The sequence below is a fragment of the Dichotomopilus funicola genome, assembly GCF_033296635.1.
Source record: "Dichotomopilus funicola strain CBS 141.50 unplaced genomic scaffold C8A04scaffold_24, whole genome shotgun sequence".
NCBI classification, from domain to species: domain Eukaryota; kingdom Fungi; phylum Ascomycota; class Sordariomycetes; order Sordariales; family Chaetomiaceae; genus Dichotomopilus; species Dichotomopilus funicola.
This window is the reverse complement of record NW_026944045.1, coordinates 1-264,512: the sequence shown is the minus strand read 5'-3', so window position 1 is coordinate 264,512 and position 264,512 is coordinate 1. Positions and strand designations below refer to the sequence as shown.

The 264,512-nt window shown below is 55.0% G+C and overlaps 81 protein-coding genes across 81 annotated transcripts; 46 read left to right on the top strand and 35 right to left on the bottom strand.

Annotated features, from left to right (window-relative positions):
* Nucleotides 1–1,257: 1,257 nt before the first annotated feature.
* Nucleotides 1,258–1,979, top strand: C8A04DRAFT_27884 (Ser-Thr-rich glycosyl-phosphatidyl-inositol-anchored membrane family-domain-containing protein; the record flags this gene model as incomplete). The annotated part of the gene is made up of 2 exons (XM_062780443.1): nt 1,258–1,532; nt 1,619–1,979. The coding sequence occupies 2 exons, from the start codon at nt 1,258–1,260 to the stop codon at nt 1,977–1,979; spliced, it is 636 nt and encodes a 211-aa protein (XP_062637798.1).
* A 165-nt stretch (nt 1,980–2,144) lies between these two features.
* On the bottom strand, nt 2,145–4,045 carry C8A04DRAFT_27883 (cytochrome P450; the record flags this gene model as incomplete). The annotated part of the gene is made up of 5 exons (XM_062780442.1): nt 2,145–2,307; nt 2,387–2,562; nt 2,630–2,944; nt 3,022–3,873; nt 3,971–4,045. 5 exons carry the CDS (start codon nt 4,043–4,045, stop codon nt 2,145–2,147), a joined length of 1,581 nt encoding a protein of 526 aa, XP_062637797.1.
* A 3,810-nt stretch (nt 4,046–7,855) lies between these two features.
* Nucleotides 7,856–9,810, top strand: C8A04DRAFT_27882 (uncharacterized protein; the record flags this gene model as incomplete). Its single annotated transcript, XM_062780441.1, has 4 exons — nt 7,856–7,926; nt 7,991–8,298; nt 8,362–9,599; nt 9,658–9,810. The coding sequence occupies 4 exons, from the start codon at nt 7,856–7,858 to the stop codon at nt 9,808–9,810; spliced, it is 1,770 nt and encodes a 589-aa protein (XP_062637796.1).
* Nucleotides 9,811–10,067: 257 nt separating this feature from the next.
* On the bottom strand, nt 10,068–11,126 carry C8A04DRAFT_36668 (Isochorismatase-like protein; the record flags this gene model as incomplete). Its single annotated transcript, XM_062783604.1, has 2 exons — nt 10,068–10,724; nt 11,061–11,126. The coding sequence occupies 2 exons, from the start codon at nt 11,124–11,126 to the stop codon at nt 10,068–10,070; spliced, it is 723 nt and encodes a 240-aa protein (XP_062637795.1).
* A 2,141-nt stretch (nt 11,127–13,267) lies between these two features.
* On the top strand, nt 13,268–16,872 carry C8A04DRAFT_36667 (3-hydroxy-3-methylglutaryl-CoA reductase; the record flags this gene model as incomplete). The annotated part of the gene is made up of 2 exons (XM_062783603.1): nt 13,268–16,434; nt 16,500–16,872. 2 exons carry the CDS (start codon nt 13,268–13,270, stop codon nt 16,870–16,872), a joined length of 3,540 nt encoding a protein of 1,179 aa, XP_062637794.1.
* A 1,651-nt stretch (nt 16,873–18,523) lies between these two features.
* On the top strand, nt 18,524–20,673 carry C8A04DRAFT_36666 (major facilitator superfamily-domain-containing protein; the record flags this gene model as incomplete). Its single annotated transcript, XM_062783602.1, has 3 exons — nt 18,524–18,643; nt 18,725–19,250; nt 19,370–20,673. The coding sequence occupies 3 exons, from the start codon at nt 18,524–18,526 to the stop codon at nt 20,671–20,673; spliced, it is 1,950 nt and encodes a 649-aa protein (XP_062637793.1).
* Nucleotides 20,674–21,265: 592 nt separating this feature from the next.
* On the bottom strand, nt 21,266–23,818 carry C8A04DRAFT_11520 (putative exo-1,4-beta-xylosidase bxlB; the record flags this gene model as incomplete). Its single annotated transcript, XM_062777001.1, has 3 exons — nt 21,266–23,161; nt 23,237–23,540; nt 23,619–23,818. 3 exons carry the CDS (start codon nt 23,816–23,818, stop codon nt 21,266–21,268), a joined length of 2,400 nt encoding a protein of 799 aa, XP_062637792.1.
* Nucleotides 23,819–25,395: 1,577 nt separating this feature from the next.
* On the top strand, nt 25,396–26,498 carry C8A04DRAFT_11469 (uncharacterized protein; the record flags this gene model as incomplete). Its single annotated transcript, XM_062776987.1, has 2 exons — nt 25,396–25,961; nt 26,111–26,498. 2 exons carry the CDS (start codon nt 25,396–25,398, stop codon nt 26,496–26,498), a joined length of 954 nt encoding a protein of 317 aa, XP_062637791.1.
* A 1,917-nt stretch (nt 26,499–28,415) lies between these two features.
* On the bottom strand, nt 28,416–29,804 carry C8A04DRAFT_27876 (uncharacterized protein; the record flags this gene model as incomplete). Its single annotated transcript, XM_062780440.1, has 1 exon — nt 28,416–29,804. One exon carries the CDS (start codon nt 29,802–29,804, stop codon nt 28,416–28,418), a length of 1,389 nt encoding a protein of 462 aa, XP_062637790.1.
* Nucleotides 29,805–33,648: 3,844 nt separating this feature from the next.
* C8A04DRAFT_27875 (uncharacterized protein) lies at nt 33,649–34,580 on the top strand (the record flags this gene model as incomplete). Its single annotated transcript, XM_062780439.1, has 3 exons — nt 33,649–33,673; nt 33,725–34,249; nt 34,318–34,580. 3 exons carry the CDS (start codon nt 33,649–33,651, stop codon nt 34,578–34,580), a joined length of 813 nt encoding a protein of 270 aa, XP_062637789.1.
* A 402-nt stretch (nt 34,581–34,982) lies between these two features.
* On the bottom strand, nt 34,983–36,479 carry C8A04DRAFT_36663 (uncharacterized protein; the record flags this gene model as incomplete). The annotated part of the gene is made up of 5 exons (XM_062783601.1): nt 34,983–35,321; nt 35,414–35,646; nt 35,779–35,946; nt 36,005–36,100; nt 36,176–36,479. 5 exons carry the CDS (start codon nt 36,477–36,479, stop codon nt 34,983–34,985), a joined length of 1,140 nt encoding a protein of 379 aa, XP_062637788.1.
* A 2,780-nt stretch (nt 36,480–39,259) lies between these two features.
* C8A04DRAFT_36662 (Sialidase) lies at nt 39,260–40,827 on the top strand (the record flags this gene model as incomplete). The annotated part of the gene is made up of 3 exons (XM_062783600.1): nt 39,260–39,789; nt 39,855–40,504; nt 40,796–40,827. The coding sequence occupies 3 exons, from the start codon at nt 39,260–39,262 to the stop codon at nt 40,825–40,827; spliced, it is 1,212 nt and encodes a 403-aa protein (XP_062637787.1).
* Nucleotides 40,828–41,011: 184 nt separating this feature from the next.
* On the bottom strand, nt 41,012–41,955 carry C8A04DRAFT_27872 (uncharacterized protein; the record flags this gene model as incomplete). Its single annotated transcript, XM_062780438.1, has 2 exons — nt 41,012–41,866; nt 41,926–41,955. 2 exons carry the CDS (start codon nt 41,953–41,955, stop codon nt 41,012–41,014), a joined length of 885 nt encoding a protein of 294 aa, XP_062637786.1.
* Nucleotides 41,956–43,114: 1,159 nt separating this feature from the next.
* Nucleotides 43,115–45,842, bottom strand: C8A04DRAFT_27871 (uncharacterized protein; the record flags this gene model as incomplete). The annotated part of the gene is made up of 2 exons (XM_062780437.1): nt 43,115–43,722; nt 43,811–45,842. 2 exons carry the CDS (start codon nt 45,840–45,842, stop codon nt 43,115–43,117), a joined length of 2,640 nt encoding a protein of 879 aa, XP_062637785.1.
* A 1,150-nt stretch (nt 45,843–46,992) lies between these two features.
* C8A04DRAFT_11467 (60S ribosomal protein L42) lies at nt 46,993–47,903 on the bottom strand (the record flags this gene model as incomplete). Its single annotated transcript, XM_062776986.1, has 3 exons — nt 46,993–47,032; nt 47,537–47,601; nt 47,688–47,903. The coding sequence occupies 3 exons, from the start codon at nt 47,901–47,903 to the stop codon at nt 46,993–46,995; spliced, it is 321 nt and encodes a 106-aa protein (XP_062637784.1).
* Nucleotides 47,904–48,537: 634 nt separating this feature from the next.
* On the bottom strand, nt 48,538–49,668 carry C8A04DRAFT_27869 (uncharacterized protein; the record flags this gene model as incomplete). The annotated part of the gene is made up of 1 exon (XM_062780436.1): nt 48,538–49,668. One exon carries the CDS (start codon nt 49,666–49,668, stop codon nt 48,538–48,540), a length of 1,131 nt encoding a protein of 376 aa, XP_062637783.1.
* Nucleotides 49,669–50,358: 690 nt separating this feature from the next.
* Nucleotides 50,359–51,155, bottom strand: C8A04DRAFT_11535 (uncharacterized protein; the record flags this gene model as incomplete). Its single annotated transcript, XM_062777007.1, has 3 exons — nt 50,359–50,494; nt 50,650–50,830; nt 50,909–51,155. 3 exons carry the CDS (start codon nt 51,153–51,155, stop codon nt 50,359–50,361), a joined length of 564 nt encoding a protein of 187 aa, XP_062637782.1.
* A 540-nt stretch (nt 51,156–51,695) lies between these two features.
* On the bottom strand, nt 51,696–53,329 carry C8A04DRAFT_11553 (mannan endo-1,4-beta-mannosidase; the record flags this gene model as incomplete). Its single annotated transcript, XM_062777016.1, has 4 exons — nt 51,696–51,755; nt 51,812–52,006; nt 52,079–53,082; nt 53,143–53,329. 4 exons carry the CDS (start codon nt 53,327–53,329, stop codon nt 51,696–51,698), a joined length of 1,446 nt encoding a protein of 481 aa, XP_062637781.1.
* Nucleotides 53,330–58,289: 4,960 nt separating this feature from the next.
* On the top strand, nt 58,290–59,873 carry C8A04DRAFT_11540 (uncharacterized protein; the record flags this gene model as incomplete). Its single annotated transcript, XM_062777010.1, has 4 exons — nt 58,290–58,512; nt 58,583–58,650; nt 58,720–59,094; nt 59,172–59,873. The coding sequence occupies 4 exons, from the start codon at nt 58,290–58,292 to the stop codon at nt 59,871–59,873; spliced, it is 1,368 nt and encodes a 455-aa protein (XP_062637780.1).
* A 2,697-nt stretch (nt 59,874–62,570) lies between these two features.
* C8A04DRAFT_11502 (uncharacterized protein) lies at nt 62,571–64,652 on the top strand (the record flags this gene model as incomplete). Its single annotated transcript, XM_062776996.1, has 11 exons — nt 62,571–62,707; nt 62,774–62,842; nt 62,901–63,003; nt 63,059–63,126; nt 63,187–63,258; nt 63,317–63,460; nt 63,523–63,574; nt 63,630–63,830; nt 63,884–64,135; nt 64,199–64,286; nt 64,381–64,652. 11 exons carry the CDS (start codon nt 62,571–62,573, stop codon nt 64,650–64,652), a joined length of 1,458 nt encoding a protein of 485 aa, XP_062637779.1.
* A 324-nt stretch (nt 64,653–64,976) lies between these two features.
* On the bottom strand, nt 64,977–67,219 carry C8A04DRAFT_11552 (uncharacterized protein; the record flags this gene model as incomplete). The annotated part of the gene is made up of 3 exons (XM_062777015.1): nt 64,977–65,113; nt 65,279–66,516; nt 66,582–67,219. 3 exons carry the CDS (start codon nt 67,217–67,219, stop codon nt 64,977–64,979), a joined length of 2,013 nt encoding a protein of 670 aa, XP_062637778.1.
* Nucleotides 67,220–69,866: 2,647 nt separating this feature from the next.
* On the top strand, nt 69,867–72,132 carry C8A04DRAFT_36655 (uncharacterized protein; the record flags this gene model as incomplete). Its single annotated transcript, XM_062783599.1, has 4 exons — nt 69,867–70,744; nt 70,814–70,953; nt 71,021–71,421; nt 71,563–72,132. The coding sequence occupies 4 exons, from the start codon at nt 69,867–69,869 to the stop codon at nt 72,130–72,132; spliced, it is 1,989 nt and encodes a 662-aa protein (XP_062637777.1).
* Nucleotides 72,133–73,528: 1,396 nt separating this feature from the next.
* C8A04DRAFT_11519 (uncharacterized protein) lies at nt 73,529–75,225 on the top strand (the record flags this gene model as incomplete). The annotated part of the gene is made up of 4 exons (XM_062777000.1): nt 73,529–73,749; nt 73,843–74,201; nt 74,281–74,605; nt 74,700–75,225. 4 exons carry the CDS (start codon nt 73,529–73,531, stop codon nt 75,223–75,225), a joined length of 1,431 nt encoding a protein of 476 aa, XP_062637776.1.
* Nucleotides 75,226–75,602: 377 nt separating this feature from the next.
* Nucleotides 75,603–80,442, top strand: C8A04DRAFT_36653 (uncharacterized protein; the record flags this gene model as incomplete). The annotated part of the gene is made up of 8 exons (XM_062783598.1): nt 75,603–75,730; nt 76,139–76,283; nt 76,365–77,712; nt 78,662–78,890; nt 78,960–79,471; nt 79,545–79,624; nt 79,698–80,151; nt 80,384–80,442. The coding sequence occupies 8 exons, from the start codon at nt 75,603–75,605 to the stop codon at nt 80,440–80,442; spliced, it is 2,955 nt and encodes a 984-aa protein (XP_062637775.1).
* Nucleotides 80,443–80,841: 399 nt separating this feature from the next.
* On the top strand, nt 80,842–82,703 carry C8A04DRAFT_11495 (luciferase-like domain-containing protein; the record flags this gene model as incomplete). Its single annotated transcript, XM_062776994.1, has 7 exons — nt 80,842–80,915; nt 80,977–81,318; nt 81,383–81,395; nt 81,451–81,510; nt 81,566–82,128; nt 82,198–82,375; nt 82,479–82,703. 7 exons carry the CDS (start codon nt 80,842–80,844, stop codon nt 82,701–82,703), a joined length of 1,455 nt encoding a protein of 484 aa, XP_062637774.1.
* Nucleotides 82,704–83,019: 316 nt separating this feature from the next.
* Nucleotides 83,020–83,925, bottom strand: C8A04DRAFT_27858 (ribonuclease E inhibitor RraA/Dimethylmenaquinone methyltransferase; the record flags this gene model as incomplete). Its single annotated transcript, XM_062780435.1, has 4 exons — nt 83,020–83,298; nt 83,358–83,528; nt 83,613–83,787; nt 83,864–83,925. The coding sequence occupies 4 exons, from the start codon at nt 83,923–83,925 to the stop codon at nt 83,020–83,022; spliced, it is 687 nt and encodes a 228-aa protein (XP_062637773.1).
* A 2,606-nt stretch (nt 83,926–86,531) lies between these two features.
* C8A04DRAFT_27857 (uncharacterized protein) lies at nt 86,532–88,278 on the top strand (the record flags this gene model as incomplete). Its single annotated transcript, XM_062780434.1, has 2 exons — nt 86,532–86,651; nt 86,722–88,278. The coding sequence occupies 2 exons, from the start codon at nt 86,532–86,534 to the stop codon at nt 88,276–88,278; spliced, it is 1,677 nt and encodes a 558-aa protein (XP_062637772.1).
* A 2,073-nt stretch (nt 88,279–90,351) lies between these two features.
* On the top strand, nt 90,352–91,791 carry C8A04DRAFT_11521 (major facilitator superfamily domain-containing protein; the record flags this gene model as incomplete). Its single annotated transcript, XM_062777002.1, has 1 exon — nt 90,352–91,791. The coding sequence occupies one exon, from the start codon at nt 90,352–90,354 to the stop codon at nt 91,789–91,791; it is 1,440 nt and encodes a 479-aa protein (XP_062637771.1).
* A 486-nt stretch (nt 91,792–92,277) lies between these two features.
* C8A04DRAFT_36648 (regulator of chromosome condensation 1/beta-lactamase-inhibitor protein II) lies at nt 92,278–94,694 on the top strand (the record flags this gene model as incomplete). Its single annotated transcript, XM_062783597.1, has 4 exons — nt 92,278–92,323; nt 92,400–93,061; nt 93,135–93,986; nt 94,677–94,694. The coding sequence occupies 4 exons, from the start codon at nt 92,278–92,280 to the stop codon at nt 94,692–94,694; spliced, it is 1,578 nt and encodes a 525-aa protein (XP_062637770.1).
* A 2,728-nt stretch (nt 94,695–97,422) lies between these two features.
* Nucleotides 97,423–100,333, top strand: C8A04DRAFT_36646 (uncharacterized protein; the record flags this gene model as incomplete). The annotated part of the gene is made up of 5 exons (XM_062783596.1): nt 97,423–97,449; nt 97,556–97,641; nt 97,726–98,226; nt 99,589–99,800; nt 99,915–100,333. 5 exons carry the CDS (start codon nt 97,423–97,425, stop codon nt 100,331–100,333), a joined length of 1,245 nt encoding a protein of 414 aa, XP_062637769.1.
* Nucleotides 100,334–100,846: 513 nt separating this feature from the next.
* On the bottom strand, nt 100,847–102,358 carry C8A04DRAFT_36645 (uncharacterized protein; the record flags this gene model as incomplete). The annotated part of the gene is made up of 3 exons (XM_062783595.1): nt 100,847–102,024; nt 102,090–102,256; nt 102,321–102,358. 3 exons carry the CDS (start codon nt 102,356–102,358, stop codon nt 100,847–100,849), a joined length of 1,383 nt encoding a protein of 460 aa, XP_062637768.1.
* Nucleotides 102,359–103,319: 961 nt separating this feature from the next.
* C8A04DRAFT_11542 (ribosomal protein S8-like protein) lies at nt 103,320–103,805 on the top strand (the record flags this gene model as incomplete). The annotated part of the gene is made up of 1 exon (XM_062777012.1): nt 103,320–103,805. The coding sequence occupies one exon, from the start codon at nt 103,320–103,322 to the stop codon at nt 103,803–103,805; it is 486 nt and encodes a 161-aa protein (XP_062637767.1).
* Nucleotides 103,806–104,621: 816 nt separating this feature from the next.
* On the bottom strand, nt 104,622–106,584 carry C8A04DRAFT_27850 (uncharacterized protein; the record flags this gene model as incomplete). The annotated part of the gene is made up of 2 exons (XM_062780433.1): nt 104,622–106,372; nt 106,491–106,584. 2 exons carry the CDS (start codon nt 106,582–106,584, stop codon nt 104,622–104,624), a joined length of 1,845 nt encoding a protein of 614 aa, XP_062637766.1.
* Nucleotides 106,585–108,342: 1,758 nt separating this feature from the next.
* Nucleotides 108,343–109,540, top strand: C8A04DRAFT_36642 (homoisocitrate dehydrogenase; the record flags this gene model as incomplete). Its single annotated transcript, XM_062783594.1, has 2 exons — nt 108,343–108,367; nt 108,489–109,540. The coding sequence occupies 2 exons, from the start codon at nt 108,343–108,345 to the stop codon at nt 109,538–109,540; spliced, it is 1,077 nt and encodes a 358-aa protein (XP_062637765.1).
* A 701-nt stretch (nt 109,541–110,241) lies between these two features.
* On the bottom strand, nt 110,242–115,017 carry C8A04DRAFT_36641 (mitochondrial elongation factor g 1-like protein; the record flags this gene model as incomplete). The annotated part of the gene is made up of 10 exons (XM_062783593.1): nt 110,242–110,296; nt 110,366–112,392; nt 112,462–112,565; nt 112,669–112,710; nt 113,102–113,123; nt 113,168–113,258; nt 113,408–114,227; nt 114,296–114,616; nt 114,678–114,912; nt 114,970–115,017. The coding sequence occupies 10 exons, from the start codon at nt 115,015–115,017 to the stop codon at nt 110,242–110,244; spliced, it is 3,765 nt and encodes a 1,254-aa protein (XP_062637764.1).
* A 920-nt stretch (nt 115,018–115,937) lies between these two features.
* Nucleotides 115,938–117,209, bottom strand: C8A04DRAFT_11530 (uncharacterized protein; the record flags this gene model as incomplete). Its single annotated transcript, XM_062777005.1, has 2 exons — nt 115,938–116,657; nt 116,724–117,209. 2 exons carry the CDS (start codon nt 117,207–117,209, stop codon nt 115,938–115,940), a joined length of 1,206 nt encoding a protein of 401 aa, XP_062637763.1.
* A 1,151-nt stretch (nt 117,210–118,360) lies between these two features.
* Nucleotides 118,361–121,874, top strand: C8A04DRAFT_36639 (uncharacterized protein; the record flags this gene model as incomplete). Its single annotated transcript, XM_062783592.1, has 4 exons — nt 118,361–118,515; nt 118,585–118,697; nt 118,785–119,075; nt 119,155–121,874. The coding sequence occupies 4 exons, from the start codon at nt 118,361–118,363 to the stop codon at nt 121,872–121,874; spliced, it is 3,279 nt and encodes a 1,092-aa protein (XP_062637762.1).
* Nucleotides 121,875–122,415: 541 nt separating this feature from the next.
* On the bottom strand, nt 122,416–123,393 carry C8A04DRAFT_27844 (uncharacterized protein; the record flags this gene model as incomplete). The annotated part of the gene is made up of 1 exon (XM_062780432.1): nt 122,416–123,393. One exon carries the CDS (start codon nt 123,391–123,393, stop codon nt 122,416–122,418), a length of 978 nt encoding a protein of 325 aa, XP_062637761.1.
* A 490-nt stretch (nt 123,394–123,883) lies between these two features.
* On the top strand, nt 123,884–126,319 carry C8A04DRAFT_27843 (NUC091 domain-containing protein; the record flags this gene model as incomplete). Its single annotated transcript, XM_062780431.1, has 5 exons — nt 123,884–123,893; nt 123,972–124,640; nt 124,697–124,766; nt 124,822–124,915; nt 125,279–126,319. The coding sequence occupies 5 exons, from the start codon at nt 123,884–123,886 to the stop codon at nt 126,317–126,319; spliced, it is 1,884 nt and encodes a 627-aa protein (XP_062637760.1).
* A 600-nt stretch (nt 126,320–126,919) lies between these two features.
* Nucleotides 126,920–127,845, top strand: C8A04DRAFT_27842 (uncharacterized protein; the record flags this gene model as incomplete). The annotated part of the gene is made up of 3 exons (XM_062780430.1): nt 126,920–127,229; nt 127,398–127,612; nt 127,675–127,845. The coding sequence occupies 3 exons, from the start codon at nt 126,920–126,922 to the stop codon at nt 127,843–127,845; spliced, it is 696 nt and encodes a 231-aa protein (XP_062637759.1).
* A 1,941-nt stretch (nt 127,846–129,786) lies between these two features.
* On the top strand, nt 129,787–130,552 carry C8A04DRAFT_36636 (uncharacterized protein; the record flags this gene model as incomplete). The annotated part of the gene is made up of 2 exons (XM_062783591.1): nt 129,787–129,919; nt 130,014–130,552. The coding sequence occupies 2 exons, from the start codon at nt 129,787–129,789 to the stop codon at nt 130,550–130,552; spliced, it is 672 nt and encodes a 223-aa protein (XP_062637758.1).
* Nucleotides 130,553–131,048: 496 nt separating this feature from the next.
* On the bottom strand, nt 131,049–132,261 carry C8A04DRAFT_36635 (uncharacterized protein; the record flags this gene model as incomplete). Its single annotated transcript, XM_062783590.1, has 3 exons — nt 131,049–131,392; nt 131,450–131,875; nt 131,961–132,261. 3 exons carry the CDS (start codon nt 132,259–132,261, stop codon nt 131,049–131,051), a joined length of 1,071 nt encoding a protein of 356 aa, XP_062637757.1.
* Nucleotides 132,262–133,750: 1,489 nt separating this feature from the next.
* Nucleotides 133,751–136,625, bottom strand: C8A04DRAFT_36634 (putative galactinol--sucrose galactosyltransferase 6; the record flags this gene model as incomplete). Its single annotated transcript, XM_062783589.1, has 5 exons — nt 133,751–133,968; nt 134,020–135,477; nt 135,533–135,743; nt 135,801–136,005; nt 136,057–136,625. 5 exons carry the CDS (start codon nt 136,623–136,625, stop codon nt 133,751–133,753), a joined length of 2,661 nt encoding a protein of 886 aa, XP_062637756.1.
* Nucleotides 136,626–137,367: 742 nt separating this feature from the next.
* C8A04DRAFT_27838 (Metalloenzyme, LuxS/M16 peptidase-like protein) lies at nt 137,368–139,083 on the top strand (the record flags this gene model as incomplete). Its single annotated transcript, XM_062780429.1, has 5 exons — nt 137,368–137,517; nt 137,584–137,709; nt 137,782–137,859; nt 137,924–138,609; nt 138,696–139,083. 5 exons carry the CDS (start codon nt 137,368–137,370, stop codon nt 139,081–139,083), a joined length of 1,428 nt encoding a protein of 475 aa, XP_062637755.1.
* Nucleotides 139,084–144,146: 5,063 nt separating this feature from the next.
* Nucleotides 144,147–145,730, top strand: C8A04DRAFT_11514 (uncharacterized protein; the record flags this gene model as incomplete). The annotated part of the gene is made up of 2 exons (XM_062776997.1): nt 144,147–144,463; nt 144,527–145,730. The coding sequence occupies 2 exons, from the start codon at nt 144,147–144,149 to the stop codon at nt 145,728–145,730; spliced, it is 1,521 nt and encodes a 506-aa protein (XP_062637754.1).
* A 1,009-nt stretch (nt 145,731–146,739) lies between these two features.
* On the bottom strand, nt 146,740–147,996 carry C8A04DRAFT_11546 (uncharacterized protein; the record flags this gene model as incomplete). Its single annotated transcript, XM_062777013.1, has 1 exon — nt 146,740–147,996. The coding sequence occupies one exon, from the start codon at nt 147,994–147,996 to the stop codon at nt 146,740–146,742; it is 1,257 nt and encodes a 418-aa protein (XP_062637753.1).
* A 663-nt stretch (nt 147,997–148,659) lies between these two features.
* On the top strand, nt 148,660–153,800 carry C8A04DRAFT_27835 (Golgi CORVET complex core vacuolar protein 8-domain-containing protein; the record flags this gene model as incomplete). Its single annotated transcript, XM_062780428.1, has 4 exons — nt 148,660–149,019; nt 149,106–149,541; nt 149,599–150,372; nt 150,424–153,800. The coding sequence occupies 4 exons, from the start codon at nt 148,660–148,662 to the stop codon at nt 153,798–153,800; spliced, it is 4,947 nt and encodes a 1,648-aa protein (XP_062637752.1).
* A 411-nt stretch (nt 153,801–154,211) lies between these two features.
* C8A04DRAFT_27834 (PIG-P-domain-containing protein) lies at nt 154,212–155,414 on the top strand (the record flags this gene model as incomplete). Its single annotated transcript, XM_062780427.1, has 1 exon — nt 154,212–155,414. The coding sequence occupies one exon, from the start codon at nt 154,212–154,214 to the stop codon at nt 155,412–155,414; it is 1,203 nt and encodes a 400-aa protein (XP_062637751.1).
* Nucleotides 155,415–155,950: 536 nt separating this feature from the next.
* On the top strand, nt 155,951–157,436 carry C8A04DRAFT_11536 (actin-related protein 4; the record flags this gene model as incomplete). Its single annotated transcript, XM_062777008.1, has 2 exons — nt 155,951–156,005; nt 156,085–157,436. 2 exons carry the CDS (start codon nt 155,951–155,953, stop codon nt 157,434–157,436), a joined length of 1,407 nt encoding a protein of 468 aa, XP_062637750.1.
* Nucleotides 157,437–157,701: 265 nt separating this feature from the next.
* C8A04DRAFT_11522 (putative serine dehydratase domain-containing protein) lies at nt 157,702–159,426 on the bottom strand (the record flags this gene model as incomplete). The annotated part of the gene is made up of 5 exons (XM_062777003.1): nt 157,702–158,135; nt 158,199–158,290; nt 158,374–158,963; nt 159,035–159,169; nt 159,229–159,426. 5 exons carry the CDS (start codon nt 159,424–159,426, stop codon nt 157,702–157,704), a joined length of 1,449 nt encoding a protein of 482 aa, XP_062637749.1.
* A 963-nt stretch (nt 159,427–160,389) lies between these two features.
* Nucleotides 160,390–163,968, top strand: C8A04DRAFT_36627 (TAF1-like protein; the record flags this gene model as incomplete). Its single annotated transcript, XM_062783588.1, has 3 exons — nt 160,390–163,319; nt 163,416–163,472; nt 163,554–163,968. 3 exons carry the CDS (start codon nt 160,390–160,392, stop codon nt 163,966–163,968), a joined length of 3,402 nt encoding a protein of 1,133 aa, XP_062637748.1.
* Nucleotides 163,969–169,761: 5,793 nt separating this feature from the next.
* On the top strand, nt 169,762–171,968 carry C8A04DRAFT_36626 (uncharacterized protein; the record flags this gene model as incomplete). Its single annotated transcript, XM_062783587.1, has 4 exons — nt 169,762–169,817; nt 169,891–170,047; nt 170,115–171,867; nt 171,910–171,968. 4 exons carry the CDS (start codon nt 169,762–169,764, stop codon nt 171,966–171,968), a joined length of 2,025 nt encoding a protein of 674 aa, XP_062637747.1.
* A 1,146-nt stretch (nt 171,969–173,114) lies between these two features.
* On the bottom strand, nt 173,115–174,075 carry C8A04DRAFT_36625 (FRG1-like family-domain-containing protein; the record flags this gene model as incomplete). Its single annotated transcript, XM_062783586.1, has 2 exons — nt 173,115–173,553; nt 173,666–174,075. The coding sequence occupies 2 exons, from the start codon at nt 174,073–174,075 to the stop codon at nt 173,115–173,117; spliced, it is 849 nt and encodes a 282-aa protein (XP_062637746.1).
* Nucleotides 174,076–174,403: 328 nt separating this feature from the next.
* On the top strand, nt 174,404–175,791 carry C8A04DRAFT_11537 (uncharacterized protein; the record flags this gene model as incomplete). Its single annotated transcript, XM_062777009.1, has 3 exons — nt 174,404–174,455; nt 174,581–174,733; nt 174,824–175,791. 3 exons carry the CDS (start codon nt 174,404–174,406, stop codon nt 175,789–175,791), a joined length of 1,173 nt encoding a protein of 390 aa, XP_062637745.1.
* A 631-nt stretch (nt 175,792–176,422) lies between these two features.
* On the top strand, nt 176,423–177,638 carry C8A04DRAFT_11496 (uncharacterized protein; the record flags this gene model as incomplete). Its single annotated transcript, XM_062776995.1, has 3 exons — nt 176,423–176,587; nt 176,732–176,813; nt 176,908–177,638. The coding sequence occupies 3 exons, from the start codon at nt 176,423–176,425 to the stop codon at nt 177,636–177,638; spliced, it is 978 nt and encodes a 325-aa protein (XP_062637744.1).
* A 388-nt stretch (nt 177,639–178,026) lies between these two features.
* Nucleotides 178,027–181,968, bottom strand: C8A04DRAFT_36622 (glycoside hydrolase; the record flags this gene model as incomplete). Its single annotated transcript, XM_062783585.1, has 8 exons — nt 178,027–178,272; nt 178,369–179,598; nt 179,655–179,684; nt 179,747–179,838; nt 179,893–180,156; nt 180,221–180,667; nt 180,724–181,336; nt 181,921–181,968. 8 exons carry the CDS (start codon nt 181,966–181,968, stop codon nt 178,027–178,029), a joined length of 2,970 nt encoding a protein of 989 aa, XP_062637743.1.
* Nucleotides 181,969–183,014: 1,046 nt separating this feature from the next.
* Nucleotides 183,015–184,745, top strand: C8A04DRAFT_27825 (uncharacterized protein; the record flags this gene model as incomplete). The annotated part of the gene is made up of 1 exon (XM_062780426.1): nt 183,015–184,745. The coding sequence occupies one exon, from the start codon at nt 183,015–183,017 to the stop codon at nt 184,743–184,745; it is 1,731 nt and encodes a 576-aa protein (XP_062637742.1).
* A 770-nt stretch (nt 184,746–185,515) lies between these two features.
* Nucleotides 185,516–187,404, bottom strand: C8A04DRAFT_36621 (general substrate transporter; the record flags this gene model as incomplete). Its single annotated transcript, XM_062783584.1, has 3 exons — nt 185,516–186,824; nt 186,904–187,176; nt 187,286–187,404. 3 exons carry the CDS (start codon nt 187,402–187,404, stop codon nt 185,516–185,518), a joined length of 1,701 nt encoding a protein of 566 aa, XP_062637741.1.
* A 5,009-nt stretch (nt 187,405–192,413) lies between these two features.
* C8A04DRAFT_27823 (FAD binding domain-containing protein) lies at nt 192,414–194,437 on the bottom strand (the record flags this gene model as incomplete). Its single annotated transcript, XM_062780425.1, has 3 exons — nt 192,414–193,926; nt 193,992–194,298; nt 194,404–194,437. The coding sequence occupies 3 exons, from the start codon at nt 194,435–194,437 to the stop codon at nt 192,414–192,416; spliced, it is 1,854 nt and encodes a 617-aa protein (XP_062637740.1).
* Nucleotides 194,438–196,170: 1,733 nt separating this feature from the next.
* On the top strand, nt 196,171–197,087 carry C8A04DRAFT_27822 (uncharacterized protein; the record flags this gene model as incomplete). Its single annotated transcript, XM_062780424.1, has 4 exons — nt 196,171–196,448; nt 196,546–196,855; nt 196,927–196,986; nt 197,055–197,087. 4 exons carry the CDS (start codon nt 196,171–196,173, stop codon nt 197,085–197,087), a joined length of 681 nt encoding a protein of 226 aa, XP_062637739.1.
* Nucleotides 197,088–200,148: 3,061 nt separating this feature from the next.
* C8A04DRAFT_27821 (uncharacterized protein) lies at nt 200,149–205,214 on the top strand (the record flags this gene model as incomplete). Its single annotated transcript, XM_062780423.1, has 5 exons — nt 200,149–200,978; nt 201,063–201,636; nt 201,865–203,148; nt 203,231–204,505; nt 204,570–205,214. 5 exons carry the CDS (start codon nt 200,149–200,151, stop codon nt 205,212–205,214), a joined length of 4,608 nt encoding a protein of 1,535 aa, XP_062637738.1.
* Nucleotides 205,215–206,421: 1,207 nt separating this feature from the next.
* On the top strand, nt 206,422–207,446 carry C8A04DRAFT_27820 (uncharacterized protein; the record flags this gene model as incomplete). Its single annotated transcript, XM_062780422.1, has 4 exons — nt 206,422–206,521; nt 206,633–206,674; nt 206,738–206,854; nt 206,983–207,446. 4 exons carry the CDS (start codon nt 206,422–206,424, stop codon nt 207,444–207,446), a joined length of 723 nt encoding a protein of 240 aa, XP_062637737.1.
* Nucleotides 207,447–208,450: 1,004 nt separating this feature from the next.
* C8A04DRAFT_36618 (uncharacterized protein) lies at nt 208,451–211,512 on the bottom strand (the record flags this gene model as incomplete). The annotated part of the gene is made up of 7 exons (XM_062783583.1): nt 208,451–208,760; nt 208,850–209,295; nt 209,355–209,908; nt 209,986–210,267; nt 210,332–211,195; nt 211,274–211,318; nt 211,398–211,512. 7 exons carry the CDS (start codon nt 211,510–211,512, stop codon nt 208,451–208,453), a joined length of 2,616 nt encoding a protein of 871 aa, XP_062637736.1.
* A 4,671-nt stretch (nt 211,513–216,183) lies between these two features.
* On the top strand, nt 216,184–216,866 carry C8A04DRAFT_36617 (uncharacterized protein; the record flags this gene model as incomplete). The annotated part of the gene is made up of 2 exons (XM_062783582.1): nt 216,184–216,397; nt 216,490–216,866. The coding sequence occupies 2 exons, from the start codon at nt 216,184–216,186 to the stop codon at nt 216,864–216,866; spliced, it is 591 nt and encodes a 196-aa protein (XP_062637735.1).
* A 2,187-nt stretch (nt 216,867–219,053) lies between these two features.
* On the bottom strand, nt 219,054–222,566 carry C8A04DRAFT_36616 (P-loop containing nucleoside triphosphate hydrolase protein; the record flags this gene model as incomplete). The annotated part of the gene is made up of 5 exons (XM_062783581.1): nt 219,054–219,619; nt 219,948–220,035; nt 220,138–221,129; nt 221,186–222,337; nt 222,407–222,566. 5 exons carry the CDS (start codon nt 222,564–222,566, stop codon nt 219,054–219,056), a joined length of 2,958 nt encoding a protein of 985 aa, XP_062637734.1.
* A 466-nt stretch (nt 222,567–223,032) lies between these two features.
* C8A04DRAFT_36615 (Thiolase, N-terminal domain-containing protein) lies at nt 223,033–224,425 on the top strand (the record flags this gene model as incomplete). Its single annotated transcript, XM_062783580.1, has 3 exons — nt 223,033–223,147; nt 223,225–223,300; nt 223,417–224,425. 3 exons carry the CDS (start codon nt 223,033–223,035, stop codon nt 224,423–224,425), a joined length of 1,200 nt encoding a protein of 399 aa, XP_062637733.1.
* A 312-nt stretch (nt 224,426–224,737) lies between these two features.
* C8A04DRAFT_11541 (WD40-repeat-containing domain protein) lies at nt 224,738–226,067 on the bottom strand (the record flags this gene model as incomplete). Its single annotated transcript, XM_062777011.1, has 5 exons — nt 224,738–224,930; nt 225,045–225,388; nt 225,467–225,533; nt 225,585–225,684; nt 225,764–226,067. 5 exons carry the CDS (start codon nt 226,065–226,067, stop codon nt 224,738–224,740), a joined length of 1,008 nt encoding a protein of 335 aa, XP_062637732.1.
* Nucleotides 226,068–226,653: 586 nt separating this feature from the next.
* C8A04DRAFT_27814 (uncharacterized protein) lies at nt 226,654–229,377 on the top strand (the record flags this gene model as incomplete). Its single annotated transcript, XM_062780421.1, has 4 exons — nt 226,654–226,678; nt 226,752–226,901; nt 226,958–228,898; nt 228,974–229,377. 4 exons carry the CDS (start codon nt 226,654–226,656, stop codon nt 229,375–229,377), a joined length of 2,520 nt encoding a protein of 839 aa, XP_062637731.1.
* A 462-nt stretch (nt 229,378–229,839) lies between these two features.
* On the top strand, nt 229,840–230,857 carry C8A04DRAFT_27813 (uncharacterized protein; the record flags this gene model as incomplete). The annotated part of the gene is made up of 2 exons (XM_062780420.1): nt 229,840–230,712; nt 230,768–230,857. 2 exons carry the CDS (start codon nt 229,840–229,842, stop codon nt 230,855–230,857), a joined length of 963 nt encoding a protein of 320 aa, XP_062637730.1.
* A 580-nt stretch (nt 230,858–231,437) lies between these two features.
* On the top strand, nt 231,438–232,535 carry C8A04DRAFT_27812 (alpha-helical ferredoxin; the record flags this gene model as incomplete). Its single annotated transcript, XM_062780419.1, has 3 exons — nt 231,438–231,831; nt 231,979–232,130; nt 232,215–232,535. 3 exons carry the CDS (start codon nt 231,438–231,440, stop codon nt 232,533–232,535), a joined length of 867 nt encoding a protein of 288 aa, XP_062637729.1.
* A 605-nt stretch (nt 232,536–233,140) lies between these two features.
* Nucleotides 233,141–233,958, bottom strand: C8A04DRAFT_27811 (uncharacterized protein; the record flags this gene model as incomplete). The annotated part of the gene is made up of 3 exons (XM_062780418.1): nt 233,141–233,208; nt 233,303–233,751; nt 233,855–233,958. 3 exons carry the CDS (start codon nt 233,956–233,958, stop codon nt 233,141–233,143), a joined length of 621 nt encoding a protein of 206 aa, XP_062637728.1.
* Nucleotides 233,959–235,036: 1,078 nt separating this feature from the next.
* Nucleotides 235,037–236,435, top strand: C8A04DRAFT_36610 (tRNA-dihydrouridine synthase; the record flags this gene model as incomplete). The annotated part of the gene is made up of 5 exons (XM_062783579.1): nt 235,037–235,068; nt 235,099–235,207; nt 235,263–235,365; nt 235,429–235,753; nt 235,814–236,435. The coding sequence occupies 5 exons, from the start codon at nt 235,037–235,039 to the stop codon at nt 236,433–236,435; spliced, it is 1,191 nt and encodes a 396-aa protein (XP_062637727.1).
* Nucleotides 236,436–237,067: 632 nt separating this feature from the next.
* Nucleotides 237,068–241,046, bottom strand: C8A04DRAFT_36608 (WD40-repeat-containing domain protein; the record flags this gene model as incomplete). The annotated part of the gene is made up of 9 exons (XM_062783578.1): nt 237,068–237,372; nt 237,598–238,165; nt 238,268–238,752; nt 238,786–238,815; nt 239,057–239,091; nt 239,321–240,315; nt 240,349–240,821; nt 240,881–240,914; nt 240,999–241,046. 9 exons carry the CDS (start codon nt 241,044–241,046, stop codon nt 237,068–237,070), a joined length of 2,973 nt encoding a protein of 990 aa, XP_062637726.1.
* Nucleotides 241,047–242,209: 1,163 nt separating this feature from the next.
* C8A04DRAFT_11527 (kinase-like domain-containing protein) lies at nt 242,210–243,832 on the top strand (the record flags this gene model as incomplete). The annotated part of the gene is made up of 1 exon (XM_062777004.1): nt 242,210–243,832. One exon carries the CDS (start codon nt 242,210–242,212, stop codon nt 243,830–243,832), a length of 1,623 nt encoding a protein of 540 aa, XP_062637725.1.
* A 3,355-nt stretch (nt 243,833–247,187) lies between these two features.
* C8A04DRAFT_11479 (putative carbohydrate binding protein) lies at nt 247,188–249,984 on the top strand (the record flags this gene model as incomplete). Its single annotated transcript, XM_062776990.1, has 5 exons — nt 247,188–248,051; nt 248,108–248,463; nt 248,823–248,937; nt 249,271–249,364; nt 249,716–249,984. Coding segments are annotated over 5 exons (1,698 nt in total), but the record flags the coding sequence as incomplete, so codon positions are not given.
* Nucleotides 249,985–251,356: 1,372 nt separating this feature from the next.
* On the bottom strand, nt 251,357–254,133 carry C8A04DRAFT_36604 (Serine/threonine-protein kinase; the record flags this gene model as incomplete). The annotated part of the gene is made up of 2 exons (XM_062783577.1): nt 251,357–252,815; nt 252,890–254,133. 2 exons carry the CDS (start codon nt 254,131–254,133, stop codon nt 251,357–251,359), a joined length of 2,703 nt encoding a protein of 900 aa, XP_062637723.1.
* A 4,038-nt stretch (nt 254,134–258,171) lies between these two features.
* On the bottom strand, nt 258,172–258,602 carry C8A04DRAFT_27803 (uncharacterized protein; the record flags this gene model as incomplete). Its single annotated transcript, XM_062780417.1, has 2 exons — nt 258,172–258,320; nt 258,458–258,602. 2 exons carry the CDS (start codon nt 258,600–258,602, stop codon nt 258,172–258,174), a joined length of 294 nt encoding a protein of 97 aa, XP_062637722.1.
* Nucleotides 258,603–259,292: 690 nt separating this feature from the next.
* On the top strand, nt 259,293–260,246 carry C8A04DRAFT_11482 (uncharacterized protein; the record flags this gene model as incomplete). Its single annotated transcript, XM_062776992.1, has 2 exons — nt 259,293–259,471; nt 259,541–260,246. 2 exons carry the CDS (start codon nt 259,293–259,295, stop codon nt 260,244–260,246), a joined length of 885 nt encoding a protein of 294 aa, XP_062637721.1.
* Nucleotides 260,247–260,314: 68 nt separating this feature from the next.
* On the bottom strand, nt 260,315–262,096 carry C8A04DRAFT_27801 (iron hydrogenase; the record flags this gene model as incomplete). Its single annotated transcript, XM_062780416.1, has 1 exon — nt 260,315–262,096. The coding sequence occupies one exon, from the start codon at nt 262,094–262,096 to the stop codon at nt 260,315–260,317; it is 1,782 nt and encodes a 593-aa protein (XP_062637720.1).
* Nucleotides 262,097–262,755: 659 nt separating this feature from the next.
* Nucleotides 262,756–263,431, top strand: C8A04DRAFT_27800 (uncharacterized protein; the record flags this gene model as incomplete). Its single annotated transcript, XM_062780415.1, has 2 exons — nt 262,756–262,761; nt 262,871–263,431. 2 exons carry the CDS (start codon nt 262,756–262,758, stop codon nt 263,429–263,431), a joined length of 567 nt encoding a protein of 188 aa, XP_062637719.1.
* Nucleotides 263,432–263,851: 420 nt separating this feature from the next.
* C8A04DRAFT_11550 (uncharacterized protein) lies at nt 263,852–264,472 on the bottom strand (the record flags this gene model as incomplete). Its single annotated transcript, XM_062777014.1, has 1 exon — nt 263,852–264,472. A coding segment is annotated over one exon (621 nt), but the record flags the coding sequence as incomplete, so codon positions are not given.
* Between the last annotated feature and the right edge of the window lie 40 nt (nt 264,473–264,512).

The window sequence follows — 264,512 nt, the reverse complement described above, 5'->3', positions numbered from 1 at the left end:
TATGTACATACATCCACAACCAAAGGCCGTGTCGAGCGGCTAGTCATCAGATGACGTCTGTGCTATGCGACTCCCAACCGAGCTCAAGGGGACTCCAACCCCGGTCAAACTACGAAGTATTTCAAGGGAATTAGATATGGCCGAAAGACTTAACTAGTAACTACATACTGTGTCGCTAGGGGCTTCAGGTTGGTTTAAATCACATCGACACTGATGGCTCGCAATTTGAGGAGGCGTGCAAGTCTACAAAAGGGAGGCAGCGATCATTGATCGACGATTTAAGCTTTTCGGGAACCCCAGTTTTTGATGGCCGATCTGCAACGAAGGTGACGGCATCCCATCTTGTTGATCTTCATCCACTCCCTCGCACACGTCGTACCTGGCTTCGTCTCAATACCTTCTATTGGGTGGGAATAATACAATGTACGAATACTCCAAGCGGATTTGGGAAGTGTTTCCGATCGGAAAATATTGCTGGGCTTGTTATTTTACATCCCAATGCACCTGCGTTCACCGGCCAATCGATCCTCGCGAAAACGCCGAGGTCGTGTTCTTCATTTCATTTCCCACTTCTGGTCCAGGCTCGACGAATGTGGTTCTTATCGTGAGTCTTGGCGGAAATGGCTATTTTAGGACAGCCAACCAAGCATTGTTGGTTTATTTCGCTGCCCGATTTGGGACGTTGTGGCGGAAAATAAAATAAAAAACACGATCTCTTATCTTTCCGCCCTAGCCGTTCCGAGATCCACACTTCTGCTGGAGGACGCAGGGCACCCACGAGGCCCGAGGGTGCTTTTCCAAGACAATCACTTTGGTCTCTGGCCTGTGAGTAAGGACGGGATACGCAGATTTCCAGAATCGGAAAGAAAATTCCGAATCCAAGAAAATCTTCCTGGGTGGTGGGCGTGCACGCCATGGGACGCATTCCGTGATGATTCAGGGGTAATATTACATATTGGACGCGAACAAGCATGTTCCCAACGATAAGGTGGAGTTCGTCCCTGGGGTCTCGACCGCTGTGGGGGACGGGTCCGGGGCGCCCTTCGTATTGAAATCCGAACTTACAAAAACGGCTTTGGGTCTCTCATCGATGGCTTGAGTGGTTTCTTTTCCCCTTCTGTGACTTGTCAACTCTCGAGTTCACGCCTGTCGTTCGTTCGTTTCAAGCCAACTTCTACGGTCTTTACTTACCAGCACCGATTTCCGGTAGCAGCCATTCTTTTATTCTTCCGCCGTCACCGTTTACTCCTTTCCAACATGCGCTTTTTGTCTCTCCTCGCCCTTGGCGCGCCGCTCGTCTCGGCCATTCAGTTCTTCGAGCCGATCGCGAACGCCACTCTCCACAAGGGCAGCACATACCCGGTGAAGTGGCACAGCGTTGACACGGATCCGTCCACGTTCAGCATCTACCTGGTCAACTTTGTCGACTGGCCCCCCTTTTACACCCAGGTGGCCTCGGGCGTGAAGACCGTCGATGGCGAGTACGAGGTGACCGTTCCCTGCGACGTCGACTCTTCGTGGGGCTTCCAATTGTAAGTCATGATGTACCTCGGCATATAAGTGAATAGTGGCTGGCGATATAAAGGTGTGGACTCCTATGGCTAACAACTACGACTAGCAACGCTATCAACGGCACCAACGTCTACATCATCCACGCGCAGACCTCCAAGTTCTCCATCCGCGACGGTGACTGCTCCGGCAGCGGGCCTACCACGCTCCCCGCGCCCCCTACCTGTGAGGCCACCACGGTGACCAAGACGGTGACCGTCACGGCTAGCGCGTCGCAGAGCAGCGAGACCGAGAGTACGATCGCCACCACCATCACCACTTCTGCCACCACTCCTACCACTGTTGAGCCGCCCCAGCTGACCACGACCAGCCCGCCTGTGACGAACAGCGGCGCGGGGAAGCCCGTCCTTGTCACTAGCACGATTACGTCGACGGTGTATGCGCCCTGCGGCGATGTTTGTGCCGTGTAAGAGCGGGGTTGATGAGAGGATTTCTTGAAGGAAACGAGAGAGACGGAAAGGAGTTGGGTTTTGGGACAGCAGCATTCTTGATTAATTAGTTAAATAATTACCGCAATGTCCTGGATTCAGCATAATTACTTCCTTCCGCCAACATCAAATAACACATGATATCCCCTAATTCCTCATCACCGGTTTGATGTGTACGTTCAATGGCAGCCTATCCCACAAGGGGTAGGTCTTCTGTTGCATGATCCAATCGTGGCTGTCATCCTGGAGTTCCATGTCGAACTCGAACACGAGCCGGGCCAGAATCAGACGCATCTCAGCATAAGCAAGGCTTCACAGCCGTTAGCACTTGTACACGAGAAGTAGAGAAAAGCAGTGTGGGGAAAACGGAAGAAGGAAACAAAACCTACTTTCGTCCAAGACAGTTCCTTGGGCCATAGCTGAATATTTGTGATGCTTCGAAGATGTTACCCGCTGCCCTCGCTTCCTCCTCACTCACTAGGAAGCGGTCCGGGTTGAAAGTCCAGGGGTCAACCCAGTTGTCGGCGCTGTGGTTGGCAGACCAAGGCTGGACTTCCACGAGTGCCTATCGTGTGATTGTCAGTATCAGTTGTTGGCTGTGAGCTACAGTTGGATTGTGTGCGAAGACTTACACCACCTGCTATGAAGTGACCCGCAATCTCTTTACCCTCTGGCGGAACGACGCGGACTAAGTCGGCAACCACGGGAGGGTACATGCGGAAGCCCTCGTTAATTACAGCGGTGAGATATGGCAGCTGGGCAGTTGCCTTGACGGTGATGTCGTCTGCGTTCGTAAAGGCCGTTCGAACTTCTTCAGCCAGCTTTTTCCATGTCGACGGGTTCTCCAATAGCAGGTATGTCGTGCCAGAGAGCGAGCTAGCCAACGTCTCGGATCCTCCCATTGTCATAACCAAACCGCTGGTAGACAGCTTCTCGAAAGACAGGTTCTTTTCGAGAGAAAACTCGGGTTAGCAGCCAGTTTCTAGCCTTGTTCAGAAAAGGAAATCTCAAGGAATCAACTCACCCACTCGTCTCGATGCTTTAACAGCCCCTCGAACAAGTCAACCCGGCCCTCCTCCATGCCCAACCGATACGTCAAAATCTCCTCCGTCATCTTCCGGAGTGTCTCGATGGACTTTTGCCCAACAGTGTTAAACAAGATTCTCACGAGCCCCCTGCCCCCGAGGTAGATGATCGACACCATCGCGGCCGCAGCTTTCAACGTCCCCATCAAGAAATCCACCCACGGATGGTACTCCTCCTTGTCCAGACACCCAAACGTCCTCCCCCACACTAACTCCCCGCCAATGTCAAACATTGTCCACCCATACCACTTCTCCATATCCAGCACCGTTCCTTCACCTCCCTGGGACCCCTCATCGCCCCGACACTTCCCCTTAAGCTTCTCCACCAACAAATCCACATGCACCTTCAACGTGCCCCCGGGCCCGGTCCACCTCTTCAACGCAGCATCCGCAAACCCCGGCGCCAACGCCCGCCGCAACCGCCCATGCTCATAATACTCCGCCTGCAGGATACTCGTCTCCTGGTCGTCGGTCGCCGAGGTGAATGTCTTGCTCTTCGGCATCTCCGGCCAGGACCAGTGGCCGTGGGCTTTGTTGCCGGGACGAGGCGGTAAGGCGTTGTAGGCGTCGCGCCATGCTGCCGGGGAGGTGAAGGAGAGGTGGTTGGGGCCGATGCGCACGACGGGGCCGTAGCGGGCGTGGAGGCGCTCGGTGTGGAAGGCGGAGGTGCCGAGGGCGTGGCGGATGGCCCAGGGGTAGGGGGAGGCGGCGTAGAGGAGGGGGCCGGGGAAGCGGTGGAGGGGGTGGAGGAAGAGGTTGTAGAGGGCTGTGGTTAAGGGGTAGGTGAGAAGCTGTGGTTGGTTGGAGGTGTTAGCTCTTACTTGGTTTATCTTTTTTTTTTCTAAAAAAAAAAAAAAAAAAAAGAATTAAAGGGACCGAGGGCTATACCAGAACGAGTATGCTACCAAGAACTAGCATCGGGTGGGAAATGGCCTCACCAAGGAGGTCCCGAATTCCGGACATCGTGAGAGGGAAGGGAAGCGAAGTTCCAAGTTCCTCTTGAGGCCAAGCAATTAAGACACATGTACCAACAAGAAAGTCAATAAACAGCGAAACATGCAAGTATTCAAGATACTTATACTCATCAACGACGATCGCTCAGTCAGCACTCGCTCGTATGCCAATCCCAACCTCCTTGGTCGCAATATTTTGTCCAGTCGAGATCTTGGGTCCTGGTTTGCTCAGCATTTCAGGGATCATTGACACAACTTTCACCAATCCGGAAAACGAGGTGCGAGTTGCCGTATTTAGTAATCGCGGTCGTTTAAGTTAAAGTCAAAGAAAACTACGTCAAACCACAGCCGTTCTCAACTTTCAACAGCCTGCCTAGTAAAAACAAAAAACAATTCTCTTCCCTTCATCGCAGACGTAGTTAGTCTGTTGCGCGACGGTCGTCGTTTGGTTTGTTCTTCGGTGACCCTTCTAACCGCGGGTCTGTATATAGGCAAAATTCCGCAGAACTGCAACTCGCCCATTGCAAAACTGGGTGGAGGTTTTACCGAAGGCTCAAGGAAGCTAGCTGTTATTTTTAAGAGATACCTACCTATCTTTCACGTCATTTCAGTCGCGTCTACCTGGATTTGGAGAGACCAGACGGAGGTCATTAATCAACTACTATTAGCTGCTGCATCGACGAACGAAGTAATAGCGCTGGAATCTCGGAGGCCATCAACTCTATGTTCCGCTGCTAGGCAAACTCGAGGATCTGCCACGCTTCGACGCTCCTTGGTGGTTCACTCCTGGCTATGGTGGTCAAGACGCTCACACAGATAATGAGAGAAACCGTTCTGATTAAGCAATTAGCAAACAAGACAATAACTCAGTCACATGTTCTAGGGCACAACCGCGCACTGTTTCGTTTGGTCTGCTCTCTTATACGAAATTCTCGAATCTCACTTTGAATGTGCCCATCATCAGTTACATGTAATTTACCCGCGTTCAGTCGCCCACACTACCTAGCTGTGATAATCACAATAACAGCTCAAGGGTATAGTAACAGAACCCAAACAGCTATCAAACCTCATAGCCCTGATATCCATTGTCCACCGCCGGCCCCGATTGGTCTAGGCCCGTATGTTTGGGAAGCTGAGCAGTACCTGGCAGCACTAGATCGAGTCTCAAAGGGCTATGTGTACACAGTCCCTTGTACTTAAACTGCTGCGGGTGGTCCCAGGGGCGGCCCCAGGGGGAAAGGGAATGGAAACGGCGGTGTTGGTTGGTGCGGTCAGTCCCGCCAGTCTCGGTGAGTGCCCCAAACCAGACTGTCAAGATCGCTTCGGTAAACACCACGAGTTCCCGTGCCTTTATTATGTCCTCAGATTCTGACGACACCGGATCCATTACTAAGAGGGTAGCAAAATGTCCAGTTCTACAGCTCAAGCCCCACCGCTTGATCCGGTCTCTAAGCCTTAGCCCGCTCTCCGCATTCTTTCCTTTACGATGCTGAAGAACTCTCCCAGCCAGTCCATGGTCGTACTTGGTGGCTGATCCAATGTAAACGTGGTTCTCAACCCTAATCGGATTAAGGCTGGCGCTGCTGCTAGGCTTGAGAACCCAGGCGTACACCCCAAACGAACTCGTATCCTGCCAAGCCAAACTCCTCCAATCTGCAGCTGTGGGTGGGCTGGGGGCGGCCATCATGTGTTTCACCTGGGTTGGAATGAATGAAAGAATGGTTGTCGCCCAGATTTCTGTCGATTGAGCCCTCAAAGTGTCTCCATTGGGTGGTGGTATCATGATCCTTTAATAGACTGTCAATGACGTGGCACATTCGCGCCTCGAGGACGGATTCCTCCTCCCTCTCGAGATTTCTGTTTAGAATCGCTTCAGCGAAAGAGAGCGCATTGTTTCCTAGTTCCACACCCTTTTCCCTCGCCATTGATCGTGACTGGGATTTGACCGCTTTTGGTTTCCGGCCGATTTGACATGCGATGCGTTCGATGTCGATTCTTCGGCGGCGGTGGATGAGTTTGGCAAGGTGCTCTTTCTCCTTATCTGACCATTCCTTAGGTTTCTCTTCTCGCACTAAGCTCGCCAGCTCCCCGTCCTCTTCTATCATGGCGACAAATGTTTCCAGGGAGGTCCGCGCCTACTCAAAGGTCTCACGAGCCTGGAATCCTTGCTGTAGGAGTTTTTGTATATGTTCCCTTTCATCTGGGGTTAAGATATTTTCTCCATGATGCTGTGCCTCAGCGGCGTGAACAGTATAACTGGCGGTACTGTTGAATTGCACATGACGAGGTGTTGCCCTGGGTGTATAATCCCGCCCTGTAAAGGTGGGAGAACTTAGAAAAACGGTAGACCTTCGGAACCTTGCTGGCAAGATGTAGCCCCCGTAGCTGGATCGGAAAGCCGGTAGCAAAGGCAGCATCTTTAGCTGGCTTTGTTGATGCTTGACCTTGCTGATGATCGTTGAGGTGGAGAGTTCCGAAGGGGTTGAGGTCAAAGCCGTCGGAGTTGACGGTAGAATAAGTTTTGACAAACGGTTGGAGAGGTTCTTGCCTGCTTGAACTTTCACATTGAGCTGGTTAGATGAGCAGAGATTTGTGGAATTATGGGAAGGATGGGGGCAATGTGCACATCGGTCAGATAAAGTTGCTCACACAACAAACGCTATGCTAGCCCCTTCACCTAGTTGCCGTCGTGCGTTTAGGAAGCACAGGAAGCTTGCACTTTCACAGACCAGATTTAATAAGGAGGTACAGAAGGCATTAAAGCTTTCCTTGAAGGAATCATCCCGAATGAGCCTCGACCGCGACTGGTATAGAGATGCCCGATGGCGAGAAGTCTGAAAGAAGTCACAATGCCAGTGGCCTCTAGGGCAAAACAAGCTAAGAGTTTCTGAACTACGGTACACTTTTTCTACACACTTGCGCAGCCGAGTTTAGACCGCGGCTCGAGGTAAGACTTTCTTTCCGACATGGCTCCGCTATAATCGAGAAGTGAGAATATCAGGTTCCGTCACCAAGAAAATGCGTGATTAATAGAGGCGGTAAAGATGATGGACGTAGCGTGCTCAAACAGCCCAGGTGACCGTCGCTTTGATGTTCACCGGGGGGCCATCTTGTGGAGCACCAAGAGCCTAGTTTACTTTGGAAAGCTGGAGACTTGCAGGAAAGCAGGCCAGATGATTGTAGTAAAACAGCTCAATTTCTAAATGAGTATATGTGACTACCGCTAGAATATAGGACGGACATAATGGGGTATCTTGTGTATTCTGCTGGAACGCTTCGATACCTCTTAGACTCGTTGGTAGATAGTGATGCGCTTCAGCGACTGGTTGACTGTAAAGATTTTGAGGTCATACTACTAGAAGTCTGGGAGAATTGGTGTGAGTGTAAATTGGAAGAAGGTGAATGAAACTTATCTAGCTCTTAGATGCTAGGCCCACAGGACTAAGGTCTGCATACACATGGCGAAGTTGACGATGTGGTTTTGGAGTTGAGGGGTTGATCGACACCAAGCTGCCCCTCCAAATGGGTCGAGAACACCCCGGCCCCCTACTGTGGGGACCTCTGGGGAACAACAGCCAATCATGATCTTAGATCTCCGTCGAAAGGCATCGAACATCGAGAGCTTTCCACGAGGCTGTGTGCGACCATGGGCTCCTCGATTTCTTTGATGGGACCTGCCTTGGTTTCTTTCCATCAAACTTTCCACACTTTTAGCGTTTGATTCGAACAACAAGCAGGATATAATATACGCACCCAGGGCTTGACTACCCGTCGGCTTCCGTGTACCCCTCGCAAGTTTTTGCCTTCTCAATACCCCACCATGTCGACCGCCGACGAGCTCAAGGCCTTGGGCAACAAGGCCATCGCGGCCAAAAACTTTGACGACGCGATGTAAGCTGCTTGGATTGACGGAGATTCAAACTTTACACCCCTCGAAGACTGACAACGAGTGCAGCGACAAGTTCACGCAAGCCATTGCTATCGACCCAACCAACCACATCCTCTACAGCAACCGTTCTGCCGCATACGCCTCCAAGAAGGAGTGGGACAACGCGCTGAACGATGCCTCAAAAACAACGGAGTTGAAGCCCGACTGGCCGAAGGGATGGGGCCGGAAGGGCACAGCGTTGTACGGGAAGGGCGACCTCCTGGGGGCCCACGATGCGTACGAGGAGGGACTGAAGATCGACCCGAACAACGCCGGCATGAAGAATGACTTGGCGTCGGTGAAGCGAGCGATGGAGCAGGATGCGGGTGGACCTGGTGAGTATGAGGAAGAGTCGGCGTAGAGTTGGACACCAAAAGCTGACAGTGTTCCGTACGCAGCTGGCGGATTTGACCCGACCGGTGGCCTCGGCAACATGTTCAAGGATCCCAACCTAATCCAAAAGCTCGCGAGCAACCCCAAGACAAGCTCCCTGCTGGCCGACCCAAGTTTCATGGTCAAGTTGCAGGCTGTGCAACAAAACCCAAACAACATGCAGGATCTGTTCAGCGATCCCAGGATGATCCAGGTCCTCGGGGTGTTGATGGGTGTCGACATGGAAGTTCGCGATTCCCCGCCCGCCGGCGCGACCGATGTGTCTGGCTCTCGGGTTGAAGCGGAAGAGGACGTGCCGATGCCGGATGTCAGTGGTAAGAAGCCTGAGCCAGCAAAGAAAGCGCCGGAGCCGGAGCCAGAGCCGGAAGAGCTAGACGAGGAGGCCATCGAGAAGAAGAAGGCAAAGGAAGCGGCCGATAAGGAGAAGGCCCTAGGAACCGAAAACTACAAGAAACGCAACTTTGACGAAGCGATCAAGCACTACCAGGCCGCGTGGGATCTTCACCAGGACATCGTCTACCTCAACAACCTCGGCGCCGCCTACTTCGAGAAGGGCGACTATCAGGCTTGCATCGACACCTGCACCAAGGCTGCTGAGGAAGGCCGCAACCTTTACGCTGACTTTAAGGTTATCGCCAAGTCGTACGCCCGCATTGGTAGCGCGTACGAGAAGAAGGGAGAGTTGGCGGAGGCTATTGACTTTTACAACAAGTCCCTGCGTGAACACCGCACGGCTGACGTGCTAAACAAGGTACGGGCCGCGGAACGCAACAAGATCGAGGCGGCGCGTCAGGCGTACATCGACCCGGCCAAGGCAGAAGAAGCACGCGAGACGGGAAACAAGAAGTTCAAAGAGTCCGACTGGCCGGGGGCGGTGGCGGCGTACAGTGAGATGATCAAGCGAGCCCCTGAGGATCCTCGCGGGTACAGCAACCGCGCAGCCGCTTTCATCAAGCTGCTCGAGTTCCCTAGTGCGCTCGATGACTGCGATACGGCCATTAAGAAGGACGCCAAATTTATCCGCGCGTACATCCGCAAGGCTCAGGCTTACTTCGGCATGCGTGAGTACAGCAAGTGCGTTGATGCCTGCACCGAGGCGCTTACCATCGACACGGAACACCACAACGGTGCCAACGCGAAGGAGATTGAGCAGCAGCAACAGAAGGCGTTTGGTGCTATGTACTCGGCGCGCGAGAACGAGACCGAAGAGCAAACCCGTGAGCGCCTGACGCGGGATCCTGAGGTAAGTTTGAACATGTACTTCCTTTGTGAGTTGACAATGCTAACGCCCCACTCCCTAGATCATGAGCATCATGCAAGACCCAGTGATGAATGCCATTCTCCAGCAGGCCCAATCGGACCCTGCCGCCCTGCAGGAGCACATGCAAAACCCTAATGTCCGCAGCAAGATCCAGAAGCTGATTGCCGCCGGCGTTATTCGCGTGGGCCGGTAAGAATGAAATGTTGGTAACATGTAGGACCGGAAGGGAAAACAAAAGGGGCAGGTCAGGAACAGACACATTGGGAGGGTTTCTTCATGGGATAGGGGATTGGGATTTGCGTTGTGTATAAGCTTGACGATGATGCATGAGAAATGGACATGATTCATTTATCTATGGCTCGTCCCTTTCGTCCTTGTGGTATACTTTGCTGCGCCCCCGGACTCACCTTTCCCTCTATGTCTTGCCTCAACATCACATTATCACCAAGTCTACGTCGTCCCATTCTTCTCCGTACCTTTTAACAGCCTCCTCACTTCTTCCCCTTCCCACTTCACTACCTTGACCCCAATCCCTTCCATTTCGCTCTTACACGCCTCCCATTGCCCCGGGTCTACCGACCGGGTACCTTCCTCTACCACATACGCCACGAAACCTTCCCGTACCGCATCCTCGGCCGTGCTGCGCACACAATAATCCCCCGCCAGGCCGACGACATACACATGCGTCGTGCGGTTGGCGCGCAACAGGTCAGCAAGACCGCTGTCTGCCACACGTGGGTTGTGAAGTGGCGGGTAGAAGGCCGAGTACATCTCTACCTTAGGGTCGGTGCCTTTGTCGATGGTGTGTGTGATGTGGGTGGTGTCTAGTTCCGGGATGAAGGCGGCGCCCGGGGTGTGTTGGACGCAGTGCACCGGCCAGAGACGGCTGGTGTAGGATTCGGAGGGGTTGGATGGGTTGATGATGGTAGCCGTGTCTAGGAAAGGACGGCGAGGGGGCGAGGTGTGGTTGGAGGCGAAGGAGATGTGGTCTGGGGGGTGCCAGTCCTTGGTGGCGACCTTGAGGGGCAGCGTGGTGCTGGGCAGGGCTAGGAGAGTGTTGATGAGGGGGGCAATAGAACGTCCTTCGGCGACGGCGAGGGAGCCGTTCTGGGAAGGGCATGTTGTGTTAGTTACTCTTTTCAGGTATGTACGCTTAGGACGTTGCTGAAAGGGTTAGGGATGGGAGACAGGGTTTGTGGCAGGGCTTTTCTAAGTTGACAGTCATGTGACATCTGAGCAGAATCGATGCTTAGCTGAACTAAGAATTGAATTTCTGGGGAATGTCCCAGAGTCGACACCGAGAACTTGGACATTGGTGGCGGAAGTTGCTCGCGCCGCCCGCTTAGAACAGGGTAAGACTTGATCCTCCGAGAAACAGACAGACACACATACAACTGCCCAACTAAGTGAGCCCGCTTCTCGGGGAAGATACTAAGTGCTTACCGGAGGGCAAAAATCTTCTTGCATGTCAACGACCACCAGCGCCGGCCGGAACGCGGGGTCAGCCATGGCCGGAGCTTGCGGCTGAAGGAATTATTAGGTAGGGTGAGGTTATTCCCCGTAAGACTCAAAAAGCTGGGCCACTCCAAAGTTAGATCCGGAAAGTTCAAAAGACCTGCAGTTGTCCCATTGCATCTTGCATCGGTAAGGCGGGTAGTCACAAGGAAACCGCGGGGCTCACGCCCATATGGTCGGTACCATGGAGGGGCAGCGCCCGATAAGATAGGGCGTCAAATCGCTTTATTAGTGGTTGAGGGCCTCTTGGCAAAAGAAGCAGAGAGGCGCGAGGTGCCTGACGAGAGGTGCTTGGCGTGGAAAGAGACCGCTTAGCTAAGGCTGGGTGGCTTCCTTGAATCACCACATCCAGTGCCGTAAGCCGCTGAGAAAGCGCTGAAGTCGTCGTTCGAAACGAAGCGATAAATGTACCAAGATATCCATTGAAAATGGATTCGAGGCAACGATCATGTGGCAATGCTCCGTTTTGCAACAACTCACCCTGGTGGCTTGAACTTTGAAGGTTTCGATCCTCAGTGTTGCCCGTGGACATGGGACGGTTATCATTCAAAATGGTTGGGGCATGAAAAGGGAATTGTTGATCGCTTTTCTCAACGCACACAATCTGCCAGTGAAAACCCTAGTCAGAAAGTAAATATTTACTCTCTTAGGTGATTCAACTGCATGGGTCGTCATGCATCGCGCACCACAAGTGAGACCGCTTTCACCACGAGAGAGGAATCGTGGCACAGCCCGGGCTGGCTTCGTCACTCCGTTTCCCAAGATGGACCCGCCGCAATCCGTTTATTAAGTGGGGGCGGCCACAAACCGCGTTGCGATTTCTGGCGGCAGCCAGATTGCCATGCCATGCGCTGTGCGTCTAACCTTGATTCTCGTCTTCCAATAACTCATGGAAAGGTGGAACCGACGGAAAGCGGAATGGAACGGGTGAAAACTTGCCAAATTAAGGGAGTTGAGAGCGGCCCCGGATTTCGAATTGGTCGTATGAAAAGCTGACCGAGAAGGATACCCTCGAGTTAACGTCAGTTAACTAGTTAGTTATCAACCTTGGGCAATCGTGGCTTTCTGTCGTTGACCAAGACCCTGACCGCCTCAAGAGTCTGTTGGAAACGGCTTGCTGGCGATCTTTTGGGTGGAGTTCTGTTGTAGAAGAGCTAACTGGAATGAGGAGTGAAGTCAGGGGTAGACTGATAGCAGCTGCTGGCTGCTTTGCAGCAGGTATGCAACGGTTATTGCCAGGCCGTCCGTTTCTTCCCGCGCTAACCGGCCTGGGAGTTGCTTTTGGGCCGAGACCAATCTTTAGCAGCCGTTACGCAAAACGGTGCGCCAGGGGATTGCAGGCAAACTGGGTGGGTGGTGAAAACGGCGATAGCCCAGCCCGGCTCCCCAGCAGATTGAAATTCTCGTTTTTTTTTAAAGATCGATCACCGCCTCGGACAAGCGAGGAGAGATTGGTCTCCTCTCGGTGGTTTGCTTCCCGCTCCCTTCTATCGACGAACGCCCAATTCAACATCGTTCCCGTGCACCAACAAGGGGACTTCGCTCAAATAACACGACGCAGTGCCTTACCAGGCTGTCAAGTCTGTGCTGCACTTGGCCTGCACCTGTGTCTCTTCCGTTATCGTCGGCCCGAGCTTTCGAGAAATTGGTCCCTGAAAACCGCTGGGGATTTTTTTCTGGTTCATCACACCCCAAACAAGACCTCCAGAAGGCATTGCACGGCACTCGCCGGTGTCTTCGGGTTGGTCATCCCGGTGCATTGCATAGCATCTTTCGTTACATATTTGGACTGGGTGTTGCCCACCAGTCGCTGCTCGGTAGGTGTCTGCAGCTTTCTCCTTACTGGGCAATTCCCGTGACGACGCGCATCAATACGACGACGGCACCGACGCCGTTCGGGAGCGGCCTTCATGGCACTTCGGTCGTCACGGAAGGCTCCCATTTTTTGGATAATAAGCACACGCTTGCTATCCTTGGATTTAGGACATCAGGATGTTCTCCTTTTTATCTTGGCTGCGGTCTCGGAAGCTAATCGGATGATCTCGAACCAGGTTCCCCCAAGTACGCTAGAACCCACGAAACGAACCTCCTCGATGTTGCCTGGGCTTCGGTAGTCGCATTTCTTCAACACCACAATGATTGGCTCCAACCTCCTGCCCTCGCGGTTTCGTGGGGAGCAGCCGGCTTCGCAAAACGTCGCGCCCTCATGGCTGAACAAGAAAGTCACGCCACTCCTCCAAGTTCTCTCGCGGATCACCTCAACACACCCGATCCAAACTATTGTCATTGTTGCTCTGCTTGCGAGCACATCCTACATTGGCCTTCTCGAAGAAAGCCTGTTCGACGCTACCAGGAATGTGAGGAAGGCTGAATGGTCTTCGCTCACGGAGGGGAGCCGGCTGCTTCGCGCCGCCAGTGATACCGCATGGAAGTGGCAGCCTTACGATGTCAACGCCTCGATCCCGCCGTCTGCCGACCATCTGGCCCTCCTGACCCTCGTTTTCCCGGAGTCGATGTCGTCGGACCCCGCCAAGGCCGCCCCGGTCGTCAATGCCGTCCCAACCCCTCAGAATCTTTCCATCCGGTCGCTCCCTTCCACCTCGAACTCCTTTAGCACCTACTCGCAAGACAGTGCGCTGGCTTTCTCGGTTCCCTATGACCAGGCCCCCGAGTTTCTGGCAACGGCCCAGGAAATTCCCAACGATATTCCGTCTCAGGAGACAAGAGAGACTGAGGATGGCCATGAGAAGCGGATGTGGATCATGAAGGCCGCGAGGGCTCAAACGAGGAGCAGCCTTGCTCGCTGGGCTCGCAACGCGTGGGTTGAGTTCATTGACCTGCTCAAGAACGCCGAGACGCTTGACATCGTTATTATGGCCTTGGGCTACATCTCGATGCACCTCACCTTCGTTTCGCTCTTCCTCTCGATGCGCCGTATGGGTTCCAACTTTTGGCTTGCCATGAGTGTCCTGTTTTCCTCGACGTTCGCTTTCCTATTTGGTCTCTTCGTTACGACAAAACTCGGCGTCCCGGTGTCCATGGTCCTGCTTTCCGAGGGCTTGCCCTTCTTAGTTGTTACTATCGGGTTTGAGAAGAACATTGTCCTTACCCGGGCTGTGCTGTCTCATGCGATCGAGCACCGTAGGCAAGACAAGTCTTCGAACAAAGGCAAGAAGACGGACGCCTCTGGCAGCCTCATTCAATCCGCCATCTACGTGGCGATCAAGGAGAAAGGTTTTGGGATTGTTAAGGATTACGCCATCGAGATCGGAATTTTGGTTCTCGGTGCGGCCTCCGGCGTTCAGGGTGGTCTCCAGCAATTCTGCTTCTTGGCTGCCTGGATCCTGTTCTTCGACTGCATCCTTCTGTTCTCGTTTTACACCGCCATCCTCTGCATCAAGCTGGAGATCAACCGCATCAAGCGCCACGTTGAAATGCGGCGGGCCCTTGAGGATGATGGTGTCAGCCACCGTGTTGCCGAGACTGTCGCGCAAGAGAATGACTGGGCGCGGGCTGACGGCAAGGACCAACCGGGCACGACAATCTTTGGCCGCCAGATTAAGATCACCCACATTCCCAAGTTCAAGGTTGTTATGGTGTCGGGCTTCTTCTTGATCAACGCCTTCAACCTGTGCACGATTCCCTTCCGCAGCGCCAACTCTATCTCGCACATTTCCTCCTGGGCTAGGGGCTTGGGCGGCGTTGTCACTCCCCCGCCTGTTGACCCCTTCAAGGTTGCCTCTAACGGGCTGGACATGGTGCTTGAGGCTGCCCGTTTGGAAGGTCGTGAGACTATTGTTTCCGTTCTGACCCCGATTCGTTATGAACTCGAGTTCCCCTCGATTCATTACGACCTTCCCCAGTCTCTCGGTAAGATCGAGGATGAGGGGTTTGCTGACCTTTCCGAGTATGGCGTCGGAGGTCGTATGGTTGGTGGTATTCTCAAGAGCTTGGAAGACCCCATTCTTTCCAAGTGGATTGTGGTCGCCCTCGCTCTGAGCGTCGCTCTTAATGGATACCTGTTCAACGCGGCAAGATGGGGCATCAAGGACCCTAATGTCCCGGATCACCCCATCGACCCCAAAGAGCTGGCCCAGGCGCAAAAGTTCAACGACACTGAGTCGGCCACGCTTCCTGTCGGCGGGTACCGGCCCCCGCCTTCGCCGCCTTCTGTCCCGCCCACTCCGGCTCTGACCGACGACGAAGGCGAAAACTCGCAACCCTCTTCTCGCGCTGAACCTCAGAACCCCGATCTTCCTCTTACTATTCGCAGCAAGGAGGAGCTGGAGAAGATGCTTCTGGAGAAGCGTGCCCACGAACTCAATGACGAGGAAGTCATTGCTCTCTCGATGCGTGGCAAGATTCCTGGCTACGCCCTGGAAAAGACGCTCAAGGATTTCACTCGTGCCGTCAAGGTCCGCCGGACTATCATTTCCCGGACCAAGGCCACTTCCGACCTGACCGGCATCCTTGAGCGATCCAAGCTGCCCTACCAACACTACAACTGGGCCCAGGTCCACGGTGCCTGCTGTGAAAACGTTATCGGTTACATGCCCCTGCCGGTTGGTGTTGCTGGTCCTCTCGTCATTGACGGTCAAAGCTATTTCGTCCCGATGGCCACAACAGAAGGTGTCTTGGTCGCCAGTACTAGCAGAGGCTGCAAGGCGATTAACTCTGGCGGTGGTGCTGTGACGGTTCTCACCGCCGATGGTATGACTCGTGGCCCCTGTGTTACTTTTGAGACTCTTGAGAGGGCTGGCGCGGCCAAGCTCTGGTTGGATTCGGAGAAGGGCCAATCGGTCATGAAGAAGGCATTCAACTCGACAAGTCGCTTTGCTCGTTTGGAAAGCATGAAGACTGCGATTGCCGGTACCAACCTCTACATTCGGTTCAAGACGACTACTGGCGACGCCATGGGAATGAACATGATTTCCAAGGGAGTCGAGCACGCGCTCAGCGTTATGATGAGCGAGGGCTTTGAGGACATGAACATCGTCTCGGTCAGCGGCAACTACTGCACGGACAAGAAGCCCGCGGCTATCAATTGGATCGACGGCCGTGGCAAGAGTGTGGTGGCTGAAGCTATCATCCCCGCTGAGGTTGTCAAGTCGGTGCTCAAGACGGACGTCGACAGCATGGTGGAGCTCAACGTGAACAAGAACCTGATCGGATCTGCCATGGCGGCGTCCGTTGGTGGCTTCAACGCACATGCTGCCAACATTGTTGCGGCTGTCTTCCTCGCGACAGGTCAGGATCCGGCCCAGGTGGTGGAGAGCGCCAACTGTATCACCATCATGAAGAAGTGAGTCGCCATGTCTTTTTCTTCCCTCTGTTCTTTTTTCCCAACTTCTTACTAACTTGCAATAGCCTCCGCGGATCCCTCCAAATCAGCGTCTCCATGCCCTCGCTCGAAGTTGGTACCCTCGGTGGCGGCACAATCCTCGAACCCCAGGCGGCCATGCTCGACATGCTCGGCGTGCGTGGCCCGCACCCAACTAGCCCCGGCGAGAACTCGCGGCGTCTGGCTCGTGTTGTCGCCGCCGCGGTCCTGGCCGGTGAACTCTCGCTTTGCTCTGCCCTAGCCGCGGGCCACTTGGTGCGCGCGCATATGCAACACAACCGTTCGGCCCCACCGACACGCAGCACCACCCCGGCCCCCTCGACGCCGGCCAACGGGATGGAACGCGCGGCGTCGACGACGGCGCTGAGCGCGGCTGCTAGTGCTCGCGCCCGGCGTTGATGGATTTCCTTCTTTCTTTTTTCCACCCACTTTATATAGTGTCTTCTCTTGTTGTTTCCCTCTTCCGTCTGCCTGCTTGTATACATCTTGCGCAGAATAATGTAGATACTGCATGCATGCATCATCATCCTGGAGTTGAGCGGCCAATACGCGATTGAAGATACGGGAGCGAGTGCTCTGATAGAGGCGCCTTGCTGTTACCAATCAATTGATTTGTCTGTTGACATTCTTGCGTACCACAATGTCTTACTTTCACTAATGTACTATGTATGCGAGTAGAATCCCAACTGCAGGGCTTGGCTTACCCACCCTTGACTTGGTCTTGAGTCTTTTTTTTTTCCCGCGTTGCAGCTGTTTGTTTCTCATCCGTATAGGGTGTTTTCGCCCGGTAGGGACAGCAAACAAAAGTTGTCTCACTGCGGAACACACGGGTTTGTGCTCCTACTTCCCGTCTCGCTTCGGCTCATAATTTGTCCCATCACTCCCGTCATCATGTCGGGGCTAACGGTATACGACTGAGTTTCCGACGACGCCATTTCCCACGGCGGATCTGGGCCCTTGCTGCTTCTCTGAGAAGCCGGCAATGACTGAGAGCCAGCACCGGCAGGCAAAAAGCGGCAACGCCAGAGGAGCCACAGGGGGCCCCGCGCTGCAAGCGTGCACAAGCGTGGACAAGCAGGTGCTGCCGGAACACGGGAACCAACTGCCGGCTTTCGGATCTAACCCGGACTTACGAGTGACCCACAGCTGCCCGTTGTTCGGCCCGTGGTGTGCGCAATTGGGCCACAACGCTGCAGAAGACAAAAGGGACGGATCCGGACCTGTATTCGTACAAGAGTCGCGAAGGAGGGGGAGGGGAGACTTGAACGGCGAAGCAGAAAAGGAAGGAGGGTTTGTTTGGTAGGTAGGGAGGGAGAGGGAGAAGACAACGCCATGCGAGCATGGCGTGACAGTTCTTCGGCATAACCTTCTTTTCTTCATTGCTCACGAGTCACCTGAGTCACCAAATTCTTCAACGTTGTCGCTGCCGGAGGCCCTATTCAGTTAACTCAGTTATTAATAATTCCCTTTACCACGGGAGCCTGTCGGTGCCCGGGGTTCTCGACACCGACAGAAGGAAGCGGTGGGGAAACGCTGACCAAAAAGAACCTCCCTCCAACGAGCCCAGCTTCCTGATTTGTCCCTTTGCGGCGAGGTCGAGGGGACCTTTGAGCCCGACTTTTCCTTTTCGTCTGCGCAGCGCGTTGGTGTCGCCTTCGAAAGGCTGGCATGAAATTTGTTATCCACTCGGATATCGGGCTCGCCCGGCCGGCTCCACCCCTCCTTTTCTCCCGGGCGGACGCCTTGTGTTTGACTGCTCAACGGGGTTAAGAAAATATAGACGTTACGTTGCGCTTGGGATAATTTTTAATTTTAAGACTGGCGCGCAACTTTGGATTGTTTCTCCTCCCCTTTCATCTTTTGTTTTCTTGGGTTCAAGGTAGGAAACCACGGCCAAGTTTTCTCATTCGATCTTTCACAAATAGGAGAAACTTGACTCAGTGCCACGTTCTTCTTGCGTCAACAGCTTGGTCCATTGAACGTGAGATCGTCGCCGCCCACCAATCCAAGAACAAAGCACACAAGACATTCCCGAGACATCGCGTGGAAAATGACCGCGACCACGCCCGCGCCCGGGTCCCCACTCGGGGCCGGTCCCGGGCCGGAAAATGAAAAAGAATACTCAACGCCCAGCAGCGGGGACGACACAGCCTCGTCGACGAGCACTACTGTGCGCAAAGTCCAGACATACCCAGATCAACAACCACCATCAGCACTACCACAAAACCTGAAGAGCGTAAATGAGACTCAGATTCCGCAAACCGAGACTTCAGTTCCAACCGCCGAAGCTACAACCACCACTCTCGCTGATAGCAATGCGAACACCGACACCAACGCCGTTGACGGCCCCTCAACCGCAGCCGCAACAATGCCCCCTCCAGAAGAAACACGCACCAAGCTCCAAACCACCATGATCATCCTTGCCCTCGCATCCGCTCTCTTCCTTGCAGCCCTCGACGTAACCATCGTCACGGTCGCTATCCCCACCATCGCGCAGCAGTTCAACTCCAGCACGGGGTTCACGTGGATCGGCTCGGCCTACATGATCGCCACGGCCGCGGGGGCACCCGTATGGGGTAAAGTGTCGGATATTTGGGGGCGGAAGCCCATTATGCTCATTGCGGTCGGGGTGTTTTGGGTTGGGTCGTTGTTGAGTGCTGTGAGTGTGAATATGGGCATGTTGATTGTGGCGCGGGCGATTCAGGGGATTGGGGGTGGAGGGATTGTGATTTTGGTGAATATTTGTATTAGTGATTTGTTTTCGATGCGGAAAAGAGGTGAGTCTTTTTTTCTCTCTTTTTTTTTTTTGGTTTTTTTTGGTGGTGTTCTTTTCCTTTGAGAAAAACAAAGGATAAGCAAAGGAAGGAGGAAAGTTCACAAGCTAACTAGGGAACAGGCGTCTTCTTCGGTGTGATGGGCATGGTATGGGCTGTCGCCTCTGCCGTCGGGCCAGTCCTAGGGGGTGTCTTCACGACCAAAGTCACCTGGCGATGGTGCTTCTACATCAACCTACCCATCTCGGGCGTGGGCATGGCCATTCTTGCCTTCGTTCTCAAACTACACAACCCCCGAACGCCGATGCGTGAGGGCCTCAAGGCGGTCGACTGGCTCGGTTCCATCACCGTTGTCGGAGGGACCCTCATGGTTCTGCTCGGCCTCGAGTTTGGCGGTGTCAGCTACCCATGGAGTTCGCCCACCGTGATCTGCCTCATCGTTTTCGGATTCGTTGTGGCCGCCCTGTTCGTCATCATTGAGTGGAAGCTAGCTCAATTCCCCGTCGTACCGATGCACCTGTTCAGCATGCGGTCCAGCGCCGCGTCCCTAGCCGTCGGTGCGATGCACGGCTTCGTCTTCATCTCCGGCAGCTACTATCTCCCCCTCTACTTCCAGGCCGTCCTCGGCGCCTCCCCGCTCATGTCGGGCGTGTACATCCTCCCCTGGGTCATGTCACTATCCCTCATGTCCGCAGCTACGGGCCTGTACGTGAAGAAGACCGGCAAATACCTCCCGCCCATCATCTTCGGCATGGCCGTCATGACTCTCGGCTTCGGCCTCTTCACCAACCTCGAGGACACCCCCAACTGGGCCAAGATCGTACTATACCAGATCGTCGGCGGCCTAGGCGTGGGGCCCAACTTCCAGTCTCCGCTCATCGCACTACAGTCGACTGTCGGACCCCGCGACATGGCCTCGGCCACGGGCACATTTGCCTTTGTCCGCCAGCTCTTCACCGCCATCTCCATCGTCGTCGGAGGCGTGGTGTTCCAGAACGGCATGCAAAAGCAGTACCCGCGCCTGCGCGACGAGTTGGGCCCCAACGTGGCCGACTTGCTCTCCGGTGCCAACGCCGCGTCCAGCGTGGGGCTGGTCAACCAGTTGCCCGACCAGCAGCGCGAGACCGCGCGCGAGGCCTACGCGTCCAGCTTGCGCACTATGTACATCATGTACGTGGCGTTTGCCGGGCTGGGCTTGCTTCTATCGTTCCTGGTGGGCTCGCGGCACTTGAGTAAGGATCACACGGAGCACAAGACGGGGCTGCAGCATATGAAGCAGTCTAAGGAGGACAAGCTGAATGAGGCTGCGGCGGATGGTAAGGCTGGGACCCCGTTGCGGGACGAGGAGAAGGCGCTGCCAGAGGTGGGCGAGAAGAGCGAGAAGGGGTCGTCGCCACAGAGCGGATTAGAAAAGGAGACGGTGTAAGAGGGGGGCAGGGCTAGACGGTTGGACATGGGTAGAAGGTTCCGGCGCGGTGGCCTGCTTCAACAGCTATTTATTTAATGCATAATAAGCGTTGCGTTTGTGATATATCCTCAGTTTACCTTGTATGTCCACCTGTTTTCTGTATCGTACGACACAATGATCAGAGTCCGCGGTTACTTCTTACTTGGTGTACTAATTTAAGGGGTTAGTAGGTGCTTCCTTTCTTCAGTCGCCGCCCCTCCCTTATCACAATGCCCGCCTAAATATCGTTGATGTACCGAGAGTCACTGGATTTTCCAAGTAATTAAAGGCCTCGTTGCCGCGGCTCGACTATGTTCCGTTCTTCCTATACCGTGTCAGCCTCGTTAGCGGATGAATGATGGACCATCATAAGGCGGTCAGAAAGCGGATGCCTATGACGGATTTTCACAGTGGGTACGTCTGGTCGAGGATATAGATAGTGATGATGTACATACTTCAACTCTATATACTAAACATACTGCACTGAACTGAACATGGGTTGAACCCATCAAATCCAACCTTTTCCCCATATCCCTTACTTTCACTCACCACCAACTTCTAACCTCCCAGCCTACTTCTTTTCCGGCGGCTGCGGGAACTCGTCCAACACAACCTCATCCCCAGTCACCTCAAACGTGACCGACCTCCCCTCACCAACTTCGCCGTCATCGTTAGTCTCGTTCAGCACATCCAGCACAAACTCGTACGAGCCAGGATACAACACCCGGTTGCCTTTCTCATCCACCCTGGCAATATCACCAATCTGCACCTCCACAGTCCCGACGCCAGTCTCCCCAGCCTTGATGCCCCGGATACGGGTGTATCCGACCAGAGTCTTGCGCGGGTACGGCTCTGGGCCGTACGAGCCGCGGGCGAAGACGAGAGCCACGTAGTCGGATGTGACGCTGTCCCCGGTGTTCTCGACCGAGATGGGGAACTGCACGGGGAAGGGGCAGAGGTCCGTGTGTGCCGCGTCACAGCCGGCCGCGAGGTCGGCGGTGGTGAAGCTAGCTGGGTCAATATCGCCAAAGACCGGGTTGAAGGTGGTGTAGTGCAGGCCGTGGCCGAACGGAAGCGCGGCGTGATCCTTGGGCAGCCAGCGGTAGGTGCGGCCCGGGTTGGAGGCGCTACGGGCTTGGTTGTTGTTGTTGTCGCCCTCAGGCAGAGGGTTGGCAGGTCGGAGCGTCATGTCGGTCATGGGAACTTGCTCGACGTATGCGGCCACGTACTGCGTGACAGGCAAACGGCCAGCAGGCGCGGCGCGACCGGTGATAGCGTCAAGCACAGCTGTACCACCAGACTGGCCCGGGTAGCCGGCAAAGAGGATCGCAGAGACATTGGCGTTGGAAAGCAGCGGCGTGTCGTCAACCTGGTCGCCGAGCTGGGTCACCACGAGGGGCTTACCAAGGCCAGCCAAGGTTTCGAGAAGGGTGAGCTGCGCAGCCGGCCACGCGATGGACTCACGGTCGAGGCTTTCAGCCGCAATGCTCGTGTCGGTGCCGCCAAAGTACAGGATCACGTCGGCCTCGTCAGCCGCTGCGAGCGCGTCTTCCGTCCAAGTGTCTTCATCATCGGCAGTTTCCGCCAACGGGCCATCGGCGTATTTGTAGGTCAGGTTCAGCTGCTTGGCCGCATAGATGGGGTTGTGGATGTACGGCGGAGTGCCGCTGTAGCCGCCAAGAATGCTGTTCGTGGAGTTGGCCCAGTTGCCGATGATAGCTACTGTCTTGCCCTCCAGATCCAGGAGCGGGAGAGTTCCGTCGTTCTTGAGCAGCACCAGGCCGTCCGCGGCCGACTGCAGCGCCAGAGCCTGCGACTCCGGGGTGTTGACATCGGCCCACCCGAGCGACCGGTATGGGCTGCCATCCTCTGGGTCAAAGTATCCAACACGGACGAGACCTTCGTACAGGCGCTTCAGAGCCGTGTCGATGGTATCCTCTGACAACAGCGTCTCGTTGTACGCCCCCACCACGTCCGTGTAAGGGGGGTACCCCTGGACCTCACAGACCGTGTCGGTGCCCGAGTTGTAAGCCAACGCGGCCGCCTCGGCGTCGGTCTGCGTGGTGTTGTGGTAACCGGGCAGGAAGTCCCGGATCGCTTGGCAGTCGCTCGTGATGTAGTTGTTGTGCTCAGTCCAGTTCCAGTGCTTACGGAGAATGTCGTCCATCAGGTACGTGTTGGCGCACGCGGGGACGCCGTTGATCCTGTTATACGCACACATGATCGAGCCGACGTTCGAGTCACGGGCGCACTGCTGGAAGGGCGGGAGGTAGTACTCCGCCAGGTCTTGCGTCGAGACCAAGGCGTCGAAGTCGTGGCGCGTGACGCTGCCCCAGCCCTCCAAGTCGTACGCCGCGAAGTGCTTGCACGTTGCAACCACCCTCCGTACCGACTTGTCGTCGCCCTCTAGGCCAGACAGCAACGCCTTGACGTATCCTTTGATGCGGACAGGGTCCTCACCAGGCGTCTTTGTGTCCAGTCAGCAACACTGTCATCTCCAAACCCCCAAGCCAAGCCCCTCTACTCCCGGGTCTGCACTCACCTCATGGCCGCGACCCCATCTAGGGTCCTTGAACGGGTTGATGTTGGGCGTCCAAAAGTCCAGACCAGCGTGTCCGGCATTGGCGAAAGCCCGGCCCTCTGTGCTGATCACCGTCGCAACCTGGTGTACTAGATCGTCGTCAAATGCCGCTGAGAGGGTGATGATGTTGGCAAAAGAGGTCGCCGAGGAGTAATCCCCCCCTCCGAAGCTGAAGGATACTCCAGGGGACCACGCGATACCATGAAGCGCTTCACTCCACCAGGCGTATGCCGGGAGGCCAAGCCTCTCAGCGCCCTTGCTCATGCTTGGGGGTTGTTAGTCTATATCTTGTGCACGTTTCTCAGCTGTGGTCGGACGCGGGGAGGAGGAGGGTAGTGCGCACTCGACGAGGTTTTGGAGCTTCTCCTCGATCTTCAACGCCTTGACCAGGGCAGCAGCCCGGTCGGCTGGTGAAGCGGTCACATCGCACACCGTATTGTTCGCCAGAGGTCCCTCGGTGCAGTCCGGGTACTCAAACGCCGTGGCGCTCTGGGTAGAAATGGCCGCGGCCAATGCCCATCTCAGTGCCGGTGAGAACTTCATCGTGACTTCGTGGCAGCAAGCATGCACAAGATACAACCACCCAAGACCAGGACACGGTCGTGGATATATCCCTAGGTCCCATCTTTATGTCCCTCTGATATCAACAACCCATGGCGGGTACGGTCGCCGATCGCGTCCTTGCCTGTGTGTATTCCCGCCGGGTAAAGTAGAAACTGGGGCCTCGGCTCACAGCCTGTAGCTCACTACCACTCGATGACCTCTCCTCACCGGCTCGAGAGTTTTCTCCAACTGGGAAAATTCATGGCCCTGTCTCGCCCCTCTACCCCACGTGGAGAAATTGGAGGAGATCTCGCAAACGATGCGACCTGCAGCAAAATAGATTATTGTGCTCTGTGCTGAGCGGGAGATCTCGCAACAATGCAACCCGAGATAAGTGAATTGTTGCGCGCCGTGTTGCGGCTAGAGCTTCGGGAAGGCCGATCGGTTTTGAAAAAAAAAAAAAAAAAGAGAACCTGGTCCCTTGCGTCATCCCTCTGCCCCTGGCGTCGTCGAGGTCAAGCTAGGAATGAGACCTGGAGATCGGTATCCCCCACTGCGGGGAGGGGAAGTGAGGTGAGGTTCTGCTCGGATCGGCCGGCCGTCGGGTGTCAAACGGCGGCTACTCTATGGTTGACTCCCTTCCCCCGAACCGGGTATACAATTGATAGGATCTTGGCCCGGTATCAGTCGGTGCAGTGGTAGAATGTAGCCATTGCTGATGGATGACACCAGTCTACGGTTTTTGATTACTGTGTTGGTTAGCGAACTGAGAAAGATATCGCGAACCTCTGAACGTGAGTCAACACGGATGGATATAATCATCTTCTAGACTCATAAACGATTGAAAACCCGATTTCCTTGACAATGCCTGACGATAAGTGCGGTACACTCCTTTCATGTGCGGAAGAAAGTGGAGCAACGTGGTAAGTTGTTTTAAGTGTGCAAGGTTACACGGATAGTCTAACCCAACACCTATTCTCAGTCTTCAGAATTGGATCAGCCTGCTGAAAGGTGAAAGATGGATTCCATGACTTCTTGAAGACCAAGTCTTGGCGCAAAAAGATCAAGTCCGCATTGTGGGGAGGAAACGCAGCTAAAGGCGAGGCCTTGCATCAGGGTTGTTACCAGCACGGCAGGAGCTCTGGGCCATTGGGCTTTCGATTGGGTGCAGCAACTCCCGGGGAAGGCGGGAGGGAAAGTCCAGGCCGTTCCGTCGCTCCCTGCGCTGCGCCGGAGCTGGATGCGAATTGGAACCCCACTCTTCCACAGCCGCCAAAACCTAAACTCCAGTGGAAGGATGAAAATTTTCGGATTGGGCTGCCTCCAGGAAGACTTATTCGGCGCGCTCACCCATTGTTTTCTAGGCGGTGAGAGCTGTCAATAAGCCTCCAAAAGCCGCGGGGTATATTTTTTCTGGATAGTGATATCGAGTTATCGTCACGAGGATCTCTTCATTCCGCCCTAACGCTGTGTATCCCAGGTGCCGTTGTATAATTTAGCACACGAGCTTCACCACACTCACCCTTACTCTAACCTCAACAACCTAGCTCTCTTTACACCTCGGTCACCCAAACACTATGGCCGACCAACCAGCACCCGGACGCGACGCCCTCGCTGAGGGCCGCCGCATCTACCTAGGCAACCTACTTTACTCAGTCCAGCCCGGGGATGTTGAGGACGTGTTGCGCCAGAGCGGGTTTGCCGATTCTTTCGAGAAGTTGCATATCTCGATAGACTCCGTCAGTGGCCGGAACCCGGGCTATTGCTTCGCCGAGTTCACCTCCCGGGAGGAAGCCGACCGCGCCCTAGACTCGCTTCCTGGGATCACCATCTTCGACCGCCCCGTGAAGGTCGGCCCATGCAACCCGAAGACAGCCTCCTCGGGCCCCTCACAGTCGCGCTGGGGCAGCAACCGCGGGGAGGGCCGGTCAGACAGAGAGTACAATCCCAATTATCAACGTCGGAGCGAGTGGAAAGGGAGCGACCGCGACTCGGCTAGGTCCGGCCAGCGTGATGGGGAGCCCGGAGAGAGAAACCAACGCCCGACGGACAAGGCCCAGCTATACATTGGGGGCTTGGGCGTGACGACCGACCAAGCGCAACATGATGCCGAGATACAGGATATCCTGGCCGGCTATGAGTAGTACGTATCGCCGTTTTTGAATACAGGGTCCTCACTCACTTATCAACTCACTCGCCTGCCCCTCGTCCGCTTTTTGGCGCATTCAATACCCACTCACACCTCCCTTACCTTCTCCTTGGTTGCAAGAACTCACACCCACACCTTCTCAGCACCACCATTGGCAAACGCATTACCCCACGAGCAGAGACCCGTGCCACTCCCGGTAACCATCATTACTGCTTCGTGGATTTTAGCACGGCTGACGAGGCCGACCGGGCGATGCGGGAGCTCAACGGGAAGGAGATAGAGGGCGGTACACTTCGCGTCTCTATGCCCAGGAGTAGGGGGCCGACTTTTGAACAGGGCGGAAACAACGGGTGGAGGAATTCGCCGGATTCAGGATCTCGCCAGTCTAATCATTCCTCGTACGGCAGGCGGCCGCAGCAGGAGGGAAGCCCCCAGGAAGGGCAGGAGAGACCTGAGCGGAGGGAGCCTACCGAAAAGCAGAGAACTATCATGACTTCCAACAACTGGAGGTCGAGCGCGGCCGCAAATTAGGAGCGCCTAATTTGAGCGGGGTTCCAGCGCTGGTCTCCCTGGAAGATCAGCCTAAGAAATAGAGATGTCTCTTGCTTCGGTCATTCGCCGCTGGTTAGGCGCTCTCCCTTTTTGAATGGCCGGGTCCTTATATTCGCAGTGAAGGGATGATGTCCTTTTAATGGAGTTGTGCGACAGAAACAGAGCAAGTCGTGCACACCGGAAATCCTTCTCGTGGTAGAGCATATGCTCTTTTGAAATCCACCATCGGGAGCTTCACACCCCCCTCCCCCCATATTTTAAACAAACGCCCACTGTCGCGAAAACCCACAAATCCTTGGCACCCTGTCGCGTGGTGGTGAAATCGTACGATAATTGCATCAGCCCCGCCAGGAGACATGGGCCAAAATAACAAAAGGGGGCTAAGACAGTCACAAATATCACACGAAGGAGGTCGCTGACGCTGAATGAGATCACTATTCGGTGTCAAGCCACCCTACATGTCCCCATATTTCCTGATATTTCACAAGACCGCCACACCGTCGAAAATAACAACGAGCTTCTCCCATCTTTCTCTTCTACGATGCTCCTGGGAGTGTACTGTACAGTATTCACGCGAATGATGATGGCCCTGTCCCACCAGTGTACGACGAATCGTGAACTGGGTCGTTGCAAATAACATTGGTTATTCCCCCCATGAAGGTTCCTCTTCCCTGCATTCCTCATCCCACCCCGGGTGCGCAGTGAGTGCCTTGTCCGGAGCGAGAGATGGATGCGCGAGATATATCTTGTGCGAATCAAAAACTTACCCCGTGTCTTGCAAGCCCTTCGTCGGGCCTAGCGTCCATATGAAGATTGGGTCGACCCCGTCTGCTTGGGTCCTCGTCTCGCCTGGTGTGAAGCTCCTCTCCCCCTTTCCTCCCCATCTTCCGGTCCCTCTTCCCCTCTGTGCCCTTGTTTGGCGATTATTTTCTTTCGCCAACATTGTTTCCCGAATGGCTAGGCATTTGATATCACAGCATGAGAGCAATTTGACCGCATCTTTGAAGATGGGCTCATATTATCCCATTGAAGAGGAAGATGGCTTCTCATAATTAAGATGTCAACCACGTATTCCAGCCCATAATCAGACGGACACTCTGCTTCGACGAGCCTACCACCCAGTCCATACACATCTCTCATCCAGTTTTCATTTCCTCGCCTGGTATTTCAGTTTCCTCGATGGATCACTTTGGCTCTTGATGTAACGACAAAAGAACGAACCTTCAACCGCTCATTTCGACCTTTCAGCCCCTGTCTCTCGTCTCACCAATATAACCTAGTTAGCCTCTACTGAAAATCAACTTCGGCTCTGGGTAGGAAACAACATCTAACGTCCTTTGAATCGTTAAAGCAACTCAGGAAGACCGACTCCTCCCGCGATTAACTTGCTCATACCGCGCCTCAAAATGGCAACGAGTAAAAGCAATTTCACACGTCGCAGCGCCACCGAAAATCAAACGCTGTCAAGCATGGTTTTCTTATGTTAATCACGAAGTATATGAGCAATAAGCTCAACCACCGAGACCCTTTCTTTCGCTAACTGACACCGCCCAAAGAGAAGAGAAGGAAACTCGCCACAGACAGTTCCACCTCGAATTCACCTCCCGTCGAATAATACCTCAGCCCACCCTCGAAACCGAAACTCTATTGTCGTCAACGGCCGGCCGAAAAGAAACGAGAAACGAGATCATCATGCATCACGACGTTACTAGGAAATTTATGAAATAGACCACGGAATCACAAAAGAGATAGGGAAAACAACCGGAACACAACATCGGGCCGGGGTTTCATCGACATGTCACAGGAGACTCTACCGACGCGGTGTCCCACCGTCCTCGGCTGACGATATCGTCCGCTCGACACCGCCACCCGCCCACCCGGCTCTGCTCAACACAACTATTGTATCAATCCCTTTTCAGCGTTGTCGCCGTCCCCTTCATCGTCCCCCGCCTCCTCACCGCCACCGCTCACTTCACTACCACCAAAATTACTCCCACCAAAACTACCAACCCCAGCACTATCCCTCCTCTGCAGCCCCAACCACGCCTTCTCCGCAGCATGCGCCAAATACCCGTCAATGAGCGGACAGTGACAGTTCGCATGCCGCAGCACCTCGTCCTTGAGACGGAACACTTCGTCCTGTAGCTCGCCGACACGTGCGACCAGCGTGCGGTTCCGCTCCTCGGCGGCACGCTCGTCGGCTTCGAGGCGGGCGGCCGCGGCTTGGGTTTTGGCGCGGTATCGGGTGGCCGCTGCGCGGTTGCGGACGAGGGTTGTGGGTTTGGGGTTGGGAGGGGCAGTGGGAGTGTTGGTGTTGGTGTTGGTAGAAGAAGAGGTGGAAGGGAAAGGGGACGTGGCGGCTGGGCTGGTGGTGGGGGTTGTTGACGTGGTTCTGGAGCGTCGGTTAGGGCGTATCGCTGGAGCGTTCGGTTTTGATTTTGGCCTGCGTGGAATCGGAGAGGAAGAGGTCGTTATGGTAAGTGTGGTGGCGGGTGTTGTGGTGGCGGCCGCGGTGCTAGAAGAAGTCGTTGGGGAGGTGACGTTTGAGAGTGTGCTTTCGCTATTGCGGGAGTATGCGTGGGCCATGGCTGGCGGCACGATGGTTGCCTCTGCTAGGAGAGCAGAGGTAATGTCTGTCTGGTTAGTCGGGTGCCATATTCCTTGTGGTCCGTCCATCCGCTCCCAGGGGATATTTGGTGCGCCATACCCGCCCTCACCTACCGTGCTGTCTCCGCCATATGTGCTGGCTGGCACCACCTCATCCTGTGGTTGGGTTGGTAATTGGTTACCGTGCCAGCCAATAGGTTCATATGTGGGCGGCAAGCCGACACTCAAGGACGCTACAGGATACACGGCAGAGCTGGACGGCGGGAGAAGCACACCGTGGGGCGGTCCCTGCTCGTCCGCTGTGGCAAGGGGGTCACCCGGGACCCACGACATCGAATTTGGGATGGGCCACTCAGGGGCAACGCTGTTGCTTCCATGATTTAGATCCGGACTCCAGTCGGCCGGCTGCAGAGCATGTTGCGGTCCGGGCACCCGGGTAGAGAACATGTCGCTGGGGCCAGTCGTGGACATCTGCAGGAACGACTCCGTTGACGCGTGAGACGCGTGGTAGCGGCCGGGATACTCACCGTCCTTATTCAAGCCCAATTCCCGGTCGATTATGGGAGGCGTGACTGGGTAAGTAGGAGGTGGGTTTCTCTGAAGGTCGTGAGCAGTGGGCGTAAAGCCCATGGACTCTGTCTCGGCCCCTTGTGGGCGGACCCAAAGGTGCTGTGTCATCGTCGGGTCGAGCTTCCTTGGGAACACGGGAAGGCAGCCAAGATTCTAAGGATGGCAATGTACGGCTTTCGAATGGTCAATTCTCCGGATGCTTTTTGGGACAGAGTGAGAAGAGAGAATGGGATATGCACCTGATGTTTTCTGATGAGGGGCTCCAAGTTGTTGCGAATACAGCGTATCGTGACCCCGCGGTTTGGCTCGTCAAAACACGGTGCAAAAAAGGTAACTGGGTAAGTAAAAAGCGACGAAGCAGAGCAATTACTCTTCTCGAAGAGCATTGACTCTGTGCTGGAACAAGTTGTCGGTATTATACAAAACAAATGATAACAATATCCCGTGCGCAGGTCGCGATTACAGGTCAAGAGTCAAGAAACAGTTTGTGAATTCTTCGAGACGCGAAGGAGAGACGGACTCCCCATTTGCTCATCTGAGGTGCGGACCGCGAACTCCCCTCCTGAAAACCCCAGCATGCGGGCGCTCATCGCAGACGGGAAAGGACCCTCAACGGCGGAGCATTCGCTCCAGCACGGGTCGCTGACCAAACAATTGCCAAATGCCAACCCCGAAAGACAGCATGGAACCTGTAACAATGGCGGGGTGCCGTCATTCAATGATGGTACAGGATTTGCTGGCTGCTGCACGCCATCGCAAATCGGCGGGACATGAGAATTATAAAAGGGGCAGCCGAGCTGCTCCGCGGAAGTGCGCAAACAGATGTACAAGTACGGAGTACACGGCCTGGATATCTCGTCGCGACTCTCTTGGGATGAGTTCTTGGGTCAAACGAAACAGATGGGAATGTTGAATTGCCCATGTTTCGCTGCCCAATCGTGCCAAGGGATTCTGAGTCACTCAACAATGATTGGTTGTAAAATAGCCAATGGACCCACTCACAAAACTTCCCGTCCGTCCTTGATCCTCGGCCGTTGTGGCCGTTTTGTTCCAATTTGGGAGTTTTTTTTTTGGCGGGGAGGGCGCTTCGCCTGTTCTTTCTCACTATAACTCCCGGGCCAACCCTAATTCGCCCGTTTTCGTCACCTCGCTGCCACGACACAAGCATGCTTCTTCAGTAGGCAAGTGGGGAAGTCGGATCGCTTCCTAAAAGACAGACGCGATCGACAGGCAGCCGACAGTGTGAGATACGGGGTACCTGCTCCGCCCTACAGGAAAACTTGGAAATTTATCAGGTTCGGGCGTTGGAAAGTCCTCCTCATGACGTTGCTGTTTCCCGATTTCACCGCTGGTATATGGTGTTCATGTTTTGCGTTGTTGTTCGGGGAAAAAAGACGACTAGCGAAAAAAGGAAAACAAAAATCATTTGGTCACGCTGTTTCAAGAAAAAGATCATGGCCGACGTACGGATCAACTTGTTTCTTGAATACTGAGTATCCTTCTTAGGAGATGAATAAAGATTTTCCACTAGAGTGAACCAGAGACGATATTCTGCCCCCATCTCCCGAGCTCGCTGGTGTAACAGTACCGATCTTGTGCGGCAAACGCGACTTTTTTCAGGGGCAATACTAACTGTACTCGTACGCAGTCCCCTCCTGACGGTCGCCGAGGCGGTTGCCGTCCATAAGTTTCAGGGCGCTCCCCTCGAGAAAGCTGTTCTAGATATATCCGACAAGCACTTCACGACGGGGCTTACATATATCGCTGTCAGTTTTCTGAAAACGCTGCAGCGTGTCATGTTGGTCCTTAGACGCTTTGTTCATTATATGTAGTAATTATCTACGGATTCAAGCAAGCGTAACCAGTACGGTGCGTACCGTGGATACTGCCCGAGGCCTCCTAGGGCCGCTTACACTACACAGGTCGCCGTTTACGCACAGCAGTGGGATATCTACAATGGGTGGATGGCTGTTGGCTGTTGGCTGTTGGCTGTATTATTTGTTCTAATTAGCTTTTGTGAATACTACACCTCTACTTTACCCCTGATTTGTTTACGATTGTTTTCCTAGTGCGCACTACGCAGTGTGCCGCGATGCATTGCTGACGGCCAAGCCCGAGCCATAGTTAGTGTAAAGACGACCGAAGCTATGTTGACACGGCGCCGAAGAGAGGAGCCTCCTTCGTTTAGAAACTCGGAATGGTCGGGAATATCATCCAGTGCCTCGTCACTTCCGGAAATCACAAGCGTCTGGGCCAAAGCCCACTCACTGCCTCGGCCTTCGCCTCTGCCACTGGGGCAGGGTAGAGAAGATGTGCGTCGGCGTTGGCCCATGGCAAAGGTCGGCACAGTGGGAGTTCGAGTGGTGCGCTGTGCTCGCTCGGTTGCTTGAAACAGGTAGATTTCTCTGCCTACGTGAACCACAAAGGTTTTGACCAGTCCGAATGGGTACACCGCTGGCTGACTGGATCGGTGTCCTAAACCAGAGCCAGGGGAACTGGGACTGCATTCTCACCGAATGGCTACGGCGTTCTCAGCGTCCAGCCGGGGGATAGGGGCGGTAACTTCGGTATGTTTCTTTGGGGCAATAGTTTAAAGCCGTGAATAGCTGATCCCTGCTTCAGCGTCAAATAGAGAGGCTATGAAGGTTTGGATATGAAAAAAGAAATTGTGACCAGCTCCTCGCTGGATCCATCTGAAAATCGGGCGAGACGTGCTGCTAACAGCTAGACGTTCTTTTGCGTCATTCTCCGTCTCGCTCCTTGTTTAAGGTACCTCATACGAACAACTTGATGTGGTAAATCACAAAGAGATAGGACATTGGAGATCCCTAATTCCGCAGCTGCTGAAAACAAACGGTGAAGCTACTCTAGGCTTTAGTTTCAAAGTACGGATAGTTGGATAATTTTTCATGATCACGAGGCCAACACCAATACGCTTGGAGTCCTTGGGAGCTTGTCGTGCGGTGTCGTGTACACTCCAGAGCAAGGGGGGCGGAAATGGAACAGCGGAAAAGCGGAACAATCCGCGCATCGATCTTCTTCGACAAGCCACATAATCGGCCGATCCCGAGAGGTTTGCCAGTTTCTGGGTCAAGTCTCAGAACGGTTCCTGCCGCAGCCCCTGACTTGTCCAACGGAGTAGTGCAACGTTAACGTTACGTTAGTGTACATACCGAGTGAGATTTCATGACGATGGAAGACAACCTCGGCTCCGGGCTCGCCAGGGGCCAGGTAAGGTAGGTCCGAGGACGGAACCGTACCGAGTGCTCGGTTCGGCAGGACTGACTGACTGGCTTGGCAGATGTCAAATTCGATCTCCTGTCAGTGGATTTGGTTCCTGTCGAAGGGAAATCTCCGAGTTATGCATCATGTCGCAGGGCCAGCCGCACAGCCGCGCTGGACACTGATCAACGCTGAGGGCTATTTCAGGACGCGACAAGTCCGACATAACTACCTAACTCGTAGCAGGTTGCATGAGCCAAAAGCTTGCCACGGGTGGCTTGGTTGTGCCAAGCAAAGACGTTTGGTTTGCACAGCAGTTTTGTGAATGAAACGTAACGCTCACCATGGGGCAGTGATCTTGTTTGAATTTGGTATCTTTTTTGTTTCCTTCTGTCTTTCTTTTTGCCTCAATAACGTTGTCCCCGAGACTCGAATGACCACTCGCCGGCGACCACGAGACACCGCCAGAAGAGAGCCGTGTGTCCAGGTCTCAAAGTCTCAGTTGAATTAAGGTTTTTTGGTGCTGATGGGGTTGCTTATAGGGTTAGGGCGGGATATTACCCCGAGCGTGATGTCTCAGGCGTCGGATTGCCCGCATTCGCGGGTAAGCCGTGGGCAAGATTCCCGAGTGTTTGGTCAGGGAAACGCCCAACAAGGCAAGCCCAACAAGGCTCATCAGTGACAGGGGCCAGCAGGGCCAGCAGAGCAGGTGAGTGGGTCGACTTACAGGATGCCAACTGCTCGCTCGGGACGGCGTTTGTGTGCGCATCGTCATTCCAGTCCGGCGGCAGCGTAACTCGTATCAGACCCGGGACAGGGGAGCCCTACGCCGATCGTTTTGACGTTGGGACCCAAGATCTTGGATATAAAAGATGTCAACGCGCTCGGAATCAACATCAGCATCAGCATCAGCATCAGCATCAGCATCCGCATCGGCATCTCAACAGCAGTCAATAACTCACTAAACAACCAACCTCACTCCAACCAAACCCAACTTCTCAAACACCAACCCGTCACTATGCAGCTCACCGCTTTCGCCCTCCTCGCCGGCGCCATCGCCTCGGTCACCGCGACCGGCACGAACGCCCAAGCCGGCGCGCGCAAATTCAGCCTCGTGGCGCTGCATTCCGGCACAAAGATCCACTCGAGCAACCTCAGCGCGACCAAGAACAAGCTTTTTGTGTCGCTGCCCAAGGACAGGCAGGACGCGCAGTGCAGCGACAACCAGGTGCACGACCGTGCCACGCTATACGTGGCGGACGGCGAGCTGTTCTTGTACAATGGCGAGGGCAACGAGCAGCAGAAGTTCGTGGTTGATATGTCTGGGATGGGTATGTGTTTTCTCGTTAAATTACTCTGTGAAACCAAAGAAAGAAAGTTACTGACAAAAGATACACAGGCGGGGGCAACCTGCAGTACTTCAACGCCGCCGGCGGCGCGCCCAGCGCCCCCTTCGAGACCAAGGGCTGGGAGATCAACTCCTCCAATGCCTTGACCTTCAAGGGCGCCAACCTGCTGGCCTGCTCCGTCCCCGACGGCTCGTATGCCGTGTACGTCTACAGCGGAAACGACCACCCGGCCAACCACAAGGACTGCATCCCCTTCCAGGCCTCGTCCATCATTGTACCCCACCCTGTTGCGTGCGAGTACAGCACCTTCTAAGAGCGGGGCGACAGGGGAAGGAGGTGGATGCGGTGGGATGTGGAAGGAAAGGGGGTTGTGATAGACGGGAAACGGGAATAGAGGCAGAGGTAGAGGGTTAGGGTTAGGATAGCTAATATTGTGGGTGTAAGTCCTGACAAATTGGCCCAGTTCGATTCTCACGGAGGTTTAGACAGCTCAGGAGCTACTTAATAGAGCATATAAGTCTCATATTCAGTTCTTGGTCGCGATTTGCAGTTTCAAAATCTCAAATTTTACAAATATCTCAAAGCTTGCGTCACTCTACTTCCAGGAGTACGCATACCAGCCACGACCCCCAACAGGCCGCATCATCCAGGTATGTACAGGCTCCCAGGCCTTTGGGGTTGGGCATAAGACCCTTCTCAGGGTCACCATCAAGATCTAGTGCCACGCGATAGTAGCGCCCCTCTCCTGCGACTCCCTAGCCAGCTCAATGATGCGAAGGCCGTCTCTCGATGTCTCCGGCTTGACAAAGATCTCCTCCCGTCCCAAGATGGCGGCCGACACATTCTCGTAGTAGCTCCGGTATCGGCCAGGAATGCTTGGGTACTTGCCGGTGTACCTCTGGCTCTCCTCATCGTACTTTTGGATCTTGGGATCGAACTCCGTTTTGGTCGTCAACGTGCCCCAGATACGCTCGCTCTCAACGCCATACTCGGCGCTTGTGGCTGGCTGTCCTGGCGCGGCAATCGCCTGGGCTTCCTGCGGATCCACGCCGAACTGGTACGCAGGTTGAGTTCATGGTCAGCAAACAAGAGCCCAAACCCTCGAGAAAGGCTGGGCGAGGTGAAGAGGGAAGCGTTGAAACACACCTTGAGGAAAGACCCCTTGGTGCCTCGGACAAACAGACGCAGCTGGTCTTGCATGTGGGTCACGACGGCTGTCTTGACCGTCACCAACAGGTTCTTTTGCGCTCCGGAGTACTGCAAGATAATGGTGAAGGTATCGTCGACGTCGCTGTCCACGCCACGGTTGGACCGGAGGAAGCCAGTGACCGACGCAGGCGTCCCAAACAGGAACAGGGCTTGGTCAAGCGTGTGAGTGCCTAGGTTGGGGGGAACGGTGAGCTAAAGCCCTACAATTTTACTTCGGCAACGTTGTACTTATGTGCATGTTGGCCCCGAGATGTAATGGAGGCGGCCTATTACAGAGGAATGGTTTGAAGTTTGAACCTTACCGAGACCAAAGGTCATGCCCTGACCAGGGCTGTACTCCTTTTTCGTCCAGCCGGAAATCCAGCCGGGATCGGGGTAGTCAAAGTGGATATCCGCTTCCAAGATGTCGCCAAGAGCGCCCTCATCGTTGAGATGGCGAAGGGTGAGGAAGTCGCTGTCAAATCGACGGTCTAAGAGGAAGCAGTTAGTAAAGAGACAAGTGCAGTCGGGCGAGGTGAATAAACTCACTTTGGAACACAGTCAAAATCACACCCTTCTCCTTGGCCAAGGCGATGAGCCTGTCCGCCTCAACGCTCGTGTTGACGAAGGGTTTCTCGACGACAACTAGTCAACCGTTAGTTCTGCATCCTTCATACAAGGAGTACCGTCAACACTCCCAAAATTCAAACTCAAACTCACCATGCTTCCCAGCCAGAATCGCCTTCTCCACAAACTCCTCGTGGGTGCCGGTGCATACAATAACGAGCTCAATGTCATTGTCCGCATAGAACTCGTCTGCGGTGCGATAGTGTTTGGCCTGCGGGAAGTCGATAGTGCAGTGACCCCATCGCGGCGTCGGGATAGACGGATCGTCTGCGCTAGGTGCGGCCGCCCGTTGCAAGAATGCGTACACCTGGAGTTCTGGGTTGGGCAGGATGAAGGGGAGATGGAAGCACTTGGTGGAGAAGCCGTAGCCGACGATGCCGACTTTGATGGGAGCCATCGCGAACTTGGGAAGCGAGGTCTCGTTGGGTTTGAGATGTGAGTTGCTTGGTCTCACAAGCATACAACGAGTCCCTGTTTACAGAACAACGCTATGCGGGGTATGAATCGTGGCTTCGACCTCGCGAACGGTGCCTCATTTCCCCAACCCCAACCCAAGTGTGGAGTAATTGTTGCGGCGTTGAGCTTGCTCAGCTTGTGACCAGAAGGATATCATCCTTTTAACCGGCTCCGAACCATTGGTTGAGTTGGGGCTACCATTCCCCTAAACAGTAGGCGATGGTAACTTCAGAGTGGGTTGGACCCTCTTGTAAATCCGCTAAAGGAGAGATGAGTGAGGCGATTATTAATACATGTTCAAGAAGAGTTGTGAACTCTGGGGTATGGCCATGATTTCTTCATCTCTCGTATGGTATTGGGCTTTCCAAACACAGAAATGTTTTCGAGTGGGCCTTTAAGGTTGAAAATTCCCTGGGATGCTATTCCCGTCAGACTGGTACACCCGTGGGGTTATCTCCGGCTCGGTTACCGATTTCTTGAAGCGGGGTGCCGATTAGGCAGACAGATGAAAGTATCAAGTGTTTTGTTGAAACTTCATGTCAAGAAACCGAAGTTGAAAATCAAAAGACTCCGCCGAAGGCAACGAGCCGAGGATCACCGGATAATTATTGGATAACTACAGTTAGGGGCATCTCGAGGCGGCGACCACAACAGGTTTAGTGACCGGCTGGAAGATACCTCGTAAAACGTAAATAATTAATGAGGCGAGGCCGGTCATGAATATCAAGCAATGCCTTTTAATTAGGCGTTTCCAGATTCTGAATTATCCATACCTCGGTCCGGGTGTCAGGTAGGTAAGAAGCCACTGCTACCCAAGGTGCGACCTGAAGCTGGAATGTCCGAAATAATGATATGTCGCCTGGGCGAACAGTCGTTTGTAAACATCTTATCTCGCCTGATTTGATTCATGATTCCGTTAACAGACTTGCTGTAACCCTTGAAAGGGGTTTAGTATCTTTCGACCCCGGGTAGAAGGGCAATCAGGGGGGTGATGCTTTTGTCGCTCAACCGTAAGCCTTCGTGAAACTCAGTAGTGTCATGAATTTGGACATCGTCGGCAGAAAGGCAGGAGGAAGCTGTGGTTGGATGAGGTGGTATCACCCCCTCCAGCTATTTCGTTTTTAAGTTTAGAGGACTTGAAATCCCAGCTGTGCTGACAGATTCTAAATTTCCTCGTCATCTTGCTAGAATTCTAGATTCGAGAGTCGAGACCTCTGCCTGGGCCTGAACTACTCTACCTCTGCCTATGGACAACTCCGAGTCGCCGGAGATAATACGAGCTGATAACCAGGTTAGCCGTTGAGGGTAATTTAGCATATCGTTTCCCGAGATGGCACTAGTGTAGTGAAGAAGTTCCTCAAAATATGGTCATGGTCATTGGTCACCGAGTTCTCATCACATAGCAAGGCAAGGATACCAGACGAAGGTGGTGTTTTTTCTGGCCGCACCGTTGTAACCCTCGAGGCTCGCACCGGGTACGGCCCCCCTGGCGTGAGGTTCACGTGGTGGTTGTGATCCCGGCACGGTTCCATCGTTCCGTGTGCTTGGGGATCTGGGGTAACCATGGGCCTGAGGGTTGATTGGGGTGTTGCCAAGAGACCGTGCGCACAAATGGTTCCCCAGAAATCCGGAATGGTCTTTGAACGATTACATTCCTGTTCAAGGTCGTTTAGAATCGGACGCTAGAGTATTGCGTGACAGGGTCGACGAACCACTTCGGACCAGCGAAGCCTCGGAACTTTCTTCAACGTTAGTCATGACAGCAGGGAGAACGCACAACCACCTCCTTCGCACACAAGCTTCCCCCAAGCCAAAACTCCATTACTCTAGTCTGGATCCGGTTGGAAATCGGCCGCATCAATAACGGCAAACAGGCTGAAAACCTGCAGCGCTTTCCAAGGCACAAAGATGCCAAGTTGCTTCGGCCCGGGCGGACTTATTGTGTGAACAAACGCAATTGCGGCTGAGGCCCCGCTGCCCGCTCCCGTTGAGGTATTTGTGAAGGCGTGATGGCAGTTGAAGGTTGATCAACAGCCCTACGCAAGAAGGTCTGTATGGAGGTAATCAGGGAATAGTTGATGTTGAGATTCAGCCGATTTCGTCAAGCGAAGGAAGGTGCGGGGCATTCACAGCGGTTGATGCACTGTCCAGGCCGGCAGGTCCCCCGCCTAGCCTCTCCCTATTTCAGCTAACTGCAGTGCAACCTTGCTTCCCAGAGCCGCTTCATTTCTCAAGGCGGTAATTTATCCAACTGTCCACACCGGCTCAAGAACCCGGCAATTACGGCAAATGGCAAAATGGGGAACGGCCGTTGTGACCACTCGGATACGGGGTCTGACTTGAACAAACATCGATGTCGTCCGGGAATCGAAGCCAATTGGGGCGCTTCTCGAACAAACATGCACTAATTAAGTGCGCGATCCTGCAGGCCCGGCTTCTAGCGCCGTTCAGCGTTCAACAACACGGGCCGGATAAAGCCCGATGCCGGATTACTCGGGTCATCGCCCGTGAGGCATCGGGATGCGGGGTGACGACGAGGGTTGGGGGGACTAATAGTTCATGATGAGAAGAGTTTAGCGTCTACCGTATGTTGGTAAGTTGAGGGTTGTCACCTGGGCGCAGGTTTTTTATTAAAGTTCTCGCGCCGCGACCTCGTCGGACCCAGAGCAGTGAAGTTGAACTCCAGGGACGACTGGACACGAAGACCTCACCATCATCACCATGCATTCCACTCTCACCGCACTGCTGGGCTTGGCCCTTCAAGCCGGCAGCGTTTTCTCAAAGCCGCATCCCCCGGCGTCAGAGACCTTCTTCAACCGCACCATCTACACTCCGCCGGCGGACGGTCGGGCTTTGTATGCCCGTATCGCCGAGCTTCACACCGGCTCTCTCCTGGTAACGTCCAGCCTCTCGGGTGACGGCATCTTCGAGGGCGAGCTGCAAGCCTTCCCCCTTTGGGAGAGTGAGGACGGCGGCGCGAGCTGGACATGGATCTCCAACATCACCGATCAGGTCAACGGCTGGGGCATGAGCGCCCAGCCCGCCCTGCTGGAGCTGCGCCGGCCGCTGGGCAAGTTCAAGCCCGGCACCGTGCTCGCCGCGGGCAACAGCTGGAGCAACAACGGCACCCGCATCGACCTGTACGCCAGCACGGACAAGGCCCGGACCTGGGAGTTTGTGAGCCACGTTGCTGAGGGTGGTCGGCCGAACACCACCAACGGCGCCACGCCTGTTTGGGAGCCGTTCCTGCTGTAAGAACAAAGAAACCCCTACCTGCTTGCCTCTTCAGCAACGCCTTAGCTAACCCCGTATCAAGTCACTATGAGGATGAACTGGTCGTTTACTACTCCGACCAGCGCGACCCTCTCCACGGCCAGAAGCTGTCCCACCAAACCTCCTCCGACCTCCTCACCTGGGGCCCGGTCGTCAACGACGCCAGGTTCGACGAGTACCTCGCCCGCCCAGGCATGACCACAGTAGCCTACATCCCCCCGATCGACAAATGGATCGTGACCTACGAGCTACCCGTGGGCAACTCCTCCTCGCACGGCTCCAACTACCCCGTCAACTACCGGCTCTCCGATTCCCCATTAACCTTCGACTCGTCGCCGAGCGTGGAGATCCTCATCACCCTCGCCAACGGCACCCTATTCGCCCCCAACGCGTCGCCCTACGTGGTGTGGTCGCCCTCGGGCGGACCCAACGGCACCATCATCGTGTCGGATGCCGATTACAGCCAGGTGTACGTCAACACGAAGGGGGGCGCGGCGGACGCGTGGGAGGCCAAGGATTCGGGCCACCCGGCCGCGTACAGCCGGGCGCTGCACGTGTTTGAGAAGAAGCAGGACCTGCTGGTTGTTGTGGGCGGCGATACCTTTGATGGGAATGGCGTGGGTGCGCTGACCTTGAGCGTGGAGAGTGTGGCGTCGCTGTTGGGAGAGGAGACTGGGCCGGGGAAGCCGCCTGGTAAGGGCAAGGGGAAGGGCCCTAAGCGGGGGAAGCGGGATGTTGTGTAAAAGAGCCAGCTGCTCGGTGCTGTTGGGGTGATGGACGTTGAGCTGGGTCCTGTTCTCTCAGGAATCAACCAATGATTCCAGGAAGACGAGCATACTTGGAAAGCTGAGGACCTAATTAAAATGACCGTTGATAAATTACATCAAATCGTAATGATGTGTATTGTTTCGCCCGAGCTCTGATACTCTATCCAACGCCATGCAATGTATCTACATCGAAAGTTCTATGTTATCACGATTCCAGGGTTTCTGGTCCAAATGCCGACGAAAGCTTGAAAGATCCCAGCTTAACAAGCAATCAACCGTCGTCAAGATATCCCCCAACCGTTAGTTAATATGTACGATAATAACTCCAATCCCTTGTCACCCCCACTTCCCCTGAAACCACAGCCTCCTAAAGCAACTACCGCACCTGAATTAATTAAGATATTAATTAAATCACCCACCAGAACTAAATAAATCACCCATCCCTCTCCCACAACGTCAGCGCCCAATCCCCACCGCACCGTTCCGCGGCACTCATCCGGCCCGCACACTGGTGCATGCACTGCCAGTCGGGCGCCCGCCGCGTCGCTAGCACGGCGTTGTCGGCAGTGCCGCAGTAGCATTGCAGGGCGACCTGAGTGCCGAAGTGCCGTGGGGCCGTCCTGCGGCGTTGGTTGTTGCTGTTGTTGTTGTTTTTGTTCGTGTAGCTGTTGGTACAGTACTCGGAGCAGACCTGGTTGGTCATGTTGACGGCGGAGAGGAAGGCATCTGGTAAAATGCGGACTTCGGAGTCGTAGTAGCAACCGAGATAGGTCCAGCCCGAGACGGAGATGGTGGGCGGTAAGGGGGGTGGTAGGTCGGATGGTGATGCGGCGTAAGTGGTGGTTGCTGAGGGTGAGGAGGATGTGGAAGAGGATGATGGTGAGTTTTGGTTATGGCCTGGTGATGTTTGGTTCGCGCTATCTGGGCTGCTGTGAAGCGCGAGTCCGGGGATTGTGTTCTCAAGCTTGGCGATTTTGCTGCCGAGAAGGGTGCCGACCACGATTAAAGCCGAGGTGACGAGGAAGAGAATGCAGGAGAGTATCAATGTGGATGGGCGGAGGTTGAATATTCGGCGATTCTGAAGTGATGATGCCGATGGTGATAATGGCGACCCTGATGGGGACGCTTCTAGCTCGTTCAGCCCATTGCCTAATACGACGGATCCTTTTTGGTGGTTGGCCTGGGCGTTATGCCATGGATGGACTGGCTGTTTTCCAGGATGGCCGGACCAGACAATGATCGAGCCGCCCCGGTTGCGAGCGCCATTGGGGATGGGCAGATCTGTTCCCTGAGATGGTTGGGTAAGTAGGTGAACCACGCGGTTGCACAAGGGACTAGGCTGCTCACATCGTCGGTAGGTCTTGGTCGAAATACCATGGTGCCTGGGCGGAATGGCTACCTAGAATGATAGGTAGTCGTCACGCAGTTGCCGAGATGAAAGCGAAGCAAGGTGCGACGTGGAGGCCCATTTGGCTTCAGTCGAGTTTAAGAGACATCGATGTATTCGGAGACTCTGCCTATGAGATTCATGGCTAATCCATTCTGCCAGCCACAATCGCGGCGGGGTCCAGGCACCGATGGGAAACGGGCATGGACATGGTGCGCTTGTTTAAAACCTCCGTCGGGACACCAAGGAGTTGGGACAGTCTGGGCAGTTTCTTGGTAGGCCCGGCTCTGTCAATTGGGGGATGCTCATCCTGGGCGATCGAGCCTCTGGCGGAACGGCACAGGTGCGGCAAATGGAACTTGGACGCCCACGCGGGCCCCTGGTCCACCGGCTCTGCCCCCGTGAATCTGTCATGGCGGGTCTGACCTGCCCTGCTAGATCGGGAAAGGCGCACGGCACGGTGCTGAACAGGCGCCCAGTACCCTGCGATTAAGCTCCAAGCCTTGGGGGCTCGTCCTGAAACAAGCGCCAGAAGGTAACCTTGCCCAAAACAGGGAGCTGTCAGTTCCCGCCAGTTCCAGTATCTGTATCTCACCGGCACAGGCCGATCTGGTGGGTGTCATTTCTGGAGTATCGGATCTAAAATGCAACCCGTTGGCAGAATCCGAGGCAACCTTGGGCTGGGGAAAGCGCAAGTGACATTTCTGGTGGAAGTTGCTACCTATTCGCAGAATTTAGTCAGCAAAGCCAACAGTCCTGGCTTCCTCCTCCGTACAATGCCAAACGCCGGTCAGGTCACCTGAATTAAATCTAAAATGATACCCACAAGGAACGTAGTGAAGGCCTTCTGATGTATCCCATTTCTCCGTGACACAACCTTCCATCCATTACTTGCGTGTAGGAAGAAAGGACACTTGAGACGGCACCCGATAAGGCCTGGACGAAAATTTACTCTGAGCCAGATCTGTCAGCTGCTTGCAATTATGCCAGAACCAGAAGAACACAGCAAGGCAAAGAGGCCAAAAGGATAAGCTGCTGATAAACTAACAACCCGCATTCATCGCAGAACTGTAGAGAAATTAACCCCCAGGACAAATGCAACGCACAACGACAACGCAATAGTCTCCCACAACACCTCTAAACCAACGATCAACCAACCGCATCGCCCTCCTCACCAACGTCCCAATCCACGCCTAACCTCCTCCCGCCCCCATCTCCATCCAACAAAACCCCATAAAAATACCTCCTCCCGATCCCCCCAACCCGCTCTCTCCTCTCTCCCCCACCCATCCTCGAAACCCCCTCAAACATTCCTCCCTCTCCACCTCTTCCCCCTTCCCCATTCACCATCCCGCTACGGGCCACATACCACATCGCCCCCGCTACACTCCGCGGATCGACCGGCATAGGTGGGTACCGCACCGCAAAGGAGCTCGCTAGCACGGTGAGCATGCCAGTGAGGAAAATACCGGCGAGGATGGCGGATACCATGGGGGCGAGGGGTGGTGTTGCGGTTTGAGAGAGGGTAGCAGGAGGGGAGATAGGGATGGGAAAGGGGAAGAGGGTATTGGGGAGGAGGACGGGGAGGAATTCGGAGGCGATGGTTGCGAGGGAGACTGCGAGGGGGAAAGGTTGGTTATGACGGAGGGCGGATAGGAAGCCAGAAAAGGGGTTGGTGCAGCGCGTGAGGAGGATGGAGGAGGATGCGGGTTGCGTGTGCTGGGCGAGGAGATGGTAGGGGATCATGGTGTTGACGCCTGAGTGCATTGCATGGGTAAGTAATTGAAGGGTTGAGTTTGGGCGGGAGTAAGAAGGTAAGTAAAGGGGGGTATGGTATGGACGTACTGAGGAAGAAAACCTGCCAGCAAAAGGCGAGAATGACTCCCACTAGCGCCGCTATGAAGCGGATGCCAAAGTTGTTGTTGGTGTTGAGAACCGATCTTAGCCGACCGTCCTCGGCGTGGTAGTACACGATAAACACCAGGATAACCAAATGAAAGACCATCACAGAGGCTTTCCACGGGTACCCCAACACCATAAATGGCGTCTGGTATTTCCAGCCACCACATGTTGCCGCCTCTCGGGTTGTTTCTTCCACATCTTCTCTCGGAAACGCCTCATCAACAAACACAACCCCATACCCCCCACGCGACCATCTCAGCGCATACCTCGCCTTCCCACCACCCATCACGGCCTTCTTCATCCCCTGTTCGGTGGAAACCCTTCCAAGCACCCTCCTGACTGCATCTCCGCCTCCGTGAGCCAACAACGCTGCCATACCCGCGATACACCACGGATCCGCGGACACTCCCGTCACCCACTTCTTCTTCTTGCCGATCTTCCTACCACCTACCACCACCCACGCAACCACACTGACTAGTATCAGTAATGCGGCTAACACCGCTACCAACGCATATGCCGCCTGCCGCGTCACTCCCAATGTTAAAGTCCGGGTTACCCCGTCGTCGTCAGGGTTACTGAGGAGCTGGAGACGCAGCCCGATGGCTTCGGTAGTTAAGGGCGTCAGGAATGAAGCGAGGAGGACAGCGAGTGTTGTGAAAAAAGGGATAGCTTGGCGGTCTGGTGTACATGTAGCGGAGGAAGCAACGGTTGACGAGGACGATTCGGATTGGGCCACAAAGGATGGGAAGAGGGTGGTGACGACCGGGAGGAGCCAGGAGTTGTATAAGCCGGTGTACTGCAGCAGTAGCATTTGTGAAGGGGGTGCACTGCTTGATGTCCCGGCTATCAGGGCCGGGGCGTTGGCGGTTAGGGTCTGGAAGGGCTGGTAGAGCTTCGCATTGAGGTCGATGATTCGTAGAAGGATGAAAGGGGGGATGCAGAGGAGGGCCGGGAGAAAAGCGCCGAGGAAGATGTAGGCGTCCCTCTGTGTTGAGGAGACCGTAGTCGTGGAGTTGTTGGTATCCGTGCTGGGATTGGTAGCGGTTGGGCTCGGGGTCTGGGTGGAGGTGTGTGTGGTCACAGGAATCTTGATGTAATACGTAACCGTGGATTCCCCCGAGGTCGGTATCACCATGCCTGTGATGGTGCTAGTATTTGTTACCGTCCCGGTTGAGGTTTGCGTCAATACGCCCACAACAGCAGAGGCCACGCTCGATGTGAACGTGACTCGCGAGGTCGTCGCGGCCTGGGTGACGATAGTAATGGTCGACACGGCTGTGCTGCTCTGGCTTGCGGTGCCATTACCGGTGCTGTTGGTGGGTAGGACGGAGTAGATTGTGCTTAGGCTGGCACTAGGGACAGTGGTGAGGGTCGTTGCGGTGATCGGGAAGACAGTGGTGCTGGTAAACGGGATCGTGCGAGTAGAGGTGAACGCCGAAGTGAATGTGATGGTAAACAGGGGCAGTGTGATGTTGGTGGTAAACCGAAATACGGAGGTTGAGATTGCGACGACCCAGGCGCCATCGGTCCAACTGGAGCTTCTTGCGGGGATGCTTGTGGAAGAGGTCTCCTGAGAAGATATAATCACCAGAGACGTGCTTTCTACTGTTCGGTGGATAACCGTAGTGTTGATATAGTTCACCGCTCGAGTAAGCTGTGTCTCATTGTGAGTAACAGCCATCATCGCAGCACCACCGCCCAAGTCCGGCATTAGGGTATCCGCCACGATCACCAACACCATCGTCGCAAGGAGCAACCCAATTACCACGCCAAAGAACGGCCATCGTAGCGCTGTCGGCTTGTGGTCGGGCGTGGCCTCCTCCGAATACCACACTGGGCTTTCCTCACCGTGAGGGGTGTTCTCGACTGCGTTCTCGACTGGAGCAGGTGCCTCATCGCGGGCTTTCGACCCTTCAGGGGCGTACTCGAAGGCGAACCCGTTGTCTCGGCGGCAGATGTCGGCTTGTTGCTGCATATCTCGCTGGCAGCGTTGCTGAGCGCTAAGAGAGTGTTGAGGGCATTCAAGTTCGTCCTGGTCCTTAAAATGTATACTCTCGATGTTGGATTACCTTCCTCGCCGGCTCCTGCGGTTCATTGACGTCAATAATTGCACATTTCTGCTGCCCGCTCTGGCTTCCATGCTTCTCAATCAGATCGAAGCCAAACGGGACACCTAACTGGGCACCACACGCTTCATATGGTATTACGCCAGCCCGACGTGTGCGCCTGGATAGCCCGAACCATCGGAGCCCCTCTTCGGCCAATAGTTGCTGTTTCGTTTAGTTCACCTACAGTTCCGTGATTATCACCTATCTCTTCAGTGGGTGCCGCCGGGCTTGGCTGAGCTGGTAATGCTGGGTAACCCCGCGGCCTCATTTCCAAGTCCACCGCCGTGTCGGGATTGGTGATACTCGACATGTCCGGTGTGGTTGGGTGATACAGGAACGGCCGGGGCCAGTAGTTTCGCCGCGATGGTCCGTGGATGTAACGTCCGTCGATTACGCAAGCGTGCCGCTTCTGGATTTAGAATAGAATCTTGACCGAAGATGACCTGGCACTAATGTTGTGTTAGCTGGACTAACAAAGCTCGTGGAATGTGATGGTGACTTCTGAACACGATCGAAACGGCGTGTCAGTCACACATGAAGAAATATAGGAAGACAGCTCAAGAAATTGGCCGCTCCCGTCATACACCTTTCCCAGCTCATCCTTTCCCCTCACATAAATTCATGGCCGTTCTGCACTCGAGATGTGTTGCAAAAATGGCAGAGGTGGCTTGGCATTCGACATTCGACGGCTACGGGAACCACTATTTCCCTAACAAAAGCCGACCGGGACATGATGACTCGCGGGTATGAAGCACCGGACGCGTGTGGGAGCGAGAAGGATTATTCGTGAATAAAAACGCAGACGAAACGCCCCAAGGATGGTATTGTGCTTGTTGTTTTGCGTCCAGAACCACCCATACCCCATGTCCATGTTCTGCTATGCCCGATTTCCCCCATACCGAGATCAAAATCGCTTTCTCGATCGCCCCCGCATGGTGGGTAGGGCCATGCAAGGCCGGCTTGCGACAAGCCGAAGCCGCGCCCCCGTTACCATCAACTTCCCCGACCACGAGGCGCTTAGAACACAAGGGCAGCACCCTTGGTCTTCTTGTCACCACTATTGGAAAAAAAAGTCAGAATTCGTCCATGTTAAAGCTGTGTCGTGCGAGCCGAGAGAGACTGTGGTGACGAAATGAGCAGTCGAGTTCTGGTGCCGTATTGGCAAATTTCATGCGTCCAATGCCGCCCATTGTTGCCCCGGATTGGCAGAATATCCGAAAACTCGCGGGTTGGATCGTTCGCGGAAATGCGGCAATGCGTTGAGAGCTGGAGCTCATGTGGTCTCGCGGAGATCGCAGGAACCCACGGCACTTCCCCAGCAACATCCGTCCATCCGCAATACCCCGCCTGTCATTCTCTTCCCAAGACACCGGCCCCTCCCCGCATCCCAACTTAATTTCCTGCGTTGAGTTCGAGAAGCTCGGTGGTCTGTAATAGTCGAGGTTCGGGAGGTTGCCATTCGGGAGGTTTGTTGGAAATCGGGCCTCGTGCTCCGGGTATCTCGGCGGTCTCTCTCGGCATGCTTCACTGTTCGTAGACAGGGAGAAGGACAAAAACTTACCCAAGCTCGAAGTGCTTGCAGCGCTTGAGCGGCAGCTGCTTCTTGGTCTTGCATGACGAGCATTCCTGTGCCGACCTAGTTTAGCGACTCGTTGCCCCGCAGGCCCCAGAAAGCTTTCTCTTTCTGTATTGACGAAGAATGTAAAGCTCACCAGACGGAGAACAATCTTCTTGGTGGTCTTCGCCTTCTTGTGGAAGACGGGCTTGGTCTGACCACCGTAACCGGACTGCTTGCGGTCGTAACGGCGTTTACCCTGCGCGAATGATGAAGCCTTGCCGGCTTTGTATTGGGTGACCTTGTGGAGGGTGTGCTTGTTGCACTCGCGCCCCTTGCAGTAGGTCTTCCGGGTCTTGGGTACGTTCACCATTTTGACGGATCGGTCCGGTCGCGATGTGGTGAGGGTGGTGGTCGTTGGTGTCGTCGGTCGGTTAGATCTTCTCGTCTCGTGGGTTTTCGCGATTTTGCAAAATTCCGGCCAGGGCTACCTGCGTGTGTGGGCGCACGGTCGAAAGTTGACCCGTGCCGGCGAATCAAAATAGCTGGACGGTCCATGCGGGCCCGACCCCACCAACGCCCATGCCCCACTCGAGCGCAGGCTTGGCAACACCACTTCCATTCTGAGCCGAAACCGCCAACTCCAAAGTCTCAGGCGCGCCCTGGTTCCCATCTGTTGGCCGTTTAACGTTAGTCATGTTCCCGACTTCGTTTTGGCCGCGCCCATTTCCTGCTCATCATCGTCCGTTAATGCCCCCACAACTTAATATACCCTTTAGCCCTTGACTCGCGGTACATTCAATTGTTTGCCTTGAGCCTTCGGTCATTGTTTTTCCCACCCGAAATCCCTAAAGGTAGGATTTAACATTCAAATAGGCTTAACCATGAAGCGAAGCAGTATCATCGCAACCGGTGTATTTCACCGAGTCTCATTGTTCTGAATCACTAGTCTTAAACATGCAACTCTATGCTTCTACCGCCCTCTCGGAGTAGCTACACCAATTCCTCTACGATTGCTGAGTTGTTTGCTTGGGACGGCCAGTTGCTTCAGGACTGGCCCTCACGGCGGCACCATTGGCCCTCACAGAAGCGCCGTTGGCCCTCACAGCAGTGCCGTTGGTTCCGCCGCCTCGGCGTTGCGCACCATCACCGGCAACAGCTACAGCCCTTCTCTCCTCCGGCCATGGCACCTTTAGCGCCTTCATGGCGTCCTCTAGTAGATCATACCGCGACACACCGGCCAACTGCAGATGCCAGTTGGCCTTGTCCAACCCAGCATTAACATGAAGCAATTCACCAATGGTGACGTTCCCATGCTCCCTCACGTTCTTCTCAAACCCAAACGTCTCCGCCTCCTTCCAGTACTCCGTCGGCGCCGACACGCCCCCGGACACGCCCATCGACCACTTCCACTTCCCTCCGCTCTGATCCGCGCCAGGCATGAGCGACACCACACAAAACACCACCACACCATAGTCCACCGCCCGGCCACCCGGCCCCGACGGGCGCTGCATGAAATTCTCGATGGCGCCCACGATGATGGTGCCGATCCGCTTATCTAACAGCGCCTTGCGGCGCTGTGGATCGGCCTGCAGCGTGCGGATGGCGTTCAGGACGCGGGTGAAAGCGCCGAGCGGGCCGGCCCCGTCGTAAGGCTGCTCGCCGACGCCGGATTTCGCGGGGATCTGGCGGTGGGTGAGCTTGATGTGGGGGGGCTTGATCTTGTGCAGGTGGTCAAGCAGCATCTTGGTTTTGGATTCGTTGCTCGTGGGGATCACGAGGAGGACGTTGTTGGGATTGGGTTGGGGCCCGGGAGCTGCATTGCCGCTGTTGGCCGCGCCGGCGTCCGTAACGCGGGCACGAGGAAGGAAGGGGAAGGAAATCTCGGGAAGGTCATTCTTTGGGACATATGGTCCGCAGATGGCGGTACCATCGGGGGCTGCGAAGGTCTCGGTGATGCTGCGCAGGTATTGAATATCGCGTGGGAGATTAAGGCGGTAGAGTTTGTGGGTAGTGTCCGGCGTGAACTTCGCGGTAGTCGTCTGAGTAGAGGCCACTTGGGGAGTTGTCCTTGTGGCCGCGGGTTTACCCTGTACGGCGGGGGCGTTAACGGTCCGGCGGGGTTGTGGCTGGGACATGGTTGCTACTGTGATTCGGTCGATGTTGCGTATTTTGGTTTGTAGGTTCACGGCTAATTATTCCAAAGATACCAGGTATGTAAACGTTCGCGTTTAATAGTTCAGAGGTTACAAACAATCCCCCACCCGTTTGTCGGCCGGTACACCCCCTTCTTATACCATTATGGTTTCCAACATCATCATTCCTGGGATGGTTACTCAATACTCATCCTAACGACCAACTAACAAAGAAACAAACCGGCGTCTGGACGCAAATGGACACTTGCCGAAGCCCTGCAACAAATCGGCCCCCATCGACCGGTTTGTGACCTATGGCACGGTCGTCGGCAGCATTGCCGGCGGCGGTTCAGGCCCCGGAGACCATGTGGGGGCCAGATGTAGTTGAGGATGCTTTTGGAAACAAAAAAGGTGATAATTCCCCATTCGCTAAGAAACGCAATCAATGCCCGTAAACGGCAAACCCCACTTAAGACCTAGAGGCCTTCGGCTGTGCCTCACGATTCCCTGACGAATCCTTATTCCCTCGGCCGACCCCAAAGAAGCAACGGTGGAGATGGCTTAATGTGTCCTTCTGAAACTTTTGTGGTGCTGTTGGTATTGTTAAGAACCCACCGGCGCCGGTTATCCCCACTTACACTACCAACCAACATCAACAAGAAACCAGGACCTGCGTTTTAACTATCCACCGGGCTACGAGGTGGAAACCTCCACCTTTTCGAGCATAGCACATGCGATGCGCCCACCACTGGCATCGTGGAAGACAATAGATCGGCCGCCGATGTATCCCAGTTGAATCTTGTTGGTGGCCGTGTAGGGGTCGTTGAATCTGGTCATGACGGTTTGGTTAATTAGATCCAATAAGATTCTCTCCCCTTCTTCCTTTCCACGGACAAAAAATCGCCGTGAAGAAGGAACAAGAAAAAATAGAAAGGAAGAGGCAAAAGGGGGAGGTAAAAGTAACTCGTTAAGAATCTGACCCACTCTTTCAAACCCTCCGGCCCGGCTACCGTCCCATACTTGCCCGACAGATCTCCAACCTGACATGTCTGCGGCAGCGCACTATCGCACGGCGGCGAGTCTCCCCGTACATACGAGTCGAGATGGCCGCCCGTATCGGTGCAGTTTCCGCTCTCGGGGACGGGGTGGATGTGGATGTGGTACTCTGTACAAAAAAGGGGGGATTGTTCGTCAGTTAATTAACAGCAGAAATATCGACCAGAATATTTATCATCCGGCATACTGTACGGCCCTCGGTCTACTGCGAGACCGGTCACGTCCACGGTGTAGTTAATGCCGATGGTGCTGGCCACGGCGGTAACAGTCCCCAGGACCGCGGGCAAGTCGAAGCTGGCTACCCAAGTTTCGCCGATGACGGGGTTGTTGCGGACGGGGCGAGCGTCGCCCAGCGCGCCGGTGGTGCTATTGGTTCCCTGGCTCACGGCTAGCATGGCCGGGCAAAGGAAAGTGAGGAGGTATCGGAGCTGCATTGTTATGGGTAAGACTAGAGATGAGAGCGTACCCTTGTGGTCAAGTCAAAGTCTTTCGGGGAAGGGAAAGCATGGGTGAGTGCGGTTGTCTAGGCTTCAAATAACGAGGGAAACACCCTCAACGGGACCTCAACAGCCTGAGCGAAATTCGCGGCCTAGGCTTTCATCAGTTCGAAATTTAATATCGGATTGGGGGTCCGAGGCAAGATATCCGATGCCTGGATACCACCCTTCCCGGGAAAGCTCGTATGTCCCATCCCGTCCAGCCAGCCCCGGGTCTACGGTTAAGTTGATCAAGGGTTCGATACCAAGTAATTACAGAGACGGTTCGGTCCCGAAAAAAGGATTCACGGTGGTGTTACACAACGGGATTCCTGGTATGGTCTACTCGGTATGTACGGCAGTTCAACGGATCCCAAGACGGGATTGTAAAGGTTGCGGCTAATAATATCGCAGCTGATAATAGGATCTTGAAAACCAGAGCCTACTTCTAGGTCTTGGTGAAATATGTACAATGGTATCGTGGAACGGCCTCTGAGCTTACGAGCTACGCCAGCCCTGAATCTCATCCAAAGTGAGGACATATTCACTATCGTAGATCTAGAGCGTGTTAGTCAAATACTCTCCGTCAGGCTCGAAATGAAACAAGAACATACCGTCTGCAAGTTCTCAGGCGAATTCCAGTCGGGGTTCCGAATATAGCTGTCTCCGCCCCAGACGGTGAACCACAGCCATTGGGCCTCGTAGGCTTGGAGGAGATCAGGAAGGGGCGCCGCGCCAACTTCGGCAGCCGCAATCAACTTCTTGTCCTGGCCGAGCTCGATGAGCTGGTTGTACTGCGTCGACATGGGCTGGGGGAGGTTTCTGTTAGTTCCACAATTCTTCTCCGTTCTCAAAACCCCTGGATTAATACCGAGACTTACCCCATTGCCTTGGACGTAGACATCTGCAGTCAGGATATCCACCGTTGCATCACCCGGATACCACTCCTCCAACAAAGAGTTCCACAGCCAGATCAAATTGTTGAGCCCGTGGTACTCGGTCAAGCGCTCATACAAAACGGCATACAGCTTCTTAGCAGGCTCAGCACCCTTAGCCCCCCACCAGAACCAACCACCCTCGGCCTCGTGCAACGGGCGCCAGAGCACCGGCACGCCGGCATCCTGCAGCCGCTTGAGCTGAACGGCAATAGCATCGATATCCCGTATCAACAGCGTGTGGTTAGCGTTGGTAGTCGAGCTAAGCGCGGCCTCAACATCAAAATCCGTGGCGTCCGTGTAGAACCCAGACCACCACTTGTGCTCCTCGGTGTCGTACAGACCCGTCGGCGCGTTCCAGTGCCACAGCACCGACACAATCCCGCCGCGCTCGCTGTGCACGATGGCCTCTTCCACCGACGTGCCCACCGTGCCGCGCTCCACCCGCGAAGGGGAGTAATCCATCAGGTCGACCGACACCACGGCGGGGATCTTGCCCGTCTGCTCGCCCACCCAGTTGGCGTCCGAAAGTTCCTGCTGGCCAGACAGGATCTTGTTGCCGTAGATGGACCGGAGGTAGGCATACAGCGCGGTGGCGTCCGCGTTGGCGGCTGGGTTGACGAGTTCGGCGTTGATCTCGTGCGGCGGGCGAGGGGTTGATGGGGTCAAGGTGATGGAATCGATAAGGTACCATCCCCAATTGTTGACGATGTCGATAGTGTTGGAGCCTTCGCTCAGGAGCAGCTGGCCACCGGAAATGTCCGCCCAGTCATCGCTGGCCGGGAAGTACACCTCGCTGCTTGCGCCGCCGTTGAGGACTACGTACGTGCGTTTCTCGCCGTAGATGGCGGCCACGCGGATGTTGAGGTCGTACAGGCGGGTGGTGGTGCTGTCGACCGTGAAGGTGACCTTGTCGTCGCCTTCGTCGAAGCCAGTCACGTAGCCAGTACCTGAACACTGTAGTTAGTATGGAGTTAAAGGCTCGAACTTCTAGTCCTGAGTCTGCTGACCGGTATACCCGGCTTGTGCCGTGTCAATGGTCGTCCCGCTTAGGGTTCCATCCTCAGCCTCGAATGTGCGAGCCTCGGCGTCGGGGTCTGTTGTGGGAGGGTCCTGTGGGGAGCAGGTCGGGACGCCGCGCACACCTGCAGCCAACGCAACGGCTCCGTAGAGCAAGTACGAAAGCATTCCAGTCATGCTGTCGGGGTGTTAACTAGCCCGTATGATTGGTGTTGTTCACCGTCGACGGCAAAGAAAATGATGGACCTTGTAGACTAAGATCGACGCTCCTGAAGAATATTTGGAGGAGTGGACATCAGTCGGGATTTAAATGATAATTATTCTCCGTCCCACAGTGTCATCGCGGTTTATGAGGTCAGGATGTTTAACATAGTTTAAACGTCAACGGCGCCGAAAATGGCACAACAATACACTCTCAGCAATCTTGGCTGGTGGGGTTTTCCAACATGGGCGGAGGGTCGACTTCCGGGCACGCTATCTGGGCCTCTCAGGGGAACCACCGTCCCCCGAGGCGCGAGGGACGCCCACGATCCCAAACTCTCGGATCTGCGCATTCGTGGAAATTTATTCAAAAGCCTAGCTCTATGCGCTTGGCGCAGCCTAGAGGGCGGACCAGCTCACGAATTCGGACTGGGTGTTTTCTGTTAGTCGGCAGCGCAAAGGAACAAAGGCTCACAGAAAAAAGATCAGATGCAGATGCGGTGTTTGGAGAGTCCGCCTTGGCGACGCAACGTCGGAAGTTTTTGCTATTTTAGAACCTGGCAAGCTCAACGCTGAGATTCACGACATTCGATAGGTGAGCGCGGATGAAGATTTGTCTTGTTCACCGGCTAGGGTGCTTTGATAAGTTCAGTTTTGATTCAACACCGGTTAAGCTTCCAATGAGCAATCCGAATCTAAATGATGCCTCCTAATTAGTCCTTAAAACGAAGCCCTGGGGAGCATCATGTTAGAGAGCATCTAAGAACCTTCCTTATATCAAATGAACTCCTTTAAACTGGGAAGCGGAGCCTCTGCGGAATGTGGGGGTTGTATTGACCATACCCGGACTACTTTTTGGGTTCACTATCCCCTTCAGCTTGTATTTGGGTTGGTATCCGGAGGGACCTAGCGTTGGAAGTCGTCCGCATTGAAACACTCGGCGCCATAATTAGATACTAACCACTTGGACCTGAATATACATTACGGCAGGCTTAGCAGAGGTAAATAGTTAATAATAAACAATGTTCTACCACGGATGCGTTCCAGTCCGTCGGCACATCGGGGGTTTACAAGCTATCTTCAGACTCGTTCCCTAGGGTAGACATGGTGACGAAAGATATACCCTGGCATGTCATCAGCCGGACAATACTTTCGATTTCCTTGGAAGTATTGAGATATGGGCGAGGCACACGCCGGATCGGGGGGGGGGGGGGGGGAACATTAGCTTTAGAGGGGCCACGGTCTACGGACGACGGTATGATTCCTAAAACGTCGCACCTTCATAGCCACATCATTCTTTAGGGCGGTCTGTCTCTGGTTGGCACTCGTAAGGGGGTCGTATTCGTGCCTTGAGCGCTAGTATGTTCTCGTCACGTCGAGACGGTTATGTTGCACTGTTGTGCAACCGCACTTTTAGAGCCCCAACAAGCCACACGCGACTTCGAAACGAGGTCCGTCCGTTACCACGCACGCGATGATACTCGTTTCTTTTCGGGGAAGGGAATTCGATACGCCGAGAGCGCAAACACCATTGATGCATTCCGTGGTCACAATCATGCTCTTAGCCCGCAATCACGCGTTGTGGTAATACTCATAGACTCATACCGCCTTGGGATTTTATGGCCGTCTGAACTAGCACCTTGAAACACATTGTGGATGACTGGAAACCGACGATGGCAGAGGGGCATGGAAGAGCAATAAAACCTCGACGCCACATCGCATGACACGATAACCGCAGAACTGTTCTAGACACTGGCAACATTCGAACGTCCCGACTCCCCGGGTATGCCACTGAGGGTCTCAAAAACTTACGGGGGTCCTGACGGAGATGGTGCGAGCATCTTATGTCAAAGTCGTCATCTACATGCAGGTGTCCGCGATGTACCCGGTTAGTTCCTACATGAACTCTGTCAAGAACAGGGTGGACGTTGACAACAAACCCATGGAGCCGTCGATCCCGACGGCCTGAGCTCTAACCTAAGCCCCTGTTACTCTACCACTCCATTTCGAAGTGAAGCGAGGGCTGGGATAAGGCCAATTGAGACACAACTCTCTAACTCTCCTGGGATTTTGGCGGATTTCTGGCCAAAACTCACCTAACCACACAGAACCCGTGACGGGGGCCGCATCAAGCAGCCAAATCACCTTAGACATGCATCAGGTTTGACGACCACGAGGAGGAGGCCATTCCGAGGTAGGACCCCGCAACAAAACCCCAAGGGATGCGCCGGGTAGCACGAGGTATTCGGCGAGAGAGAACCGTGCGCGCCGTCGACGGCTACTGGAACGCCGGAAAACTTGGACCGGGACGCGGGGATCGCTCAGACCCGCGGGTGTGGCCGGACTTCGGGGCTGGGGAACAGGTCGTCGACTCGCGGGCCGTTCAGGTTCTCCATGTCGCCCGGTCCCATGGCCGTTTCATCAATCAACCCGGGGAACCTAGCTGGTTGAGATGCGTGTCCCGCGTGCGTCTGCGGATTGGGAACGGGACGTGCGCTGGCTGTTACAACCTGCAGGTGAGCTCAAGCTTGCTTCCACCAAACATCCTGAAGACGTAAAGGAAGGAGGATTGGGTGAGAATTGGTGGTCCAGCCGGGCCTGGAAAATCCTCGTTTGTTTTTGCGCCTGCCCGTTTCCCGTCTCAAGCCGCCATGAAATGATTGGAAGAACCGGTTCAAAACTGGGCGGCCCGGCCTCCATCTGAGGTTCGGCTTGATTTCGCTTGGATAATCCGGTTCGCACGGGTATTTCTCACATGAATTGGTGCGCCCCAGCCGCAGCCCTATGCGAGATGTGACCTTCAGAGGAAAAGGGCCAGAGGTTGACGGTTGATGGGTGAACATGATGGCGATCTTCGCAAGCAGGTCGGTATTTTGGAAAAGAAATCGTCCCTTTCGACGAAAACCCTTCGGCGGTCGCCGGCTCCCTCTCAAGAGGTTTCGGGCAGGCCGGCCCGAAAGCCCCTGCGGCGCTGGGCATCCCGAACGCCTCGTTTGCCAGACAAGGGCGAGTGGAATGGGTGGGGTGGGCCGGTCCGTTGGGGTGTGACCCTTTTCGCCAAGTTTCGCCATAAAAGCTTTGTTTTTGTTTACGCTCCTCCTTCCCAGTACTCAGAAACATATCTCATAACCAAGATATCGAAGGGATGGTGAAACGAGTCGAGTGAGTTGGTGTTGTGGATGCCGCGCACGAATAGGCTGCGAGGTGGCATCGACCTTCCAGAACACGCAGGTGGAGTGGAAGTTTCATGCGACGCCTTCACTTCGGATCTGGATGGGGCACCTTCAGCTGGGATTTTTAGCTCCATGATCGCCCATCGCCCGATCTCTCCACATAACGACCACATGCCCTTTCAGGAATGTCTTATTATTTATCAGTTTGCGCTAGAAAAAAAAAGACGTCCAAGGGAAGAATCTTGACTCTCCCTCGCTGCTTCGGTCGTTGGCGCTAAGGTACTTCAGGTTCGTGGAAATGGTGGCGCTTGAAGACTTACGAGTTTTCTTCCTTCTCCTTACTGATGCTCGCCAACTACTACGTCGTTGCAAACCGTGGCTTCCCTCGCACTGACTCTTGTCGCGTATTCGTGTGTGAAGGGGGGCTGTGGGACGAGAAGTTCTCTGAGATCTTGTCTCGTTTCGGCGGGGCAGGCGTGCTCACGAAGGCGAGCCCGAGAAGCCTTGCCCTATCGAGAAGGGCGGTGGGTGTTGGCAGGTGAGCCGTGTGCACAGACAGCGAGCCTTAACGACATCGGGTTAGTGGTGACATTGAAAAACGTTCCCCGCTCAATGGTTGGAAACCGATCTTTTGACACTTCAGAACTTGGCTGGTTCGCTTCTCAAAGAGGTGCTCCTCGCCAGCGCGCAATGACAACCGGGTGATTGAGGAACCATGGAACGCTCGTGGCCAGAACATTTCCCTTCGCGTCGCGACCGCCACCTGTAGCACCCGTCTTCCTCAACGAATCCTCATGTTCTATGTCATTTGGGGGAATCAACAAGATACACAAAATTGAGCCATTTCTGGCGAACAAGGCATCCCCAGGCTGTCTGCCCTGTGGAATATTTCTGGAATTCCCCAGCTCGCGGGGATGGTTTTTCTGGGGGGCTGATCGACGCTAGGGTTTCCGCGGGTGGTTAGCTGACCCTGCCGATCAAGGACCAGGATGGGAGGAGCGGAACAGACAACAATTCGGGTCTGGTGTTGAACCCACCAAGACCACCTTTTTTAGCCCCCTGCGATGCTTGGGACGGGACGAGTGGGTGAGCATCGGCCTCCCGGGTAAAGCAATGGCGCGAAGCGCTGCTGCAGGTCCTGACTTCTGGGGTAAGGCTTCCCCACGATGTCCTGCTGTTCGCAGGGATTGGGGGGTTTGACCGGCGACCGCGAAGGCGAAAAGAACCCATGAGGACCTGGAATCAGGCACTTCGGGACTTTTCTCCTGGAAGAGCCCCCATGGCTTTAGTCCAGTCGTCGTTCGATCTCTCGTTCCTGCATCGAAACTTCGGTATTAGTATTAGTATGGCATGGTATCGTCCGTGGAACGCAGCCCGGGCGGACGCAACCACACCACACCACCACTTCGTGCTCTCGCCTTCTTGTGTGTAACAAAGGCACCAACTGCCCTACTCACACCTTAACTCGTTGACGTCTCCGACCCTTGGACCGGGTGAAAGGGTCCGTGATCAACTGTATCATCTTCTCAACCCCGCTTCCCTCGATTATCGACGACAGCTCGACCGGACTTCGATATATCATGGTCTCACGCCCCCGACAATAAGCCTTTATCGTCCGTGGGCGTACTTGTTCACCAGCCAACCAGCCCTGGATCCGGAGCATTTTCTCGTAGCCCACTGTGCCCCTCCCAGATCGAAGACGATATCGCGAAATATCAGGAAGCCCGCCGCTGAAACCCACACACACTTCCCCCGTCTTCAAGATGTCGGGAGCCGGACCCCCACAACCTCTGGACCCCGCCGCCTACGAGGACCGGTCCGGAGTTCCAATCGCCGTCGTCACTGTCACGCTTAGTATTGCTACACTCTGCGTATGCCTTCGATCCTATGCCCGCGCGTATCTCATCCGCCAGTTTGGGCCGGATGACTGGGCCGCCGTCGCAGCCCTAGTGTTTGCCATGGGGAGTGGTATTATGGTGGCGTCGAGTACGTCCATCCCTATGTGTCCTTTAGCGTGAGAAAGGAGGTGACGAAACTTACTAACAGCCTTTTCTAGACACACGAAATGGCCACGGGAAACACATGGCTGTCGTTGACCCTGCGTTGCTGGGACCTTACATGCGGGTGAGTTCATGCGTGTAATTCCCAGCCATCTGCTTGGTTCGGGCCGTATTTGACTAAAACCTCTTGTAGACCTTCTACATCTCGATTGTGCTGTACAACGCGTCGTTGACAGCCATAAAAACCACCTTCCTACTCCAATATTACCGCATTCTAGGGACAGGCGTCATACGGACAATCATCATTGTCGCCTTTTTTCTCATCGGCCTTTGGTCGGTTTCGCAGCTTCTTGTTGTCGTCTTTACCTGCTCGCCGATCCCCAAATTCTGGACTCCAGATATGGAGGGGACATGCATCCCCAACCTACCGTTCTGGTACATCAATGCAGCGGGCAATATTGTCACGGATGTGGCCGTTTTCCTGCTACCGCTCCCGGCGTTGAGCCGTCTTAATCTTCGCAGGGGCCAAAAACTTGGTCTGCTGGGCGTCTTTTCGCTCGGGTTCTTCGTAGGTGTCCCCCTCTTTCCTCAGAGAGGCATGTCCGGTGGGAGGTCCCTAACAGTTTTCTCTTCTCCTTTTTCTAGACCTGTGCCATCTCCGTCATCCGCATCCAATATCTCAAGCTCAGCCCCGATGTGACTTGGGACAACGTCGCCTCCTCCTGCTGGTCCATCGGCGAGCTCTGCTCGGGCATCACCTGCGCCTGCCTGCCCACCCTCCGCCCGCTCATTACGCGCTGCCTACCAGGGCTACGCTCTCAAAGCGAACAGAGCGGCGGCAACCAATATGGCAGCACCCCCTACAGCAGCGACAAACGCTCCGGCCGGCGCCGCCGTGGTCGTCACAACCAGAGCGAGCTGTCCACCACGCTTCAGACCATCGGCTCGGCGGGTACCAGTCGATTCAAGAAGCGCAGCACCGACGAGGAAGAGGCCGCCAGCAGCCGCGGCATTATCTACCCGGAGGACGTCGAGCTGCAAAGTGACGACCGCTCCGACAAGGGCATCCGCTCGAACGCCGTCGAGGACGCCTACCACGACCCGTACGGCCACGGCGGCCATCCCATACAACAAAACATCGCCCCAAATGAGTCGCATAGCACGTATGCGCGTACTATGGACAAGCTCAAGCTTGGGCTCAAGTCTACCGTGCAGACGGAGATTCGAGTTGGGTCGGCAGGCGGCGGTCGGCCAGGGGAAGAGACACCATGGTCGGCGGCGGATCGCGGGATCGAGGTGAAAAGGGATTTCGTGCTGACGTCGAGTGCGCAGCGTCGGATACCTTAAATATATCCATGAGAGTTAATGCTATATTTTTGTTGATGTTATTGCTGCGTTGTTGTTTCCCGGGCCATCTTGTCCTCCATGCCATGCTGTGTACGTTTATGTCGTCAGTTCGGAGGACCGTCTGTCGTGATGGTACGTGTCTTGTATGAATAACTGCCGGGTCCAGGATAGTTCTTGATACCTATCCGTACACTCCGGATCTCGATGGTGTCGGCGTCGACGGGGGAATATCATGATCAGGACATCGCAAAGTGACGATCTGGGCGGTTGGGGTTGCTCTCATCGTGGACATTCAATGAATGGTATCGGGCGATGAGAAGCCGGGTTCTCAGCACCAGACCATAGACCTACACGAGAATGAAGCACCAGGGCCCGAAGCGATATAAGAATCTCCTGGCCGGGGTAGTGGGGCAAAGATGCCGCCGAGTTCATTCCGGGCCGGGTAAGTTCCGGTGCTGTGCCCGTGGGCTGCGGCAGCCCACTCGGCAGTTGAAAACGCCAGTCAAGGCCAGCAAATTTGTCATGGGTAACACAAGGGTCCGGCAGTCTCCGTTTTCATCTTCATTTGATGGCTGCACACGCGCTGTGGCTTCATGTCGGCAGTTGAGAGTCTCCTATAGATTGCACTCAGGAGCCAGGGCATGAGCCTTAGGGGTGTGCAAATGGGCGGACCGGGCAACAACCCGGATATTGTTTTTGTGTGAGTACCAAACAAGAGACGGCGGCCTCCTAAGCTTTCAATAAAGGGAGGAGGATTATGTCCGCGTAGGAGCTAACTGCTTGTCAACATTGTGGCCCAATCCTCATCCTCGGGACCAATCTGCACAATGTGCGCGTCAGCTGCGTAGAGTCCGTCTAGATGGTAATAATTAAAATGGTTTTTCCTGCCGGGCCGCCGTCTTACACTTGGGTGCCAGTGCCGACCCGCCCTAATCTGCTCAGGGGGGGAATGGTGCAACGTTTTCTCGGCGACGGTTTAAGATCACGTTGAGTAGAAACAAGGGTTGTTGCTTGTTGTACGGCTGAATATCCTACTACGTTGGAGGCCCCCAACATCACGACCCTTGGACGCACGCTCGGTATTTTGGTTCACCTGCGATTAAGGTCTCTCGAAAAATATCCGAGGTTTCACCTCGTATTGGTTTTCGTCCCATATTGGTGATTCCCGAACTGTATTTGCTTGTCGCAGCGTAAAGATAGGTAATTACAATGAAGGCCTTCCGGAAATGATTCTCCTTGGAATCCAAAATCTCCGGGGTTCTCCCACGCCGGTCTTGATACAGCCGTGACCCGTAAGCCACCGTGTAAGTGTGTAATAATTGTATGAGATCTTAAATCAACACAGTTCAGGTCAACATAGTTACCGGCCTCTGCTGAGTCCTTTTGCTGACCCATTTGGAGACTTTGTTGTGGCTCTTGAGTCTTGAGAAATCGCAACCACTAATTAACGGTCGCTCCTGCATCTTCCACGCTTGCACTTTCCTGCCCAAGAGAGAAGGGCTGAAATCGCCTGACGATACACAGCTTCTCGAATCGGATTTTAGTTAAAACCCCGCGAGACAACTAGAAAGCGGCTGCTGCTGCTGTGGCGGGGGTTGCGTCCGGGGCCAGTGAATTACCTGATCTATCCGGACCATCATTTCTAATTATGTCAAGGAACGCGGGGGACAAGCGACCAGCATTTGCTTGTTAACCACGGTCTTACCTAAGTAGCTGGCGCTCTGCGAGAAACTGCAACATTTTTACGAGTACGCGATGGCTCCGGGCCCGGAGCCGGCCAACGTTTGCGCCAAGTCGCGGCTCTTGGCTCGGGAATCTAGAACAATTGCCATGTGCGTCCGGAACGGCTCCGGGATCCAACCGGAAGATAACGTGGGGTTGGAGCGACTGGTTTATTGAAAATAGCCATGTCGCAATCAGGATCCCGATTGCATCAGGTGGAACATGAGCTGTGGTTGGCCACGATTTTAGAGGAATAGCTAGGTAGTCTCGCATTCGGTCTCACTGCATCTTAAACGGTTTGATGACTTCTAAATTTTGGATAATTCATTAAGGGGTTCAAAATTCTCACAAAAATACCGTAGACTCCCCGAACCATTGCGTATCAAACAGAGCCCATTAAATGCTGTTCAGAAGCCCAGAATCCCGGTGAACCACCGCCTTGTTCTCAGAATATCAACAAATTTGAAATGAGGAGAGAAAGCGCTACTGGTTTTGGTATCCCGTTTTTTTATGAAGGAGCGCCGTTGCGGAGGACCCGATGGCGTGCCCACCCATGCCGATGACACCAACAACCACCACCACACAACCGTTCCCAGCTAACAGACGGACTCGGCGGGGTCGCTCGACCATCTTCCCGTTATCATTGGTCTAATAGATGCCGCGATTCAAGCATGCCGGGACGTGGAGGCGACATTTCGCCGGCATCCCACGCCGCGTCCCACGTTGGAGAGGACCGGAAACAATAGATGGGTGGGGGCTCCGGCAAACGAGGGCTTGCGAGTCCGGATTGTGGGCGGCGATGGATCCCGTATCTGGATGATTCCCGCTAGGTGTTGTGGAAACTGTTGGTCTGGGCTAGCGTTATGTTTACTTAAGATACTCTCGTTCGTCCGCATTAGCTAGACTCGGGACTCCTGAGAGCTTTTGACAGTGAGACTCAACGAGCCTCCCATCACAAATCGACCTTCTCCGGAAATGTCTGTCAACCAAGAAGCGAAGGGGTTGGACGAGAAGAGAGGGGTCGAGTTCTCCGATGGCCGTCTTAGCCGGAGTGAGGATGAAGGCCAGGAATTGACGTGGACCGAAGAAGAGGAGAAGGTATTGGTTAGAAGGTGGGTTCACTTCCGCTGCTCACTTACAGATCGCAGTGCCGGGTTCTAACACACTGACGGTATCAGGCTCGACTTTTTGATCATGCCTCTGCTGATCCTTGGATTCTTCGCCTTGCAAATTGATCGAGGCAACATGTATGTCCTCCGACTCAAAGCACCCCCGGCCAAGGAGTCAAACTGATCAGACCACTAGCGGCAATGCCCTCACAGATTTCTTTCTGCGGGACGTAGGCATCACGCAGTTCCAATTCAACGTCGGCCAGCAACTGCTGTCTGCCGGCATTGTGCTTTTGGAAGTGAGTTTCCCATGCTTGTTCGTTTGAAGTGACCGGGAGATATTTACCTATGTAGATTCCAAGCAACATCATCCTTTACAGGCTCGGCCCGACGGTGTGGATTGGCGGGCAAATTCTGGCATGGTGAGTTCCTTACCGCGCATCTGGCTGTTGGTCATGGATTCTCACTAAGAGTCAACATAGGGGCCTCGTAGCTACCCTCCAAGCCTTCCAGAAAGGACTCGGTTCATATCTCGCCACAAGGTTGCTCCTTGGGTATGCATCTCTCATAATTTTGTTTAAATAGGTTGCTATCCACTGACCATTAGCAAAGGCTGTGCGAGGCGGGCTTTATTCCCGCTGGGCTGTTCACCATGACCCGTTGGTACAAGCGCGATGAAAGCACCTCAAGGTTTTCAATCTATTTCCTGGGCAACCTGCTATCTGCCGCTTGCTCGGGGCTCATAGCGTACGGGATGTAAGTCTCACTCAATCCCCCCAATCCATAACCCCTCTATCCAGGCTTCTAACACGCGACAGCTTGCACATGCGGGGCATCGGCGGCCTTGCGGGTTGGCAGTGGTTGTTCCTGGTAAATTCACTACCGGTAGATATAAGTGTTATCAACTGTTGCTGACAGGTCGAAGCTCGAGGGCATTTTCACCGTGTTGGTAGGAATCTTGTTCATCTGCCTCTTCCCAATCTCGGCCGCCAACCCCGTTTCTCTCATTGGCCTCCGATACTTCAACGAGCGCGAATCCCAAATCCTGCAACAGCGAGTTCTTCGAGATGACCCGAGCAAGGTCCAAGCCCGTCAGAACATCAGTCTGGAGGAGGTTAAGACGACGGTTTGTTTGCCCCTAACCCCCCTTTTTTTCTCCGAATCTAACCACCCACACAGTTCACAAACTGGCGCCTTATCCCCCACCTACTCATGACCATAGTGGCTCTAGCACCTGCTTCCACCATGGGCTCCTATGCCCCAACGCTCGTGATCTCGATGGGGTACGAACGACTGCAGTCGAACGCTATGGCATCCATTGGGGCTTGGATTCAACTCGTCATGAATGTTTTGTGGGGTGTCATTGCGGAGAAGACGCGTCGCAGGGGCCTGATGGTGTTCCTGGGGATTTTGATTCTTTGGGGGACGTCGGTGAGTTTCTTACAAATTCAGGTCTCAGACGGAGTGAATTACTGACACGGTTGAAATAATTAGCTTGGAAACCGTCTGCTAGTAGATTCCACCAACTATCCACTGAAATTCGGCGTACTTACAGCTAGTCTTAGCTTCCAGGTTCCATTCCGTAAGCATTCCCCCACCAAACCTGTTCCTATCTCACACGTCACGGTACTGAAAAATCAGTTTCATCACACTAACACATTACAAACCTGGCACAGACGCTGTAAATGGCTCCTGGCTCTCCCTCAACTGCAAGACAGCAGGTGAACGATCCATCACCATGGCCATGTTGATCATGTGCGCCAACATCGCCGGCATCGTGGGCAGTCAGTTGTTCCAGGCGCAGGACGCACCGTTGTACCGGACAGGCTTTACGGTAATTGTGGCCTTTCTTTCGGCGGCGGTGGTCCTGGCCACGCTTGCCAACTTGCAGTATTGGCTGCTCAACAAATTCCAGAAGAGGGTCGGCAAGGATCGGTATCAGTACTAGACGTGTTAGACAAAAGGAGACGGTGGGGCGGGGGCTTGGAGTTCGGATTTAAGTTCCATGGTGAACTTAATGATAATCATTTAGAAGACTTATTTGAGGTCGATGGTACAGTCTTGCCGAGTTCCTAGAAACGGCCACCTCAGGATATCGCAGACCTAAATCCCGTTAACTCCACGGCCAAAAATAACTAACGCCTCCTCCCTACCCCAAGACATCGGAACATTTTCCCAAATACATTCAGATAAGAATCCCAATCACAAGACACTATGCAATCTCACAAGAATGAGCCAAATCCGCCAAACAATCCCAAGAACAAGACACTAACTAAGCAATCCCACAATAATAATCCAAATCCGCAAACAACTGATTGTAATCATCCGTGGACCCCGTCACAAAATCTGTCCAGATCCCATCCAAGCTAAACGGGGAGCAGGAATTATCCATGATCAGAGGTCCAGGTCCTGCGCTGGGCCCAGATGTCGCCGCTAGAAAAGCGGCCATTCCGTCCTGCCCACCGCCTACCGGATTCGTTAGGAATGCTAGTGAAGGGGTTGGCGCTGCGGGCATGGCTGGCAAGGGAAATAAGACGCCGGGGGGCTGGCTCTGGGCTGGAGCCGGGGGCGGACTTTGCCAGGGGATTGCGTCTGGGCGTGGGAGCGCGGGGATGGTTGGGTTGGGGAGCGGCATTGTGGCTGGTGGTAGGGTGGTATTGATCTGTGCGGCGCTGTGAACAATGTATTGTTGCTGTTGTTGCTGAGCTGCGTGTGTCTGCTGCTGCTGCTGCTGCTGCTGCTGTGGTTGCTCTTGTTGTTGTCCCTGGTGGTGCATCTGTTGCCCGGCGATGGCACTCCCATTGAAGGGGGTAACACTATGACTATTCCTTGACATATCGCCGGAGGCACCTCCGTCACCACCATCATCACCATCCCCACCCCGATGGCGAAACCCTACCACAGTGGCACCACCTTGGTGCTTAGCGTGATGGCGTTTCAGGAGGGTGACTAGATTCCGCAGCAAATCAGCGGCGGCTGGGGAACCGGCACCTAAGTCACTAAGAACACGTCCAGCATGAGCTAGCAATTCAGACACGGCGGCTCGACTCTGAGCATCATCCGTTTCGGTTCTGGCTCCAGTGACTTGACCCTGCGACCGACGGCGTTGGCCGTCGCTCGTGGTATTTACTGGGGATGCGTGGTGTGGTGATCGAGGGGTTGAACTGGCGTAGATGGCGAGTACGGTACAGGCTGTGGATAGATGGTTGATGACAAGACCGAGGCGATGGGCAGATAGAGTTTTTGTTGTAGGGGCCGATCCAGTCGAATCAACACTAGACGGATGCAACTGGATGACATCGAGGCCCAGAGATACTACAGCACGGGTAGTCTTGAGACATATTGCGCGGGACCGCTGCTGACTGGGGGTGTAGTGACTCTGTTGAAGCAAGAGGAATGGCCGATGCAGGCGAGCTCGGCGGGTGAGGAGGCCTAACTGGACGACCAGGCGCTGCAGCTCAACGGGACCGAATCGGTTGCTTTGAGGCGGTTCCTGGCCCTGGAAATAAGGGGGCAGGTTTGCCAGGCCCTCTTCAAATAGCTCGTCCAGTGCGAGAACTTGGTCGCAGTCGGTAATGTCCGTGTCGGGGCCCCCGGGGTAGCTTGCATCTAGTACTTCTCTGATGATCTCTGCGATGCGAGTTCGTTGAATAAAGCAGGACAACTGGGTAAATTTGTTGGGCTCGGTGCTGGCAAATTTGTCCACCGAGCTCATTTCATTGTCGTTGATGTTTCTCGGGTAACTGACGTTCATGTGCCGGGTCTGGACGGAATACGTGCCCTCGTTAGGGCCTCCCATAAACCCAAGAAGCCTGAAGGCGATTGGTTAGCGAGACCTGGCAAGGACAAACAAACGGCTGGGAAGGCGTCTACATACCAGTCTGTCCCAGCGATATACCACCATATTCTACGTTTAAGCTCACGGGTAACTTCATCTTCATTTCGGGCGGACCTGGGGCTATCCACGAGATGAAAAAGAAGCTCACGAGCGGCGGTCAGACTACGGTTGTGGAGGATCCGGAAGCGGGAAGAACAGCCCTCAACGTTATGGATCATGTAGGTCATGACCGCCCAGGCCTGCGCAGACTCCATGGCCACGGCGTTAGTTTCTTTGGTCGCATTGGCGAGTATATCGAACGCCCAATCCCGCCAAAACTCGGATGCCTCGGAGGCTTCTTCGGCCGAGGTAAAGTAACTGTGGAATCCAACATCGGGCTGCCAAAAGTAGGCGCTGAGCGCGCTTAGCGTGAGAATGAGAGCGGCGATATAATGTGGAAGCTTTTCTTCGCCGCGTGAAATGTCGTCATAAAACCTCGTGATGAGACCCCGGGTTGTTGCCCCATGGATGACTGGGAGGAGGGGATACACTTGCTCCATGTAGTCCTCGAGCAAAGCCAGAGCCTGGGCCTTGGGCATCATCCAGATACGGTCACGATATTCCTTAAAGCGCTTGTGGAATCCAGATCGGTCGGTGGTTACTTCGAATTTCAGCTTTCCCAATCTCCCGAGAGACATAGTAGCCGTAGTAGCCGTTGGTGATGATGAGTGGTGTTCGCCACCCGGAAGTGATGACAGCGAAGCGTTGGCAATACTCCTCGGAGAGTCGTGATCACGAAGAGTCCCTGACTCCCTGTGGCTACTCTCAAACACAATCTCCTCAAGGACTCGGAGCCTCTTTAGGATCTCATCTGTCGAGGACGCATCGGTACTGGTGAGGTTAGCATCGCCCAGGACCCACAACCGTCAAAGCAACAGAGAAGCAGGCGGGCAGGCCAAGAAGGAATACGGCAAAGTGGCAACCAAAAAGAGTGAGGAGAGCGCGCAACACAAGTTTCAACCACTTAGATTCACTCCATAGCAAGCCTGCAAAAGAGCAAACACTACCAACCTGGTATCAATAGCGGTTCTTATGGTACCGCTGAGAGGTCCCAACAGCCCCTGCTGGCCCTCGCAAGGCAGGCCTCGTGTGACACAGCTGGAGCATGGTTGGCCACGGTCGCACTTGAGTTTCCGCTTGCGGCATGAGTCGCACGATGTCTGAGGTTGGCGTCGTCCATGGCTCTGGACTCCCTGGGCGGCATGCTGCCCGTTGTGAATGTGCACGAGCTGCGAGGCGGGAATTGAATGTCGTGGTGGTACAGACTCGAGCGTGGGCTCGTGAGCAGGATCAACGGCTTTCCGCTTCATGGCGGAGATGCATTCAAAGACATTGATATGAACAACAAGGGAATGAAGTATGGGGACCGCGGACGATCCGTGGAGGCTGCCTGTTGAAAAGGAGTGGAGGATGTTTGGTTGGAGACGCGCGATGGCCGACGCTGCCGCGGATGATCCATGGAGAACCGTGGCCGATTGCCATAACAATATCTAACCCTAACCCTAGCGCCAACAAGGGAAGGCCCCACAGGCGTGACCCCTACCAACGCGACCCCACGACCAGCACAAGAACTCTCGACTTTCCATCGAACGACTTATCGGCGCTCTGTCTTTTTTTCCCTTCTCCCCTCCTTAATGTTTGATAACTAACTCTTCACGTTCGGAGTACTCTACACCCGGAATACGCCTCTTGTTTCTGTATTGTTTCTATTCCCGCCTCGAACCAGCAGCGTTCAGACTCGACCAAGCCTTGCGAGTCCCAACTTGAGCAAAATCGCTTGACTTTGGAACTTTGGTTTCCCTTCTTCTCCCCTCCCCCTAATGAACTTGCTTTCTTCCCTCTTCGCCATTTTTCGCCCCCGGTTTTCTCTGTCTCAGAAATTCTGGCCTGCCAATTCCCCACCAAGTTTTTTTCCCCGAGATTGTTCGCTGGTTTCAAGTTCGCGCTCACCCAATTGCCAGCTTCGCATTTCTCAACGGAAGCAGCGCCAACGCACCCCCAACTTTACACAGGGATCGGCTATGGCCTGAGACATCGGAACAGGGGGTTCGGGCAGGCTAACTCGGTTATTTTTGTCACTTCCGCCTGTCACGAGCTTCCATTGAGGTTTCGGGCAGTCCAGCAATCCTCAGCAAGGGACCTCAGCAAAATCTGTCTCGGATGACTGTCCCAAGAGCAAATCGAGAGAGGACGGGCCGAAGAGATGATGGGATGAGACGGGATGTGAAGGCCGCCAAGCAGCTGCAAGGTCCAAACTTTCCAGGGACTCAAGCCAGCAGCCGCTATTCTCGAACTTTCTTCCCCACAAACTCTGCCATATGGCCCGGGAGGGGTTCAATTGCGCTGGGTTCAAGATCAGGCCCCTTTCCGACATCTGTTTTGGGCCAGGGCCAGGGTATGCGACGAGCGACTACCGCGTTAACCGCTAGGTGGCCCGGCCCGAGCTTTACCGCTCCTGCTGCTGCGGCTGCTGTTGCTGCGATGCAAATTGCGCTGTACATGGTATAACCCCATATGAGGTCGTGACAGGGCGCCACGCCCGCTGACGCCAGCGACGGGGAGGGCACGAGCCGTCCCCGAGCCGGGCGAAGCGAGCCCGGGTCGCTTTTTCCATGTCGGGTTACGACGTTACCCATCTGTGACGGCATGATGCCCTTGCTCCTAGGGCTCTCACGCACCATGCACTCTGCACCATATTTCACCGGTCACCAACATGCTGCCCACAACCCACGCTGAAGAGAGATTAGAGGCCCACCGGCTGACTGCTTTGCGCAATTGGCTTGCGATGTTTACTTCTCAGCGGTCCCGGCGGCCCTTCAGGGCAAAGTCCATAACGGGTATTGTGCGTGTCCATCGCGAAACCGTCTAACCACGTCGAGACAGCGGCGAGAGTGCCCAACCATGCTACCCGTTCCTTCACTGCGGCACGCCGTCGGCGAGTCCCCATCTCGGCGCCGGTCCCCTTGGTCTGGCCACGATACTATTCCCATCCCGGACTCTGACAGGTGAGTCCGCCCAGGGGGGCGGAAGAGCGAAAGCAAACCCATCGTCCCGGACTGCATAGAAAAAAACGATGGAGAACGAGCCAGGTAGTGTGTGGAGTAATTTGCGATAATATAATCATGTTACCCTACCTGACCAACCCAGCAATGAGGACATCTGCTTCACAATTCACCACGAAGGTCAATTCGTGACTCCGGTCGGTGCGAGGGTGTTCCATACACAACCCGGGCCTCCTCCACATCATTATCACCCCTCCCTCTTCCTCGACTCCTCTTCCCCGCCATGGCCCACTACTTGTTCCCCGCGAGCAAGAGCACCGACAAGGATGGCCGCAAGCATGAGCACCACCTCTTGCTTGCCGACCTTGTCCGCGGCGCCACCGACTCCATCAACGCCTTGGCTCTCTTTCGAGATCTCGTAGTCCGGCATGACAGCGGCCCGGAGACTCCCGGGTTCTCGGCCTTTGATGCCCACGTCGGCGATGACAGCAACCACCTCCGGGCCGGGATGGTCAACGACATGTTCTCGACATATCGCTGCCTCTTCCAGGTTAGTCCCACAGCGTGGGAGCTCGTGGACGATTGGCTGGGTGAGACCATTGCACAGCTCAAGGCAGTCATTGTCCAGGCACGTGCTGCCCACCGCAAGCCTAACAGAGGCAAGGCTGAGTCCAGCCGTAGCCGATGGCATCGCCATCCAATAGTACCCCAAGAAGTTCTTGGTCGCCTAGGATGGGTTGAGCCAGAACGGTCGTTCGGCTTTGCCGCTGAAGACGGAAGAGGGCCGTTAGTCTCGGGAGCATCGAGTTCTTCTTTTGAAAAGGAAAGGGGCTCGGCCAAACCTCACAGGGATCAGCCCGTTTGGGATGTTTTTGACTCTACCGTACTCAGCCGCTTCGTTATTTACGCCTACGTACTGTGCAAGTACAAGGCCCCGAGCTCCCAGAGTGGTCCACCACGTATTGGCCTCGACCACCAGGCCGTCAACGACTTCACCCAGGGACTGGTCAACGACAATGGGGACGCTCACGTCCAGCAACTATTAGATACGGGACGAATTGAAATCGAGTTCCGGGCTTTGCAGGCGTGGCTCTCCGAGCTCAGTTGTGCATGGCTGCAGTCGCTGGCAAGGCGTTCCCGGGTCCGGAGTGAAGCATCAGGGTGAGTGCTGCGCTCTCAGACCTATCTTCCCCTTTGATGTTGATTACAAGGCTGACGCGAATGTCATAGCCTGATCTCCAAGACGGTCCAGAGGTCGAACCTTGGATTGACGGCGGCTTCGTCTTACCCTGGGTATCTCGTGGAGCGCGAATACCTCTCTCGCCAGTCGACGCCACTGATCCTCGTCGACAAGCACTCCTGCTCTCACGGTAAGCTCCTGACCGTAACCCCAACTAGCGAAAAGGGATATCGTCTTACAAGTTCCGACATGGGCAGGGCACCACACCAACGTTTTCGAAGCCACGCTCGCCCCCACCCCCAAACCCCACGCGACAGTCAAAGTTGCCTCTCGAATCCGGGACGTCTTCCGGTGCATGCTCCCTTCGCGGAAAAAGACCGTAACCAGCGAAGACAAGACATCGTCACCACTAGGCCTCGCGCTACACTGGCGCCTCAAGCGCACGTCGGTCGATGCTCTCCTAGCAGACAACAACCCAACGACTCCCCATGTTGTAGTGACAGGCAGCAGTCGGCCCGAACCACAACGACAGTACCGTAAGCGGTTGCTGCAAAAGTTCTGGCCCGGCAAAGGAGGTGATGAACCCAACATCATCACCACCCATAACACGACCAGCAGCTACAACATCCGCAGAAGCAGCACAGTCACCCGGCCGACCGTATCCCGCTCCTACACCGCCAGCACCACGGCCACGGCAGACGACGGCATCCCAATCGACATCGTCAAGAAAGAAAACCGCAAAAAGGAGAAGCAAGAACAACGGCAAAACCGAAGAAAGATCCAAAAGGAGCGAACCCAGTCCTTCAACGTGAACGGGTGTCCACCCACCTGCCCCGCCAACGAAGCACACATCGCAGCCTTCCTCCGCGCTGACCACGACCGCATCGCCCTCGACCATTTCGCCTCGCGACCAGCCTACGCCTTCCCGATGTCCCGCACCAACACCGGTCCTGAAGTCATCGGCCCGCTCCATTCCAATACCTGGCCAATTACGACCAAGGAACAGAAACGACAAGAACAAGAAAGAGAGAACGAAGAAAATCATAACAATAATAATCAACACGTACGCGCCACCCCATCCCGCACCATGTCTTCATCTTCCATATCATCCCTCGCGCTGTCCACGCCGCTACGCTCGCCGTCGATATCGTGGGGGATCAATAGAGTGGAGGGGGATGTATCCGCTTGGCCTGGGGTCCGTGAAAGGGGTGAAAAGGGGGAGGAGCCAAGGAGCCAACAGGTGTTTCGGTGGGAGCATGTGATGGCTGAGTCGAAGGGACGTTTGGGGTGGATGTTGGAGTCGGAGTTGAGATCGAGGAGGAGGGGGGTGAGGGTGTCGACGAGGGAGGTGAGAGATTTAAAGGTTTGAAAGATGGGAAGTGTGGGGGTAAGGAGTGTGTTTTATGAATTTATGGGGTTGGGGATTGGGATCACTCTTTTAGGTGTTTCTTTTGTGATGATTTTTTTGGTGTTGAGTTCTGGGTTGATATCTTACATCTCACGGAGTCAAGCATGGGAAGGTACCATTAGAGGATAACATCTTGCGGCGTTAAGTCTGGGGTTCATGCATCGATAATAAACACTAGGGGAAAACACCTAATTTGATATATCTTCAACTCACTCACTTGTCGAAGCGAAGCTTCACTTGAAAGGCAGTTCTGGGATATATTACGTAGTATATTGAAAAAGTAAATGACATGAATGCTCGATTCTCTCATAGGAGCTTTTCCTCCAAAGTTCTCTGGCGAGCGACTGTACGTTTATAGACGCTACAATATTAGTGTGGCATTATGGCTGAGCCACGTCCGTGATCACCATCATCAAACTGTGCGAGGCGCAACACGGCCATCGAACCCTATAAGCTAGATAATTACTCTATCAATTGGCATAACATCGCTTCCAAAATAGATTAATAGAGGTGGATCCTCGTATTTTGATGAAGTTTGAACTGGTGGTTGTGACGTTGTTCCAGGGTAAACCATCGAGAGGGGAGACTCCGTGACAAATAGTTAATTACAACCACCAACCTTCGCTCTGCGCTGGAGGCGGCGGCATAGTCTGGGATATTCTAACTACTAACCATATAACCACTATGGCACTAACCTTACAACCACTACGCCCACTGAGGAAGGTCGGTCGTAGGCAATGCCACGGTCGGCACTATTTTTTACGATGTACGAACATTACATGACAAATACTATGTAACTAACTAGTATGATCCCCTCTTAGTCTTTACGACGTACGAATTTTACATGACAAATAAACCCCGGGCAGTCTGACCACCTCTTCGGCTCTTCTAATTTTTATCTCCATAATTCGGCGCTTTCGGACTTACACGGGCCTGACAATTTCCGAATCCGGTAACCCACGGTCTCGCGCCGGCTCCGCGGATCTTCCGCGGACTTCGGCGCAGGACTCACTGCCGACAGCTTGCTTTCTCTGGGACATTTGTCCAGATGGCGAGCAAGGATCTACGGGAAGGATGGGGAGCTTGATTTGCTTTAGGTCGCTTCGTTGCCTGCCGCAGTGCCGCCGGCGACCGTTTTGGGGGAAGCGTTGCGAGGTTAAGGGCGCCAAAAATGTGTAGAAAAACAACCGAAGCGCCGACCGAATCTTTGGGGGAAAAAAACCTCCGGTCTTTGTCGGTCCAGCAGCAAAGCTGCAAATCAGTAAACACCAAGCACCGCCCGGCCGATAACGATCTCAGCCCCCTTGCGAATAAATAACCATAAATCGACCAAAAATCACGATAAGCCCCTGAGACCATGTCCACCGACGTCGACAAGAAAATTGTGGCGAACGCCCTTCCCGTTCCCGCGGCGCCACGGGCCGAGCCGACGCCCACAACGGTGATCCCAGCGACAGCTCCCACTACAACAGCAGCGGCCGCAACGCCATTTGTGCCCCCCGATGGCGGACGAAAGGCGTGGCTGGCTGTCGCGGGCGGGTTCCTGTGCCAGTTTTGCTCGTTTGGCTTTGTCAACGCGTATGTTCATTAGTTATCCTCTTTCTATCGTCTCTATCTTTGGAAGAGCGTTATTCTCCAAAGGCGAGTGATACTGACTTTGACTAAAACCAGTCTCGGCTCCTTCCAATACGTCTACGAGAAAGAGATCCTCCCGACCCAATCCTCCTCCAACATCACCTGGATCCTGACCACGCAGCTCTTCCTCATGTTCTTTCTCTCGCAGCCGCTAGGGTTAGCTGCCGACATGTTTGGCGTGCGGGCCGTGCTGGCTCCGGCGTCGTTGTTTTCCGTGGGAGGACTGATCGCGCTGTCGTTTGCGTCGGAGTACTGGCAGATATTCCTTGCGCAGTCACTGTGTTTTGGGTTGGGCGCTGCGGGAGTGTTTATCTCGGGACTAGTGGCGCCGGGGCAGTATTTTGGGCGGAAGAGGCCGCTGGTGCTGGGGATTGTGGCGGCTGGGAGTTCGACGGGTATGTGTTTTGCGTCCCTTTTATGGGAATATATTCTGGGATGAATATGTCATGGATATATGGCTAACTGCTAGTTCAGGCGGCCTCGTCTTCCCAATCATGCTCGCCCGTCTGTTCGCCCAGATCGGCTTCCGGCAGACACTTCGATACACAGGGCTCATGGTGGGCGTGCTGCTGGCGATCGCCAACCTGCTGGTGACCACCCCGATCCCGCCCAAGGGTCTCTCCGGACGCCGGTCGCTCGTGAGCCTGGCCAACTTCAAGCGGCCGACGTACTTGATTTTCGTTGGGGGCAGCTTCCTCTTCTTCTGGGGCCTGTTTGGGCCGTTCGATTACCTACCGATCTTTGCCTCGGCTGATCCGTCGACGGCTACGATTGCGTTGTACTCGGCTGCGATTATCAAGTGTGTATTTCCCTCCTCTTTTGCCTTTTCTTTTTTCCTTTTATTTTATTTTTCAATTATCTTTTTGGAAATATAAAAACACTGACAACTACAGCGCCGCCTCAATCCCCGGCCGTATTCTCCCCAACTTCTATTCCACCCGCGTCGGCTCCTCCCTCCGCATCCTCGCCGTCTCCGCCCTCGTAGCCGGCGCCTCCGTCTTCATCATCTGGCTGCCCATCTACTACCACCGCTCCGAAGCCGGCCTGATCATCTTCGTCCTGGTCTTCGGCTTCGCCTCGGGCGCCTTCATCTCCCTCATGACGCCGGCCCTGATCGAGGTCGCGGGGGGCAACCCCAGCGAGCTGGGCACGATGCTGGGCTCGTTTTTTGTTATTGTCGCCGTGGCTGATCTGACGGGTTTGCCGATACAGGGCGCGATTGAGGGTGGTAGCAGTGGGTTAGCTGGGTTGATTGTGTTTTGTGGGGTTGTGATGTTGGCTGGTGCGGTGTTGTTGGGGGTGGCTGCGTGGAGGGCGGGTAAGGCAAAGGAGGAGGCGAAGAAGGCTGCTGAGAGAAGAGAGGCGGAGGAGAAGGGTCCGGCTGGGAGTAGCAGTGGTACTGGGAGTGCAGAGGCATAGATGGGACGGCCTAATGCATTTATGATATGGGTTGCATACACTACCTAGGGGTTGGATACCAAACGGATAGAGGGTGGTGTAAGTGAGGGATAAAGGGATAGAGGGTTAGGGTTAGATATGGGACATTTTGGTTGTACTAGAACCTTGTAATACTCGACGAGACAACGTCACGACGCTACTCAGGAACTCAATTCACCTCTCCTTCAATTGTCTTTCCCGTGGCCGTGCTCGTCACGGGTTAGTGACATGTGCAAGTCGTAAACCCTGACTAAATTCAGGGACCAACTGAGGGGTACAATGCATGACGGATCCGTAATTCGAGGGGTCATTTACAGAGCGCATTTGCTCAGCAGCCAACAGAGATAAGTCCCGCATGCATGCTCCCCGAGGTCGGCCAGCTGCACATTGTCAATCTTCGTCTCAACCCCAGTCCTCTCTCCCTTGATTATCGGTTCCCGCGGATGGCCTGCGCATTCACGGTCAACATCGGCTCGACGGAAATGCAGTAGGGTTTTCCGTGCCGCCGTAGAATGGTGCGGGCGCGTGGGGCGGTGGCGTGCTCGGTTCTGGAGGGGACGACTTACACAGCAACATGACACGATGAGGGGTCTGGGGAAACGGCAGGGGCATCGGACACATGGCTTGTGCTTGAGGGGAGAGTTTTATAAATTGTTTTGAGTTGTTTTTGAAGATAGACTTTTTGCCTTCATTTTTCCCTACTCTCACTGGCCTTGTATTTATTTCACTCGGATAGAGCCTACACGATGGCGACTGGGCAAGCTAACGGCATTGTCGTCCCAGAGCCAACAGTGGCGGGTGCCGAAGATGTCAAAACCGCGGCTATCTCAACGGAGACGGAAATCACTAATGAAACCACGCCAAAACCCCCGTTTTACCCTAAATCCGCTATCAGGTTAGTCGATCACTACATCGACGAGCCTCGGCCCCTCCGACTCGGGATCATTGGCGGTGGCCTTGCGGGCGTTCTGGCCGGTATTTTGTTGCCTGCCAAGGTCCCGAATCTCGAGCTCGTCATCTACGAGAAGAACAAGGATTTTGTATGTTTTGTCATGTTGCCCTTTTCTCTTTTTTTTTTTGTTGTTTCTTAACATAAACGAGACTCTAACAGTTTTCATCAGGGTGGCACCTGGCTCGAAAACGTCTACCCTGGCGTGCGCTGCGACATCCCCTCTCACGTGTACCAGGCCACGTTCGAGCCCAAGCACGACTGGTCCGACCAGTTCGCCCATGGGCCCGAGATCCGCGCGTACTGGCAAGGGGTGGCCCGGAAGTACGACGTGTATCGGTTTGCCAAGTTCCAGCACCAGGTGGACGATGCTGCGTGGGATGCCGAGAAAGGGGTGTGGCGTCTGCGGGTGCGGGACTTGACCAAGGGGGATGGTCAAGGTGAAGCTCAAGGCGAGGGCGCGGTGATCGAGGATGAAGTGGACATCCTGTTCACGGCCATCGGGAGGTTCAATGCGTGGCAGCTGCCCGATTACCCGGGCAGCAACGAGTATCAAGGGGTGCTACGGCACGCCTCGCACTGGGACCCATCGTTCGACCCGGCCGGCAAAAAGGTCGCCGTCATTGGCAACGGGGCCAGCGGCATCCAGCTGGTGGCCAATCTGCAGAAGACCGTCGCACACCTAGACCACTACGCGCGCAACAAGACGTGGATTGCGGCATCCTGGGCCGGCGACGAGCGCACCCTCGAAGCCCAGCCGATCCCAGAGGACAAACGAGAGCTCTTCGCCCGCGACCCGCAAGCCTACCTCGCGTTCCGTAAAGAACTCGAGGACAAGTACTGGCGGCGCTTCAGCAGTTTCCTGCGTGGATCCGACCTCAGCCGGGACCTACGCACGCAGTTCACCGACATGATGCGACAGCGGCTAGCCAGGAAACCCGAGCTGCTGGAGCACATGGTGCCTGACTTCTCACCCAACTGCCGGCGGCTGACACCCGGGCCGGGCTACCTCGAAGCGCTGACGGCCGACAACGCGTCGTACATCCGCACGCCCATCCGGAGGTTCACGACGACGGGGATCGAGACCGAAGACGGGGAACACCGCGAGGTCGACGCCATCTTCTGCGCCACGGGCGCCAACTCAGATCTAGTTCCGCCTTTTCCCATCCGCTCCCACGGCCGGTCTCTGCGCGATCTGTGGAAGCAAGCAGACGGGAACGGGAACGGGAACGAAGGCGAGAACCAAGAAGAAGCGAACACCTACGGCTACCCCTACACCTACCTCGGCATCGCCACGCCAGACTTCCCCAACCTCTTCTTCGTCCACGGCCCACACGGCACGGGACCCTCCGGCACCGTCCCCCACAGCGTCGAGACCCAGCTCACCTACCTCGCCCAACTCCTCCGCAAGGTCGGTCGCGAAGGGATCAAATCCTTGTCCCCAACTCGCGCGGCCACCGACGATTTCCAGGAATACGCCGACGCCTTCTTTGCGCAGACCGTGCTCGCCGACGGGTGTAGTTCGTGGTACAACGGCGGCCGTCCGGGGGGTAAAGTGCACGGGATTTGGCCCGGGAGTGCGGCGCATTTGACGGCAGTGCGGCGGAATCCGCGGTGGGAGGATTTTGAGTACGAGTATTTGGGGGATGGGAGTAGTGATGATGGTGAAGGGAAGGGGAAGCCAAGGAATCGGTTTGCGTGGTACTTGGGTAATGGCTGGACGAGACAGGAACAGGATCCGGAGGCGGATATGACGCCGTATTTGAAGCTGGCCGGGCAGGTTGATTTACGGGCGGTGCATGAGTCGTGGTGGGAATTTCCTTAGTGTTCTTTCTGTTTTTTGTGATGAAGGGATTCAGGGGTTTGTTTACCCCCTGTTGGGCATCACTTAAATACCGTATTGCCATACGCTAGGTAGATTACAAAAACCGTTGGATACGATGGTTAGATTGGCACTTCAACCCTCTCGCATTTTTTGAAGAGAAATCCGACCTTGATCGCCCTTGAGAACCGTTGTCCCACTCACCCGGTGTGTCACTCGGCATTCGTGGGGTTGCTATGGCGTGCTCGTCCCGGTCACTGGCGCAAAGACAAGGACCCATGGTCAACCACCACCTGCACGGTCAAGCTTCGGTGGGACAACGTGGGGTGGAATCATGAGAAGGGTGTAACTTTATGTACATATCCCTGGACTTTTCTTTTTTTTTTCCTGTATTTGTTCTTTCATGTTTCTTGTCCATGTGGCTTGTGAGACATACCGAAACATAAGGTACCTACACACCACTGCAGTCACGGAAGAAACACCATGGCCGACATCGACAGCCCGGATACTACACCCCACCGTCACAATGGCGATGAGACGGAGCCTCCCAAGGACCAGCAACATCCTGGTGAGTAGCTAGTTGAATACTCTCCCAACTCCGAATCCAATGAAATTCCTCACTAATTAATAATCACGAATACAAACAGTCCGTTGGTACCGCTCGACCTTCTACAATATGACCATCCTCGGCCTCTGCAACCTGGCTGCCCCAGGCATCTGGGGCGCCATGAACTCGCTCGGGGCCGGGGGTGCCGCCAGCCCGCGGCTGGTCAATGCCGCCAACGCGCTCACTTTTTGTTTGATGGTCGTGTCGTGTTATTTGTCCAGCGCGCTGGTCCATTATATTGGTATCAAGGGGGCTTTGATTTTCGGGACGTGCGTATATACCCACCCTTTCTCACATCCGTAATTTGAACGATTATTGACCAATTTCTTCACTTATAGCCTCGGCTACGCCCCCTACGCAGCCGGGCTTTACACCAACAACCGCTTCGGCACCGAATGGCTCACCCTCTTCGGTGCGGCCCTCTGCGGCATCTCCGCCGGCGTCTTCTGGATGGCCGAAGCCGCCATCGCCATTGCCTACCCCGAGCCCTGGAACCGCGGCAAAGCCCTAGGCTACTGGCTGACCTACCGACTATCAGGCCAGATCCTAGGCGGCGCTATCAACCTGGGCCTTAACGCGGACCGGGACCAGGCGGGTCAGGTGTCGTACACGGTGTTTTTGGTGTTTATTGCGTTGCAGGCGGCTGGGCCTGTGGTGGGGTTGTTTTTGAATAGTCCGGGGAAGGTGGAGAGGAAGGATGGGAAGAAGGTTAGTTTGGAGATTGTGAGGGATCCGTGGTTTGAGATTGGTCAGACTACGAGGCTGTTTTTTACGAGGGAGTTTCTTTTGATCGTGTTGTTTATTGGGCAGGCTGTGTTTTCGGAGGCGGTGTTTTTTACCTATCTTGCTTGTAAGTCATGCCGGGGATTCCCTTTTTTGGTGATTGTTACCTCGAGGCTCGAGCTAGGCTAACGTCTTTGCAGTGTGGTTCTCTGTCCGGGCTCGCGCGTTGGGCTCGTTTCTGTCAGGCATCGTGGCCGTAATAGCGGGGAATATTCTAGGAGTAAGTATCTTTTCTCTCTTTTCACTGCTTACCTTGAAAAGGGGTTAAAGTAGGTAGACTAATAACAAACCAGCACTGGCTCGACCGGACCAAAATCGCCCTTAAAACCCGCGCCCGCGGCGCCTTCTGGACCCTCATCGTGCTCCAAGGCGCCTGGTGGCTCTGGGCCACGGTGCTCGTCACACGCTTCCACCGCACGCGTGACAGCTTCGACTGGACCAGCCCCGGGTTCGGCAGCGCTTTCGCCGTGTTCCTCTTTTTGACCCTCGGCTTCCAGGTCAACTACCTCTTCCTCTACTTTATCATCCACAACCTGTCCCGTGACGAAGCCGAGGTCATCCGCTACGCAGCGCTGCTGCGCGGGACCGAGTCAGCGTGGCAGGCCCTGAGTTATGGGTTGACGTCGTTGACGGTGTTTGGGGAGGTTGGTGGGGTGTATATGAACTTTGGACTTTGGGCTGTCGCTGTGTTTCCCGCGTGGTTGGTGGTCAAGCACTTCGGGGCGCAGAAGGATCAGACGGCGTTGGGTGAGCAAGGCTCGACGGAGGTGTCGGTGGTGAAGGATGGTGGTCAGGGGGACTCGGGGTTAGAGGGGAAGCGGGATGAGTTGTGAGAGAGTCATTACCTAGGTAATGTAAGGACACTTGAATAAGCCGTAATTCTCGTTTTAATGCCAAACAATCGAGACCATTATGACCCTTTTCACTCTAATCGTTATAATAAGTACTACTTGAATTATCAAAATCAAAAGAGTGACAGATCAAGATACACCCATCCGCCAAGACCGTAACTCGTATCAATCCAACACCAAAACCTAAATATCTCAGACAATCACTCAATATCAGATATCCACCAGGTACTCCGCTGAAATGGACAGTTATCTTTCTTATTCCCGAAGTTGTACAAATAACATTACTTGGTTATTCTCGGTTTATCTGATTCCCCTCTGCTCCAGTCCATGCCGACTGTCACCATCGGCACGAGAATCACGCCATTGCGTGCTCCGGCCCACGGCCGGCACGAGCGGAGAACGGAGAGCGGAGCAATTGCTTGGTCCTCGGATGGCTCGATTTGGTTGATTACGGGGCCGTCTGTAATTATTCAAAAACCTCCTGTTTGCGATTTACTTTTGGAACTCGCCTTATGGTTCATCACCTCAACATCCACACTAACACTGAGCTCTTTTCGACCCTTTAAAGCCTTGTACACAGACCAGAATGGCCTCGCAAAATGAGGTCCCCCAGGGGGCCAAGAAGAAGTTAGTTCTGAATGCGTTCGTCGAGATGTGTAAGTGACGCCCCTTTAACTTTCCTCACGCGATGACCGCATAGACACTAACAACTTCCAGGCAGCGGCCACCAGTCCCCCGGCCTCTGGCGGCACCCAGACGACAAGTCCTGGGAGTTCGACAAGGTCGAGCACTGGGTCGAGCTAGCGAAGTTGCTAGAGGAGGCCAAGTTCCATGGCATCTTCATCGCTGACGTGCTCGGGGGCTACGACGTGTACAAGAAGTCGCTGGACCCGGCCATCATCTCGGCGGCACAATGGCCGGTAACCGAGCCGTTGTCGGTGGTGCCGGCCATGGCGGCCGCGACGAAGAGCATCGGGTTTGGAGTCACTATCTCGACGACGTATGAGCAGCCGTATCATCTGGCCAGGCGCTTGTCGACAGTGGATCATCTAACTAATGGACGGTGTGTTTTGTGCCCTTTCTTTCGTATCGCTCGGTATTGGAACATGCGCCGATAGGCCTTTTAGTGTGGGCTGGAATGTAGGTAACTCATGGGCCCTGGAACGTACGCACTTGGTACTTAATTACTTCCCAGATCGTTACCAGCTATCTCGATTCGGCCGCCCGCAACCTCGGCCGTACTGAGCAGCCCGCTGTATGTAATCCCCCTTCTTACCTAGCAAAACAACCAATTTTAATAGCTTTACCAGCACGACGACCGCTACGCCCAAGCCGAGGAGTACATTCGCGTCATGTACAAGCTCTTCAACGCCTCCTGGCGCGACGACGCCGTGCAACGCAACCGCGACACGGGCATCTACACCTCCCCTGACCTCGTCCGCCCCATCAACCACGCCGGCCGCTTCTTCTCCGTCCCCGGCCCGCACATCGTGCACCCCAGCCCTCAACGCACGCCCTTACTCCTACAAGCGGGCACCTCCCGAGCGGGAAAACTCTTCGCGGCCCAACACGCCGAAGCCATCTTCGTCTCCGCACACGCGGCCTCCGTCGTGGCGAAGAACATCGCTGAGATCCGGCAGCTAGCGCGCGAGCAGTTTGGTCGGGACCCGAGCACATCGCCGATCCGGGTGCTCGCGCTGGTGACGCCTGTGCTGGGGCGGACGGAGGAGGAGGCAAGGGAGAAGTTGGCTGAGTACAGGAAGTATGCGTCGCTGGAAGGGGCGCTGGCGCTGTTTGGGGGGTGGACGGGGATTGATTTGAATCAGTATGGGGATGAGGAGGAGTTGCGGCAGGTGGAGAGTAACGCGGTCAGGTATGTCACTGCGCTACACCCTAGAACTTGGACATGGGGATTTACTAACGCGTTGACTTACACACAAAGGTCTACGGTCGAAGCATACGCCCGTTTCTCGCCGGCCAACGACAAGTGGACCAAGCACACGGTGGCCGAGCATGTCAGCATCGGTGGCAACGGCCCGGTACTGGTGGGCACGCCCGAGCAAGTGGCCGACGGGCTCGAGGCCTGGGTCCGCGAGGCTGATGTCGACGGCTTCAATTTTGTGCGTCCTCCACCTCACCCTAAGTTTCACTAATACCCCTGAATTCTCCTTACCCCTTAATCATCCATACAAAAGAAAGAAACTGATATCATTTCTCTTACAGGCCTATGCCCTCTTCCCGCAATCATTCAAGGACATCATCGACCTGCTGCTACCAGAGCTGCAAAAGCGCGGTCTGTTCTGGGATGACTATGCCGTGCCCGGGGGTACCTACCGCGAGAACTTTTACGGTCGGGCTGGGCAGACATATCCGCCCGAAGACCATGTGGCCGCCCAGTTCCGGTGGGCAGCGGGCGTGCCGGCCAGTGAGCATACGATTCCAGAGTAGGTGTAAGTTTTGGATAGATAGAAAGGAAAGTAAATGGAGGAATAGCAAGCTTTGTGAACATTGATGTCTGAAAGCCCAGAAATGTGTAAAGACAACCAACGCTGGCGGGAGTATCTGAACATGAACAAATTACACGCCTGAAGAAACCTACTTGCGTCTTTATGTGTGTAAGCGTCTACTGGACATAAATCCTCTACCTTGTTGTTAGACATGGCTCAGTAAATGACAGCTGCTCAAAGCCCAGGACAGCTAACCCCTTGCCCCCTTCCTAGCCACCAAACTCAACCCTCTCCATCCCTACACACTCAAATCTGCCCTACGAGCGAAACTTCTTACTAGCCTCCGCAAACCCCATCCCCCCCGCAATGGCCGCCGCCATCTGCGAATCCGCCTCAACCTGCTTCTTCATCAACGGCAGCGCCTGTTCCGCCAACTCCCTCGGCAGCACCACCACGCCGTTGACGTCGCCTATCAGATAATCCTCGGGCCGAATCACCACGTCCTGGCCGTCGTTGTCCACCGTTACCGGCTCGTTGACCCCCACCACCTTGAAGAGTGGGCCGGGTGGAGTGGTGCCCACGTCGCGGGCGAAGACCTGGCTTGTTTAGATTCGATGCTAGGAGAAGAAACCAAAAAAACTGAAGAAGTACGCACCGGATACCCAAGATCCTTTTGCTCCTGCAAATCGCGGAACCGCCCATCAATCACCGACCCGGCCGCCTCGCTCGCCTTGGCCCGCGTGCTCATCAGCCCGCCGTACAGCGCATTCGACGACTTTGGTGTTGACGTGACAAAAACCACCGCGCCTCGAGGGACTGAGTCAATCTATCATTCCTCCGGTATCAGTACACTCGGCGGAAAGGGAAAAAACAAATCGGAAAACAAAACAAGAGGGTGCGAGTAACTGACATAATGACTCGGCCACTTGGGTCGCTCATCCTCTTTCGGCGCATACTGTACCGTGTACGCCGGCCCGATCATCTTGGTCGTTCCGTCCTGGCGCTGCGGCGACCACATCGTGATGCCTGGCAGGAAGCCGCCGTGCGAGATTTTGAGTTTAACTAGGGCATCTGCGACGTCGCATCTGTTGCGCATGCATGTACAAGGTAAGCGCTTTGTGCTAAATCTCGTGGTAAGAGACGCCGGGGGGTATGTAATACGTGGTGTATTCCTGCAGTTGCTTGACGATGGGGTCTTCAACGGCCTGTGCCCCTGAAGCCATGGTGTATGTATGATCGTCTTGGTGGTGGTGAGGATGAGGAGAACCGAGGTCCAATGGTGGCCGTTAACGACGTCAACTGAACAACAGAGCAGTGAAGCTTTGCTGGGCAATTGGTCCGAAGAGGGCGCCGAAAGAGACTAATAACAAGTCTAGAGCAGACGGTACACATTGCAGTCCGTAAGTGCAGAAAGAGTGGTTTACAAAAACCGTGACGCAACAGACGGGCCGTGGTGTTGGGCGGAGCATGTGAGTGCGCATGTGGGGCCGGTTGCCGCAAGGCCCGCCCGGCCCGGCGTGCGCTTCGGCGTCCGAGCCCGGGCGTTCCCGGGTGTGGTAGCTTCATGAGCAACCTAACACCACTGCGCCCGGCCTAGTCCAGATACGGGACCTCAGATTCCACAGCCACTTACCTACCACAGTCCTCATATGGTCATCGTCGAGTCGGGCAACCATGATTCCCAGGGGTGAAAAATAAAAAGATCCTCGTGACAATTCGCCCCTCTCAACCCCGTGAATCCCCTCAAGGGAACAACTGATATTTGACTAGAGGAGCGCCTTGGAGATACTAAGTGGATGTAGACGGGTCGCTGAGTAACCCCGTCGTCAAATGAACCAGTGACTTCGCTGGACTCCATCTTAGAATCCGACTACGTCGGACTACGCAGTAACTAGCTTCAAATTAGCCAAGTTGGGAACATCATTTCCTCTCCCCTTTACGCTCATCCGTAACACGCCCTGAGACGCAACACTCATATCAGGTCGTATTTGACGCCGAAGCCAATTCCAATTCCCAATTCCTAAATTCTAACGTCAGCAGGTCACTGCAACCACGCACCGCGAAACCCCACGACAAGAAGCCAAACGCGACGGCCCCACCAATCTACCGGTCAGCTTGGGGGCCAAGACACGAGCCACAGAGCCACAAGTCAACGTGAGTTAGCGGCGGCCATTGGACGGCGGCCCGGACGGCGCTGCAGGGGGACGGCCGAGGCGATGCAACCTGCTGGGCCAAGGCACCGGATTGGCGCCTGGCCCGCCCGTTGCATTTCTGATGGCTGCCCTGAAGGATTCGATCGCGGCAAACTTTCCAAGGTTGGATGGAGGTTTGCTGGTCCCCGCAGTGCCCATGACAAAACAAATTGGCCGTTTATGCCCTTTGTGCCTTGCGAGGAGCACTCGATCCGAGTGCCTAGGAACAAGTGTCGATGTTTGTGTCCAAGGTGCCTGAGGGAATGAAGGAAGAAAGGAAATATCAGGTTTTTGATCGTAGCCGGTCCCAGAAGGAACACCGAGCCCCAGGCCTGAATCGCTGGCTGCATGATAGTCGAGGCGCTGTTGTCTCTTCTGACGTCCCAGCCACGCGGCACGCAGCCGCTTGCATGCTTTACCAAACCAAATCCTCGAAACGCCTCAGGTTCAGGCTCAATGATCGACCAAGTCAGGCAGACACCGCAGCCGGTATTTCGTAGTTCCCTTTGTTTCCTCATAATTTGATGCGACGATGGCCATTAATCATATCCGGCTAGTGAGCAGTGAGCATCGGGAAAATTCATCATTCTCACAATTGCAAGGATCCCCAAGACGGGTCCGCTCCGCACTGCGTATCGCGCGCACTCCAGACTCCATGTCTCGGCGAGCCGCTGACACACGGGACTGGCCGGGCTGTCCCCATAGTTAGCGTAGTCACTCTAACCGACCTCGCTGAGAATTGATTTGTTCGAGGCGCTGGCGTCTTTCGTTTAGCGGTACAAACAGGCCCGGCGCAGGTCTTGTGCTTTGTTGGTAAAAAGAGAGAAATAAAACACGTACCGGCCGCATATGGAACGGCAACATGTGCGTTGGAAAAGTGATGCTGGCCGAGTCAGACGTGAGATGAATGGGACCTCAAGATGACGATTTGTGGAGGTGATGCCCGCGGAGTTTGCTTTGTGGGCTTCGAGTGACCCGCCAATCAGGGCGGCTCGGAGGTGATCCCCGCCCATGACGCCGGGCGTTGTTGCCCCCCTCCCCAGGCCCTGTCAGAGCGGCCAGCCTTACCGGATGAAGCGCCCAGGCTTGGCGGGCAACAGCGCCTCGACCTTGCACCTCAGCAACCACGCAAGCTGCAGCAGCCAAAAGAACCCAAAAAGGACCAGAGCCGTTGCCGCTGGGCCGGACGGGACATCCCCCCCCTCGACCAATGTCTCACCAATTTCGCTGATTGTCACGGTCGATTCGAGCTCGCACTGTCGAGACTTCACGGCTACGCTTCCAATTTTACGGTCGAATTTGACGACGCTCAGGCACGCAAACTTTGTCGACTCCCAATTCCAAGCTTCACGTCTCGAGTCCGCTAAGAGAGTCGAGCAAAACCCACCGAAAGCCCCTCTTCGGGCAGCGCTCGTTGGACCCTTGTCCATATATACAATCCGGAACACTGAGATCACGGAACTGAGTCTCGTCTGACGTGCAACAAACACAAACGCAAATTTTTCAGCTTTCTCCCCCATTGGGGGCCGCACGCGATGCCGGTGGTGCCTTAGGCTGCGTACCTAGATGGGCCGGCAACGACATCGATCGAGAGGGCATTTCAACACTGCTGCTTAACTGCTTAGAATTAAACCACCATGGCCCCGCGATTATGGGACGCAGCTCGACTGGCGCGAGACACCAACGATAGCGCGTCGAATAACCCAATGCCTACAATTCACCCACGGCAGGGGAAAGGGAGCCAACAAGATGTTAAGGTATGCAAGACATGAATTCCCTTCGGACTAGCTACTCTTCCACAAATGGTTCCTCGCTAATAACGTAAAGCTCGTCCTGATCGTGCTGGGCGCTATCGCCGCCGCCATCATCCTCTACCTCTTATTCCGCCACTTCTACAAAAAGTATAAAGGTCGCGGACACAAGTATCAACAAGCGAGTCGAGAAGACGACCATCACACCCCCAACACCCAACAAGTTAGTCGGGAACTCCAAACCAGCCCCCAGACGAACCGCCAGAGCACGAGCGGCAATGCCGATAACAACTCCGGGACAAACGCTGCCGGCGTCGATCGTAACACTTCTGTCCGCAGTGTCATGACCCTCCCAGTCTACCGCCCCAAAGCCGCCGAATCGGAGCAGGTGCTTGGTCGCGAGGGCGAACGTGATGGGATTGATATCGTGGTCGAGATGCAGACGGCGGAAGATGAGGAAGCGTTGCGAGACGAGGAGATGGAAGCACTGTACCAGATCCGTGCCGCACGACGACGACAGCTCGCCGACCGCGAAGCCCGACGACGCCAACGCCAGGAAGCCCGTGATGCCCACGACACCGTTGCCCTACGCGATCTACGCGACCGTGCCCGGGCCTCGGCCACCCGTAACGCCGAGGAGATCGAGGGCTTGCGCGGCGAGCACGACCGTGTGCGCGGCCAGCGCCAGCGTGCGGTCAGTAGCGTGTCCTACGCCGAAGTGGGCATTGCTCGCGCCGACGGGACCCGCGTGCGGGCCAACAGTACCGAAAGCAACGACCGCGTCGGCCTGCTCTCCGACACCGCCAGCATCGCGGCCGAAAGCCTCTTCCACCGCCGTGACCGCAGCGCCAGCGCCACTCTCAGCATCGACACTTCCATCACCGGTCCGCACCGACCCGAGTCCCCGGGGGCTTTATCGACTGCAGGCGCCAGTAGCGCCGGGAATTACCCCTTCGGCGCTCCCCTCAGCGCACAGAATAGCATCCACGTCCCCCGCGCCCGCTCTCGCTCCCGCGCCAGCTCAGCCGCTACCACCACCCGCATCCCAACCCCGAATAGCATCACCAACGGCGGCCTAACCCCCTACGCGGGCTCCCCACCAGAAATCATCGAACCCTTCCCCGACGGCGACGGCGACGAATCGGCAGTCGACCTCGGCGACTCGGCCAACATGCCGCCACCACCAGGTTACGACGAAGTCAGCCTCGTCAGCGCCGGCGGTAATGGCGGTAGTGGTGGTGGCGGCGGTGATGACAGCAACAGCTTCATGTTCACCCCCTTACACTCGCGTCGGAACTCAGATGCCCTCTCGCGCGTGTCCTCGGTGGCTTCGCGGTCGGTTAGCCCCTATCCGGATCCGCCCCCAGACTATCCCGGTCCTGGGCCAGCGGAATTGAGGAATAACCGGCTTTCGGCACACATGGAGGAGTTAGCAGCCCAGGCACAGACACAAACACAGACAGAAGAGGAATCGAGAGCGGGGCCGTCGACAAACACGACGAGTGCAACAGACACGACCGCAGAAAGGACGAGGGGCAGGCCGACCTTGAGGCTGGAATCTGTGGATCAGGTACCGCAGATTGTGATTGAGCCGTCGAGTGCGAAACCTGGAGAGCAAACGACCCGGTTCTGATGTGATCAATTAGGGGGTTAGAAGGGGGGCGTGATATGTCCTAAGATTACAAAGAACAATATTAATGTGATGAAGGGGTGGGAATGTGAAGATATGGGTTGTGGTTAGGAGCAGTTGAACTTTTGGGGGCTACTCTGTTGGTTGGTCGGATTCACCCGGGACGCGGAAATTGGGGTGGTGTGTACACATTTTGGGGGTGTTTGCTTTGTCTTTATATCTTGTGTGTTCTCTTCACATGTCTTTGGAGTCATTGGGGGTGGGAAACATTATTCTTGGGCCTGGCCGCATTCTCACTTGGCGCGGCCGGCGGTCGGAAGGAGTTGGAGTTGTAATAATGCTTTTGGGGGGACAAGGAAAGGGGTTTGCATGTCATCACATAGTAGTGCGAACTAGTATGTGTTTGTCCCGTTGGATTTATTAAGTAAAACATACAGGCGTGGTCATACAGACAAATTTCAATCTTTTGTCACTCTCAAATTGGATCATTGTTTCCCCGGTATCACAGCCCCCACGACACTGAGCTCACCAACAACCAGGCAAAGCCTGTGAATAATCACAAACCCTCTTCCTATTTCCAATCCATCTCAACTCTGATCACATATCTATCCCACCAACTGTCAGAAACCAACATCAGCAAGCCCCCTTAGTGTAAGGCGCCAACAACAAGACCGGAATTCCGGTCTATGTTCCTTACAGATACTGTTTTGGCGATTCGATACAATTTACCCGTGCCTAGCCGCTCCCGTCTGCCATATGGTGTCTCAAGTCACAGCACGTTACGGCCCCACATTGTGGCACATCCATCACAGCACATGGGACAACATCGAAAACACAACCAAAGTGAGAGGAGAAGAAATTTCCGAACCCGAGACCTGTACTTAGAATCATCGGTACATGGAATCAAGACAACGGCCCGAACTGCGCAACCTAACTGATTACCTTCTTTTTCTCCATTGACCTTCCTACAGTACGGCCGTGGTTTGGAACCTAATAGTGTCCAGGTATGCCATGATACAGACTCTTCAAAGCTCAAAACCAACCTTTTATGTTGACTAATCCGTCAAGTCAGGTCCACGAGTTGCTCCCAATCGATATCACTAAACAAAAAATCGAAACAATCCAGCACCGAGGATAGGAAGCGGAAAGGTGGGGTTGATTTGCCAAGGCGAGGAATGGGCCCCTGGTACTTGAGTTGGGACTTCGTTTTCCTCAAACACATGTCCGATATTTTCACCGTCACGAACCCCCCAAGTGAATGGTCCAGCATACCAGCGGCTTATTCAGGCCGTTGCCTAAACAGTAGAAGTGATGGAGAGCCTCCGGAAAAAAGAAACGACCAAAAAAGAAGCTTTTGAGTTTGAGGCATGATGACAAGTTCAACGTTACCTCTTTCATCCGGCGGCATTCGGAAAAACGTTCTCTGAAGCTCCCAATGCCGAAACGCGAACCCACTGTCGCATCCGCAGTGCAAGCATCCAACGGCCGAGCCATGCTAAACCCAGTTAAGCTCTGAGCCGACCACGGCCGGGCCGTTTGCTGGTGTCGCGAGGGGGGATGTGCTGCATGGGAGAAGAAAAAAGGAACCTGCACTTACGACAGTGCAGGATTTATTACTTCCTGATTATATCCGAGCACCGACGGGTTGGAAATCCACACATTGATATGTTTAGTTTGTTCGTTTCCTCGTTCCTTCTCCCTGTCTTCCTTTCCTCTTGGTTCTAGGCATGTCATGTTCTCGGTACTGTAATCCCGTCGCTTGGTCGGATTGTGATTCATAAAAGGATCACGGCCCCCAAGCCAAACGGAGAAGTGAAAGAGAGGATATCAGAAACAATCCCTCGTCAACGATATATCTCGGCCAGCCCACCTTCACTACCAATCGAGCTTCCCGTCAGAGAATCACTCTTCTATCAACCAACCTCACCTTTCAGCAGACGAACAACGCTTCAGTCAACTAAAGAGTGTTCACCAAAAGTACCCCGGACTCATCCCAGCCGGCGTTCTCAACTTGAAACTACGACAAGAGCCCACCTCATATTCACCACCCGTATTTACCATCGTCTCAAGTGCCACATGGCAGCCGTGATGGACCAAGATCCCGAGAAAACAGTCTACTACAACTCCGAGTCGGACCGCACCGAAGCCGACCACCCTCCCCTCAAAATGTCCGACGGCCTCGAGACGCCGACCGAAAAGCCGGCTGACGGAGCCTTCGAGTCTCATGCCCCAGCGTCTTCATTGCAGCTGGCAGCACCACCAGCTCAGACGACAACAGATGGCACACCCCCGGCAGCACCGCCCTCTAACGACATCCCAGATGGCGGCCTAACCGCATGGCTGCAAGTCCTCGGCTCCACGGCCATCCTTGTCAACACTTGGGGCGTGATCAACACGTTCGGCGTCTTCCAGGCCTACTATGAGTCCGAACTGCTGCGGGATCATTCGTCGTCCGACATCTCCTGGATCGGGTCAACACAAGCCGGGCTGCTGTTCCTCGTCGGTGTTGTAGCCGGTCCGCTGTATGATGCCGGCCACTTCCGCCATCTGTTGTTCGTGGGCTTGTTCTTGATCGTGTTCGGTCAGTTCATGACCTCGTTGTGCACGCAGTTCTGGCAGGTCATGCTGGCGCAGGGCATCACGATGGGGGTTGGAATGGGGTTGACGTTTCTGCCGTCGGCGGCCATTCTGGGACAGTACTTCTCACGACACCGAGCGCTGGCCTTGGGCCTGTCGAGCGTGGGATCGCCCGTGGCGGGCGTGATTTTCCCTATCATGTTCAGCCGGCTGCAACCGCAAGTTGGGTTTGGGTGGGCGACGCGAGCGATTGCCTTCATCCTGCTCGCTGTGTCGGCGGTGCCCATCGCGTTCATGCGCACACGCGTACCGCCACGGGCGAAGCGCTCGTTTATCGACACGAGTGCGTTAACCGACGCGCCATACGTACTCTTCATCGCGGGTGGCGCGCTCGCTTTCCTGACGCTATATGTGACGTTTTTCTACATTTCGCTCTTCGCCATCTCGCACGGCGTCGCCAGCGAAAGCTTTGCCCCGTACCTGGTCACACTGCTCAACGCCGGATCCGTCTTTGGCCGCATCATTCCCAACGCCTTGGCAGACCGGTACGGGTCGCTGAATCTGCTCATCATCTGCATCGTCGCGAGCGCCGTCCTGGTATTTGGCTGGCTGGGCATCGATAACCTCGGCGGAGCGGTGGTATACACGCTGCTCTACGGCGCTTTTTCCGGCGGCGTTGTGAGCCTCACGCCCAGTGTGATTGTCGGTCTGTCGCCGGACATGAGCCGGGTCGGGGCTCGGATGGGCATGGGGTTCCTGGTCATGGGCGTCTCAATCCTCGTAGGGACGCCGATTGCAGGAGCTATTTTGGGCGACAAGGAAAACCCGCGATGGTTAGGTACAATCTTGTATGCCGCGTTTGGTCTACTGGTCGCGGCGGCGCTCGACATACTGTCAAGATTCCTCCTCTACAGACAAAAAAAGGCGTGGAAGGCGTAAATTAATGAAAGCGTCAATGGAGTTGGAGAGTATCGTTATCAGCTAGTTATCACTTAGAACCGGAATGCCGAATGCAGCGATAATTAATGAATGCAACCTAGACAACAAACAATAAGAGCAATCAATAGTACCCAGCCACCCACAGTATAATGGCAAACTATCAAAATTCAAGTCCTTGGACAAAGAAAGATCAAACATGGCTCAAAGAACGATTCCTCCACAAACCCAAACATTAATTTCACACAACAAAAAGTAAGTGGCACCCATGGTTCCAATACCACCACACCCCCCCACTTACAACTGGTGGTAAAATTATCGATCAAATTATCAGCCCGAAAACATCTGGCCTTGTTGCATAAAAGAATATCGGATAAGAGTTGGTGAGTTCCAAAGTAGGGAGGTGGGCTGCGACGGTGAATAAGCGGGTCTGGCGGCAAGAGAGAGACACGAGCCCAAACCTCACAATACACCAGCCATAACTACACCATGAAGGCCAGTATGAGGAGCACAAAATCCAGGGTCCCAAGTGCTGGTCCGTGGCGTACTGAGAAACCTTCATCTTTTCGATCTCAATCTTGCTAATGACTACGTTATCGCGTCTATTACAGGACCCTCGAAACCGAGGAACGAGTCTTTTCAGCAGCGTGATATCAATGGCGAGGACTCCACTTCTTCTGCCAGTGCCCGGCCATCAAAGCGCAAACATCTAAACAATGACGAAAGTGAACCGCGTACAGCGAAGAAGGCGAAAACTGAGCCTCAGAAACGGGACGTCAAACCTTTACACCGCAACCGTGTTCTCGAACCAGCTCTAGCTCCCATCAACCAGGCACCCGCAGATGTTCTTTCCATTCTGGTCTTTGGCAATGGAGATGCTGGTGAACTGGGCCTTGGTACTAAGGTGCAGGAAGCCGCTCGCCCGCGCTTGAACCCGTTTCTCGACCCCGAAAACCCAGCGGCACTCCACATCGTCCAGATCGCGTGTGGTGGTATGCACACAGTTGCGCTGACGCGAGACAATGAGATCGTTACGTGGGGTGTGAATGACAACTGCGCTTTGGGAAGAAACACGGTTTGGGAAGGGGGACTGCGCGACATCGATGGAGACCCTGAGGAGGAGGGTGAACTGAACCCCCTGGAGGCTACCCCGACCCCGATTCCCGCGGACTCTTTCCCTCCGAAAACGAAGTTTGTTCAGGTCGCAGCTGGGGACAGCTGCAGCTTTGCGCTCACGGATACCGGGGATGTGTATGGCTGGGGAACGTTCAAGGTAAGATGCATAAGCTGAAGTCGTCACCGCTCGCTGTATATACCTGTGGTAGACTAATTCCAACGCGCAACAGAACGCCGAAGGGAAGGAAAAGTTCGGTTACGATGAGCATGGACGAGTCGTTCAAATGCAAGCCGCACCGACTCAGATCCACAAGTTACGCAACATCACCCAGCTGGCCTGCGGTGCTAACCATGCTTTGGCCCTCGATGCAAACGGCATCGTTTGGACATGGGGCTGCACCGAACAGAACCAACTCGGCCGCCGTACCTCTGGACGCCACGCTACAGACCCACTTACCCCCGGCGTTGTCAACATCAGAGACATCAAGGTCATGGCCTGCGGGGACTATCACTGCCTGGCTGTCGACAAGAAGGGTCAAGTCTGGGCGTGGGGTCTGAACAGTTTTGGCGAAGCCGGGTACGCCAAAGCCGCCGGCAGCGACGAGGTTATCCTGCCCTTCCCAATGAGGATACCCGGCTTGCGCAGGAAGGGTGTGGTATGCTTGGCCGGCGGCGCTCACCACTCGGCCGCGGTGACGGCCGATGGGCGATGTTTCGTCTGGGGCCGTCTGGACGGTGGGCAACTCGGCATTGCGTTCAGCCCCGAGCAGCTGCAAGACACCAGTCTGATTCGCTACGACGAGCGCAACAAGCCACGTATCTGCCTCCGCCCTACCTCGGTCCCTGGGATTGGAACCGTCGCTCATGTGGCGTGCGGTACTGATCACACCATCTTCATCACCAAGGAAGGCTCGGCGTATGCTACCGGCTTCAACTCCCAGAGCCAGCTTGGCCTGGGAGCTGATGAAGACGATGTCAATGTTGCTCAGTTGATCAAGGGCAAGGCCGTGAAGGATAGGGTCCTCGTATGGGCCGGCGCTGGTGGACAGTTTTCCGTCGTTGCTGCGCGCTCTCCACATCAAGTCAGCCAAAACTAGCCCATTCGCGATGATACCCCGACGGTTACGACTCAATGTATAGTGTATATAATGTATAGATGGCAGAGATGAGAAGGCGCGTTTGTTTCTTATCCGCCTCGAGGCTCTGCGGTCTGGGGTCCTATCGGGAGCCTTACTGTCTAGTCGAACACAGCATGGCTGAGTTCACCCCTGTTGGTATTTGTCGTGCAGGCTGATATAAATCGTCTATCCTTCTGCACCTTTAGGAAATGAGACTCGGCAGCTGCGCTACTTCGATACTTCATACGTGATAGCTCACCGAAACCAGCTCGCTCTTGAGGTTGCTGCTTGGCACCTCGAACAGGCAGTTGGGGCAGTAGTAGGTGACGATCTTCTCGGCGACGCAGCGTGGGCATAGTATGTTTCGTTACGCTTAGCATCCTTATGAACTATTGATTGCCAACTTCTCTTCGGTCACCGATTCACCTGGAGGAAAATGGACTACAAAATCGAGTCCCCGGGATCGAAAAGAGGTGGCAACTGCCCTAAGTTGTTGTGCCGCCTCTCCCTCCGGCTCGTACTCTTCAAAGCCCTGGTCATCGATCCCGATCCTACTGAGGCACACAAACTGGTCCGCTTCGAAAGCTTCCCACAAGGCCCGGAGAGCAGGGTAAAGATCGCTAAAACCGAAGAGTCTCAGCTCGCGCATGGAAGGGGGCAGGTTCGACCTGAGAGCATCTTCTGGCGGTCCTTCGTGTCCGTAGAAGTCAAGGAAGGCTGTCTGGGCTCGTAGAATCTCAAGCACAGTGAATTCTCGAAGAAAGCCAACGTCGCGAAGACGGCTAGGGGGCTGAGGCAGCACAAGGCCGTCGATAGAGAACGATAGTTCCCTGAGAGTGCGGTGCCAGGGCCGAAGAAGGGAAACCGCCTCGTCGAATTCGACCGGGTCGTTTGCTTCTGTTGGTGAGGGGAGCGTGCCTGGTCGTCGTCAGATGTTCACCTTGGCAAGCCCCGACCCTACGGCTCCTAAGAGGTTTCGGAGAGAACCAGCCGTCATGACAGTGTCCAAGAGAATCAGCTCACTGAGGTTGTGGAGCGGAGGCGGATCAGCTAATGTCTTCCGGCCTAAGGACACACAGAACGTGTCGGCAACATAAGTACAATGGTTGCAGTGTAAGATCTGAAGGTTAGAAGCGAGTCGTATGATAGGCGCAAGTCGATCAAGCAGCAAGTCAGCTCCAAAGCTTGCAAAGTACAGCTTCTCAAGTGACTTCAACGTCCAAGGATTTAAGTGAGTAGAAAGGTCGGGTGTCTGGGGAAATCCGGCTCCGGGCAGATCGAAGCCAAAGGTCTTTAGATTCGGCACAAGCCCCATCGATAGCGAGACTAGACATCTTTGTTCGGCCGCCTCCCTGAGGGCAGCTGGTTCCTCATGTTCACTCTCCGAAAGGTGGGAGCGCAAGACCCAAGTCCTTTGCGCAAGGCTGACGCTCAGCGGCGAGGATGGGCGAGGACCTGGGTAAGCCCTTGCCTGCGCATCGTTCGAATGACCGATCTTCAGTTCGAGTGCCTTCAGGCGGAGGTCAGGTCGCGCCAGGAGGGTCCTGATGAGAAGGTAAAGATGGCGCTCCCGGAAAATGATGATATGATGGTACAAGAATGGCTCCGCTGCAACATGGCTCGTCCTGCACGCACGGCTGAAGTTGCGCAAGTCCTGTTGAGCTTCCCAAGTCCAGGTGCACAGGTCGAGTGCTGCCTCATCGACAGTGTTTTGCCGGACAAGACAATGACAGCAGAGATAGCTGCATATTTCTGTCAAGAGCTCGGCGGGAAGGTCGTTCAGCATTAGTGTGGCCGTTGTCTTAATCCTGCGAATGCCTGGTGTTCCAAGAAAGGAAACGGATTCCCAGATCGCAGGCAGTGTATAGGTAGCCGGCCAACCTTGTAATGCCGAAAACGGCGGCGATCAACCAATATTCTCGATTACCACAGCATCAACACGTATTAGCACCGGCCTAAAAGAAGCACTGACATGTCTCTTTTAAGTGTGTTTTCAGAATGAACCGTCCGGTGGACAGTCCGTGGTTGAGCCGCAGATGTTCGGTTGCTATAGGAGAGAGTTGCTGACCTCCCAACACCGAAACTAGGAGATTCTCCGCTATGCCGACAATGGTTACCAAACGGGATATCGCGCCCTAACTATCACACATTCCTTTTCAATCCGAGAAGAAGGTTTCGGCCCTTGCATTACCGGCGTGGGATGTACCTAATTACCAGTGGATACCCATCGCAGCGAGAGGGGTCGCAGCCGCTAACTGCGTCCCGAGTCACACATGAAGACGAGAGGGGTACCTTGACGGCACTTGATGGCGTGCCAGTGGGTTGCAAGCCAAGAGAGGAAAGATACCCTCCTCGTTGCCCCCAATTTTCGTCGCGATTGGGATGCTAGCAAGGTTAGGTGGTTAGGTATCCTCGATGGCCCCGGCCTTAATGCGGAAACGGAGCTTGCTCCCAGCTGATGGAGAGTCTTCACAGCACAGTGTGTTAATGATTAACGAGCGGCCCCGATGTCTCAGGCCCAATCCAAAGTTCGGACTTCCGGGCGAGTCGCAAAGCATTTGTCAGTGTGACTAAGGAAACAACACCGCGACAACTCAAAGGAAGAGGAATGGGTCAAGGGAGACTCGCTGTTGGCGATACCAGGGCCTGCAATGTGCTCTGGAGTTGTCTGACCACGATTGCTGTAATCCCTTACTCAGCGATCAAGCAAACGGAAGGAAGGGAAAGCGGGGCAACCCGGCAGGCCGCCCCCTTGCATGTTCCCACCAGAACGGCCACTGTGCAGGTGTGGCAGGTACGAACAAGCTGACAGAGCGAGCGTCTTCGATTATAGAGATTGTGTAGTGCCGAGAATGGGTCACGGCCATGCCTGGTCTGTTATTTCCGTTTCTCGCAATCTTCCCAGATCGGAATCACCCAAACCGTTTACACTAAGCTCAGCCGGTCGAAGAAGGGAAAAGAGACACACCGTGCGGACACGGCTTCTTGCATCATTGGGGCAACACCCCTGGCGACTCGGCTGCCCCTCCATGCTGGTCTCCGGGGTCGAGGCTCTCGGCCAAAGGCCCCCCTCGTCTGATTGATGTTGGATTATCCGATCATGACGAATGCAACAGAAACGATTGCGACGGAAAGACAACGGGATACCCTGAGACTTGACGCAAAGTGGAGACTGGCAACTGAGGGGCTCGCCAACGAGGCAGGCACGAGCGGCCCGTTGTTTCCAAAGATTCAGAAGGGTATGCCCGTAGTATAAAGTTGGCGGGGAGCCTACCCTCTTGCCCTCGATGGTGCCACCAGACTTTTTCCCCATCCTCAACACAACAGTACCCCGCCCTCTTTCCGATATCGCGAGACTCAATTTCGGTGTTTCTTAACCAGCACATCTCAAACCGCAAACATGGCGCCCAAGATTGCAATTGTCTTTGTACGTTTCCCGCTGCTGTCTTAATGTCTGCTCTCATCCCTCTAGGGTGCTTTAGTCTCCGCCGGGAGGAATTATAGCCAGGGAAGAAGCTAACAGCCCGCGGTAGTACTCGATGTACGGCCACATCCAGAAGCTCGCCGAGGCCGAGAAGGCCGGTATTGAGAAGGCTGGCGGTACCGCCGACCTCTACCAGTATGTTAATATCTTGACACCCGAACGCCGTATTCCAGAACACGGCCCTGTACGGTGGAACCATGTGCTAATTCACTGCAATAGGGTTGCTGAGACGCTCCCGCAAGAGGTTCTTGACAAGATGTACGCCCCGGCCAAGCCGGCCAACATCCCCGTTCTCGAGGACCCGAGCGTGCTCGAGAAGTATGACGCCTTCCTGTTCGGTATCCCTACGCGGTACGGCAACTTCCCCGCTCAGTGGAAGGCCTTCTGGGACAAGAGTGGCAAGCAGTGGGCGTCGGGCGGGTTCTTTGGCAAATATGCCGGTCTTTTCGTCTCCACCGCCGGTCAGGGTGGTGGTCAGGAGTCGACCGCCATCGCCTCGATCAGCACCCTCACTCATCACGGCATAATCTATGTCCCGCTCGGCTACGCCAAGACGTTTGCCCTCCTGACCGACGTCTCTGAGGCCCGTGGCGGCAGCCCCTGGGGCGCCGGCACTTTCGCTGCCAGTGATGGCAGCCGCCAGCCCAGCGCCAAGGAGCTCGAGCTGGCTACCATCCAGGGCGAGGTATTCTACCAGACCGTCGCCAAGGCTTTTGGTGCGTAAATTTGTATCTGGCGGAAGCGGGTGTTCGAGGCGATAGGCGTGGCAGCTAATAGGCAGTCGGAAGGGGGGTTAAAGAAGGGCGCCGGAGCTGCGCCAGGCCAAGCTGCTGCTGCCTCTACTACGGCTACTGCTACTACACGGGGCAAGGAGAAGGAAGAGAAAGCTGCCAAGGGAAAGGAATCCAAAGAAGGACCATGTGGCTTGCCTGTCAAGTGCGTGATATTGTGATAGACAGCAATGCGAGCTTGATTTTGATAAACACAACCGGATGCCTTGTCGTGTTATTCTCGCAGAACTAACCTCAAATGAAGTAGACATGACTCTTTTCCATAAAACTTCAATCGTTGCGAGCAGTTGACGGTCACACCAAGGGAGGTATAAGAATACGTTCCTCGAACGTGAATCACCAACCTTAATGTTTCTAGATCACTTTGGATTGTGGCACAGGACGCATGCCGCAGGGTACTTTTCGGCGGCAGTCTTTGCTATGTTACTTCCTTTTGCTAGCCTTCTTTTCCTCTTCATTCTTTGATTCTTAGTGGAGAGTTACAGTAATCATGAAATTCCCAAAGTGGAAAGAAGACAAAAATAAGAAGACAGGACTATCTTTAATTCTCCTCCCTTCCTATTTCTGAAGCATCTTCATGTAGTCGTTAGCTTTGCACAAAAACAAGGTTTATTTTTTCCCATCAAATCTTATTGCCACTCCCTCAGTGGCCATCAACTCCCTGATTCCCTGACAGGCCCGGATGGGAAGTGGGCAAAGTTGGATCGTGAAATTTTTCTCTAGTCTCCCTGCCGAGGCAATCAAGGGTTAGGGTTATGCTTTGTCACCCCAATCGAGCTTTTCAAGGCTTGCAAGCTCGACTTTCTGAGTTTCTCTCAGTTTCACAACCTGCAAACAACCAAACCAACCAACCTGCAAAATCACCAACACCCAACCATTCAACAAGGAAAAACCAAAACGGCCCACCTCTGGCTTTTCTATAACTCGCCACGGGCATCCATTTTCCGGAAATCTCTACTATGCTCCTCCGCAACGCCCACTCGGACGACAGGGACCCGGACATTTTTCACACCATGACCTCGCACAATCCCGGTGCCGCCGGCCTGCACAATCCTCATGAGACGGGCATAGGAAATAACAGTATCGCCGCCACAAACTATTACGGCAACGGCCATAATACTGATGCTCACACAAACAACACCATGGACGACGTCTGGGGTTCCAACGACGATGGCCACCACCACTACTCCCAACCCTACCCTCACCATCACAACCACACTCAAACTCAACAACCCCAGGCCTATTACCAACCTTCCCCTTACCACTCCCACCCCCAACCCCCCTTGGTAAGCGACATCCCCCGCCTATCCGCAGCACACTCCAACGCGGGCTACCGCGACGGCATCACGCTCGCCAAGGCGCGCACAGCACAGCAAGGGTTTGACGAAGGTTACGGGCTGGGCGCGACGGTGGGGGCGCGCGCGGGCCAGTTGCTGGGGGTTCTGGAAGGGTTGGCGGCTGCGGTTGGGTTGCATTCGCTTTCGAGGGGGCAGAGGCCTCGGAGTCAGGGGAAGAGGATGGGGGGGCAGAATGGGGGAGGGAGTGGAAGAAGGCATACGGTGTCTGGGTTGGGAGGGCAAGGGGTGGTTAAGGGCGAGGAAGGGGAGGAGGAGGAAGAGAGTGAGGAGGAAGAGGAGGCACGGCGGATTAGTGACTTGTTGAGTGAAGCACGGCGGGAACTTAGCGTGGTGGGGGTTTTTGATAGGCAATACTGGGCGGACGATGGAACGTGGCGGTACGAGGTCAGCGCTCCGAACGGGAGCAGCAACAATGGCTATTACCGAGGCCTGGAGGAAGGTGGGCTAGTCGTTTTTGCGGATGTGGCTGAGGCGCACCCGTTGCTACGCAAGTGGGACGGGATCGTGAGAGCCGAGGCCGCGCGGTACGGGGTCGACTGGGAGATTTTGAAGGACGATATGGGCAGCGACGGGAGGAGGGAAACGGGTGATGAGGAGAGGGAGCGAGAAGCGAGGGTGAGGAGGGATAGGAGTGGGGCGCAGTCGGCCGCGAGGGAGCGCGAGGCGTTGGCGTGGTGAGGATGGGATGGCTACGAGTACGGACGCGTTACTGGGCGCTGGTCGTTCAGAGAATTCTGGCTGGCCGAGATTGATGTGTTTGGTTTGTGTCCAGCCAACATTGGACATCGCACTTCCTTTGGTCGCAGCGGATGGTGGTTAAGGCCCATGCAAAAACCGAGACAACAATTCGGAACAGCTGGACGACATTTCCCCATCAGATTGCTGTTGCGGAGGCGGCCGTAGGGTACTGATGCTAGGGAATCGAGACCCAATGTCTCAAACAAAAAGCCGCCACGACGGGGATCGTAGCGGGTGTGTGTATTGCATTGCATGTATGAAAGTCATGATACAAAGGGTCATCAAAAAGGGGATCTTGATAGGAAACAAAACTACACTGCGAAGTTCTTTGCTCTACGCTCACAAAATCCAAGTGCATCCCGCAATGTCCCCAGAACTTATCAGTCACTTGACTAAGAAAAGTAATCATCATCCGCATACCCGAAAAAGAAGGGGCAGCACGAGTCCACTCACTCAACCCAGCTTCTTCTCAATCTTCTTAAACATGCCTGTCACGCCCCGCTCCAACCTCCCAGCCCTCTCTTCCAACTTTCCCCTGACCTCTTGTTTCGGCTGGTACTGGGTTTCAGACCCATAAAATTGTTGATGAACCGAGTAGTCGTTTTGACCCGGTGCATGTCCCAGCTGTGCATGTCCCGGTCCAAGCCCTGGCGTCCCAGGGGGCGGGCCGACGCCGACTAGCCCAGCTGCTGGAGGGGTGGGTGTGTGGGTGATGCCGGAGGTGTAAGGGGCATGCACGTGTGAGGGAAATGTGCCGACGTTGAAAGGGCTTGCGAGCCCGGGGCTAGCCAGCGGGGTGCCTACACCCCCGTGCGCCGGCATGGTTGCGGCGCGGGAGAGGCCTTGGTGTGCAGGTGGGTATTGAGATATGCTGGCCGCTTGCCCACCGAGAGAACCGAACCCCTGGGGCGCAAAGCCCGGCGAGGTTACGCTGTGCTGAGGCGGACCTGGGAAACTAGGCGCGCCGGGCGGGTGTTGAAGGTTTGGGGGCGGGATGCCGGGACTCAAGGGGCCGAGGCCGCTGGGTACGAGGCCGGGCGAGAAGGGGGTAGCGGCGTCGTAAGCGAGAGTCTGATGGAGGGGGTTGGCAATGCCGTCCTCGGGAGGCGGGGTCTTCTCGCGATGGCGGATTTCTTCGGGCGCGGGGGGTGCAGCTGGGTTGTAGGCGATTGGCGTAAATTGTTGGGCGGGTGGCGATGTCGTGTCTCCTGTGCTGTTGACGGCCGACACGGGGGGTCCTGGGAAGGACGGAACCCCGGAAGTGCTACCGCCTTGGAGACCGGCCGGTGTCCCCTGAACGGAATCGGAGATGGCGGCTTGCTCGAGCTTCTGCACAACCGAACTCATTTCGGTGGCCTGCGCAACCTGGCGAGGCGGCGGCGGGCCAGGTTCGTCGAGAACCTCGCATTGCCCGTGGGGGAGCACGCGCCTAATCCCGTTGACAAATTGCACCGCATCCTGGGGCATCCAGAAGTAGATATCGAGCGAGTGCAATTTGTAGTGGTACTTGTTCTGGTTGTGGGGGTCGTAGGTGGGCAGATGCCACTCATCGTTTCCCTCGACCTCGCCCACGGTGAGGGTTACAAGGCAGGTATGCTTGTACGAGTAGCGAAGATGGACTCGGTCGAGATCTGGTGTCGACATCTTGGATCAGCGCTAACCTTTCTCCTCAGCCCAGCAATGCAAGTATGCTTACAGCCATCGAAAGCATCTTGATCTTCCGTCCCCGCCTTGTTGGCAACCTCCACCCGAGCCCGTCCCTGGTTCGCATCCTCGAAAAGATACACATAGGAACCTTTGTCGAAGCGGTGGTGGGGCGGATTATTGTCTGGCGGTCCATAGAAGTAGTGGATATCCCCGTAGCTTTCAAGAGTGTTAGACAGACTGCAGGCGTTTGGGTTAGAGCATTGTGGGAAAATGGACTCACAGTGTAGCTACATTTTCCTCTCCCGGCCGGGCGGCCATTTTTGCGACGGGTTTCTCTAGCTGAAAGGAAGTGTGAGGGGGGCTGTAGCAAGCTGGAGGAGGGGCACGAAAAGTGAGCAACCAGAGAAATCACAACAGCGCTCAAGCTTCCACAGATAGAGACGGGGCGGGCAAACAACTGGGAGCTGGGTGAAATCGAACCCAAGGGCAACGATGATGAGGGAAGGAAAGAAAATCGCGACAGGAGAAATCACGGAATCAAAAATACAGCGACAGCTTCAGGAGCATGTGTGACCGGCATGCTTGGATTGTCACTTGGGTTCCGGGCGTGCCCCGCGTTGCCAATGGAACACCGGCATCAAATCAGCTCTCGCAAAACCCTGGTGATCCGGCCCAATTCTGGCCATTGAGCCGGTTCGAGAGCTCTCTGACAACGGTGGTGGCATGGAGTGTCCGCGAAGCGGGCGCTTAAAGGTGGGATGAGAGTGAACCAATAGAATGGCCGAGTTGGCTGGAGAAGTCCAGATGAGATGGAAATGGTTTGTAGCTCTCTGATGCAGGCACGGCGGGGTCATCAGCGACAAGAAGCACGGGCCCTCTTTGTCACAGGGCCCCGCATCCCTGTAAGAAGCCGTCAGTTACGGGCCTGGCCAAAATTTCGCGAAAGAATCCGAATTGTGCTGTGAAGCCACCGCAGGAGGCCGACCGAAATCATCCACGAGCGAAATTCAGGACCCGACAACGGCCAACTACATCGAGAAATAAGAAAGGGCAGCCCGGAGTACTCAACAATTTAGTTACTGCCGGGACTTCCTCACGTTAATCAGCTTCGACTTCGATCGACCACGACTCAACAATCCCAAAGCGGAAGCCGACGACCTCTGGCCCTCGAGGCCGTTGTCTCTGGGATAACAAAAACACAAGACTTCCCAATTACAAACCGACCCAATTTCTCCGGTGACCTTCGAGAAGCGAAGCATACAACCAAAACACCGCCAAAATGGGCATCGCCAGCGTCGCCAATGCCTGCATCCACCTCCAAAACGTAACCCGCGCCCGCATCGGGTTGACCTCAATCCCCAACACCAAATACAACCTCCGGCTCACCCTCGCGATGCACCGGGCGGGCCTAATCGCATCCATCACACGCGGCGGGCCAACACCACCGCCGCCCGAAGCCATGCTTGCGACCGAGACCGAGCCCCTGACGACCGCCAACGTTGCCCAAGCCCGCCTCTGGATCGGGCTCAAATACTGGGAAAATAAGCCCGTGATCAGCAAAATCCAACCCATCAGCAAGCCGAGCCGGGCTGTCACGGCTACATTACCACAGCTATCCAAGGTTGCGCGTGGGTACGGGGTTGGCCCGCTCAAGGGGCTCAGGCTGGGCGAAACACTGTTCATAAGCACGGATCGTGGTGTGTTGGAAATCCGTGAGGCGATAGAAAAGAGGGTGGGCGGGCTGGTGCTCTGCCGGGCTTCATGAGCTTACAGCAGGGGGGCTGTGTTTGGCGATGCGGTTACATGTACAAGAATAAGCAGTTTGGAAATGGGCGGTGTTGGACGAGGGGAGGGCATCTTTCCCCTCGGCCCCAAAGGGGGAGTCGTGTGTCGACAAGACGGGCGGAACAACGGGAAGTACTGGATGGTTCGGACGAGGCGAAATGTAGATTTTATGTACGATCCAGATCAGGGGAGCTTGACCGCTAGGTGTGTCGGAAACGACGGAAGGTCTGCAAAGTACAGGCCTGACAAATCTCGCCGAATCAGGCAGTTTGGCAGTACGGGCTTTGCACATAGAGTTTATGAATCAATGTATCATATCATATCCGTCGAAAACCCCTTGCAAATGGCACAGAAATATCAGTATGAGTATGCAATTACCTGAGTCCCCCAAACGCTCTAAACGCCTGCCTGGTGGCCAAACTATTCTACCCTACATAGATCCCGTCACCAACTCCTCAACCCTCCCACGGCCGGCGGCCTTCCAACAATCACAAAAAGCAAACCGATTTCTTTTCCCACCAGGTATCATGAACACATATGTCTCCCCTTCTTCCCGGTCCTTCTTGTTTCCCAACATCTACTCCAACAACTAATGCTATCTCTCCTTACCACCGAGTGGACTCGAAGAAAAATGGTTGAACCAAAATAGTCAATAAGAAAAAAAGGGGAAGAAAATGCTAAGATTAAAACAAATAGAGTGGGGGGTTAAATGGTGGAAATCAGCCTGCCACTGGCGGCTTCACGAAAAATTCTTCTTTTATTTGTCAACAGCGATGATAGGGGCATGCGCGACGTTTTATGCGGCAGCCGGCTTCTCGTCGTCGCCGGCCTCGGCCTTCTCTTCGGTTGGGATCTCGCCATCGGCAACGCCCGGCTCCTCGCTCTCGACAACCTCATCGTCAGCCTCAACAGAAGCAACAACCACCTCCTCCACCGCCTCACTCTGCTCCACAACTGGCGCCATCTCGTGAGTAGAGGTAGACGAGCCCGCCAGGTCCGTCTCAGCAGCTAGGGAAACCTCACCCTCAACCGCCGTGGCCACACCAATCGCCTCGTCCGCAGTAGTGGCGTGCTCAGCCTCTGCAGCAACACGATTCGCGGTCGGGGCTTGGGATGATAACCTCGCGGCCGAGGTGGCGGCTGTCTTCTTGACAGCGGGCTTCCTCGCCGCGGCCACGTTAGTCGCGCCATTCCGCCTCGGGGGGCTGGTAGGATGATGGTGGTGAACAACCTTCCCGGTAGTCTTGGACGCTGATGCCGCGGTCGGCCGCATCATGCGCGCTAGGAAACCTTGGTCAACCTCCTTCTCCCTCTTCGGAGGGTGGTCCTTGGCAGGTTGCTTTGGGGGGGGGCCGAGACTAGGCCGGGTCGAGGACGACCGCTTAGCCGCTGTTGAGCCCTGGCGAGCGAGACCCCGCGTGGTAGAGGCGGCGCGGGTCGAACCGCTGTCGGCCGTTGAGCCGCTCGCCCGGCTAGCCGGACGACCGTGGGCATCGCTTGCGCGGGGCGAGGTTTGGCGCGAGGCGTTCACTTTCGAGCCGGAGGATGCGGTATGGGTCGTCAAACCTGGGGGCAGCTTGACGGGGCGCGTAGGCGATTTGACCTTCGGCTTCACAAAGCCGGTGTGGGCGGGTGAGGACTGAAGCGGGGGTGGCTTCCGAGCGGACGAGGGGCCAGCCCTGTTAGTCGAAGCCGCTCTCGGGGTAGTGTGTTTCTCGGCGGGAGTTATCCTCCTGTCGGGCGTGTTTTTGCTTGCGATGGCATGTGTTGTCACTGTCGCCGGGGGAGTCCGGGGGCCCCTGGGCGACTTTTCTGGCTTAACCGTCGTCTTGTTTGCAGGCGCAACTGCGAGGGGCTTTGGTGCTGGCTTAGCTGCGCGCGGAAGAGGCTTGTTGGCCTCAGCTCCCTTCTTCGTCGTCACTTTTGGTGCCTCTTTATCACTTGCCGCTGGCTTCGATGGCTCTGGTTTAGGAGCCTCGGCAACGAGCACAGGAACCTTCTCCGTTTCCTTCTTCGTCTCCTTCGCTGTCTCCTTCACGGCCTCCTTTGCCGTCTCCTTCTTGTTCTTCTCTTTCTCCTTCTCTTCCTCTGGCTCCGGCTCTTTTTCCTTTGCCTTCTCCTTCTCCTTCTCCTCTACTTTCTCTTCCACTTTCTCTTCTGGGCTGTTAACTTCCAACTTTTTCGGTTCCACCGGCACAACCGGCGTGGGCTCGGGCTTCACGGTATCAACAGCCGGGGTGGGCGATGTGCTTGCGCTACTCGCAGGGTTGGATCGTGGAGTGTCTACCCGGGAAGATTGTAGGAAAGGGTTCGCTGAGACAAGACCAAGCTGTCCCGGTGACTTGGCTGGGGCGTCGAACGGATTCGGCTTCTCTACCCCAGTAATAGGGGTGCCGACGTGGCTGGCGCTGTGGTCGCCGCTGTTCTTGCGTGCAGAAGAGATCGAATCTTGGCTTCCTTCGCGTGTAAGGCCCATCCTACCGTCCTTTTCAATCGCTACGAAGCTCGTCCGAATCTTGGAGAGAGGCCGGGGGGAGTCGCCGGAGACTAGAAAGCATTGTTAGCCCATGCGCGGGGAAAGTAATGCGCGCGCACGCATAGCAGCTGGGACACAGCACTGCTATGCAAGCACCGCAACGTCTTCCCGGAAAGGCAAGCGCCTTACCGTTTGGAAGGATGCCAGGCGACCTGCCTCTGCCCGGGGGACTCGTCTCGCCCTTCTGCTCGAACATGGCGCGAAGGTTCTTGACGGCGCTCATGGTTCCGGCTGTGGGCAAAGCACCCTAAGCCTCGGAGAGAGTTATGTACGTGTTTGAATAGGTAGCGATGTGAGGTTGGAGCTCGCTTGAATGTTTCTTCGCGACACAAGTCTGTCACGTCAAGACGCGCAGCTTGTGAGGGGATGTTGCGATGATATGGGAAGCCAACCCTGAGGCGGGAGGTGGCCGGTGGCCGGTGGCGGTGGTCTGTGTCAAGCTCGGGCTGGTGCTGCGCGTCGCTAGTTGAAACCGCGCCCCTTTTTGGGTATCGCGCCTGTGGCAGCGGGTTGAGGCTTGGTGCCTTTCTTGAGCTCCAAACAGCCAATGGCAGGCGAACTCGTGTGAGATGCGTTCGGCTTAGAGCTGACAAGGTGAACAACGACAGCGAGTCGGATCGTGGTGCGCGAGCGCAAAGGACAGATTTAGATTTGCGACAGAGACACTGGATCGAGGAGGAGGGGGGCAATGAGCAAGAAAGAGTGGCGGGCGGCCAAACGCGCTGCCATGGAGCCACCCGACAAAAATGAGCGCGCGTGTCTCAAATTAGAGGAACAATTTGGGCATGGGGCCAGACGAACGCGAGCCAGGGCCCAGGGGTTTGCTGCGGGGCCTCTCCGGGCCTGCAGTGGCCCTTTCCCTCTCAGGCGAGCCCGAAGGTGCAACCCCCCGAGGCCGCGGATGAAGCAGGATGCGCTGTTATGCGCACCCACTGGTTGCGAATTGGATTTGACGGAAGGAGAGCGGCCGGCTTGAAAAAGAAGCTTGGAGCTGCGAGCTGCGTTTCAGAAGTCCGGCAGACCCACGATGCAAATAGGTCTTGGCAACACCGGGAGCTTCTCATCTCTGGAAGTGGAAGTTGGGATGAAAGAGCCAGCGCCCTGGATATGGCCCACATTTCCGTCGCGCGATCTTTTGCTTCCCGCACTTCCCTGTCAATGACACAATCTCAACACGAAGGCTTCGCGAATGAGAAGGAGTTGTTGTCTTTCAAACGGGACAAACGCAGATGAACGTTCTACAGCGGCCATCGGTCTCGTTACAAAAGGCGGGCAAATATTGGGAAATTGCACCGGCGTGGGCCGTTTCCGATCCCGAGGTTGCCGGCCGTATGATAAAATCAAACAGAGAAGTTGTCCTCTTGCCCGAATCAGCCACGTTTCTGCGATCGACTACTTTCCGAATGTACCTACCTTGGTAAGTATCCAGGTAGGTAACATGTAAGTCAAAATCAAACAACCGGACAACACAAGAGCGTCCGGTCCCCCGTGCCATCAGATGGAACGGATTACGGAACCCAAGTTCGGACAAATATCCGCGACGGTACCAGCTTCGCGGCGCTGTTGAGGCCAACCTAGGAAACAAACCCTTGAGGGTCATGTGATTGTTGCCGCATGAAACCCACAGGCTTGGGTTCCTTTACATAACTATTAGTGTGCTTAACAAAGGACGGTGGGAGGGTTGGTAAAGAAGTTGTGCCTTCTCTTTCATAATTAAATTCTAGAGAAAAACAGATGGCCATTTCCATACGACACAAAGCAACCTAGATGGATGCAACCTGATGAAGCAGGAGCCGTGCACGCAACGGCCTCCCCCACACAAAACCTCCCACCGTGCCACCCTTGTTCCGGAAGGAACCGACTCCCGCGGATCACTTCATTGGAGAACCGAGCTCTCCGATTCCGGGGGAGGTTTTTGACGCTTGAAAAAGTTTCAACACCACGACAAGAAGTTTTCGTCGACGCCAATTGATTCACGACCATGGCTGCCCGGACTCTCAGGATTGGTATGCAAATTCAAGGGCTCGGTCCCGTTGTAAAGATTTCCAGCGTTTGGACCATTTTCGTGTTTTGCACCCTTTCAAGCTCCCGTAACGATCCCGCCTAACTCTCTTGCCCCTCCTGCAGGCCTTATCCCCGGCGATGGTATCGGCAAGGAGGTCATCCCAGCTGGGCGGCGCCTTCTTGAGGCGCTCCCTGCCTCACTTGGCCTAAAGTTTGAGTTCGTCGACCTCGAGGCGGGTTGGGAGACCTTTCAGCAGCAAGGCGTGGCCCTGCCAGACAAGACCGTGACAGTGCTGAAGAACGAATGCGATGGCGCGCTTTTTGGCGCTGTCAGCTCCCCCACGAGTGCCGTCAAGGGCTATTCGTCCCCCATCGTTGCTCTGCGCAAGAGGCTAGACCTGTACGCCAACGTGCGGCCTGTCAAGACCGTCGTCTCGGCTCCCAAGCCCATCGATATGGTCATTGTCCGCGAGAACACCGAGGACTTGTACGTTAAGGAGGAAACCACGCGCGACACCCCCGAGGGCAAGGTCGCCGAGGCCATCAAGCGTATCTCGCAGCGAGCCAGTGGCCGCATCGCCAACATCGCCGGCGAGATTGCGCTGCGCCGCCAAAAGATCCGCGCCACGGGCAGCCCCAGCATCCATCGCGGCCCACTGGTCACCATCACCCACAAGTCCAATGTGCTCTCCCAAACCGACGGCCTGTTCCGCTCTACGGCTCGCGAGGTCCTGACCGCTTCCCCCTTCCGTGACGCCGAAGTCGCTGTTGAGGAGCAGATCGTCGACTCGATGGTATACAAGCTGTTCCGTCAGCCGGAGGCCTACGACGTCATCGTTGCGCCCAACCTGTACGGTGACATCCTCTCTGATGGCGCGGCCGCGCTGGTCGGTTCGTTGGGCCTAGTGCCCAGCGCCAACGTGGGCGAGGACTTTGCTATCGGCGAGCCCTGTCACGGCAGCGCGCCCGACATTCAGGGCCAGGGCATTTCCAACCCGATCGCCACGCTGCGTAGCGCCGCGCTGATGCTTGAGTTTCTCAACGAGGAGGCCGCGGCGGCCAAGATCTACGAGGCGGTTGACGGGAACCTCTCGGAGGGCAAATTCCTTAGCCCAGATCTGGGCGGCACGGCCAAGACCGAGGAGGTGCTGCAGGATGTCCTCTGCCGGCTGTAAAGGAGATGATTCGGGCTTAGTTGACTAGGTGCTGGAGTTATACCCCGTAGCATTAGGTTATTTGCATTCCCCATGTGGGGGGGAAGAATAAATAAAACGGAACGAGACAGATAAAAAACTAACGATGAGCACAAAATAGTACCCAGCCATGACAATGAGGTGTCAATGTGTACCAGCCAGTGTGGAGAGAAGCGATGGTATCTTGTTGCTCTATCACAAACGCTGCCCAGAATTAACAAACAAACAAACGAATCCCACTCCAGCGTTCCTCATCATATATCATACATCACCACATACAAGGTGCATCTATGCAGCTGGCACCGCGAGCTAACAATACAAGCCACCGCCATCGTCTAGCATGCGTGCGGACATCTCGGCCGCAGGCGGCTTAGCCATCTCCCTGCCGTGATCTATCCCATATGGCATAACCGTATATCCTGATCCTTTTGTTACCCTCATTTTTCCGTTTTCCCCATACAGATCATCATTGCGGGGTTGACGCAGTTCTGCTTCAATACGAGACGGGTCGCGTCAACCTTCCGCTTTTTGCTCTTCCCCTTCTTTAATTGACGGTCTTGACTCGTCACACTCAAAGACCCACCGGTTTTCTCTATCACCTGGGTGCAAAGTGACATGTATCCTGGCCTATTAACAAGCCCAGGACGAAGCAAGGCAGAAATCCCCTCCTAGCGAGAAGTACCTTATTTGTTTCTCTTGGCTTCAAGCTCCTTTTCATACTGAGCAACCAGCTCCTTCCTGCAGTTGTGAAAAAAAATTAGGGTTAGCACGGGTTTCAAGTCAAAATAGGGGGTAAGAGAGGCATACTGTAGATGTGGTGGCGCGGGAGCATAATGGCTGAATTCCATGCTAAACTCGCCCTTGCCTTGGGTCGCCGCGCGCAAGTGGGTGCTGAAGCCAAACATGGCGTTGAGGCTGCAGTCGGCAATCATGGTGAACTCCTCGGAGCCGGACTCGGTGTCGACGATGGAACCGCGCTTGTTCATGAGCATCAGCACGTTACCCTGGAATTCAAGCGGCGCGGTGATGGTTGTCTTCATCAGCGGCTCCAGCACGGCACCGCCGGCGTCGGGGAACGCCTTGCGGAACGCCATCTGAGTCGCCAAGCTGAAGGCGTAATCGCTCGAATCGGTGACGTGGGTCGCGCCGTCGGACACGGCCAAGGTGGCGCCGATGACCTTGTGCCCGAGAAGAGGGCCCTTGTTGCAGGCCTCATCGAAACCCTTGGAGCAAGCGGAAATGTACTTGTCCGGGATGCTGCCACCAACGACATGGTTCTCAAAGCTATTCGCCTCGGCGTTCTCGGCGTTCGGCTCGATCCAGCCGACCACGCGGGCGTAGTCACCGGGACCGCCGGTCTGGCGACGGAGCAAGAAATCAAATTCCGCCTTGCGGCTGATGGTCTCGCGATAGGCGACGCGTGGCTTGCCGGTCTCGCAGTCAACCTTGTACTCACGGCGCAGGCGCTCAACGTAGATTTCCAGGTGGAGTTCGCCCATGCCGCTGATAATGGTTTCCTCGGACTCCTCGTCGACGTGCAGGCGGAAAGTGGGGTCCTCGCGCATGAAGCGATTCATGGCCTTGGAGAAGTTGTCGGCATCGCTACTGCGCTTGGGTTTGATGCTCAGCGACATGACGGCGTCGGGTACGTACATGGAGCTCATGCCGTAAGGAAGGCGGCCGTCAGTGAATGTGTCACCGGAGGCGCAGTCGACACCGAAGACGGCGCAGATTTCTCCAGCACCGATCTCGCTAACGTCTTCCATCTCGTTGGAGTGCATGCGCACGATACGAGGGATGCGGACCTTCTTGTCGTTCCGCGCGTTGAAGAGATACTGCCCCTTCCGCAAGGTGCCTTGGTACACACGGATGTACGTAAGCTGGCCGTACGGGTTCTCTTCAAGCTTGAAGGCCAGGCCGACAAATGGGAGCGAGCCGTAGGGCATAAGCTTGACTGGTTGCTCGCCCTTGGTCCGATCAAGGGCCGTGTTCTCGACGTTTCCAGGGTTTGGAAGGTAGTCGCAGACAGCGTCCAACATGGGCTGGACGGACTTGTCAGCGAGGGCAGAGCCCATCAACACTGGTGTGAACTTGAGGGCAATGGTCGCCCGGCGGATGGCTGCCTTGATCTGCTCCGGTGTAGGAGTCTTTTCGTCCAAAAACATCTCGGCCATCTCGTCGTCGACATCAGCGAGCTTCTCAATCAGTTCCTGCCTCTTCTCCTCCGCTAGTTCCTTGAGGTTGTCGGGGATCGTGTTGGAAATCTTGACGTTGATACCCCTCTGGCCGTCGTTGCGGATCGCCTTCATATTGATCAAATCGACCACACCTTCAAACTCCTTTTCTGAGCCAATGGGAATCTGTACAGCAGCAGCAGGGATCTTGAGCTTCGAATTGATCATCTCGACCGCTTTGAAGGGGTTGGCGCCCATACGGTCCATCTTGTTGACGAAGCTGATACGGGGAACGTTGTACCGCTTCATTTGCCGATCAACTGTTATAGTCTGACTCTGCACACCGCTGACGGCGCAGAGGACCATGACGGCACCGTCTAGCACTCGCATGGCGCGTTCGACCTCAATGGTAAAGTCGATATGGCCGGGCGTGTCAATTAGGTTGAAGTGGTACGTCTCCTCGACGCCGTTCTCGACCTTCTTCCAGTCGGCAAAGGTGGCGGCGGATTGAATGGTGATACCTCTCTCCCTCTCCAGTTCCATGGAGTCCATCTTGGCCCCAACACCGTCACGTCCCCTTACTTCGTGGATCGCTTTCGTACGGCCGGTGTAGAAGAGGATACGTTCGCTCACAGTAGTCTTGCCGCTGTCGATGTGTGCCTGTTGTGCTGCTCAGTCTCCTCGTCCAGCTCCTAGAACCGAACTGGCCCATTCACTAGGCCTACGTACTGCAATGCCAATGTTTCGGACCATGGAAAGCTTCTTGGATTCCTCGGGTGTCATGCGGGCGGCGGCGGCTTCGGGTGTCATGTTCGCAGCAGCGAGCTCTTTGGCTTGCTTCAACCTGGACGAGGATGTGCCGTGTCAGTCAGTGTCGTATATTCCAATCTGCAACATCTGGACGATAGACGAAATAACTAAACATGCAAAACCTACGCTTCTGCAGCAGCGTCCGAGGCCCTGGACACAGGGGTCCTACTAAAGTAACGGAGGCCACTCAACCTAGAGCTATAATACGGTGCTGAATTTAGGGACGAAGACGACGAGGCCAATATGGCCGCACGCCCCGCCAAACTGGCAAAGCGAGCAGCTCCGGCATAGCTGCCGCCGCTGGTTTTCAGCGCGCCCGCAGCCCGTATCACCCTCATCATGAACGGACTCGAATAAGGAATGGCGGGTGAAAAAAAAGGGTGGTTCCAAAAAAGAGGAACCATCCGAACATTCGCCGGCCTGAGATTGTTCGCATGGAGTTTGGTGCTCGGCCCGCGAAATTTTAATGTGGGTCCGATCTCAGGCACAACGAACCCTGTCGCGGGACCGCGAGGTGCTTGGGTGCGCAACCTGCCACAGGGTGCCGTCAAGAAGATACCATGTACTGTACAGATTGCCATCTTGATACCAACTTGAATCCTTGATCACGTCGCCCCATATACACCAAAAGTTTGAAAAATACAATCCTTTCAACGAAACTAGCCTTTAAGTCCGAAACCCGGATATTTACAGTAAAAAGCAACAACGCCCACCATCTATCCCATCAACGTCTTGAGAGAGCGAGAACGAAATTCCTCCCTTCATATCCCGTAAATACCCTGATTAGATCATAGATAAATGGGCTCGTTATATGTATGTACAAATTAAAGTAAGGTATGATTAGAAAGCATAAAACAGCCCAGACCCAAGCGCTGCCAACGCCATAGAGGTGCCGATAACCACGATCTGCGCCATCCCCCAAGAGACAGGCATGCCGACCGCCCCGTTTTCCCTGGCGACGCCCTCCATGAAACCCGGGCTAGCCGCGTACGCAGGCGTGGTAACGGACGGAACCTGGGTGACCTCGCTCTGTCCAGGGGCGACGGTCGCGGACGGGATCGGCGCGCTCATGCTGGGGAAGGGAACAATGTTGCTGTCGGTAGAGTTGAAGTCGGTCGCAGCAATACCGACTTGGTTGTTGACGAGATCATAGACGACGTAGGCAGAGCGGAGGAAGGTGTCCCCAAGCAGGTAAGGAGCGGAGGTGAAATTTTGGATCCCGAACTGGCACACTTCCTGGCCCGCGTAGGGGCCCGAGGTGAAAGTCGGAGCGCGGCCTGAGGTCAGGTCGAGAACCAGCTCGTCCATTGTGACATTGATACGAGGGCCGTTGGGGCCGGCGAAGCCAAAGGAGAAGTAGCCCTTGCTGTTTTGCATCGCGCAGGGCAACACGGCCGCGCCAAGTTGGTCCGAGTAGATTGCGCCGACTTCGGTCCAGGTTTGGCGGGCTAGATCGGTGGGGAGGTAGGAAAGGGTCGTGCCGGAGTCAAGGACGACAGGAATCGGGAATTCGCGGGAAGTGAGCGTGTCCCGGCCCGAGGCACTGTGGCCGCCTAGCGAAGTCAGGGCGACCATGAATGCTGAGAAAATATCCTTTTGCGTCGGGTAAATCTCGATTCTCGTCAGGTCGCCCTTGTACTTTTCTGTGTCGATGCCTCCAAAGAGAATACTCCCCGAGCTGGCGTCTGGTGGAACGGGTTAGCCTAACAGACAAACCGACAAACACCGCCAAACCGCCGTGGTAAAGACTTACCCAGATCATTCAGCCACAAGCTGTATGCGACGGAGTTGATCAGGCCTTCGTCGACCATACTGACTGGCAAGTTGGGGTAAACGGACGAAAGCGACTGGGTGGTCCCAACGATAGCCTCGTTCACGGCATAGCCGACGCCGACTAGGCCGTACGAGATATCCGTACGCTTGCCGAGGCCCATCGTCACGTTCTTCAAGGTGGCACCGCCAATCTCAAAGACGTCAGTGAAATAGTCGCCCTTGGAAGAGCTCCCATCCACGTACTCAATGTCGAACTGGCCCTTCCCCACGACCTTGAAGGAGTTTGACCGCGCGGGGTCGACTAGTAGCATGTTAGTGGACTTTCCTTCTCCAGAGCGAGGCGAGCCAAGACCAAGACTCACAAGTTCCTAACGAGCAGCCCTCGGTGCCGGCCTGCCTGCACACCTGTGCCTCGGAATCCGGAACCCAAATGTCGCTGCTCCCGGTGTCGAGCTGCAGCGTTAGGTCCTGGCCCGGCGTCCCTAATCTGCACGTGGCGAAGTATCCTCCTCTCGCCTGCTCGTTCGTGACAACCTCTTCAAAGGTGCCGCCGTCGCGCCTCCCCAGTCTTCGGAACTCCTCGCGCCGTTGCGTCCGCTGAATGTCCCATTGAACCACACCATTCCCGGTTCCGGATGACGTCGATGCCTGTACTGCGCCAGCGGCAAGCGCGCTGAGCGCTACCGCATTGTGACTCCTCATGTTGTCGTAGTGTGATGTTCAACCGCCGTAATTGTAACCGCAACCGCAACACAAAACGGAAAACTGTCGATGAGCGGGATCCGGGGGAAAAACGAGTGCCCGGAAAGCGGGTGGGTGTGGAGTGCTTCAAATGAGCACGAAGAATGATCCCAACCGCCAAGACTTGGAAATGCGGTTGGCAAGGAACAGCAGAAGGCAGTTACACCGAGTCCAAATATAGTAAACAATGCCTGATCGGGGGAAGCCAAGCTGAAAAGGAAGAACAGAGGTGTGAGAAGAGAAAGGAGAAAGGAGAAACGAAGGTTCTTCGAAGGAAGAGAGGGACAGGCAACGGGCAAAGAGGGAAACCAGCATACACTCGTCACCGGGCTGACAGAAAGAAAACACAGCCACTTGGATGAGGAAACAGTGATGGAAAGTGGGCAAAAAGGGAAATGGGGCCAAGCATTGGCGTTCGGGGAAAACTTGTTGAAACGAGCGAGGTGTGAGCGCGCCAAGGGGCCGAGCAGGCGCCTGGATGCGAGGAAACACCACGCAATATGAAACTCCTACCTGTCTATTGAAGCGCTAGGACCTAGAATATGCTTGTTCAACAACGGACATGCTTGTCGTGTTCTGCGTTTTGCCCCCCCGCGCTTTATGCTGGGGTTAGCCGCCAGTTTTACATCTGCTACGCGCGATTCAAGTCGCCGCAGAGCCGCGAACAACCCGGAGATTCCTGCAGGTGACGCGGCTGACGCCACAGCCCAGATTTCTAGAAGTCAACCGACCCACCCACTAACGTTAAGGCGACATGCATCTATCCGATCCTTTGGTTGCATTTTACGGGGCTTTTGTATTAAATGAAGTGTGCTATGTACATAAGGTACAGGACTTGACGATCAACAACTACCACCATTTGTACTCTCAAGCCACTCATCTCACCTCAAATTCTCGTCGACATACTCTCCGAGCCTCTTCAGCCCTTCGACCAATACCTCTGTCTCACACACGTACCCTATCCGCACAAACCCCCGGAAGTCCCCCCCCCTTCCAAAGCAAGGAGCCGCCGGCACAAACATTACATTCACCCTATTTAAGACATCCTTTGCAAACTCTTCATCTTCCACCCATTCACCTTTTCGGTTGCGGAATCCCACCAAAGCGGTCGTCCCCGCCGTCGGTCGCACCCAACTACATACCTCCCCATACTTTTCCACGAACTCGGCCAAGAGGCCCAGGTTCTTCTTCGCCAGCGCCATATTTCGCGCCAGCAGGGGGCGAACGACTGGCGGCGAGAGCGCATAGCTTGCGACGCGGTCGTCAAGCTGCGAGACGGAAATGGTTGTGTAGTGGCGTACGGCTGCGCCAGATTCGATCAGGCTCCGGTCGCGCGAGGCCAGCCAGCCGGTGCGAATGCCGGCGAGAGAGAAGGCCTTGGACATGGAGCCCGTGGCGATGGTGTTGGGATAGCCGAGGGCAAGGATGGATGGGGGTCCAGAAGATGGAGATGATGATGGCAGTGAGTGGTAGAGCGGGGAATAGACTTCATCAGAAAGAATGATGATGTTGCGCTGCTGGGCGAAGGCCACGATTTGGGTCAATACCGTGGTCGGGATCGTGGCGCCTGTTGGGTTGTTGGGGTTGTTGATGACGATGAGCTAGGAGGCATTGGGTGTGAGCGATTCGTGTCCGAGTCTGATTCAAAGGGGATGGGGGACACATACCTTCGTGTTGCTCTTGACTAACCCTTCCAGCTCGTTCACATCGGGCACATAGCCGTTTTCTTCCTTCAGCTTCCATAGCGACACTTCCGCTCCGAGGCTCTCCGGCACGGAGTATAACTGCTGGTAGGCGGGATACACGCAGATGACGTGGTCGCCAGGCCCAACTAGTGTGTACAAAGCCAGAAAGTTTGCCGAGATCGCCCCCTGCGTAACCAAGACGTTGTCGGCAGGGAGAGGCTCGGCCGCTGACTCCCGGTCATACAAGGCCGCAATGCGCTCGCGGAGTGTTTCCGAGCCGCGAATGGCACCATAGGTGAGTTTATCGGAGGATGAGAAAGGGCCAGGCGCGTCCTTATCCTCGCAAAGACGCACCAGGTCGTCCACCGAGACAGAGGCAGCACATGTCTCGGCGATGTTGAGGACGTTTGGTGTGGTCTCGAACCGGTCCATCCAGTCCTCGACGGCGAACGACTCGATCTTGACCATGTCGGGCAACCTCTATGGATGGGGATATAATAATGAACTGCAATGCGTATGGTATTTTGCGTTCTGAAGGGATGGAGATTGAGACTGCCCCAAAAACTCGTCTTTTATAAACCGCCTGTAGATAGCCTGAGGTGGGGTTTTGGTACGCCCTCCTGGCAACATGAAGTCTCCGCACACCTGACACAGAGAATGCTCCTCCTCTCCTCTACGCTTCAAAGTCAACCGCTACTTGAAGGAGGGTCGAGAAAATAGTCACACCAAGACCTGCAATTGCACTAAATGAATAGAGGTATTCGTTGGTCACGCTTTTCGATTCCTGTTGTAAGAGATACAGTGAACGGGTTACCAGATAGGACAGAACTGGTAGTACAAATGTCGAGGTTGAGGGTTAGGTGTGCCTGTGAGCTCCCAGTAACTAAATACCTAACTAACCCCTTTCCAAGCAAGGTTCTCCACAGCAGGCCGTTCCTGCTAGGGCCATGCTGCACACCCCTGAACATCACGGCTCCAGTTAGTGTAATTGGCGGCCCCACAGCGACATCATCAGGTGCGAGAACAGCCACTCACCTCCGCCGAGCAACAAACGGCTCAGGTCGGTCAACCAGGCCACGAACCACCAAGCAGCCTCGGGACAATCACCGCCTTTGCGTAGCTTGTTGTCTTCATCTTCAACCTTGGCAGTCCTCTTCTACCTGGTGTTGTTAATATTCTCTTTCCCCATTTCTGGGGTCCGCCCATTTAGCACACTCTTTTTAAATTGATTTCCAGGCTTGTTTGTCAGCCCTTGTACTCGCCGTCTAGCCTAGCGCAAACGTCTCGTGAAAGCGCGATCGAGGTGTTGAGTCGAGGTGTTGCGTGCGCCTGTGTCTCCCGCCTCTCGCGCGCGCGTTGCCGATTCGGACCATCGAGCTTCCTGTATTGCGCCGTGGAGTAGGTGTTGTTTCCGCCGTGGAGTTGGTCACAGACCTAGGGTTCCGGCACAGCACTCGCCGAGCCGTTTCCCATTCCCGGCCCTTACATAAACGCCAACTTGCAGCCCCCAACTTCCCAATCAAAGCTTCCGATTCCTTTCCCCTTCGATCCCGTACCGTCCCATCGCCGAGGCCATTTCACGATCCATTGTTACTCGACGACTCCCCCGATTGCCCATCATGGCGCTCCGCCTGCGACGCGCAGTAGCCCTAGCCGCGCTGTCGTTGTCATGTGTCGCCTCAACTTCCCAAGGCTCCCATAGCTACACATCCGCCGAGATGATGCAAGCACGGTTGGCCCTGATGGAGGAAAGGCCACCAGACTGCCCGCCTTGGTATGAGCAACCCAACCACCATTGCGAGCTATAATATGTATCGGCACACTGACGCTTGTCTCCCACCAGCTTCGACTGCAACCTCCCCATCAACTCTTGCGGCCAGTACGCACCGTGCAACAACTATAGCGGGAAATGTGACTGCCCAGAGGGCTTTGGCGGTGACAACTGTCTCGAACCTCGTACGTGCATCCCATCATCCGCTGTTTTGTCCCCATTCCAGGAATTTTGTTGAGGAACACAACTAACTGTTCGCCCGCTCATCACAGAATGCGGCTCCTTGCCCCGCGGCCGCAACCGCCCGACCAGGCAGGGCAAGTCTTGCGAGTGCGACGAAGGATGGACGGGCATCAACTGCAACATGTGCACGAGCGACCGGGCATGCGATGCCATGACGGAAACGGGCGATGGTGGTGTCTGCTACACCGGTGGTGAAGTGGTGAAGCAGAACTACCAGATGTGCGACGTCACGAACAAGGCGATCCGCGATCTCCTGGGAGCTCAGGTGCCTCAGGTCACCTTCACCTGCGACAGGAGCTCGGGAGAATGCGACTTCCAGTGTGCGTACTGAATTCCGCCCCATTTATGTCTGTTCCATTTTCGATTTTCCCACTGCTAACCACATCAATGCCTCCTTAGTCTGGGTCGACGAACGCGAATCCTTCATGTGTCACCTCAACGAGTGCGATTCGAGCGCCGACTTCAACGGTAATGGGGGTAAGAATGCGACCTCCTACAAATGCGACAAGATCCGCTGCGAGTGCATCCCCGATCGTATGCTCTGCGGCGAGAACGGCTCGGTCGATCTCGGCGAATTCCTCGAAAAAGAAATCCGCGGCCCCGCCAAGTTCGAATGCACACAACTCCCGGGCGGGCCTAAGAATTGCGCGTTTGAGGAGCCCCAGATGAACGACCTGATCAGCCAGGTGTTTGGCGACTCGAGCATTCTCTTGACTTGCGGCGCGGGAGAGTGCCTGTACCACACCGAGGTGCCCGGGTTCGCTCCCCAGGTTCCCAAGATTAACACCCCGCTCATCGCTGGTGTCATCGCCGGGTGCTCGCTCTTCTTGGTAGCAGTCATTCTCGGCACGTGGTATCTGTCCAGGAGGAAGTTCAAGTACAGCGTCATCGCCATGGACGACTCGGACGACGAAGCTGTCAAGCTCATGACTGACCACAAACCCGCATCGTTGTACTTTCAGAATGTATGCTACAACCTCAACGGCAAGACCATCCTAAACGGGATTCAGGGCATTACTCACCCCGGTGAAATCACCGCTATTATGGGCGCTTCCGGTGCGGGCAAAACCACGTTTTTGGATATCCTCGCCCGCAAAAACAAGCGCGGCCAGGTCTCGGGCGAGTTTTACGTCAACGGCGAGAAGGTTAGCGATACGGACTACAAGAATGCGACCGGCTTCGTCGACCAGGAAGATACCATGCTGCCCACCCTAACGGTCCACGAGACCATTCTTACCAGCGCCCTTCTTCGTCTCCCTAGGGACATGACCCGTCCGGCCAAGGAACAGAGAGTATTTGAGGTCGAGAAACAGCTAGGCATCTACCACATTCGGGATTCTCTGATCGGGTCTGAAGAGGGCAAGGGGCGCGGGATTTCGGGAGGCGAGAAACGCCGTGTCAGCATCGCTTGCGAACTCGTCACCAGCCCGTCTATCCTCTTCCTCGATGAACCCACCAGCGGTCTCGACGCCTACAACGCCTACAACGTGGTCGAATGTCTTGTCACACTGGCCAAGACGTACAAACGCACAGTCATTTTCACGATCCATCAGCCCCGGTCCAACATTGTCGCCCTCTTCGACCGCCTGATCCTGCTGGCCCAAGGAAAGACAGTTTACTCCGGCCCGCTGCACCAGTGCCAGGATTACTTTGACCATATCGGATACAGCTGCCCTCCCGGTTTCAACATTGCCGACTACCTTGTCGACCTGACCATGCACGCCGGTTCCACGACCTCGTTTGATGACGGCGATTTCTCAGCTGAGGTGGCGAGTGTTGGTCCTTCAAGCACGAGGGCAGTCAAGTCGATCGCGAGCATCGCTGGGACAAGCATCGGTGAGGAGAGCGCCGTTGAAGGATCGTCGGTCCGTCCAAGGGGCAAGCGTCGGGATTCTGTTCGTGTCCGGCAAGAGAGGGAGCTGTACACCCGCCGCAAACCCGTCGACACGGCCGCCTCCTCAGATGCGGGTGACGAACTTGGAGCTTATAAGCTGCAAAAGACGCCCCATCGTGTGCCGGCACACGAGGCCCGTGAAGATGGCGATGAACATGATGAACACGATGACTTGCTCCCCGCCGCGCCGACCGGTACCGACCTAGACATTCTCGTGGAGTCCTACGCTCAGTCCGACATTGCTGGGAACACCCACGATGAAATCCAGCAGTCCATCGCCAGTGCCGCCAACAGCAACGGCCAAAACGCAGCGTCCAATGGCTACACCCCAGATGGCCCCAATATCCACATCGCTAACGGAGGCGCGATGGGCCGTGGCTATACCCGTATCGGTTACTTGCGCCAATTCGCCCTTCTGTCCCAGCGCACCTGGCGTAATTTGTACCGCAACCCGATGCTGATGCTCACGCACTACGCCATCGCCATTGTCCTGGCCGTCTTTGCCGGCTACCTCTTCTACGGCTTATCCATGGACATCGCCGGCTTCCAAAACCGTCTTGGTCTTTTCTTTTTCGTTCTCGCGCTCTTCGGCTTCAGCACACTGACCACCCTGTCCGTCTTTTCGCAAGAGCGGCTACTCTTTGTCCGCGAGCGCGCCAATGGCTACTACTCGCCCGTCACCTACTTTGCCGCAAAAGTGCTGTTCGACATTGTCCCGCTGCGCATCATTCCTCCCATTCTGTTGGGTGCCATCGTTTACCCGATGACGGGCCTGGTCGCCGAGACGGACAAATTCTTCGTATTCATGCTGGTCTTGGTGTTGTTCAACCTCGCGGCAGCCGCCATCTGTCTCTTCATCGGCATCGTCTGCAAGGATGGCGGTGTCGCCAACTTGATCGGCAGTCTGGTCATGCTTTTCAGCTTGCTGTTTGCCGGTCTGTTGCTCAACCACAATGCGATCCCGCCCGCCGCACTGTGGCTGCAGTGGCTGTCCATCTTCCACTATGGGTTTGAGGCGTTGATCGTCAATGAGGTGACGCATTTGACGCTGATTGATCACAAGATCGGCCTTGATATCACGGTGCCAGGTGCCGCAATTTTGAGCTCGTTTGGGTTTGATAACCAGGCGATGTGGCCCGATATCATCAACCTCGGTATCTTTGGTGCCATCTTTATTGTATTGGCGTATGTGGCGATGCATGTGTTATTGGTAGAGAGGAGGTAATTTTGTTTCCTAGCTATTCATCTTCAAGGGTCATATTATTTGGGTCGTCGGCATGAGAGGAGAGAGAGATAAGGGTGCCTGTTGATTTCCTTGTATCATATGTTCCGGGTCCAATTCAGGGGGGTCTAGGCGGGGAAGAGATGGTGGACAAGCTGGGAACTGGAGTTTTGGAGTCTCTTACATGTCTCGCACCACACGAGCAATCTTATCTACGTAGTCTACACGCAACGTAACCGTGAGCCGTACATACACCAATAACTGGGCACTTATTATGTAGAATACAGAACATTTGCAATGCATATATGTGGGCAACCGTTTGCGACCCTCGCACCGGTCACTTTTCTATTTGTACAGATTCACGCGGTATACCTGACGCCCAGCTACCTAGACCCAGCCGCATGCCGTTTTCATACATCGGGCCGTCTCTCCCAGCTGGCTAAAAAGCCAACAACGACCGCCGGAACCTCAATCTCAGCTCCTTCGTGCTCCCTAGACTTCCACACGCGCCACTGACTCGATACCGGTTTTCCCCCTTTCCTGTTCACAGTTTCCCGCCAGTCAGCTCCTCGGCCACCGTCTTCTGTCGCTCTAGAGTCCGGTTGGCCGCACTCCTCTTCGTGGTGTCCGTATCAAAGCCCTTGCCCGTGGCGCTGTTCAGGTTGGCACGCAGATCACCGGTGCTGACCGGTGCGCTTCTACTGTCCCAGATACTCACACCGCTGTTGTGAGAGCCCATGTTGTGGTAGCGAGGGGTGAAGATGTTCTCAATACGCTCCTCGAGCGCGGCCTCGTCAACAATAAAGTCGCGCGCGGCCACGTAGAGCTGTGCCAGCGCGTCGCGCTGCTCTTCCTCCTTGGCCGCCATGCGCGCCGCATGCCGTGCCCGTGCCGCTTCCGCCTTTTCGAACCGCTCCGGATCCGGCAGCACTGCCGTTTGCAGCGCTGTTGCTGCTCGCACCGTCGGCCGCGTCAGGATGTCATCCAATCGCTCGGGCGCCATCGCCGCGGCCTTGTTGGCCGCCCAGATCCGGCTCCCACGGGCCCGTACAATCCCTTCCCGCCTCTTCTTGCGTGCGTAGAGGTCCTGCAGACCCGAAGCCATGGCCTCGCGCCTGGCGGCCGCGAACACGCGATGGCGGGCTTCTTCCTCCGACCGCGGCGGTTTTCCGGCAGCTTCGGACTTGGACAGCGGGTTGGCGGCTTTGGTAAATTCCGGCTTGGCTTTGCGGTTGCCGTCACGCTTGGGGAAGAGGTCGCGCGGAATCGGGAGGTGGCCGCGGACGCGGGGTAGTTTTTGTTCCGAGGCCTGTGGGGGCTCAGGCACGCGGATGTATTTCGGGGACTCGGGTGGGATGGTGATGCCTTGGGCAGCGGTTGGTGTGGTGCTGAAATTTCGCCATTGAGCTGCTGTGTATGGTGGCGTCGCCGTCGTCGTCGCCTTCGTTGTTGTTGAGATGCGGCATGAAGAGAAGGCCGCTTGAAGGCTGCCTATTGACGGCCGTGCCAGTTGTGAGGCCATTTCTTGATGGTTTTAATGGCCGAACAATTGCCAACTCCGCGTAACCGCAAGGCTATTCCGGACGTAACGGCAGTAAGGGAGGTGCAACTCGTGGCGGAGATGTTGTCTCAAACCTCTTCCCGAGAAGAGGGGGACCTCTGTTCCTCAAAGTTGGAATTTGTGAACGAGGCCATTTGCAAGGACCTTGATCGCGCTAGTCCCAGACAGGAAAGGCGCAGCGTACCTTGCACGGTTATGCCGCTTAACACCGCCAAATTTTCCCGGGTTCTGAAGAGACTTTGGGAAGCTCCACCCCGCTAAAAACTTCATTTGGCCTAGTTCTGCTCTTCAATTCCATTCCTCTCGAACTTCTTTTTCTCCCCGTCTTCCACAACAGCTTCCCCCGGTGGAAGACCGCTGCAATTGATCCATTGCAGACGGGGATATATAATACCCCCTTTTCTTTCATTTACATCAATCCACGTCCGTTTGGTGTCAATCAATCGCCAAGATGGGGACCGGTAAGCCGTTTTCTCCCCGCCCATCTGTCGCATCGCCATCGCGGCCAGTCAATTCAGTGAATTAACATACATGCGCAGGAAAAAAGGAACGGTCCCGCATCGAGCGGCAGGGGAAGGTGAAGGGTGATCCCAAGGTTAAGGGCGAGAACTTCTATCGCTCGGCCAAAAAGATCAAGACCCTGAACATGTACAAGGATGGCAAGGCTACCCGCAACAAGGAGGGCAAGGTGGTCCAGGCCGCCTCCTACCAGAGCAAGGAGGTTCCCAAGGCGGTCGTCGAGCCGAACCGGAGGTGGTTCACCAACACGAGAGTCATCTCCCAGGACACCCTTAAATCATTCCGGGAGGCCATCGCCGAGAAGGAGAAGGACCCATACTCGGTTCTGCTGAAGAGCAACAAGCTTCCCATGAGCTTGATCCGGGACGGGCCGAGTCTCCAAGATGGGCTGAAGAAGCACCAGGCGAAGATGACGATTGAGAGCGAGCCTTTCTCAGAAACCTTTGGGCCCAAGGCCCAGAGGAAACGGCCAAAACTCAGCTTCAACACCGTCGACGAGCTAGCCGGCTACACCGAGGACAGCCTTGACTCGTACCAGGCCCGCTTAGAACAAATCAAGCTGCTCAATGGTGCGGCGGGATCTGCGGCGACAGATGGTGATGAACTGGTGGAGGAAGACTTCAGCGTTGCGACTGCGAAGGAAGCCATCTTCTCTAAGGGGCAATCCAAGCGTATCTGGAACGAGCTGTGTACGTTGTTGCCTATCGCGATGGTCTTTTATTTTGCCTTGCTAACCCGCCCACAGACAAGGTTATCGACTCATCCGATGTCATCCTTCACGTAATAGACGCCCGCGACCCGTTGGGGACAAGATGGTATGCGCGCCCGATACAAAACCTTCGTTTGACGCCCAGACTAATCCTTTCGCAGTCGGCACGTTGAAAAATACCTAGCCACTGAAGCCCCACACAAGCACCTCGTCTTCGTCTTGAACAAGATCGACTTGGTGCCCTCGAGCACAGCGGTAAGCGCCCTTACATTCCATTTTTTCCACCCACACCCACGCCAGGCTTTGCTTGGCCCCAGGGCTTTCGTCAGGATCTTTCCGCATTGCTGTGCACAAATCATGGAATCCATCCGTTACATCCCTGGGAGAGCGATCTCCACTTCCAACTTCCTTGATCTGGTCATCAGATTGAGGATTGACAGGGCTCCGTTTTGGGGTCCTATCGCCGGATACCGGACGTGTTTCATACGAGTTGAAGGCCGCTACTGTCCGTTCTGGGCAGCGCGTGGCTGTCTTCTTAGTGATGATTCATACATACCAAACCACCACCGCAGAATTACCAGCGAATGTTTGTGGTTCAGTTACTAACTAGAGTAACAGGCCGCCTGGATTCGTGTACTCCAGAAAGACCACCCGACCTGCGCTATGAGGTCAAGCATCAAGAACCCCTTCGGCCGCGGCTCCTTGATCGATCTTTTGAGGCAGTTCAGCATCCTCCACAAAGATCGGAAGCAGATCAGCGTCGGTTTGATTGGTTACCCCAATGTCGGCAAGTCCAGTATTATCAACGCGCTCCGTGGCAAGGCTGTCGCTAAGGTGGCACCCATTCCGGGTGAAACCAAGGTGTGGCAGTACGTCACACTGATGAAGCGGATTTATCTTATTGATTGCCCGGGTATCGTCCCACCAAACCAGAACGATACCCCGCAGGATCTTCTCCTCCGGGGCGTCGTCCGTGTTGAAAACGTGGAGCATCCCGAGCAGTATATTCCCGCCGTGTTAAAAAAGGTCAAGACACACCACATGGAGAGGACGTATGAGCTCAAGGGCTGGAAAGACCACATCGAGTTTCTCGAGCTTATGGCCCGGAAGTCCGGCCGGTTACTGAAGGGCGGTGAACCAGATGTCGATGGTGTTGCCAAGATGGTTCTCAATGACTTCATGCGTGGCAAGATCCCCTGGTTCACGCCAGCCCCGGCGATGGAGGGAGGAGACGACGCAGTCGTTGAAGGCAGACAGGGGCGCTTTGGCGAGATGCCTCTCAAGCGGAAACGCGATGATAACGAGAGCGTCGCCGGCACCACGTTGACTGGTTCGACCGCCGCAGCGGAGGACGATGAGGACAATGAAGATGAGGAGGAGGATGAAAACTTCTCGGGATTTTCGAGTGATAGTGACTCAGAGGAAGAGGACGGGCCCAACGCAGAAGCCGAGGCAGGAGGTGGAGCAGATATGATACCCCTAGGTGATTCGAGTGACGAAGAGGATGAGGAGGACTCCGAAGATGAACAAGGTTCGGGAGAAGACGACGACGAAGCGGATGACGAATCCGATCTCGACATCGAGGGTGCCAGCGATGTGCTCCCATCGGAGGACGAGTCGGATCCACCCGTCCAGAAGAAACGGAGGAAGGCGAGGTAGTCGTCGTCCAGAAGAATGTAATGTCCAAAAAGACCATGCATGGTCTCAAAACACAATGTGCCCACGGACGCGCCACGCTCGTGATATGTTTGCAATGTTTGCCCTTTCAGTGTCTCGATCCCTTCCCCGTCGTCCGCCATCCGCGTCGTCATGGACAGCACGTTAAGACTTCGCAGAAACAAGGGACCGAGCCGCGCATGCTTGAGCTACTCCGGATTCATTCGGATGCTACCGCCCAGTTACACAACACAGATGCCTCGATTAGGTCCCGGAGGCCATTCCCTGGTCTGCCTTGTCTTTGTCCTGCGCTCCGCAGGGCCAGAGCCGGCGACGGATGGGACACGAGGTAAGCTTCGGCTCAGATCCGGTCACCGCAAACTGCAACCACTCGACATCTTCGTCAAAAATAGGTGTACAGGATTTCGGATGCGTCCAGGCCCGCTTGCAGTTTTGCAAGAGCACAGCATTGGCCCCATTGCACGATATAAAATGGGGTGTTCCCCGGCTTGAAGACCCGAACATATTGACGATTCCCCAGCGTCAACAGCACAGACAAAGAAGCTACCAGCCCATTACAGCCTATCAAAACAACACCTCACAATGATCCCCTTTCTTGCTGCTCTTGTCCTCCTTGTTGGAGCGATAGCGCCAGCCCTCGCTCACTCCCAGTCTCAGCTTCGATCCCTACCCGATGACGATACCTCTCAATACTGTGTCTTCACGCTTGCCTCCAATAACTTGATCCTCGGTCAGATTGAAGGCGGTCAAGTGGTTGGAATCTCCCAGTCCGCGGCCGAATCTAAGTCCAACTCGAGCTCGGGAGGCGGTGGGGACGGCAGCTCGGGGACCATCTTTTTCCTAAGGGGTGAGGGACTTTACGATTTTGCCATGAGAGGGTGCTGGTGGCCGGGTAAGCGTCTCCTGAGAAACCATGTGCAATCTCAACATGTTATTTTGCTTGCGTCTACGCTTCATTATTCTAAATCAGAGATATCTCTCCCGTTCTCCCCGTATCTCCCACCCCCTTCTAACGCTGTGTTGCATTTCTCCTTCGGTCCTGACCGGCTAACGTAAACAGAGCCATCCACCGTCCTCGTCTGTTCCCTCCAGCCGCCCGCCTACCCGGACCCGCTCTTCCATCTTGACGAGAGCGGCCAGCTCGTCTACAACCATACCCGACGCGAGTTCTGGGCGTGTCCCGTTGCCACGGGCGATGCCGACGACAATACACACATATGGTCCTACTACCTCAACCTGCCAGAGGGCCGACAAGCTGGTGCCCATGGAGAAGAGGTGTGCAGGGCAGCGAGGTTTGACGCGGGGGTGATGAACCAAGTTGTCTGTCAGCTCCCCAGTGTCTCTTCTGGGTCACCTTCTGTATCTTCGTCTTCTTCCTCTGTTTCCTTTCCCTTCTCTTCTGTGTCTCCCTCCTCACATGCCTCAACCCGAGCTACTCCAATCTCGCTGTCAGCATCAAGGTCACCACCATCCCCATCATCCTTGACACAGTCTTTAACCAACACTAGGAAGAACGCCGATTCAGAGACGAATACGGAATTCTGGGAGGTGGTTACCGTTACGTCGTCGGTGCCAGCAGCGTTTACAACGGTTACGGTCACACGTGGAAGTTAAATCCGATAGCTGTCTTCTAATGTACTAGCCTAAATTTGTTTCTTAATTTACCAGATCCCAAGAATCGACATCTGGAAAATAAGACACTGGGAACTACTCTTCTAGAATCCAGCCCATCAATGATGGCCATGCAACACCCTGTACTCGAGGCATGAAGAAAACTCTTAGACTCAACCATGTTGTTTCCTGTTTGGCTTTCGGCAAGCCCACATTCATCCTATTTGGCATGGTTGTAACCTTTGCCCCTAACACAACATACAAAACAATGAAACAGTTTTGCGTCCAGCTTGTTACTTTTATGGTATTTCACCTGCTCGCTGTCTCTAATGCGATCACAGGGAGGCCAGATCAATCTAATTTACAAGATTACAATATAACCAACAGGAAACGACAAGTCACAGACTAAGAAACCTCGTGGGGTAATAGTTTTGGATGGGACAAACAACACATTGTTCTCAAACCAGCGCTCCCCATAATGTGGCTGAAAGACCTAGGGGAATAAATACTTGACCATGAAGCGAATGAGAAATTCTGGGTAAACTTATCTTGTAAATATATGTGTAGATTGCTAGCCTTCTACCAGTCGACGTTTATTAAGAGCGAAGCTCAGTTTAAGAATCCGTAAGAAGTAGGTCCGTAAACATCACGCGGCTTCTTAATTATCATCACTAATGATACAAACCAGATCCTAAGACTCTAAACTCTCAACATGGGCAGCATCATCTCCAAAGTCCGACTACGATCTAAGCCCAAGAAACAGCGGCAAAAAGAGCCATGCAGTCTCAGAGCTCAAAGGTCTCCCAGCAATACCTTAGCACCGACACAGGACGAGTTAGACTCCAACAACGGTAATGATTGCAACAGCGGGACATCTTCTGACGGATCGACCATCGAGGGGCAAGTGTTGAGAAACAGTCACTACAGTCGAAAATACGACGAGTCAAAGTCAGTGTTGGAGAACAGACGACCAGAGCTTTATCGAAGTATGTTTAGGCGTGGACGTTCTGGTGGGACAGCTCTGGGAACGTCAAGAACGGCTAATCTTGAATAACTTATTACACGACCGAATTTCAACGGAAATATATGATGACCATACGCCCCGTATGCTTTCTGGCGTAGAAATATACTCTTGGGTTCTGCATATTCACATGTATTAGCAATGGCAAGCCTAGATCAGGGGTTCCAACATTTGTACCCGGTGAATAAGTTCTGAAGTCCACAACCTGTCCGGCTGGTTTCTAGCCGGCAGTGAGGTCCCTAAATATGTATTTCATTAGAAGTCGTTCTCTACTAGTACGGATATCGGGTGTTTTCATGATGTAAGGGGCCTGGGTCGTACTTGTCGTAACCAAAGCTCTACCCCCTGCGATTGCCATTTTTAGGAAAGTTTCTAAGAAGCAACTTCTCAAATAAACTAGAAGCTGAGACCTTGCGATTCAATTTTGCAAAGTAGCAAGGGGTATCAAATAGCAGCCATAGAACCCAGTCTCCCCATCCTACCCGAAGTATCTCACAACCGTTCCGGAGGTTCAAGCCGGCTCAATCAGGATTCCGCTTGGTGCAATGCGCGCCCGGCCCCTCCTCCCCCACTTTCTTCAAAAACCCATGCTGCTATTGTTGAGTAAGCTTCTCATCGATCGCATCATCGGGAGTAACGTTGTCGAACACCTGCGGTCAGGTATAAAATCTTGGACCCTCCCATTTTGAGACCTCACCTCTTGACAACAAACACGCCACGCCTCGTCTGTGTCTCTTTTCCCCGGATTTCACAGTCTCAACTTCCAGCAATATACAAATTCCCAACTCACAATATACAACAAACCAAAGGACACAAAATGGCCGTCCCACCTAAATTCGCCGGGCATCGCCTCGTTTTCCCCTCTCACCAAAGCAATGCTCAAGCCCCCTTCGAAGTACCCCTCCACACTTTGGAATTCTACATTGACTACGTCTGTCCTTACTCTGCCAGTATGTGCCTATGCTCATCCCCCCATCTATCTCTAACCATGCCCTTCGACACGTATCAGCTATACGTTTTTCCTTTCATAACCAATCCTCACAGAACTCTTCAAGTCCCTCACTAGCAACGTCCTCCCGTTCCTTCGCACCAACCCGGAGTACGGCAACAAAGTCCAGCTGATCCTGCGACCACAAATCCAGCCATGGCACCCGTCCTCAACCCTAGTCCACGAGGCCGCACTCGCCGTACAGCGGATCCTCAGCGACAAGGCGCCCGATCAATTCTGGAATTTTGCGCAACGGCTGTTCCAGGACCAGGCCGCCTACTTTGACGAGGCCGTCGTGGACGAGACGCGCAACGACACGTACCGACGCCTAACCAAACTCGCCGAGGAGACGGTTGCTATCGATGCGGGCGAGGTGTTTAAGCTGTTGCAGATCAGCGGCAAGGAGAAAGAGGAGGCAGCCAGGAATGCGGGCAATGCCGTGACCGCGGATGTGAAGTACATTGTCAAGACGGCTCGGCTAACGGGCGTGCATGTCACGCCGACAGTGTTGTTCAATGGGGTGGTGGCGAACGAGATTAGCAGTAGCTGGGGCCCAACTGAGTGGCTGAAGTATTTGCAGGAGAACATCGTCTAAGGAGGTAGAAGAGCTCTGGAACCAGGAGGATGATTCGGGTGGATCGGGGGAAGAAGGGGAAATGCCTAGTTAGAGTGTTGCCTGTTATAAGAAGAGCTCAGTATGCCCCTCCGTACGTCTGGTCTCGTCATGTCTTTTGCTTGCACTTCTGGGGCCAAACGCGCGCTTCATGTTCATTTCACACCTACTACCTCTCTCTCCTTATCCATCCCACTCTATGTGCGATTATGCCGATGATGCAGAACAGAACGGACTCGAATAGCCAGAGCCAGAAAGTCAAGAGAGAATAAAAAACACATGCCTTGAGATGTAACCGTGACACCTTGACACCGCGATCTCTAGATAAGAGCGTAAAACAAGAAGATATAAAGAGCAAGGATAAAACAGACTCAGGAGAGGACAAAACATGAGGGGGCGTGAAGGATGGTGGGTATATTTACACACAGGGAACCGACCACCAGAATAGGTTGGCGGAAACTGGGTTGATTTGGGCCCCTTACAAGCGGTCGAGCTTGCGGCGCTCATTCCGCGTCTTCTTCATCAGCTTCTTGTACTTCTTCTTCTTCATGCGCAGCTTGCGCTGGCGGCGCACGCTGATGGCCTGCATAGTGAGGCCCTTCTGGCGACAGTACTCATCGTAGCGCAGCTGGCGCAACGCCATGCGTTCCAGGAATGACTGTGGCTGCCCGGGCTCTTCAATCGCGCTGGTTAGGCTGTCCATGCCTTCCTCCACCAGTTCCGGGCTGTGCGCCACGACCTTGACCTGCCCTTCCGCATCGACAGTCTCCTCGATAGTCACCATGGCCTTATACACTCGTGTCTGTCCGTCAGCGGCGGACTCTTCGGCGAGTGCGTTGTTAGTAGCGGCGGTGGTAGAAGAGGAGGCTACGCTGTCACTAGCGGCGTTGGTGTTTTCGGTGTTCGCGTTGGTAGCGTTGGACGCGGTCTCGCTGAGCGGGCGGGGCGCTGGGGGTGGCGCATAAGGCAGGTACTGGCCGGCGAGCGGGTTGAGTTGAATGTGCAGGTTGGTCTCAGAACCGTCGGGGTGCTTGAGGCTGAGGCGGGTGGTGCCGTCCTCAGAAGCAACGGCGTCCTGAGCGGACCGCGAGGTCTTGTCCCCACTGCCACCCATGTTCATCCTCGACAGGGGCTCTTCGAGGTCAGACACCGTCTGCGATAACGTCGACAGAACATCGGCGGCCCGGTTGTTGCGGGAGCGGGTCGCGAAGATCTTGGCGAAGACATCGTCAGAAACGGTCCGGGGCATCAGTTGGGTGACGGAGATGGGTCGGTGGAGGGCGAAGAAGGCGGAGAGGGCGAGACCTGAAGGGTTGAGGGGTCAGCTTATCTGCATTCCCCTGAGGGAAGGAAAACCCTTATCGTGGGCTGTGGTGAGTGGAAAACTAACCTTCATCCCCAATATGTCCGGTACTGGGCACACTAGGCGGTTGAGGGGCCTTGGACTTAGCCTTAGACTTCTCTGATTTAGAGCCTCGTGACGTGGGAACTGGCCGAGCGGTGATGTCTTTGGGGCCGTTATCCGGGCTCGACGGTTTTGACGATGAGTAGCGGCGCTGTTGAAGACCGCTGGGTCGGTATGTGATGCCACAAGCAGCGGCAGCAGCGCGGGAGACGGTCGAGGCCAAGGTCGAGGCAGTGGGTGATTGAGGCGCCGTAGCGACGGCTCGTCGGACAGACGGGGGCAGCATCGTGACAATGTGCCGCCTCCAGGCGAGGGAGCAAAACGCACACAAAAGAGGCGGGGTCGGTAGGTTCAAAAAGGATCGTCCCGAAATCCTATTCTGGTGGATATCGCAGTGATGGGGTGTGCACAGCGTGCAGGTCGACAAAACCAACGTCGTGGGAACGATGATTTGAGGGTCGCAGGTTGAGCCCAGTCACTCGTGGTTTTGAAAATCAACGCCTCGCCAGAGTTCGCCTGGTTTGAAGAAGTCCTTGTTGGCCGTTTTCGCCGCGCTAAAATGGATCGCCCGAGGCTTGGCGTGGGACGTACCTTTGTGCTTGGTCCGTGCGTCCAGGTCGTCCTGTGTGAACTGGGCGTTCTGCTGCAAATCTTTACTATGTAAGCTCGGCTACTTTTTCCGTTTTGTTGTCAAACTTGGTATCGCTTTAAACCTTTCGTTCCTTCTCTTTCACAATGTACAACGCCTCTCTCAACCTAGGCCACTTGCCCTGTTGCCGAATACCCCTCAACACCCCACCCGTGGCCAGTGTTCTGGGTTAGCCACGTCACGTGGTGTTTAAAGTTACGCAGGCGCCACTGCACGAAAAGACCAATTCGAACTCGCCCTGGCAGGCATCAAACGCCAAGACTGCCAACCTCTCTGTGGGGGTGCATCTCGTTGCCGGCCACCAGGGGGGAGACACGTCGAAAAGGCAACAGGGGAAGAAAGGATCTCAGGGCGATGGGGTGAGGTTGGTTAAAATCGGGCATGATTTGGGATAGATTCAGCGTGATTTTTTGAGATTCATTATCAACTAACGCATTGATCCTAGGGTATCTTCTTCCCCCCCTGATATCATCAAAGAGTTTATGGACGTCAGGTCATCAGAGGCATCCCGTGATCTCACAGCCCAGATCCTCTCGGTTAGTTATGCCCCTTGCAAGCTCTCCCCCCGCGCCGCCATCGGCAGAATTGCCAGGGAATATCAACCCCGAAGGCGGGCATATCGGCGAATAACACGCCACCGGGCTCCCCAACCACATGCTCGCTTCTGCACAAGCCCGACACTACACTCGAGCACCCTTGTAAACCCTCTGCATCGCTGAAGGCCCCTGGGAGATTCCGTTGATGGCCTCGCAAGCGAACGATGGAAATTCTCGGGTTTGTATGTCGAGAATGGCAAGCATTATTGTTTTTTTCTTGACCCAAGACCACAAATCATAGCGTATGATACAAAAGGCTTGTCAGTGGTGCTTTGGAGCCGCCAGCGTCTGCTCACAATGACTACCTTACAGTAACATGTGTTCAGCTACGAATTAGGGATCCTATCCCGTAGAATGGCCCTTCTTGAAGCTTATGTCGTGCCTGGCCTTTCGGGATTTAACTTGGGGCCATATAAAACAAGCGTGGCTCTTCTCTCAAAGGAAGATGGGGGTAAATACACTAGTCGGTTGTTTGAAGCCACGCCCATAGCTCATCCAACTATCCAGCCCTCCTCTAGCCTTCGCCTCCACTATTTCTTGTCCAAAGCAAAGTTCACTTTCACCTGTGGCTCATTTGACCACCCGGCTTCAAGGCCCATCTCGTCCCAAGCCGTCTCAACATCGACCTCGAGTACATGCCCGTCCTGCTTGCTCACGGAAACCGTGTGTGGGGGCACTGGTTGGCCAAGAATTGTCACCATGAAATCGTCCTCCACGGTGAGGTCTGGGAGTATCGAGATGTAGATGCCTGTGGCGTGTTAGCCGCTATAACATAGTGGGTTAGGTGCCAGATACTTACCAACAATTCCGAGAGCCTTGGACCCGGCCTCCACCATCATCCTCCCGTTCTCTCGCACCTCAAATACCGTCCCCGTTACCGCCGCACCTCCGGTCATCTTGCCTACCAGGCCCAGGTTTGCAAGGAGCACTTGTCCCCTCGATTTCGACTCCACTTCATGCAATGGGTAAGCGGAGAGTATATCACACTCCATGGAGCCCAGTGAAACCTCTAGTAGCGAGCCTCCGGTCGACGAAGTGCTCACCTCCAGCGGCGCCGTCACTGCGCCGGAGGAATGAGATCTCACCACATATTTCTGCCCTTCAACCACGCCAGGAAACTTCTTGAGCGGCAAGATCTCCGTTAGCTTCGTCTCCTCCAAATTGAAAACACCCACGATACCCGTTCCCGTTCCGGATCTCCCATGATATGCCCCAATCTTGAGCAACGCAAGATCGCTGATGCCAAGCCGATACACATTGTACACATCCAACGCCCGCCCCACAACACTCGGTCGGAACACCACCGTCTTCCCCCGCGTGGTGCGCCCACTGATCTGCCGGATCAATCCCAGATCATGTCGGCCGGGGGCGTCCGTGATACACACCGGCCCACCGCTGAGGCAGCGCGCAGCGGCGTGGAGGGTAGGGAAGACATCAGCATATCCATCCTCGCCTTCATCGGCTGACGGCGCGGTCTGGAACATGTCCCAATCCGGAATAACGTTCAAATGCTGCGCAAGCACTGCATTATGCGCGTTCGTCCAGATATGCCAGGGGTGCGAATAACTGTCGTTAGGGAAGAAGTCGTTTGAGTTGCGCCAGACCTGCGCCGGACGGGTATTCGGCAGGTAGCTGTGGAATGACAGTGGGGGAGTCTGCGACATGCAAGCGACGACGTTACCGGAGAAGTGGCGGAGCGAGGCGGACATCCAGGCATCAAGGTAAGGGTTAATAAGGGCGCGACGATCTGATGGGCGGGAGAGGGTGTCGACCCTGTATTGGGCGTCGGTCTTGACGCCGGTAATGGAGCAAGAGGTAAGGAAGGCGTAGAAATCGTTGTAGAATCCTTGGACGTCCGATGGAGCGATCAGAGTCAGGTTGATCTTGTCCGGGACTCGGGGCTGGCTCGTGCTGTCGCAGATAGCTTGTATGGTCTTGTACCGCCTCGCGAGGGGCCCGTCCGGAGCAATGCCGCCCCAATAGCCGAGAAGGGCGTGCCAGACAGCAATGTGTTGGATATGCTTATGCTTGGAACGAATATCCGAGACGAGTGCTTTGAGACCCCTGGGGAAATTCTTGGGCTCGGCTTCAAAATCATTCCACCCGTACTGCCACTGACCATCACCGTGGTAGTCTATGTCCTGCCAGTTGTCGTCTATGATCAGGCTCGCAACGTTTATCTTGTTTTTCGTCAGCGTATCCAAGGCATCAAGCACCTTGTTCTCGGTAAGTCTTTGGCCGAGAGAGTTCCATGTGCCTTGTGAGATGGTTAACGGGCGAAGAGCGATACAAGATGGGGTACGTTGACTCACAGTATCCAAGTCCATCGTACCATTTCTCGTACCATTGTGCTTGGACGTCACCATCCAATACATCCCCGGACACCTCCGTCGAAACAGGCGTACCCGTAACAGCGACAAGCGTACGGGCATGATACATAACGGCAGCGATGGTGTTCTCGATGTTGTCGCCGACGGCTACTAAGACGGTGGCTGTGGTTTCATGCACATTGTCGCTCCGAATCTAGGAGCTGTGTAAGTTTGACATCGTATACGTAGAGAGATACATCCCTGGGCATACATTAAGTAACAGACAGGGCTCTCCGATGTCTCCGCTTTGAAACAATGTAGCAACATCGTTTATACCATTGATCCCAAGGAAGACCATGTGTTTGCCCCGAGGAGAGAGGAACGAGCAAAGCAACGCTCCTGTGTCAAGTCTGAGCTCCGACCTGCCCTTCCTCGGGGCGAGCCAAGGCTCTGATGTTCGAACTAAAGCAAACCATCTGCAGCTGGTGAGCATTAAGTGATAAACGGAGCTGCAGGGTGTCTTTTACCTGACAAACTGTCCCCATGGGTCACCAATTTCGGTTTCAACGTATGCCGAGTCGCCGTCCCCGGCTTTGGGTACCGCAACTTCAATAGACCATAGTCGTGTTCCCGGGGACTGGCTCAACTGACTTTCCCACTTAAGATCCGGGTTGAAGCGATGGATCAAGTCTGGCAAATCCTCGGGGTCGCTCTCGTCTGTAGGTTTCTGATCAATAATAACGACACCGTCGTCAACCCCCTGCTCATTGCGGACCCATCGCCACTTCTCCCCCTTGGTTTGTTGCCGAAACTTGACTGTAAAAGCGGCTGAGACTGGGATGCTCAGTTGCGCCGAGAAGACCTGCCTTGTTGTCTTGTCCACAGGGTCGTGTAGCTTAATAGGGTGGGTGTCAGAGTTCACTGGGACGAGTTCAACCTCCATCCACTCCGAGTTATTCCCAGGAGAGTACCAAAGAGCAAGCTGCCATTCCTGAGGGTCTTCTGTCGGAACCTCGAGAACAGCCTGGAATGTCACATCTCGACAGGAGAGCTGCGTGACTTGCCCGAGCGGTGGGTAGGTCGCGATAAAGACCATCGCATCCCGAGCCCTGCCGTTTCAGCAAGCCCCCGTGCAATTGGCAAACAAAAGAGGGCAAAGGTGGACGATAATAATGGTAAGCCTAATCTTTACACATTGAACGGCGAGGAACAACGGAAGCTGATTAATTAGCGTGATAATATTGGGCCAAAGTATCGTTAGCAGTGATTAGGTCCCGATCGAAGTTCTGGACGAAGTTAGGAAATGTTCAGAGTTGTACTTTTGATGTTGTCAAGAACTCCAAGTAACTCTACATAGTAACGTTATGAGATGCGGGGTTGAGTTCGCCCCGCTGAGGCACAGCAATAAAAGGCTGGATTAGGATACTCAGCCCCGCCGGCGTCATACAAAGCCAGATGATTACTGTGTGAAAATTGAACCTCTGTGCCTCTTGGTTTACAAACCAGTCTTCTTTTGCCGCGTTGTCCTGCTCGGAACTCTGGATGGAAGCTCCGGTGAAGCTTTGGGTTGGCAACAGCTCCGAGTCAACAGGTCTGCGGGAGCCAATGGTGGCCTGCGAATTTCCAAATGCCAAGAAAGGTTTCCCGCAAAATCGGCGGCGAAACCACGTGACTCGAACTTCCATGCCAGGTTTGGCCCGGGCGTTCCCGAGCTCGCCTTGGATGTGAGGCAAAATTACCCTGCGTGCCGTAGTTTTTTGACCAAGTGAGGAGGAGCCAGGACTTTCCTTCAAACCACTCAATTTCCACATACACCCCCCCGCCTCACATCCGCGTCCATGGCGTCCCGGAGACTCGCTCTGAACCTTGCGCAGGGCCTTCGCGGCCGCGCCGGCGGGCTTTCTGTGCCATTCAGGCGGGGTCTAGCAACACCGCATTCATCGCCCGCGATCAAGACCGAGACCACGACCCTCAAGAATGGCTTGACCGTGAGCTCCGCCAGCACCAATTGCGCCTCTCCCGACGGCCGCCGCTGACCACCATTGCTTTCATAGGTCGCGACCCAGTACTCTCCTTATGCCCAGACATCGACCGTCGGCATGTGGATCGACGCCGGTTCCCGCGCCGAGACCGACGAGACCAACGGCACTGCCCATTTCCTCGAGCATCTCGCCTTCAAGGTACGATCGAGCTCCGCATGGCGGGGGGCCAGCTTGAACAATAACCGAGGGGAATTGCTGACGTTTTTACAGGGCACTTCCAAGAGGACACAACACCAATTGGAGCTCGAGATCGAGAACATGGGCGCGCACCTTAATGCCTACACCTCGGTTCGTGGAAGCGTCATGTAAAACATATCACAGGACCGTCGGTCACTAACCCGCCGGACGATAGCGCGAGAACACCGTCTACTTTGCCAAGGCCCTGAACGAGGACGTCCCCCAGTGTGTCGACATTCTGCAAGATATTCTCCAGAACTCGAAGCTCGAGGAGTCCGCCATTGAGCGGGAGCGCGATGTGATCCTGCGCGAGTCCGAGGAGGTTGAGAAGCAGCTTGAGGAGGTCGTCTTCGACCACCTGCACGCGACCGCCTTCCAGAACCAGTCGTTGGGCCGCACCATCCTCGGCCCCCGCGAGAACATTCGCGACATCACCCGGACCGAGCTCGTCAACTATATCAAGAACAACTACACAGCTGACCGCATGGTGCTCGTTGGCGCTGGCGGTGTCCCCCATCAGCAGCTCGTCGAGATGGCCGACAAGTACTTCGCTAAGCTCCCGTCCACGGCCCCTGACAGCGGCGCTTCCCTCTTGTCCAAGAAGAAGCCCGACTTCATTGGCTCCGACGTCCGGATCCGCGACGACACCCTCCCTACCGCCCACATCGCCATCGCCGTGGAAGGTGTTAGCTGGGACGACCCCGACTACTTCACCGCGCTGGTCGCCCAGGCCATTGTTGGCAATTATGACAAGGCCCTCGGCAATGCTTCCCACCAGGCGAGCAAGCTTAGCGGCATCGTCCACAAGAACGACCTCGCGAACAGCTACATGAGCTTCTCCACCAGCTACAGCGACACTGGGTACGTTTTACCACTATTCCTGTCTCCGTCATGCGCGTTGTGTTTGGTTTTAAAAATGTGTCGCTAACAAGGCAAACGTAATGCAGTCTCTGGGGTATCTACCTGGTCACCGATAAGCTCACCAGCATCGACGACCTAGTCCACTTCTCCCTTCGCGAGTGGTCGCGCCTGTCGGGCCACGTCACCGAGGCCGAGACGGAGCGTGCCAAGGCCCAGCTCAAGGCATCGATCCTCCTGTCCCTAGACGGCACCACCGCTGTTGCAGAGGACGTTGGCCGGCAGATTGTGAACACGGGCCGCCGCATGAGCCCTGGCGAGATCGAGCGTATCATCGACGGGATCACCGAGAAGGACGTTATGGAGTTTGCCAACAAGAAGCTCTGGGACCAGGATATCGCCATCAGCGCTGTTGGCAGCATCGAGGGTCTTTTCGACTACGCACGGGTGCGGGCCGACATGAGCAGGAACTATTAAACGACAAAACCGTTGGACAAACAGACATGCGGGGATTGGGAAAAGGCAGGGTGATGGGCGGGTCGGAGTTTTATTTGGCTTGCTGGAGCGGCAAGACACTGAAAGAAAGAGAGGGGCGCCCGGGTTCAGTGTATTATAATCGGTATTGCATCCGAGCCCGACACATGACTGTACTGTAGGGGGCGGGCGGGTAGACATAGATCAATCGATCCTGCTTCTTTTGTTATGTTGCATAAAGGGAGCATCAAAAAGGTTTATCGAAGGTTCGGTTTTAGAGGACTCTTCAATAAGTCTGAGAGAAAGATCTTTCGTGCGAGCCCCCCGGTATGGGGGACTTCCACGAGACTAAATGAATGCTGATACTCTTTATCAATGAAATCGTTGTCGAAAACTACCCACAGCGTCTTTCCAGCTTCTCACATCAGATATAGGTTGGTTTAACAGCGGCCCGGCTCGGTCCATTCTGGCCCGTCCATCATGGAAGCGTGACCTGGTGCGTCCAAAAAAGACCGGGGGAAAATGTCTCACGATAAGTCCGGGAACCGGAAGTTTACATTATGGGTGGTTTCGTGGGGTGGGGAGCGGGGAGAGGGATATGTCTGAGACATGTTGGGTCCGGTTAAGAGTCACGACCCTACTAGGGTTTTGTTGTGCATATCAAGAGGTGGGGTGGTACTTTGTGTCTCCCGGGGAAAGGAGATAAAGAGACCGGGTGCTTTGAGATCACACGGGACATACCCGGATAATATCATGATTCTTATCTCTTAGGTGTCTTATGCTCTGCATGTGTTCCAGACATTGGCCGGCCCGACCACCTGGGAGGAGGTTTAAGACAGGTTTTTCGGTGGTGTGATGCCGGAGCTGTGTCACGACTCACAGGCACGCGAGCAATGTGTAGAAGAGTAGGGACTGAGGGGTTGTGGATTTGAAGGTTTTGCAGATACCATCTTGTGCCGTGATCAGGGCAAAGATAGAGAGCAAGGAGCAAGCACCCGGGATGTCCATAGCGATATCATGAATATCGCGGGGATTACACATGTCAAGTCTACAAATATCCAATCCCTTCCTGAGGTCTCTAGTATAAACAAGACTCAAAGAAGACTGCCTCGAGATTGTCGAGGCGGTCCAGATTGTCGAGACAGGGTTAACAGAGACCGGGATGTCGCATTGGGCAGGACTGACGCCATTTGACAGTCCGTTGATGACCTCATCCGCAAATCAAACGCCGAGGCTGGCAGTTTTGGTGTGTAAGTGCAGGTTGTGTTTGGTGAAGTATGGCCTGGTAGGTCGAGGTCATGAGCGGGGGCGGATCCCATCGAGATGGCGGCACTTGACTGAGGGTGTAACCCCGAGCTACAAGACGGGAGGAGGGGAAGTTGTGGTGTGACGATCACTGCTTTCCATCGTCCTGCCTTGGAGGTGTGCTTGCAACTCCTCGGCGTGCTGGATTGGGGATCTACATGGAGCGTACACGACACTAACTGTGGCCGAGTATGGAAGATAGGTACTGATGGAGGAAAGCACCTTCACCTGAAAACCCCCGACATCTCCGAGATGATCCCCGTGTGTTCCGATCTGTTTGGCAGTTTTCTCCGCCGACTTGCATGGGGTCTGAAGGGCTGTTGTCCGGAACACGCCGAAGATTACTGCCTGAAGTTTGGCTGACGGGGTCTTCGTAGTATGTTGCCTTGTACGATATGAAACAAGGAAAAAGAAGTTAACTCAAATGCCTTGACAGTTGAACCTTAGACGAGGCTCTGGATGTCGCTGATACCTGTCAGCTGGTGTGAGCCCAATTTTGGCGTATTCCCGTGTGGTAAGCCACACTTGGGTCGAAGGTGGCATTGCCTCGATTTTCTTATCCTTGGTTTCTATGGCGGCCTCGGCATGCTCGGCATTTGGCTGGGCGAAGCCGGGAATCATCGAGATGACCCCGTTTGGGACCGGCGGAGGGGATATCGGGATTGTCGGGCGAGGGGCAGCAAGGAATGCCCCACCCCCGCTTCCCGTAATCTTGGCTCTCTTGGCCCTCGTCAACTGCAGTGCTTGCTCTCCGGAGATGCTGAATGGCTCGAAGTTGATGCGCCGCCATGCGTGCCACGATAGCTGCTCCAATCATCAGGATGGGCCGCTGCTCACACTTCTGATCTTTTTGTCATGCTGAATCCCTGGACCATGGCTTAGACACAATACGCAATAAAGATGTTGACAATTCCTACGCGCCACAATTCTCGCCAGTAACTAGCGCCTGGGATCTATTCGTATTGTGTGGGCCATCATGCATGGTATGTTTGTGAAAAGACCGTGGCTGTTCCCAATCAGCAGTGCGCAAACTGCTCAAATCCAGGCTTTGGAATCTGTGGAACTCTTTTCGATACGCTTGGGGCAGTGCTTGCCTGGTTACTGAGGTGGCCGACGACTAGTCGACCTCCATGAGGCCCGTTAGGGAGACTGGGGCTGAGAGACTTTGAGAGAGAGGGGCCATGCGGTCGAAGATTTTTTGTTTGTCATGAGACAAGTACCGATAAGACTAGGATCACAAGCCATCACCAACCTGCAAATGCAAGGGTGATGAGGTGGTTCTGGCGATCTGAGGAAGCCGATGCTTTTCTGGAGAACGACATCCCGCAGCTCTTGGCTGCAGGTGTGGCTCCCCTGTGGTTCCCGCATCCACAGCGGGGGATCCTGGAAGGGAAACAGGGGAGAGCTCAGCAGCGATTGTCTGAATACCGCCCGAGCGCCCCTTCTTAAATGAAAGGGACAACAATCATTTCGATGTCGTCCGGGCCATATTCGGTCAGCCCGCGCCCGTCTCGAGGAGATGAGAAATGACAGCGAAGAAAGGGTACACTAGTGTAGGTTAAATGAAGCACCTCTCAACCGCTTTTCACCGAGACAGCATCACACCCTGCATTTCAGAATCCAAGCTAGGAGGCTAGGCCGGGTTGTTGCCGAAGTCGAGCTGGGTGTCACCAAACCTACCATGGGGTCTGCAAGCGCTGCAGCGTCGATCGCGAGCCTGTCATACGTCCATTCCGTCGTCAGTCATCATCAGGCCTTCTGCCTCTGCAGGGTGCCGCTGCTGAGATCGAGAACCACATCTCACGACTGGCGGCAACGAACCGAACCACCCACATCGCGTCGCTCCATTTTTTTTTTACAACACTAGGCTGGAAAATTCAAGGTGATGCTTTTGTTTAACGAGGTACCTACAAAGAGGACATGCAGCCGTGATAGGATAATACCACGCTACTGTTGTGGTTTGTTTTGTTTGAGAGTGAAGGGGCCGGGGGTCTCATTCTGAGGGGAAAGGTACCTATTCGTTACGAATAATACCTACAGTATCAACACTGCATAGTAATGTCCCAGTAAACTAAAAGTTCGGACATGCATCTCAGTTCATCTTGTTCCATCTGGGTTCTCTTTGATCTAGTTATGGGAGGAGAAATTTCCGGTTCCTATTTTAGCACCATGAAGCATAGATTCAGGCACAGCAAACGAAGTTAATTTGGGAGCTGATGCAGGTGGAAGGCCCGGTTATTTCACCCCCGTTGCCGAGATCGTGGTGTGGTTGCTGAGAAGAAAACAGCCCCTGAAGAAGGAAGGGAGAGTTACAGTTGCTGCCTCGATATAAGCGAGGGGATAACTTCATCATTCGGATCCGACGGTCTATTCTTTGGCTTTGTTGTGTGTGAATTGCATCGGGGGGTTCTTCCTTTTTATTCTCGTCTCTTCGATGGCTGCTGGCTTTGGCCTTATTCGGTAGTGGTCCCAAATTAGGCCGGACAAAGGTATCCCGCACTCGTTTCATGGGCTGGGCATCTCGCATGACAGCATTGAAGGAGAGTTTACCATACACATAGCAATCCCGCCGATGAGTTGCAGATGATGGGTGGTGTAAAATGTAGAGCTTCAGGCTCGTGTTTGGCCTTACCGAAATATGTTAGGGTACTGTATTAGTTAACGTTTGCGTACAAGGGCGTCCTTGGGTGCGTTCTGCGGGAGGCGCTTCAGACTGACGAAGAGCGCGTCATTCTGGTGGGAACCATTGGACAAGCCGAACCCGCCCGCCCGGTTTCATCTGGCTCCGCTCGAGGCACGGAGTCATGGAAGATGTGGCCTTGCGGGTTAGCGGTCCTGGGCAGTTCGTCAAGGGTGGATCGATGAGTGAGGGAGGCTCAGAGGGAAGAAAGAGATGGCCTGGTTGAAAATGGGTTGGAATGGAATCAGGTTTGCCATCCCAAAGATCCAATACTCGGAGTCGACGCAATACGCAGTACGAGGACATTACAGAATAATTACGCAGGGCAAGTACGGAGCACCCATGTCCCAAACTCGAACGTGCTTTCCAAGTCCCGTGAAGTCGTCGCATCAATCGCGTTTTCCTGGATTACGCACTTCTCACTTTGGATTTGCTGGTCGGGTCGCCCGACAGGTTGCCAGTGGGTTGCTTTTGTGGTTCCATGCCAGCAGTGGCCCTTCCCCAGCTTGGCAATGCCCTTGCTCATCCCGCCTGTTCCGGACCCCTCCACGATCCAGCCCCCCTGCACACACCCAGTCTGTGCTTTTGGAAGGACCTGCCCCACTGAGCCTCCCGCTCTCACTCCGACTCGACACAGCCCGTGTCCCCCACCCATGCCTCCCGGTCTCAGCGAGCGAGACAAGCGTCGCCCCTAACATTTTTGCCCACCTACCACCCATTTCAAGATCCTCTGTCCCCCCATCATTTTCTCCACTCTGAACTCACTGTCTGCTGGCGCTCTCTCTCGACCCAACTCTTCTCTCGGCTCCTCGCCTTCCCGAGAGGTTAATCCATTTCCAACTCATTCGCCATCACCAAGTAGTCAACTGCCACAGGAGCAGTGATTTTCTTCACATCTCTTTTGCAGTTCTTTTTCGAACCTGCATTTGCGAAGAAAAGGAGGCTCTTGTGATTCCTCAAACCGATCCAAGTCGCATTCACTCCCGCGCTTGCGATCACAGCGAATACTGATGGATGCACTGCACCCTTAAAATCGGTTTAATTCGCCACCGAGTCATTGATCACTTTGTCTCCGGCAATCATGGCATTTCTCAGCCCGGCCGTGGTGGACGCGGCGCGCATGGTCGTCAGACAGGCGACCACATCGGCCACAACGACCCTTCTCAGCAGCCACGGTATTTCGCCTACCGGATCACCAACCACTCCAGCTAGCGTCACATCGACAATTGCATCGCCAACAGGAAGCAGCACGCTCGCTAATGGCGCTACCGATACTGCAGGAGGTACAGGAGGAGGGGGCGGCGGAGGCGATGGAGGGGGTGGTGGAGGTGGAGGCAATTCGTCCTCCCTCCTTTTCTTTGTCGCTCTCGGATTTGGTGTTGTGTTCACCAATCTCTGGTGAGTTACCTGATTGTTGGTTGAAAGGTGAACCATCCGGCATCATCGTCTAACCGTTTCTAGGATCATTGTTGGTGTGAAGTATTGTTTCCGGTACAATGCGCGGGCCCGTCAAATGCGAAACGAGGAAGGCGAACCGATCAACATGGAAAACATGCCCCGCCCCCACCGCCGTCGGAGGGAGAAGAAATTGATGCCGATCGACGAAGTCAACGAGAAGTTTCCGATGCTTAAATACAAGACATGGGTCGCGAGCCGCGCGCAGGAAGGATTGCCAACCAGAGGTGGTGTGTCGGTCCCACAGAGCCGGCCGAATAGCGTTCGGGATACTGAGGGTGTGGTCGCCGAAATACCGCCAGAGGAGCGGGCGTCAACCGATGAACGACCGACGACAAGCGCCACAGCAGCGAGAGCGACCGAAGAGCCGCCATCCGAGGATGCGCCAGAAATTACGGAGAAACCGCCTGCCCCGACTCCCCATCATGCGCCAAAGGAAAGCACTTCGAGTACAGTCGCAGGTCTCCGCCGAGCGTCGACAGAATCCCACCGCGATCCCGATCCCGATCCCGATTCGGCCGTCGCGCAGAAGCACATGAGCCAGATTTCCCATGATGAAGAGGAGGAGGACGACCATATCGACGCAGCCCTCCCCCCGGAATGTGTTGGGACAACGGGCGACACCTGCGCCATCTGCATCGACGCTCTTGAGGACGACGACGACGTGCGAGGCCTTACATGCGGCCATGCCTTCCATGCCGTCTGCATTGACCCGTGGCTGACGACCAGGAGAGCATGCTGCCCCTTGTGCAAGGCTGACTACTACACCCCCAAGCCGCGGCCTCAGCCGGCCGAGGGCAACGATGGGACCACGGGTGTTGTCCACGTAACTTTGCCCACCAGCTCCCGTAGCAACCGAATGAACCTCCCGAGCAGGCCACGGCCAATATTTTTTGGGTTTGGTAGGACCGAACAGACCGAGGATAGCCGACGCGCTACAGCAAGCCGGTCCCGGCCCCGAGACACTGGTGGCTCCTCTATTCCGGGTCGCCGGGGGGCCCGGTCAAGCCCCAACCGTCCGTCGTCCGATGGCGTCGATCAGGCCGAGAACGGCGGCTTTCTTTCGGGCCTGAGGAACGCGATACCCACTTTCCGATTCGGCCGCCGGGGGCAAGATGCCGAGACCCAGCCGGAACCCTCCGCGTCGGGTGCGAATCCAACCGTGACTCCGTCACAATTAGAGGCTGGAGTTCGGAACCCACCAAATTAGCTAAAGGCGATACGACATTCGCTGTCTATTCTGCCTCGTACGCGCAGGATACGCCCACGTCAACCCTTTTTTCTCGAGATTTATGCGCACCCTCGGCTTATTTTAGTGTGTGGGCGGAGCTTCTGAGGCATGGAGAAACCCGAGCTCTTTTGATTATATTACTCCGACTACTATCCGCCACATCGTTCTATAGCAACCGCCGACTATTTACCCGATGCCCGAGCCCTCTCTACCTACAATTGAGGACATGGATGTCCCTTGCCACCCAAACTTGGTGGTCGCGGAATCATCGTCACACCACTATGAAGGGTCCCTTGACGCTCAGAGGCTCCCATACATCATTGCAGCCCTTTTTGACTGAGCTGGTCAATGGTGTCAGGCCAAAATTTGTGCTCTCCCCGGATTCTGCACTGTTATCTCTAGCCATATTCCTCCACCCGGCTTTTCCTCGCATCTCTGTATCGAATTTTTGCATAGCACATTGGGTTTACGTTGTCTTTTCTCTCTCTCCCCTTTCCTTAGGTCATTGGTTCAGGGGACGGTACATTTGTCCCTTTTGAGCATGGAGTTAAATGGTTTCGGGCGGACAGGGTGGCAGGCTGGCATGGGTAGGTGAATACGGCTTGCGGGGAACGAACGGGATGGGAGGGCACGATTGCTTTTTCTTATTTTCAATTTTCTTTTTCTTTTTTTTTGGACGGATAAGTTGGGGCTCGATGGGAAGGGCCTAACGGGAGGGCGGTACCAGGGAACCAGAGTATGGGATAGATAGCGACGCAGTATGATGCAAAGAAATTTTGGCCGGGGGACAGGGGAATATACGAACGTAACTTCTCAGCACTCGATGCCATACCGTATTGTGCCTGTCCTTGGGGAATCCGTTTCATGTGTGGACTTGAGATCGAGAGGAGGAAGAGACAAGATGATAATCGATTCCACTTGAGCTCCCGCTTTGCAACACCTACCTATGGAGGTCCCTTCAAGATAACATTGCGCTGTCCTCTCCGGCTCACAAGAACTTCCCACTTTGAAACCGTCCCCCAAAGTTCGCCGCCCGATTCAGCAGTTCCCTCCGCTGCGCGCCGCTGATCTGTCCGCCCACCTTCATATCCTTCTCCCAGTTGAATGCTCGCTTACTCGGGTCATCGTCCTCTTCTTCTGCCTTGTCGTTTTTGCTGCCGACCCCCTTCTTCCCATCATCGAGGGTACTGCTTTTCACACCCCACTTGGCTGTATCGCTGCTTTTGACCAACTTCGATCCCGAAGAAGAAGAGCCCGTCTTGCCGGCCGCGCGCCGGGCCTGGTGTTCCTCGACGAGACTGCGGCCGCGGGTTTGTTCGGTGTAGGCGCGCACGCGAGCCGCGTCTTCGTCGTTCTCTGCTCCTCGTTGCGAGCGGCTGGGGTGTTGTTGCTGTTGTTGTTGTGAAGGTGGTGTGTTGTGGGCATCTTCGCGACCGAGAACCGCGTTGGCTAGTCGGCGGGCCTTCTCATCCGGTGTCTCGGTCCAGATCGAGCTGATGCCGGCTGGCTTGCCGTCGGTCGCGGCACGTGGGCCGCTTGCGAATTTGCGCGCTTTGATCTTGGTCGGGTCCGGCGCGCGCGCGCCGCTGCTTGTGGGAGGTGCTATCATCCAGTCGTCACGTTTGGTGGCCGTCGTGGTAGCGGGTTCGTTGTAGGATGATGGGTATGATGGGCCGGCCCCAGGCGCGTGTGTGGTATGTGGGTTGGCGGAGGCGCCTGGGAGCGCCGGGCCCCAGTCATCGTCTGAGTCGTCATCTGAGTCGGGGCCATTGGGCGGGCGTTCGGAGAGGGGTGCTGGAGGAGGTGCTGGACCAAGGACGCGCTTCGAAGGGGGAGCGGGCCCTGCGTTGGTTGGTGCTGGTGCGCGTACTGGGCCGGTGTCGTCGTCGTCAGAATCGAGAGGGATCTCGTCGTTGTTGGCCGACGGTGCTGTCGGCGGAAATGAAGGACCAATTGGCCGTTTGTTGTCTGCTGGCGTGGGCGGCTTGGTGTTTGGGGCTGGATGAGGAAGGGTAGGGCCAACGGCTGGCTTAGGTCTTGTTGATGACTTCTTCACATCATTCCTTGGTGCAGATCCCGGCACGGTTGGCCCAAAATCGCCATCCGAATCGTCGTCAAGTGAGATCTCATCATCGTTGTCTCGGCGCGAAGCTTTTGGGGGCGGCGAGCCCAACTCTTCATCGTCCTCGGGCGTGCGCTTCCGCTTTTGCAGATGCGGCGGAAGTTGTGGACCGATGGACGCCATGTTGGTTACGTGGTTTTTGTATCTCGGGCTGCGAGTACAGTGGCCAGCTTGGGTGGGAAGGCGTTGGAATGGCGGAAGTGCGGGTTGGTGGTGTCGGACACAGGATGCGAGCTTGGATTCCATTCAATGTTGCAAAGTGACCGCAGTGACGTGCAACCACCCGGAACAAGATGTCTTGGGCTTCGTGTCTTATCGATAGGGATTCCCAGGAACCCGGCCATCGCTGCATGTCCAGTAGTCCACTGTGATACCCCCGCTGCAAGGCGGCTTCAGTGGGTCGTTGATTTGAGGCGGACAGGGGCAAGCTACGCAATTGGGGACCTTGCAGCATCCCAAGAGCATTCTTGTCCATGCAGGTTCAGAGCATCCATCCGTCATGGCCAGCCTGGATGCGCCAACACCAAACCGCTAACGATCACAACGAAGCTTGACGTCCCCTGCTCTAACACGGCCCTTAATTGTGACAAATTACTCAAGATAATGTGCCCTTTTAAAATCACACTATAAACGCGATCCGTAACCCCGACCATTCCTTTATCCCACGTCCCACATTGAAGCACGAGCTCGATTGTTTAACTATCCCTCGCTCCGGTCCCTCGGGGTCATACGATAAACGCACCCGATTCGTGTTTTGGAAGCAATGCATTGTCGTTGCGAAGCTCCATGAGTGCGAGTCAAGCCCGGGAGGAGGAGGGGCACGCGGATGCCATGGCCGACGAACCCGAGCTGCCTCCAAGCCACGCCTCCGCCCACGCCCGAAGCTCGAGCTCGAGCGATGAAGAGACTGTCAAGGGCGACCGGGATGAAGATCAGATTGCCAACATTCTAGAAGAGGAGGATAGCGAACATGGCTCTGGCGCACCCTCTGCCGGCCCAAGCTCTGCTGCGCATCGTTATCGGGAACTACTCGAACCTGAGCCCGAGGCGCCCTCCGAAGATGGATCGACCGACGCTATCCCGCGGCTTGCTGTAAGCCCGATGGGCTCCATGCTCTCGGTGCCGGATGATACACCCTCAGTCCAAGTATGTGAGAAACATGGGGCTAAGGACCGTGGCGCTGGGGCCGCCATTGATGCTGTGGTTAGTACTCAAGCTAACAAACTACCTAGGGCTCCGTGATATCCTCCCCTAGCAGTAGTTTGCTGCCTTCCCACGCCTCAAGGACCGGCCTGGCGAGTCCCACGCCATCCTTCCGACCGTTTGACCAAAGATTCCAATCGCGAATTGCTTCGCCGCACCTGTCGTCGCCCAGACCATCGTCACCTGCGTTTTTGCCAACCCATAGCCGGAATGTCTCACTGAGCAGCCAGATACTGCTCGACCCTGGGGATACTGAGTCCCAGTCCCCGCCGTGGGAGGTCGTGCGGTGGACAAAGTTGAAGAAACTAAACGGGCAGGTCTTTTCCGAAGCGGGGAGGCGGAATTTTGGTTCTCCCACCTGCCTCGCTGTGTCCGCTGCTATCGTGCTGGGCACTTCCAAGGGCATCATCCTGGTCTTTGACTACAACCAAAATATCAAGATGATTATCGGCCCCGGAACCAAAGGTAGGTTTGCTCAGACATATCTTATATTCTTGTTTTATTCACTAATCACATGGGTAGCTGTCGAATCTGGCCCCATCACTGCCATCGCCATATCAGCGGATCATACGACCATTGCCGGCGGACACGCGAGTGGAAATATCTTTACCTGGGACACTTCCAGAGCCGCTCGGCCGTTTCTCTCCATCCCTAGTCTTGATCCTGCTCAGATACATAGTCGTGGAGATGGCCACCTTCACAATGTCAAGGTCACTCACCTTGGCTTCCTTGGAACCCGACACACTGCCTTAGTTTCGGCCGATGACCGAGGCATGGCTTTCTCGCATTTGGCAACAAGAGGAACGGGCTCCCTTGGCCGGACTGTCAAGACCACGAGGATATTAGGCCGATATCCAGACTCCAAGCCACCACCGGGCAAGACCCTAAAGCCAAGTACCGTCCTCGCGTTTTCATCCCTACCGCTTGGGAACGTCGACATGGCGACTGATGGCTTGGGCCTGACCGCGATGTTGACCCCTTATTTGCTCGTCATCGTCTCCACCACCCCGATTGCTCAAACCCAACACAAGTCCGCTCGGCCAAAGGAAATTGCCGCTCATAGTGCTATGACGGGTTGCCTAGCTTGGTTTCCTGGGGTCAAGCTAAAAGTAGCAGACCCGGACACTGGCAGCCCAATTTCCAAGGTCAAGTTAGTGTACGGTTGGTCCAATGTTCTTACCGTCCTCGACGTCGACGAAATACAGTCAGATGACAAAGACAAACCACCAAGCCTCCGATTCAGGGCACGGAGTCGGTGGAGGTGTGAGGAAGCCATAGTCGCGGTGCAGTGGCTAAGTAGGTCGGTACTAACTGTGTTGACAATTTCTCAACGCCTCATTGTCCTAGAGGACCGAAGCATGCGTATGACCGAGGCCTTTGATCTCATCCACAAGCACATCTACCACATTGATTTGTTCTCGAGGCAGCTCAATGCTTTGGTGGAACAATTAGACGAGGAGGATCCCTCGATGCACGGCGTCGTTGCTGATGCCTTTTACATGAGCCTCAAAACCTACAAGGGACGGCTGTTTTTGCTCGGTGTTCACGACATATCCATTGGCGCCCTTTCCAACTGGGCTGACCGCCTCATCGCGTTGATGGAGAATGGCGACTATGTCGGGGCCATCAGACTCGCGACATCCTACTACACAGGAGACGCCAATAAGCTCACGGTTGGGCTCCCAGAGGATACAACTTCGCGCCACGCCATGGTGCAAGACAAGCTCATGGAAATCATGACTGCATCGCTCAAGTATGTCTTTGGTCAAAGGCAAAAAGACCGGCATTCCATAAATGATAGCCACCTTCGGGAGCTCTCCGAAACCTGTTTTCTCGCCTGCACTAGTATTGGCGACATCGACTTTCTCTTTGACGAAGTGTACGGATGGTACGAAGAAGCCGGCATTCCAGGAGATTTCCTCGAGACGCTAGAACCTTACATCCTCGAAGGATCTATCACGATCATCCCGCCAATTGTCGTGAAAGCCATGGTTGCCCATTTCGTCGCCAAGGGGTGGGAGAGCCGGCTTGAGGAGATGATCTGCCATATGAATACGGCAACTCTCGACCTAGACCAGATCACGGGGCTTTGCAAGCAACACAGCCTATACGACGCCTTACTTTATGTTTGGAACCAGGCGCTCCACGACTTTGTCACGCCCATGTTTGACTTGCTCTCCCTTCTGGTCCCATTGATGCAGGTCCAGAGTGGGCAGTATCCAGATAACCAACTGGATGCCGAAGCATACGCGGTGAACGCTCTCAAGATCTTCCCATATCTTTCTTACATCCTCACGGGCCGGATTTATCCCACGGGCGAACTTCTTCCCGAGGAAGTTGCGCAGAATGCAAAAGCCGAGCTCTACTGGCTGCTCTTCTCGGGCAAGAGCATCACATGGCCGAAGGGTAGCAACAAGCGCCTGCTTACACGGCCAGGTCAATCTCAAGAACCCTCGTTTCCCTATCTTCGGCTCATCCTTAATTTTGATGCTGCAAGCTTCCTGAGCGCGCTTAATGAGGCATTTGAGGATTCGTTTCTCAACGACTCCCCGGAAAAGGCGAGCGGTACCGCGGGCCGTGACCTACCAGAAGAACAAATATTTGGCTTGACTGTGAATCGGCAGTACATCGTCTCTATTTTGATGGAGATCATGGGCTCTGCGGGCTTCACCTCTCATGAAACCATCTACCTGGACATGTTCATCGCCAGGAACCTGCCCAAGTACCCACAATACCTCCTATTCCCTGGCTCAACGCTGAATAAGGTCCTGATCGGGCTTTGCAAGTACCCCGGGGAAGACCTAGCGGAGGATGCCCAGCTCAGTGCCGAATACCTCTTGTCGGTGTACCAACCCCCAGACGTCACGGAGCTGATTCCAAGCTTCAAAGACGCGGGCTTTTACCGTATCCTCAAGAGGATCTACAGGAGCGAGAAGCAATACGGCAAGCTGATCCATACTTACTTTGAGGACCCTGAAGACCGAGAAGACGTCTTCAACTGCATCGACATCTACCTGCGGCCACAGGCTGGCCTCGCACAACGCCAGATTCAAGACATCCACCAAGTGATCAAGCAGCATGCAGGGGACCTCGTCGAGCTTGAGCCTAGCATGGCAGCCACTACCATTGCCAAGCACGCCCCTGAATTACACCAACATCTCCTCGACTCGACCACCGCGCAGCCTGGTTTGCAATACGCTTATCTCAAGACGATCTTGGAGCCGGAGAAGGACACGACGCTTATCCGGTCGACTGACAGGGACTTGGTCGAGCATTACGTGCGTCTGATGTGCCAGTTTGACCCGCAACATGTATCCGACTACGTCGGCTTAGTTCAGTCCTCCAACCTGAGGCTAGAACAGCTGCTTCCAACGATGGAGCAGACCGGCGTCATTGACGCGGCGGTCATCCTTATGGCGAAAGAGGGCCAGGTCCAGGAGGCTATGGGCCGGCTGGTCAAGCACCTCCGGACGCTCGAGTCGGCGCTGCAGGGTCTACTCTCTGGGCCTCAGGACAACGCGTACGACTTGCAGACGTCTGCGGAGGATTTGCTGCAGGGCCTGCGCAAGTTTGTCCTAGTGGGCATCTGGCTGTGCCAGGGCCAGACGAAGACCGCACGAGCTGCGGCTTCGGGACGGCGAGGGCAGAAGGCCTCATCCGACAGTATGCTGTCGGCGGATGAGAATCTTTGGCTTGACCTGATCGATGCCGCGGTCCAGATTACAAGACGTTTGTCCTCCGCGTTCCAAACTCTATCTAACGATGCCGACGTCGCCCATTCCTCGTCGAACAGCAACGGGGACCATTGCGCATCTCAGCTTGATACCGATCGGCTCCTGTCCCTTCTGCGCTCTCTCGTACAAACAACATTCACCGCTCTGCTCTCCTCCACCTCAACCCCCGCTGCGCTTCCCTCATCCACCACAACGCCACCCACGACGAAAACGACGACCGCAACAACAACAGCCCGCATCGGTGCGAACCTCTCCTTCCTACGCATCTTGCGCGCCTTCCTCACTCGTGCAGCGGCCGCCTCACCCAATCTTGCCGACCTGCGCGCCGTGCTCGCTTCCGTCTTCTCCGCCTATGCGTACGAGGAGTCAATCCTGCGACTGTCAAACCGGCTGCTAGACAAGTCGCTCTTCGTCAGCGTGGCGCAGGCGGTCGAACTACGGCAGCGTGGGTGGCGGCCTCGGGGGTCGACCTGTGAAGCGTGCGGGCGCCGGGTCTGGGGGCCGGGATTGCAGCAGGCCGGGGGGAGGGTATGGGAAGCTTGGGAGGTTGCTGAGGAGGAAAGGAGGAGGAAGAAGAGGAACAAGGCGGCGGGGCATGGGGGTGGTGAGGAAGGACCAGAGCAAGGAAGGCTTGGGCACCCGGTTGACCCGGAAGAGGAGGCATATGCTGGGAAGGGAAAAGGGAAAGGGAAAGGAAGGGACTTGAGCCCCCGAGTGGGCGGGGAATCTGGGGCAGAAGGGAGTAGTAGCACAGCAGACGCAGAGGCTGCGAAACAAGATCCTCGTGAAGGGGCCACACTACAAGAAGGTAGAGCGAGTGTCGGGAAGATGGGCAAGCAGCCAGCGCTAGGCCCGTTGGTCCTCCTGGCCTGCAGGCATATTTACCACCAGAGTTGTTTGGACACGTTACTGGCGAATGAACGGGAGAGGGACACGGGCAGTGAGGGGGGGCGGAAAGAGGGCAAGTATAGATGTCCTATCGACGGGTAGTCAAAGGGGGGCGGTGCCGTTGTTGTTTATAAATGAGTGGTATGATAAAGATGACATTTCGGCGCTTTGGGTTTTGAGTTGAAGTGGCCATTCTGAGGCCATCCTTTTTTTCCCCCTTCCCCCTATTTCACACATGTATGAAGAAAAGGGGCTACTTCCGGTGTCGGCTCCATGTTTTGTTTCTCAATGGCTGCTCCAGCGACACAAACCGGCAGCGCCGCTGGCTTTAGCGTGGATTAGTGGAGCGTGGAAATAACCTTCAGGGCTTCAGGGGCACGAATCCCCCTGTAACTCAAGCTCCTCGGTCTGTGCATCCATGAACCCGGTTCCGTCCATTCGCCAAATTCCAACTTTCCACAAGTTCACACAAACTAAACCAGACCAACCAGCCCCAATGCGACCACCACCACTATGTCCATGACCTCGGAAGAAGAAGTCGACGAAGACGGCGTCCGCCCAGCCGACATTGATGCGAACCGCCCCATCTCGCGCCACGACTCGTCCGACTCGGGGAACCTACCAACCCACTCGGGCAGTGACCGCTCCAACAACAACAACCACAACGACCACCCCAACCACGACGGCGGGCCACAAAACCCATTCTCCCCCGTTTCCATATCCGACTCAGGTGGTGATGACGCCCGCCATGGCGACGACGAACAGGATGAAGACGCAGACGAAGACTTTGACGACTACGACGACGACGACAGTGAAGATGAAGACGACGAAGACGACGACGATGACGACGACGATGACCCTCCACAACCACCCATAAACCAACACACCTTCGCACCACCCTTCTACGGCCGCCCACCTACACCATTACCCCCTTCACCCTCGTTAACATCCCTCCTCCGCCCATCACGGCCCACCACCCCCGACGCGTCGGACGACGACGGCCACGGCCACGGCCACCGCAACGGATACCGACACAGCATAGGGGGCCACGACGGTGGCGGCGACGGCGGACACGGGAGTACCACCGCAGGCGGCGGGTCACATCAACACCAGCCGGGGGAACCCGTGCCGCGTGCCCGGCCACGCGTGCCGACGTACGAGTACTACGGGTTTGTGCTCTACCTGCTCAGTTCGTTGGTGTTTTTGGTGTATCTCCTGTGGAGTTACCTGCCTTCGCCGTTCCTGCATGCGCTGGGGATCTATTACTATCCGAACCGGTGGTGGTCGTTGGCGATTCCGAGCTTTTTGGTCATGCTGCTGGTGTATATCTATGTTGCGCTGGCGTTGTATAATGTGGAGATTTTGACGCTGCCGTTGGAGAGTGTTGAGACGGTGGTGGATGAGGCGGCGATGGTGGCCGTGGTGGATTCGAAGGGGCGGATTGTGAGGGGTGGTGGGGGGGAGAAGGGGAAGAGGGGGAAGGGAGAGGGAGGTGGTGCTGGAGGAGGGAGGAGGAGAAGGGGGACGGTGACGAAGGAGAATAGTGGTGGGAATGCGGGAGAAGGGGTGGTGTTGAATTGGAGGGAGGTTTGGAATGAAGGGACGGATGCCGTGATGGATGTGCCGCTTGCGGGGGTGTGCGAAGTGTTGTATGGCGAGGGGAGGGACTGGGATAGTGACTTGGAGGATGAAGATGTGGTCATTACTAGGATTTAAGGGACAAGGTCTCGAGATGGGACTCGAGATGGTAAGGCGTTGATTTGGCCTCTCTAGAAGAACGACACGGTCGGCAGTGATATGATACCCCTTAGATATTTCAAACTGCTGTTTAACGCTACTTACCAACGGGCTGCTAGCCGTGCTTAAACTGTTGATTACCAACGGACCAAAATCTTGAAAATTTACAGGTTGTTGCTAACTATGTCCCGTGGCCCATCACAACAGCTCCGAAATTCTTCGCGACCTCCCAAGCGAAGAAGGCCTGGTTTCATGCCAAGCCACGAGTTCGATGCAGTGGTTCAATGGAGGGTGGTAAATGCCCCACTTTGTGCCTGAGCTTCAGCGCCTCTGGGATTTGGAGAACCTGGAAGCGATTTGCTCCATACAACCACAAATTCCCACCATCCAACGCGCCAGGTCGCGATCGCAGAACACGCCATTGCATCCCGAAAACCGCCCGGTTCGCCGCCAGATTTGAGACAAGCAATTATACCAACGTCGCGCGCGATAATCTGACTTGAGAAGGGCCCGCCATGTCACAACAACCCCTCTCATCGTCGGTGCAGCCGACCGAGGTCTATGGCGGAGGTGAGTTTCTGCTTTACCTTCATGTTCTTTTACTCAATCAGCCCCCGGTGAGGTCTCTCGTTTCTGACCGCCGTCTTAGATGAGGTCTCGGCGCTCGTGCTCGATCCGGGTTACTGCAGCACGCGCGCGGGTTACGCCGGCGAGGAGATGCCCAAGCAGTTGATTCCGTCCCCTTACGTGCACGTCGACGGCCGCGACCTGTTCGGCGACGAGATCATCACCCCGCGCGCCGGCTTCGAGGTGCGCAACTACATGAACCGCGACAGCGTCGTCGAGGATTGGGACGCCGCCACCCGCGTCTGGGAACACTTGCTCGTTAAGCGCCTGCAGCCCCCGCGCCCAACCCCGCCGAGCAAGAACAACCTCAACGTGGGCGACGATGGCGACGTAGAGATGGGTGAGGACGGTGCCGCTGAGGAGGCTGTGGATGGATTTGAGAAGCCCCTAGCCGAGAACCCCCTGCTCCTGACCGAGGCGCCCTGGAACACGGCCAAGGCCCGCGAAAAGTCGATCGAGGTGTGCATGGAGACCTGGGGCAGCCCCGCCTTCTGGCTCAGCCGGACGCCCGTGCTGGCTGCGTTTGCCGCTGGCAAGGCTACCGCGCTCGTGCTCGACGTGGGCGGAGCCAACACGAGTGTCACCGCGATTCACGACGGCATGGTGCTCAAGCGGTCGATTCAGCGGTCTCCCGCGGCGGGCGTCTGGCTGAGCGGGCAGATCCGCACGATGCTCAAGACGGGCGATTCCAAGATCGACATTGTGCCGACGTTTCTGGTGGAGAACAAGAAGCCCGTCGAAGCCGGCTCGCCAGCCGATGCAAGGCTGAAGACGTTCGACTTCCCGATCAGCGACTCATTCCGCGCCTACGAAGACGAGCGTGTGCTCACCGAGTTCAAGGAGTCGGTCGTTGAAGTATGGCGCGGGCCGGGGCGCTACACGGCGCCTGGCAACGAGGACTACGCGCGCAGCCAACCAGGGCGCGTGTTCGAGATGCCGGATGGGTACAACCAAATGTACCGCGAAACGCGGTATCGCGTCGCTGAGGGCATGTGGGACGAGACAGCGGCGTACCCGGCCGCTAGCCCCGACGATCCGACTTTGACTAAAGCTCAAACGATCCCTGCGCTGATCAAGGCTGCCCTAGATGGTGTCGACGTCGACCTCCGGCCTAACCTGCTGGGCAACGTGATCGTCACTGGCAGCACCAGCCTGCTCAACGGCTTCAACGACCGCCTCAACCACGAACTCACCACCATGTACCCGGGTCTTAAGATCAAGATCCACGCGGCCGGCCTGACGAGTGAAAGGAGATTTGGCGCCTGGATTGGCGGGAGTATTCTGGCTAGCCTAGGCACTTTCCACCAGATGTGGATTTCGAGGAAAGAGTATGATGAGAATGGACCGGGCATTGTCGAGAAGCGGTGTAAATAAAGGGGGCGGGCGGTCAGTCACTGGCGTAATACAACACAGGGTTAACGTTGGGTCTCTTGTTCTTAGGGGAATATCCCTCCCGGGCTGTGGAGTGTAGTGCTGGAGGTTGCAAAGTGGCGTCTCAGGGTGTTTGTTAGGTCAAGCGAAGTAGGTCTAAACTGGCCACACACTAAAAAAGGGGTTAACTGTTTTTTTTTTTTTTTCCACTTTGATATTCAACCGAGATCCTTTTACTCGATATCATCACTCAAATCCAGACCAACTCTCACCACCCTCTCCACCTCGGCCACACATCCACCACCTCATCCTCTTTCCCCTCATTCCGGCTGTCCACGATCAAGTACCAATCAAACCCTGCACCCGCTATACAGCTGTGATTCGGCCACACCCGCACCTTTTGCCCGTACTGCAGAGGCACCTCGTCTTCCGGACGGCCGTGCCACGTCAAGATGCCGTGTTCCTGGCTGATGCGTCCTACTTGCCAGCCGTCATGGACAGCAGGGAAGTCCCGACCTGGAATTGGCTGTTGTTTCCCGCCGTTGTTGCTATCGTTCAGGCCCCACGGTGCAAGGAAGCCCCAGCCTTGGTAGTCTTGTCCTGGGAGGGCGCCCTTGTCGGCAACGGGCTCGCGGCCGAGGGCGAGAGTACCAGAGTTGATGAGTACTTCGGTTGTGTCGTTGGTCCCGCGGCCGGGGTAGACTGTAAAGGATTAGAGAAATATCACAAAATATATCGGTGTGAATGTGGTTGTGGAAGACGTACGAGAAGCAACTTCGGCTACGACACTGATCGCTATGTCATCCGCTGTCGCGTCGCTGGCATGTGTAGCCAACTGCTGCATATCGAGGGTTGGGCTGCGTCTCGTTAGCACCGTTCTCAACGGCTGAGAGAACAAGCCGGAAGCTCTTAAAAAACAAGTAGGAAACAAAAAACATACTACACCCCCGCATGAATCTCCACCTCCAAACCATCCTCCTTCAACCCCGATATCAGCTTTTCCACCTTCGTCTGCAACTTCTGCTGCACAACCGACGCCGTCGGCGTAGCTCCAACAGACAACACAAACCGCCTCCCCGCACCCACCGCGGTCTCCTTCCGGATCCATCCCGCCACACCCGCCAACCCTTCCAACTCATCCGCCAGATACCCCGCCACATCCTCTGTCCCGCCGCGCGCGTAATAGCTGTGGCCCGCATGGGAGTAGAGACCCAGCAAATGACACGCGCCTCGGTGCTCGGCATCGAGGGCCGCGGTGATTAGGGCTGCGCAGGCGTCAGTTTCGGGGGCTACGCCGGAGCGTCCGTAGGAGGTGTCGATCTTGAGGAAGATAGAGGGCGGATGGGCCAGGGAGGAGCCGAGTGAGGGGGAGGAAGGAGAAGAAGAAGGTGGAGAGAGGACGGCCAGCTGGGCGGGGTGGTCGACCATGAGGGTGAGAGTGGGATAGCCAGATGGGTCTGGGCCGAGCGCGGTAGAGATGGCGTTAAGGCGAGGGAGGGCGGAGGGGAAAAGGGGGAAGGAGAAGAGGACCTGGTTGAGGGGTTAGGAAGTGTGAGGATTAGACAGGGGAGAAAGGGGATGGGGGTATGTCGGGTATGTACATTGACACGGCGGCCACGGGCTTGGTATTCCTTGAGGAGGGGGAGGATGTTCTCTGCTTCGGTGATGGTGGACACGATCAGGGAAACAGGGGTATCCAAGGTGTCGCCGACTTGGAGACGGGTCAGTTCGGTTGTCTGAGCATGTTAGTCATGAATTTGATTCAGTTTGAGTCTGAATTTGAGCTTTTATGCACCTTGTGTGACTTGATGTGTGCGCGCCAGAGCAATCCCAATCTGTCGGTGGCATCGAGCATGCGCTTGCAGTTTGCTTCAACCTTGGCCAAGTCCAACACAATCGACGGAGTGGGCACATCGACGAGGTTCTTGCCCACGAACCGGGCCCGGAGTTGGGCTTGAAGCTCGGAGTCAGGATGGGTGTGAGTGCTCGTCATATTGGGAAATAGTACGGGACAGAAAGTTATTGTTGTTAGGCACGGCACGATGTGTATGTGTGGAATAGGTATGTTGGGAACTTCGAGAGGACCCGGGGCTTGGGGAAGGGGAAACCGAGGGTTTGAGGCCGGCCGCTGCGGGGACAGCGAGCCACAGGCCCACTGCTGCAATTTATCAGACCATCCATCCGATGACAACAATAGGTACCGGACCTGGCACAATAATACCCTTTTGTTGTTACACAATAGCAGCTTTGTACCTATTCGGAAAAACTTTCCAAACTGCGGCGCTAAGCTTCATTTTCAACATTCCCGTCACATACGGTACCTACCCCTCCTTCTTTTCAACTTCCATCCTTCTCAATCCCGAGCGCATAGCACTCCTTCGCATCGGGATTTTATGCTCCCCTTATTATTCCCGTTCGTTAGGTACGGAGCTTACACTAGGTTGAGCGTCCTCTCCACCTGAGCTCCCTCGGCGAAATCGTTCTCTTCAAAATACAACATCACCAGAGGTGACTCAAGTGAGGTCCGAATTAGGGAAGCTCAACCTCGAAAGACAGGGATCCACGGACCACTCCAGGCTCCTGCAAAGGCGTTGAGGCCCCACCCAAATCGCGCGGGTCGAGGGACCCACATGTGACCGCGCGCTGCTTGAAGCCCGTTCCGAATTCTTGGCGCAGTGCGAACAACGACTTCAACTTCTTCCACCTCTTTCCGACTTTCCAACCCACCGGCAAATCGTATTTTTCTCTGCAGCAAGCCGCCATTCCTGCTGCCGCGCGTCGAAGCTCGCCTAAACGCGCGATTTACGATTTTTATTCGCGCCATCGCTACCGGATCATGGTCTAGCCCCCGCGCATCGCGCAACTGCTGCCGGGTGCTTCTCAAAACGGCGAGAAAGGAGGAGCGACGAACCGCGAACCGTGAACCGAAACAGACAATTGCGACGCCGACCTCGCCATGGCAGACGACGCCCACGCCGAGTCCGGCACCCTTAGCGATAACGACTGGAGGGCTCAGGAGGCCCGCGATGATGCTACCATCCAGCAAATCCAAGAGGGCCTAGCCAGCGGCGTTGGCGAGCTTCTCAACAAGATCGAGCAGGGCGCCTCATTTGACCAGGCCGGCAAGGCCGACGATGCTATTGATTACGAAGATATCGATCTTAGCGACGATGATTTACCCGACGAGGAACCTTCCGCGAGCGGCACCAGCGGCGATGGCCCCGGCTTGACCGACGACAATGATGACGATGATCTCTTCGGCGAAAATCTCCCCTCGTCACCACTAGCTGCCGATGGCGGCTTCGGCTCGTCTCCCCGTGCCGTGGATGACGACGACGACGATCGTATGCAACTCGATGAAGAAGCCCCCGAGTCTCTCCAGGACCTCATTGCCCTGAACTTCGACCATAGCCACAAACCGAGCGATGCGAATCAGGATCCCAACATTCCCCCACCCGCGGAGAGTCTTGCTGAGGCCGTGAAGCAGGCTTTCCCGGGCTTCAAGGAAAACACCGTGCTCCCTTGGAACGAGATTCTCCGCCCGAAACAGGCGGACTGGCTCAGCAAGAAGCCCGCCAAGCCGCCGAAGCCGCTCGTTCCGACCAAGCTCAGCTTGGACCTAGAAGCCGATCAAGAGAAGCTCTTCCGCATTCCGGGCCCGGCAACCACCTCCGTCTGGGAAAAGATTCGGGTCGCCGAATCCCGCGGCCTCGTCTCACTGGAGGAGCCCGAGCCTCTGGAGCAGGCGGATTTGGAGGTCTTCAACCTCGATGATGACTCCGATGACGAGGTTGTGGGAGGCTACACACTTCGCGACATCGCACTGGTCTGTGATGATTGGGACTCGATGATTAATCTTGGCGACTCACTTGCCACCAAATCGACCGCCGCTACAGCCAAGACGGATCACGTCTCCGACAACATGCTCATTAAGACTGAGCTTGATGGAGACGATGAGGACTGGGACCGCATGTTCCTCGATGCGCCGGCCCAGAAGCAGCGCCGGGAAATCCCCACTGGCCTGCCTCCCATCCCGCGCTTCACGGCACCTAACTTTGACAACTTTGAGGAGGCTACCGCCAAGCTCGGGAAGCGTGTCATTCTGGACATGAACGACCCGTACCTTCTCATTGACGACGTCGAGTCGGAGCGTGTTGCCAAGCGCCGCAAGGTCCAGCCCAAAATGGTGCGCATGGCGAATGGCCGCCTCGGCCGGGAGCTTTCGCAGCGTTTCAACTTCTCGTCCGATACTGCCTACGATGCCCTCAAGGAGAACAGCCAGAGCAAGGTCCGCGCCACGCTCGCTGCTATTCCAGTCGAGCACAGCATGACGGCCAAGCGCCTATCGTGGCCCTACTACAAGGTGAAGCTGTCCGCTAGCGATCCACACAGCTACCACCGGCCCCAATTCCACCCGAAGAAGGACTCCTTCCACCCGATCAAGTTTAAGCCACCTGTGGTCAAGAAGAAGAAGCAGCTCAAGGGCAAGAGAATTCCCGAGATCTTTCAGTCGTCCACAGATCTCAGCATGAACGACAACTCGACCGCCATTCTTTTCGAGTACTGTGAGGAGATCCCCATCGTCTTGTCAAACTTTGGTATGGGACAAAAGATTATCAACTACTACCGCCGCTCTAAGGGAACGGACGCTAGGCCCGAGAAGCGGGAGCTTGGAGAGCCTTATATCCTCATGCCCGAGGACCGCTCTCCCTTTGCCATGGTCGGCCAGGTTCACGCCGGCGAGACCGTCCCGACACTGCACAACTCCATGTTTCGCGCGCCCATCTTCAAGCACTCTCCCAAGAGCACAGACTTCATCCTCGGTCGGAGCACTACCGGGAAGTCCGGATCGTCCTGGTATCTCCGCAACATTGACCATCTTTTTGTTGTGGGTCAGATTCTGCCATCCATGGAGGTGCCCGGCCCGCATTCTCGTCGTGTCACCAACATCGCCAAGAACCGCTTGAAGATGGTGTCCTACCGCCTCCTGCACCGTAGCGACAACGTTACTCTAACCGACATCACTCGTCACGTTGCCGACTCGAACGAGTCGCAGAATCGTCAAAAGCTCAAGGAGTTCCTGGTATTCCGCAAAGATCAGAGGAACTGGGTTCTTCCTGAAGGCGAAGAACTGATGCCTGAGTCTGAGATTCGCGGACTCGTCCGCCCCGAGGAGGTCTGTCTCCTCGACGCGATGCAAATCGGAGCGCACGAGCTCGAGAACGGCGGTTACGAAGTCAATGATTCCCTCCTGAAGGACGACGACCTGCTAGAAGGTGAAGAGCTGCCACCGGACGCTCTTGCTAACAAAATGGCGCCGTGGCGACTCACCAAGGCCTTCATTGATGCTAGTCACGGAAAAGCTATGATTGCCGTCCATGGACCCGGAGACCCGACCGGTAAGGGTCTCGGCGTGAGCTACCTCCGAACCTCCATGAAGGGCGGTTTCCTCGAGCAGCTGCACGGCCCGCTTGCGACCTCCGCCGATGCCATTGAACGGCAGCGCAAAGCCAATGGCGGCCACATGTACAATGTCAAGAACCAAGACAGCCTATACACCGAGTCCTTGCGCGATATCTGGACTCGGCAGAAGCAGAGCCTGGAGGACGCTCAAGAACACGATGATGACGACGTGCTCGCCCAGGAGGACGAGGATGAGCGGTTCAATGTGCAGAACCACGGCACCCAGCCCGCTGCCGTCACGGATGGCGTTAGTCAAGTCAGCCAAAGCCAGGCCAGCGCCCTGAACCACCGCAAGCTCAAGATCATCCGCGAGGTGAGAGATGAAAACGGCCAGCTGCAGACCGTCACCGAGATTGTGCATGACCCAGTCGTCATTGCGCAGTACAACAAGAGGAGGCGGCAAATGGAGTTCGAAAATATTGAGTGGGTCTCGCCTTGATTTGTCCCCAAATTCGCCACCCTCGCGCCTACTAGGCAGAGATCCACCTTGTTGCCTATAAAGCTAACCAATCGCCCCAGCATTTACAACGTCAAACTCACTGGCGACCCGGAGAAAGACGACCTCATCCTTGAGAAGTATGTGTCATCCCCCCCAGTATTTATGCTTTCTTGCGTTTGGTTGTTGCCTTGGCAACGCACGACGCTGACTCCCAACAGGGCCCGCATCGAGCAAGAGCGCCTCGAAAAGAACAAAGAGCGACGTAAGAAGCGCGAGAAACAGAAGAAGCTCCAGCTCAAGATGCGCGACGGTGCCACCGCCAATGATGAGGGGTCGCCCGAGCCGACCACGGAGAAAGTCACGGGCACCACGAGAAAGTGTGCCAACTGCGGTCAAGTTGGTCATATTAAGACCAACAAGAAGTACGTATGCCCGATATGTGGTCACACCCCTACTACCGCGGAGATGGATGAACAGGATTCCGTTCAGCCTCCCAAGAAGCAACGGAAGCCTCGCAAGCGCAGCACCTTTCGTCCCACTGCGCAACCTCGCGAGGGCGATGAATTCTGGGATCCCCGATGCTGGAAAGCAAGCTCATTTGAGAATAACATGGACGGGCGTCGGTCTGCCTAGGGCAACTAGGACGCTCGTGACGGCTTAACAATGATGGTTTAGAGGTCCCATGGCTTTGGTGACGAGCTGTCTCCGAGCCACACCGATCTCATTTCAATCCTCAACAACGCAGGATTATCGTACCAGGCCAGCGAGAGGGTTTGGTCACTCTCTGTGCTGAGCCTAGGTCTTGTCTTCTTAACGATTGATGCATTCTTCTTTTTCTCTTTCCTTGCTGTTTTTTTCTTCTTTTCTTTTCCCGGGGCCAGTGGCGGAAAGGGTCAAGGTGGCCCTCACGCCAACTCAGCTTTCCGTTGCCTTTTTTCCATTTCTTACTTTTATCACCCTGTCTGTGGAATTGCCGGGATTGTCAGATCATGATGATACCCACGTTTCCCGGACTTCTAGCCCACAGCATTCTCTCTCGTCTCCGCCCCACGAACCGACACCCTTTTGCGGACGTTGGTTTTCTCTAACTAACCACTTTACAAAAGGCTCTGCCCACTTCTAAACGGCTCTCGACCGCGAGACCAGAATCCTGACGACAATGCTAGCTTCGGTGGTCAGGTAAACGCGCCGGTTGCCGCGAGCTTTGTCAACCTTGGTTGAGCCGGCAGTTAAAATAGGGGCCGACATTTCTTCAGGGTCTCGCCTATAGAGAGGCAAGACTCTGAATTTCGATGCGCCGGGACAGCATAGGGCAACTGATACTTCACTTCCTGTGAGGATCAATAACCCTTCGGCTCCTGCGAGTTACAGCCGATGGTGGAAGGCTTTTCTGTTTCGGGCCTTCAATACATGAGGAAAGAAGCGGCAAAAGAGGACAGGGATGAAACGGTTATACCACCAGCATGCGTTTTCTTTCTTTTTTCGGAGTCGTTTTCAAGCATGCATTTTTTTTGCCTCCCTTTCTTCATTGGGGAGAGCAAGGTCACGGCAACGGGCAACGGGACTACGGATCACGGACACTGGGCCTGGGCACTGGGCAACGGCGCATATTCTTCTTTCGACACGACGTGCGGAAGAAAGGAAAACCTCGATTATGAATGACGCCACAGTTTGGGGGTTGGCTGGGGCGTTTTGAGGATCCGCGCAATTTGATCTCTGGGAGGAAACGAGATGTGGTTTGGACACCAGGGTTGGGACAAATGGAATGAGTTCCTGATCGGGTGGGACGAATCAATCACTTTGGGCTGGAAGGTAACGGGCCACTCTCGTCGTCGAGAGTGAAGAGGGCTGTCATTCCTCGCCCCTCCTTTTAGGGGTGAGGTCTCTCCCTCTTCCGCCGGTTTCGTTACATTCTTTTAGCCCAACTGTCGTGTTTATTACTCGCCTGACTTGAGTCCCCTCCACCTTGAGTGGCATTTGGGAGGATGGTTGGTGGGAGTGTAGAACTGTCAAAAATACACATATTATTAATACGTGCGATGTGTTGCATGTGAGTGCTCTAAGGTAAGGCTCTTCGGGGGACTCTTCCCGTCTTCAGCAGAAGCGGGTTCACCTTCGGTCACAAAGTAAGGTGATCGCTTTCCCCAAGATCCAGCCTTGCGAGTCCTTCTCACTTACTCCGAAGTTCTGTTCCTTTTGAAGCAGTAACTTAATCGTGATTCTAATTTATGCCCCAGCGCGCTCCAGATACATCCACAAGACGCGCACTTTTTGAGCACTGTTACATCACCCATCTCGATCCCGCGTCTAACGAGGTATTGCATGATGATTTATTCATAGCTATGCAGACGCGCTGATCTTGGTGACGGGATATGTAGGAGGCCGCCCACCATACCATCAGACCGCTCACTTCTGCTGAACCTTTCTTTTCTGTTCCTTTCCCCGAGGGGCGCTGGAACTTGGGGGCCGCGGCCTGGGTCCCGGCCATCCGACGTTACGCGGCATGGTGCCTTCCCGAGTCTTGGCCACATGAGTGGGGGAGAGGTCTGGGGATGGATGGACGATGGATGGATGGATGGAGGCCAGGGCCGGGGCCAGGGCCGGTGCACGTACACTAGGTCTGCGTGGCATGGAAAGTGGGCCGCAAAAGGCGTCCCGAAGGAAAGGTGATTTTAGTGTTTTTATTATGCAAGGTGCGTTTTGTGTCTTCTGGCATTGATGAATGTGTGGGCTATATGAGTCGTCGTGGTATTACATCCACATAGTTCGACCGGGCGGACAGCTATTGCAGGAGCGCCAGGAGTCGAGGACGGACACCCATGCAAGCAAGCTGAACGGGAACAGACAACTACCGACCCACCACCCTCCTCTCGAGCCGTACACTAGTGTATATTCCTTACTTTGTCAGCAACGTTTGCGGCGAGGTCCACGATAACCGAACGCCGCAATCCAGCCGAGCGGATGGGTGGATGGGCGGATCTGCGGCGTGAAGCCGGTTGAGTCCGACTGGTAGACGTTTGTTTTTGTGCCCTTAGGCCGCATGGGGAAGCGGCCGGTCATTACAGACGCTGTTATCGGCGCTTGTTTGTTCTTGGTTCGGATTTGCTCTCTACTCAACTTAGCTCAGTTGCTCCTACCACCTTTGGTTCCATCCAGTGTTGAGAGTCAGAACTCGCCGTCGGGTTTGGGAGCTCTGGTTGGGAATTGGCGGACGGCACAAGACTGGGTAAATTACAAAATGCGTCGGTAGTTGTGGAGGAGTTGGCCAGGGATATCCACATGCCGTATCATAATAGCTGATACGGTAGCTATCATGGTGTTTCGTAGGCTACGTATCTGATGAAGGACGGCACACTGGACGCAAGGCATGTAGATCTTGTGATCAGAGTCTATCTTGAGCATCCGAACAGCGTGCCTCTGATCACACGGTGCACGTGGCCCGAGGGATAAATCTTCTGGGCGCGTACTATGTTTATCTTGCAGGTTGTGATATTGCACACCAGATAAACATCTCGTCCACCTAGCCGCCGTGTTGGCCGTATCGACGACTTACGAGTGTGATCCAAAGCTGCGGGTTGGTTAGCAACGGACGAGTCGTTGAGAGGTTTATCCCGGATCGCCCAGGGGGGGCAAGCGGGATGTGATAGAAGCGGCCGAGAATAGCTTCGGCTGGTAAACCCGATAGAGTGAGGTGCGTGATGAAGGGGTTTATTGCTGGTTCCGCTTTAAAGAACGAGGGTTTGGGGGGGAGAAAATGCAACGGGGCGGCGGGTAAGCGCGTGGATCATGGCTCCGGCCGGGCTCTCGAACACCTCCAATCCAAGGTCCTTCGACCGCAACCAAGGATGAATGAAGGCCAGATGAGCGAAGTTGAGAGGCAGCTGGGGTGGTTCGTCATCTGAAGCTCGCTTCCCACTCACACGCTCCCTTAGGGCTGCATCAGAGGAGGTGTGCAGGTGCTAAAAATAACTAAAAATAGATCGCGCTTATGCAGAAGCGGCGGAGATCGGAAGCGGGCAAATTGCACATTTTGCCCAATGACAACCATTTAACCCTCGCGGCGCCTACAGCCGCCAAGTGGGCAAATATCCGAGCCCTCCCAGCCAATCAGTGGTTGACTCACACTGGGCTCAGGGGGAAGGCTGGCCAATGAAAGAGCGGGAGAACGTGTCACGCATGGCCCACCCAGCCTGCGCCCTCGAGCTGCAGCGCAGGACACTTCCAGCAGGGAGAAGGGATGAAGACAATTCGGTCTTTTGGACATGATTCGAAGAATCGAAGCCCATCTGAAAGCCGGGGTCTGGCACAGTTTTCAGGAAATGGTACGATGACGACGCAGCATCAACGGCCTCATCAGGGGTGCTGGCCAGCCGAATTTGTCCTGGCAAGCCTGGGCACAGGGGGCTAAGGGCAACGGGGTGTTGTGTTACCCCAAAACAGCACACCGCAGGAAGAGCGAATGTCCATTCTTGACAGCCTTTCTTCCACAACGGGGCCGAATTTCCACGCGGTAGTGTACGGAGTCGGTCAGCAGCTGTAATGTACCTCGCTTTGTCCACCGCGAGCTGCAAGCCAAGGGAATGAATGGAAACAATTCTCGGAATGATTCGAACAAGGACAATCGTTCGCGCCACCTTTGCAATTGCGGCTCTTTGGCCTTCTCCGCGGCCCCACGATTCCACTCAATCCACTCAACTCTCGTGCCCGCCTTTGCGGGTCCCGAAATCGTGGGGAGGTTAGTGTAGAAGCCAAGCTGCCGGAAGGGACAGCGCCGCCCGCCGGGATCTGGGCGCGGGATCTGCACGTGTTTGGACTTTGGTGGGAAGGAGGGGGATTTGTTCCGTAGGCATGTTCCTGTACCGTGTACACTACACCAGTGTACGGAGCAGTCGAATGTTGAAGTTGGTGCGTTTGAGGTTCTCCCGTTCCGACAATAGTGCTGCCGATCAAGATCTTGTGCTGCTACTACATGTTGGGTGAAAACGGAAGCATTTTGCTGAGAGTGTACCCTCAAGGCCTGGCGGTCGATGTGAGTTCATCAATTGATAGAGGAACGGGCTGCTCAAGCTTCAAATCCTCAAGAAGTTGCTCTTTGTTTTGGTAGAGGTTTTTTTACAACACCCTGTCCCCTATTTTCTCTTCCGCTCAATGGCTTCAGCGAGGCGGTGGCCGGGGATGGCGATCTGGGAGGCTTACCCGGATATATTACCGCTGAACAACATCTTCCAGAACACCCCGATCAGGAGAACCTGCTACAGTAAAATCCGTCAACCTTCCTTGCTCCGCTATCGTCTTCGCCGCGCCACCATATCCCATACCGCAGTGTACATACACACACAGTAGTCTTTCTTACGGTTCCAGATATACCCCTGTTACTTTCTTTAGGGTTGGCATGTTTGACGCTGCGGACCTCGAAAATCGCTTCGATGTCATTGTTCTGCTCACTCTCTCAACTCGAAACCCCTTTGTCGTTGAACCCTGAAGGCTATCGCAGCAAATGAACACGACACCAGCTTGCTGCTGCATGGTCGCGCGCAGCCCTCACCTTCCTTTCACAGAGCAAAGCGAAAGCGGACACCCCATTTTTGTGTACAAGCTGTTCCGTTTCGAGCATTACCCTTGGCAGGTCCGTGGCGCGCCAATCGTATTCTTGTTTCGGCGCACCCCTTGTCTATGCCATCCCAGTCAGTGGGCTTCGGTGGGCTTTGCCAAGCCCGACTCGTGGCTTTCCGGCTTTTCCTTCCCCCATGCTGCAGCGGACCCCCCGTGCTGAGAGAGTGCCGTGGGTCGCCTTGGTGGCCCCCCGGGGGTCTTGCCTTTTCCCTTCCACCGCCCACCCACCTGCACCCTCATGTCTCTTGTCCTGTCCTCTGAACTTTCTGCGATCTATTATTAGCATCGCCAGATCCAGCCTCAACGTCGAACTGCTGCACGACCCGTCCGTCGCCGCAGGTACCGGACCGGAGGTATCTTTTTGTGAAGAAGCTACCCTTGTTTTTGCGACAAGGGAAAATTCAACGTCGGCCGCTCGCCGTGCTTTTCGGGTACCCAGTCCTCAAAAGCAAGACCCCGTCGCCCCATCCCAACATCACTTCAACTTGTCGCGTTGCGCGGAAGTCTATTCCACACGAACCGTCCAGACCGTCGGACGAAACCTGCCCTCGAGCAGTAACCCGCCACTTGCAGCCTCCACCGACGATCAGTCTTCGTCCCGGGCTGCACAGATCTAGGACCACATTACCGTCGCACATCACCACGCCGAGTCAAGCCAGGTAGGCTTCAAGCGCTGGCGAACGAACACGGGGCCCGTCGCTCCCTTATTATCGGCAGTCGCTTGTTTCGAGTCCGACCGGTAGCACATCACGTCTTCGGAAACCTATTCCCTCCAAGAGTCGACGACGCTTCGGCTGTCGCACGACCATCACCATGGGCCGCAGAAAGATCGACATCAAACCCATAAAGGACGAACGGAATCGTTCAGTGTAAGTCTCAAAAGTCTAGCCTAGGCTTAATCCAAACCTTTGGCTGACCACGGCGTGCCTTTCCTACAATTAGCACCTTTCTGAAGAGGAAGGGTGGCCTGTTCAAGAAGGCGTATGAACTGTCCGTTCTGTGCTCCGTCGATGTTGCAGTAGTCATCTTTAGCAACAACAAGAAGTTACATCAGTTTTCCTCGCGCGACATGCGCGAGATGCTCCAACGGTGGACCCTGGTATGTTCTGTCCCGCCCGGTTACATGCCCTACTAGTTCCTGGTATTGACGTGTATTTCCCCAACAGCACGGCGAGCCAAACGAGTACAAAATCCCCTCCGATTTCAACGGCGGCGCCGACGATGACGACGACGAGGAAGACAATGCCACGCCACCGCAACACGAGGGCATGGACGCCCAAATGTTCCATCCCCAGTTCCAAGCCCAGCCCCAGTTTCCGGGCGTCCGTCACCAGACCCCTTCTGCCTCACCACCAATTCCTAACGGCGTCTTCGGGCCGCGCGGGCATACCCCGCAACCCCAGATGGGCTCCCGCCCGTCGTCACGAAACGACATTCGCCGCTTGGGACCTAATATGGTGAGCCAGTCTGTCGGGCCAGCCGGGTCTCAGCCTGGCGCGGTCAACGGGTTCACATACATGCCGCAGCCGAACATGTACAACGCCCAGAATCCTCACAACCTGCCTCAGAACGTCCCTCACGGGCCGCCACAACCACATTCACAATTTCCCTACCCTCAACAGCCACAGCCGCAGCATCAGATGCAGCCATACGTGGACGAGCAGCGGCGAGCGTCGGGTCCTGCCCCTTTCCCTCACCAACAACAACAGGTCGCACAACCAGGACGCCATTCTATTTCTCCGCCACAACCTTCGCCTGCACAGCTACCCCAACAACCCGTCCCGCATATGTCGCCGCGCCCGCAGCCACAACACCAGCAGCAGCAACAGCATCAACAGCATCAACAGCAACAACAACATCAACAACAACACCAGCAGCAACACCAGCAGCAGCAGCCGCCGCAAGCCCACCCCATGCAAAGCCCACCACAACCACAACAACACCTACCACCCCCACCGCCGCCTCCCCAACCTCAAGAGATACCCCACATCTTCGTCCCGCCTCAAGACTCTCAGCCACCATCATCAGGATCCGCAGCCGCCCCTGCCCCCATGGAACCACGGCCACGGCCAGAACTGGTAGATCGGGCGCGGCAGCCCCTTTTGCTGGATACCAACATCAAGAAGCAGGCCCCTCGCAAGGGAGGCAGCATATTCACGCCTATTGACGAGAACCGGTCGATTCTTTCGCAACATCTTGCGGCTTTCCATCACCCGGAAAGCAAGTCCGATGTGAACAGGTCACAGTCTATTGACGGTACGGGTGTGTCAAGGGGCAGCAACCCAAATTCACCCCCCTCGCTTCCGCGCGTGAGCACACAACTCCAACAGCCACAAATCAAGCGGAACGGTTCATTGGGGACGATCCCAGAGACCGTTTTCACCCCGCCCTCGCGTTCCAACAGTTTGCGCGTTGGCGGTAGCCTCTCGGCACGCCCACAGCTCAAGGTGCAGATTCCCAACGGAGGGTCTGACGGCGGCAGCGCCACGAACGAGTCGGCTTCCCCGCACGGTACTTTGACTACCGCAACGGACGTGACTTCACAACCCTCGCGGCGCCCGACGGACTCGCACTCCTCGGGGGTTGTCCTACCTCCCCCCTCCCCTTCCGCCTCCAACAACCTGCTCTCCGCAGGTGCTACTGGGCCCCCGAATCCCTTTGCTCGTCCTCCTCCGCATCAAAGTTCCAACCACAACATCGACACTCCCGTGTCCGCCTTACCATCTCGCTTCCTTGGTGAAGGCTTGCTGCCCAGCCCCAACGGATTCTACGCGGACTGGAGCATCAAGGGGAACGAACACAACACCCTTAGCCCGCTGACGTGGTCGACGCCTGTCGTTGGGACGGGTCCATCCTTCTTGAGAGATGACCTTGCACCGCTAAAGCGAAAGAGCCCTGACCTCAACAATGGGACCCATGGTCCCGGTGGGGGTGCTGGTGCTGGTGGACATCACCATGAAGGGGCTGGGAGTGGTGAGACGGTGGGGAACGAGCCGAAGAGGCTCAAGATTGAGCACTAAGCCCGTCATAATATATAACCGTTGCCTTCTTCCGCCCATACCGTATTCTACCCTACTTCTTTTCTTCGTCGGATACTTTTTTCTCCTCATTTTTCGAAGTTTCACCTACACAACTTTTTTCTTCCTATCTATTTCTTCAATGACTTGGCTTTTCAAGTCAGAGTCATACCTCGTTTCTACCCGGCCATATCCGGTTCACGTTGGTAGATATAGCCTGCTGTTTGTCTAAATGAAATGGCATGGGAATTTGGCGTTGGGTGCCTCAAAAAGGAGGCGACGGGACAGGTCTGAATGAGACGGAATGGGATAGTATCTTGGTTGGGCGATTGGCGGGTAGCCATGACTGAACGATTTGTGACGGAAGGGGATTTTTTTGACTGGACCGGCTCTCTTTTTTCTTTCTCACTTCTGTCTTTTTCTGCGATTTTCGGTGGGTGTCTGTTCTTCTTATTTGTTACTTTTCGTTTTCTTTTTCTTGTTCATTCGAGGGACTGTTGCATACCCCCCTTCTCATTTTTTCACGTACGCAAATTTCCTGATGTTATATGGGAGAATGATGAACCCTATGTGTGTGTGGCTATTGTCGACAGCGAAAGGCAAGCGGGTTTACAGATAAAATTGCAAAATGCAAATAAATACGCAACAATACTGATCGCACACCTATGAAATGCTCCCAGTTGTGTCGATGATTGTCTGTGATGCGACTCGGGAATCGAGATCACTTTTAGCATTGGATGTTGCCCTGCCTCTCTGTGCCGGTTGGCTACCTACATATGGCCCCCATAGGGCTGAAAGACCAGTGCAATCAATGATACGGGATGGAGGGACGGCCCGCGGCGCTTGCCGCTTGTTGTTTGTCGTTGCTGTTGCTGTTGCTGCTGGCCTGCGGCTCGGCGGCCAAGCCGGGGTGGGATTGTTAGGGTTTGGTAAACTCGTGGTATTAGTTGCAAAGGACCAACAAGGTTGCGGGAGTGAATTTGGTAGTTGGTTGGCGGGAGAGCAAACACATTTAGGGAAACGCGTGCGTGGGTGCCGGTGTGAATATCTCTTGTGTTTGCGAAGTAGGCTGCACCAAAAAGGGTATCATATGATAATTCTTCCTAACTTCAACCTCCAACCTAACTACACCCACATTCACCATCATCATCACCCAAACTTATCATGCTTACCCTTCACCTGAATATCCAACAACGCCTCATGATAATTCCCCTCCCTCCTCGCCTTCTTCAACAACTTCACCTCATCCTCCTCCAGCCTCCTCCCCGCAGCCTCCTCCAACTCCCGTCGACTAATCTTCTCCCTCGCCTTCTCCTCCTTGGACGCCTTCAGCCGCGGCTTGAAGCGGGCCTGCATGCGGATGCGCAGGGTCGTGTTGAAGGTGATGTCGGCTTCGTCGCCGCGGACTTCGGGCGGCGCGTTGGGTTTGGCGGTGCGCGGGGCGCGGATGGTCAGGAAGGTGTCGCGGAGGGTTTGGATCTGGAAGGTGCCCGGTGTGTCGGCTGTGGGGAGGAGGGAGAAGGTTTCGAGGGGGGTGATGGCGTCGGAGGTGGCGGTGAGGAGGCCGGTTTTGTCGCAGGCGAGGTACCTAGGTTGGGGGAAGAAGAATGTGAGGTTAGCGTACGTGGGTGGTTGTGGTGTTGTGTGTTCATGGGAAACTGGAGGGGAAAAGGCGAGCCAGAGGGTACGAAGCTACTCACTTCCCATAACGGCCCCTGAACCGGTAATGCTCGGTCCCAACAATCCGGTTGGCCACCCACACCTGTCGTACATCGTGGGGCTCGGCGCTCGCGGGGTTGGCGTCGAGGATGTTCTCGATCAGTATTGCAAAGACCTTGCCGGCGGCGTCGCAGGCCAGTGCGGTCGGCGGCTCGCTGGGCAGGACAAACATAATGGGCCCGGAGACATCGCTCACGGTATCTGCTGAAACCCAGCTGTCGTCCTCACCATCCCCGGCGTCAGCGCCTATGTTGGCATCGTTGTCGGCTCGTGGTGCTTTGATTTGGCGTTCTGAGTTCTCCCCTTGCTCTAGGCTGGCACCCCCGCTGGAGTCGGTGTGTTTCCTCTTTTTGGTTTTTTTGTCGCCTTTAAAAGAGAGTGGCTTGACCATGATGGGCGGTCTGTGGTGTTGTCGAGGTCCTGGGGTTCCTCAAGATGCAAGAAGACCACCGGTGTATTGAGGTACGTACATACCGAAGTATCATGCTTGCGGGGGACACCTTATCGATAAAGACCAGCTCGAGGTAACTTCGTGGTCCACCGTCGTCATCCACCTGCCGAGTTCAGCAAGTGAGAGGTCAACCGTTGCTTGGCGTTGCCCCACCATCTTGAGGGGCCGGAGCTTGATCACAAGAGCAAGAAACTCTTTCACCAAAGCTTCTTTTTACATCTTTTTGAGTTGCTGGAATTCCAATACCTTGGAACTGATCTAATACAATATGGCTCCCATCGCGCAAGCTGTAACGGTCTCATTGCAAGACCTACAGAATGGTATGCAAGCTCTAACCGGACTACTCCGGCCCCATGCATTAAATGAATTACATAAACGGCGTCCTTACCCCCTCGCTTGTGAATGGTGTAAGTGGCGTCACTAACATTGCTTCACCCTCAACCAGGCACTGTAGCCTCGGAGACGCTTTATGAAGCCTTTGGGCCCGACTCGCTAGGCATTCTTGTCGTCAAGGATGTTCCGCCTCAGTTTGCCGGGCTTAGGAACCATGTGCTCTCCTACTCGTCGTACCTAGGGAACCTACCCGTCTCAGAGCTCAGTGAGTACTTACATGCAAAAGCCAAGCTAGGCTGCTTAACTTGTGATTTACCTGTACTAATCGACCATATCTTTTCTCGCCCGAACTTAGACAAGCTCGAGAATGAGAAGGCCAAGTACTTGACCGGCTGGTCACGCGGGAAGGAGACGCTCAAGAACGGTCAAGTCGACACGCTCAAGGGGTCCTTCTACGCCAACTGTGCCTTCTACGTCGACCCTGCACTCTCGTGCGCGGCGCCAACCGAGCAATTCAACACGGACAACTTCCCCGAGTACCTGTCGCCCAACATTTGGCCGGACGAGGTGACGCTGCCCGGGTTCAAGGAGTCGTTCGAGGACCTCTGCCGGCTGATCATCGACACGGCCGTGCTGGTGGCGCGGGCGTGCGACCGCTTTGCCGAAACCGAGATCGCAGGCTACCCGGGCGGCTACCTAGAGCGTGTCGTGAAGACATCGACGACCACCAAGGCCCGGCTGCTGCACTACTTCCCCGAGGACCCAACCAACCAGCCGGCCCCCGTAGCCATGTCCGACGCCGCCGCCAACACCAACGACCCGGATGAAGACGACTGGTGCGCTACCCACCTCGACCACGGCTGTCTGACGGGGCTGACCTCGGCCATGTTTGTCGATGAGTCCCGCGCCGGGTCCAACCCGCTGGTGGCATCACCGGAAATCGAACCCAAGGACCAGCCGTCGTCATCCGCCAAGGGCTCCAACTCGCATCTCATCCCACTAGACGAGCTTGATGCGTCGCCGGACCCGGCCGCGGGCCTGTACATCAAATCACGCACGGGGCAAACGGTGCATGTGCGCATTCCGCGCGACTGCATCGCGTTCCAGACCGGCGAGGCCCTGGAGCGCATCACCGGCGGCAAGTTCAAGGCGGTGCCGCACTTTGTGCGCGGGGCCCGCGCTGCGTTGAGTGAGGGCCGGATCGCCCGCAACACGCTGGCTGTCTTTACTCAGCCGAACTTGGGTGAGGAGGTTGATATGGAGCAGCATATCACTTTTGGCGAGTTTGCGAGGGGTATCGTGGCGAAGAATACCGTGTCGTGAAAATCTAAGGGGGGATCTGTAGTTGTAGTTTAGTACTCATTGTAGTTTTTTTTTGAAGTTGTGATGTTTTTGCGGGTGGTTGTAGGTTGTAAGTGAGTGTGTTGATATTCCAGAATAATTATCAAGAAAGAAGAGATCCTCGAAAAACCGTCCCGTTTAATGGCCGAATAAAAGTGCAAAACAACAGGATCTGAGCAACGATAGAAACGTTGAAGGTTGAAGAGGCACTTGACCATCTGCGAAATCGCGAAACCCACTGATCAACCCCCTGTCAGCGCATCACACGCCCCCACATCTCGGTGTTTAGCGCGGTCTTTTGCGCGACATCCTGCGGGGGCCCCCCTGTTCGCGACCGAATTAGTGGATAGCTTCCGGCACCCAAAATTGCCGCTTCGACGCAACTTTGACCTCGTCAAGTCCGAGTCCAATCACTCCTTTACACCTTTTTTTCTTTTGCTCTTTTGGCTTATCAAGAGGGCTCGGGTGTTCCATATGCATTGAGGCATTTTTACCGACCCAATTGACCGTCTAATTCAAAGCCGCCGTTTTATCTTCTCCCACAAACCGACCCGAACAAACCTCCATCCAGTAAATATCGTCTCAACACCTATCCCGAGCCATCCGAACCGAGATGCGCACTCCAACACTCGCGATACCAGCCGCCGCATGGCTCCTCCTCTTGGGGACAGCATCAGCAGTGCCCGCTCCACCACTAGAAGAACTCCCAACAACCGCCGACCCAGCCGCGCCCTGGGTCACCGTCGATGAGGCCGGGGCCACCCAGACCGTGACGCCCGTTCCCACTACCATTGACGGAGTCGCGACTATTCTCAACGCTGCACCTGAGGCTACAGACGCTCCTTCTGCGGAGCTGGTACCTGCTGATAACGATGCGGGCGCTGATACCGGTGCGGGTGCTGGTGCTGGGGGGCATCGCGAGTGCCGCAACTCGGACGGCCCGTTCAAGCCCTTTTGTCTGCCCAAACATCACGATGTGTACTTTGCCGGGTCAACACACTATGGTGCGTCTCTCTCTCCCTCTCTCTCTTTCTCTTCATGCGTCCCCAACCCGAGCTATTGACCACACAACTAACCCTTTAACCCTCCCACCATCAGTAACCTGGGACACAACCTTCTTCGCCGACCAAAACACCACCCTCAAAGTCCTCGGCTTCTACACCAACACCTCCGCCCCGACCACCCACCCCCCCACCGACCACGAAGCCCCCGACGCAAGCCAAGAAGAAGAAGAAGCCTTCTCCTCCGACACCACCTCCGCCGCCTGGGGTTTCTACCGCTGGCACCTCGACGGCGGCGCACTCCTCTCCAACCCGGGCTTCGAATCCGCCAACATCACCCTCCGCATCGCGGCCCTCCCCTCCGACGGCCGCGCAGCCTCCTGGTACGACGGTCCGACCATCTCTGTGCAATGGAAGCCGCGGCCGCCGAAGGAGAAGCCGGGGCACGTCCCGACCCGCGCCGATGACCAGGTCTTGTATGTTGCGCTGCCGCTGGTGTTTGGGTTTGCTGCGGTCATGATTGCGGGGACGTTTTGCTGGAACAGGCAGCTGCGGAAGATTGCTATTGCTAGTGCTATGGGCCGGAGTAATACGGCGGGGGGGTCGAGGCGGTTGAATGCTGCGAGTCGGGTGGGTGTGGGCGCGAGTCGGAAGGATCGGGCGAGGAATCGGGACCAGGAGCAAGGGGTGCGGTTGATGGAGCGGGGTGGTGGGGGGAGTAGTGATGATGAGGATGGATGGAGGGGGGGTAATGCGTGGGGGGATGATGCGGCTTCGTCGGGGGCGGCGGGGAGAGTGTTTGATCGAGTGGATCGGAAGAGGATGTAAATGGAAGGACTTGGAAAGGAAGGGAACGTGGGAAGAGAGATTGTGTGTGTTTTATGACTTGGCTGCGGGAATGTAAACATCAACTTTGGGTTGGTTTCTTTTTGGGACATAATTAGACTGGTTGGGCCATGTGTAAGTCGCAGGAGTACAAAAGGGGCGCATACTATGTACAGATGTGCATACGGAGACATCTCACGAGGGAGCGAGTGGCTATCGACCTACGGAAGGCACATAACGTCACGCCGAGTTCAGCCCGGGAATGTGAGGGGGGTTCCAAAGACAAACAAACCCTTACCGCGGCAGTCCACCCAAAGATGCTTTGGGTACTGCAATCAATAATACGCTATTACAAAGTCAAATACATACCAAATATCAAAAGGCCTACCAGCTACTCCCAGTTGATCTCCCAATTCTCTACCCACGCACCCTGGGGAAAGTAGCGATCCAACCCAAACAGTGACAACGCGGCCGCTCCTGCATCATATTTCCAGCTCTTCACACCCAGCACCTGGCTCTTCACCCAGATCCTCACAGGCCCTTTGGCTAATCCCATGACCGTGATATTGCCCAGGGGGTGGTTGTCGACGTAGTCGCCTAGGGGTTCTGCGACGATGGTTGTGTTCGTGGCCGTGAACTATCGTCGTTGGTGTTAGCAATCAAGGGGGATGGCGAATTTGGGAGTTGAACAAGAGGGAAACAAAAAGGGAACCAAGATAAGAAAAAGACTTACATGCACCCACTTAACCGCGGCCGGCTCCAAGCTTTCTCCGTCATCCAGATACAAATCCCCCTCCGCCGTCCCGTCCCGATCCAACGCCACAATCAACCCCCACGGATTTTCCCTGCTCTCCTTCGTCGTCATTCCCGGTTCCTGTACCGGCACCACGTTGCCCCCGCGCAGATACACCGGAATATGCCCTAGCGGCGCACCGATCGTGACGTTCTGCCCTGGCTGCACACCCGCCGTCGCGATCTTGGAGGTGTACCAATCGTACCAGACCACACCGTCCCCCACACCAGGGAACACCCCATCGACAGTATCCGCGCCCTGTTCCAAGCACGGCGTTACAAGAACCGCGCTGCCGAGCAGGAACTGCCGGTCTGCGGCCGCCAGCCACGGCTCGTTGGGGAACTCCCACGCCAGCGCGCGCATGACCGTGCTGCCCGTCAGGCTGGCTCGGGTCATGAGCGTGTACAAGTACGGCAGCAGGGTGTAACGGATGCGTATCGCGGTCTTGGTGGCCGCCGTGACGCTGCTCCAGATGTACGGTTCCTGTGGGATGGCGCCGAGGACGTTGTGGTTGCGGTAGAAGGGGAAGAAGGCGCTGAGCTGCATCCAGCGCGCGCATAGCTCGTAGTCGGTGTTGCCGCCGAACCCGCAGGTGTCGACGCCAAACATGGGGATGCCAAAGACGGAGAAGGAAAGCGCCTGCGGGATGCTGAAGTACATGTGTGCCCAGAGCGCTTCGTTGTCACCGCCCCAGTGGCCGGCCCATCGGCCAGACCCAGCAAAGGTGCTACGCCCGATGATAAAGGGGCGTTTCTCGGGGAAGACTTTGAGCAGAGCTTGGTAGGTGGCGTTTAGGATCTGGTGCCCGAAGAGGTTGTGGAAGTCGTATTGAAGATACCCGCCGTGGTGCGTTGCGTTGGGACTGATCGCATGTACGGCCAAGTCGCCGTGGAAGTTGTTGATCACGTAGGGAGGCCAATTTACGTTCCTCGCTCCAGGAGTCGCGGTGGTGCGGAGGTAGGTTGTCGAACTGGTGGGTGTTGGGACTGCTACCTCCCGCTTGTGGACGGCCGAGGACGCAAAAGCGGCTTCGGACCCATTGGTGCGCTCGAAGCCTTCCGGATAGCGTACAACTGGGTTGTTGGGCTCTCCAGGGAGATCAAACGGAGGATGTGCTGGGTTGAGTGTCAGGTTTCGAGAACCACAGCTACCAACACAGAACGAGGCAACCTACGCAAGTCAGTACGATGCCAGAATAAATTTATAGAATATGAAATGCAAAATACCTCTGACATATCAATCCATATCCCATCAAACTGCCCAGGTTAGCCTCTAGTCGTTGCCTTATTAGACCTAAAGCCAAGTCATTGACACTTACAGACACCTTCTTCGACCACCTCGACAGCTCGTCAATCCACCAGTCAATCGCACCGCTACCGTTGAGCACAGCACCGACCCAGTCGGGGAATACTACACACTTGGTCAGCTCAGAAACCTCGAAAGCCTAGATAAAGGCTGGCTCACCGGTGAAACCAGGCCATACAGCCCCGTAGTAGATGGTACCGTCTGGGTTCAAGACAAACGCATCGGCCTCCAGTCCGCGTTGGAACGGAGCATAGGCGTCGTCCTTTCTGCTCGGGTTCGGGGCGTAAATGGCAGAGTCTACGATGGGGACAAAATGCTGGTGGTTTGCGTGAAGCTTGTCTAGAAATTTGGCGCCTTCATCATAGCTGTATCTCACAGGGTCGTTCTCAAAGTCGCGGTATTGTCTCATGTAGTCGATGTCGGCTGTAAACGAGGTCAACCTAAGCACACAGCTTGCTTCGAGAACATATCGTTCGAATACACTCACTCCAGATAGTCTCCAGTGGTATCTCAAACTTGGCAAAGTTATCCACCACGTCCTGCAGGGCTGCCCAGCTTTCATACCCCCAGCGACACTGATGAAAACCAAAAGTCCAGTACTGCTGCATAGCAGGTAGCCCGGTTGTTGTCTGTTGGTAGGAAGCGATCACGTCGCTCGCTTGGGGGCCGCTGTAAAAGTACAGGTCGATGCTCCCTCCCAGCGATCTCCACGTAATCCCAGACGGCCGGAGGAGGATTTCCTGCGCATGGGCGTTGCGGAGGAACACGCCATGGGTATATGACACATACTTGACCGACTTGTCCGTCGCGTCGGAGGAGTAGGTGAGTGCCCCTGAATCGTCGACGGCGAAGTACCTAGTGTCGAGGTATATTGGATGGCTTCCGTAGAGGTTGGCATCGATCACGTCGCCCACATCGGCAGCAAAGAGTGTCCCTTGTCAACCATTAGTCTCAGCCTTACCCGTACAATACCAATCGGGGCAAACCTACTCGTCAAGTTGTTTCCGAGACGGAATCCATGGATGACCTCTCCAAGGCCGTACAGATTGTAATTCTCGGGAAGCGACGAAGCAAACTCGATGAATTGGTTCTCGTACACAAGGGCTTTGCCCTCTGTGGAAAAGAGGACATCTCCAGTGTCCACACGCGTGATAGAAAACCAAAACGACGGGTCATTCGACCATGATACCGCCAAATTGTACGCCTCCACATGACGCCCGTGCTCAGTCGACGGTTGGGGGACGAGTTCCTCCGGCAGGAGAAACCAAGTCTCGTTATTGGCCCCAATGTAGCGTGGTTGGATCTCGACATGGACGCGGCTGGCCCCCTGAAACTCGATGGAGAGGCTCAGATGTTCAACATCGTTACCGTAGACGTTGCAGGCAGGGCCGGCGAGGTCGAGGTCCGCCCAAAACCCGCTCTCTGTCTCATGGACATTGGATGCCCTGTAGCCGGAACACACTTTCTGGGGGTCGACAGCTTCGGGATCATCGATGTTTGGCAAGACATTCTTGCCAATGTCAGCGGAGGCCGGAAGCGTAAAAACAGGAGACTCGCTGATAGCAGGTGTTGCCGTATCGCCGACCCAACCTTCGACGGGTTGCTGGTGTTGTCCCAGAGTTATCCGCAAGTTGAGCCCAGCCAGAAAAAGGAGCGATATGAGAGTGAACAACGCCATGACGGGAAGGACCAGCTTGAGCTTCTTAGCATGGCCTTTTTGTAGCAGTCTAATTCGACCACGTAGTACATAAAACAGGCCGAGACAGGACAGAAGAAGTAGGAAGAACCCCGGGAGTAAATACTCCAAAGACTCAGCGCGACCCAAGTCGGATAGATCCCTACTCCATCTCGGGGGTGACCGCCTTGTGGAAGACTCAGAGCATGTCCCGGCCTGGTTACGCAGGAAAGATGCCTGTCCATTGCTCGGGTTGTTGCATTCGCCCGTCTGCCCAGCTCGAGCGGTTACGAGTCCGACCGCAGAGAGGTACAAAACGAAACGGACAAGGCCCTGTGCCGGCGGAGTGAAGAGGAGCTACAAAGGCATATTAGCTGGATATCGTAACCAGACGATGGATCCCATATCCGGCTCCGAGGAGGCAGATATCACCAGAGGACAGAGCTTACGTTGCAGGTAAACTCCGTCCTCCTTCCGTCCTTCTTTAGTGCCAGGATGTCCGTCCCACTTACACGGCTGACAGCAGGCATCCTCGAAGCCTGGACCGTGAGGGCGTCCATGATGACTCCTGTTGATGAGTATTCTGGTGCTTGCCTAGTAAAGGAATTTTGTTTCTTTCTTTATTTGATCGTTTGTCAGGCGGTAAAAGTAAAGGTTGGAAATAGAAAGAGAATCGTCGACGACGCCAATCCCCGATGTTTGGTTGGTCGAGCCCAATTGGTTGAACTCGGACCGGTGAAGCCTGGTTGCGATTTACTTGTTCTAAGTATTGTTCTCTCCTAGGAGTTGGGAAGAAAGCGCTGTCATGGATGACCATAAAGGTCGCGCAATTCTTCCGTGGTGTATTGTTTCATCGAGTCCTAGTGTTTGCTCTGAAGTTCTTCCGCTGTTTACGATAATGTGTTGTGTAACCAATGTGTGTAACTATGATGTTGGCGGTCTTGGGAGAACCCACACCTGCAGTTGCAGGTAGGTAGGTGCCCTTGTATATACATACCTTCCAGCCCGGTTGTTATACACACATATTCTGAGCTTTTAATTGAGACTCGGCACATCTGCTGCGAATCACACTCAAAGCTATGTTTTCACTTCTTGTGGATTTTACCTCCTGCTCTGACGGTATAAAAAGGCTCTGGGGTACTTTACACAAGCCAGCCATGGGTATGGCGTTATTGTATAGTTAGCAGTAATCCTACAACGATGGGTCGTGCCATCCTTAATACCAAAGCGTTCGGCGAGAGGAGATAAGATATAAAAGGAGGAGGAGGATGGGAAAGAAAAGCAAGAACGGCAAGAAGAAGGAACAGTGGAACAAAAGAGCGAAGAGGGAAGAGAGGAAAGAAGATAAAACGAGAAAAGGAAAATGAAACCCGGGAAAGAGGGCACCAGAAGTGGGGACGGGTGCAAGAGCAGATGTCTTGCATCGTTCGAACGTCAACATGACGAACCCCCTCCTGCCCTCCCTCTCGCTCGTGCTATTTAAGTCGGCAAGACCCTAAAAACCTCTCGTTTCATATCGTTCACGTCACACGACAAAAAACTGTACGCTCACCAACCAACACTCGTCGAGCCAGAACAGAAACGCAAGCCTGGAGGGGTTTCAGAAATGGACGCGACTGTAGCAATCACGGGTTTACCAGCCCACCAACATCGGCGCGTCGTATCCGCAGATGACCCTCAGCACCCCATCCAGAACGTTCATAAGAGGAACCAAAGCGAACAAGGACCCGGTGTGCCCGACATTGGCGAGCTCGACGATGAGAAAAATTACTACGGCGGCGCGTTCGACGCCCTTGCCCCGGTGGGTATCTCGTTCCGTGGCCCAAACCGCAGCGTACGTACCAGCAATGCGGCGCCAGAACGGTTCGCCAGGGCCAGGGCGTATCTCCACCACAAATTCAATGTTACCTCAGTCCACGTCCATGGACGTTGGCTCGTTTTGGGGTGCGCGCCTGCTGTCCCCAGCAGCAGGATGCCAGGCCTCGCTGGTGGCTTCCTGGCTATCTGGAGGCCGGCCGATAGAATGTACTTTCAGCCATTCATCGGAGAGGAGGGACAAAAATACCTTGAGGGAGAGGAGGAGGATGAATTTAAGATCGACGAGGCCATCTTAGCACGCTTCGAACCCGGCGTCATCCCGAGGACCGACGCGGTCCTTGGCTTGGCCAGCCTGTTCCCGGAGTGCGTTGCACTCACATTTGTTGCCGGGACCATTGTCATCGAGTACCCGACAACCGACGAGCAATCTTTCGAGCAACGGCTCCAAACATTACCCGACTACCTGCCCAAAGCCCCTTTCGCTATTCGCTACCACAATGGGCCCCTTCCCAACACCCCACAGCGACGACGTTTACGCAAGCCAAGGCCCCAGCTTGAAGAGGATTCCCGGGTTGAAGATGAGACCGATTACGTGGCCCGGGATGGCAAATTCTACCCAGGTAGTATGATCTCATCCATTGCCTTAGACGGCACGACATACTGCTCAGTGTCTGCCGGCGTCCTATTGTTCAACCAAGACGACGTAAAGCTCACTTGCCCGTGGCATAACTGGGAGGACCACGCTGCCAAGTACCCCGCACTGCTAGGAGAAAATAACGACGAGGCACGGCGAGTTTTTACAATGGTCCAAGGAGAGCCCGGAACCAAGGTTGGCCACGTGGTGAAGCGCGTTGGCAATACCGACATTGCCTTGGCATCCCTTCTCGATGGGGTCGACTTTGAGAACAGATTCATGGACATTCAGGCCTGTGCGAAGAGGCTCGTCCACAGTAACTCGATTCAAACCGGCGACATTTACGTCATTGATGGGTTTACCACTGGCTCCCAACGGCTTGTGGGACTCGGTGCGCGGTTCGAGTTAGGAATGGGGCCTGCCTACTCAGACGTAGTATCGCCGAGTGGGGGTGAGTCGGTATTGCCGTCCCGAGGGACATATATTGCGGCGAAACAAGGTGTGTCTGGGACGATAGACGATGTACAAGCTAAACCGCCCTATATTCGAGGTAGGGCCTGTGGGGCGGTGTTAGTACGAGTCCGTGATGGCCAGGAGGTGGGCGGTGGCTCTGATCCGAAGGAGACGTTGGCTCGTGGGGAAGTGTGCGGCGTCTTCCACTACGCAGACCTTACATCGAAGTACCGAGAGTCCGCAGCGGATTACCTCGCCTACACCGAGGTGTTCGACCCCCTCATTGAGGAGGGGTGGCGCGTTGTACCAGCCTTCGGTGAGGCAGTGCAGGAAAACGTCGTGGGGCCGCCAGAAGATGTGAGCTCCCTAGAGGCGGCAACGCCTCGGCGTACTGGGTTGAGGAGCCAAGGCCGCATGTCGACGGCTCAGTGATGGCCCCAAGCTGAGCCCCCGAGCCCCCCGGGGCAACCCCATGAGTGGCTTTTGGGCTGGACTGGCACATCAAAAGTCGAGCCGAAAGTGAAATGAGTCAGTTGCAGAATATGGGGGATTTATGCTTGGGGAAGTGGGAAGAAGAGGGGAAAGAAGGAGGAAAATAAGAAGAAGAGGCGAAGAAAGAGGGAAAGGAAGGAGAGAGCAAGGAAGAAAGAGGGAAAGAGCTTCTGAACCGCGAACAAGAACAAGAACAACTACCTCTAGCTTCGCCAAAGCATCAGGTCGCTCGCTGTAAACTACTTTGTTAAAAATCGATGTATTTGATCGCGCGGCCACCCATCCAAAGGAGGTTTAAGGACGGATGAAGGTTTGGGCCACGAACGAATCTTTAGCTACGCTGCCTCGAGCAAACTCTTCAAGGTATAATAGGCCTACACCTTCAACGTCGATGGGCAAAATGTTTAAAAAACGCTCGACACGGTCACGAGCGGCCTTGATTCGAATGTCGGGCGCGCCACGACTTCGTGAGATAGACTAGACCGAGCCCACATTCCAAAATAACACGAAAAACTCCTGCCCCAAATAACCATACCTATAACCGAGTCAAAAAACACCATATAAACCCCAACATTTAATGCCCAAAGAATTTACCCGCCGTTGACGCCTGCCGTTGAACTCCGTCATGATGGAACTCCGTCGCTGGTATCCTTCCCACCGCATCCAAGAAGCCGAAGCAAACAAAACGCGACCGGACAATCCCCAAAACCTTAGTAACTCAAATCGATATGACCCATTTGGGACAGCATTTTCGCGTCCTGTGAATTCGTCGCTGTCGTGTTCGTTGTGGCGCTCCCGCCCGCGTCCGATTGCTGTGTACTAGCATTTGATGGTTGAAGTTCGAGCTGTGGTTCCGTTGGGGGGATCCCGCTGTCCGAAAACCCAAAATCCCGCATTTGCTGGAAACTCCAACTCGGTTCAAAGCTCCTACTGTTCCACGCGTGTTCCACCCGTTCGTACATTTCGTCGATCTGTTCCAAGCTAATTTTGCTGGTTTCGTACACCATCAACCACACGAAGAGGATAGATAGGATACAAAACGCGCCCCACACAAAGAAGACCCGAGAACCTAGGTCGGGGGACCCTGCTGAGTTATCGACCAAGTACGGTGTGCCGTACGCAATGCCGAAGTTGAGGAGCCAGTTCGAGGCTGTGGAGACCGACATGGATTTCGCGCGAACCTTCAAGGGGTAAATTTCGGAGGTAACGACCCATACAACAGGGCCCCAAGATGCGGCAAAGAAGAATATGTATATGGCGACGAAGATGATCAAGATCTGGTTTTGTATCGGCTGGTTGTTGTCGCCGTTGGCGGTAGCGAACGAGGCGATGAGCAGCTGACAGATAGCCATTCCGACTGACCCCACGATGAGGAGCTTCCGTCTGCCCCACGACTCAACAACAAACAGTCCGGGGAATGTCGACACCATGTTAATAACCTGCATGATTAGTGATATGGTAAACGGGTTGTCCACTCCTGCCCCAGTGAAAAAAGTCGTCCCATAATACATGATAAAGTTGACGCCGGTGAGTTGCTGGAGCATCTGCAGGCCGCAGCCGGTCATCGTCCGGCGACCAAGATGAGGCTCGCCGAAGAGGATATCTTTATAGGTGTCCGGGCCGAGTGCCATTTCATACTCGTGGTTGGCCTCGATTTCCGCCAACTCCTCGATGAGGGCGGGGTGCGTGATGTCGAGGCGGCGGAGGCGGCTGAGTGAGAGAGCAGCGGCGTCTTTGAGACCACGTTTTACTAGGTACCGTGGTGTCTCGGGTAGGATTAGCAACCCCAAAGCCAAGACGACGGCCCATGTTAACTGGAGGCCCATGGGGATGCGATATGCCGCGGCTGAGTTTAGTTGATAGGTGAGGATGTTGACGGTAGCCGCAGCGAGTAACCCCACGGTGATGGATAGCTGATATGCGCAGACCAATGTTCCACGAATCCACTTGGGGGCCATTTCCGATTGATACAACGGGACCAGCACCGAGACGATACCCACCCCGATGCCCGCCAACGTTCTATAACCTGAGTTAGCGACATCGGCTATTGTGAAGAAAAGGGACGACACCCATGTGGACGCGAAGGGAACAAACACACCTCCCAACTACAAGCTGCGTTACATCGACGGCGCATACTTGAAAGATACCGCCGACGCAGAAGAGTCCGATGGCGAAGATGAGTGATAACCGACGGCCCCAGCGGTCCCCTATTGGCGCTGAGAACAAAGCTCCGACCGCCGTCCCTGCGCTGAGCATTGCAACAATTAATGAAACTTGGCTCGGATACATTCCCGGCTTGTCGTCTTTGCCGATGAAGCCGGTCGAGAAGTCGTTCTTGAAGGTGTCCATGACGAGAATCCCATTGATCGCTCTGCGAGAGGGTGTCACGGTCAGCGTCTGTCCTCTTCCATCCTGCCGTCTCTTCAACCCATCCTATCTCCCACCCATATCAGGGCGATGCATCCCACAAGACTGCTTACCCAGTGTCGTAACCGAATAGCAACCCGCCCGTGGCAACGAACAACCCGACCATGATCGCGGGCGCTGAGGAGCCGGCGACATTGTCGGGTTTGTGCCAACCCATGGCGATCTTCGCCATGGTGGGAAGAAAAGAAGCGCTCCTCACGCCAGATTTGATGTCGCTGCCGCCGAAACTGTCGTGGGTCGACGATTCGAGGTCGGAATACGTCGTCGAACCATCTGAAAAGTGTGGGTGTTGTTTGTCGTCGTGCACCCCCCAGGAGGTCTTGGTCTGGGGAATGGATAATATGGGGCGGGAGGGAGAAACATGCGGGTGAGAGGCTTCGAGATCAGCAGTTTTCGCCCGCTGCCGGGGATCCGTTCTGTGATTGGCTTCGCTCACCCCGGGCAAGTCCAAGGGAGCCCGTGCATTCGATGAACCGAAGAGACCGGGGCCAACCCACCCTCCCACTTCTGTCCAGAAAGTCACACCTCCGACTTTTTATGCCCCCTGAACACACCATTCCACATCTGTGAAAGCGATGGTCCCAGCCAGCACCAAGATGGCTGCTGGCGCAAAATCATGTCAAGGGCCAGGCTTCCAGGCTGTTGCTCGGAACTGCTCGGGAATTCGCACATTGGTCTCGGAATCCACCCCATCCTATCGCGAGTTCTTTGAAGGTATGTTCCCCCTCTGGGGAGCCAATTACTGCGGTTTCTGAGCATACTATGTATTCAACACACAAAATTCCGCCGGTACTCCGTACACCGCGAACGATTTCGATGAGCCATCCATCAAATCGGTCTGTCAACGATGAAGTTCCACTGTGGGGGATTCAGCCCGTTCCACGCACGTCGCCGTCGAGGGTGCCCCAATATTTTCATCCAATAATATGAAAATGAGGGACCCGCGAAGGACCCGCCGATATGGATTCAGCGAATCAACTCTTCAGTAAGGACTCATGGCAGGCCTGGAGACCGGGGCTTGGGTGGGCCCTGATGCGGAACCCCGCTAGTGTAGCCGAGCTCGCGAGCAGAGACCAATTCCGGGGTTGCTTGCGTGGAAGTATTCTCGCGCCTTTCGCGCAAATCCAGCCCCTTGGGCTTTTGTATCGTAAGACCAGACAGTGATCTGGGATGTCTCGTTCTGTTTCTAGACTCCGAAAACAAAGCGGGCTCCCTGTACGATGAGTTGACTCCGTTCAAGAATGAACTCTCCTCCCTCAAGACCCTGATTTTCACCCCTCTTCTCTCTTCCCATTCCTGCGCAGTGGCTAAAAGCTGAGGTTCCTATTTTCCACCGCCATTGGCCAGCTCTCGAAATATGTGGAGATAAATGCGGGGAGAGAAGATGTTCCACTTGGACATGGAAGGCAGGAAGCAGGAACACGTGCAATTGTCTCAGGCTTGCCGACACATCCTTGTCCGTTTTGGCAGGAAGTCTTGCAAAGTTCTCACAATGCGACAACGTTGGTTCATTTTTAGTGGTCTCGAGTTGGCCTGATGGAAAGGATGGCCCTCTCCCGATTGCTGGTGATGCAAGTAATACAGTGCGTGACTGGATCATGTGCTAGCTGCCCGCACTATGAGTGTCTCCCCCATAAACTACAATACACGGAGTACACAGCACGGGCACTATCTAGTTAACCTCAAGATTTCAACGGTTCTAGGTTATTTTCCATCGAAAGCTTGCTTTTCGAAAAGTCCATGTCCCCTTTCCAAAGCTGACCGCCCTTTTCCCAGCTCGGGACATGTTGGTAGTTGTGATGAACCGAAGTGATTGTCGCTCTTGAGCATCCAGCACTACTTTCGCCCCATCCTCACTGCCTACACTATTCAACCGGTCAACTTCCTCATCAGCGGGTTGAGAGTCTCCAATTCCCTGACAAGTTCCCGAAGGGCTGCCTGCCTCACCATCCAGGTTCCGCTTTTCTCTGAACCTCAGGCCCTTACTCGCCAATTGCTTCCACACACCACATTTTCCAGCCAGCCCCCTCCTCCCCTGTTTCGTTCCCTTGCAGAATCATTTGAACTTACCTCAGATAGGACTCACGATCCGGAATCGGGGGTCAATTCCATAGCATTAGTCATGCTCCGAATCACTGCTCGGGGAAAGACAATGCGCGGATGATTGTTTTCGTGGCTTCATCACCCACCCCGACAACGCCACCCCGACTCCCACAGAAGCATGCTGGCGCCATCCCGAGCCCCCAACCCCAACCGGTGTCAGGGGCAGAGGCCCCAAAATCATCGGACAATTACCGATGTTGTGAGCTGGCATCATCGGGCCATTTTATGCATGGCCGCGTCAAGGGAAATGGGGGACAATCTCGAGGCCGTCACTTTCCTCTAGTGTACATTGTGCACGTACTTCTTAACCCAACGGTGATGTTGGAGTTCGTACTAGTTCTTTGGCAAAGGTCTTTGGCAGGTCGGTAAATGGGCGGATTCGAGGTATTATACTGGATATCGGTCACTGCCAAACAAGATTTATCCACTTCGATCTTCATAGCTGTGACTAGACTGAGCATCCAGACCTCCGATCAAGAGGCCGGAAAGTGTGGGAAATTATCCAGTGGCCAAACCAGTGATGGTTTGAACTTTCAGCTTTCGGAGTCCAACCATAGCCCATCCACAAGAAAATACCTGGAAAAGGCGGCTGCCACTGGTAGGGTCCGGATATGAAAATGCTAAAAGGAAGCTAAACACCTCCAAAGGGATGGTCTTCCCAACTCATGGGCTTAGACCGCTCTTTGAAGTCTCCCGCAACTGCCCTTGGTGCTAGTGACTACAAAACTTTATCTAAGCCATCCGAGACGGCCCTCCGTCGGGTCCGAGGAGCGAAGAGGTGAGGAGGCCATGGCGCTATTGTGGCGTCTGCCCGACTCCCTTTAGAGAAAAGAAAGGGGCAGAGGGGATGGCACCCCTTCCTCCCAGTGGGAGAGAGAGGCTCACATCCGACTCCCAGTATACACTACTCTGGATCTTCTCGCCGACGGCGGAGAAAGCAAGCGCATCACACACAGCACTCGGGATGTGTGCAGGAGAAACAAATCTTATCACCTTCAGCCACCGATCTGAACTGACCGCCAACCAAGCACGATAACTCTAACCTTTAATCGGCAACTAAAGAAGATGCAGGTCAGCCCGCCGCTCAGCCCAATGTTGTGCAACCCACAAGATTACGTTTTGTTCAGTATTTCGGGCAATGAAGGCTTTCACGAATGCAGTCAACTAAGTCAGTCACGAAGCTGCGTAACCTACCTACCTTTAACCCATGAAAACAGTCAGCAGCTGCAAGTTATCCTCTCTCTCATCCCCGAGACCGGGAAGCCGGTGAAAAACATCATCTCACCCAGACATACCTCTCTGTGACACCATCCCCGAGGACGGTCGGCGATTAAGGCACCCAGTGAGGCGTCCATGCAATCCGGGCTCTCAACCAGCCGCGGCGGTGAACCTAAAAAGATAAAGGAGCGAACGAGTAATCAGTTATGGAGTGATTAAGTGCCACAAAACACACAAATCTCCTTCCCGTTACACAGCCAAGCCAGAAGGAATACTTACGCAGCACTGCGTGGCCACATCAAACTCGAGAAAACACGAGCGGAATGGGACTACGAAGACATAATTTGCTTGCCTAGCCGTCCACCCGTACACCTGTCCACCTATCCGCTCATCCACCCATACCCCCCTTTCGGGTTCCCACTTATGAGTTTTATGTCGTCCACTGCGGGTGAGAGACGGCTGTGCTCACAACAGACAGCAGGACGGGTAACGGGTGACGGGTGACGGCAGATGGAGCGGTATATGCCGTACTTGTCCGTGTTTCCCGGCATGATGTTGGTCTATTTTTGTACAAAGTCCACAGGCCAGTCATATCTGCAACATTTTGGAACCTTGCCTTCGCCTGCCAGGGAATCAAAATGTGTCTGAATTAGGTGGGTAGAACCAAAAGGCCAGCCGGCTAGTGGGGGGCTCGGGAACAGAGGAAGGGAAAATTATGTGTGTCTAAAATCGTCGGTTACTTTAACCAGTCTAGATGTCTTGCCGTGTTACGGCATTCGAGACAGACACAGAATTCACCCCGCCCGAGACATGATGTACTGGTCCCGCCAGATCTCAGTAACATCCGGCATCTAGTAATATTTCCGCGGATGATGCCGTCCCACAAAGCAACCTGTATACCACTATGAAGAAAGAAACCGCTGATACCCTCAACAGAAGTCATGTTAGACGACACTAAAAACATGGTAGGTAGAGTATAAGGGCGAGGAGGTATACCGTCCTCCTGTCGCTGGTGGAAGAACGCTCTTTTAAAATAAAGACAGCCATGAACTGGACGAACCAAGGCTCAGGTGTTCTCTCTTGTGCCCTGTTTTCTAGGCTGGCTGTCGGTCCTCTCACTCATCAGGTATGTACACTCGGTTCCGGGGTCAACCACACGAGGGATCATGCAATGCCAGTAGAATTTGAAGATGTACAACGCAAACTACTTGACGAGCTTGATACAAGATGAACGTATAACCAAACTTTGGGATGAAGGAAACGGCCGGGGGCGAGGAGGGAGATGGAATCAGACGGCTAATCGCTGAAAAACGCGGTTGATACATCGAAGGCTCGACGTAACAACTATTTACTCGCCCAAACGGATGTTGCGGAAATAATTGGGGCTGCTCCAACGGGCAGCGGGGCCCAGCACGATACCTAACAGAGGTTACTGATGCACCGTCACTGCCTGTCACAGCATGACGATAATATACCTATCCATGTACCAGGGCGACCACAATGGTTGTTTGTGTTTGCAGCGGGGCGGCACGTTAAGATTGCGAAATCAGCGTTTAGTGAACTTTCTTGAATTACTTCTTATTTCCCCAAAAATGAAAAATGAAAAGACGCTATGGATACAGAGCGGATCATGTCCTATGTCCTGCCAACCCAACGATTTATCCAAACCATCTGGTTGTGGGTGCTCCGAGCTCCTGCATAATGACCCTGAAATGGAATACACGTCAAACTCAAGCCGCCCGATTCCTGTCGTACACGTCTTTTTTTCGACGCAATCTATCCCAATGCGCCCTGCCAGGCTTTGAAACCATGGCGTGGTATAAATGCTATCATCACCTCACAACAGCCTCAAGGGTTTGTTCAAATTTCCAGAGTAACCTTCTGGCCCTTGACCCTCCCAATCACCTGCGAGGGTGCGTACTTGGGAATGACCTCGTCATCGTGGAGCATCTCAAACTCCTCGGTGGCGTCGCGGCCCATGAAGTTGAGCAGGGCCTGAGGACCACCCGGGTGGTCATCAAGCCAGTTGGTGAGGTCTAGGACAACACCCTTGACAACAACCCAGAGGTCCTCCTTCTTGTTGTGCTTCGCGACCTCCTCAAGGGTGTACTCCTTCTCAGGGATGGAGAAAGCCTTGGGTTCGCTCGACTCCGTCTTGGCGCCTGCCGCGGGGGCGCTGGTAGCCGCGGCCTGGGCCTTAGGGCCCTCGGCGCCACTAGCACCGGCCCACTCAACGGAGATCTTGCCCGGGGTGGAGGGGTCGATGTGCAGAGCAATTTGTCCAAGACGAGCCGCACCGGCGGAGCCTGCCAGGGCCTTTTGGAAGAGATAGTTGCTGGCAGTATCACCGGCGACGCGACCGTAGACAACGCAGCCCAAAAGGGACGAGCCACCGAGACGGTTGGCACCGTGAACGCCACCAGCAAGCTCACCGCAGGCGAAGAGGCCGTCAAACGGCTTCTGCTCCTTGTTGAGAACCTGGGCCTTGTCGTTGATCTCAATACCGCCCATGGTGAAGTGGAGAACGGGCTCCATCACGGCGACGTGGAAGTCGTCGTTGATGTCGACGGGCATGTTGTGGAAGAACTTCTTGCCCCATGGGTCCTTCTGCTTGCCCTCAGCAATAGCGTTGTACGTCTGGAAGGTCTTCTGGAGGTGGTCGGGGGTGCAGCCAATCTCCTTTGCGAGTTCCTTGCCCGTCATCTTCTTCATGAGGCCACGGCCTGAGTAGTGGCGGGTATGGAAATCGAGTGTGTTGGAGGCCTTGGAGTTAAGCACCAGGCGGATGGGGAACTTGTTCTTGTCCTTCTCCTTCCACATCATGCCAGAGACGTAGTCACGGTGGCCGAGCTCATCGCAGAAGCGGTCGCCATCGGCGTTGAGGAGAAGACCGCCCTCACCACGGAGCGCTTCGGCAGCCAAGAACTTCCACTTGGAGCCGGGGTCCTTGGGGTCCACGAGACCAGTAGGGTGGACCTGAACCTTGTCCATGTCGATGCCATTACCGCCGATCGCCATGACCATCTTTTGGCCATCACCGGTAGCGTGGGAGCCGTTGGTGGTAGCGAGGCCGAAGGTGTCGGGGCGGTGTTGCTTCAGCAGAGAGCCATCGCCGAAATCGGCGGCATAGCCGCCAGTGGCGAGGACGACCGGTCCGTCAAGAGAGGCGGTCTCGCCGTTGTGCTCGTACTGAACACCGGTGATGGTGTTGCCCTGCTTGTTGAGGTTGGTGACGCGGGCCTTCTTGATGATGCGAACGCGGTGGGGCTCGGTCTCAGCAAGCTCCTCAAGCCTTTGCATAAGAGCGTAGGTGATGGCCATGCCGGGGAACTTGGCGTCGTGGCCACGGTGGGTACGGGGCTGAGAGTGACCACTATAGGAGAGAGAAGCAGTTAGAAACGGGGTGGGGAAGAGCTGCGGGAGCCCGGTTCAACGTACCCAAGACGAGAAACAAGAGTAAGGTCAAGGTTGAACACATCCTGGAGCCATTCCACGGCGGCGGCCGACTTGTAGGTAAGGACCTTGATCAGGTCGGGGCGCGCCTTGTCACGGGCGGACTTGAGGGTGTCATTGTAGAACTGCTTCACGCTGTCCTGAATGTTGTGATCGACTTGTGTCCTTGTGAGAGCGCCGTTGATGCCGGAAGTGGCCTTTGTGGAGTTGCCGCCGAAGAAGCCCTGCTTGTCGAGGACCACGACGTTACCGCCGGCGAGGTAAATGGTATGGGCAGCACTGAGGCCGGATACTATAATCCAGAAAAGGGGGTTGTCAGTCAGCGTCATGCAAGAGGCACATGATACCCGGAACAATGACGACACACGCTCGCGGGGTTGAAGGAGGGTTCACTCACGGCCGCCACCGACGACAATAACGCTCGGAGCCATTGCGATGGGGGTATCGTAAACGAAAAAGAGAGACGTGTGGATTGAAATGAGACGAGCTGGTGTTGTCTGGAAAAGTAGAAAGAGGAAAATGGAGGAATGGAGGCAGATGGGAAGTAGTTATCTGACCGACGGGGTTGCGCCTGCCGAGCTTGCAACGGCCGGGCTGGCGTTGGAATTGCTGGCACGCTGATTCGTGAGCCGAGGTCGAGGCCGGGGACTGCGACAGGGGGGGCGCTTCTGCAAATCCGCCCTCGAGGAGGCGATGCGAGGGACTCTCTTGGGGCAACCCGGCACGCTGAAACTTGCAAACTTCGCCGTGCTTCGTCCTGTTCAATATGTTGCAGCATACAGTAAATTTTGAAGGTGTGATTCTTCCTTTTTATTATTCTTATGAACCAATGATTCCGAAGACAACCTTTCATACAACTAGCTTCCGTGACCGGCGCCGTCGTCCCTCGCGTTGATGTTGGCCGAGGGCAATTGAAAGTGGGTTCCAGCGATGGGGACTCGGGGAGATGGGCCGAGGCTTCCCACGGGCAGTCAGTGACGGCACCTCGCAGCTGGGGTCCTCGCAGGCTCACACCCAAATCGGCGGAGACCCCGGACCAGACCCCAAAAATCGCCTGCTTCCCCCAATGTGGGGAAACGAGTTGAGAAACCTCCACCACCAACTTCTCAGGCGAACAGGGGAATCGTTCGACTGCCGAATTGCGGGAGAGTTTGATGTCTGGAGTCGTACGTTTTCAACACATGAAAAAGGGAACGCGGGTCTTCCGTCTCCATGCCCCTTCTTTCCCATGTGCCAAGGGTCCATTCCCCACGGGCAGTCACGAGTTCCATGCTTCCCGCCCGCGCCCAGTGGATCGTGTTCTGGCATGTGATTCAGGCGAACACAGAAGCCCGCATCTGACCATCCCTCGGACATTTTTCCAAGTTCCTCATGGCGTGGACATCCGGATTGGCTACTTTCATCGGCCGAATTCAAGTGAGCGGCCTGAAGAAGGGCACGCGATATTTTGAACGATAGGCCCTGTCGCAGTATCGTCGTTCTGCCCGTTCCTTGGGAGCGTGACATTCCTGGATGGGCGGGAGCAGATGCTTAACTCCGCCAAGTCCCGCAGCGATGTGCTGCAACCCATCTCCAGCGTTAGCATGTGATTCCAGGTCAATTTGTAAAACTCCCTGCAAACGATGATGAAATAACTTTTACATAGTAGTCAATTGTTGATTCAACTCCGTAACCCTGGCAAGCAACGCCCATGACAGAGACCGACGGAAGATGCCCCAATAACAATAACTTTCTTGAAAGGAGTGGCCGCACACTGCAGAGCTTTTCTTCCAACCGCTTCTCCAAACGGAACCGGACAACCCGCACCAGCAAGTATGGCGAACACAGTCAAATGCGACAAATGTGACGGGTTTAAACACGTCTGCGTCAAGGTTAATACACCATGGCTGTCGGATTCAGAAAGTTTATCGACACATCGTTCTATGACACGAGCTTGAAATCGTGATTTTTGGCACGCAACCAAGCCGGAAAGTCAGATGACCACCTACGTCACCACCCGATCCCGATTGGCGACCCAATCATCGGGACAACAACCGTTTCGTTCGCCAACACCACACCCCTGGCTGACGACAACGCGGGAGACGGGACGGTGACTAGACTATACATGTTGAATTGCTTCTCTAGAACCCACTAAAGCCAAAAAAAAAGAGGAGCACACAAGAATATGAAATCGACCCTTTTGTCCCTCTTCGCTCTAAGTGTTGCTACTTCTGCTTCGGCCCAACTTGTCGTGCCTTTCTTCCGGAACCCTTCCGTACCGCACTCGTTCGACCGGAATCACGACCAAGCGCCTCTAATGGATCCACTCGGCCCCGGACCGGCGATACCCCCCTCGGGGTCCTCTCCTTCTACCGACCCGCCCGTAGGCAGCGGAGGCGGAGGTGGTAGCGTGGTCTTATCGGATGTGATGGGTCGGGATCGCAGTATCACCCTTTTTGCTGGGTGCGTTACCCACAGTCTCCAGAAACCTGCTGAGTCCTTTCCTCTATGACCCCCGTTTCGGACCACCATGTTAACGCCATATTTTCTCCCTCGCCAGCTTTATCCGTGACATCGAAAGCGCCTCCCTCCGCCTCGAAGACGCATCGCGCAACACGACCGTCCTGGCGCCGCTCAACTCGGCCGTCGAGAAACTACCCCGGAAACCATGGGAGGACCCGAAGGAGTATGACACGTTTGGGTCCAACGCATATGAAGGCGGCGACGGGCGCGAGCGGGCACAGCGCAACATCCGCCGGTTTGTTGAGGCGCACTTGGTGCCCGTGAGTCCCTGGAAGGAAGGAGAGAAGGTGAAGACGGTTGGAGGGGACTCGGAAGTATGGTGGGAAGAGAAGGATGGGAGGAAGCTGGTGAGATACCGACCTCGACTGTGGTCTTTATGTTTGTATGATAGGGTAGGGTTGCTAATGCTAGTGTACAGATTCAGCCTGGGGGGATAGAGTTGGTTGACGTCGCCGGGGAAGTGAAGAACGGCGAAGTGGTAAGTTGGAATTTGAACCCCCTGTTATCACGGAACTACTTCTGGGAGACTAACATCAAGTCGTCTAGTGGATTATTAAAGGCGTACTTAACTACGCCTAATAATAGCTTTTGCAGAGAGGTCGGATTATTTTTACTACGCCTACGGATGGCCGTGATTCAATGCTCTATGATACAGGGATATAGTCATCAAAAGGGAGAGTGGCCGTTGAGCCTTCCCAGTTGCTCGCTAGTTTCAAAATACAAACAACTCTCCGAGGATAAGAAGCACACCGTTCCCGTTGGGACGATCCCCCAAGACTTAACTCTTCTCGATCTTACCGTTGAAAGCCTTTGGCGTGAGAACAAGTGCCGATTTGAGGGGACGGAACAATCGTCGGAGGCCAAGGATATTGGCCGACCGGTATTGTTAGAAGAATCACCACCACCCGCATTGCCGGCATTGTGGATTTGACGACTACAACATCTATATCTTTGTTTAGAAATGTGAGCGCCACACGCTTTGAAGGAATCGCCCCATGTGGGTTTTACACAGTACTGTGCCAGGTGGGGATTCTATGGGGTGAAGGAATTGGGATTTGATATGGGATGAAGAGTTTCTCGGCTCATTTGGGCCGGTCGAGCCAATTGAAGCGACGCAAACAGGTCTGAAATACCGGAGCTCCGTCCAACCTATTATGATTAGATTTGTACTTTTTTGGTTTAATGATGGAATGTCGGGAGATCCATTGAAGGAAGCTCGGGAATCCGTGTAAGTGAGCTGTACAGACACTGGTTGCTTATCGCTTCTCTCAATGTGTATTTCAAGGATAATTTGTACCGACAGGCCTACACGGCACCCAGACAAGGACCAACTAGTAGGATTTGAAGAGAACACCTCCTCGGAGCTTGGCAGTTCTATTTTCTTCAATTATATGGCCATCTCCAAAGTCGGCCGCCGTGGGGACATCGGGATACTCCATAAGCATCCCTCATGGATAAGTTATTTACAAACAACCTCTACAGGAGGAGCCAAATGAATGATGGGGATGTGGGCTTGTAGGGCTGCAATGCGGGAGGTAGCCGGCCGCCACAATATAGGGCGCGGGTTTTAGACCACAATTAATGCCGGCGGAAATTTAGGATACCGGCAACGTCGGCGGCCGCTGTCCGGCCCTCAGGCTCCTGGTAATGAGTCAACGTGTCGAGTCCGTACCAAATCTAGGAGTTTCGGAAGATCGGAAAGGGGAAACGATGGAGCTCAGTACGTATGAGACATGTATTGTTGTGGGCGTCTTGGTGGCCTGAAGGTGACACTCCAGAGTTAGTGTATGCTTAGCCTACTCATTAAACATCGGGGGGGACGCAATGCACCCGCCGGCCATCGCGGCACGGCCGCCCTGATGTCAGTACCTTAAGGAGGTATGGGGCCCCGACCACGCCGCCGGCGTATAGACCATACCCACCGTGTGGACGAGCCCGGAGCACACCGCAATGGGACCACAAGGATGGTTTCAAGGCGCGCCGGCCAGTATGGTTGTTTCAGCATCTGTTTAGATCAGCGTGATTGCTTCAGCGAGGCCATGATTTGAGTTGAGAGGACTTGAGCGGCCAGGGATGAGCGGAAGTCCGCCCTCATGATCTTACCGAAGTTGGTGGTTGACGAGCGTCCGGATCTAAGTGTAAGAGACCATTGACTCCCGGGCTTTCTTATCTTCCTCCTCTCTCATTCTCATCAGCACCAGCATCTTCAACTTCACACCATCATCGCAACTACAATTTCCTCGAGCTTCATTCGCCCTCTCACCACTACAACTACAACATACTACCAACCGCCGCCATGTGCCAATACAACCGTACCAACTACACCTGCGGGGACCACATCGACACCAAGATCGCGGACTGCTCCGTCAAGAGGTCCGGACGCCCATGCAGCGCAAAGCGCATCGTTAAGCGCATCGAAGCCACAACCCCGTGCTTCAGCTGCAACACCCCGCCCCCCTAGACGCCTTACCTAGGCATAAGTGGCAGCTCTCCGCGGTGTGGCCGGTGAGTATTCGGCGCCGTCTCAAAGTAACCCGATGGCATAGCGTCCCGCCCACTAACTTAAGTTGTCTCCTCACAGAACTTGCCAGACGGGCCGGGCTGTTGGAGGGTTGAGAGTGATGCACCTCCTAAAGGGATTGGGATAGAAGATAGATGGAAGGAAGGCGCTGGACGCACGATATATGAATGGAGAGAAAAGCCACTGGCTGGTTGATACTCCACTGCCTGTTCCTTTGTTGCCCCCGCTGAACTTCAAGTCCGTGGGTCGTGTATGAACCTCGGCCGTCGTAGTTGTGGCTGATTTGTGATTTCCGCCAAGTCCTAACTTTTAATGCGCCCAGGTTCGGCAGGCGTTTGATACCATCGCCGTGCACACTTGGGGTAATCGAGGGTTTTTGAGCTTGTCAAGGGATTCGGTCTTGGGTATTTGGTTAGGGATGCAGGAGTGCAGACGGGAAGTTCCGAGGCCATGTCCTGCAGAAGATGCATCCGCCCCGAGCGCTCCATCAACGCGCGACCGAGAGGTAGTTAGGTCCCTGATCTGGGCGAAAAAGATGCCGAGGGCGCGCGAAAACGGAGCAGGAGCGAATCAAGGGTCGGGCGACGATGCGAGACAGACAGAATAGCCCGGAGTTCTGCCGCTTATCGCTTCTTATCGGGTTGCGACCAGGGGGCAGAGATCTGCGGGCTCTGTTTCTCGGCGTCAGAACAGGCTCTCAGCCAAGGGTAGCACACACGCTTCTCAATTCTGCGATGCGTTTTCTCACAAGCCGCGTGTAACCTTTTCTCTGCCATCTCGACAGCCCCCTCTATCTTCCCTCCGGAACCCTCGAAGTGGCCATCCTACGAACCTGGGTAGGCCCGCCGAGACCTTATGAGAATACCCTTTGCAGTTGTAAGCACCAGCTCTTCCGATCGGTAGCGGCGAGAAGGGCACAGGGCACCGGGCTTCGCCCTCAATTGTGTTCGAAGCCTCTCCTGAGCTGGATCCCGCTCCCGCCCGTTCACTCCCCGACACCCTGAGCCTCACCCCTCCCGACACACCCACCATTTTGTCTTCATTAGTCGTTCAAGTTTTTGCTTGTCGCATAACGGGGCATCTAATCCCTTTGCCAGGGGCTTCAAGCAGCCAGACAGGATGAATAGCCAGCCGCTGCACGGCAGTGGCTTCGACCGCGACCGTGACCTCGACGAACGTCATCGCGCCCACCACCAGGATGATATTGCGAGACGCGAGAAAGAGCGTGAGCGTGACCGCGACCGTGACCGAGATGACGTTGATCGCCAGCATCGCGACCCATATCCACCTGCCGCCTCGAGCGCGGCCCCTGCACCCCACCATAGCACCGCCGGGTCGCTACCTATTCACCAACCCGTCGCATCTCGGATCGCAAACTCCATTACCGGCCCCGGCGGCCTGTTAGCAAACCACGGGAGCTCTGCCCCATCGTTGCCCATCAGCGGCCCTTCTGCGCCGGCTCCCGGCTTCGGCGGCTCGCTCCACGGCGACACCAATCGGCCTCCCCAACAAGGCGGTCCGCCACCCAACGGAAGTGCTCAACACCAGGTCTTTGTCGCGCCCGGGTCTCACGGCCCAAGTGGATCTAACGGCCCCAACAGCTCCCTTGGGCCGGCTGGCGCCGGTGCCATCTTCGGCGGTCCGCTCCAGCCCGAGAATGGCCGGGGCGCGCCCCAGGACGGTGCCCGAGCCATGCAGCAATTGCCGTTTGGCTCTGGTATGGGCCCCGGGCACGCCATCCCTCAAGGGTCTACCGGGATGCCCCAGGGGCAGCAGCCGATTCTCAACGTAGGCTTGGCCCAAGCCTGTTTGCGCTCATCGTCGTTCAGCACTGACTCGCCGCCGCAGGATGCGCTGAGCTATCTTGACCAGGTCAAAGTCCAGTTCCACGAGCAGCCAGATGTTTATAACAAGTTCCTCGACATAATGAAGGATTTCAAGAGTCAAACGTAGGTGCCCGGTGCCCACTTACCGAATTAGGACAGGAAGCAAAACAAAACAAAGAACAAGAGAAGCGCTGACTCGAATGCCAGCATCGATACGCCGGGAGTAATCAGCAGGGTTTCCGACCTCTTTGCCGGCCACCCTAACCTCATTCAAGGATTCAACACGTTCCTCCCGCCTGGATATCGCATCGAGTGCGGCCTCGAAAACAACCCAAATAGCATTCGCGTCACGACCCCATCCGGCTCCATGATCCATTCGATCGGTTCAGGGCGGTTGACACAGCACGAGCCGGCGCAGTCCGCGGGCGCGCCGCCACAGAACTTCCTGAACCCCCGTACAGGCTGGCAGCCGCCTTTACCTCACGGCGGGGAGAGCCCTGAAACCACTTTTAGCGTACCGGCGCAGAACGGTTCTTTCCCTGGGTCAGCCCACGGGCAGGCGGCTCCGTTTGACGGCACCAGCCCGATTCAACAAAGGTCGGCACCTGCCAACTCAAACGGCACTCCTTTGAACCACGGCCCCGGCCCGCGCAACACACAAACCCCGACTCCCGGTGCTGGCCCTGCCAGCGCAAACGGTAGCACAGCCCAGCAAGGTGGTCTGGAGAAGCGCGGCCCCGTCGAATTCAACCATGCTATAAGCTATGTCAATAAAATCAAGGTAAGCAATGACTCTTTTCTCTTTTTCATAGCAGCACCACTTTGTGCATCTGGGTCGCGACTTTTCTGTCCAGCGGATTCAACCCGAATAAAATAACAAAATAACAATAAAAACAAACCAAAAATCAAAAGAAGAAGACTTCAACGGGCTGGACAGGTTTCTAGGGAGACCTACCTCCCTGCCGGCTTTCCCTATCGATTTATCACGACTGCTAACCGCGAGACTTAGAATCGTTTTCAGGATAAACCCGAGATATACAAGCAGTTCTTGGAAATTCTCCAGACATACCAACGCGAGCAAAAGCCGATTCAGGACGTGTACTCTCAAGTCACCAGCCTTTTCCATACCGCGCCCGACCTCCTCGAAGATTTCAAGCAATTTTTGCCCGAGTCCGCCGCGCACGCTCGAGCTGCCGGCCAGCGTGCCGAAGAGAGCCTGGCCATGGCGGTATCAACACCGACCCCGCAGCCCGGGAATGCCGCCCGCGATGGTCCAAAGATGCCCCCCGTTGGCAACTTTGCTCCGCCCGCCAGCGCAAGCAAAGAGGGCAAGAAACGCAGGCCCGAGAAGGCCGCGCCCCTTGGCGCCACCGGCTCCGATCAAGCACCTACCTCGGGGATGCGAGGCACCCTTCCTGCAACGGCACTCGGTCACAAGCGCGCGAAGCTTTCCCACAAGCCGAATGCCGCCGAGACGGCCTTCATCGAGCCGACATTAACGCCTCTCATGCCCGAACCGCTGGCACCGACATCTCTCGCGTCGTCGACGCAGGACGACTTGGCCTTTTTCGACAAAGTGAAGAAGCACATCGGCAACCGGACAGCATTTACCGAGTTCCTCAAGCTCCTGAACCTCTGGACCCAGGATTTGATCACGACTGATGTTTTGATCTTCAAGGCAAACGAGTTCCTGGGCGGCAACCCCGAGCTTCTCAACGGTCTGAAGGCCATGATGCGGCAGGTCCTTGCGGATGAGGCGATTGGGAACCGTCCGGAGCCTCCTACGGGCCGAGTGTCGCTGAGCAACTGTCGCGGATTTGGACCTAGCTACCGTTTGCTGCCCAAGAGGGAGCGCCTCAAGCCCTGTTCCGGGCGCGACGAGCTTTGCCAGTCGGTTCTGAACGACGAGTGGGCGTCGCATCCCACTTGGGCTTCGGAGGATTCTGGTTTTGTCGCGCATCGCAAGAACGCTTACGAGGAAAGTCTCCACCGTATCGAGGAGGAGCGCCACGATTATGATTTCTTCATCGAGGCCAACCAGAAGTGCATCCAACTCCTAGAGCCGATCGCTCAGCAGATGCTTTCGCTCCCCCCCGCGGACCGGCCCAACTTCAAGATGCCTGCAGGCCTTGGCGGCCAGAGCACCTCGATCTACAAAAGGGTGCTGAAGAAAATCTATGGTCCTGAGAAGGGTTGTGATGTGGCCAACGACTTGTTCAAACACCCCTTCACGGTCGTCCCGGTTGTTATGGCCCGCCTTAAGCAGAAGGATGAGGAGTGGCGGTTCACCCAGGTAAGATTCTCAGCGGTTCCTTAATAGTCATTTTCCTTTCCATCTCGTCTTGGACTGTTCACTAACGATGTGTTCGCTGTAGCGTGAGTGGGAGAAGGTCTGGCAGAGCCAGACTGAGGTTATGCACCTCAAGAGTCTAGATCACATGGGGATTCAAGTGAAGAGCAACGATAAGCGCAGCCTTTCAGCGAAGCACCTTGTTGATCTCGTCAAGACAAAGTATGAGGAGCAACGCCGTATTCGCGTCGCTAGGGGCAAGACGCCTCGCTACCAGTTCTCCTACACCTTCGATGACGAGGATCTTGTCTTGGACCTACTCCGCATTATGGTCGTCTTCGCCAACGTCGGCGGTCAGCATAATGCGCAAGAGCGCCGGCGTATCTCGGAGTTTTTCGAAACCTTTATTCCTCAATTCTTTGACATACCTGAGGACAAGGTTTCCGAGAGACTTGCCGATATTGATCAAGACTCGGCGGAGGAGGATGAGGACGACGCAGCCCCCATGGAACTCACCAACGGCCGCAGCCGCCGCAATGGCAAGAAGTCGGATCTCCTCCGCGGCGTCTTGGATCCTGGCCGCAATGGCAGCCGAAGCCGTGGCCAAAAGGAGGAGAGCGCCGCTTCGGGCAGCAAAGAGACCACGCCCGACGTGGGATCGGCTAACGAGGAGGAGATGCCGGACGCACCTGAGGACTCGTCGGTCCCTGAGGTCTCGAACGGTCGCTGGTTGCCTACCGTCCCTGGCCCTATCATCGTGGAGAAGAGCAAGGGCGGCAGGGGGTCTGATCTGGTTGATGTCGACGGGGAGCTCAAGGCGGATGCGCCGTTCCCGAGGACCTGGTACAATTTCTACTGCAACCAGAACATCTTCGTCTTCTTCACCCTCTTCCAGACACTCTACAAGCGCCTCCAGGATGTCAAGCTCAGCAAGCACAGCGTGGTGGAGGAGATCCGACGCGAGAACGCCGAAAAGCCAGCCAAGATCTTGGGCCTCGTCCACGAGGGCCTGCGCTACTTTGATGGCGAGGATCCTGCGACATTCTGGCCCAAGACTCGGGAGCTGATTGAGGATTTCATCACGGGCGAGATTGACGAGAACCGGTTCCAGGAGGTCATGCGGCACTACTATCTCCGCCGAGGATGGAAGCTTTACACCATGCAGGAACTGCTCAAAACCCTGTGCCGAATTGGGCTGAGCTGCAACAACCCAGATGCCAAGGGTGAGAAGACTAAGGAGCTGGTCAAGGCATATCTGGACAGCCGTCTGCAGACGGAGACGAGCTTCCAGAACGAGATCAGCATGCGGAAGTTTGCCGAGAAGTGCATCAAGGATGGCGAGATGTTTGTTGTTGCTTGGGTATGTATGCCCCTTTCTTTTGACATGATTTCGTATCATGAATACTGACATGAAATACCACTAGTATCCCGGCAAGAAAGAGTCCACCGTGCGTTGGCTGCAAAAAGACGAGACCACGTTCTACATGGATGAGATGGAGCGCATTCAGCAGTGGCAGTATTACATCTCCTCGTATATGCGCATCGAGCATACGGAGGGTGTGATGCGGTCACGGCTGCAGAAGGTTCTTCTAGAGCGCAACCTGCCGTCTGACGTGGCGACCAAGGACCCGTCCGAGGACAACTTCATGACCAAGCCGCTCGTCATCCACGAAGCTCTGGTAGTTAGAATCTGCCTGAACTCGTCCAAGATGGTCTTCGAGAAAGGCACTTCCGACTTCTTCATCTACAACACCACCGCGGGCGCCTCTCGTACTCAGGCCTCTTCCGGCAACGGCGGCGAGAATGAGAATGACAACGAACCTGCTGCGTCCGCTGTCGCCGCCGCTGCTGCTAACGACGAGGACCGCGAGATGGAGGCTGATAAGGAGGCATTCCGGCGTGAAATTCGCGCCGAGAAGCTCAAGGAGAAGATGGTGACCAACAACGCCTGGATGAAGGGTCTCAGCCACGAGGACGTACAAAAGGCAAACAATGACTTCCAGATGTGGAAAGAGACCGAGGCGGCCATTGAACAGGATGATTCTGCGGATGTGACGATGGAGGGGTAGAATTCGGCGTTGCCGGGCGTGGGGATTGGGCAGAGGGGGTGGTTGTTGTTGTAGGCTGGACTTTGTTGGATGGAGGATGGACGGTTACTGGGTTTTGGGGGGAATTGCACCGGCACACATGGCGCTTGGGGCGTATTACGAGTATGGAATATATGGCGTGGGTGGCGGGGGAGATGGAATGGGGATTAAGGACAGAGAAGGAAGGAGACTGGTATGCCGCAACAGCCGTTTGCAGCGAGAGCCGTCTGTTTGTTTTCTTGGCCTTGTTTCCTCTCTCCTTTTCATTTCTCTCGTTTTTGTTTGTTGCAGATTTTCCTCTTTTTTTTCTTTCCCTCTCGTACTATTATTTAACTTTTCCCCCATCCTTCATTCCTCCTTTGCCTTGCGTTTATGTTTAGGGTGCGATTAAGGGGACGTATGCGTTGGGACGTTTGCATTATTCATCTACTCTCCCTCCTCCCCAACTCATTCCCAGCTAGGCCGGCTACTTATACAGGTCTATTTACGTCTCTTGCTTGTAGCTCATTGCGCATCGTTTACTTTCGGATTTTATCAATTCAGGGCCGTCTCTTTCTGCCGTATATTCCACGCGTGTATTTGTCATATGTGCCTCTTCCCACCAGAAGGTAGTTCGCGATCTGAGGTTGAAGCTGTGATAGGAAGGCAAGTGAGGCAAGCAAAGCTAGCCAGAATGCACACTAATTATCTTATTATGAGCTTGAATTAATAATGATTATCGATGGATCAGGTTGTGACTTGAGGAATAAGTACAACCCATCACTATCTGTATGAGCTTGTCCTTGTCCCGCAGCAAAAGCTTCGAAAGGCCCCACTTTTATATTGTAGTCTTGGCATGATGCCGTCTCCACAACGGCCTGCAGCTTCCTCCTGACAGCCGACATTGAATTTCATATTCACTTAAACAACTTCTGCCTCGCGCTTGTGTTCTCTCATTTTTGTTCGCCACCAATGAGACGGTCGCGGACCCCTCACATCTCAGTATGAAATCTCAATTACGGCCCACCGGCCTCATCCTACAACTCCCAAGGTCGGCATGTGGTGGAATACAAGGGACGCTGTGGCAGACTCCCAGATCGATGACCCCACCAACAACCAAGGCCCTTTTCTCCTCGAGCGCTTTCACAGTACCACCCCCATCACTCCCTCGATCGTTATGTCGTGTCAAGCTAAGCGGCGCTTCACACCAATGTCTGCGGAGGCCAGATCAATGGGTCGGGAGGGCGGTGTTTTCATCGGCATCAGCGCTACGGGCTGTTGGGGGAAAACCAGCGGAGTTAGGGGGAGGTGTAGATGAGGCTACACCGGGGAGGAGCAGGCCAGGTGAGGACAGCCAGAACGTCTACTAGTGTTCCAAAGGATATTTGCTAAATGTATTTTTTTTTGTTCGCGGTGGATAGTCTACCCGGAACGGTTGCTCATCTACCATGCGGGGACAGGAAGTGAGTTACCTTTATCATGTTGATCAGGGTTGATGTGTTTGCTTACTGACATATGCTGGCTAGAAACCACCTTCCTCGCCTATCTAAAAGTCACCACTCTTTTCCTGCTCGGCTTCTTCGACTTTATTGTCGTGCCCGCCTACCTGCAAGCCAGTCACCCAATACTCCCAACCATCGGTGGTATGTTTTCTTACCAGCTCAACTCAACTTCAGCCCCCTGCCCCTCCCACTCCCAAACCCACTCACTCACCCAAGCCAACAACCAATCTACCCAACTAACCAACCATGTCCCTCCCCGCGAACTCTAGTCGGTCTCTGCGGCATCATCCCCGTCATCTACGTAACCTGGAGCACCTCCCCCTTCATCGCCTCCATGCACCTGCACCTGCCCCCCTACGCCCGCTGGTCCCAATCCATCCTCGAGCGCTTCGCCCGCACCGCCCCGCCCAACACACGCCTCGACATCACGACGATGAGCCTGATCGGCAAGCCGCGCGTGAGCTCCGTTACGCTGGCCGACCTGCGCCCCGCGCGCGAGCGGCTGGGCATGGTGAACTATGTGCGCGACGCGACGGTTGCAAATGCGAACCGAAAGTGGTGGCGGTTTCGGGCCGTGACCAAGTTTCATGTGCATGATGGGATGGAGAGGAGTGTGAAGGAAGGGTGGGTGTGGGGGCCGTTGGCGGATGGGATTGCGAAAAGGGCGGCGGCGCGTTGGGGGGATGGTGGAGGTAAGGACGATGGGGTTGTTGGCAGTGGAGAGAAGAAGTAAATAAAGGGGGTAGCAACATTTCGTGAGGGTTGCTCTCGGTTCACCTCGCCCCATACTCTATGATCTATGATGATGTCTTGAGTATATGGCCAAAGGCCCTGCCCTAGTTAGGGTTTTGTATCCTATTTGTATTTGTTTTGATCCTCACATGGCATCTATGGCAAGCGTGATACCTGTGATAAATCTTAGCTTCAAACAATCGCAACCCCCCCCACCACCACATCAGTTCGTGTTCCATTTTGCGTATAGTCTCGTACAATGGGTCTATTCCACCAACGCGTGCACTTTAACCCCGTCCCCAACCACCCGCCCACAACCACATCCGGCATCCATCCATATTTATTCCTCAAATTTCCAACATAAGAAAGGTACGGTGAAGGAAGACAATCGTCTCCTCACAGCGAGTGACAAAAACAACGTCAAGCAACAAGAATATGCTGATACAACTTCCCCACGCTCCATTTCGCCTTCCTTTTTCTTTTCACCCTGCCCCCCCTACCTAGAGCGGATCCCCTAGCCCTTCCCATTATTAGACGGTGATAGTGATACATAGGTAGGTAGGTTCGCGCGTATAACAAGAGCCCTGCTAATCCGGTCCAAGGAAGGAAAAAAATAAAATACCCAGGAGTCAGACACAAAAAGAGTTCAGTCCTCAGTTTTCCAAGATCATGAGCCAAACGCCGCTCCAAAGTCCCCGTAAGTGAGAAAGAACGGTAAAGCATAAAACAAAAACGAGTGGCCCGCCCTGCTGATGGGTATCATCTGGACACCCCCATCCAACCAACGTATCTCTACATGCTGCTCTGTTCTTCCATCTTTCCAGCAATCTGTGCGTAGGACGTGTGTCTAGCAGCGACCTCTTTGAACCAGGGTGAATCCCACAACAAAATAAAAAGCCAATGCAGATAAGCGCCCATAGAACGAATAGTACCACCGGCTGATGGGAAACGAGATATAGTGATAGATGATAATTCAAATAGGATGAAATGAGTAACGCCAACCTCTTAGTGTTGTCGCTTCATGGGCATTTGAGAGTCGTAGTCCCACGCTCGCTTTAGCCCGCCCTCGTAAACACTTGCTACCGACTCTTGCCACATGGCGGGGGTGACAAACGCCTGCGCCGTTGCGGTAGGGTATGGTGGGAGGGGTAGCTGGGATCCCGCCCTGAGCTGGCCTTGGACTGCGTGCATGTCCTGGATACTGGGCGACTCGAGGGCCCCGGCAGACCCAACGCTCAGGGAGCTAGACTGCGCGGAGATTGCAGGTGGCGAAGGTTGATGTATTTGCGGCGCGCCAAAGGAAGTATTCCATTGACTGCGCATACAACTGGTTAGTGGGGTGTTATGGTTGCATGGGGGGGGAGGAATAGGCTCAGGGGGGGGTGTCTAGGCAAGACCACTTACTCAAAGATGCGCGATGGGTTCCAAGAGGGAGCCTCGGACAACGGCAACGTCTGCGACACACCGGACGCCTGGGAACCGTGAACCGAACCCATCGTGGTTAGTGATTGTACGACAGGCGAATCACCCTTGGCGTCCTGGGGCCCGACCGAGACCGGTGTGAGGGGGTGGTTGGTGTAACTAACTTGCGGGTGCTGTATCTGCGAGTCCAGCGTTCGCCCGGGCGGGCTCGGGTGAGTTACCGAGTGCGGGCTGCCGTAAGGAAAACTCGGCTTCAGGACAAAGGGCTTCCGGGTGTCGGCCGAGAAGGCTTCGCGGACCGAGTCGATCTGCTTTTGCATGTCGGGCATGGGCCACGCGCTCATGCATTTCTCCAGAATTCTCATATGGCGAGTAAAGTAGTCCCTAGCCTGCGAGTTCAAGTCCGGGTCAGGCGATGTGACAGCAACCTAGTCCTTTGTTAGTCGGTCGATGAAGAAACAGTTGGAAAAGTACCAGCTAAACGCACCAAGTGTAGTACAATGCAGCTAAGCACCGCATAGATGGTGAAGTTGATACCCCGCTGCATACACTGCAGTCCATTCAGCCCAAACGATCCCGAAACCGCCTCTTGCAGCCTACACAGCATTTTGGCTGCGTTGTATGAGACCATCATATGTTGTTTCCATTCCCCTCCGGGTGTTGAGGGCGTGAGAATTGCCAGTTGTGGTCGGTTGAATAGGATTAACGATAGGTAGTAATACGAGTGAAGGTTGCCCACAAATGCCGAGGGCAACCAGGGTGATGAGCCGTCAGCGGGATAGTTGATGGTCAGGTCTGCCGGCAGTCCAGCTAGCCAGGTGCTGAGGGCTGGGTCGAGTTGCATGAATTCTGGGTTGATACCCCATCCCTTGCTCTTTTTGAGGCGCCCATAGGTCTTTGCCATACGGCTTACCGGACGGACCGCCCGGGCAAGGTAGGAAAAGTTGCGCGACACTAGGTACTCGCTTTCGTCCTGATTTGGCTGCGGTCGCGGGGTCCCAAAATCAACGGTAGCCTCGTCAACCTGGAAGTCGGACCGACCTATTGAGAGTTGAGGGTTAGTATCCAAGTCCGAGGCTCACTATCGGACTATGTCGCCCGGACATGGTACTATTTACCTTGCGGTGACCCAACCATCAACTCGATCACAAACAACGTCTGCCAGATACGGTTTTTCAACCCGCACTCGGCCTGGTTCCCACCGCACGTCCCGCCATTCTGGTGATCTTCAAGATGCTCGTCCAAACCGAGCTCCTTTGCGAGCATCACGCATTGCACAACGCTCTGCCACGACCGGTAGTAATATCCCTTCTTTGGCGCTGATTCCCTGGCCTTGAGAAGAATCATCAGTGCTTGGAGTGTGCTCAGCCGCGGCACATCCATAAACGAGTCGGCATGGCCTAAAAAAACATTAGTTCCTAGAAACTGGACACGGGGGGCGGGGCCTCTGCCGGGGAACCATACGTGTTGCCAGCGCTAACCACTGTTGTCCCTGTGCAGGTTCGTCTGCCAGGCGACCGGCAATAGCAAACATAGCTTCTAGAAGTAGGGGAGAGATGGAGCCTCGGTTATTGTGCCATTGATGGTAAAAGTAGCTCTTGTCCAGAACTGGCACATATGGGTGAGCATTGACGAAGTACAAATCGAGGTATTGGAGTACGGTGTCGTCATCCGGCATTAATTCTGGCGGAATCCGGATCTTGGAGCCTGGGCCTGCCGTCAATGGTGGCAAGAAAGTCTTATATTCATCTCCATCTTCCACCGCCGGCTCTTCCTCCCTGGTGGCCTGTAATTTGCTGTTTAGGTATGGCGCAGTTCCGGCCTCGTCGACTTTCAAAGAACCTAGGAGGTCGGCTAAGTCTTGTTGGGCGTAATCAGACTGCAACGTGCCCGCAGGAGAACCTGGGGTTGGGGCATGTTGCAACGGGGGGGTCGGAAACGCAGCAGTCTGCGCGGCGTATTGTTGGTCGACGGGGCCATATGTGAGGTTATGCGCAACAGGTTGGTGCTCTGCATACTGCACAGGGTGGTAAAGGCCAGTTGGGTCTTGGTACGAGGTATGAGCCGGATAGAGAGACCCTGTCTTTGGGGCTTGGGCAAGGAGTTGCTGGTCGTGAAGAGGTAGCTGTGGCCGGAAGCTGTCGGGAACATGCGCCGTATCGAATTGGGATTGCGCCGCTTCGTATACTTGAGAATCAGAGCCGTCGAAACCATTTGGACGGACACAGTGCAGCTTCAAACGGACACACGCAGAGCACGGCCACGTGTTGGTTGTGGCTGCATCGCATTTGATTTTCCTCCTTCGACACCCCTCGCACGCTCTCATCACTAGATTAGGGTGTCAGCAATCGTCCTCCTTGATGTCCGGCGAACAAAATGAACGAAAAAACCGAAACCGGCCTGTACCTTTTAGCCGCTTGTGCCGGTTGTGTTCATCGACGAAAACATAATCTAAGTTAAGGTATCATGCATTAGAACCTGGACGACGTGGGCCCCCAGTGAGGGGCAAGGACACGGCTAAGCGACGCACTCTTCTGAGCCTCACGAGGTTGTTGTTGTGGATAGGCTTGCGGCGCAAAGGAGAAGGAGCCCATCTGCGAGGCGGCCTGGGGGAGTAACCTTCGGGCTGTCGGATCGTTGGACATGATGGATAGAGCGTGGCGCTGGTATGGGCGCTCTCACGGTGGGCGGCAAGCTGGAAGGGGAGACTGAGCGCGGACGACGGCTGGGTGTTCAATACATGGAATCGATGGAGCGTAGAGTGACGAGAGCACTGCTTCTAAGAGCAGATTGCGAGGCGTCTTCGGATCGCGGTGGTTGGCGGTGGGATAGTTCATCAATACAGGCGCACGTGTGGTCAAAGTCGGTTCTCCTGTTGAGGGTCGTCTCTCTGTCGGGGGCGTTGCGGATGCGGCAACAGGTCGCAGAGGATTTGGCCAGTGGGACGGCGCGGAGCTGGGGAGTGGGCGTACAGTGAGTTTTAGCGATGCGCGCCCGGGATGGATCCTCCCAGTCAGCGAGGGTCGAACCAGGAGAGGGTGCCTGACGGCGAACCCCGGGGTTGCTGATGAAGGGGAACCCTGCGCAGCTTTCTCTGGGCCAACGCGATGCCGTCTCAGCACGAGCAACTAGGTACGGCCAAGCGATGCCGCGCAGCCGGGCCCTTGCACGATCCGATGGGACAATGGGCTGCAATTGTGCGTGAATTCTCCAGTCGAGGGCACACAGTGGACCCCGCAGGGCCGGCGGGCGGATGGAAAGAATTCGGGTATCCGTAACCTGGTGGTGTTCGTAAATCGCCGAGCAAGCCAACAGGGGAGAGGACGGCTCCTGAGAGCGACGGTATCGCCTGAATGAATGCCGACTTAGTAGGTTGATGAATGGGGGGCGATGAACGATGGATGCAGAAGGGACGAGCAGGACCTCCTGGGCACCCCCACAGAGCAACTGATATCTCCAACCCAGGGCGTACCTGCCGTGAATGTAACTCAAGAAAACCAGTCGTCCCTGCTACGTCTCTTCCTGAGCCTCCCTCGGCCCAGCTCCCCAAGCCCCCCAAATAACTAGTGTACACAAGAACTGACGAGGCAAAGATCCATCCGCCATAGGTTAAAAAATCTATCCTAACGTTTTGTGCTATAAAAAGACGGGCGACAATACTCGATCTATTACGAAAACAATCATTTGCACAGCAAACCCGAATAAACACAAACCATATCTCTCCGTACACAACAGTGGGATGAGAAATCACCGACAGATGGTGTGCAGTAACTTACAGAATGTGGCTGAATCTCTCGGGCGTAAAACACGCCACAGCGACATCAAAAAAAATGTATCATTTCCGGTGTACCTAAGGAACGGACATAGCCGCACAAGGCTCTCTCGCATTGACACCATCTCGGTGGCATGAATGAGGAAGGGAAGTACTGCTGCAGTGGTGAATGATGGGGGCGAGCGTTCGAGCCCCTCTTCCCCAAATGCGCGCTCACTTTCAGGGGCGCCCACCCACATCCCATGAGACGAATTAACGGGAGTTCGGGAGTGCGAGGTTGCGTCGAAGGCGGATCAAGGGCCAAGGCGATGATGCGCTCAGTTGGAGTTGCTCGTGGGCCGGCCCCCAAGACAGGGGTTGAGAACTGGGGGGGTAAAATCGTTGGCTGGTCACTGGTCAGGGGGCCTAGAGCGACCGCCAGCCGACCGAGAGCCTCCATCCACGCGACCGACGAAATGGAAGCCGAAACTAGCGAATTGCCCTGGCTTTTCCATGGCCTGAGTGGTGTGTGCTTCCAGGTCCTCGTCACCTCGCCCGCCATCCCAAGGGACCACCCGCCCCATCCGCCCACCTCCCTGTCGTTCTCGCAGCCACAAAACAGGGTGCTGCACCCCCGGTCCCATGGGCAGCGATCATCGCCCAGACTTTTCCCACAACCTTAGCTCTGGTCCGGCCCGATAAGATGCTGGAAACTTCCAACATGCGACCCAAGGGGTGATCCCCTTTTCCAAGGAGGAAGATCACACAGCCCTGGGCTCGAATCTGACTTGTTATGGACTCGTCGTGGATGTACACTACGAGTAGGGAGGGTAGTCTCGGTGAGCTTTTTTGCGCTTCAATACCCCAGAGTATCGGAGATAAAGCCATGCCCGTATCCCCCGTCCACACCCAAAACGACCGTCTCATCACGAACCCTTTGCACCCTCCCCTAAAGGGGGAATACTGAAATTCTAACGCAACTCGGCCAGCTTCCCCGAGGTTCCCCAACCAAGCCTTACATACTACTCTAGCACCACACTTACATGAACTTGGTAAGCTCCGATCGCTCACCCACTTCCCTGTTCAACCGCCGTTAGAGGTAGGTAGGGCATGGGGTGGCAAGTCAGGGTGACAACACAGGTGCTTGTTCCGTCAAGGACGGGAGGTGAGGAAGCTGAGCGCCACCCGAGCTGTCGATGGGGTGGTGCCACTGGCGCATTCCCGGCAACGTCCATGGTGGGGGGGAGAGAGGGGCCTGTTGCGCGTGCCGAAGGAGCGGGAGGGCCGGGACGAACTGCGATGTCAATTTGTGTTTGTTCTGCTACTGTCTACGCTTATGTATGTATGTACTAGTATTGCGATGTTGCATGCAGGAGGCTTAATTGGGCTCTAGAGAGCGTGGGAAACGTTTTTGGAAAACGCGAAACCCACCGACGCTGTTAGCGACATAATGTAGTGTACGAGTAGGCTAAAATGCCTAGCGATGGTATTGTGCGCGTGTATTAGTAGTATGTGAGCCGTCGTGCACATAGGAGTTTATACCTACCTGGCGTGCGTCCTATGTATCGCGCCGATATCACCCAACTTTGCCGCGCTCGAACAATGGAGATTGGAGATTTGGTAGAGAATTCCCAGGTCCAGACCGAGCTCCCAATCCAGAACACAGGTCTCCGCACTCCGGGAGAGTCCCCGTGGATACGCATGAACGGTTTCGATTCGCTAAACACTCCTGCCGTCAGGCGACGGCCCAGATCGATTATTGGGCGGATCCCGGCAAACGCAATGGTGCGTTTGGGAAAAGTCGGGAAGTGTTTCAATACCCAGAGCCGGTGTAATGTTGAAAAAAAAACACTCCGGAATAACACTTTGCGCCTATCAAGCGGCATCCCTCTGTCCATTCGTCACAATCCTGCACTCCCGTTCTTGTTGCCCAGTCGTCACGACGCGACGCTGAGACGCAGACACAGCGAGCGACGTGACGTGTGTGGGCAAGTTGAGACTCACCAACGGAACGACCTTCGCCGCTAACGCCGTGAAAGACGGGGGCGTCTTGGCCCCATTTTTGTCACATGCTTGGATCCTTGCAGGCAAATGGGGAAGGGGGGGGTCAATGCCGTTGGATGCCGAGGGATGGCTAATTTCATGTTACACAGTCCCATAAATCCTTGAGCCTTGGAAACGCAGTTCTCGCCGTTGAACACCCTAGCATTGGAAACTGGTAATTTGACACGTTCGACAAAGGGCAATCGGGAAAGCTGAAGCTGAGAACACGCGTTCGGATGAGAACTGGGGTTGTTTGCCGAATGAGGTGCCGAATGTCTCCGCAGCTTCCAGTCCGGATCAGGGGGGTGCGGATCGACCATTCCATTCTTCTCCATCACATGTGGGAACCGGATTGCGTTCGTCACCACGCGTTGTGGGGGAAAACAAGCCCACCCATCCATCGCGTTCCATCCTTCCCAATAAGGAAGACAAGCTTCTTGTCTTATTAAAACATACTGTGTACTCGAGTATAGTCGACAACGACGGTGTTGTTTCCCAAATCCTCGTTTTCGCCCAGCCGAGATGAACGTTTTACGTCGGCAATTCCTTGCATTCCATGCTGTCCGGCCTGTGTTATACAAAGACCTGCCCGAAAGAGAAAGCGGATAGAGACACGGCGGGCTTTGAGATCAAAAAATAGAAGCACAATGGCGGTGCGTGCGTTGCGGGCGCTAACCGCTCCCGAATTGGACAAAGCACAGAACATCCAATGTGGAATGACCCAGCACCATATTCGGCGTTCAGAGGTTCAAAACCGCGGATCTCTATCCTCTTTCTCCAACATTGCCGTACCATCAAGCCGATTGCAGGAAGATAATCGATGGACCTGGCGTCACTGCCGTTTATCGCGGGGATGTGCTTCACAGCCCCGAAGCCATGGCTCTTCTTGTTGTTCGAGCGTTCTCTTTAACAGGGGATGCAATCAGGGACTCCACATGGAGCGGCATGGCATGGCAGGGAGGTAAACCCCCATCCGCCAACGTGTGCATGAGCGGGACGGGATGCTTGACTTCCAGGCGGACCAAACCATTGCTTCCATGAGCGATGGACACCCCGAAGACGACCGGGGTATGGCTGAAGTTGGCGGCGAGGCCCGAGTGCACTTCATATGAGACTGATTGACTACTAGTAAGATAATTCTCAATGAGGAGCCTGCGAGTAAACACAGCACACAATCTTAAGATGGTATCTCGGGATCTCTGGAGTTGTTCGATGTGGGGTATCTGGTAGTTAACGTTAGAGGGTCACTTGGTCCCCACACCTCACGTTAAGTGGCACTGATGGCTGAATCAGCAGGGTTCAACCTCGACATCGAACCCGGACGTGAAGGCGACTCAACATCAACAGTTTCGCACGAACGCGGACCGTTTGTAATCCTTCGATTTTCCACGTCTCCCGATCGGACTTCAGCAGGACCGTTGCTTCGGCGCTGGGAGTATCTTTGTCTATCCCACGGGAACTCAAGTCGCGCAGTTCGAAACGAAACCCCCACACGGACCAACCCCAGCGCTCTTCACCCAAAATGAGCCGAGATCTCGAGAACGCCAACCCCACCATCCTCAACGTCTCGCAGCTTCCCAGCAGGCGGAGCAAGCGCCCGGAAACAAGGCGCGGGCCCGATTCCAAATGCGATAGCATTGTCTACCCCGAGCAGCACTGGTCCTATGGCATAAACTCGTCGTCCGACGAAGGCGAGGATTACGCCGAAGATCCCGTGGATGAGCAAGACATATACGGTACGTGCCGCCCTTCCGAAACCTAACCCTTGTCGACGAGAGAAGGGAGGGGTGCAACACGTGGAAAGAGTCGGACGACTCACCCATCGCAGATCTCATCTCCACGATCTCAGACCCCGAGCATCCGCATACGCTGGGGCAGCTGTCCGTCGTGAGGCTCCCTGATATCCACTTGAGCCCTTCGCCTGCCGAACTCTCAGATCCAGACTCACTGATCACGGCTTCGATTGATCTCACCCCCACAATCAACCACTGCTCTCTAGCCACTGTCATTGGCTTGGCAGTGCGCTGCCGATTGGAACAGACCTTGCCGCCGAACTACAGAGTGGACGTCAGAATGAAAGATGGATCACATGCTCAAGACGATCAGGTCAACAAGCAGCTAGGAGATAAGGAGAGGGTGGCAGCGGCTTTGGAGAACGACACTCTTCAACGAATGGTGGACAAAATGCTTGAGACCTGTACATGAGCGAAATAGGACCGAGGGGGGCTGTGCGCTCCCAAAAAAATATTCCGGTCCGGACAGACCGTGCTAAAGTCAGAGGCTGGATAGCCCGTGTATGGCGGGCATGTGTGCCCGTGAGCGCCTAGCATGAAAGTTCGGATTTTCGGATCGCGAAACCCCGAAACAGGTTTCCCATGCGGACGGCCGGGCAAGCGCAGTCCCGCGATGATGGGTGGCCGGGCGGCTTTTTATTCCAAATCTTAACGGTGTAGCCCTACGTGCATTCCCTGACTTCTCGCACCAGCCTAGGGCGTTGGGTTAGGTTTCGAGTAGGGGATGGGAGTCTACGGCTCACGTGCACCCCTTCACTGTCAACTCAGCGAGTGCCTGACTTGATGGCCTGGCCAAAATCTAGACCGCGTATGGAGGGGACAGGATAAATATAAGGACACTGTCATTACACATGAAGAAGCACGAATTCTTGGGGCAATTTGTTCTACTGGGATACCTGGCACCGTCCCGTTGGCCCCCGTTTCAATACCTAGTATGCTGTGGTATGTTTTCAAGTAATCTAATCCTCGCTAGCTCTTGGGGATATGCTTGAATGATCAGATCGGCCAAGATTCACCGATGGCAAAAAAGTTTCACTTCGATCGAATACTTGGGGTATATGATTGCCGTTCTAAAAACTTCACGGTAAATTTAAACATACCCTAGAACTCGTTTCGATGACCTATTCATCTAGATACGACGATCTGAAACGGCAAAACGGGCGCGGTTTGCTTAGAGAGTGTTACATAGCAACCCTAGTAGTATCTATATCTAGCTCCTCTGCCAATGTTCTCAAAGTCCGAGGGCAGCTTTAAATAGTCCCCTTACATTCCTCAACCGTGCCGTGTTATACCATGCCATCATTGAAACCTCTCTCTACACTACTTAGCTAAAGCAAGACGACCCGCATGACATCTTGAAGTCGGGGTTCGAGCTGCTCCGGGTCGAACGCCCCAACGTCGAACATTTGGAGTAGAGAATTACTAAGTGCCGGTAGGTGGAGAAGAAGATTGGGAGGGCACGTGGAAGCTGGCGGGAAGGGAGAAAAAAGGGGAAACAAACAATATGCCTCATCATTGTCTCGGCTCGTAGCCTTTCCGGTGAGGGCTGTCACCGTGCTATGGCAATAATTATGCCAACCATCGGATAGGGGTTTACTTGTCGGAATGTGGGGAAAACGAAGTCACTGGAATTCTCATGCCATCCTTCATCCTCACATGGAAAGTCTAGGATGGGGGGCCGTTAGTAAGAGATACCGATGATTTCATTGCAGAGAAATAAAATAATTTATAGCGATGTTTACGAAGTGGTACGCCGAAAGCCAACATAGGAATTGGAGTTTGACATCTTCCCCCTTTTTCGCCGATGACATGCAGTCTGCAAATGTCATCAACTGACCCCCCAAAGGGCGCTGGGGTCTCACCACGCTGCAGACTAAACTGCATCTATCAACTTGCCCCCCCAAGCCCCCCCAAATATCACGTATTTCATGTCTCACCACTGAGCAGCTGCGGACGGCTTTCCTTCCCTTGACCCCCGCGGCACAACCCCAAAGTGCCATACATTATCAAGTTTCATAGATACCACATGGTTGCCGCCGAATAACACAATCACAGCAAGGAATATTACGCCACCACCTTGTCTTTACACCAGTTAACAGGGTTCCTAGATCGGGTAAGACATACAGATGGAACGATGTGCGCCATACGACACAGCACGGACGGGTGCCGTATCCGACGGGTGGGATCGACGACGCCACCACGTTGCTATAACGCGGACGATGGTGGCGCCGGCGCCATGATACATGGGAAAATATCCCATGGTGTTTCACGGATTGTGGAAGAAACAGTGGGGCAAAGCAGGGGGAGGACTTTTGGGAGATATTGATGGTAAACAGGTAACCTTGTACAAATTACCAGGCGCGCATTATTCACGCAAACCATCTGGCGTAGGGATATCTCAAGGCACACGGCCGTCATGCTCATTGAACTGGATATAATCACACCTCAACATCCCCACACATAGCCCTGCAACGCCAAAACACCAAGATGCAAGAAGTAAGCGTGTAGTCGCTGGCATTAACAAGCCCGGCTACTCATTACAGAAAGCGGCACGAGGCAAGACCTGAGACCATAGGTAGCTCGGGCTAGGTTGGTCTCCTTACGCGCCATCTAGCGTCCCGTCCTCAACTAGCTTCTGGTAAAACTCGGCCTCAAGGAACTTGGCCACGGTGACATCCTCGCTCAATCCCTTTCTGCGTCTTGTCTTAAGGACAAAGTCCCGAGCCGTGGCTAGTGGGGTAGCCATTTGCAGAGGGCGCGTCACCACCTCGCGGTCGAGCGGATCACCAGGGACAATGTTCCAGCGGTCGAAGACGAGCGAAACCATGGCGCGGCCGGGGGTGTTGATGCGTAGGTCAGTCTCGAAACCGAAGGAGTCGATTACGGGGAGCAGGCCGTCCACACGGTACAGCGGCGTGCCAGCGATTGGGCCATCGGACAGCACGTGGCCGCGCCGCCGTGCTAGGATGTTGTACACAGTACTGACGGCGTCCTGCGGTGCGGTCATGGAAACGGAGTACATGGGTTCCATGAGCCGCGGAGAGGCCATGAGGAACGATGAATAGCACGCTCGCCGCGCAGTTGGAATGATTTGGCCACCCCCACGGAAGATGGCCTCCTGCGCGAGCGCGACATCGATGAGGCGGAATTTGGTGTTGCGGATGGCTAGGATCAAGGGCCGATTAGTTAGTCATTTGAAAGTGATACGTATACAAAGTATGGAGACGGCTGAACGCTGGGAGGCTGCTATAGGGGGGAGGAAGCGCCGGATTTTCGCGGCTGGCCCTGTGAGGGTGTATGGTAACAGAGCTTCCCAACACGATCGAGGGGAAGGAGGGGAGGGGGGAGCCGGCCGATGTAGTGTAACCGTTGCGGCCGCATCTCGCATCGCAGATCGCTCCGCAGAGGCCGTGGGATTGGTAGGGAGAGCCTGGCGTGACGTATGGTGCTGGAGGCAAATATGACAATAGAAAAAGAAAAGAATGTCACATACGTTCCTCGCAGAGGGGCCCTTCTCGGGTCGCCCAACTGAACCCTTGGCGGATCGTTTCCTTGACCGTGTTTAGCCGTTTCTTGTCGACCTGCAGTAGCATCCGTTAGTACATCATGTTCCTGTCACGGAGCAGGGCGCGTCTGGTAGGGTTCGTCCGTCAACTGTGGGGATGGGTGGAGGATAGACCCACCTCTGTTGGTAGTGTGTCGTCCTGCAAAATGTTTGGCCCCATCTCATCGGGACCAAAGGCCCATATGCTCCTGGCCGCGAGCATATCCCAGCCATACTTTTCCTGGAAAAACTTGGCCGTTTTGCGCACGGGATCGCGTATCCGGACCGCCCCAGACTCAATATCCTTGGCGATCCCGTCGTCCAGTGGCTCCGCGGCCATGGTGATGGTATTTTTCTTGTTGGGTGTGATGGCGTAACACTTGGTCGCCGACATGTCTTGGACTGTCTCACAAAAGCGAACAACAGGATCCGACACTCTGACCTCCATGTCGGCGTAGAGCCGCCGCAGGTCGTGGAGCACACAGTCCATGTAGAGCTCACCCGTACCAAGAACGATATGCTCGCCAGACTCCTCCACCTTTGTGGAAATCAAAGGGTAGCTTTTGTTGATCTTTCTGATGCCGTCAAGCATCTTGGGCAGTTCTGATGGGTTGATCGGCTCGACAGCAACCTTCAAGACAGACTCAGTGAAGTGTGATAAAGGCTTGAAGATATAAGCATCCTCGTCGTCCTCGAATTTCTTCTCGACGATGGTAGCCGTCTTGACAATAGAGTTGTCAACACCACCCAGAAGCACCCAATTGCCCGCGGGAATACCGTCCGTCGGAATATTGTATCGTGTTTCCGCAATGAAAACGTCAGATACCCTCCCCAGGGCCATGTCTTCCTCGTCGTCAATTGAGTACCCCTCACCAAGCACCCGGACTTCCGTGCCAGGCTTCACGATGCCACTCATCACACGGCCGAACGAGTAGAAGCTTTTGGCGTCTGATGTGTTGAAGAGCTTCGTTACATAGATGACCAAAGGACCATTTTGGTCGCACGTCTTCATTGACTCGGCCACCTTGGTGTCAAGCGGGCCGGTGTAGTACTGTGCTAGTTTCTTCTCGGCGGCTTCAACTGGCGAAGGAATGTGCTGGCAGACCATATCCACAAATCCAGTCGACGGTCCTGTTTGTAAGTTAGTAATTTATTATGGAGTGAATCTTAACAAGGGCTGGACGTACCGAAGAACTTTTCGCAGACTAGTTTGAGAAGGTCCTTGGGGTCAGACCTGAGCTGGGATGGCTTAAGCTGGATTCCAAGCTTCGCTAACGTCTCCTTCAAGTCCTCTGGGCTCTCGCTGATTGTGTGCGAGTAAAGCTTGTATATCGGCTCTAGAATGAAATTGACGAACGACCGCTTCGCTTCCGGTTCAACGGGTTTCCTGGTGAAACTCCTTCTTCGCGGGTTGAAGTAGACATCGCCCCATAATCGCCGAGCAAACTCATCAATGTTGACACCGCCAAAGCTGTCCGAGTACATCTTGGCAAATGATGCCAAAGTGAAGCACCACCCCATAGAGGTGCAAGCAAAAAGAACATTACCCTTTTCGGGGCTTATCCTCTTCTCTGACCCTCGACCAGGAATCGTGTCCTCAATGACCTTGTTGACCTCCTCGATGACATGCTTGAGTTTGTAGTAGGCATCGTTTGGTGGCAGCTTGAGTTCGAGTATTAACCGATCCATCTTGTTGACAATTAGTGTGAGCGGAATATCCTCAAGCACCGCATGCTTGATGATCTGCTCTGTGTTGACCTGCACCCCCTCCACGACGTCCACCACCAGACACACACCATCCACGAGGCGGAAGGAAGCGGCCACCTCGTCGACGAAATCCACATGACCTGGTGTGTCAATGACGTTGACCAAATGTGATTTCCCTTTTGTGCTGGGGAGAACCACAGTCATCGGTGCGGCCTTGATCGACAACCCGCGGTCCCGTTCAATGGTATGAATGTCTGTGTAGCGGAGTTGCTCGTCCCGCTTCTTCCCCGTCCGTTTGTCAAGCCGGTCGGTGATTGCGTGTGTCTCCAAAACTAGCATATCCATAAAGGCCGTCTTTCCATGGTGCAGGTGCCCGGCTAACGCGACGTTCCGGATCTGGTCTGGGAAGTTCATGAGATCGGTCATGAAACCGCGGTCGAAGTAGACGGGTGGAAGGTCGGCCTCCTCGATGTTGAACTTCTTCTGCTCTACCGGCGCAATAATCGGCTGCGTCAAAGGCTGGGCATCCTCCTCTTCCACCAATGTTTCAACACCTTCCCCGTACACCTGTGCCGCTGTCGGATAATATTGTTTGTCTTCGTGGAGGATCACTGCATTCGAAGGTCCTTCATCTAGGGGTACGTTAGCTTGGTAATCAACCACTACCAACGGTGAAATCATCTATTTTGCCCAACGCCTACCATCAACATCCATGTGCTCTTCGGGTGCTTCTGGGGCAGCCTCGGAGTAGTCATCATAGGCGTAATTGCCGACGTCGACGCCATGTTCGGATTCTTCCTCCGAGGCCTCGACCTCCTCGCCGATGAAGTTTCCAAACTCGTCGTATAAATCGTCATCCATGGTTGCGGGTGGAATTGGGAATTCACTTCTGTCTTCAAAGACTGCCACCCAAACTATCGGTTCGGTCGCGTCGCGTGCTGTGATGTCAGGCTGCTCCAAAAAATTAACAGCCTCGAACGCAGCTGCAAGGCTCAGTTGTGGCTGGAAGCTGGAGCCAGCTCTTGGCACCAGCCACAAATCGTGATGGAGGCGCACCAGGTGCCAAGCCGTTGCTTTTTGACTTCCGGCGATCGGCCTGGGAAAGCTCGAGGCAAGGGCCAGACTTGCCAACCCTGCACAATGTTCAGTTCCTATTCGCCGCTGACTCAACGGCAGGCAAGGAGTCCCTGTTCCTCGGCGAGGGGCATATCTTATCGGGCCGCGCGCTTGCCCAACTGTTGAAATTCCCCCGCTACACCGACAATCCCAACTCTTCACAACAAGCATACAAAGATTTTGTCTCTTGTTGCGCACAGAAACCGTCGAGATGTCCGGCCTTCCTCCTGTTTACATTGTCTCCGTGGCGAGAACCCCCGTGGGTAGCTTCCTCGGGAGCCTTTCCAGCCTGACTGCCACGCAGTTGGGCTCCCACGCCATCAAGTGTAAGTTCGCGTGATTGTAGAGGCGCGTCCCCCCCTGGATTACGGAGACACTGGAGCTGACACGGTGACCATTTTAGCCGCTGTTGAGCGCGTGCCTGAGATCAAGCCTGAGGATGTTGAGGAAGTGTTCTTCGGAAACGTTCTGTCCGCCAAGTAGGTGACCGATCCGCGACTTACAACCCACCATGGGCTCAACATTGGCCTTACCTACCACCACCACTTACTTGCGGGTTGGGTTCCTTTCCGCTAACGCCTTTATTCTCATATAGTCTCGGCCAGGCCCCTGCTCGCCAGTGTGCCATTGGTGCCGGTCTCTCGGAGGCCACCGTCTGCACCACGGTCAACAAGGTCTGCGCGTCGGGCTTGAAGGCCGTCATCCTTGGTGCCCAAACCATCATCACCGGCAACGCTTCGATCGTCGTTGCTGGCGGGACCGAGAGCATGTCTAACACTCCCCACTACCTCCCGAACCTTCGCACAGGCACCAAGTACGGCGATGCCTCCCTCGTTGACGGCGTGCAGAAGGACGGTCTCCGTGACGCCTACGGCAAGCAGGAGCTCATGGGCATGCAGGGTGAGCTCTGCAGCCAGGAGCATGAGCTGACTCGCGAGCTCCAAGACGAGTACGCCATCAACACATACAAGCGGGCTCAAGCTGCCACTGAGGCGGGCGTGTTCACCGAGATTGTCCCCATTGAGGTCAGCGGCGGCCGGGGCAAGCCCCCGGTCAAGATTGACCGTGATGAGGAGGTCAAGAACCTGAACGCCGAGAAGCTCAAGACCGTCCGTCCGGTTTTCGTTCCCAATGGCGGCACGGTCACGGCCGCCAACGCCGCCCCCATCAACGACGGTGCGGCCGCCGTGGTGCTCGCCTCCGAGGCCAAGGTCAAGGAGCTCGGTCTCAAGCCTATTGCCAAGATTCTCGGCTGGGGTGATGCCGCACGCGACCCTCCTCGCTTCACCATTGCCCCCGCTCTAGCTATCCCCAAGGCCATCAAGCACGCCGGGCTGACGGAGAAGGATGTCGACTACTATGAGATCAACGAGGCGTTCTCGGTTGTCGCCCTAGCCAACATCAAGCTGCTCAACCTCGACGCCGAGAAGGTCAACGTCTTTGGTGGCTCCGTTGCCATTGGCCATCCCCTAGGCGCCTCCGGTGCCCGCATCCTGACGACTTTGACATCTGTTCTCCGCGAGAAGAAGGGCAAGATCGGTGTGGCGGGTATCTGCAATGGTGGTGGTGGTGCTTCGGCCCTGGTGATTGAGAACCTGCAGTGAGTGGCTTTTGCCCTGCGAGATGTGGTTGCGGTGCATTCAACATAGCTCTCGGATTGGGAAACAGTGTTTTGAGCGTTGTCCGCAAAAAAAGATAAGAATCGTGACTCTAAAGCATGACGACGTTAATAGATCGGCGGAGCTTCCACAGCTAGCCAGACCCCACTTGTAGCATCTTGGTGTATAGAGGGGTTAGGACTTGCCAGTTTATGGCACAACAAATATGAAACTACATAATAATCACCAGGCGACAGCCCTGTGCAGTGCGTTTATTCAGTGTCGATGCTCCTGGTGGCTAAGCCACTAGATATCGCCCTAGCTCCCAGGTCGCCACGCCTTCACACACCCATCCTCACCAGCCGTGAACACCAATTGCTGCTCGTCATAGAAACAAAAGCTTCTCACTAATTCAGATCCATGGGCACCCGGCAAACCAACGATCGTGTCCTTATCCAGGCCCCAACCTTCAGCCCCTTTAGAGAGATGGATCAATTGGAACATTTCTTGACTATCACGTCGTTGTTAGAAATCCCTCTCGGGTATGGTGGAAGAAAGTATACCAACGAGACAAGAGAGTGAGAAAAGGAAGCCTTAAGAAGACATAATGGAAAGCAAAACTTACTCCTGCGCCCCAACGCCAACTACCGCCCCGTCCCCGCCTTGTTTCGCCACAACATCAGCTAGGTACCTGCACCCTAGCAACTCTCGCATGTCACCCAAGTCGAGGGTCGCCGCGCCTCGCTGGGGTGTCTCATCTGCCGTGTCGTACAGCGCAAACTTCTCGTCATGGGATGCCGCAAACACCTCTGTTGTGCCCACCAAGAAGCCGGCACGATGCACCGAGCCGTGGTTGAAAGTTGCGAGCACGGCATCGTCTTCGTCTGGGACTAGGGTATCGGTGAGGTTGAGTAGTCCATCGGTCGAGCCGGAAAGAAGGTGGGACGGGTGGGTAGGGGAGTAGGTTAACTGTGCGAGGGAGATATGAGATAGGGTGCATCATAACACAGAAAGATAAATAAACGCGGATGAGAGAGTGGATCTGACCGTGGTGATGTCGTCGGAATGGCCTTCGTTGTACTGTGCACGTGGATTCGAGGGCGTGCGTAGGTCCCTGAGAACAATGAGTATCGAAAGACTGGCGAAACCTTGAGGAGTGACATACCATATGATAATTGATGCTTGGTGGTTTGCGAGTTCCGTGCCAGCGGCGACGGTATTAGTCTCGTTGGAACATGCCAGTGATAAAAGCCCAGGCAGGTTTCCTGGTTGTTAAGTTAGTTAGTTTACTTGATTAGGTCAAATGTGAACTAAAACATGATCGTTAATAGAGACAAGCCTCACCACCTATTTGCATCGCTGGCGCACTCGAGGTGGCCTGGCGGAGATCCCATAAAGAGACGGTTCCATTTTCTCCGGCGGTACACACAACCGAATCCGCAGCGCTGTATATTTTAGAGGCGGTCAAGTTGCCGTGGTCAGTCCTGATCCTCTTGACAGGGCCTTGGTCTAATCTTGGGGGATCGAAGAGGCTAATGCTCTGGTCAGAGGCTGCGGTAGCAAACCCGGCCGTCACGGGTAGGATGTCGGTGACATAGATCTCTTGCCCGGGATACCTGTACCGTCCTGAGTTGACTAGTTGGTACATGGCAGAAGTTGTGTCTTATATTCCCCGCCCCGAACCTCTTGCTGGCTAGTTGCTGGGTGTAAGTCACGCTACGGCTGAAGAAATTTTGGGGTTGGGCCGCCGTGTGAAGGTTGTATTGATAAAAGTAGGCCTTAATCAACCCCACCCCAAGTATCTATGGCGAGCCGCTAAAAAAATATTTCTACCTTATAGATGACCTGTGAACGACTTCCTAGGCATTTCGAAGACGTACCTCTCCGGGGTATCAGGATAGTGCGGGCAAACTTTGAAGAATTTGGCAAGGTGGGAAGAGCCGCCGGCCGGCCGCCAGCTGGTTCTGCAGGCGCTGGATGCTGTTCCATTTTCTCCCCTGTCAAACTTCAGGGTTCCGATACCCCTGCAGCAGCTTAGGTAAACGGGCCGCATGCATTGTTGCATCAGTGGGGAGCTCATGTTCTGGACAGCTTACCACACCCTCCAAGCCAGAAACACAACAAGGTACGAAGTAATCGGCCAGCCTTTTTCTGAACGTGTTTGGGCTCGAAGTCAACCACCAGCCATGGAATAAACCTCGCGGACCGCAGCGCCTTTATTTCTGAAGTTCACCATGAAAGGGCTTCTGGGGCTGTCCCGTAAGTCGCTGTCCGGTCCTGACAGCGAGTAGTTCTCGGAGATCACGGATTCCACTAACACCCGTCTCTGCAGTGCTCTTGCAGGTCGCCACGTTAACTCTTGCCGACGCGCAAGCCGACCAGCGAGTTTTGGGCGGTGATGCGACCAGAAACCCGCCAAAAGGTAACTCATTACAGGCAGAGATAGCCGCACAGGGCGGCGGGGAAACAGCACGAGACCCTGGTACGGCGCTTTAACTTCGAGCACCAACCTTCCGAGCACTCCACTGACGATATTAGGGTCCGATCTCGTCGACTCAGCTCTCCTCGAATTAAACAAGCTACACCAGCCGTTGCACAACCGATCACAGAAGCAACATGGCATCTTCGGCACTCTCTTGCACCTCGCTCTCAAAGCGGTACCGACCCTACGGCTGAGTGCCCCGACCCCAGATTCCTCATCGAGGCCCGTTCTTAGCGGGAAGCTCTTGCACGCGACCAAACTTCTCGAAGAGTCCGCTCACAAGAACAACTCCGATGCCCTCTACATACTCGCCGAGATGAATTTCTACGGCAATTTCTCCCACCCGAGGAACTTTCCGGTCGCCTTCGACTACTACCACCAGCTCGCACTGCTCAATGGCAACAGCTCCGCGCTCTACATGATGGGACTTATGTACTCGACGGGAATTGGTGGCGCGGTGGAGCGTGACCAGGCCCGGGCTCTCCTTTACTACACCTTTGCGGCCAACAAGGGACACACGAGGGCTGAGATGACTGTGGCTCACCGGCACCACGCAGGCATTGGGACGCCCAAGAACTGCGAGACGGCGGTCAAATACTACAAGCGGGCGGCGGACAAGTCCATTGCGTGGTACCGTTCTGGCCCGCCCGGTGGAAGAAGTTGGATTGCCCAAACACACAGGATTGCGGACGAGAACGGTGGTGCGTATGGGGAAGGGGCTAGCGCTGCTAGCGCCGGGAGTAATGCTCTCAAGGCGCACCCCAACTCCGACGCCTATGCCTCTATTGAAGACATCATCGAGTATCTCGACCTCATGTCCCAAAAGGGTGATTTCAAGGCGTCGTTTAACCTTGGAAGGATATACTATGAGGGGCAGAGGGGTCTGGACAAAAACATGGCACTCGCCAGGAAATACTTCTTCGATGTCACGCAAAAGTACTGGCGCAAGAGCCGGGCCGTTGATAACCCCAAGCCCGGCCTAGATAAGACAGCGGCCAAGGCAGCGGGCTATATCGGGCGCATGTACATGCGCGGGGAGGGCGCCGAGCAAAACTTTGACCGGGCCAAGATTTGGTTTGAGCGCGGTGACGTCCTCAAAGACGCCCAGTCTCAGTATGGCTTGGGTCTTTTATATCTTCACGGATACGGGACCAGGGTGAATGTTGGGAAGGCCATCGACCAATTCAAGGCGGCCGCCTCCCAGGACTATGCTGCGGCGCAGCTGCAGCTGGCATATCTCTACTTGGATCGTGGAAGTAACGAAGATATAGCCATGGCAAACCACTACTTTGAGACGGCGGCACGGTGGGGCAACATGGAGGCCTACTACCATCTTGCCGAGGCGAATAACCTTGGACTTACAACCGAGCGCTCGTGTGCGGTGTCCGCTTCTTACTATAAGAACGTCGCCGAACGGGCCGAGCCCCTCGTCTCCTCCTGGGCGGAAGCTAACCTAGCCTACGAGAACGGTGAGACGGAACTTGCGCTGCTCGAGTACCTTGGAGCTGCCGAACAAGGTTACGAAAAGGCACAAAACAATGTCGCCCACATTCTTGACCCGGACAGATCTCGCTTACCTATTGCCCAACTTCTGGGCCACCAACACACGTCCGCGTTGCTACAAGACCCGACCCTAGCCTTGATTTTCTGGACGCGCTCGTCGCGGCAGAACAACATCGATGCGTTGGTTAAGATGGGCGACTATTACCTGTATGGAATCGGCACAGAGGTCGACGTCGACAAGGCCGTGCAGTGCTACACGGGCGCGTCCGATTTCCACCAGAGCGCGCAGGCGCTGTACAACCTCGGATGGATGCATGAACATGGCGTTGGGCTGGATCAAGATTATCACCTAGCCAAGCGGTTCTACGATGCCGCGCAAGCGACCAACCAGGAGGCCTACCTCCCGGTCGCGCTCAGCCTACTCAAGCTGCGGGCCAAGAGCGCCTGGAACACACTGACGCACGGTAGAATCAACTCTATTCAAGATGAGCCGAGTATGTAACCTTCCTTGCCCCATACCCCTGGTCCGAATACACCTGATCCCCGGTCTGAACTAACAACCGCACCAGCCCCTAAGAAAGAATGGTCTCTTAGCGATTGGATCAACAACTTCCTGCAGGACGACGACCTGTACTACGACGAGCTGTATGAGGACATGTACGAGGACGAGATGCCTGGTGGCGACCCGCTCGATATTGACGACGGCGTCATGGAGAGCGTCGTTATTCTCGGCCTCGCCGCTGCCCTCGTGTTCCTTGTCATGTACCGCCAGCAGCGGCAGCAACAAGCAGCGAGGCGGCGGGAGGAGGAAGCCAGACTGCGGCAGCAGCAACAGCAAGGAGGCGTCCAACCAGGAGCAGTGGCTGCAGGAAATCCGCAGCAACCACAACAGCAGCAACAGCATGGAGCCTTTGCCCCACGACCGGGTGATCCAAATTTTGGGCAGTGGGCGGCTGGGGGGTTCGGGCATTGATGGTGAAGGCGCAGAAAACGGACAAAACCAACATGTGTACACAGTAGGGTATGATTCTATGGCATTGAGGCATGGGGCAGCGGCGTAACTGGGGCTTCGTTGTATGAATTTTGTGTTGATTACTATTTTTATGAGCGTGCGTGCCTTACTGGGCCATCGTTTTCCGGTTTGTGATTGTGAAAAGATGGTTGTGTGGCTCATGTCAAAGCCCAGGTCAAACTTAACGAGGACAGTAATTTATGACTGTTACCAGTTTTGAGGTAGTGTAAAAATTGTTGTATTTCAATGTTTTGCGGCGGTCGTGCTTTCCCAATTCAAAAAGCAGCCACCCACCGGCATCCACTCATTCGTCCATCAACCAACCCCCAACCTCGGGTTCACCAAACCTACAAATATCGCTCGGCTCGCCCGAAAATAGAGGATGTGATATCCCAAAAATGCGGGCCGACCAGAGCACTCAAGATGTCATTTCAAACCCCGGGCGGCCCGGCCGCTAAGCGACGGCGCATCGAAGCCGCCAACGCAACTCTCCGGAAGCCCTTCCGGTCGCCGCTCGCGGGCCGGCAAAAGGAAAAGGGGGACAAACCCGAACCCCGTTCGGCTCCGGGACTTGGGGATGCCCAACGCCCGTCAAGTACGGGTACTGAACGGCCGACCACGGTTGGGAGTTCTACTAATACTATTCTAACCGCAACGCCGCCACCCACCCATACTCGCAGCGCCAGTCGCCGGCCAGTCGCTGCATCGCCTTTATCGACTGCCACAACCGCCGGTGCGAACTTCTCCCCATCCCGTCATGACACAGCCCAGAACGACGTCGATGGCGATAACCTTCTCCAGCAACTGAGCCGGTCTCAAACGCAGCTACAAACCCACCTCCGTGCCGCCGAAGCCCGACTCCATCTTGTTCAACAAGCACACCAAATCGAGCAACGGGCTGCGAAGGCCGCCAACGATACGAACACCGCTGACCCTAACCCTAACCCCGATACCGTCATTGATGTGGATGCTGAGCTCCGCGGGATGATTGCCCGGTGGAAGACGACCAGCCGGCTAGCGGCCGATGAGTTGTTTGGGCTGATCCGGGACCGGGTGGAAGGTATGGGCGGGGCGAAGGCGTGGAGGGCCAGTCGACAGTGGCAGAGGAGCGGGGGAGGGTTTGGCTTTGCGGATGGAAACGAGTCTGGCAGCGGTGATAGCGGGATGGTTTCAGGTGGCAATTTTGAGGGTAACGGTGGTGAATTGGCAAGTGATGGCGAAGAAGGGACCGAAGGAAATGAGGGCGATGAGGATAAGGGGCAGGGAGAGGAGGTGGATGAAGAAACCGAGGAATCAGTAAGTCCCAACCCCATAAATGAAATGACAAGAACGTCGAGGCCAACACATTTAGGAATTCACAATGACTATGATGCTCGAGAGTCTTAATATTGAGCCAAGTATACTAGGCTACGACCCCGTCGAAGACAAATGGAAGGACTGAGATTGCCTCCCGATGTGGGGGTTATGGAGATGATGTGGTTTAAGTTAAAAGAATACTCGGCAAAGCCATGTTTGCATTTCAAGGAACCTCTAGTCATTGGGAAAACTCTTCTGAGTCTTGGTCTGAGAGCGAAGTTCTTAGATGGGTTTCATCAGTATCATGATGAGCCAAGTCAGAGGCGACCTTCATTGCGAACTAGAGACATCTCTTGATCGACAGTTTCGCACGTGTTGGTACCTCGATGTCTCGGCCGAAAATACTTGGTGGTGGGGTCGCTCGGGACAAGGCCCCGCGAGAGCCCCATCAGCCTGGACGACTAATTCCCTTCCGTTGATTGGCCAGATATCCTTCGAAAAAGGTGGGGTTCCCGGAACTGGGACGCACGTTCGTTGGTGGCGGCAACTTTCTGGGCCACAACCCACACAAGCCATTGCCGAGGATGTCACTCCCGAGGGCTTTTCGACCATCGTGCATCCTATCACGCTTACCCTCTACGCCCACGTAAACCGTCGCCAGCGCCCCAACCCACTGCCTCGTGCGAGCGACCGCGCATCAATTGACCCGTCTCGCGACAGCCATCATGGCCACTCTCCGCTCCTCCGCTTCCGCCCTCGTCGGCGCCGTGTCCCGGCCGGCCCTGCGCGCCACCACGGCGAAGACACTACCCTCTCTCGCGGTGCGCGGCATGGCACAGGTGACCGACGCCCAACAGACGAATCAAACAGCCTCCGGTGACAAGGCCAACCTCAAGACCTTCCAGATCTACCGTTGGAACCCGGATACACCAACGGAGAAACCCAAGATGCAGAGCTACACTCTCGACCTCAACAAGACCGGGCCCATGGTCCTCGACGCCCTGATTCGCATCAAGAACGAACTCGACCCAACTTTGACCTTCCGCCGGAGTTGCCGTGAGGGTATTTGCGGTAGCTGCGCCATGAACATCAACGGCACCAACACCCTCGCTTGCTTGTGTATGTGGACCCCGCCATGATGAAAAAAAAGGAACCGAAACATATGAGGAGGCAAGAGTCGGATGAAGCGGGTTGGGAACGGATATGCGCTTAGGGAGTGTTGGGAAGAAAGGACTGGACAACGGATTAGACTAACTCTTACGCCAGGCCGTATTCCTCCGGAAAACAGCGCCGACATGAAGATTTACCCGCTCCCTCACACCTACGTCGTCAAGGACCTGGTACCCGACCTCACACAGTTCTACAAGCAATACAAGTCGATTAAGCCGTACCTACAGAGGGATACGCCGGCAGAAGACGTAAGTCACGCACTTTCAGAACACCAGCTTGTGTTCTGCCGCCCCCTATTACAGCGAGCCGACCCGGACTGACACATTTTTCAGGGCAAGGAATACCGGCAAAGCAAGGCGGACCGCAAGAAGTTAGACGGGCTGTACGAGTGCATCCTGTGCGCGTGTTGCTCAACATCGTGCCCGTCGTACTGGTGGAACTCGGAGGAGTACCTCGGCCCCGCCATCCTGCTGCAGTCGTACCGCTGGCTGGTCGACTCGCGTGACGAGAAGACGGCCCAGCGCAAGGACGCCCTCAACAACTCCATGAGTCTATACCGCTGCCACACCATTCTCAACTGCACTCGCACCTGCCCCAAGGGCTTGAACCCGGGTCTGGCGATTGCCGAGATCAAGAAGTCGATGGCCTTTTAAAGGGTATTTCGGCGGCTGGGCGGGCTGTGAGTGTTGGTTACAATATGTTTGGGTGGACAGAAGGCGGGGGAATGGGGATTTGAGAATCCGATACTGAGCTTGGAAAGTGTATAGTGTGGGAGTAGTGTAGGTGTTTGTGTCAAGAATGATTAAGAAACGGGCAGGGTTCTTGGGAGGCCCAGAGCCGGCGGGGGTGATGGCGGTATTAGTGAGTCCCAAAAATTCAATCGGACGCGGTAGAGTGTAAACTTATCCTGGTCTCCTGCATGGTCGGAGTTTGCCTGTCACAATAACAGCTCTAGGATGGATGGACGGATGGTTTTCAGGTTCCATGCGGCCCTTACAAATACGAAGCAATTGTTCAAACGAGGTCGTGTTTCACAACATCCTGCAACAGGTGGAGGTGTAAGTCGAACAGCTCTGCTCCGGCAACAGAAAGGGACTTTTATGGAAAGAAAGAAACATAGCTACATGGTTAACCGACAGGTGCAGCGCAACCCTAGGGGAAATACCAGCCAGCAGATGGGTTTGAGCCTCCATCCAGGGGCTCAGCTGCTTTTTTGCTCCATTTCCGCCCTGCCTCAACACCTAGTCAGCGAATGACACTACTCATTCTTGATAAGCTCGTACACGACATCCACCGGCATCCAGTTGCTGGTGGTCCACGCGGTTTCTACGTATCTCTTCGTTAGTCTCGTCTCTCCATCGCCAGGCTCCCCGGTTTCAGGAAGGGGACAAGGGGCTCGACTTAGAGGAAACGGACTCACCATCCTTCCACTTCACAGTCCACTGCTCCTCCGCGCCGCCCACGGGGAACGCAACCCAGTTACCCTTCGAACTGCCACCGTCCTGGCCGGCATACTCGACCGTGCCATCGTCACGGCTGGCGCCCTCGTCCTGCAGCGCAAACGACGTCCAGTCGGCAGTGGTGCCATCGGGCAACTCGACGCTGTGGGGGTCGACGAGAAGAGAAAAGTCCAATAAACCATTGCTACCGACCACGGCAAGGGTGCTCCCGTCGTCGTTGTCCCCAGCGGTGTGCAGCTCGTTGAGCTTGGTCGAGGGGTTCGCCACCGGGTAGAACTTGACAGCAGGAGGGGTAGGCCCCTGGTGCGAAGAGGTGTAGACACTTAGGGTTATGGTGCTACCGGTGGACTCGTCGGCAGCGGTAGCCTCAGCAGCGGTGAGGTAGAGACCGTCGAGTTGCTGGTTGGTACTAGAATGTGGGGTGGTGGGGTTAATGGGGTGGTTCGTGGACGGAGGCATTTGACTCCATTCTTGTTTATTTCCAAGGGAAGGTGGGTTGGTTGATGGCTTACGAGGACAGGCGCAGAGTGTAGACCGACTGAGCAACATCACGGCGTACCGGGGTTGCCAGGCCGACAGAGGCGAGGAGAGATAGGCTCAGGGCGGAGAACTTCATGTCGGCGGGTTGTAGTGGTTATTGGGTGATGGGGGCTATAAATTGAAGTTGATGGGTCGAGAAGGGCTCTCTTGGGCGAAGCTGATGTTGCTCCTAGTGGCTTTTGGGAGAGGTAGGGATCAAGAAGACTCGCTTTGGCGGAAAGAGTAATGGCGCCCTTTTACGTTTGTCTCGGTGTTAAGGGTCGTTCTTTCCTCTTTGTTCATCACACGCAACGCCGTCACACAACTCGAGTCTTTCAGGCTTCCTTGGTTCGATTATTTCCGCCTTAGCTTGCCTACTGCACACATAATCACAATAGGCTCAGGAAGGATATCCTCCGATCCTTCCAGTATCAGCAACAACTAACATTGCTTTTCCTTGTACTACGTCCGCTGCTCGCCACACTTTGCCGTCGCTGTGCCGCGGAAATGATGCAGCCATTGTGTCTCAGCTAATTGTCGATTTTCCCGGTCCAGATATTAAGAAGCTGCACGCAAGACGCAGATTATTATCCATAAATTGACCAAGCACCTATTTTTAGCCCCTGTTGTCTTCCAGAGACCGGGTTCGGATTCCTAGCTGTTTACACGTGTAATTTATCATAACCCCCTTCGTCCTGCGAACGGGCCTTGGGACCAAGTTATGGAAATGCACGGGTACACGGGCCGCATCAAATATTGAATGACAAGTGCTGTAAGTTGTCCATGTTCCACAGTGACTGCCTTTGGGAAAACGAGCTGTGGGTTCTGCAACGAGGACAGCAGTTGACTCTGGAATTTAGTCTTGATATGATGGGACTAGAGAAGATCAGTCAATGACACGGCTTCTCGTGCTAGACGAACTTGCATGGCATGGTGTTATGCAAGTTCAAGATACACAGAGGTGAGGTTGACGGCAGGAAACGAGACTCGACGCCCTTGGTGGGGCAAGCAGTACTGCAGTAGGTACTTTCAGTTTCCATCTCCGGGTTCTCTCCAACCTATCAACCGCCTTCCTCTCTACCTACCGAATTATTTACCATACCCGACTACCTAAAGTTACACACGACACTCTTATAAATTCAAGATATCTACTATATGGAAGGTAACCCCCAAGGATGGCTAACATACCGGATCTTGAGCTTGCCCAGTCAGTAATTTTTCCTAGTGATTTTCTCAGGTTCCTGCTTTTAACTCAAACTTTGACTAGCCCCCTGAAACTATTCAATATCGCAAAAAATGAAAAAAGGTTACTCTACACATCTGCGCCAATGGTGCGCTATAGCAAAGTAATTCATATCGGCTATACCCTTTCTTACTTCTCAGCCCCCTAACAGGTTCTAGCTCGCCTTTCGACAAACTGTGTTTGCCTACGGCACAGACTTATGCTGGACTCCCATGGTATTAGCTAAGGAGTTCAACAGGAATCGTTTTGCCCGAGATAGCGGTTTGTTTAGTTTTATTATTTTATAGTAGTCTTCCCTTGAATCGCCCGCTAACTCTTCCCAAGACTTCACAATATCCACCAAAGGCCCTCAACCTCCCACGATTGTACAGTTCGGCGCCAATGTGCCACAGGAATTAGCGAGAGCCTCGTCTCTTGTCGTGCCATTTTCTAGTGGAGTCGATCTCAACTGTGGTTGCCCCCAATCATGGGCTTGCGCTGAGACCTTGGGTGCTGCTCTTATGGAGAAAAGGGAGTTGGTGCGGGATATGGTCGTCGAGACGAGGGACCAACTCCGCCGAGACGGATGGGGCGTCGGTAAGGAGAAGGATATTGACAATCCCAAAGGGAAAAGTGTGAGTGTTAAGATTAGGGTGCATAAGGACTTGCGGTAGGTTTATCTAAACCAACTCTCACTCCACCCCTGAACATGGAAACTGACCAAAATCAGAAAAACAATAGACTTCATCACCACTGTCCTGGGCCCCGACCAAGACCGTCACATCGACTGGCTGACCATCCACCCGCGAACACGCTCCACCCCATCCAGCACCCCCATCAACATCGAAGCCCTCGAGATCTTGACTTCAACATTTGGCGACCGCGTCCCCATCCTCCTCTCCGGCGACGTCTTTGCCCTCAGCGCCCTCCCCTTCACCTCGCCCCTCCTACATCCCAGCCCAACGTTCACCACCACGGATACCATCACCATCACAATGCCCCCAACACCTGCCCTTCCCGCGGTATCTTCCGACGCTCCCATCCTCGCACATCTCCCCAAACTCGCAGGTCTCATGTCAGCCCGCGCCATCCTTGCCAACCCAGCCCTCTACGCCGGCCACGACGCCTGCCCGTGGGAAGCGGTCGAGGCCTTTCTCAACAACGTGGCGCGGTGTCCGCTGCCCTTCAAGCTGGTGCTGCACCATCTGAGCGAGATGTGTGCACCGGGGATGGGACCGAACAAGAGCGCGCTGCTGAGCAAGGCGGAGAGGACGGAGATGATGGCATGTGGGAATATGCTGGATTTGGTGGATTATTTGGAGGATAAGAAGGGGGTGAGGAGGGATATGTAATTAGGTGAAATACATCACTTGGTGAGGCCGGGAGAGATATTCAAGAGGGGGTGTGTTGAAGAAGATACTCAATGTTCGTTTGATTGCTGTCGCTGCCGCCCTTTTTGATGGATGCTCCTGTAACCCACGAAACATGGTATTTCATTGCCCATTGTTATCCCGGCTGCCCTCCCACCTTCATTCTCCTCCCCCACTCATACTTTGCTTGGTCACGGCTGTCATGAGAGACATTCAACGATAGTAAATGAGTACCATAAACGTGGCCCACATCCCAGCAAAACTTGGGACCAGAGACGAATAGAAACGTTTTATGTACAAACACCAATTGCGAGGTCAGTGAACCATCACCAGTAGCGCTGCTCCGTGTCTTAAAAACCCCCCAAATGTCCCAGAGGCTCACCAAACCGCCCCGAAAAAAGAAGAGATAAAACCGTTGTCGTGACCGAACACTCTCTAGAGTTCGCTCCGCCCCCGTAGGCCAACAGCCCTCAAGACCTGTGGCCCATCATCGACGACGGTTTATCGGCTGGCTATTGACGCTTTGCTCAAAATCCACAGCTAGAAACGAAACATAAAAGGTGAATACGACCAAAAGAAGTGAAAGAGAAGAGGAAATAAGTGGGGAGAGAGAATCATGACCCCTTGATCTCCCCCTCATCCTCGTCGTCGTCCAACTTGATCCTCTTTGCCTCACGCTCCTCCAATCCTTCAGGGTCCTCACTCCGCCTTTTGCCGATCCGTGGCGAGACTAATCCACCCCCATTGCCGTCAGTTCCTGAATTCTCGTTAAGAGTACTGTTCGGATCCAACAGCTCGCCTTCCCGACCGTGCTCGTGCGTCGAGAGGTGGTTCGCTGCCTTCTTAAGGGCCGCGTCCGAGTCGCCGTTGGTGAAATTATTATTAATATTACTGCTGGGTTGTTGTTGCTCTTGCTCGTCTGACGGCAGCTCAGCCGTTGCCTTGAGAGCGGCTAGTGAATCAACCGGCTCCTCTGGCTTAATGGCAACCGTGGCGCTGCTGCCCTCGCGACCATTCTCGCGAGGCGCCGAGACGCGGCTGTAGGGGCTCTGTGTGCCGGCGCGGTGGCCATCGGGCCCGAGCGGGGTGGGTGTGTTGCCGTATTGGCTCGAGTCGAGGTCCATCTGGCTAAGGCTGAGCTCACCGCGGCGTCGGGTGCTCTCGAGGTTGAAGACGGGCGACCCGGGCACCTTGGAGTCTTGCTTGCGCAAGGGATTCTCTTTGTAGAAATCGGTCATCAGCTGGACAGCACGTATCGTCAGCGTCTCGCTGCCCTTGAGGTGGTGCCACCAGGCGTCACCGGCGACATCGTCGATTTTCTCCTGCGTGACGGACGAGGCGAAGAAGATGGCCGCGATAGCCACGTCCCGCGCATTCAGGAGTAGTGGCAACACCGTTAAGCAGGCGTCGTTGCAGAAAGCCCACGCCGAGTCCCGTAATGTCTTGTTGTGCAGGAGCTCAAGCTGGCCCATGTAGTCGTGCAGCCGCACGTACGGGTTGTCCACCAGAAGGTCAAACGTGAGGGCCTCCAGCATCAACTCCTCGTACGCCAGGATGCTGTCGCGCCACTTCCAGTATTCCTTGCTCTGCTCGTCGATGATGAGTTTCGTGTTCTTCTGCGCCACCTTGGCTACGGCGATGATGAGGTCCTTGGTCTTGCGGCAGTTCTCTTCCGTTTTATTAGCCAGGAACAGCGCGGTGGCGGCGATGTTCTGGGCGCAGAGAACAAAAGAATCGTTAGCACGCCAATGTAACCATAGCTAGGAGAAATGTGTGGCTACACCCGAGCTAAGGACGGGAAGGTGATCTCTTACGTAGTGGTGAATGCCCCCCTTTTGTTCTATCATGCTGTAGCGCATGTAAAACCTGTGGAAGAACACACCGGCAACCCACAGCGTGATCTGCGGCAGCTCTAGTAGGATCCCAGCCTGGTAGATGAAGTTCACTCCCTTAGCCCTCCTGAGCCTGTCCTCGGTGAGTGACAGACCCTCGACGATGCTCGGCGTGCTGGCGACTTCATCAGCAGTGAAGAACCACTGATTTGGCCACGGCTGTGGCCCTCGGGCCGGGCTTGACGGCTGCTGCGTGGGTGATGGTGCGCTGCGGCGCGAGTGCGGTCTGGGCGGCGAAGTCCGGGATGTGTGTGTCGGCGGGGAGGGAACGGCGGGGGGGATATCGCGGCGTCGGGATGGAGATTTGGAGACGCGGTCGACAGCTGCTGGGAGTGGTTTCGCGGGGAGCGATGGGGGCTGATAGCCCTCTCGCAGCGGTCGGTATCGGTCGATGCTCGACATGGTTTCTTCCGGCGGTTGGCGTCCTTTTTTGTATTTACTGGGCTGGGAAATGGTGGGTGGGCAATCGGCTAGCCCTCGAAGCTTAGTGGTTCTCTGTGTAGAGAATGGTAGGGAATATTGGTCGCATTGATGGTGTGGTGGAAATGAACCGTCGCGATCATGGGTTGACGGGATGAAGAGATGCAAGCACTTCAAGTTGGCGCGAAAGAGAGCGCGAGGTGTCGCAGAGTAGCCATGCAATGTGAGGCTTGGCAGCGCATGCCCGAGAAACGGGCATGTGGAGCCGGCTTTGGCGATGTGGGGGCGGACACGGGGGCGCATCTTGGCACGGCACGAGGGGTTCCCTATTGTCGCATTTTGCACTGTTTTCAATATTTTAGGAACAAAGATGTCAGTCGCGAAACAATAAGAAACTCGGGTCAGTTCTAACAATAGGGACGGAGGTCCATGGGTACCACAAATGATACAAGTGCACGTATCGCGGATTTGGGTATCTGGTCTAGTTTGTTTCCGCCTTAGGTATCCGTATTCCTCGGGCGCCCCTCCGATCCCAAGCCTACCTAGTCGTCGAACATTCCTGTCGAGTCGTTCCGCCCCCAGAGCTTGACCGTTCGGTCATGCCCACCGCTCACTATCCATCTCCCATCCCTACTCACGTCCACGCTAGCCACAGGCCCTGTGTGCCCTGAGAGCGACTGGACTAAGCCCCAGTCGTCAGCCGAGAAAATGTTGACTTTGTGGTCGAAGCCGGCAGAGACCAAAAAAGTCCCCGACTTCTTGGGAATTTGGAAACCTTTCTCGTCTTCGCCTGGGGGAATGCCATCCACAGGGTCGTCGAGCCCCTTGAACCACCTTACGTCGGACACGGCGCTCGTATGTGCGCCAATGCCCCCCGAGCGCTGGACCTTTCTCACGTCCCAGCACTTGATCCAGCCGTCGGCAGAAGCTGTGAGCACCCGGTGGCCGTCTGAGCCCCAGTCGAGGCCGTAGATGGGTTTGATGTGGCCGTCAGCGCCGCCGTCAAGGATCATGACCGTCCGACCAGAGCGCAAGTCCCAGATCCGGCCGACGCTGTCCAGACCAGCGCTAGCCAACAGGGACCCGTCCGTGTTGAAGCTCACTGCGTATACCCCACGCGAGTGGCCCTCTTGTAAGAGCAGCTCCGTGGTGGTCTCGACATCCCAGAACCTCCACGAGGTGTCTTCGGAGGCGGATGCCAGGTACTTCCCAGAAGGGTGGAATTCTACCCGGCATACCCGCTGCGAGTGCCCCGACAGTGTCGAAAGCGGCGTGTCCTGCGATAATGACCATAAATGGATTTGCCCTTCCGCGCCTCCCGATGCTAAGTTGACAGTCTCTTCCGAGACGTTGCTCTCCGGTAAAGTTGCTCCAGGCATCCAGGCGAGACCGCTGATCTTGTTCGTATGACCCCTCAATGTCCGTTTCGGTTCGAGTGTTGGGATATCGATAAGTTTGACCTGCCCACCCCAGTTACCCGTGGCTACCATTTTCCCGTTTGGCGATATCCTGGTCATGGACACATGACGGTCTCCCGCCGTCTGGCTGCCCTGAAGTTCAAATGTCTGGAGTCGATCCTTTACCTCTTTCCGAAACTTGGCGTGTGCGCGTAAAGAGATTGTTGCCTCCTTCTTTTGAAAACCGATACGCTTCTTTGCTCTCGGTATCGAATATTGAGCGATGTTTATCCGTGCTTGGAGGAGTTCATCAGTTCCCCTCGAGTAGAATTCTTCCTCCCCTTCCTCGGCCTCCTCGTCCTCCTCCGCGTCAACATCCTGCATGTCCACATCTGCACCTTCCTGCCCGCCCGCTTGTTGAGTATGTGCTTGTTCGGTCAAAAGCTCCCGTAATCTGTCACGTCGGTCCGCGGGGCCCTCCCCAAAGAGTGTGACCGGCCGTCCAAGCTCTCGAAGTTTCGCGCGCACTCGCCCGTCGTCGGTCGGAACGGCAATGGTTGCTGCCAGTCGCTTCCTCTCGAACTGCGAGAGAAGCGCAGACGCCTTCTCCGGGGCAATGCCGGCCCCAGCTCCAGGGATGTCATAGTCGCGGTCGATAGCTATCGTATATATTAGCAAAATGAAACCGGTCATATCGGGTATTGGGAAATGCGCTCACGGATGGAGTTGATGTCAATGCCGCCTCCTTGGTGCTATGCATGAAACCGCGTGTTAGCTCTCGATGGGCTGTAAAGATTCAGAGAACGAAACATCGAAAGTAAACCAAGCGTACTAACCTCGGGCTCAGCCTCCTCCACGTACGCTCGGCGGGACGGGTGCATCATTTTCGGGGCGTCGTTGCTGAAAACCTATTCTTGAGGCTACTGCGTATTGGTGAAGCTCTTTTGATGGACCGCGTTTTGGAGACTTTTAGGTGGTGGGGCGCTGTTAGCGCACTGGCAGGTCCGTGGCTGTTCAGTTGACATAGATAACCCTAACCCCCGTTTTGCCGGTATAAGACGACCCAAGTGGTTCCGGAGAAGCGTGAGTAGGAAGTACACGAACATGTACCATTATAATCTGGTATACCTGGGTGATCCTGAAATCTTGCTCGCAATTTACACCACTGGATTTCATGCAGGGCAGCTCTCTAAATTTTGAGGTTCTTGCTTCACAAACATGAAAAAGGATTACCACTTGATGCCCTGTGAACAGGTGGCGGCCTGAGCTGGGGATGTATCATTGGCTACCTTACTTTCTTCCTGCATATGTTTCAGTGTGTTGCGCCGAAATAAAGTAGCTGAAGCAGTATAAAACAAGAGAGTCCAATCCCTGATGTTATGACAGAAAATTTATCGATTTGGTAGGGACAATCCTGCCGGCTCCATGCGACCAAGACCTTGAATGTTTGTTGGTTTCGGAAAGAACAGCAGGTCAAAATGCGGAGCCTTTTTCCCCGGACTCTGTCCAGGCGCCAAACTGGGGCGATGGGGCTGAGATCTGATCTGCGCCCAGTCAGCGCGACTCTGTCAGCCAATGAAATACCCACGAATTTTTTTTTTTAGGTTTTCAGTTTGCTGGGGCTTTGAAGGTCAGCGCCGCATGTGAAGCGGCTTTCAGTGAATAAAACTGCTGGCACCCCGCCACCTGTCCAGGCTCTCTTGCATTTTCTCCTTTCCACAAGCCCGAATCAATTCACTCAAAACGCAACCCCTCAATAACCCAAGCATAACTCAATGCAGATCAAGACGGACGATCAAGACAACTCTTCTTCTTTTTTCAAGTCCCAGATGCGTGCGATCCCGAGCCACAAAGGACTGAGCAGCAACAGCGAAAGGCGCGCGGACGCAGGACGACGTCGGGGAAAGGCTTGAATATCACGCCTCAAATCTGATTAATTTCGATACCGCACACATTCAGCCGTTTTAGTTTATATATTTCACTGGATCACACCCACCCGTTTTGGCACCAACCGTTGTTTCGAGCAGCCATCAGCAACGGCGGCTCGATGCGTTCCAAGGGCCCCACCGCACTCAACACAGTGCGCGGCTTCAACGGCACTCCCGTAGCCTCTGGCGATGAGGATTCGGACTCCTTCCCAACGCCCCAGTCTGGGCAGAAGGCTCGGAAGGGCCGCACAAAGCGGGCGGGAAAGACCCATGCCATAGACGATGTCGTCAGCGCCAATTGCAGCCCCTCTCTACGCCCTCTGGCCCCTCAGGGCGGCCTAAGCGGCATCAGCAAGCTACGGATGCAACTTGATACATTGCATATCGACTCTGGATCGACTGCCAATTCAACCGCTACCTCGTCCCGCACTGCCTCTCTGACGTGCAGCGAGAATTTTCGCTCGCCCGTCCCTAGCGATACAACCACGGCTAGCTGCGGCCGAGACAGCGGCTACAAGACCCGCACCGAGAGTAGCCTCAGCAGCGAAGACGATACAGCTTCCCAGAGCAGCACCCGGTACGAGATTAATTTGCAGGATGATTTTGAAAGCGAGGCCAACGGTCGCACCGTTGAGGACCCCGTCCCTTCTCGTCGTAAGATGACGACGGAGGATTTTGAGCCTCTTCGATGCCTAGGCAAGGGTACCTACGGAACAGTCTTGTTGGTGAAGCAGCGCGCAACCGGACGACTGTATGCTCAGAAACAGTTCAAAAAGGCCTCGCTTATCGTACACAAGAAGCTGGTTGAGCAGACCAAGACCGAGCGCCAGATTCTAGAGAGCGTCAACCGGCATCCCTTCGTCGTCAAACTGTATTACGCTTTTCAGGACCAGGAGAAGCTCTACTTGATTCTAGAATACGGTCAGGGCGGCGAGCTGTTTACTCACTTGAGCACGGAGCGCATGTTCTCCGAGGACACGGCGGCGTTCTACATGGCCGAGATGGTGCTGGCGTTGACCCACCTCCATACCGATCTAGGCGTGGTTTACCGTGACCTTAAACCCGAAAACTGCCTTCTCGACTCCGAGGGTCACCTGCTGCTGACGGACTTTGGCCTCTCCAAGGTTGCTGTCGACTCAGACGCGTGCAACTCGATACTCGGCACAGTCGAGTACATGGCGCCTGAGGTCATTCAGGGCAAGAAGTACGGCCGGGCCGTGGACTGGTGGTCGCTGGGGGCGCTGGGGTTCGACCTTATGACGGGACACCCCCCCTTCCGCGGAGCAAACCACGCCAAGATCCAGGACAACATTGTGCGCCAAAAGCTCGCCCTACCCTTCTTCCTTAGCCCTGACGCTAAGGATCTGCTTACTCGCCTGCTGCGCAAGGACCCTGCCAAACGCCTCGGCTTCAACATGCCGAAGGACCTGGCGACGATCAAAAAGCACCGATTCTTCCGCAAGATCGATTGGAAACTCCTCGCCGCACGCGAGCTCGAGCCTCCGATCCAGCCTCTCATCACAGATCCGGAGCTGGCCGAGAACTTTGCACCCGAGTTCACCGAGCTCAGCCTGAGCCCTGTTGTTACTCGTTTTGCGGATGCAATGAACGGTGATCGCAGCGGCGGTCCGTGGGACGATGCCGGCGGCGACGGGCTCGCTAAGGACGATCCGTTCGGCGGCTTCAGCTTTGTTGCGTCAAGCAGCTTGCTCGAGAGCCATGGGTTCCGGATTCCGGCTTGAAATGGGACGCCTGTGCCAGCGATCAAGAAGTTGGCCAGAGAACCTTGCTGGGTTGGAACTTGGGAACTCGGGGGACCGGAGGAGGAGGAGCCGAGTGGTAGGCCCGATGGTCTTCTCTTTTTTGATGTTTCGCGTGGAGGTTGTCGTTGGGAACTTATACACGGGAGTTATTTATCCTTCCCTTGGGTTTGGTACCGGCCTTGTTGGTCGCTTGCCCTGGACCCTCACCATGTTTATAACGGGTGACACAGTCGGCGATTTGACATCGCCAAGCTGATGGATGGTTCGCTCGATCCTTCATTTCCTCTTCTTCGTTCAGGTGCAGCTTTTATATAAACAACCTTTTATCTACCTTCTAAAGGGTATTATCAACCTTGATATTTCTTCTAAGTCGTTCCTGGCTGATCTCTTCGTGGCAATGTGTTCGGTCATACCGTATCTGAAGTGTAGTATAAGTTAGGTATCGTTCACAACGCTTTAGACCCCTACCTCATTTGAACTAAGCCTGGCTCTGTCTTTCGCGAGTTCAGCATGTAAGAAACCCCACAGCTCGAATTCCTGGGCCGTATCAGGCGCTTGCTAGAGTGCATGCAGTGTTCTGCCCTGTGCTAGTCGAGTGACTCGTAGGGTGGTCGAGGTATTGAGAACTGCGGCACGGCGGCGCAAAGCATAGGTCTGCAGAAGAATCCGAAGAAAATGATGTTCTTGTCATTTGGTCGATGCAAATACTTGAGGGTGATTATTAGGGAATGCCAAGACCCCTCATCACTCCGAATGGTGGTTCAGCCCCTGTTACGAAGTCCCGGGTATCAAATAGGGGAGTGGCTGTTACTCGACGATGGCTTTTCCTGGCACGATAGTTGAGAATACTGTGGTAGGTGCTGGCTTCAGGCCCTGGAGCCCGTTCTTAGATAGCTAGGCTCGACTACTATGTATTAGCAGGCGGAACGATATTTAGTATTGGTACGATCATTTCGGAGGGTTTCTTCTTCGTTTGAACTTCTCGCTACGAGCTGACGCTATCGAACATGCTTTATAACGCTGAACAACATTGATTCCACTTTCTTTTGGAATCTGACTTCTGCGGCTTGGAGATGACGAGAGAAGCGCGGCACTGATATGCCAGGTTGCGGGCTTCGTCAGCTTTTAGTCAACAGTCTTCTCCAGAAAGCACTATGTATTTATAAACTGCTGTGATCAGTTGAAGCAGCCATGCGGCGTCGAGCGCCAAAAGGCACACACGTATCACCAACAAGCAGAAAGTGCAGCCCCTTCCCTCAGACAAGAGAAGTGCACCGTCGAGTAGCAATCGTCCGATCGTTTTCGCAAGCAACATTCTCACCCGCCCAACTGCGCTTCTAGGATGGGAGGCCGCCCACAGAGTACAATAATCGGATGTAGTTGTGTTTCTAGTTCCTTGACCGACGGGACCGAGACGACAAGAGCGGTGATTAAAACAGCCGAGAACTTCTGACAGCTTGGGCATTCGGTAAAGGACCGATTGGTGGTTTTTCGTCGTTCGATGAGCGAGACAAGGAGCTTCCCGTGTACGTGTGCCGGACAGAGATCCGCGATTCCCCCACCTTCCAGCTCCGGGGCCGATTTGCCAGGCACCAAGTGCCAAGGGAAGCCCAGACCTTACGCAAAACTGACAAATGGCTCGTTTCCTATTGAACACAGCCGCATCATTGTGCTGTTTGCGTCGGGATGAAACAAGTCAAGGGAAGCATTGTTTGGTAACCCCAAGAGGTGCTGTCGTCATTCCAGGGGCTTGGAGAAACGGACTGCGTAATGCAGGGGAGGTTTGGCGATGGGTTCTCGCCAATTGGGCGGCAGATCCACTCGAGTCTGATAACGCCGTGTGCTTGCAGGTCTTGGCCCGGGTCTTGTGAAAGTTCTCCCCTTACACGCGGGACCGACCCCGGAAAAATCGCCAAAAAGCCCCGGCGCCGGGCTGGGTTTTCACTTTGAACGATGGATCTCAGCTGGCCCTCAGCGTACATAGTAAATCCATTTGTTGCTTACAGCGACACGTGTACAGAGTAAAATACACCCAAGCCGGCGGATTGATGAGTCTCGAGTCCCGAGTCCCCCCACCTCGAATCCCCGGATGCGTCACCAATCCCGTGAAAGAAAAAGAGATGAGGTCCGGGATCAAAGGTTAAAGTGTGGGCGATTGCCGTGCGCTAAGCCAAGCCTGGTTAGGTGTTTGGATGCGCCAACGGCTTGGGCCCAAAGCCTGGGCTCTCATCCCACGAACCCACGTCCCACCCGCATCCCGCCTCGTGGTCATCGACGTCCTTCCGGGGAAGGGATTTGCTTTATGGAACTTTAGGCGAGCTCGTTAAGGAGAGAACGTGCTGCCGTCTTGACGGCTAGTTGACTACTTGACACAACGACACTGTCGTTTGAAAGCGCCACACCAATGGAGACGGCCACTCAGATCTCGGACTTCAAATGACTTATCTCTTGCAGATGGCAACTCCCGGACCCAAACTCGGGCCAAGTGCGTTGGAGAGCGTGGCTGTGCCTTCGCGCCCAACAGCTCCAACAACAACTCGAGTTGGGAGCCTGCATGGCTAGGCTCGAACTAGGCTTCTTCAAAGTAAAATGGCAACGAGAGAAAGCAGTCCCTGCTTGGGATGGTGGAGGGGGCGCCGCGTTGATGCCGAGAAATGTTGATGCCGACAAATCGATGCTGTGCCCCGGATGTCAAATCACGCCCCGGGGATTAAACCAATGTTCCCTGCCGCTCCCCTCCCATGCACTGCATGGACGATCTGTGCTGCGCCGGACATCCAAGAGAGCGATCCTCAGACAAGGCTGGCTGGTTGTTTTGGTACTAGTAGAGGCCGCTGGTACCTGCCAGCTGCCGATGCGCCTCAATGCATCAGTACTTTGTGAGATCATCCCTCGGGAACCGAGCGCGGTCCCTTTGGTCGTTTCCATCCTATTTTATAAGCCGGGTACAGCCCTGAACGGTTTTCTTTTCATCTCTCCTGAATCGCCTTTTAGGGTCTGTGTGTATCAATCCTCCTTGACACACCTCATTATTCCCTAACATAGACTCGATACAAACACGACACAAGTCACACGAAAATCGAGCCGCGAAGCGTGTGTTTGGGTCACCAAGGCTCCGGGGACCTGTCGTGTTAATTACATCTTGTATTACTGGAGACTTTTGATTTTGGGGAAGGAAACAGCGTGCGCGTTGACGGACGACTTCTGCCGCTTGTTCGCAACCATGAGAGGTTTTGGTTGGCCTTTGTTGGCTGCCACCCTGTTGGGTACGTCTGACCTGTTTGCGGGAAAGGGTATGGGCTAATCCACAGTTGCAACCGCAGGTGCTGGCCCCGTCGTGAGCGAACCCGTACAGTTCTGCCCGTCCGGCGGAAATGGCCTGTGTTATAGCATTGCTGTGCCTACTTCGTCGGCGAATGCTGGTTCTGGGAACATCTATTTCCAGCTCAAAGCCCCTACGTCTTTTCAATGGGTAGCACTTGGTACTGGGAGCAGCATGGCAGGGTCCAACATCTTCCTGATGTATCAGGACGGAAAGGGGAACCTGACCTTGTCGCCGCGCACCGGCGTAGCACACACCGAGCCGAAGTTCGACACCAGCGACACCGCGGCTCGCTTGACCCTCCTTGCGGGCAGCGGTGTCAGCAGCGATGGAGAGACAATGACCGCCAATGTTGTCTGCTCAAACTGTCAGTCCTGGAGTGGCGGAGAGATGTCCTTGGCGAGCACTAGTGCAGGGTGGATTGGCGCGTGGAAGGCTGGGTCATCGCTGGCCACGACAGATCAGGCCGCAACCATCACTTACCACGACGACCACACCCAGTTTAAGGTCGATTTAACTAAGGCAAGCGTCAGCTCCGACAGTAACCCGTTCACCACGTCACGGAACAACGAAGGTGGCGGCGGTTCTGGATCCGGGTCGGGGACTGGCAGTTCCGGCGGTCCAGGCGGTTCAGGTGGTTCGGGCGGCTCAAGCCCCGGCGGTGTTACCCCAACAGGCGGGTTCGCAAAGCCCACCATGCTGGTGGCACATGGTGCTATCATGGGGCTGGTCTTTGTGCTATTGTATCCCCTGGGCTCAATAGTGATGCCATTGCTTGGCAGATGGTGGCTGCACGCTGCCTTCCAAACCGTCGCATTCTGTCTGATGTGGGCGGGATTTGCTCTGGGCTATGTGACGGCCGACAAGTTCGGATTTGTAAGTTGGCGCATACAATGGTGTCGTCTCAATCTTTCGCTAACAGCAAGCATTAGTTGTGGACCCAACCCCATGCTATTTTCGGAACCGTCGTCGTCGCGCTGCTAGGTCTCCAACCTTTCCTAGGTTTTGTACATCACCAGCAGTTCATCAAGACTCGCCGCCGAGGAGCGGTTAGTTATATCCACATTTGGTGGGGCCGTCTTCTGATGGCGCTCGGTGTGATTAACGGCGGATTGGGCCTCAAATTAGCCAAAGAGGAGAACGGCCCCGTCATCGCATACGGCGTTGGCGCCGGTGTTGTGTACCTGGCGTACATAGGCTACAAAACGGGCGTTTTCTTTCGTGACGGGACGTCGGCTCGACACAGCTCCAAGGAGTCGAACGGCGGGGCCCAGATGGAACATGGGGCGTAGGAGGGGAAATCGCCATTGCGGATGCATTGATGCCCTTGGGGGGAAGTGTTTTCAATTTTTTCACCGGTATAGCCGGCTCATAAACAGCGTATTAGCAGGCCGGAGTCGCCACAAATCTTGGGATGAACGATGGGGCGGCTTGGGTGGTGAGCAGTTTGTGGGACGTTTCGAAATAATGTTTCCTTTTTGAACTGGAACGTCTTGGCGTAGGTCATTCGAGAGCAAGCGGCTTGGTTCAAGGGTGTCGGGCGCGTTCTTGAGCGTTCTTTCGGAGGACGGTCTTGTGACTTGGGAGCTTGGATACCGAAAACGTGAACCTCGGGTCTCCCTGTGGTAAAAAAATAATAAAGAGAAGACCACATGAAGTGAATCACGAGAAGGCGTCCCTGGTTCCAAGCTATTATCTGCTCTGTGGTTGGAGGCTAATGGCAAGCTCGGGAGTATTGTCGAATCACGTGATATCACAACCGGTCTCGCCCGAATCCCCAGTCAGTGCACGGACCACTTCACTCACCTCCAAAGGAATGAGGGACACACGCCGCCTTGACCGGGGGATTTTGAAAACCTCTCAGCGACGGACCTCCACCTATCTCAGCAGCTTTTGACTGCCACTCGCCCCCCCCCTCTCCATTCAGGTGTGTTCAATCGCGACACCGCACATCGAATCAAGATGTTTTCCAGGGCTTCGGTATGTTGTAATTTTGATTCATCGTTCGTCGCTTCTAATGCTGCAAACGTCGGCTGTCATGCTTGATCAACATGACCGAGGAAGAGCTAATCGCTAATTGTGGCTGCTATTGCAGAGCGCTCGCAAGGCCGTGGCGGCTGTCTCCCGCCTCGCCATGCGCAATGCTGTCCCCGCGAGGACGTTCATGGCCCCGACTGTCTCGAGGAGAGGTACGTCTATCGACACATTGGAGAATTGATTGATTGGTCGGAGATTCAAATCTTGTTCGCGTGCGGAACGGCCGGTATCAACGGTAAAAGTTGGCATGAGGGATCTGCCAATCTTGACGACAACGATTCTGGGAACTCTTTTCGGACGCGGACAACACAATCCTCAGACACACATTCCAACTTGACAACTATCCTCAAAAACTAGAGCCACCGATTACCACCGCCGTTGCGCCGCCTTCTCCGCACGCGAACCAAGATCCAACCCCCTCAGCAATCATCTTCTCCTACCTCACCAACAACCTCTCTTCGTCCCCGCCAGTACGCTTACTAATTATATCCCCCTTCAAACAGCCGATTTCGTCCAGGAACTCTACCTCAAGGAGCTCAAGGCGTACAAGCCGGCTCCCATCAAGGAGACCGACTCAGTCGGCCAAGTCGCCACCTTCAGCGTGCCCAAGACCCCCAAGTCGCCCGAGGAAGCCGACCTCGCGTCCAGCCTAAAGGAGTACGAGAGCATGGCCGTCGAGGTCGAGGGACAGGAGGGTGCTGCCGCCGGTCAGGCCGCCCCAGTGGTTGAGGACTGGCTGGTTGAGGAGGAGGAGGAGGAGGCCCACCACTAAAGGCCAGGTCGAATTTTTTTAGCCGGTTTTCAGTGGAATATTGGGGCAGGAATATGGTAACGTGGGTGGGGAAGTAACGGAATTTTACGAACTGCTGCCGGCTCACCTTGCCTGGGCCTAACGGGCACAGTTCCAAGGATAGGACGGACAGAAAACAGACCGATTTCCTCATCAGTCTTGGTGACAGATGGAAAGGATGGGTTGGAGTGAGTCTAGCCGGGAAGGTTCGGGGAGGCTGGGAATATGTTCCTCTTGCGAGGAATGTATCCGTGTATATTTGTTCTTTAGTCCTGGTACAATACCACGCCCATTGCCGTTGGGCGTGTGCATAACGCATCCCCTCTCTCTTCCTTTTTGTTTTTTTTCCTTCTTTTTCTCGCCCGCTACCGCTCGCCTCCATGTAATCTTGATCAGTCCGACATTCCCAACAGTGAAGGCATGGTCCTCAAACTTGTCCTAGTCTTTAGACACACAGTAAAGGGGGTTAAGCGGCGCACAAGAGTGGAAAAGAGAGACCCTTGGGTAGTATGTATGGGAGAAGGAAGTGAGAACTGATTGTTGTCTGGCATTAGGCCGTTAATCCAGACTAGGACTTCATTTCCCTTGATTTTGCTTTGCATGTTGCTGTGAAACACGGATAACACAAATGGGTCTGGAATCCAAGCGTATAATGCGACTGGTCTCATTCAGCGTCTTTGAATGTTAGGTTGTGTTTTGGGGCTACCTTACTCTCCTTCCACATCTCGTTGAGCAGACAACAAGCGTCTCTCAAACGGGACACATCCACCGGGCGTGTCATTGGTATCAAACACCGTGACAAAGAAGAAACAGCACCAGCAACAACCATGTTACCATAAAGATACCGCAATACCAGTTCGACTCATCACATCGTCATAGTCGTTCCTGATGATTTGACTAACAGAGCATAGTGAGGAAGTGAGGGAACACGGGTGCAACAAGAAAAGTAGAAATAAAACAAAATCATTAATCAGGCAGCCGACTCCTTCGCCCCAACGCCCTGCCGAAGTTGTGTGTGTGTGCATTGTGCGCATCTGTGTTGTTTGTTTGTCGCAGCAAAACCAACAACACCCCGATGCCATTATAAAAAAGCCCACCCATAAATGCAGCATGCTGTGTTTGTCCGTTATACGTCATCAACAGTAAGTTTCCCTTTTCTCATCATTGTGTTCTCTCTTTTTTTCTGTACCACCCCATCCAGACAAGGACAAATAAAGGGAGTAGACGTAAAGTAAAGGAAGGAAGAAAGCGGGAAGCCTTCAAACAGGAGATATAGTGAGAAAGATAAGTCCATCGATGAAGAGACAAAAAAGATAATTGCTGATGAAGCCGCAGACTGCCAGCGGAGGCCAGGTCACATGTCAAAACCTGATGAGCCAAACATTTGCTCGTCGTTATTGTTACCGCGGACGATCCCACTCATACGGTTCAAGTTCCGGGTGTCGACATCATTGAGGTCATCCCAGTCGTCGTCCTTCTTGCGGTCCACATCATCCATCTCCTCGTCTTCAAACTTATTACCGTACCGGTCTTTCATGTGGTCGTCGAGGGCGCTTTCATCCACGAAGGTGAAGCCTTGGAAGTTGGCCTGTACCGAAGGCGACAGCGGCGTGGAAGTTGCATATCCCTTGGCCAGAGCAGCCGCGCGCTCATTGAGTGACCCGTTGGTATTGAGCGCGTTGGTAAACTCGGGATCGAAGTACGAGACGTCAGTGTCGCTCTTCAGTTGTGGTTTGAATGGCGGAGTGATCAGTTTCCGAGAAAGGGCGTCCCAGTCGATATCAGCGAAGAAGGCGTGTTCCTTGAGCTCTTGCGCATCATTCGTGGCACCCAATCGGTGCTTTGGATTCCTGTTAAGCAACCCCTTGACGAAATTTCGACCCTCCAAGGATAGGGTGTCACGGGGAAACCTGACCTTGCCAAAAGCGATGTTCTTGTACATTTGCTGTGTGTCCTCTGCATAAAAGGGGCTCCATCCACAGCACATCTCAAACACCAACACACCCAACGACCAGAAATCGACCATCTTGGTGTATCCTGTCTCATCTAACAAGACTTCTGGGGCTAGGTACTCCGTCGTGCCGCAGAATGTGTTTGTGGTGTCGTTCTTGGTCAAATTTGCCTTGGAAAGGCCAAAGTCGCAAAGCGCAATGTGGCCGTTGGCATCGAGGAGAATGTTCTCTGGCTTCAGATCGCGGTAGACGATGTCGTTTCGGTGGAGGTGTTGAATGGCGAGGATAAGCTCCGCAATATAGAACTTCGCCCTCTTCTCCTCAAACTTCCCGTCCTTTTGCAAGTGCCAGAAGAGCTCTCCTCCCGACATGTAGTCCGTCACGAGATAAAGGTCGGATGGCGTCTGGAAAGAGAACTTGAGGCCCACAATAAAGGGAGAATCGGCCATGGCGGTCCGGACCAAAATGTTGCGCTCGCCAACGGTGTGGGCCACCTCTTTCTTCTGCACAATGACCTTTTTCGAAAGAACTTTCATGGCATAAATGCGCTTAGTATCCCTCTTCCTGACCTGGTACACCTGGCCAAAAGTGCCTTTGCCAATGAGGCGAAGAATCTGGAAGTCTTCGGGTCCAAAGTGCTTCTGCTCGGCTCGCTGGTAGAACGACTCGACGTAGATCTCGCCCGTGGGCGCGTTTTCGGCCATGGTGTCGGCATGGCCCGTTAAGGCAAACCAGCCCCGCACGGGTGCCTCTCTCTCCGTGGTCACGGCCTGGAAGTTGACGTGGCCCAGGAACTCCTCCCCGGATTGGCCGCGGCCATAAACAGAGATGTCGACGAGTTTGTTGGAGTCAACAACATCACTAAGTACACACGTGTTGTTAGCTACCCGAGAAGTCTCGGAGGCCAGTGAGGTATATACACTGTGAGAACTCACAAGATCGCCTCGGCATCCCACTTTGGGCTCGTAAAGGACCGACGCGAGTCACGATTACGGAACGTGTTGAAGTCGCTGAGGCTTGTGTTGCTGCTTTGTCTACTTCGCATTGGGATGGCCATAGTGCGGCCGGAATCACTCCCCTGGCGCTTCATTGGCACGCCCGTGACAACGGCAGAGATAGCCGCTTGATCATCGCCTTCCGAAGGACGAGGACCGGACGAAATGAGCTCGCTTCGCTGAAAAACGACGACGACGTAGGGGTCCTGGCACTTCCTTAGGCCTTTGGCTTCCGTGATCTTGATGGTTAGCTTGCCCTTGGCCGCGGGAGCCTGTGCTCCCGCCGGGGTGGGTGTGCTGGTCGCAGTGCGGTCAATCCCGCTGCCGTTTTTGTGTCGCGTATCATCGTGTCCTTCGCCGTGAGAAGGGTAGGCGGACGAGAGCGCACGTTTCGGGGTCGAAGTACCGCTCTTGGTGCTTGTTAGTGTCTGCTTGAGATTGACCAATGAAGCTGACTCTAAAGAAACGTCTCCATGGCTGGTGTCCTGGGTTGAGGAGCCTGGCCCAGTCGAAGCAGGGCGCCCCGCGGGATTCGACAAGTGGCGAGCGGATACACTAGAATCGCTAACCACGGTTGTCAGGGGCGCCAGCAAAGAGGACGTCCGTCCTCTGCCTCTCCCGAGTTCCGAGACGCTCAAGTGTCGTAAGCTGGTTGATCGTGAAATAGGGGGAGTTATGGCTGCTGAGTGTTGGCCGTTTGAGTCCCTGGTGGTGAAGTTGCGCAGAGAGGGCGTCTGAGAGGTTGGCGGCGTCGGATATGAGTGCTGCTGAGGGCCTTCTGATGGCGAGACGGTTTCTCCGGTAGGTTTCTCTGGCAGTTCGTGCGCTAGGAGAGGGGGTTCTTCGGGCGAAGAGCCCGTCCAAGGCGCCGCCTCAACGGGGGTCGGTGGCAGCTCGACCATTGTTGCAGCTTGCAACTGTTCTTCAAGCGCGGTAGGCGTGCTGGCAGGTGTCGGAGTGCCGGTTGTTGCAGTTTTCCCATTTGTCCTAAAAGAACCAGACCACAATCGTTGAAAAGAGCTTGCACGAACCTGGTTGAAGTAGCTCATAATTCCCGGCAGCCGTTTATCATGAAGATCGGGCTGCGGAGTCGCAATGCCGGACCGCGGGGAGTCCACGCCGATCTGATCCAAGCCATCGTCTTCTGCCGCGGTCGTCCTGCTTTGTGGGTTAACACCGTCCATGGCAGCGGGCCCTTGAGTGATTTTCGTCGCGGCTCGGAGAAAACAGGGATGCGGTAAAACAGGGTCGGGAATGAGCGGGGTGAGGAAAGCGAGAAGAAGGCAGGCAGAAGACGGTTGCAACCGTGGAGATTTGATGGCTAACTCATGACAATAGTTCGGAATGTGCAAGGGTTGAGCTGGGTTGTCCCGGGGGAGAGGGGCAGAAAACCCATCTATGACGAGCGCCGGAACAGGGGAAAAGTGGAAATTTTCTGCCAGGACGAGATCGGCCCCAGGAAAAAGGGTCTCTCTCGGCAAAGAGGAGGAGAGGGGAAAGACGGGGCGGAGAGGGGCTGTCTCGCTGACTGTAAAGTTTTTCTCTCCTCTTTCTCTTTTTTGCTCGTTGTGTATTCCCCAAGCCGAAGTGGCCACTTGGGCGCTTGACGAAAGGGGACGAGAGACGGCAGGAAGGAGCACTAAAAAAAAAATTCATAGTCCCCTCTGGCCGAAAGCGCTTTCCCTGTTCCCCGGCGCAGCATGCATCCCTGATGCTTGCCATGTGGTTTTTAAGGGCCATGGGTGGAGAAGAGATGACACCGGATTGTCTTCAAGCAACATGCGGTGGGACGATATCTGGGAAGGGGTGGAAGTCTTGAAGATGCAAGCACCAGCAGCGGCAGCTCGCTCACCCCTCGCCTGCCCATCAACGAGTCAGGCAGCTCGGGGGATCTTGATGATGTTGGTGTGATCAACCTGTTGCTCCCTGCACCACAGAATTGCTGCCACAAAAATGCTAGTGAAACGATGGGATTTGCATGTGCAAGTTGACCGGGGCGCTTTTGATAGTGCATGGGATATTTGCATGTTGATGCAGCCATGGTGTGCTCGGAGTGTTCTCGGCTGCAGGGTTTGAACTAGGCCGGGAGGAAACATCGCTGCGCCGAAATAACAAGAGTATGACTGGGCCCTTGGGACGACGGCCGTATCCGGGCTCGGCACCCTCTTGGCTGGGCGAACCGCAAACAACATGAGTGTTCGGCGGTGTTCTCTGCCGGTGCAAAGTTTCGTGGACGTTGGAGGGAATGGCCTGCTAGGGCCAGGGGAAGAACAGGAGAGCATAAACGACAACACGGAAATTGTCAGTTTCCGTACCCGTTCTTGCCACTGGGCGTTCGGGGTTCCCGTTGCTCCACGTCCCACTCCCAAACACTCGCTCGGGATGAGAAGCCTTTAGAAGTTGAGGTGAACCCACACTTCTGGGCAGACCCGATATGAAAGGGTTAACGATGGTGATCGTGTCCCGCTGGGGATCAGTGGGGTTCGAAAAGGGATGGAAGCCCGAGCCGAAAGAAATTAGAGACCCGGCACATTGGCTCGGGGGGAAGGTGACGTGTGGTGTTGAGTGAGCAATGAGCGGGTTCGAAGCCGAAACAACATAATAAAACCGGCAACGTACTTTGACATCATGGCCTGTGTCGCCCTTCGCAACAGGTCGTGCTGTCCAGCACTGGCGGTATCTGCGGGGCCTGACATTCTGCTTTTCGAGTCGCTTGCTCCGTCGCGGGCAGACGCCAGGCAGGGGTTGGTGTGTGTGGGTTTGCCGTCTAGATGTTTTGGCCCGATGCGGACCGGATTGTTGATCCGAAGCGACTAGGCGAGTCGCGCGACTCGGATATTCAGGCCGAGTTGTGGTGGTTGATGCCGGGTTTTCTTTTTAACTGGTGTAATAAGCTTGTAAGGTAGGTATTGGAGGGTATGTATGAGGGGAAAGAAAGCGGCACGGAATGGCGAACTTTGTGACCTCTGCCGTCTGCGCGAGTTGTGCAAAGTCCGGTAACGGGTTTTTGCGGCTGGTTGGGTTTTCGCATTCAAAGTGCTGGGGAAATGGTGCCGTGCTTTTAAGAGCCAAATGGAGAGGGGTTGCACTCAAGGTGAGGCTTCCAGCTTCCACCCGTGGAAATGTGCCCCGCGCTGCTCTTGACGCACCTACCACGATGTGGTGGTGCCCGGGCGTTCTGGTGGGGCTTTTAGCTAAGGTGAAGTGACGCTTTGGCTGCCGAGACCTTCCGAAAGCTGGACCACCAAAGAAACGGGAGGTGCTTCAACAGCGGTGGGAGTTTCGTCCCAGTTTTGCCGTATACATACCCGTAACCAAGATGTTTTTCTCTCAACCGTTAGGTGCTCAAACCATTGTAACTCCAGGATTGGAAGGGAAAGGGTCTGGATGTGTAAATCCACGCGGATACTGTTGGTTCGACAACGGACTTTTGTTTGTTGGCGGGGTCCAGTGTGGTCACCGTCCCATCTTTTCGGAGCCAATCCCCTGGGCCTTTTTCTTCCTCGAGATTTAAATCCGGCCACGCCAAAATATGGGTGCAAGAGCGAGTCGCCACTCAACCTTTTAGTCTTACTTTGCAGGTCAGGCCTAAACCTACCTCCAGTAGGTAGAGAGGAGATCTTGCTGTGGTTGACAAAGGGTTGGCGTGATTTTCGGATCACTATCGGAGATACTGGCGCAGTGTGATTACGTTTATTCGCGAGACGGCAGACTGGCCATCTGCCAACCGGCGGCCTGCTATTTTTAATCGTAACACCTGCGACCACCCGGGACGCGGGCCAGCGACCCCCGGTGACCGCCGGCCCAACCCGGGCCCCAACGGCCGAGCTGACGGTGGTCAAGCGGCAAGTAATAGTTTCAAAGGGTTGGCATTGAACATTCTCCGCAGCCGCTGTGGCACTCTCTCTCTCGGCAATTAAACTCGAAAAGATCCATTCTACTTCACAGATAGGCCAAAATCAAAGGCCTCGACGTGGCATTGGGCGCCAGAAGCCATGCAGCTGGTCCGATGTGGCCGACTAGCACGGTTCTCTCGTGGCCCAGAACGTCCTAGCCGCTCCGAGAGTCCTGGGTCCTGTAGCCTTTAGCGGCAACCTTGCTATCCCAAAACATGATTGTTCTAACCTCGAACAGCACGCACCGTTGACATATCCATTTACATCGATTACATTGCTGTTTATATTACCGACCATGAACTTGTTTACCGTGTCACCTTGTCCATCACCTCTTCCATCCTGTTGCCAAGGATGTTTCCTGTCAGGTTGTAAGACCGTATTGTTGATTGCATTATCAGTCAGCTTGCAGACGGGAACACCGCAGAAAGCCGCCCCGGCGGTTTCGTATATCTGGCTTTTCAAAACATACTTCGTACAAAGCGCAGCAGCCAACATGGCAGGGATGATACCTCAACTTTTTGTCTACCACATCTGCGCCTGCATCAATACCTTGTCGCCTTGTGGCCGGTGCCAAGTCCTTCGTCTTGCTTGAGCAGCACTAGGCGAGATGGCCCCCGAAAATAATCGCGGTATCACCATCCTCGCGGCAACATTATTCTCTAACATCTCACTGCCGGGGCCCCACAATTCTTACGATTCAACAAACTCTCGTGTTGAGGTGGTTGAGACGAGCCGCCATTCTAGACCGTCTCGTAAAAATCAAAGTCGTTTGTCGCTCAAATTATTGGTCTCTGACCTTGGCGCCTCAGCCAACCGAGTAAGCCGAGCTAGCCGCTGACGCACGATGTGGCTAGCTCACCCCGCTTCCAGTAACGTTTATGTATGGATAGTTAGTTACCCAAGGTTGAATTCCGCCCCGAACTCTTCCGCTCCTTGACGGAGTCTAAGTTAGGGGCTCGGCGAGTATGAAGTATCATCTAAGACCTCCGGGGCTCGGCGAGCTGGCCGTCGAGCATCTGCATCTTCCAAGCACGTATTATAAAATGTGAAAGGATGGCTTACAAGTAATTACCTGGCACCCCGTGATAGCATTCGTATGGCTCTCTTTCCTAACTTTACAACAACGCAACTCCTGATTCACCTGACATTTTAATTCAGAAGAGGGAGAAAAGGGGGGGCGGCCACCGCCAATATGGCCCAGTATATTTCTAGTGCCTGTGGTGTGCCTTGCGATATGGTTTTATGTTGGCTTCGTCTGGCTTGTTCTCGCCCCAACAGGGAGGCGTCTAATACAGTGTGGAATGGTCCTTTTGTTTCCCATCCATATCACTGGCTTTCAGAAGTGGCAGCGGCTGGGCCACCGGCCTTAACCCTCGAAATCAAATCTTGCAGTTTCCGCTCCAGGTCTGGGGTCGTTCCTTTGGGGTACTGTTTCGGGTGTGGTGGCTGAGGGGAGAGAGGATCAGGATAATCGGCTAGTTGAGGGGTCCAGGGCGGACATCGTTAGCCAAGACCCTTGATTCCTCAAACTAGATCTAACTCTGCAGCTAGGTGTTTCTCAAAAAGTGACAGAGGAATGGGAATTGAATAGGGTAGAAGTTGGAATACTTACCAACGCTAAAACTCTGGTCGTGAAGTCTGTTTTTGTGCATCTCATACTCTTCACGGAACTTCTTGGTATTCCATGCAGCCCCCTTGGATTCGGGGCCTGGCCCCATGGGCTGAGCGGGGTCGGACATAAGGTCGTCTGAGTTCATCGTTTCGATATTGTTGATGTTGCAAGATTTGCACCCACAGGGTCTTTTTAGTTGTATGTTGAGCGAGTTCTGTTCCACCTATTTGAATATGAGCCTAATCCATGCATGAGTTTTCGCGCCCCCAAGTATGTTAAGGTGAAGTCGACAGTGATGAATCGGGTAGTGTTTTCCATGGAGCTATAGTCAGGTACATGTACCTCCATGCAATGCGCCGCAACGCGGGGCTTGGGAAGCGGGGTCATACTCACTCGCCAACAATGAAATAACCACCAAAACTGGTCGGTATTTATACTCAGGGAAGCATATGTTCAGATGGACTGCTGCTTGAGTGTTGCTTCCGCAAGGTACCAATGGAGGCGGTCGCTCATTCGAGGGAGATGCGGGGGATTGTTTCTTCAGAGCTTCTCCTACCTGATTGGGCACGCAGAGATCTCAGTGGTTGAACCCCCGCGTGTCCTGGCAGCAACCACGGCCCGCAGCGCCTGAGTGGGGCAATTCGAGGTTGTCCGGGACCCGTCATGTGGGCAGAAGCAAGAAATAAATGTTTCCGTTGTTCTTTAACTTTTAAGTCCAGTACATCCGACAGGCAGAGCACCTGATCCGGAACCACCCCTAATCACCCCCCTACAACCTTCAGACCTCAAAGCACGTTCTCAAGATATTAGTAGACAGGTCAATTCTAGTATTGCAATGGGCAACGGCAACAAAGTCCCCGACGCCTGGGATGACGATGACTGGGAGGTGCAGGCCGACCGAGCAGCAAAGGAGGTGCCAGCAGCTCCAGCAGCTCGAGAACCTCCAGCGCCTCTGTCCCGGGCCGAACGCTTAGCAAAACACGCTGAGGAGCAGCGCAAACTTTGGGAGTCAGCGTAGGTGCCGTCTGCTGCTGGCCCCCTATTCTCCCATCTGATCCTATCTTAACTAATAATTATGAATAGAGAAACCCGCTCTGAGCCGGCGCTTTTCCTCCCTCCCCCAGCTAACGCCGTCCCCCTCACAACCCCCTTTAAACCAGCTGTTAAACTCCTGAGCCGCAAACCCGCGCCGCAGGTTGTCACCCGACGGGATCCCATCACCGGACTCGAGCAATTGACAGTCCGAGACGACGACGACGACGAAGACGACGCCGATAAGAAAAAGCAGGAGACGCCTGAAGAAATCCGCAAACGGCAACAGCGCGAGCTAGAAGAGAAGCAGAGACGGTACGAGGAGGCACGGGCCAAGATCTTTGGTGAATCCAAACCGAAGTCGAATACTTCCTCGGGCCAGTCATCGCCGCGCACGGGGACACCGCCGTTAGGAGGTGGTGGAGGGGAGGGGAGACAAAATTATAGGGGTAGGGGGAGAGGAAGAGGCGGGCGAGGAGGGGGACGAGATCGGGATCGAGACCGGGACCAAGAAAACATGCGGCAGGATAGGAGACAGCCGAATGCCCAGCAACCAGGAGGCACAAGGGAACTGTTTGACCCAGGCTATTCACCTAAACCTGGGGGGTTCAACAGCCAAAAGCGCGGTGATGCTTCTCCTCAGCTCGGGAGCCGGACGCCCCGGGAGGAGGACCAAATCATACGTGCACCTAGGGGACCAGACGGCAGCGGAAGAGGAGGGTTCGGGTTTGCGAGGCGCGGAGATTCTAAAGGTTGATTCTGGTATCAAATCCTCTCTATGTGCTCATGATGACAAGAGCAACAGCAATGGACGGCACAGCTTGATTACCATCCGCCACCAATCTTGCCGGCCAACTGGACAACACGCTCGGTATCGCTGATGGTCTTCCCGACATCGCTGACCACCTCGCGATAGCTTGTATACACCAATCTATCCAGCGGTATGCCTGTTATTTCTTCCCAATGCGCCAAGGTATCCCGGATATGGGATGGGGAAATGCCGGCGACAAGCTTGCTGTGGTCATCACCGGATTTAGTGGCGGTAGCAGCATCTGGTTCATCGCCGGAAAAGTACGCTTCATCGACCTGGGCAAGCCACACCTTTTGCTCGGCTGGGCCGGGTTTCTCGCCGAACCCTTGACGGTCGATGATAACCTGATCGTCGACCTTGATCTGGCCGCCCCCGTTGGTGCAGCCGCCTGGGCAGGCCATAACCTCGACATAGGCGTATTCCAGACCGGCGGTCTTGCCTACTGGGCGTCGGGCGCCACCGACCGGTCTGGCGCCGGGCATGCGCGACTGCTTGGCTGGCTTCAGCTTTCGAACGAGGTTCTGGATGTTGCGGAAACCGTAGTAGCGTGCCGCCTTGAAGACGGTCTCGCCGGAGGCGGAAATGACGGCATGCTCGACAACGTCGGCATTTCTGCCGCGTGTCGTTCGAATTTGGGAACCCGGATGCCTCGATCGGACGTCCTGGAGGACGTAGTGTAGGTATCCGCCCGATGTACCGTCTTCACGCAGCTGTCTGCGCGACCGCTCCGGGAAGAGGAATCTCCCGATAGTCGGGTCGGGAAATACAGGCTGCTTCTGCTTAGAAGCCGCCGCTGTGGGTATAGGCAGCGTAAAGAAATCTAACCCCCTTGATGCAGCGAGCATCAGTACCTCTTTACTTGTGATGACGCAGTCAACGTCCCTGACTCCCTTTTTATTCCCGCCTTGGTCGTTAGACCAGGGAATATCCGTCAATTCCTCTCGGCTTGCCTCGAGTTTCTTATCAAAGCATGGCATCACTGCCAGATGCCATATTCGCTCGGGCGGGATACCTAGTGTCCGGCTGAGAGACGTCTTGAGTAGTGTACCCATTAACGCCTGCGGAGACTTAACCCGTGACAGGTGCGGTAAAACGTATGGGTGTGTCTTTTCCGCGTAGCAAACCCACCCCGGGCACGACGAGGTGAGAATGGGTGGAGTGACGGCAGCGGGCTTTTCAGGATCAGAACCCCGTCCTCGGGGGCCCAAAACCTCATTAGACCCTAGAACCAAGCACGCTTCCCGTGCGGTATTGGTATCAACGGCCCATGTGAACCCATTCCCATGTTTCCCTCCGCTCTTCAACCCTCCCTCACCCATTAGGAGCTGCTCAATCATCCCTCCGGCCTGCCTTTCCGTCACCGCACCGCCACACGCCGCCGCCAAACTAGCTCGGGTTTGCGGCGAGACACTGGCCACGAACAACTTGGCGTTTGGGTCTTCGAGCCCCGCGACCGACCACCTCCCACCATCCGAAACAGGAGGGACTATTCGCAGCGCCGGGGCGCCATCAAGTACGCTGAGAACTTCGTTGTGGCTCTGCAGGCTAACTAGTACGGCCTCGGCCGAGGTGACGCAGCCAGAGCAAGCGAGGCAGTCGGTGAGGGATATTTGCGCTGGGGCTGCGGTACCGTTGGCGCCTGGTTGTAGTTGTTGGCCATCGAGGATGACTTCGAACTCGAGGGACTGAGCTTGAGGGTCTGGTTGGTTTGTTGGTAGGGTCTCCACGGGTTTGATGCAGGCGACGCCCGGCGAGATAAAGTCGTTGAGGTCGTCTGCGGAAAGGATGGCTGACATGGTGGGCGTTGGGGTTTTCAATCTTTCCGTTCCGTTGCGTCTTCAACTCTGCGGGTGTAAGAGAGATGGGTGGTGATGCAGGATGGGGACTGCGAATCCAGACGTCGAAAGTTGAAAGGAAACCCCACCTTGGAAGAGGTTATGATGGGAGTCAGTTCTCATGTGGCGAGGTTGGAGTGCCGTAAAGAAACAACACGAACATGGGTAACTAGGAGAAACCTTGACGTGGGGGTGTCTCCCCGTTCTTTCGTTCTGGGTGGGAGAATGCACAATTTTGAGGTGCCTGCTTTGAAATGCAGCCACCCACTGCGGTATCGGCTCTGGTGGTGGCGGTTTGGTTGCCCCGCTGATAAGAGGGTCTCCCGCGCGCGTGGGTGCTTTGAGCAATCAGGGGACTGCTATTACAGACAGGCAGTTACAGGGGGTCGGCCAATAAGGAGCGCAAATTCCAGGGGAGCCTGCCGCTGGAATGACGTAGGGTGCTTTTTTCCCAAGGGTTTCTCTCCCAACGCCGTGACTGCTTTTCTTAAGCTACCCAGGGAATATCTGGACATTGCAAATACGCTTGGATTAACTCCATGTATAACGGCATAGGGTATCCGTAGATTACTTATATCCCTCAATCCCCGACCGCTGAGCTTCGCACGAATTGTTCTAGGATGGACGTAAGTGACAATCCTCAATTAATTCAGCTCCCTCCTCCGTACTCCCGTCCTTCTTCTTCAGATTCTCCTTCTAGGTAAGGCAGCACAAATACTAACGCCCAATTACTAGTCTGTATCAACCTACGCGGTTGCCAGCTCCGCCTGGCTCGCAACCCAAGCAGTCCCTTTAATCATCTGGCCCTCCCTAATCAGCACCCTACTCCAAATCGACAGCCCCTCACGAGGCAGCTCCGAATACAGCGGCAGCCACTACGTCCATGGCTCGGTCGAACAATACTTTGCGCGCAGCCTCGGTCTCGCCCAGCTCGCACTTGCCGCCCTCCTTCTCGTCCTCTCCGGTGTGCTCGCGCCGTCCTCGGGCACCACGGCCGCCCCGGACTCTGACACATCGGTAACGCCTACGGCCTCCGGTACAGTGCTGGTATCCGCGCTGCACCATGCAGCCGTGGCCTCGTACGCTTACTCGCGCTACCACACCACGGGGGGGCAGATGGGTTATCTGGTTGGTAGCGTGGCAGCGGGCGGGCTGGCGGTGGCGGGATTGTGGGTGTTGTTGTTTGCGGGCGACAAGCAGCGGATTAGCCGGCGGACTGGGGCGGACAAGGATACAAGCGGGTGGCCGTTTCGGAACGCGGAGGCAGATAAGAGGAAAGGGAAGAAGAGGTTGTAGGGGGGGAGATGGACGAGCTTGGATGGTAGGATAAAGATCTAGACGAGCTATCATGGGTGTCGGCTGCTTAATGGATAACTTTAACAAGTTTTCGGTTCAGAGATCACAAGCGGCATCCCTCGGTGCTCGCCTCGAGTACCTGAACAAAGAACAAGTCACAGTCATGGTCCATCACCACCGCGGCTGTATTTCAGCGAACCGTTCTGTCTTAAAGAAGCTAATGATCTATGTCACGTTGTGTCCTAGAAAGGGCCGCCACCCCTGAATCCGCCCCGACTGAGATATCCCTTTTGCGTCCCAACCCTAACTCCTAAACACACCTAAACGCCTTGTTTGCCGCAGACCGACCCATTGCGAGCCACTTCCAAGCCCTCCTAGCTGGTCACATACCCGGCCCCGATCCCCGTACGCGTGGACTCCCTAAGCCTCAATCTCCATCGGTTCCTTCACATCGACATCGTTGGCATCTGCCGGTGTCGCAGCGGCGGTCGTATCAGCGGTAGCACCCGCCGGCACCTCATTGTCATTCCCCGATGATGACACAACAACATCCGCTTCTCCCGCGAGCACTGCGTTGCGGCGCGTCTGCCATGCCTGTTCGCTCTCCACGACTTGCTCTAGCAAGACCTCTTTCTCAAGCCACTCTCGCTTGTACAGTGCTTCCCACTCTTTACACTCAGTACGCAGCTGCTCGCCCTCGTCCTCGGCCCACTTGACCTGCAACCGACACAGCCGCATGAGCCGCTCGAGAGACATGCGCGTCTCATCCGTAGAGAACCCCTGCTCGGCCGTGAGTGGCGTGAATATGTCGGCGTTACCGGAATGGGACGAATCGTCGCCAGTGCCGTCGTCGCCCCCGTCGTCTTGACCTGCGGAATGTGATTGGGGGGTTTTAATGATGATCTTTAGGTTTCTGGACTTGCCCGTCGCGGCTTGCATGCTCTTGGGGACGGGGTCGGAAGGCCGGAGCGCTTCGGTTTCGTGCACGGTGCGCATGTGCTTGGCAAGCGCGTCGGATCGAGTGAAGGCGCGGTCACACTCTGCGGAGAGGGTGAGGGAGGTTAGTCTAGGGAAATGCTAG